The sequence below is a fragment of the Grus americana genome, chromosome 1 (assembly GCF_028858705.1).
Source record: "Grus americana isolate bGruAme1 chromosome 1, bGruAme1.mat, whole genome shotgun sequence".
Lineage (NCBI taxonomy): Eukaryota > Metazoa > Chordata > Aves > Gruiformes > Gruidae > Grus > Grus americana.
Window position 1 is genome coordinate 201,773,764 of NC_072852.1, and position 288,358 is coordinate 202,062,121.

Consider the following 288,358-nt stretch of genomic DNA (forward strand, 5'->3'; position numbering starts at 1 on the left):
TGGGGACCAGGATCCAGCTGGGTGCAGATAAGGGCAGGTCTCGTCTTCTCTATGAATGATGCCTAAATCAACCCATATCATAACAATCTTATTTTGAATAAGAATTTTGAATTTTCAGAGCGAGTGGTTATAGGGCAAGGTAATTTTCAGGGGGAGAGGAATGGGGCGTTGCCTTCTTCAGGCAGCATAGAGATAAGCCTGCCTGGCATTATTTTGAGGCCTTGCTGTAGGTAAGATATCAAGACAAACTGAGGTTTAGCTTTAATGCTATGTGGTACAAGTATCTCAGTCCTGAGGGAGAAAAATCTTTCACTGAGACTTTAACACAGTTGTGCTTTATTTGCTGACCTGGGTATCCTTGCTACTGCTTACCCTCATGTTTCAGACATATTTTCTTAGAGATTGCCAGCTGGCTCAGGGAAGGACATTTTAAATCAGTTCAAGGATTTAAACAGCAGCAATCCTCTTGCTATTTAGCTGATGCATAACAACATTTACTTGATGAGTGATTGTATCACGGGGCATCCCATTTGCACAGCATAAATAAATCGCAGCAGGACACATGATACCACCCATCTGCAGTGCCCACTTAAGACCTGTCATAAACCCGAAGCTGAGTCCAGGTCCCGCTGAAATCAATAGACTGATTTTAGCAATACTTGAATCAGGCCTTACTGCAAAAGCGGGGTCAATATTCAGAAAGGCGGAGAGCGTCTCTGACCGGTGATTTTCTCAAGTCCCTGCAGTGCCTGAGGTCAGCAGAAGTAGAATTGGGCCAGACTATACAGCAATGGCTTGGTTAGGATGAGATTTAAGTGCCAGGTTTAACTCATCCCAGACTGTGCAGGGTGATGTGAACAGGTAGCAGAGTCCGTGCTCAGACACCAGGCAACTCTTCTGGACACACAGGCAATGTTTCCTTTCCCCTGACGCTGGAAGGTGCTAGGAGGATAGAGATGTTAGAGATAAATTTGCTTGTTTTTTTAAGGAAAGTTAAAAAGTGTTTGCAGCATTACCCTTATTGTGGATTAATATTTCTGTACAGGTAGTGACGTGGTGATTGGAGATGTCTTAGTGCTTCTTGGTGCTTCTTTGTATGCCATTTCTAATGTGAGTGAGGAATACATTGTGAAAAATCTGAGCAGAGTGGAGTTTCTAGGAATGGTGGGCTTGTTTGGGACTATTATCAGCGGTCTACAGCTGTAAGGATCTAATATTTCTTTTAAAACTAATTAAGAATATTCTACAGATGATTGCTTGTCTACCATGAAATGATGATGATGTTATTAAATTAATTCTTTGTTATGTCTGCATTTGGCCTGTATAGGAGTCCTTCCACTTGAATTTTATTTTTGTTGCTGATCAGCATCCGTTTTATATCCTTCTTACTTGCACTACTCTTATTACAGCAATTCTAAAGCTGAAATGCTGCAACTGAACACATATGATACTTGGCTGTATTTTTTATTTTGTTGATCTTCATGAGGACACTCAGTATGCTGAGGACTGTTCACAGGAATGTATTTCTTAATGGATTTTCTCTGTGGAAAAGTTGAGGAGATAATCGTTAGCAGGAGGTCTTCCGTATTAAACTTCATTTTAAAATGAAGCCTTGTATACTCTTACAAATAACCACATTTGAGTAACAGACCACATGCACTTAAGTCTATCTAACGAATTTCATGTTCTTCATTTCTCATCATTATAGTTGATAATTTCCTCAAATGGTATACCAAATAACACTGAATCTCTGAAGGATGAAAAAGCCTGGGAAGAAGGCATAAGAATTAAATAAAAATGCTCTTGACTTTCAGGCACTTTAATTTTCAGGTCTTTTCTCATGCTTGTTAGATGTTGGAGTTAGTGTCATTCAATAAAATTTCAAACAAAAAATTAAGGAATTATAAATCAAAATGTTTCTTATATACATTCTCTAATTAAATTCTCTATTTGAGTATGATTTTTTTGTTTGTTTCTTTTTTACCGTATTATATCTTTTTTCTAACTCTAGAGCCATTGTGGAACATAGGGAGATAATGAGAATTCAGTGGAACTGGAAAATTGGTATGTGTATGACAAAATGATGGGCATTTTTACAGAACACTGGAAATTGATAATCATTTAGACTTCAGATGTTGGGGTTTTAATTTTATTTCTCTGGATATTAAACAGCATTCATATTATATTGTCACAAATGTATTTTTTGCAAACTTTGCATCTCAGCAAAGGGATAGGCTTTGCAGGATTGAACATTAAGACCTTTGAGCTCAGGTTTTGCATTTTACATATAACGTGAAATAATTTTTCAAAATAAATTGAAATAAGTAAAAATTAAACCTGCTTAATTACAGACATGTTTGGTGATGGAACATCACAAGAACTTTTTTCTTTTGTCCTTCCTAAGTGAAATACTGGAAAAATGGATTTTGTGACACATTTTGACCTCAACAGAACTGTATGTTATTAAGAAATGCGGCTCTAAATTTCTTCAGTCAGCTCTTAAGTTAACTAGGAAAGAATGAGAACTTTCTTGTATACATACAGTAATATTGGCAATACTGAGCAGTCTCAGAAAAGAAGTATTTCCTCCATGTTTTTCGTAAATTTACATTCCCATATCTTTTAGGAGACCTTATCCTTAAAGATAAAAATGCGTAGTTCTAAAGCATCTGAAGAATATCGGTGTTCTTTGAAACCATTATTCTGTGCCTTAGGAGTAAATTGTTGTCTTGTTTTACAGTGTTACTGTTTACAGTCTTTGCCCTGTGTATGTTTGGGCTGTATAGCTTCATGCCAGTAGTGATTAAAGTTACCAGCGCAACCTCGGTCAACCTGGGTATTCTGACTGCGGATCTCTACAGTCTATTCTTTGGGCTTTTCCTCTTTTTCTATAAGGTAAGTACCTTCATTCTCTCACTAGAATTTCGGTTACGTTTTTACTCCAAAATTATACATAATGCATAATGTTCTTAAAAGCCCCTGAACAGTCGTTTGCACTTGTACGTTTCCACAGCTTGTATCGTTCATCGTTGGCAGATGTCAATCGGGAGGAGTCATACTTAGTTAATTACACAGCATTGCATCATTCGGCAGATAGTGATTTTCAAACAAGTTCACACTTGATGGAATATGTTAGAGTTGATGTTAAGAGATAGTAAATAATTTCCCGAGGTGTTCAAATGGTAGAGTTCTTGCCGTAAGCCCTGTGTGGAACTGTATGTTAGATTTGGTTCATCACTCCAAGTGCCCAACGGGAAGGTTTGAACCTCCCTGTCCTGAAAGGCATTTGGTGTCCGAGAGAGGAGCAGTTTGGCTTCATTTCCAGAAATTAATAGGTTTTTTAGAAATTTAATCTGTTCATTACCAACATCTTGGTATAAGAATCAGGTTCTCTCAGTGCTACTGCTAAGGAGAGACTAAAGAAATTGAAAGATAAATATATTATTCTGTGCACTGTCCAAAAGGCAGTTACTTTTATTACTCTCTACATTATTTTTGGTAATGTCTATTCAAACTAAATGACAGCGCTAAAAAGATTTCATTCCACCCTACGCTTTTCATCTGGAATCATTCGTGGGAACCTTGCTCGTTACAGCGATTGGAGTAATTGAGTCAGTCGCTCGGTGACTGGAAGGGCTTAGTCAGGAAGCTTGTGAACTTTGCTTAAGAACTTAATTTGTATTATTCCATGTGGTTGCTTTCTCTTCAGCATTATGGAGAGCCAGAAGCTTTTAGGTCAGATTTGTTTCTGAAAATGAAGACCAATTTATTTTACAGGACAGAGGTCTGGTAATGGTGGGGTCCGACAGCAGCTAGATTTCCCTTTTCAAGAGTCTTTTAGCTCAGCTTTCCTCCCTGTTTTGGGTTCCAAAATTTGTTCCAAGCTATGAAGCATCCATTAACTATGGCTAAAAATGAATGTAGGAAGCGAACCATACTTACATTCTACCAGGCAGGACATTTCCTGGATTAAAAAAGCACCCTGGACACAAGTATCTACAAACAAAAATGCGAGGAATTGCTCTGTATTCCCCATTAGCAGATGATATTTCACAGCAAGTCACTGAAGGCTTGGCTGGGCTGCAGAGTGGAGCGAGCTACAGAGAGCTCTGAATTGCTGTGGTCTGTGCCTGCTCTGAAACAGAAGTCGCACAACCGTACAGCGGCTACAGCAGAGACCGGGCCCAGGAATTTATAAGTTTTGCCTTGTGCACAGTGTAATGCACTCTACTTTTCAGCCCCAGCTATGAATTTTGCGTACCTGTTTTGATGAGCTTTTTTTTTCCCTTTTACTCCATAGGAATCTTTACTGTGTTTGTTCCTAATGAGCTCGTTATATAGATACCTGTAATCCCTCAAGAGATATTAAAAAAACCCCTCCAAATGCTTTTGTTGTGTAAACTCCCATGGAAGGGAGCATGCTGCAAATACAGACACTAGATGGAGTTACAGTCCTCCAGTAACATTTAAAGTAGTCTTTAGGCTTGATCGTGAGTGTGGGATATAAGCTGCACAGGTATGACTGAAATCAGCATCTGAAGCAATGAAGTTGCTGCAATATTTGAAAGGAAGAAAAAAAAAGAAGCAAAAAAACCAGGGCAAGACCACTGAGCCCTCCCCAAAAATGAAAGAAAGGAGAAAAAAAAAAAAGAGCGTAGGCCTGTTGGAGCAGCATGGTTAAGGTTCACCTGTGTCAGTAGCTGCAAACACGTAGGCAGGCCTTGAATCGCAGCTATGCTGCAACAGCTTTGGCACCTGGCATGGTGACTGTGTATCCACTCACGGAGGAATTAATTCTGAGCAGGATCAGAGATACCTACTGCCTTGTACGCGCTGCTGTTACTGCGACTGCCCAGTCTCGCCTTCCAGCCACACGTTTGCTCGTGGCCTTAGGTTGCACTCCAGAGAGGTTGTGCAGTTGCCTTGATACAGACCCAAGCTCTGCCCGTTTGATGGGAATGGGTCAGTCAGGCGTGGGACCACGGATGCTGCTGCCGCCTCCATCAGGACATCTTCAGAGCCTGGTGCTTCCTCCTGTGCAGAGCAAACCCTTGACTCCAAGCTCCTCCAGGCAAACAGCCAGCAAGGTGAGGAGTGAGGGCACGTATCACAAGGCCACTGTGTTTCAGTCGGCTTTTCCTTCTGCATGGTGCCATCCAAGGGTTTCTGAGCCAAGTGACTACCAGTCAGGAATTGCAGTGCCTTAATTGTAGATGCCTCAGTCTCCTTTGGATCAGAGTCCACTGTCCAGGTCCTACCATTCATTTCCTCCAGCTCTGCTACTTGATAAACTAGAACGTATTTTTCAAGCACGCCTAAGGAAGCTAATGAAGTTAGGGAATATTGACAGTGGGATGTAGGATGCGCTATGTCCTTCATCCTACTGTTTAATCAGCGTGGTTTGGCAAAGACAATACAGAGGATTTTAACAGATCTGCTGAAAAAGTGTTCCTGGCTGTGGATAATGTGAACACTTTGTATTATTGAATCTGGTGTTAGGAAGCAAACATTTATTTTTCTGTCAAGGTGGATGAATCTCAGCAATTTTTGGACTTGCAACAGGCAAGTGAACGATAGCGCATCAAATGCCTGACGTGCCTCAGCAGTTCATACTCTTACCTCACACCACTCTAATGGAGCACAAATGCTGATGTTGTCAAAGGAGCCCCAGTCTCCCTCTCTTCAAGGACTTGCTGGGTGTAGAGACGAAACCGGTTTTGGTCCAGTAATAGCATTTATCTAGCCCTGCGGATGGTTAAGAGAGTTGTGGAGAGAACCAGCTGCTCTGGTGACTTGCAGTAGGATGGAGATTCATCTCTTGCTGGGAGCTGAAATAGTTGGCTGTGCTGAAACAAAAATTCTCTTGGAAGTACAGTGCTTCAGCATTCATGTGTGTAAGCAACTATCCTTCAGTATCACCGTATTTACAGCCATGTGATCTCCCTGTTAAGATTCTTGTATGTAGACCTAAGGGAACTCCCTGTCCAACAGTGTTGAGGATGAGATGCAGAGAAAACCAGCCAGCAGCTTGAACCTATCAGTGAATGGAGCTGTTGGATTTTGATTTTCAGACCTGAATACAGATCATGGTGATAATCTTCATAAAAATATTTTTTAAAAGGAAGAGTAGCTTTTGCATTTTTAAAACAAGGCAGCATTTGTATGTTTTTACGTGAGACAAGACTTAATGTGTTTCTTTCTTTCCTCTGCCAGTTTTCAGGTCTTTATATCCTGTCCTTCGTTATCATCATGGTGGGCTTCATCTTGTATTGTTCCACTCCAACTCGGACAGCAGAACCCACCGCTTTGCCGCAGCCAAGCAGCACCGGCTTGGACAATGCTGCACTGAAACTCGAGGAGAATGACAGTGGAACTCCGGCCGCAACCGTACAGGTCACAGGAGAAGAAACTGTGGTGGTCAGCACTGATTAAAAAATTGGCAGCATTTCAAAAGAGAGCTTTTTTTTTTTTAACTGCCAAATTTCCCTCAAATATTAATCTGGAGAATTGTTCTACTGCCAAGGTATATGTCATGCTGTGCTGGTTTTAATGCACTGGATGGACTTTTAAGGCCAGATCCTCAATCAGTGAAACGGTATTGATTTACCCTTGCAGAAAATCTGGCCCATAGAAGAAGAGAAAGTAGTATTTATGTGGAGTCCCTGGCAAGTGAGAGACTGTTATTTTAAAATTCTTAATTAACTTAACAGCAAATGCTTGGGGAAAAATCTAAGCCAAAGCAAGCTCTCGGGTCACTGACTGGAGCAAATATGTTTTATATTGCATTAGGGACCTAAATCTGCAAGATGCTATCTGGGGGCTTCATGGTTCCCACACCTCAGTACCGTCAAATAGCATCTTGCAAAAGCCACTCAGCTTCTCACAGGCTCTAGTTCTGCAAGCCGTATTGCATACATACACCTTCCATGCGCTGATGGACTTCATTCCTCTGCTGGAGGATTTGCTGCTTACATTCCACTCAGATGTTCGTCTCTTCATATTACTGCACTCCCTGTCGCAGCTGGGGCTGCTACAAGTATTTTACATTGCATTTTGTTAGTAAGAGAAGTTTCAATATGTGTTTTCATAATCTCTTCTTTTTCTCTGTCAGTGCCCTGTTGTTTGGTACATTCCCACTAGGTGGAGAAGACAAAGTCAAGCCCTTGCTCTGTTCAATAAGGAGTAAACGTGGGGTTTTTTTTTTCTGGATGAGACAGCAGAAGGGTTTAAACTGAAAAGTGAACTTCTCCCTTAAATGGGACACATTTCTGCAGGAAGATTTGAATAAAATTGGCATTTCTTAAATAAAAAGAAGCATCTTAGACAACCCTTGTTGCAACAATAATGACATAATCTCCAAAAGGTTAAGTGTTTTCAGTAGATTCATTGGCAGTTTCCCTTCCCCTCTTCATATTTACAGTAAATGATTAAAAAATACGAGGCTACAGTTTTAACATCAGTAAAACTATACTGGGATTTTATTTTATTTTTTTGTACAAACCTTCATAGCTCAGGTGTATGAAGTAACAAAAGAATAAAGTTTTCAGCAGCTGAAGAGTTGGCTCTTGGTTTGTGTTTGTTTTTTAAGCTAGAATTTCTTTATTGCTCAAAATTATGTTAATTGATTTTACTGACCAAATGATTCTTTTAATGGCTGAGCTTTGCCATAAGAAGTAAATACAACATTTTCTGAAGATACTGGTGATCAAATGACACAGATTGTTTTTGTGTACTTCTGGTGGAGTTTATTCAAGCAAAATAATTCAGCAAAAATCTTACCTGATTTTATTTAGCGATAGCAAATGTTCAGCAGATACTACAGCATCAAACATTGCCTTTTGACTGAGTAGTTCATGCACAGAAGGGTGAAGAGGTGCTGATGTTTTGTGAAAAGCATTTGGGCCCGGTTATCTTTTGTTTTACCACTGGAGTTAGATTCAGGTCATGGATTAACACACCAGAACTGGCGCATCTATAGACATCTATACATCTAAAGCAGAATAAGCAGCTGGAGACCAGGTGGGTTAAGGAAGTCTGATGGCATTAGATACCTAAGAGAGGCCATCTGGATGAAACTGTAGTTCTCCATGCCAAATTTTAGTTGCCTACAACTTGGAGCTAAGGCCCACCCACTGTTACCTTTGTGATTAATTAACTATGTGGAGTAATGAAGCAAACAGCAAGCAAACCTATAGGTATTTGCACGTATTGGTGCAGGATGAGATTCAGCTCCTAAATGTAGCTAGTTACATGTTTTGTGCAAAAAAATTACTGAGGTCCTGTCTAAAGTGCCTCTCTGTGGGGTGTGATTCAGTTGCCTTGGTGTCACCTGAGATACCCTGTGGGGTCTGTGGCATCTCTAGGGGCTGGCAGATAGGTCCCTGGGTCTAGAGGAGTCCTGTGACCTGGAGCAGATTGTGGAGGCCAGATGAGATGCCCTGTGATCTCCGAAATGGCACTGCAGCCTATGGTTGGGACACTCAGCACTTCCTTGATGACCACACGGGTCTGTATGTGATTACTTTAGATGCTTAACATTTACACAGCTAAAATTGGGTGAGGTGAATCTCAGATGAAGCTTATGGCCCAACCTGCAGCATGTTCTTTCTGTGGTCGCTGGGTGGCATTTCAGCATCTCTGTGGTGTTTGCTAGAACAACTGTGTGTGTCCAGTAGTTGAGAGAGTGCTTTGGTGTGCCTGCATGTCCCGTATGCAGTGCAGCATGAAAATTGGTCTCATTTTATGCAGGAAAAACAGCAGGGCTCTTTGCACAGATGGCAACTGAATCACTGTGCAAAGAAGAGAAAGCACAAGGTGGCAGCTGGAGTTACAATAGAAGCATGATGGAAAGTGTGGTCAATCAAAGGCTGGTGTCAGTGGGTGAAAGCATTACCTTGGCAAATGGAAATAGTAAAGATAAGTTAGCTCCTAAGTTCACAGGATCCCTTCTGATAGTTCCCATTAAGAGAAAAATGGTGTGTGGGGGGTGTGTGTTCCTTCGTGCCAAAGCAAGGAATAAAAGGGGACGCTTGGTACACCAGCTTGCTAATGTAGCAGTTCCACCAGAGGATGATGCTTAGCTGATGGTCCAGCTGGCATGAACAGGAGGGGATGCGGCAGCTTCCCAGGGACAACCCCGGAGGTTTTCCATTAGCCCCAAATAACAAGCTCTTACAGCGTGTTTGGGTGGACCAACTGGGGTCAGGTGTCTGCAGCAGTGTGGATCTGGAGCGACCTGAGCCTGGACAAGGGAAGAGGTGAAAGCCTGAAAGGCAGTTGGAAGTGGCAGAACAAATGCTGAAGGCAAGGACCTCAGGCAGCAAGCAACTGAAAGAAACAGCTAAAAAGGCCATCCCATGGCTTCTGCCCACAAGTTGAGGCTGTTTTGAGGAGAAACCACTGATGTGAGTAGGAAGCTTTGAGGAAATCCTGTTTATTGATGAAGAAGGCACTGAGACCTGTTGTCCTGAAAACGGTGGATCCTTTGTTTCCTGCCAGGGTCCCTCCGGCTGCCGCGGTTCCCCCAGCAGGTCCCACTGTGGGGCCATGACTCCCCTGCCTATACCTGCTCTCCCCTGGACCTGAGCATCACTCCCTGGCATCTGGAGTGATGCCTGCCCCTGCCCCGCTCACAGGAAGGACGTTAGGGGTGTTTTCGCAGCTATCTTCAGAGAGATTACCTAACCCAAGAAGGTTTTTTAGTGAGATTTCCCTGTGAGAAATAGAAAGCATGTTTGCTTATTTGGGATATTTTCCACCCAACTTGCTGGTCTTTTTCTCATTGCTGAGTTGTGGTGGGGTCACTTCACTCATTTCTAATGAGCAATGTATTAAATGGTAGAGCACGTATTGGAAAACATCAGGAGAACTTATGAGCTTTTCTGTGCCAAAAAATAAAAGCGCACCTGGTTCAAATGTTAACCTGCAATATTGCTTTCTTTGGGCAATAATCTTGCTGAATTAGATAACCACCAGCTGTTGCATATTTGTCTAGGGCAGAAAATGCTATGGCTGTTCAGACTTGAGAAATGGCAGTTATCTCGCCTTAGGAATCTGAATTAAAGGAAGGATTAGATACTGATTATATGTTAAGAAATAGTGTATCCTTGACAATGTTTTCTGAAAATTTGTAGAGATATTATTTAGGGGCTACATTTTTGAGGGATTGTGAAAGGAAATGGATCATCCTTTCTTTGTGCTGGGTGATTATTGCATGAACAGCTCAATACAGGTTTTGTGCTTCTTAAACCCAGCAGCATCAGCAGGCTGTGTTTGAAGATTATTAACTGTCCATTGCAGCAGAATCAAGGGGGAAACACCACATTTGACTATTGAAGTCTAGATGCCACTATGTTTGTTGTGCAACCACAAAAATGTTTTAATTAGGTGATTAATCCATACTGTCACTATCACAGGACAAAGATAATGCTTGTGGTAGTGTAGTCTGTTATATTTCTAAACATGGTATTATATCCAGGTTTGTATTCATTTTAATTTTATTTTTGATATGCAGTCCCCTCCCATGTACAATGCTCCCTTTGAGGGGGGATTGTATTTTATTCTCTATAATTAGTGGTATAATCAGTGGTAACATAATATATGAAAGTACATAGAAACGTGTATTGACTCAGACTTTGGCTGGTCTTCAAAGCGCAGGACCATCTTGTGCCATGATGTGAGTGCACAGGCAGTAACTAGCCTTCTCAATATATAGACCACTGAAATCAAATTTGTCTAAAACACATGTGAGCTTACAAGCACAGCTCATTAACTATGGATTTGTTCTTCCAAGGCTTTTAAAGTGTGGCTGTGATGATAGACTGTAATCTAATTTAAACAAATTGGGCTGGACAGGACTTCTGCTGAGCTGCAAGGAGAGGGGAGCAGTGTGTAGCAGCATGCCAGCTCAGAATCCCCGTCACTTACACTGGGACAGCTTGCTGTCTTGGCTGGTTATATTCTGAACTGAAAACTCTGTTTCACAGATGCAGGCTGTGACTTCACTTCATACAAAAGAATTTCGAGCCACATTGTCGGTAGCTAATGTCATGATGTGTATTAATGCCACCAAGGAGGTCTGGAAAGTCTTTCAATCTTTCAGTGAGAAGGTTGATAGTTTTGGTCAATCCCTCTGTCAATGACTCCATGCCATTGCTGTCCCCATGCTACAAGGCTCTTGTTTCTCTCCTTGTGACCCCACTGGATGCAGGGGGCTCCTCTGGCAGCCCAGGAGGGTGGCCAGTGGCATGCCGATGGTTGCGCATGCCTGGTGTCCTACCCTTCCTCACCCTAAATCCCTACTCCTATCCCTGTGGAGTGGCTGCCTGGGCGAAGAGGAGTCAAAGCTGGTTTGCAGAACAGCCGTGCATCACAAACTGGCACGGTGGTATGGTCCAGGCTCTGGACAGAAGAGATACTTGAAGCCTGGCCCTGCAAAGTCCTAACCACGGGGTGCTCGTCCCCCAAACCTGCTCTGCGTGCAATGGGGGACAGATATCTCAGCCCTTCTTGCTGTCCTGCTGATCGGAAGGAAGTAGGTGCAGCTTCTTTAAGAAAGATGCATTGCTTCAGAGCACAAGTGACACATGTATTGCTCCCAGAAAAACAAATGTTCAGTTAATGAATCGCATATGCCAGATCATCTGGTACCTCTGAGACAAGGTGCATGGATGATTCTTTAACATATATCTTTGTAATAATGCAATAAGCTGGAGAAAAAAATCCAGCTGTCACTTGCATTAAACCCAAATATCCAAATAAAAATGTGTGACATCCAGCCTCCCTCCAAGGTTTGGTTACAAGACGTCAAAAATTATCTGGCATCCAAATGTCATGGTGTGTTGGAAAAAGAAAAAAATTAGTGCAGCAGTAATTGAGTGGTGACATTATCTGTGCTAGAGTTTGAGGGAGAGGATGAGCTTTTGGACACCAGCTATTTTAAGAGTTTTGACCTTTGCTAAGTCGCACATACTCGGTTCTATATGACATGATGTTGGGGACAAGCATATCAGCTCTTGTCAGCACCATTCACTCACACTTTATGTACTGTGGGATATTTCATTGTGTTATACATATCTGTCTTGTAAATATCTATTTCAATCAATTTAGGAAGTTTGACAGAGAGAAGATGCACAAGCTACATGATCAATCATGAACAATTTTGAGCAAGCAGACAGAGATTCCTAAAAATGCAAAATGAAGGATCCTGAGACTGTCTTGGTCTTTCTCCAAAATACAGCCTATTGGCAATTTAAGTGTTAGACCTGATGAGAATCTGATGAGCTGTGATGTTACAGCATTTAATTGTTAACTTGGGGCTACACCTAAACCTGCACTCGTCAGACAAACAGCATCTGAGGTGTTGGAGTCTCGCCCTCCTGAGCTCTCTCCGCAGTGCTTGGAGGGAGCAATTCAGCTCTCCCTTGGAGATGTCAATACTTGTTTATTGAGATTTCTTGGTTTGGGTGCCTAGTTTTAAGTGGAACTAAGCCAAGTCTAGAGGCCTCAACCAAGTGCAATGCCCCGTTGTTATAGGCATTGGTATTTGTAGTAAGGGGCTCCAAGCTGGAAGTTCTACAATTTATATGAGAGATGAAAGAGGCACAGAGAGATTTGCTTAGCAGCTATGGGAAGCCCATGACTGGTTCAACAAGATTTGTGTGCAGTGGTATCCAAAGTGTGCATCCTTCACTCTTCTCCAGATACAAAATAATTTTTCTCTTGTATAAAAGCATTCAAGACTGAAATGTATAGATTTTATAGAAAAGAGCCAGAAGGAAAAATCTGGTTTCTTGTACAGCACAGGTCAACACATTGCATGCAATTGCTCAGAATCAAATGTGTAGGTTTTAGTTAAGTTGCAGCATCTCTTCAAAATCTTGATATTAAATTCCTGAAGCAATATCGAATTCGTCTCTTCTGGAAGTAGGAGAATTTTTCATAAGCTGGCTTTTGGATATATAAAGAGCAAAGAGAGAAAGTTACGCAGCCTCCAAGAGCAGGTTCCCATGCCCTTCAAGACTGATGTATTTTTGTTAAGCTACCAGCTGGGAACAGTTGTGATGTTTTCATCTTAACTGTACGGCCTGGGGTCAGTATCACCAAACCAAGCCCATGACATCACTCTATTCAAAATAAACTTTATTTCACTGGCTCATCTCCAGCTGGTCTCCCTAGCTGTCAATACCATGAGCAGAGCTTGTGCAGCAAGGCAGAAGGATCACTGGGCCTACAGGTGAAAGGTGTGTTTTGTTCTCATAAATCACAGTGTCAGAGTGCGCAGAGTACTCCAAAAGAGCAGACTATACATACTGAAACTGTTATAGACCACTTCCGAAGAAGGAATTAAAGAAGATAGCTAAAAATATTATGGAGGCATATTACTATTGCACAAAATGAAGCTTTCATGGTTATTTAAGAATGTTAAGATGTTTTTATAGAAATACCAAAATTTATTATGTAGTGATGATTGGAAACAGTGCAATATCTCCAGAAGTACTGGTCACTGAAAGTTTATATAAACAGCAGCTAGTGACAGAGATTGCAGTTCTTTAGGAATATTCTTGATGCTGCAGAAGTCCAGGACAATGCTGCTGCTCTTCAGCATCATCTATTGACAGATTTTTAAAATTATTTTAATTAGGAAAAGCACTCTGACAGGCAAAAGTGCACCTTCCACAGCACAACGTATCTCAGGAAATGCATGACCAAGGGGGTGGTTGGAAATAGAGTAAACGTGGCAGGAAGAGGACTGTACAAGAGTATGGCTGCTTGCCAGTAGTCCAGAAAAGACTAGTTTTGCTTCAACTCATTATTATTATTAAATAAACCAGATAGCTCATCCGTACACAGATCTTTGTAACAAAGTGGGGAATGTTTTAGATTTTAGCCTCAAACTGTTGAGCCAATAAAACATCCCCTCCTTGAAAAATTAACCAAAACCATGACAAAAATTTGAACTGACTGAAAAAGCTTGCTGAGGGTAGAAATATGCGATCAACCTCAAACAGGCCACTGCTTCATGTTTATGCCCTTAAAAAATCAGTGAGTACTTAAAACCCCATTGTCGTGGTTTAACCATGGCCAGCAACTGAGCACCACGCAGCCACTCGCTCACTCCCCACCTGGTGAGATGGGGGAGAGAATGAAAGGGTAAAAGTGAGAAAACTCGTGGGCTGAGATAAAGACAGTTTAATAGGTAAAACAAAAGCCACGCACACAGCCAAAGTAAACCAAGGGATTCATTCACCACTTCCAGTACCTGAAGGGGCCTACAGGAAAGCTGGAGAGGGACTGTTTACAAGGTCATGGAGTGATAGGACAAGGGGTAATGGTCTTAAACTAAAGGAGGGAAGATTTAGATTAGATATTAGGAAGAAATTGTTTACTGTGAGGGTGGTGAGGCACTGGAACAGGTTGCTCAGAGAAGTTGTTGATGCCCCATCCCTGGAAGTGTTCAAGGCCAGGTTGGATGAGGCTTTGGGCAACCTGGTCTAGTGGAGGGTGTCCCTGCTCATGGTAGGGGGTTGGAACTAGATGATCTTTAAGGTCCCTTCCAACCCAAACCATTCTATCATTCTATGATTCCCATGGGCAGGCAGGTGTTCGGCCATCTCCAGGAAAGCAGGGCTCCATCACGCATAACGATTACTTGGAAAGACAAACACCATCATTCTGAACATTCTCCCCTTCTTCTTCCCCCAGCTTTATATGCTGAGCATGACGTGATATGGTATGGAATATCCCTTTGGTCAGTTGGGGTCAGCTGTCCCAGCTGTGTCCCCTCCCAACTCCTTGTGCACCCCCAGCCTACTCGCCTGTATTTGTCCTGGTTCTGGCAAGGATAGAGTTAATTTCACAAGGAGCCAGGACAGGTGAGCCAAGCTGGCTGGGGGCTATTCCATACCATGTGACGTCATGCTCACCATAAAAGGGGGCAGGTGCGGGTTGAGCATCCGGTTGGATCGGTAAACTGTTCTCTGTTATCACCCATTGTGAATATCTGTTATCAGTACTGTTGTTGATTGTTTCCCTCTCCCTTGCTGTCCCAGTAAACTGCCCTTATCCCAACCGTCGAGGCTTTGCCGTTGTTTTTCCGTTCTCCTCCCCAGCCCGCCGGGGGAGGGGTGAGTGAGCGGCGCGTGGCGCCCAGCTGCCAGCTGGGCCTAAACCACGACAGTATTATCAATACTGATTTCAGCACAAATCCAAAACACAGCCCCGTACTAGCTACTATGAAGAACATTAACTCTACCCCAGCCAAAACCAGCACACCCGACAGGTACAGGATACTACCGGTGTTCTTGCTTTGCTGTAGTGTTTGCAGCAGAGCTCCTTCACATCAGTTGTGAGGAGACTGTGACGCTCCTTGAAGCTCAAAAATCTTTGTAATTTGTCTCCCTCTGCTATTAGTGTAAGTGCCTGTTGGACTTCCCTGAAGAAATTACTTTCATTTAATAAAGTTTATACATTGCATGTGTTAAAAAAAGAAATCCTGCTGGGTAATCCTATCTCTTGTAACATCTGTAAATTAATTTGTTTCTTGAGAGCAAGAATGATTTATAACTCACAACAAAGCTAAAGTAGCATGACTAAATTCAGCGGAGCATTCAGGCAGCTGGAATGCAATTACAGCATAAATGCACACGCAGTGTTAATGTGATATTAAGGTTATGAATTTAGTGAAACAGGAATCAGTGTGCACAAAGATACGGTTCCTTCCTTCCTACAGTGTTTGTCTAGTCATGCTAACATGAGAAATGTCTGCATGAGCTAGATACAATCTGAGGACTACCTATGGATTTCATTCATTCAGACGGGAGATGCCACCTTATCTCTGTGTTGCACCCGCTCGTGGATGGCGACACATGCTGTGCTCTGTCGGAGAGATTTTCTCTTACTCTGGTGGTTTTCCTTAGTCTAAGGGAGGTGTTTGGCAGGAAGCGTGCGGTTGCTCTGTTTGCACAGAAACACGGGGAGGCAGGGCAGGGCGCCAGGCACCACTCATCCCCCCCAACCCTTGCAGGACCTGCCCTGGGGCTTCCCCTGGGGCAGCGGGGAGGACCTGCGGGAGCCCGGCCATTGGCTGGGATGCGTTGCAGCTGAAGAGGTTTTCTCAGGATCTCAGTTTCTCAGTGGAGCATCATCTGCCAAAGGGGATGTCCCTTGGTCTCTGCAAAGAGCATCCACCATGGCAATAGAGCTGTCATGGGCCCTTCAGTAGCAGTGTTTGGGATGAGGGAGAAACAAGTCACCCGGAGGAGTGAGTGCGGCACTTCAGAGCCTCCAGTGAGCTACTATGTATGTTGTTTATAAAGCATAAAATATTGCATCAAACACTTATCTGAGTTTTCCATAGGTGTGTTCAAAATCTCTTGTAATTTTGAGGTGTAACTGTTGTCTCTCATCTACGATTCCTCCACAGATGTTTTGATCTCCTTTGAATGACTGCTGGAAAAAAAGATACTGCATCAAGGGAAGGGAATGATTTATCCAAGCATGAAAGACATTTCAAAAGACAAATGTCCCAACCCAGGCTGTTAACCTTAAGACTCCAAAATGAGGATTATGGTCTACTGAGAGCTAGCAACTTTTTTTTGGAAAGAAAAGGACCTTTCATCTCAATATTGAATGAGGAGAATTGAAGAACTACTACCCTTTCTTTCTGCAAAAGATTACAACTGTCTTTTAGTAGCATTATCAGGCTGCTGGCAGAACTCAGAGTCAGGTTTGTAACAAAATGAATTAAGAACGTTTTAAAGAAGACCTGCATTTCGCTTTTTAATTTGTAGTGTTATGAAGTTTTCCACAGAGACTGGCTCAATTTGCCCCATGTCATTTAACCACCATTCAGTTAGCAGAAGTGATGGATCAGAGAAATGTCATTAAAATGATCCAATATTCATTTTCAATTATAATTTGGGGATGCTGCATGTTGAGTTATTTGTTACTGGATCCATCTTTAGCCTCAAGGAAGAGCTCCTCTGAGGACTGTGCCCCACATGCTCCAGACAAAGCTGAGATTTGTGTCCATGAGTTACTGACAACATATTGAAACCAAGACTGGTCGTGGCCTTAAAGGTCAGGTGCTGACAGGTGCTGACCTGTGACTAAATCCTTCACGCTTTTCCCTTAAAGAAAGGAAGAGAGAGCAGATGACAGCTGCCAATCTAATTTCTCCCAATAAGGGATTGCCCTATGGATACTTTTGCTGGATGAATTTTGGTCACGTTCCTGGTTTGATCGACTAATAATGGCTAAAATGAACTTGTATGCATTGGTCTCCCCTTTCTGCCATCAAACATAGCAAGGTTAGTCCTGCCTGACTATGGACATGTCCCTCTATGGTGGTTCCTGACAGCATGGTCTGGCAGGTGGAATGCAGTCCTGAGTGGTCCCGTGCGACCTAGGAACAAAGGTCATGGGCAAGGTGCCCATCCCTGGTCCCACCTCATTCCCCCTCTGCTGCTGAAGGATGGACAAAGGTTGTTTGCAAGGACGCTGTGGTGTGATGGGGCAATTCGGAGTCACATGAGCTACAGCAGCCAGCCCTGGGGCTGTGCCCTGCATGGGCAGACCTGAGTCTCACTGACATCCCAGCCCCGGCACGGACACAGTGCTGCTGAGCACCCCACCATCCTGCTGCTCAGATGTAATCCTGCCTGCTGTGGGGATGCAAAGCTGATTAAAACTCTTCTTCATTATGAAGGACGTATACACTCCTGTGCATGCTCTGATGCTTGCGATGAGAGCCCCACCACCAGCAAAGCCTTGCGACTGCGTTTGCACAAGCTCACGTGGTTCCAGCTCTGCCCGGCCCGCAGCAGCCTTTGATCCAGCACATCATCAAGACGCAGAGGAGCTGTGTCCTTCTGGGACTTCCTCCCATCCAATTAAGCTTCTGCGTGCTGTGAGCTCTAACTGAGTAGTAAGTTGATCCTCTGGCAGGGTATTCAGTTGGAAATTAATTAGTGGGAGCAAAATGTTGTGAATACATACAGTGTTATGTTTTTATTCTAATAACCTAGTTAATAATTTCACTTCTTCAAGCAAAGAGGGAAAGTAGTGTGAATTCCAGTGCTTTGATCGGGTGGTGACATTTTGATGCTAAGTTGCTAAGTTAAGAATCTAGATCAATAGTGTTATACAAAAGCAATTTGAAGCTACTTTAGTAGTTTTGAAAGTGCCTTTTTTGGAAGATGGACCAGGCACTCAGAAAAAGGTCTGTGCCCCAACACCGCTGAAGGGAGGCTCGTGGGTGCTGTACAAGGTAGGGAGGAAGCTGTGCATGTCCTTCTTTATATGGGTAGATGGATTGAGCTACAAAGCGGTTAAGACTCTGATTATTCTGCTTAGGCTCTGTCATGAGTGGAGGCTGCTGGGCATCTCAGGGATGCAGACAGGACTACGGTTCAGGGCAGGCTGTGGGAGAACACCCTCTCTGACGGCACTGCTCCTGGCTCTGCTATTCCTGCTCGGCCGAGGCAGAACATGCCCCAGAAAACTGCATTTCTGCTCCAAGGTCTAGCAACATTTCAGTTTTATCTACTTATTCTTTTCATTCATATTACCTGAAAATGTATGTAGACTTTATCTACTTAGTACAGAGCTTCACCATTTACCAGTGACATATATTCTCTTTTTTATTTAAATGGCCTAATTGACTCGAGGTCATGTTGCAATGACAAGTCTGCAGACAAACCTTGCTCTGGGTGTCTGATGAAGCTGCGGGAGTCAACAGAAGCACTTCCTTCTCATTTTGAAACAAAGAGAGCACATTCCTAGGAGGGATTAATGAGTTTGACAATTTACACTGGAACTTACGTGTCCTCATTTAACACAAACCCCAGAGCAGGTGAGCCCCGGCATGCCAATGCCCCGCAGTTGTGTGCAGCGCTGGAGTCTGTGCTCAGCACACGAACGATAGCTTCCTGCGTTCGGTACAACAGATTAGCGATGCTCATCTGCAGGTTTACCTCAGTAACAGGGGGCGATTTAATTTTGGCATTGTGAAAGTGGTTATTTTACTGTGGTGGCACAAAGACAAGGATGTGGGGGGTGCTTTTCCACATCTGGGACTCTACATATAAGCTAACATTTGCCAGATTTTCATCCCTAACGAAGATTTTTTGATTCTGTACTTCATTTTCTCTGTTTTCTTTAATGAAATCCCTAATGTTCAGTGCAAGCCACTGGGACACTTGCTCTTACCAAGTTGCTATCATCAACAAAGTGCATAGAAATACTAACGATGGATCAGCTTGGAGCTGTTGGGAGCAGAGGGTGTGTGGCTCACAACAAAAGTTGCTCATGGCTAAGTGGGATCATTCTTAGAAGAGTGAGCTTAGACAGGTATTTAACTCATAAAGCTGGTACCAGAGATGTGGCATTTGTGCCCTTTCCTTGGTGGAGGGTCCAGACTGGAATACTGCAGATTCTTCTCTACATCTCTCATCAGCTGATTGGAAACCTCAAATCTTTCCAAACAGAAAAATAATTGGAAAAGCTTTGTCACATTTCTCCAAGTTTAAAAATGCAGTTCTAATTACCTGCAACATCATGACTGGCTCCAGAAAGTGGGATGGTGCTCATTTGTTAGATGCCATCAGCCTTGATACCCATAGGGTCTTCCTAAATGGAGGGAAAATATAATAAAGTGATATACTAAAAATCTCTGTTTTCTCAGCACTGAAGTGCCCTGAATAATCACTTTTTGTATTAGTTAGTTTGGAAATAATGTCAATTATTGCTTCAGACCATCTCTGCCTAGACTAGCCTAGTTCTGGAAGTGGCCTTAAGGAGTCAAACTTCTGTCACTTGTAAGTGGCTGACATTAGTTGGTCAAACACCAAATAGATTTGTTTGCAGTGACTTTACTGTGCTCTGTTTTGATATTTAGATCTTTCTCCTTAGGAGTGCTGCCCTGCAGACAGCACACTTCAGTTAAAAGTCCCTGTCTGGAGAAACACTTTCAACTGCAAAGGTGTTAGATGATTTTCAAAGCTTTTTTTTATCAGAGATAAGATCTATACTTGCCTACAGTCAACATCTTTGAAACACCATAAGCAAAACAGAACGCATCAACAAACTGCATTAATATTTTAGAAAGATATTTAATTATTTATGGTGAAGCTCCAGCACATTCTTGATATAAAACTTCAGTGTAAAGGGGTTGCCTTGAGATACACTTCTCCCTGATCAGTACTGTACCACTGGGAACAGTTTATAGGGATTTTATTTATCAGAGAACATCAGCAACATTTAGTTAACTTAGAAGAAGTGTATTAAAGCCATTTTGCTACTGGGGTTATGGCATTGTTTGGTTGCTGTTTGGGTACGCAAGAGTCAGCACAAGCTTATTGGGTTTCTGCCTGCAATACCGGCACAATGGGGGTGCGTGAAGTAGAGGTTACTTAGAAAGCATGGAAATAAGCTATTTTATTACAGCTTCTCAGATAACACAATGAAACTGCCATGGTCTGAGCAGCCGTACCGACAGCCAGGACCCCAGGAGCTGAGCCAGGGAGACTCCGTCTGCCACAGGACTGTTAGGTGGCTGAAGAAAGTAATTTGATCTTCCAAACTCAAGTTTCCCAGGTATTAGAGGGGGACAGGAAGACACCAGCTTCCTTTGTAAATGCCTCTGGAGTTAGAGATGAGAAGTAGCTTATGAGTGGTCTGGTCCTCAACAATCTTAAAGGACTGTGAGTTAGAGATGTGCTAGGAATGTAGTTAATTTTTAAAAGTTAATTTATCTAGCCAGACAAGAATGACATTTCCTTCCTGAAGTCTGTTAAAGGACCCTATAATGTGCAACATTGATTTTATGTTGCAGCTCCAACAAATCTGGCATTATAATTTGCCCTAGCAGAACATGTGGCTGTGTGTGTCACCCTCCTCTGCATACCTGGCTTTCTTGGGGAAGCTGGAAGTGGCATTAGAGTCAGGGACACAGACCTGAGGTTGAGCTTCTCTCTTTGACTTGCCCCAGCATTAAATTAGAGTGAGAACCAACACAGTTGGCATGAGGGCAAATGAGGAATATGGGCTGAAATGGTAATACAGATTTGCAGGAGATAAAAGCAGGTTTCTCAGAAATACTTCCATCTCTCCTGCTACCTGGTGTGGATGCTTACCCTGCCTTTCCAGGTTAATTTTGCTCCTTCTGCAACAGGATATTAGCATTTCCTGCATTCACAGCATTGCATCCAAATGTAAAATTCCACAGAATATTAATGAACTTTCCCAAAATCTTAGATTTACCAAGGCAGAAGATGTTAAATGCTCAGTGATGTATCAGAAGATCATTGCTAAACCTGAAAGTTCAGGATGACCTTCCTAAGGTCCAAACTGATGCCTGCTCCCAAAGCCCTGGGGTGAGCTCCACCTGCTGCAGAGGCATCCAGATGTGTCTCCTCTTGATGGAACTTGGATCACTGCATGAAATGTTTGGTGGTCTAGATCCTATTCTCAGGGAAAACATCACAAGGAGCAGGATAATTAGGCTAGAAAGGCAGATTCGCAGGCAGATTTATTGTGCATTTATTGGTACAGCCAGTGGATAGAAAAAAAAAAAAAAAAGAAAGATTAGGAATAGAGAATTGTGTAGTCTTATACAGTAGCAGAACTACAGGGAGTGAATTTCACAGCTTCTGCTGGGAGTTCATCTTTTCTTTGACTACTGCTAGCCTATACCTGCTGGGCATCACTTTTATCTTTGACTCAAAGGACACTTCTGAAGAAATTTCCTTCCCTGGCAATTTTTTAACTTGAAAATATCTCATAATCTAAGGCATTTCAAAGGGGAAAAAGAGACTGTGGACCTACTTGCAAGGATGTTATCACACTACCCTCTGAAAAAAGCACTGTTTTTTCTCCTATATGTGAAACAAAAGAGCACTGAAGAAAAGACAAGCAAAGAAACTCAATGCTTACCCAGGTACCAAGTCACTTGGAAACCAAAGCAGCATTTGGAGACAGGTTTATTTAGCACTATGCCTGTGATTTTTTTTTTTGTCACCTTGGGAGCTTTTAGACCTGTGGGTCCTGGAGATCTGAGATGAGGTGAGGGTCTTGCCTTTTACAAAAAGTAAGTTTCTTGCCCTTGTGCTTGCAGAGGAAATGTGATCCAAAGGAATAATAACAGCTTAAGTCACGAGACCTCCTTAGTTGCTGCTATTTAAAGAAAACTGTTTATTTGGATTTAGGGGAATCTTAGTCATGATATTTAAATATTTGAAGCTGGCAATAGTAACCCAGCTCTTTGTTTCTCCACTTAAAACTTCCATACACTCTTTGCAAGGTAATCATGGTGCTGACAAAACACAGGGACCTGAGTCTTCCCTATTTGCGCAAGGATTCACGGTAATGGCACAGCTTTGACCTTTGGTGTTTTGAAACCAGAACAAGAGGCAAAATAAAGCCAGGTTCCAAATCCAATTGTACATTGGTTTAACTGGCTTGGAGCCCTTCTCCAAGTAAAATCCTGCAAGAGCAGAGAGCTGGACTTGATGATCTGAAGGTTTTATTTATGTTTCAAATTGAGATCCAGCTCTTCTAGCAAAACATCTACCTTGTAGGTAGGAAATGGGAAGTTTCTCACATTGTTTTCAGCCCAAGGACAATCATTTGTCATTTTGCAGATACCTTATTTTGGTGCTACCAAAAATGTGTACCATTGAAATTATTACTGCATAAAAAGTCACTAAAGTATCATATTGAGACATGGCAAGATCCAAGCTTGTTGAGCAGGCTTTTGTTTCTGATATGGAAAGCCCACAGGGAGAGTGGGGTTGTTATGGAAATCTTTCCTTTAGGTAGAGCGTGTGAGTCTTGGACACTTTTGTCTGACATGGCAAATTGACTGTCACTGTCCCAGGCAAATAAACTATTCCAGAACAGCACTCTGTGTCATTGCTGTATTCCCAAATAAAAATCATCTTTCCCATACAGACCAGTACAGGGAACATCAACTGTCTTTCTATTCGCTGTGCACCTTGTACACATACACAACAATTTTGCATGTGTGAATTTGCTCCAGAGGCCCTTATCATCTCAGGGACAAGTTTTTAGACTAGTACTGCTACTGTGAATCCAGTAGATGTCCATGCACATCCACCTCAATTCCTGGGCTGCTTACTTGTCATCTTGCTCTGAGAGATAGCCTGGTTAAATTAAAAAGGGAGCAAGTGCTTTAGCACAACCACACTTGAGCACTCCTGCAAGAAACTGTCACCTCTCAATGTCGTCCAGCTCAGGCAGAGGAGGGGAGGGGGTGGTGTCTGTGGCACAGAAGAGCTGCTGCAGAACACAGTGCAGATTTTGAGGTTGTAAATGAGTTTTAATCTACATTGACAATTGCATGCATCCCTGCCTTTCCTCTAAACTACAGAAGCAAGAGCAATTAGTCTGATTAAGAACATGACTGTAGAGCAGGCAATATGGGCTCTAATAAAGCAAGCATGCTTTTCCATTAAAACAATTTGCATAATGTAATTCTATGAAGCATTTTCTTCATTTTTCAATGTTGCTTTCATTCACTGAGCTCCATATTAATTGCTAATAAAAAACAGAGCAAGAGTTTTCATTTTAAGGGTTTCCTCTGCCTTTTTGAAGTAAGAAGCTCAAAACAAAACACAATTTGGTAGCTTACATTCTGATATACCTCAGTGCAGACCTCCTTCCTATCAAAGATGTTTGATAGCTAAGAGGACACTGTCATAGTAGAGTGGACACAGGGGGTATGCAGCCTGTGAGATGATAGTCCTCTGGTTACCATGCTATTAAGTGCTGCTGATGCCTATCTAAAGCTTAATGGCCAGATTATCCATTCCCTCACCCTAAGTTGGTTCTGTTTTGTTCTGGGACCAAAGTAGCCTCCAGCCAGGTCAAAACTGATGTGGCAGAAGTGGTAAAGACAATGTTTCATTATTTTGGGCCTCCACATATTCTGATCTGAGGGGCCAATGCCTCACCCAAGGCCTGGACATATGCCTGTTCATGTGTTCAAAACACCACCACACAGGAGAATGAGCGAATCCCTGATGTGCTAGGGGGTTGAGCAGTTGTATCAACATGCAGAAGTTTTTGGCCATGACAGTTTCCTTCCCTTTTGGGAAACAAGGGAAGACTGAATATCCTCCTTGGTTAGATGCAATGGAAAATTACTGCATTTTGGCAAGGTGATTAGGGTGGTGGGACACCAGAACGGGTTGCCCAGAGAAGTTGTGGATGCCCCATCATTGGAATAGTTCAAAGTCAGGTTGGATGGGGTTTTAAGCAACCTGATCTAGCTGAAGATGTCCCAGCCCATGGCAGAGGGGGGGTGGACTAGATGATCTCTGAAGGTCCTTTCCAACCCAAACCATTCTATGATTCTATAATTCTATGATTCTAAAGTGATGAGTTTGGACCCTGGGATCTGAGGATGATCTGATGGAAAAAACTCAGGAGGAAGGGAAGGTGTGGCACCGCTGCATATTTGTGAGAGGAGGAGGGAAACCACCAAAGTTCAGCTCTGTAGACAACCAGAGAGGTGCTTTCTGTGAAACCACAAGAAAAAAACAAAGCATGACACTTTGGGTAGAAAGAGTCATGGCCAGAGACAATGTGTGTTGCTGGCTGTCTCTTACTACTCTCAAGGGAAAAAAACTCTTTACATTCTTGGAAAATAACATACCTCTCAATTTTTCTTCCCTGTAGAAACAGTTTGCAATTTTGTTTAATCCCTAGGGTAAAAATATGCAACTAATTCAGACCAGGATGGTTTCCCTGTTTTATTGCTACTGTCCACAGCCCTGGTTTCCTTGGACATTGCTGCAGCAGGGTGGCAAGTGCTCCAGTTCTAGGGTGGGAAGAGGCTGGAAGAAGCAGGGTGTCCTGAAGATGAGGAGTGGGTAAACAGAGCAAGCCAAAAAGACCTAGAAGATATTATTACCAGTACATGTCAGGTGAGTCACAATTTTCCAGATGTTTCAATGCACAAGGTCTCTCTGCCAGATAATTTGAATGAAGAACAATATATTTGATTATGTCAGTGGAAATGTTTTTCCCCCAGTCCCTCAACCAGTGGCATCATTAGTTTTCTTGTGCTCCTCATGCATTTATTTGCATTAAGTGCAAATAAATTCTAGATGCTTAGCTACCTCTTTTTATACTGTTGTGCATAGATATAAGATCTTTAAGGTAGGTATATTATTGTTATTTAACTGCTCGATACTTTCTGGTGGTGTTCTGGTCTTTAGACACTACAATTATAGTAGTAAAATGTAATGATGATGATAATGTCTTCGTGAGGGTACTTGCTGAAATTGCTTTTTGAGTGTTGTGAAGAACTTTTATTTATTAAATGGTTAAGAGACTATAAATTGAGGTAGTCATTAAAATTTTTAACTTATCTGCACGTACTTCTTGAGGAGATAAGGGGACTCCTGTTCATAAAATCTACAATGCTTAGTCAACAAGATGACAATCACATGTGAATCAAGTGATCTATGATATCTAAAAGCAGCAAATCATGAAGCCATGGCAGTTAATAACAGCAATCAGGTGACAAAGAATGATGGTGTTTCTGCAAAACATGTCCATTATGAGTGACAAGTATTAATAAATATCACTGGTTTCATGCAAATAAATATCACATTAATAAACATCACATTCTGGTGAGGAGCGCTTCATATTTTAAATACAGTCTAACTTTCTTGCCAGTGTCTCAAAGGCTGAGAGTTGGTAGATCTTAAATCATATTAAGTTTCAGCCTCTCAATCAGGATCAGTTTTTGGCCATGGCCTACCAGAGCATGTCCTTGGCCACTCATAGTCTCCACAAACAGCAGCAGAAGCAAAAAGAAAAAGGCAGTGGAGCCCCATGCTCCAGCTCCTGCCTTCAGGAGATGTCTGCATGGCATCAGATAAATCCTATCCTCAGTCTCCAAAGGTTTGGGGAACAGAGAGGTTGGTTAGACACTTAAACTGTTGCGTGGTGGGGTAGTGATTTGTGTGGCCAGGAGGGGAAGAGCTTGGTGTGTGGCAAGGGAGAAGATGCCTCAGAGCCATGCTCCATGGTGAAAAGCTGGCCAGCGGTGATCGAAACAAGATTTGACTAGCTGGGGGGGACAGGCTTGCCCCATTGAAAGTCCTACTTGGACCCATCCTTGAAAGAGGAAAATTAATACCTCACAGCAAACTGGAGGGTGAACCTGTGGGAAGCTGGGGTCCCGTGGCTGGGGGGGTGGCAGCCCTGGTGCAGCGGCGGCGGGGGAAGAGGCTCTGGCTGGGCTACGGGGCCGGGCAGGGAGGGGAGCTCCCCTCCCCACACAGGGCTGCCCAGGGGAGGACAGTCACTGTCCCCTTCACTCAGCGTGGCCTTCACCGCTTCGCCATGGCACTGGGGTCCAATGCACCACGAGGCATTTTTCTCAGGCCAGGAGGATGGGTGTCCATGCAGTGAAGATGCCCATGGGAACTCCTCTACAATTTCCCTTGTGCTACTCCCCAGAGCTCCCTGGGGAAAGAGACCATTTGGGTCTTCAATAGCAGCACTGAAACATGTGTTTTCTCCCCCAGACCTGTCAGCTGCTCCCAGTGGGGAGGAACATGCAACATAATTAGCACTCAGCACCCAAGAAGCACTGAAAGGTGGCCCTTGGCGGTGGCTCTGGCGCTGGGTGGGATGCTCTGACTAGCTGGGGGAGTCCCACACGTGACCAAGGAGCTGCTGCCCACTTATTGCTGCAGCTCTTGTGCCTGACCTTGCCCTCACTGGAGCTTGTAGCTCTGCTGCAAATGGCTGCAGCTTAGCACTTGCGCGCAGGCTGTCTGCACCTTGCAAACCTTGGTGATAAATCCTCTGGGGGATTAGTCTCCAGCAGCCCTGGCTGCTGCCACTCCTGCTCAGCTCCCCATGCAGAGCCAGCCCTGCGGTGCACGGGGCAAGCCGAGGCGCCCGCGGGGTCTGCTGTGCTGTGGGGAGAGCACATCGGGGCCGGGCAACTTGGCGAGAGTCCAACCAGCCACACAGCCTGGAGGCTGTAGCCAGGGCAGTGCCGCAGCCTGCCCGGCGCGGCAAGGCTCAGAGCCAGGGGCATGCCGGTCGCTGCTTTTGGCCTCCCATGCACCTCCTGGGAAATGCACTGAGGGAGGTGCATGGACTTCACCACGCTTCGACCGAGAAGGAGCTGACATTCCTCCTTTGCTTTCTTTAAAATACTAATTCAAGCCTTATTCTTTGCCCTCTCTGCCTCCTCCCCAACTCCCAATTCTTGCAAGCAGGTATTTTTCAGTCTCAGGTTTTTTTGTAAAACACAAGTGTATCTCAGGGAGAGAAATCTGACAGCGCCTACCTAGAAGGTGCTGTATAATCCCAGAGGTAAGAAAAAGTTAAAGTTAGAAATAAAAGGAAAAAAAAAAATCAAAGATATTTAGTTGTCACCAGAAACCCCTGAGTGTACTTGATCTGCGAAAGAATATGTTACAATGAAGTCGAAAACCCAGAAAAGGATAATGGAAAGACAGGTGTAAAATTAGGGCTTGACGCAGTCTGCGGTGAACCGGCGGGAGCTAAATCACAAACACCATGAAATGGTGGGCTGAGAGCTGCTGAGCGGTGCTGCGGGGAGACGGTGGGCACCGGGGTCTCATGAGCTGCCCGGCAGGCAGGACGTTGGGGCGAGCAGACAGGGTGAGAGGGGAGGACCAGCAGTGTCACATGCGTGGCTGCTCATTAGAAATATCACTTATTTTACCAGAGTTGTGTGTAGGGCAGGAATTTGGGGGGTAGGGGAGTGAGAATGAGAGGATGTAAATGTGCTCGGGCATGGACCCAGATTCACATGCACATGGTCGCTTTTGCATCAGGTGGGAGAGCGAGAAGATGGGAATGGCTGGGGAGATGTCCAAAATAATGGCTTGCTTAGATAAGTCCCTAGAAACCAAGAATAAGGGAGAAATAGGCATAGATTTCTCCTCCTTTACTGTCTCTCTCACTTTGTTTTACTAACCCCTTTGGATGTTTTTTGCAAGGCCGTTTTTAGGTCATGATTACTTTTAAATTAATATTTTTTTCCCGTCAATAAGTGAAACCTAAAAAAGGCAAAAGGCATCTTGTAGATCTCCTTAAGTGGAAAACACCCTTTAAAGTATGTCTGATAGTGATCTCAGAAACAGCTGCCAGTTCTGGCAGGCAGCGGCAGCCCAAACACGCTATTCTTAGACCAAGAAAGCGTAAGTAGGTCGAGTTACAATTGGTTCTTGTAAACACCGTCCCCAATGAAATCAGAAATCAATACGAGGTCAGAAATTTGTAGTATGCTGAAACAGAGAGATTAAGCGGACAGAGCTGATTTAGTCTCCAAATGCCTGTTCTTCTGGTTCATCTCCATTTTTACCAAATGCGTTTTGCTCCATATGCTGTCAGTGGTTGGAGACTTCTCTACGGTGGGGGAGGTACCATGAGCCCTCCTGAAGGCCTGGCAGAAATAAGACAGCGGTACAGTTTAGGGATGCCTTTTTATTTACGCATCCCAAGGCAAAGCTAAATAATTAATGAGACTAAAAAGGAAGTTGCAACTTGATAAGTGCTTAGCACTAGCTAATAACACACACCCTATGTGTGAGCAGTCGCAGTGCCTCCGTCTTGTTTGCCAGAGCTGAGATGGACGCGCAGGTTGTGCCGTTCCACCTGGGTGCCTGACTCCTGGAAATGTAGCTCTTCAGCTCGTGCTTGTCCCCAGCCAGTGCCGGCTGCCCACAGGCCCTGAAAGCAGGTTGGAGTGACCGTCTCCAGGCCACGTTGGCTGAACATGAACTTCAGGTTACATTCTTCACTGGCTGCACCATGGGCATCCTAGGGAGTGGGGCATCAACGGCAACCAGAGGCACAGCGGGAGGCGGAGGTGCCTGGAGTGGGGCTTCCCCAAGGTGCCCTAAAGGAATTATCATTCCTGGTCTCCTCTGAACCCCCATGTGAGTTTTGGAGCTACTCACATCTGGTTCACACCACACCAAGCAGCAGTGGGCTGCTTTTGTAGTGCTGCTGCTGGAAAGGAGGGATGAGGAGCAGCAGAGGTGGATGGGGCTGGGCAGCTGAGGTGGCCCCGCAGGGCACTGCCTCTCTGAGAGGGCTGTGCAAGGCTCGTGTCTCCTCTCGAGGGTGGCTGTGCCTCCACCAGTGTCTGCCATGCTGCAGGACACCTCAGCAGGGTCCCGGCTTCCCCAAAGCCACTGCTGTCCCCACTGTCTGTGCTCTCCCCTCTCTCCCTTTCTGGAATGGAAACATTTAAACGTGGGAGAGAATTCATTTGTAGGCTAAAAAGAAAGTTAATGGGTAAAATGTGGGTAGTAAATCCAGTGCAGATTTTAATTCTGCATTTATTTTTTTTTTAACTACCCAATTTTATTCCATATTTTATCTGTTTTTTCGGGCTGGCATTATGAATTTGTTTCTACTCTATTCCACACATGTATTACATTACAGCTCAGGGACCTCCTCCACATCCAGTTGAGCACTGCCTAATTATAGCTCGAGCTGGCCTTTTAAATAGGCATAGCACCTTTTCCAAATAATGTTCCTCTCCGCCTTTTTCATGACAAAGGCAGACGTGCTACAATTGTTTACAGCCACCTTGATAGAAGAACCAAGACCAAAACATCTTTAGCAGCATTGAGCTCATTCTGATCATGCGAAAAGCTTCTGCGCTTGATTGCAGAGGTTGAGAAGGAAAGAGTACACTAAAAGGAGGTTTCCAAATAAGCCTGGTAGGCAGGGAAACATGAGGAGACTGATCCATGAGCTCTTGGCGTAAAAGACTGAGGCTTAGCTGAGCCTGAAATGAAAGAGGGTTGTCTTAATTGTGAGTCTGAGCCTTTTCCTTGAAACTGCGGCTGAGTCAGTGGACTGGTTTAATTCCTTGCACTTGTTAAAACAGATTAAAAAATTCTGACATTGTTGTGATCCCATTATCAGTCAAAAGCCAGGTTAAATCTCTAAGAACTTTTTAATTGGGATAGACTTGCCAAGTCTTGTGATTTATAATGATTTTCACAGTATCTTTGAATTCCTCCTTGCAGCTTCAGCACCTGGAAGTATCTTAGCAAACAAGGATACTCCACTTTAACTGAAAAGCAAATGTGCATCTACCGTAGTTTGTAGTTGGAAGACCTTGAAAATAGGACTCCTGAGGTGCAAAACCATCAGGCAAATGACCTCCTGCCCCAGCAATTTGTGTTTCACCTTTCCAGTTCTGCTTTTAAGGTCCTAAATCAAAGGGCAGCAATCATATCACTGTTAAGTTCATAAGTAGCCATTGGCTATAGCACAGCTTTTAATGTGGGAATAAAATGTACCTATGTATAGCTGACACAAGATACAGTTGCAGCTTGGGTAGGTCTTGCCTCTGTAACTGAATATATTTTTCATTATATCAGCTAGGCTATTAGGGACCACTGATGGGAGTGTTGAGAAGATGGGCAAATCATACCAACTTTAAACTCTCAAACTAAATTGTCTGCTAAATTAATTCATTAGCAACACACTTGTTAATGGGTAATTCTTACACAATATTAAGCATTGTCACTAGATAGAGAAAACAGTCGCTAACAGTCATACTCTAAATTAGCTGTGAGGACACAGTACCATGGAGCTAATGGTTTGCACTGCTGACTGGGGTCTTGGTCGTTCATAATCACCGAGGCCTGGATCATTGGGCCTGAGAGCTCATCAGTAAGACAACTTAGAGCCCAAGTGGTCTTTGCTTTTCTCTGATTTTCCTTGTTTATGCCTAATGTTTTCATGCTACTTCCCCTCTCCAAAAAGGGGCAAAAGGTCTCCTCTGCTCCTGATACCACTTATCTTATTTTGTTTTGTCTTGCCATCAGTACTTCTTGTCCCACTTACTCCTGGGCCCTTGCACTTCTCTTGTCCTCTCTCTGGCAACTTTTGTTACTTGGATGCCTCTGATGTTCAACTTCATCCATCTTTGCCCCTTTGGTGATCACTGCTTGCATAGTTTTGAAAAATTGCGCCTGGCTATGCCATCACAATGTTACAAAACACTTGCATGCTTTTGTTGATTACACTATTTTAGCACTCAGGTTGAAGGGAAGTTAATATTGATGATATCCTGATTAGTGCACTTCTATAAGTGTCAAGCCCCTGCTCTGGCTACACTATACTGATATGGATAACCACAACCGATACTCCATCTGCGAGAACACGCAATTCTATAACTGAAGCATTAAAGAAGATGACACTGAAGTAGACATCACAGCAATCTAAAAAGAAAACCAGGATCCAAAGAACCAGATTAGCAAAAAGCTCAGCAGGGATTAAATCAATTAGAAACCATGATCAGACATTTTTTTGGTAGAAAGTTCAACCTCCTGCCTCTGGCAAGGCCAGCCTGGCTGCAGGACTTTTGAGGCTTAGTGAGGGCTCCTGGGAGTCTTTTCTCTACAGGCCTTTATGGAGCGCTTTGCCCTCAGAGAGAGCCCTTTGATTGACTTCTGACATCCTCCTGGGGATTTCCAGTAGGTACCAATGCTACAACGGGCAAAGCAGTGTTTCAAATGGCAACAGCTTCCTTTACTGACCCAGCGCCAGAACGAAGCGCTCAGAGCAAAGAATGACATTGATGGCCTGTGGGAAAATGGTCAGTGATCCTAAAATTAGACCTGGCAGGCTATCTGTGGTAATGATCATTGGGATCAGAAGAGGGACTGAGACAGAACTGAGTCACCACAGACCCAAGGTGTCCCTCCAAATGATCCAAGTCATGCAACAGTAAGTGCCTACATGCTGCCCATACTTACTGCGCAGCATCCTGTTTGGCTCCGGGGTCTGAACAGGGAGCATGTGTTGGCACCACATCTCGCTCAGAGGTCTCCAGAGGTCCCACCTGGTCCCCTTGGGCCCATACATTGGTTTCTACATCTGTGTACCACACCGCCAGGAGCAGGGTCCTCACTAAATTGGTAGCACCAGTGGCTGCTGTGCAGCCATCCTCCTGGAATGTAATTAGAAATGACTACAGCATTTCCCTGGGAAATCAAAGACCTGCATTCAGTTCCCTCAGCCTAGGGAAGACCAGGCTTTCATCTCCTAATGCTGCCTGTGGGGGATGTTTTTCACCCAGCACCGTAAAATGAGACATTCAAGGCTCATGGGATGATAGGGACTAGGGAGAGGTCATGGCAGTAACCAAGTAATGAAGTGTCCTTAACCTGGCTTAACATCTGACAGATCATGGGACCAAACTGCTGGGACACAGGGTCATGCTCTGTCTTTTTTGGCTCTGGGGACCATGCTGCATGGTACCACTCTGTTATACACAGAGCAAGAGTTATATTCTTGTCATTACCATTTCATGCACTGCCTACACATGCAGCTTCTGGCTAATGGAATGGAAAAAGCTTTTAAAATGTTAAAACTGGTTACACTTTAGCTGTATTTGCATTTCCCTGATATTTCTTGGACTACAGAGAGCCCCTCTACTGGTCAGTGGCAAAATCTCAAATGGCTAGAATAAGACAAGATCCATCTTTTCATTAAGAAGGTCACTATTTGAATATAACATGTCTGCATGACAATTTGCCTGTGGCCTGATTCAGCAAAGCTCTTCAAGTACATTCAATTCTAAGTGAAAAGAGCTATTCTGAAAACAGCAGCTGACTCATGTACAACTAAACATGCACTTAAACACGTGATGGGATGCTGCAGCATGGCTCCTCACCTCTGAGTAGCTCAGCACCCAGTGAGGCTGTGGGTGCAGGGAATGGCCACTCCCTAGAGTTGTACATTTACTTTATTATTAATTTTTTGTCACTTGGCAGAAAAGAGGTTGGGCTTTAAAAGCCACTGGCACTATTGAGCTTTCCTTCTCTTGTCTCAGCTCCTCCAACTTCAAATAGGTCCCAACTCTCAGGAGACACTCAAGGGTAAGTGCCCTCCTGCAGGGCATTTAAATGCAATCGACAGTGTCTGCTTGGCTGCAAGCACCCAGCAAGTTTCACATCCACATTCCTTCCACTGAATAATTAAGGAACTTTTAAAATATCTTAAGATGCTTTTGCTTCTGTGTGAAGAGATATTTTTTCAGGCCCAGACCACTTACAAGGTTATTTTTTTGTTTAGACAGATTTCATCAGCTGTGTGCATTTTGGGGTTGCCTCTTGGCAGCCAGGCTTTCTTCACCTGAACGTGACAGTGGATTATTTAACCAGTCCCCTCAGTGAAGAGTCATCTAATCCTCCTAATCCTTCTCGACATGTTCTTTTGCTTTCCATGCCCGGAAGAGTAAGGGCACCAAACTTTAGCTGAAACAGTATAGTGCAGGATCCTCACTGTAGAAATAATTCATCCAAACAAGTCCTTCTGGGATCAGGTAATGCCCAGCCATTCCTTAATGAGATTTTGAAGCAAGAGCTGACAGGTGTCCTGTGGCAGGGATGGATGCACATGCCAGGGATGGCTACAGGGGGAACTTCAGAGCCCCAGACCCCATGGCGATGGTGGCACGACACTGCCCCAGCCGCGTTGTCAACAGCAGGCTCTGGCTGCGTGCTGTGCCTCGGTTGTTTGAGACTGCACAACAATGATCTGGGAAACCTGCCAAGCCTCAAGCCTATATTGGAACAGGGCTGGTGTGAATATATATAACTGCAAGCTGTAAAGAATACTTTAGATGCTACTCTAGCGAGGACTAATGATTGAAAAGCCAAACTCTTCCTGGTATTCTGCATCTATGAAGATTAGCTTTCATCCCCCTATAAATTATTGGAATCTGTCCTTTACATCTCTGAAAACAAGGGCTTCAGATTATCTACCCACAACCCGTGAGAAGCTCTGAAGCTCTGGTAGAAGTCCCAAACCCACAATCATAAAAGAGCCACAGTACAGATAAGGAAATCAAAGTTGCCACCTAGTACAAAGGCAGGGAATTTGTGGATGGTATGTTTCTTTTTTAAAAAAATAATTTTGAAATAGACTTTTTTTTTTAAAAAGAGCTTTATTAGATTGTTACAGAAGATATTTACAGTACATAAAGTATATACATAATACAAATATTTTGTAACATATAACTTTGCCAAGCAAGACCGATCCCTGCTGACCTTTTTAAGCAGAGGGGTTAGTGGTGAATCCTGCATGAAGTTACAGGCTTCATATCTAGACCTCCTTCCCTCCTTTCTGTGAGCATCTTGCTCCATGGCTGTGGTCTTTCTGTGCTCAGGGAGCAAGTTTGCATTGGAATAAAATGCTTATAACAGGCAGCTGAGGGCTATTTTGGTGTCCTCAATGGTGTCCCATTATGAAAAGATTCCTTCTGGTTCTTCTCCATCTCCAAGAGCCACAAGAAAAGCTCCTTGTCTATTTCTTTGGACTACATCAGAAATGTGAATGTCTTGGGCTCATTCATACCCACACAGCTGTCTTTTTTCTATTTGTCTCCACGTGAGAGTGAAGCAGATGGCCTGTGAAAGTTGGAGAACTTCAGTTGTGTTAGGGAAAAGCTGCCCCAGCCCTTCAGCACTCTCAGAAGTTTCTTCTTGGGTTTTCTGGCCTCTGCAGACTGCACCAAAACTTTCCCAGCACTGCACAGAGCTGAACTGCATCAAGACCCTTCCTTGAAAGTGCTGGGCATGTGGGGAGCCTTGTGCCCCTGCAAAGGGCTTGGGCAGGCACCAGAGCTAGCGAGATGCACTTGAGAAACCCCATCTCTGTTCCTGAGGGGCTGCAGGTTAGACCCTCCCCAACCCAAGGGGTGGTTGGGACCAAGGCAGCCGTCTGCCCAAGCAGCACCCCTCTGCCTATCGCCTCCCCGTCTGTGGTGGCCCACATCGGCTGAGACCTTGTGGAGGGGTCTCCAAAGAGGCTGAGTTAGACCCATCTCTCCACTGGCTGCTGGGGGGTCTCAGAAAGATTGGCCTCATGAGGCTGAAGATGCGCTTTGGCTGTATATCCCTAAGTCTTAATCATAGAGACAGCTGAGCAAAGAAACTATCAGGCTGTTTTTCTGTATATGTCTTTCTCGTCTCCCCTCCCCTGGAATTATCTAGGAATAAAGAAGAGCCAATGCAACAGTTTCATTGTCCATGAACTATTTATAGCAAACAGCTTTCCAGTATGCCATTTATCAAATGGAAAAAATATAGCTTGGTCTTCAGCGATACTCAGAAGCTTTGAAATCCAAAGAAAAGAACTTGATGTATATAAAGTAAACAAATAACAGGCTTTTGAATGGAAAAAAATCTTTGGTTTTTTTTTTGATAGAAGCAATTGTTCCAAGCTTTCCTCTTTCTATCTCTTTGTAATAGACCATCCAACCCCTTATTTCAAAGATTTTTTTGTCCAAATGAAATAAGTAGTCCTGAAAATATTTTCCATTTTTTGCTATGCCTTGGCCTGCAGGTCCATCCAATTTTTACAAGAATATAAGAGATCCAGGAGATGGACAGAATAATTATTGCTTGAACTAAAAAGCATGGAAGAGCTTCTCTGGCTTTCCCGGGGTTTAAATCAGGCCCTAGAGGGAGGTTATTTTGCCAGCTGTGCTGTTTCTCCCTGAGCACACTGCAGCTACAATTTGCAGTAAACATTAACTGCTCCTCTACTGAAATGTTCACATATGCCCATGGATATATTATGGCAAAACTAAAAAATGGTAGAGTACTTACAGATCAGCTGAATTTATGTAAATGTTCATCACCTCAGTGAACAGTTCTTATGAAAGGTAGTGAGAAATAAACTGTGAATAATTCCTCCCCAGTCCAACCAAGAGGGCGATGGGAGAAGAGACATTTTAAAATTTCACTTAAGGTGTCAGTGATTTTCTCCAGGTCTTTCTTAGCTCAAATGGTTTCTAGCAAAATAAAACAGTGTAAAAAAAAAAAAGTCTTTACCAAAAGTTTGGAGAGAATGTTCCTAATAGAAAATAGTGTGTACATACCCCAGAGCAGCCAATTTAATACTCATGACATTTTCTGGTAGCTGGGATTATGCAGAATGAGGAAATCTAGGAGGTACCATAGCCAGGCGAAATCCATGCAATAACATGGACCTGCTGCCTCTTACTACCGTCCTGCCACCAAGCTCGGTTTAGGTTGTAATATCAAAACTAAGCTGAATTGGCTGGTGGCAATTGGCTTTCTGGTTCATGAAGTAGGGGTCGTCACTATGCTTGCATTAGCTTTCTGTGGCAGAAGCCAGGATATTCCTGTGGTGCAGTATCTGTGTGTCTCCTAGCACAAGTTTCCACCTGTGTAACACTGCTACCCTTTACAAACACTTGAAATTAGGAGAGGAGCTATGAATGATTTGCCTCCTTGGATATGCATTGCAAGCAGGAATATGTCGTAAGATCCCTACAGTTTGCTAAACTGGGTTTTGACTTTTACATCACCGTGAAATCATAACGTAGGCTCCTTGGGTACTGGGCAATTCCCCAGGGTCCTATTCACACGCTGCTTCCAAGGGGCACTGCAACAACAATTCCAGAACACCTTCCTCTATTGGGGTGATGTGTCGGTAGCATGAGCACTGGCATCGATGCGATGCCCCTCGGCCTGTGCTCAGCCCAGTGGTGCTGTTTGCCTGTCGTGCACAGCAGCAGCGTTGGCTGCGAGGATGCTGGAGACATGGCATGCTCCATCTCATGCTGCTCTGGTGGCCCCAGCCACGAGTCTCTTCTCTGCCTGCCCTGGGACATGGATATTAATCATCAGCGTGGGAGGCTGGACAAATCCACAGTCCACCTTGGGAAGAGGGAATGCTCTTGCAGTGTGCATGGATGTACAAATACCCGGAGTATTTAAGCTCCTAGCAATTCCCCCAGCAAGGACAAACCTCTGCCTGTCCTAATCAAGTGGTGAGACCTGGTTGGGTTCAGACCCTATTTCCCCAGTCTGCACATGTGGTCGTTGCTAATCCTGTGTCTGAACGGTGCTTGGCACAAAGGGCTTTTGACTATGCGCTGGTGTGCTTGCCTTCATAGCTGCTCTTTGCTGCAGGATTGTGACCTTACAGTTCTTCTAGTGCTTCATTAATCCCAGGAGGTGACATCCTATTAAACGTCCTTATCACATTCCAGAAATTTATTTCATAAATATTTCATGGACCGTAAGTGGAACAGCTGTTCCCTCGCGGCACTGTTAATAGCACGGATCCTCTCTGCTGGGCGTCCCATCCTCTGTCCTCTGCTGTGCTGCCGTGGCTGCCTGAACCCTGTCCCTCTCCTGCATCACCCGCGTGCAGAGCTGCTGCGGCTCTCCCAGGCACAATTTAATGCTTTGCTTTATATCTCTGCCTGAAACCACCCAAATAAAGGTCCAATGAGGTCTACCAGGGAAGGAGACCTGGGGACCTGGGCAGGGAACAGAAGTGAGGGCAGGTCAAGCTACGCCGAGGCTGACCAGCCAGTGTTAGTCCTGTGCGACTGTGTCTATGCTACTGAATAAACCAGGCCAGGGGCAGTGCTCTGCCCTGAGAGCAGGAGGCATGGCCCAGCTGCCATGCGCATGGTTAAGCTGTCTTGCCTCTTAAAATGGGGCGATCACATCCAAACTGCCTCTGGTGAAGGGTCCTGGCATCACACTGCCCCGAGCCATGCATGGACAGTCTGACAGAGCATCCGTGGGGCTCGGCCAAACATGTGTCCTGGTGTGTTTTGTTTACTAGTACAGGTGGAACCTCTGGGACTAGTGGGGACCACAGAAGCAGGGGCCATCCTTATGACAGGGCGGAAATCTCCAGGATTTTGGAGGGGAGCAGAGTCCTCCAATCCTCCCTGTGTGCTTGGAGGCTTTGTTGAAGACAGAAGGAGCAGCAGAGACACAGACCTGACAAATTTATGAGTTGGTGAATACTCTCCCACTTTTTTTTTTTTAAACTGTAGCTTAGCTAAAGTTTCAGCAAGTCAGTAAATGAAGATATGCACCTACCCATGTGGGAACATAAAGGTCAGGTGTGGCAAGCTGTTCTTTGTCGTAAAAATGATGCTAAAACCAAGCTGATGTTGCCAATCTATGCTATGAGATTAAAACCTCCTGCCAAAGAAATTGGTGTAACAGCTGGGCTGTCACATCAGTCCAAAATGCTTAGCTCATGACACAGTCAAAGAGCTTGCCTCCTACGGGAGATATGTTTGGTTTTATGCTAAGCCTGGTGGGACTGAGATTGAATAATGCAAGTCGTTTTTTCCCTTGCTCATTGTGTCATGTGCAACCTGCTAACCTGGGATGGGAATCTGATATTTCTAAATCAAACACAATATAAAGAGAATAAAAATTATAGAGCAGTAAATTTGACAAAAGTGCAGAACTGGTGGGCACTGAGTCTTGAAAAAGAACTTTTTGATTTCAGAAGAACAAATCTCCTTCCTCCAAGGGGACAGGACTTGGTGGGTACCAGGTATGCCATGGAGACACTCAGGGTGGGCACTGAGGATACTGCAGACAGATGGCTGCAATTTTCATCTCCGTTGTGCTCTCAGAAGGCTGGTCAGAAAACTCATCACCTCCTGCATGGCTTCTGTGATGTGTTTCGGACAAGACATGCAGTACTGAGATTGCAACCCAAATCCAAGGTCAGATTTGTAGGTGGGATCAGCAGTATTTCTTACTCAGATTACAGTCATTTTACAGGCGTGGGTCTGCTAAAGTGCCAAAGGTGTTTATGAAATTCATAGCTTGAACAATTAAGATAACCTGGATCTGGGCTGAGTGTTTATGGACTGAAGAACAGAGGAGTGTTGTGAGGGAAGGAAAGCAGCACAAAAAATAACCCTGAAACAGTCTCTGCAGACTGAACCTGGGATGGGCTTTTTGTGGTCTCACCTACTACACTTTTAAACTTGTAATAGTCTGAATTTCTGCTGAAGAAGGGATTTTGAGATTAGTTGGTAAAAAACAGTTATTTATACAATTGTGGTTTTATTTGCAGTTTTCTGCCCCAAATCGCATGCATTTTCCTGACATTTCCAAACTGGCTCTGATTTGCCTGGCTAGAAGTGCTAGCCCTGGCCAGACATAATAGTAAGTCCCGTTTTAGGTACCACTGCTGACCAAGTGAAAACTGATGGGGGGGTCAATCCTGTTCAAAAGTATTTGTGGCTGGATGCAGAAAGCTCTGTTCCCTGCATCTATTTCCAGACATGTTCACCCCTTTACTCAATGGACGTGGCTCCTGAGTGCTGCTAACCTCTTTATAAGTACTTTGAGTCCAACACCATTTTCTAAGACGCTGTGACTTTTCTGTCACCAGTTCCCTGAATTTGAATAGACCTCTGCTTGGCCACTTTTCCTTGCAACCAGGTTTAATGTACTCTCTTTCTTAGGGCACTGCCAGGGCAAGACCTTCTTTTTCTTCCAAATCAAATGCCTTGGGAGAGAGCAGGCAGGCAAGGGCATGCACAGTCATGCTTCTGGGGGGGTAAACAAGCAAGCTCCTTGGCTCAGAGTATCCCTCACATCCTACCCCCTTCTATACACGCACACGCACACACACACGAGTATGCACACACTCTTCTCCATTGCTCCTTGGCTGACATTTCCCCTTCTCTCAGGCTGGTCATACCTAAGCCACGTGCTGGCAAACCTCAGAAAATAATTGGCACAGAACGAATCATTTCTTATGACAAGGAGGACTGCACATGGAAAACAACACGAGCTAGCAAGGTTTGCGTGCCCTCGTTGCCCAGGTAATCATCAACAACATCAGCCTCTGCCAGTGTGTTGGGGTGGAAAAACTGAACTTTAGCTCAGGATAATGAAGCAACTTCCCTCTAATGTTTCCTGGGATAATGACTTTCTTGTCTGATCTGGCACAGATTGACACTTCTCTCCAAGACTGTAGCGAGCCCCACAGGAGCTCTGCAGAGGATCAGAGTATGGTTCCCTGACTGTTCCTGCTGGATTAACAGATACTTTTGTTAGCCAGGGCTGACACAGGTCAATGTCATGTCATCCAGCCTGTGCAGTCTATTAGGTGTCAGATGGTTGTTAGGTCCTATGAGCAAAGTACTGATTTTGTTAATATTATCAAGCCAAGCCAAAGCGTGTACTGACCTGCATCCCTGACCCTTTCTTGCAGGGAAGAGTTATAACAAGTAGGAATTCATGCTTGCTGCTAGTTTAGCCAGATCTCTTATCTGCAAAGTGTGTCCTATGATCCACAAAGATCTGGAAGATGGCAGATAACACCTCTGCCAGTCAAGAAGGACTGGAAGAGACTTCATAGAGGGTCAGATGCCAGCGGTGCATTCAGCCAATGCTTTCAATACAGCACTTTCAAGCCAAGCATCTTGTAACCAGCTGTGCATTCATCCCTCCCAGAGACTATAGGGGAATCCCCTTCCAGCCAATCAAGGTCATCATTTAGGTGTTCACTGCCAGGTGTCCAAGCTCAGCCAGCTGTACAGCGAGATAACAGGAGCAGATAATGGCCAGCTCCAAAGACCAGTGCTTCCATCTGCCCATCTTCAGTGGCTCTCTCTTCTCCTGTGGGCTCATCACAGAGCTCCACCCTCTCACAGTCTGAAATTACCACTCCACTGGTGATCTGTTCACATAGGCAACCTGACCTGCCAGCAGTCACAGCTCTCCCTACACACCTGGATAGAGCTGTGCACACACTGCAACAGCCCTCCTTCCTCCTTTCACTTGGCTTGGTCAGCATGCAATAAAAACTAACCATGTGGCCAATTTTACCCATAGTATCTGCTCCACCATGAGAAGTGCGATGCCCAGTGAGGGAAACGTGCATACTGGCATCCTGGCGACACCAGGATCTGATGGGAGTGGACTACTCACAGCACCCTGCCAAGCACAGATCCTGCTTCTACCAAGCATAGTCTGAGCCGCATCAAAAGAAGCGTGGCCAGCAGGTCGAGGGAGGTGATCCTCCCCCTGTATTCCACTCTCATGAGATCCCACCTGGAGTACTGCGTCCAGCTCTGGGGGCCCCAGTACAAGAGGCACATGGAGCTGTTGGAGCAAGTCCAGAGGAGGCCACAAAGATGATCAGAGGGCTGGAGCACCTCTCCTATGAGGACAGGCTGAGAGAGTTGGGATTGTTCAGCCTGGAGAAGAGAAGGCAGCCTTCCAGTACCTGAAGGGAGCCTACAGGAAAGCTGGAGAGGGACTGTTTACAAGGGCATGGAGTGATAGGACAAGGGGTAACAGCTTTAAGCTGAAAGAGGGCAGATTTAGATTAGATATAAGGAAGAAATTCTTTACTGTGAGGGTGGTGAGGCCCTGGAACAGGTTTCCCAGAGAGGTTGTGGATGCCCCCTCCCTGGAAGTGTTTAAGGCCAGGTTGGATGGGGCTTTGGGCAACCTGATCTAGTGGATGGTGTCCCTGCCCATGGTAGGGGGGGTTGGAACTAGATGATCTTTGAGGTCCCTTCCAACCCAAACCATTCTATCATTCTATGATTCTATGAAGTCATGTTGACAGCTGGTTTGGTAGCACCTAGATTTGGTATCAGTGGTTGCCTAATCAAGCCCTGGGAGGATAAAGCAAGTAGTTTCCTGTTTCAGAGAAGGTAATGAATGATAATGTGTTAATAGAGAGTATGATCCTTCCAAGGAAAGGTATGATAACTGAGCAGGCAGTGGATATCCTTGGTTTTTTTCCCTTAGCCATATCACACTCAAGTCTGTAGGCATAAGTGTAGGTGTCTCTGTGCTGCTCACTTGCTGCTGTCCGCAGTTGTATACCCTCAGGTAACAAAGCCTCCATCTGCTCATACCAAGACGTGTTAATTGATTTTGTAGAAAGCAAAAAATGGATTTAACTGTTCATCAGTGATGCACAAAGTGTGATTAGTAAGATGAGAAGAGGGCAAGGTATATTTATCACAAACAAAAGAGGAAGTTTAATCTTAGTGTTGTAGCTATGTAGTGCTAAAAGACTTTGCTCCCAATACATTCCTGGCCAGTAGTCCTGTTAAAAGTTGTTCAGTCTTAACACTTGGCTTACAAAAAACCCAGACAAACATATGCCTAGAAAAACAAATTATGAGAGCAACCTCCAAAAGGCTAATTATAACAGATGTGGATTTTGACCAAGCAAGAGCAAGTGCTGGGGGAGCCCACACTGAGGGTGCTGATTCGGGCTGTTCCACAATTTGGCTCTTCAAAACTTTTTTTTCCGGGTTAGATCCTGACAGTACCTAAAGCTCAGCTGTGTTTGGTATCCTGGAGCAAGCATCTGGGTCCTGGAGAGGGAGAGGGTTCCTGGATTGTTCAGTATCTGTGTCTGACTTCTCATTTATTCCATAATAGTACAGTGCACCGAGAAAGAATAACAATTTCTTTTCAGTAGTTAGATACAAAATTCCAGGCTGCATTATCTTGAGCCAAGGTTCATTTCAGATTCCATTCCACTCATCCAGGGTCAATAACCGATGTGATTAGAAAGTCATTAGCGATCCCCTGACTCTCTTTGGCTGTATATAAACACCTCAAAGATGAAGGGTGAATCAGTACTGACTGGGAATCTGCTCCTGCCTTCCTTCCCCATCATGTCACTCCAGCCCTTATTAGCTCTGATTGTCCTAACGAACACAAGGCAGTGCCACCATGTGCTTAGGGCTGAGTCTGGCCCCAGTTAAAACCTATAGCAAGATTCCTCTTGAATTCAGTGAGAGAAGAATGAGATCCTTCATGGGCTAACTAGCACCGTGCAAGCCTGAGTGGAAGGAAAGTTGATTAGAACATGGCTACTTAAATTAAGATCATGTTTGCTATTGTAGTTCATCAGTGACTTATTTGGGTTGCTATGGTTACTTAGTACTGTTACACAAACCTAGCTCAGCCTATTGTTGGAATGCTGGATGTGGGTAATCTGAAAAATAAACACTACAAATGCTGCGTTAATCATGCCAGAGCTCCTCTGACTGTCTCAAACCCATAAAAACAATACTATTTGTGCTGAGGGGTGTCTCTCACTGGTTTTGGTTCACAGAATAAAATCTTTGTCAACAAAATGAACAGTGGGATCGAGTGCACCCTCAGCAAGTTTGCCGACGACACCAAGCTGTGTGGTGTGGTTGACACGCTGGAGGGAAGGGATGCCATCCAGAGGGACCTGGACAGGCTGGAGAGGTGGGCCCGTGTGAACTGCATGAAGTTCAACAAGGCCAAGTGCAAGGTCCTGCATGTGGGTCGGCGCAATCCCAAGCACAACTACAGGCTGGGCGAGGAATGGATTGAAAGCAGCCGTGAGGAGAAGGACTTGGGGGTATTGATTGATGAAAAGCTCAACATGAGCCGGCAGTGTGCGCTTGCAGCCCAGAAAGCCAACCGTGTCCTGGGCTGCATCAAAAACAGCATGACCAGCAGGTCGAGGGAGGTGATCCTGCCCCTCTACTCCGCTCTTGTGAGACCCCACTGTGAGAGGCTGGACTGTAAGAACATTTGTATCAAAGATCACTTGCTCAAGTGATAAACCCCTCTGGATACTGAGTGCAATAAGGACGATTGCTGGGTTGTAGAGGCTTTCAACCTGCGAAAAATGCCCTGAGGGGTCACGTGCCACTGAGTCAGGTGACAGTTGCGTGAAGAACGGGGCTGGAACTGCAAGAAGTGTGTGCGCATGTGCAGGAATGTGGAGCTGTGTCGCACATGCCGTCATTAAAACCGCCACCAACATAAAAGGGAACTGCCAAGATGAGGGGGTGTGCGCACCTTCGCCCACTGTCGCAGAACAAGAGATTTGGACTCCCGAGATGCTGTGGACCCACGGCAGTGACTATTCTTGTGATTCTATCCCGGAGTCTTGCTTGGTTTTCTGCCTTTCTTTTCTGCTCTATCCTATCGCTCTTATCATTTACCTTTACTTTTTTCATAATAAAAACTGTTTCCAGTATATGGCATTTGACCTCATTTGTGTCTTAATCTCGCTCTCGGGATTGTATCGAAACCTCCCCAACATTGGATCGGGACAGCCACCTGGAGTACTGCATCCAGCTCTGGGGGCCCCAGTACAAGAGACACATGGAGTTGTTGGAGAGAGTCCAGAGGAGGGCCATGAAGATGATCAGAGGGCTGGAGCACCTCTCCTATGAGGACAGGCTGAGAGAGTTGGGATTGTTCAGCCTGGAGAAGAGAAGGCTCCAGGGAGACCTTATAGCAGCCTTCCAGTACCTGAACGGGCCTACAGGAAAGCTGGAGAGGGACTGTTTACAAGGGCATGGAGCGATAGGACAAGGGGTAACAGCTTTAAGCTGAAAGAGGGGAGATTTAGATTAGATATAAGGAAGAAATTCTTTACTGTGAGGGTGGTGAGGCACTGGAACAGGTTGCCCACAGAAGCTGTGGATGCCCCCTCCCTGGAAGTGTTTAAGGCCAGGTTGGATGGGGCTTTGGGCAACCTGGTCTAGTGGAGGGTGTCCCTGCCCATGGTAGGGGGGGTTGGAACTAGATGATCTTTGAGGTCCCTTCCAACCCAAACCATTCTATGATTCTATGATAGTATCTGTCTGAGGAGAAATAATGCTGTTTTCTTGAAATGCAGCACCTGCTCCATGGTAGTTGTGTTTTTTGTTCTCTGGTAAATGTGGAGCATCTTGTCCCACAGAGAAGGAGGGATCACATATTGCACCTGGGGTAAGGACATCCATGCGAGTAGCCACGTGGCTTGCATGTTGTGGCAGAGCTGAGCTGTGAGTTTTCAGAAACAGATTCGTTAGCCCGTAGTCCTGTAAAATCACACACAAACACTGCAGGTTGAAAGTACCAGGGTGTGTTGGTACAACAGCTGGTGGCTACCTAGTAACTAAAGGCAAGCCTTCCTCACAGGGAGTATTTACAGGCTGCCTTATAAATGACTCTGGAGATTTAAGAACTCACACGACAGCTGTATGAGTTAGAGCTGAAAGCTTCTCACATAACGGTAGGGCTGATACGGTTGTTCACAGAGATAAAAATTGTATTTCTACATGGTGCCAGGACATAGTTTATTAAAGACTCAGTTCTTTTCATGTAAGAGAACTAAGCCAGGCTGTGGGCACACAGACACCTCACTCTGGGGTAGAGTAAGAGGAGAACCTGCCTGATATCAGTGGCAGCTCATGACGAAACTCCTACTCAGAAATAACTTTACAGTAACTCATCCTGGTTTTGCAGAGATAAGCACTCTGTCTTTGCTTATACAACCAGTTACCAGGCTGCAACCAACAGGCTTAAGTTCATAGCCTCCCTTATTGCTTTGTTTCCATTTCTGCTCCAGGATGGCCGGACCCTTTGCAGGAGACTTTCGACATGTTGATAGCTATGAGGGCATCAATCAGTCTTGATGCAAGAGTGCTAAACACCAAGGCCTGAAAGCTGCACTTCTCTGCCTACGCCTCTGACCCTGCTGCACCAAAGTCTTTCCTCCACCACTTGTAGAAATTTTCACTACCACTCAGAAATGAGTTAAAAAAAGAAGATTGATTGTGTTTCTGATTTGAATGCGTTCTTCTGCCACTACAGCTTCTAGCATCAATACCTCTCATGTATTTCTCTACTAGGTTGCAGATTGTTTTTTCTTTTGAACAAATGCTGACTAGTTTTTTTCTCTGTTCCCTTAACACCTTGTATCTGTGCACAGAAGACTGCTGGTTAAAGCATAAACCCCAGAAATGGCATCCATTGCAATAAGAATCTTTTACTGATGTGGCAAAAGTCATGACTGCTCTGCTCCTGAAGATGTTGCTGGTGCAGGTGCCTGTAGTCGCAGGCATTTATCATGCACCTGCCTGATCTGTCTACCCAAACTGCAGCTCCATCCAGCAGCACATTTTGAGCTCTAACAGTGTGGGAGAGTGTGGCCACGGTAATCTGCATCTCTCTGACCTTCACTCTGCTGAAATTAGCTTTGGAGATGGTTAAGCTCAAAAGCCTCTCCATAGCTTCCACCAATACTGGCTGGACAAGGGAGTGCGGTGAGAGCATATCCCAGTGCATAATCCTGAATCCCCTACTAGTTTTTAATTATCTTCCAGGAGAAAGTCATTAACTGCAAGGCCTGGTGTTCAGCATCACTAGGATAAGTTGGCTTTTAATGCTTTCCTTTAAAGCCCAGTGAAAGATGAAGGCTGTGTCCCAGCATTCAGCTCCATTCAGAACAAGTGGGAGCACGTACAAGCTGAGATGTAAAACACATCCATTTTGGCTAACTTTTTACAGCATTTCTGCATTATTTCACCTCCGATATTTAATCTCCTAAATGCTGTTCACTCTCTTGATTGTCCCTGGGGTGACTGGGTCACTGCTGTTGCAGGTGAATTGATGTTTTCTTCACTCTTGACCTGACATTTAAAGTAGTTTGAAGATAGCCAGCTATAAAAGACTGAAATTGAGGTCTGCCTCTCTTTTATCCTTCTTGTCTCACCTCTCACTTGTGGTGCCTTAGAAGTAATTTTAAGTTGTCTTCTTTCCCCATTGTGCTCAGGGCTGCCCACAATCTTTTCTGAGTCAGAAATGCTTAATTGGTCTAACTGCATTACCACACGGGTTTGTAGTTTGGCTGATAGTATTGCAGCTTTTGTCCAGTTGAGAACGTTGCATGGAAATGACACTCTAGGCTTATTGTGAAAAGAAGTCTAAAATTAATAAAACTAAAAATTAAAACAGTAAAATAAGACTAATAAAAATATGATAACAAGTCTAACAATAAATGAACTCTGACAGAGAACAAGAGTCTGTGATCTGGCAACAATTATAAATGTTCATATGACTTGTGGCACATACTTTGGTTATTGTAATCTTCTCTGAAACAATTTTCCTTGTTATCCTGGACTTGTCTGGTCATACTAATCTTGCATAACTGTGGAGATATGTGGTGGGTTGACCTTGGGTGGACACCAAGCGCCCACCAAAGCCGCTCTATACCTCCCCTCCTCAGCAGAATGGAGGGGGAGAAAATAAGATGGAAAAAACTCATGGGTCAAGATAAAGGCAGTTTAATAAAGCAAAAGCAAAGGTTGCACGTTGAAGCAAAGCAAAAATAAAAGATTATTCTCTACTTCCCATCAGCACAAGATGTCCGGCCGCTTCCCAGGAAGCAGGGCTTCAGTATGCATAGCAGTTGCTCCAGAAGACAAACATCATAATAACGAATGCCCCCTGCTTCCTCCTCCTTTCTCTCAGCTTTTGTTGCTGAGCAGAATTCATATGGTACGGAATATCCCTTTGGTCAGTTGGGGTCAGCTGTCCTGGTGGTGTCCCCTCCCAAGATCTTCCCCACCCCCAGCCTGCTGCTGAGAGGGGATGTTGGAGAGACAGCCTCGGTGTGTGCCAGCACTGCTCGGCAGTAGCCAAAACACCAGTGTGTTACCAACATCTTGCTCGCTACCAATGCACAGCACAACACTGTGAGGGCTGCTGTGGGGAAAACTAACTCCATCTCAGCCAGACCCAATACAAGATAAAAAAGCCAAATACCTTCCAGAGAACTGCAAATGTCTATTTTCTGTCAAATAAATTGCCAAATGGAGGATTTTTTTTCCCTACTGACTGTAGTGTGCTGCTTGAAGTTAAAAGAGATTAATCCCACCCATCAGACATTGAAAAACAGTGAAGATTCCCTGCCTGCCACCCATTCCTTATTGTGTTCCCTTTTAGGACTGGTCTTGCTAACAAGTCGGTGTGAAGCAAAGCTAAACATGTATGAAAGATTGTAAGAGAGAGTGCTGTGATCATTAACATTTGGAAGTCTCATTCATCAATATTTACAGTGATTTCTAGAAGGATGAGATTGGTGAGCAGCAAACATCAACAATATGGGGCAAGATGTTCTACTTTTGCTCTCCACACTCAAAATATGAGTCCTCAAGATCCTCATTGTGCTGACATCCATCCTGGAGACACTATCCATAGGTTCCTTTGTACATCTTCAGCTTTTTGTGGAGTGGTTGTATCTGTTTAGAAGTCTTGTAAATCACCAGATTTAAGATCTGTTGAGCAGTCTTGCATGATGTTTGTCTTCAGTTCCCATAGTGGGACATGACAGTTATGTGTGTAATACATACTGTGATTACAACTGCATATGTTTCTGCAAACTTGGGTTCATACAGATAAGACATCGGTGCTTTGAGTGGGTCTTCTAAGAAGGTACTTGTGATTATACTAGAGAGTAGGTGCCAATTGAAAAATGAGCCAGTTATTAGCAGATTTTAAAAATATATACTGCACTTAGTAAGAAAGGTAATGATAAGAGAAAAAATTAACGTAATCTGCTCTAATTATGTAAAAATGGCTTTGAAAGATTATGTGCTACTTGATTAGCAGGCTGGGAAGAACTTGAGATAGTCACAGCAACTTTAAATATAGACCAGAGCCTTAAGTTTGAGTATGCAAGGCATGAAGAGGGAGCTTTGGCACAGGCCACGTGAAAGCTGAGAACATCCAGATCTGTCAGAAAAAGAGAAAAAATAAAAGTGCCAACGAGAAAAATATTCAGCATGGTATCTAAACCTTTGGGTTAGCATTTAAAGTAAAACTGTTTAGTTCATTCTCCTCTTTCTCTTCTTTCTACTTTCCTAATCAGTATTAAATTACTTGGTTAAATAAACCATCCTTTTAAAGATATAACCTGTAAGGTCTTTGGGCTCTTTGTTCATAAACAGCAGGAGTATGGTTTGTCAGGGAGAGTCAGAAGTTTCAGCCTCTGGCAACTGCTGACTCTGTGGCATATTGAAGTCAGATGTAGACACTGGTTGGATTTACAGTTAACATCCAGGCACATTCCACAGCTCAGGCATGTTTATTGGACCCCCTGTTCAGTGCTAAGTCTTTTTTTTTTTTTTCACAAGTGTGTGTGTGTGTGTGTATGTAAAAATACATAGGAACATTCTGTCAGATGACATCAAAAGTAAATGTAACATAATTTGGCTCTTCTAAAGTTACTAGCGACTAGCTCTGTCAATCAAAAAGTGTTTCTAAGCTAGTCTCAGTTCTAGCAAGTGAGCTGCCTTCAAATTGCTGATAGTTGAGAAAAGATACTTTCTCTGCTATATGGAATATTTGAATTTGCTATTTCATTTTTGTAATGCTGAAATTATGTAGGATGTTGTGTAGAGAAGCTCAACTATGAACAAGTTGCCTGGTCTAGAACTCTTCATGGAATGAGCCATCACAGCTGCAGGAATAGACCCTAAACCTGACCCTGTTTGTAGTCCCAATCTAGCAATCCCAGTAGGCTGAATCCCAGAAATTTGAGGATATCCAGGCAAAGACCATGTTACATTTGCTGTGTTTCTTTATGCTTTCCACAGATTTCCCTACCAGTCAGTATGTTGGGTTAGATGAACCTTTGTTCTGGTTCATTAATGAATTCTTGTGATGCTACATGCTCTTCCATGGTCTCCCGTAAGATCCTCAGCACAAAAAATGAGGGAAGCATCTGTGCCTGCAGAGAGGAGTTAGGGCGTTTATTGTGCATGCTGATTAATGACATTTATAGCACTGTTTACTTATTTTATCATAGAATAGAATCATAGAATGGTTTGGGTTGGAAGGGACCTCAAAGATCATCGAGTTGCAACCCCCCTGCTGCGGGCAGGGACACCCTCCACTAGACCACGTTGCCCAAAGCCTCATCCAACCTGGCCTTGAACACTTCCAGGGATGGGGCCTCCACAACCTCTCTGGGAAACCTGTTCCAGTGCCTCACCACTCTAACAGTAAAGAATTTCTTTCTAACATCTAATCTAAATTGACCCTCCTTCAGCTTGAACCCATTCCCCCTTGTCCTGTCACTACACTCCCTGATAAACAGTCCCTCACCAGCTTTCCTGTAGGCCCCTTCAGGTACTGGTAAGCTGCAATTAGATCTCCCCGGAGCCTTCTTTTCTCCAGGCTGAACAACCCCAACTCTCTCAGCCTGTCCTCATAGGAGAGGTGCTCCAGCCCTCTGATCAGCTTTGTGGCCCTCCTCTGGACTCTCTCCAACAACTCCATGTGTCTCCTGTACTGGGGAACCCAGAGCTGGACGCAGTACTCCAGGTGGGGTCTCACAAGAGCGGAGTAGAGGGACAGGATCACCTCCCTCGACCTGCTGGTCACGCCTCTTTTGATGCAGCCCAGGACACGGTTGGCTTTCTGGGCTGCAAGCGCACACTGCCGGCTCATGTTGAGCTTCTCATCAATCAATACCCCCAAGTCCTTCTCCTCAGGGCTGCTCTCAATCCATTCCTCGCCCAGCCTATAGTTGTGCTTGGGATTGCCCTGACCCATGTGCAGGACCTTGCACTCGGCCTTGTTGAACTTCATGTGGTTCGCACGGGCCCACCTCCCCAGCCTGTCAAGGTCCCTCTGGATGGCATCCCTTCCCTCCAGCATGTCAATCACACCACACAGCTTGGTGTCGTTGGCAAACTTGCTGAGGGTGCACTCAATCCCACTGTCCATGTTGCCGACAAAGATGTTGAACTGTGCCGGTCCCAGGACCGACTCCTGAGGAACACCACTCATCACTGTTCTCCACTTGGACATTGAGCCATTGACCACAACTCTTTGAGTGCGACCATCCAGCCAATTCCTTATCCACTAAGTGTTCCATCCATCGAATCCGTGTCTCTCCAATTTAGAGACAAGGATGTCGTGCGGGCCAGTGTCAAATGCCTTGCACAAGTCCAGGTAAGATGACATCAATTGCCCTTCCCTTATCCACCAATGCTGTAACCCCATCATAGAAGGGGAAGAAGAAGGGAAGTTTTCTAGCTGTCATGGATGAAGGCCAAGAAGAAGGAGGTGAGGTGGAACAGAGCAGGAAGGGACCCCCTGTCAGTGTGGAGGTGCAGATACAGACCTGGGGACCAGACCTGAGGGGTTCCAGTTAAAGACAGACACTTTTTGAGTTTTCTGTTAGCAGAGAGTAAAATAAACCCCAAGATCTCCAAGATGCATAACCCAAAGGGAATATTTGGGCACTGATGTGCAACATTTAATAATTAGGATCAATGGCACTCAAATGTTTCACCCTTTTCCTGGTGGATATTTATGTGATTCAAGGTGAAGTGGATTAGCCATTGTGTGAAAAATCTAGAGATTTCTGCTTCAGAACATGCCGGGGAAGGGAATAGCCTTGGGCAGGTTCATGGCAGACATACACCCTGCTTCCCTTGGGCTGAGGGGGAGCACTTTGAATCTGGATTTTCTAAATTCCCTTTAAGTGTGGGACAGGTTTGCCCAAGTTTTCCTTGAGAGGACGGGCTTTGGTGACACAACCCAGCAGAGCACGTGTTGCAGTAGGACCCTACAAGCCTACTTAGGCATCTAACTCCTGAATGAGGCATGGGTTAAGCCTTTGCTCCTTCATATGTATTTTTTAGCACAGGACTCCCACGCAGCATGTTGGCTTTAGTGAACGTGCTGCCTGGGCGTCTAGAAGGGCAGTGGCAAAGCACTCGAGCCAATGAAAGGGAAGATTTCTACAGTTCTGGTCCCCTTCCTACCTCCAGTGATTGCATGGGAAAACTATTTAGGGAGATCATCCAGCAAAACACAAGCAACCCTCCCCTCCACCCCCCCTGGTTACCCACAGCTATTTGTTTTGTTGTGTTTTTCATTGGGTTGGTTTCCAGCCAGCCAGTCTCCCTCACCAGGGGTGTTGCACGGTGGCCTCCCTCACCAGGGGCCATTGCACCGTGACGTGAGTGCCAGCACTGGTGCAAAGGGAGAAACCGGGAGCTGATGGAGGAGGAGTGTCACAGCAAGCTCAGATACTCTGAGCTACAGTACCTCCCAGCATGCCCGAATATAAATATACAAAAGGCATCAGAATCAGTAAATAATCTGCATGCTATATATCATGTGGTGCTTGGCAGTAAGAATAAGGCCAGTGTTGCGGATAGCCTTACGCACTTAAACCTGACCGGGATTCTCATGCTCATCTGGCAGCGCTGTGTTGCAGGAGTGACCCCTCTGACTTCAGTGGAAATACTCATTCATCTGAAGCAAAGGCTCCGAGCGGGGGAAACCCACAGCAGCACAAGGCTGGCAGAGTCTGCTCCCGCCTCAGTCCAGCCCGCGCTGCTGAGACTCTCAGCTACGTTGATTTAAAGGAAACAAATATCCATTTCTTTTTGTTCACGTATATAGCACGTTCTAGCAGTGCCTTGGGCAAAGGGAAAATGATGTGGGGATTACAGCTATCTAGGCCACAGAGCAGTGTGTTTTCTGGGAAGAAACGCTGCAGGGTGGCAGAAATACTTCTCTGTATGCTCAGGCAGATGGAGCATTAACATCAGCACTGAAAATCAATGAGGGAAGAGCATGCAGGTGAGTCAGTGTCTCTTAAAAGCAATGGATTGTGCTTTTCAGACCTCCTAGTCCCAAACTTTTCTACCCAGCAAATGATTCCAGATTTCAGTAGTCTGTATGTAAATGCAAAGAATATTTTGCTCCTATTCACTTTGTTTTAAATGCATATGAACACAAGCAGCTGTGGGGACTATAGGTATGTAGGACAGCAATAGGTGTACTGTATTTAAGAAGGTAACTGTGTGGTCAGGGCTCCATACACTGGAAATGATCTTCAGAGATCCTGAAATCTGCACACAGACTTCTGCACAAGTGGCTCTTTCTTTCTTTTTCTTTTCCCCACGTTGGGGGTGAAGACGCCAACGGGCCAAAAGAAATTCTCTGTCAAATCCCATTGAGTCCCACGGGCTGCACACAGCCCTGCTCTTAGCACAGCACCATGCCAGAAGAACTAAAAGAAGGAAATCAGCCCGCAGAGCCCACTGCATAAACAGCCTTAACCAAATCCTGCTGCCCAGCTTAGCCCTTTTAAAATATTTTGGGGGTGATGTCAGCACCTGGGTTGCCAATGCACTTGTTGCTCTCCTCCCTCAGCCTACTTCAGTTCCCACACAGGGACGGGGCGTCCAGACCGAGTGGGAGATAGGCAGAAGCTTGGAGGGAAATAATATCTGCAGTGACCCAAAGCCCAGAGGCAGAACCACTGGGCTCCATTTATCTTCTCAAGGTAAAAAACTTGGCTTACTCATTAGGTCAGATTTTCTCTTGTCCAAGGACATAGGAGGCTGGCAAAACAACTTGGGAATGTAGGAATTTGTTAACTGCATGCACTGGGCTTTTAATATTTAATCTGCAAACTAAAGCAGTTTCTATTTAAACTCTCTGTCTTCATGCTAGTATGGTCCCAAAGCTTCTCTTGTTTGCACCATAGATGTTACACCCTAATCTGGCTTCTCTGCTAAGATTGTGGTTGCGTGGCTGAAATTCTCTGTCTTGAGTTTATGTCTCATTTGTTTAAAGGTTTTTAATTTTATTTATATGGCATACAGATGGGATTAGTGCATGATATTCATGATAAATTATTCTCATTTCTCTGCATGAACTCCAAGCACATGTAAAATTCAAAACTTGCTGTGATAAAGTAAATAAATAAAAAACCAAACAGAAAAGTTTTCAAATACAACTTGAATGGGATTTCTGAAGTAAAAGATCTATAGCAGCTTGAAAGTGCAGGAAAGTCAGAAGGTGCTTGAGAAAATGCTATTTCATCGAAAGGATTAACTCACACAATTTATGAAGTTCTTCAGAAATGAAAATGTATAACCTAAGGTTCTCCTTGTACTTTTAGTGATAACATAAATAATTCAGTTTTATTAGTTTTTCTTTATAAGGTAATAGTTTGGACCTAGTTTCTTAAAAATACCCTAAACTACACAAATGTAAGAATGTAAAGAAATCTAACAGCATATTTACAATGTATATCTGTTAAAAGTAATAAAAGGGGCTTGGGCATTATTTATTTGAAAATGCATGTACAAAGCAGCGCTAATTTCCAAGGACTGCTCACCCCTGCACGATGTATTTTGGGGTGACACTGAGAACGCTCCTTGTCAAATGCTGGAAATCAAAGAAGGTGATAAGCTGCCAGAGATAGCTTTTACTTTTTACTGCCCCCAGTGCTTGCTAACTTCTAGCCACTGAAACAACATTTATTTTCACCGATAGAAATAGCTCTACCTAACCTGCCACCTTCATGCATCTATTCTTCACATATTTTTCTTTTTCCTTAAAAGAGCCTGTGACCTGAAGGTTGAGCTCAAGGACGCTCCCAGGCAAGTCACTGAAGTTTTCCCCTTGCTCTGCCCGTTGACCTCTGCTCTCCCCTGATTACTCCTGAGAAATGGAGCGATCCACACAAGAACTTTTCCTCAACTTCATGATTGTTCTGATTACTGTATTGCTCATGTGGCTGCTTGTGAAGTCTTACCAGGACTAAAAGACAATCAGAAACTCTGGGAGGTGACTTAAGCGTGTGTCTCCGCAGACATAAGTAACACCACAGCACACCGCTGTGATTAGCTTTCAGTCAATTGAGGATGTCATGAATTTTTTTTTACTCTCTCATATCTGTTGCCCGTGCTAATGTCTGTCATGGGTCTATGATGGTGTAATTATTTTATTCTGCAGTGATCCAGCTTTAAAATGTAAAATGCAAGATCCTTAGGAATTGTTCTATGTGACTGTCTCCTCCAGTAGTTACTGTCAATGCTGTAACCCCTGCCCGCCATGCCGGCTTGTTTGGCATCGGTGTTAGGTTCTCGAGGGTTTAAAACTGCAGTATGCAATGTAACCGTCTGAATCAACCAGCGTAAAAGGCACAAACTCGCTTAGCAAAAAGGAATGTGAAACCTCTATTTTCACTGGTTTGTTTCACTTAAATAAAGAACATGTAAACCCATATTTTGTAGCATTCCTTATCCCTCTCCCAGCCTGACTGCTGTTCGCTGAAAGACCTTCCGATAACCACGGTACAGCACACCATGTGAATCTGGTGGTTTGCTTCTTCCTCCCACCTGCATTTTTATTCGTATTTCAAAAAAAAATTGCTGTAGAGTGGAAATCCTGCACCTGAACAGATGTATAGTCGCATGAATGAGCTGTTCGGGTTCTGGACTTTTCTGTCCAGAGTGACTTACACCGTTGATGCCTGTGGGCATGGACTTCCAAGAGAACCTCTGTCCCACAGGGCCATGGTCAATAATTGCATTTTCTGAAACTGGATTTCAGGCAGGGATTCCCAGGATCCTATTTTTGGCCAAGCTATGCCTGGAGCAGCGCCTGGAGGGATGAGCCTGGGTCAGTTGCAGGCGTAGGCGCTTGCTGGTGCCACAGCCCTGCTGTGAGCCTTGCCCGGGGCAGCGGTGTCCCTCGGGGTCTGCTGCGGCATGCCAGGTACCACGGCATGGCCATGGTCAGCCTCGGCAGGATGAGGCGCGAGTGTGTCTGGGTTGCTGTGATGGTGTTGTCACCTGTTAAAAAATCTTGAGCCAGGTTGAAGAGCCCACAGTCCCTGGGTTTGTGAAATCGGTAATTAAACTCCTCCTAGGTATTCCCCATCTGTTATTTTAATGGCTTCAAAGAATCAGTATCTTCCAAAAAAAATACAGCTTTCTGTAGGAAGGCAGTTAGCTTTGTGTCACGCTGTGGACACAGGTCTCCTTCCCCTCCCGGAGCCTGCAAGGAGTGGGCAGCACCGTGGAGCTGTGCTGTGAGTTACCCAAGGCAGGTCTCTGGTATGGCTACGTGGAGCAAAGCTGGCCATGACAGCTGGGACTTGGGCCTGGGCTTTAAGGAAACACAGCAAACGTGGTAGCACCACTTGTTAAGTTTGTGTGTTGCTTAAAGATTGCTAGTAAATGACCCGTTGCCCTGCGTCACTTGCGCTGTCCGTCCGGGTTTGCAGCCACCCCCGCTGCAGCTGGTGCCACTCATCCTCCCAGTGAAGAAATCCCCACTCCAGTGCAATGACAAAAACTGCCTCTTGTTTACTCTTGGCTGCAACTGAGCAAACCTCCTTCCAGCATTTCCCTGGATGGCAAATTTTCTGCAAGAAAACTGAGACATTGAAATGAACTTTTGCCGGTGGTGGACGCAGCCTTTCTCTGCAGCCCACCTTGCATCAGATGCTGCTGTGTTTTCACTAATTTACGCGGTCGGTTTGTGTTCATAAGCTTGGCTAAGACGTGCAGCAGTGGCTGGAGAAGGACATGGAAAAAGCTATTTTTAAATACAGTGAATACTTGATAATTCAGTATGAAAGATTCTCATCTTTCACCGGCTGTGATTCCCTACCCCAGCTGAACACGATGTCTTCATCCAGCATTATAAGACCTTCTCTGTGGCTTAAAAATAGATTTTCAGAGTCTCTCGTGCATCACGGCTTTCACAGGGGACCTCACCTCTGTGCGCCAGTCCCACCTGGTAGGGCTGAGGCTTTTCTGCCAGTCCCAGAGCACATGGCCACTGCCCAGGAGGTGCAAATGGAGGTGTTTGGGCTCATCTCAGGCTAGCAATGGAAAAAAATAGAGATTTGGGCTTCACTGCCTGAACCAGAAGTGGTTCAGCAGCAGCTCAAGGTGATGGTAGCAATTTTCAGATAGGAAGAGAAAATGTTCTGGAGAGTTTGGGCCATCCACAACTTTTAGCCGTCAGTCTTTTTGAGACCAGACATGCATCTAGCTTTGACAATATGATTAAGGCAAAGCACCCCAAATGAGTTGCTAGAAGTGAAAATACCAGTTTAAGTGGTTCTCTTTTCAGGCTTTTATAATTTTTAAGCAGATTTTGAATGAGATAGATAAGTTATTTGCCTCAGTCATTTGCCTAAAACAGAAGAAAAAGGCAATTCAACTGTTAGTGCCAGATGGTGTGAAGAGCCAGCACTGTGCATGTGCACAGACACATTAGTGTCAAAGAGCATCAGCCAAATACACACATACAGACAAAATTTCCCAGTTTGAGGGACCTTAATGTAGATGTTTGGTGTGACTCTTGAGTCTCAAACTCTCTCCATTATCTTCCTGCTTGCCAAAGAGTCCCTGGAGGAGATGTGGCTCTCCGGTGATGTATGTGACCAGCATTTTCCAGCCCTTTGCAGTGTAAGGGAGATCGAGAACACCAGAGGACTTCTGGGCTAACAGTGATTTGTCTTTTGTTTTTGTCAGTAAAATTATTTTAGGCAAAAGTTTTATTAAAACTATACTTTAACTCCTTCAGCCTCCCTGGGCAAACTGTTCCAGTGCTTAACCACCCTCACAGTAGAAAAGCTTTTTCTTATGTTTAAATGTAATTCCTGCATTTCAGTTTGTGCCCATTACCTCTTGTCTTGTCGCTGGGCACCACTGAGAAGAGTCTGGCTCTGTCTTCTTCATTCCCTCCCATCAGGTATGTACATACATTGATAAGATCCCCCTGAGCCTTCTTTTCTCCAGGCTGAACAGTCCCAGCTCCCTCAGCCTTTTCTCATATGTCAGATGCTCCAATCCCTTCATCATCTTCATGGCCCTTTGCTGGGCTCTCTCCGGTATATCCATGCCTCTCTTGTACTGGGAAGCCCAGCACTGGACACAGCGTTCCAGATGTGTCTCACCAGTGCTGAGCAGAGGTGAAGGATCACCTCCCTCGATCTGATGGCAATGCTCTGTCTGATGCAGCCCAGGAAGCTGTTTGGCTTCTACTGCAAGGACCCATTGCTGGCTCATGTTCAGCCTGGTGTCCATGATGAGCACCAGGTTCTCTGCAGAGCTGCTTTCTAGGTGGTTGACCCCAGCCTGTCCTGGTGTTGTTCCTCCCCAGGGGAAGAACTTGGCATTTCCCTCTGTTGAACTTCATGAGGTTCCTGAGCAGGACTACACTCTGGTGTATGAGCCACTCCTTTCAGTTCTATATCTTTACTTTACATCTTTTCATACATACATTCACATATTTCACATCATTTTAATTAACCCATACCTGTTTTAAGGTGCAGACATCTATCCCTTCTTTGTGGCCCCTAACACATTACGAATGATGTACCACGAAAAGTATTTATTATGCAGGCTCGCTATTATATCTGCAAGCCTTTTTTTTTTTTTTTTTTTTTAATATTTACTTCATAGAATCATAGAATCATAGAACGGTTTGGGTTGGAAGGGACCTCAAAGACCATGTAGTTCCAACTCCCCTGCCATGGGCAGGGACACCCTCCACTAGACCACGTTGCCCAAAGCCTCATCCAACCTGGCCTTGAACACTTCCAGGGATGGGGCCTCCACAACCTCTCTGGGAAACCTGTTCCAGTGCCTCACCACCCTCACAGTCAAGAATTTCTTTCTAACATCTAATCTAAATTGACCCTCCTTCAGCTTAAACCCATTCCCCCTTGTCCTGTCACTACACTCCCTGATAAACAGTCCCTCACCATCTTTCCTGTAGGCCCCTTCAGGTACTGGTAAGCCACAATTAGATCTCCCTGGAGCCTTCTTTTCTCCAGGCTGAACAACCCCAACTCTCTCAGCCTGTCCTCATAGGAGAGGTGCTCCAGCCAATACTTAGATACTTATAAGTATATATATATATATGTATATCAACATTTGACCTGCTATAAGCTTTACACGTAGCGTGCAGAGGACACGAATGCAGCACAGTACCTGCTCATGGAGAGGATTGCTCATGTCAAGGTGACACTATACTTACCCTGTTTCCTTTCCCATCCCACCTACTTTGTTAAAGGCACTCTGTGTAGCACCTCAGGAACTGCCAGCAACAAGTAAAACAGTGGTTGCTGATGACTTTGACCTGACCTGAACAAGGCAATTTTCATTCTGGCATCTAAGTATAGATGAATTAGCCTCACCCAGAACCAGAAGTTCAGCCGCAGCCTTTCTGTTCACTTTACTGGGCTTTGGATCAGAGTGTAGCTACCTAATTTTAGATGTTCAGATTTCAAAAGTTTGGCTCTAGGCCTGATAATTTGGAATTGCTAAGCACTCAGCACTTCACTTAACAGAAACTAGAGACATAGGACGTTCAACATGCTTTTGAGAAAAATCAGACCGCTGGTTTTTGTGCCTGGATACCAACCCAGAAACCAAATTTTAGGCACCAGGATTTGAAACTTTGGCTAAACATTAGAAAATTGTTCAGTGAGGTTTACCAAAATGCTTTTATCAATCAAAAGTGTTTTCAGTTGAAACCAGTTTCTATATTTTTTTCAGGAAGAGTGTTTTTATTAAGGCAAACTAAAATTTGACAAAGGCAAACACCATGCTTGAAAACTAACTGTGTCCATTTTGCTTTTGAATGATGTTGTGGCTTCTGTGCACTGTGGAGCTTGTGTCCCCCTTCTCCTTTATTGCCCAGGCTCCAGGTCAGTCAGGTTCTCTATCCTGTGTGACATAACCAACCACTCTCATGATGTGTCACCTCCCAGTCACAGGGTAGGAAACTGCCACGCGATGAGACAGAGATGAGAATGGAAAAAAAAAGTGATTGACACCGAGGAACCACATGTGCTGCATTTCTAAGCAGGTGGATTACAAAACATTTCTTGCTAACATTTTTTAATTTGCAAAGATTCACTCAAAATTCTGTTTTCTGTGGAAAAAAAATTGCACACTGTGTAAGCTCTATGTGTGTGTTTTGTGTGCTCAGTAGATCCTAGAATCCCAGAATCCTAGAATGGTTTGGGTTGGAAGGGACCTCAAAGATCATCTAGTTCCAACACCCCTCTGCCATGGGCAGGGACACCCTCCACTAGACCAGGTTGCCCAAAGCCTCATCCAACCTGGCCTTGAACACTTCCAGGGAGGGGGCATCCACAACCTCTCTGGGCAACCTGTTCCAGTGCCTCACCACCCTCACAGTCAAGAATTTCTTCCTAATAGCTAATCTAAATCGACCCTCCTTCAGCTTAAGGCCATTACCCCTTGTCCTGTCACTCCATGCCCTTGTAAACAGTCCCTCACCATCTTTCCTGTAGGCCCCCTTCAGGTACTGGTAAGCCACAATTAGATCTCCCTGGAGCCTTCTTTTCTCCAGGCTGAACAAGCCCAACTCTCTCAGCCTGTCCTCATAGGAGAGGTGCTCCAGCCCTCTGATCAGCTTCATGGCCCTCCTCTGGACTTTCTCCAACAGCTCCATGTGTCTCCTGTACTGGGGCCCCCAGAGCTGGACGCAGTACTCCAGGTGAGGTCTCACAAGAGCAGAGTAGAAGGGGCAGAATCACCTCCCTCGACCTGCTGGCCACGCTTCTTTTGATGCAGCCCAGGACACAGTTGGCATAGAAGAAGAAGGAAAGCCAAAAGCCAAGGTTCTCAGCCTTATCAAGACAGCATTCCTGTATATGCATATAAGTTTTCTTGGGACCAAACGAAAAAAATGTGAAGCATAAATAACTTCCTCGCTACGTAGCAAGTCCAACACATTTCTATTTATACAACTGCATTTGGAAGTGTCCCAAAGGCGATAGATGCCCTTGCAATTCAAGAAGAACTTTGCACAGTAATTATCTATATTTTGGTGGTGCAGTGAGCTAGAAAGGATCAAGAAGACTGACAGCTGCTGACACCTTGGGATGCCATTGCGGGGGCTCCTAAATCATTCTTCGCCTACGCAGCTGAGCTGGTTTGCCCCTTGTGCGTAGGGTTTACCCACAGATTAGCGTCTTGCAGGTCTGAGCTGGAAAAGCCTTTGGCATGTTTCCCAGGGCTGTATACAGCTGGTGCTCAAGCCAATCAACTCTGACCTCTTAGCTTAACAGTTCAGCTGTCAGCTTCTAAAGAGAGATGACAACATTTTCAAGCAGGCTCCATTATGCTTATCAGTTAATGCTAATCTCTACTTGCACTGGGCTGATCTGCAAGGGAGTGTAAAGAGGCATAACTTCATGCAAAATGAATGGAGATGGTCAGTTTGTGCCGGTGTGTGTGCTGTATTGCACTTGTACTTGCCAGTTCTTCGCTGCAGTGGGTGGATGAGGGACATGAGTAATAATTTGGTTTTGGCAGCAGTTGTTAGCTAAATGTAGACCTATGCTTCCTTATACTACAGCTTGTACGGCAGGGTCCAGAAGGGTGTTTATATGGTGCATGGATGTGCCTAGATCTATTGGCTTTGCATATATGCCTCTTTGAGTACCCAGAAGAGCAGCCAGAGCCGTGTCTCTCTTCCAAATGACTGTTTTCCTTGTGTTTCACCTCTTCCTTCTCGGGAGGCAGGCAGTGCCTTTTATCTCTCGGCCTCATGGCCTCATGGCCAGAGTGGTACACCGTCTACCACAACATGCTCTGTTCACATCCGCTCTGCACTGCTGTCTCTGCCCGTGGGTATGAAGGCTTGGAATGACTGTGGCTCAAGTGACCTGAAGATCAAATCGATGGCGTCAGGATATTCACAGTGACTCAAGTATCTAATAGTTTCTTAGGAGGGACTTAATCCCTTGTAGGGATATGCCTTGGGAGAAGGGCTCCTGGAGAAGATCCCACCTTGTTCTTATAGAAATCTGCACATTTCTACATGCACTTGGCGTAACTTTGGTCTTGCATGTCACAGTGACAGCCTGGCCTAGCTGCATCCTCCAAAACATCTAGAGGGAGTGACCCAATTGCTTAATCAAAGCTATGGAACATGCTGAGCAATAAATAATCTAGAATGGATTTTGCCTGTACCTCTTTTCCCTGCAGTATTCAACCATTTTGCTGTTCCGCTTCTTGTCCACAGACATCTGTTAGCGTATCTGAAAGCAGGGACATAATTTTTTAAATACCTGCAGTACAGTTTCACTGGTGACTGCCAGTTTCAGTAGGATTAACCTGAGACTTTCAACTAGGTTAGGAAAGATCTGCTGCTGCATGCTGCAAGCCGTTTCCCAATGGACTTCAGTGGAGCTGGACCTGGTTATATCAGACAAGGATCGGCCCCTTTGTGCTTCCCCAGTTCTGATCTGCTCTCTGCAAAAGTCTGTTTCAGCATCACCTGGAAGAGATATGCCAGAAGTAGCTTTAGATCTTTCACTTAAAAAAAGTTTTGAATAGAAGAATTTCACTATAAGAGATCTTCCTATATTTATTAAGCTATATTAACTAACATTTTAATGAACATATCATTTGGAAACACTAAGCTTCACGCTTTAAATCCATAACTGTATTTTAAACTATACCTTTAAATTGCTAAGTTCTAAAACTTATTGTGCTATGAACAAAATAAATAATAACAATTAACTGTTTAATATATTTTTTTGCAACAAATTTATTTTTACAGTCTCAGTAGAACTTTAAATGTAGTCCAGGGTTTTTTTTACTTTTTTTTTTTTTAATGATTTAAAACTAAGTTAACTCAGAAGCTAATAAGCATTGAAACCACTAAGCCTTAGTTGTTTTTTTTCAGCCTAGGATACTTCCCTACTTAACCATACCTCTGAGTACTTCAGCTGCATTTTCATTTGTGTGTCAGCAAAGCAATTAAACTGAAATTGTTCAATAAGATACAGTCAATTCCATGTCATAATGAGGCTAAATAAAGTCTCCTGTGAGAATAATAAGTGGGAGCTCCTACCTGTTGCACTAGAGTCACACTCTCTTTGCAGTCTTGGTTGTGAATTTTGGCTCTTTCCCTGCTGAGGCAGTATGTACCTGAGCACAGAAAGTACGGAAAACTCCCTCCCAGGCTTGGGGAAAGCTTGTCTGCATAACCAGCCAGCCCCAAAGCTCATCATACTGCGTCCTCCAATAAAGAACTGGATGGAAGTCAATGAAATTCAGGTGGGACACACAACAAGCAGCAATTTCAACAAATAAAGGCTTACTTAGCCAGAATCAGACCAAGCCCAAAGTTAAACAATTTCGACCCCCCCCATCCCCACCCCCCCAGAAATATTACTAATTACAGAATGAAGTTGGGTAGGCTGGAACATCTGGTTGTTAATCAGAAGTGGCCTATAAGAGAGGTGGTGACTGGGAGACAACCAGCAGGACATGGTGATAATGCAAATATCAGAAAGACAAAAAAGATGGTATCAATAAGAAAGGTGCAGCATACATTAAAAAAAGCTTTAGAAAAATAAACTAACTGTTCAAAAATATTACAGTATCCCTTTGGTTTGACATTTCAAAAATAGGAAAAGTGCAATTAGGACTAAACTGTCAACTAGAATATGACATGGTATAGGCCACCAACGAGGTTGTAAGGCAGAAAGCAGAGGGGTCACGGAAACCTGCAGTTACACACCACCTCCACAGAGTGGGGAAATGTCAGACTGGGCTCTAATTCATGCTACATTTTTAAAGAACATAAATTATTGTTTCTTGTGCAGTCAGACATCACAGAAGGAGGAGCTGTGCAGCCATCAACAGCACACAGGATCAGGATCAAATGCTACCTTTGACAAATGATGGGGTGATAGTGACCACAGTGTGCATGAGCACAAACATCCTTATGGGAATGGGAAGGCCAGAAGAAGAATCAACAAAGCACAGGAAGTAATTATACCTAAAATACTACCGTTCAAAACACAGAAAATGCACCCAAATTGGAAAAACTGAAAAGAACTCAGAAAAGTTAAATAAAAAATCATAAGGAGAACAAGAAAAAATGTTGAGTAACACCAGGTCAGATGCATTAAAAGCTGATAATAAAACACATCAGAAACAGGAAACCTGCCGCGAACACTGCAGGGTCTGCAGATGATAGGACAGGAGTGCTCAGGGAATATAAGTTTTGTACAGGAAAGGTGTATTAAATACTGTGGAAGGGCTTAGGAGGGTTTCCACACTAGAACTTCTATCTGCAGGTGATGAGTTGGAGAAATGGTCTCAACTGAAGGGCCAGAAGTCAATAGAACGAACAGTGATATATCGGCAGGACGAGATGATGTTCACCCAGTGATTTTAAAGGAGCTCAGAGATGAAATTGCCTGCCTAGCTACTGTGGAGCGTAACTTATTGCTCACATCAGGCTGGTACCAGAGGAACAGAAGGTGGTAGATGCAGTATCAGTTTTTAAGAGGACTGCAGAGGACAGCTGGGCAGTTACAGACCAGGAAGTTTCATTTCCATATCAGAAAAACCCTCAAACCACCGAAAAGTAAACAGATCGAATTCAAAGGCACATCAGTGGAAAAAATTAGCAAGGCTTCTGCAAAGGGAAATCCTGATTTTAGTATCTATTACAACTCTGAAAGAGTCAATGAACATGTCAGTAAAAGTGAGCTGATCAAGACATTTAAAAAACCCTAAACTGTCATGGGATAGAAAGGGAAGTTCTCCTTTTAACTGGTTGAAAGACAGCAAGAAGGTGTCAGTGAAATTACATAATAAAAGAGGTCCATAAGGCATTGCATTGTTTAATGTACTTACAGGAAAAGCAGGAGGATTGTAAATTTTTCTGGTGGTGCAAATGTCATAGATGAAGAGTGGTAGAGTGTCATCTCAATACCAAATGATGAGTGATAAAACGGTAGATGACATTAAAGGTTGACAAATGTGAAGTAGGACACATAGGGAGAAAAATCACTTCAACACACAAAATAATGAGCAAAGCAGAAACTGGCACACAGGAAGGATCTAGGAATCACTGCAGAGAGTTCCCTGGACACATCAGCTCCATGGTCAGTGTTGGAAAAATTGCAGAGAGGGGCAATAAAATAAGAAAAAAACCATTGTGACAACTTTGGCTTGCAAAGAAATTAAGCAGACTAGATCTCGTTAATTTGGGGGGGAGGGGGAATGGGGTGACTGAAGAAAGGATATGAGTAGTAACAAATAAGGGCATGTAGACTGGCTATTTGCACTTTCTCAGTCCATCAAATAAATACCAAACATAATAGGGACATATAAAATGAAGAAAGGCATTCACAGAGTAAAATTGAACTGTAAAACTCAGAAGTACAAGATGTTCCAAAAGAAAACAGGACAGATATGTTTAAAAATGTTTAGACAAATCTGTGGAAGGAAAAAACCCATGAAGATTTGTTAAATATGAGGACAGACTTGCTGGCTCCATAGGAAGCTCAACCCAGAGATTGCTAAAACTCAGAAGGTATTCTCAAAAGTTATCGCTCCTCGTTTTAACTATTGTCAGGGCACTGTGGAGGCCAGGGACTCCCTGGGGGTGGCAGGGCAGGGGCCAGCAGCCAGAGGCCATCCCACCACCCCAGCCATGGAGCAGGGCAGGCCAGGGGCAGCTGGTGGCAGCCCCAGCAGCAGGCATTGGGCACCTCACTGGGAGTGGGCACAGGCCAAGCAAGGGAAAAGAAGGTTGTTAAGAGATATAACAGCCTTTGAATATATACAACATCATAGCAACAAAGAAGAAAGCAATAAACTATTTTCCATGCACACAGAAGAATGGGCTTGAATGTTAACAAAGGAGATTTCAGAGCAGTTTTCTTAGTCTAACTAAAAGACGGTACAGTTGAGTCCTATTCTATGCTGTTACGTGGGGCTACCAATATCAAGAGAGGCTGCGAGGGGTTTTTAAGAATGGGTTCAAACATCCATCAGAAATAGTTTGTAACAGTTGTCCTAGCTTGGAGAGGGATACTATCTCTTGGGGAGCTTCCATGAAAGCGAATACGATAGGCTAGTACCCTTCTTTCAGTGCTTAAGAGATCACAGACTCCCCAGCCCAGCTCAATGAAGAGGAGGATATTTTACAAAGGAGAAAAATGCTAATAGAAAGTTGGTGCAATTTGCTTATGGGAACAAACAACAACTGTGTGAATAGGACATTCTATACTTTTCTTGATGGAATTTAGAAAGTGTTTAGGTGATTTAGAGCAGTGTTTCCCAGAATGGAAAATGCTTGCCTCAGGGAAGACAACTGCTACAGAAGTTTTATTTCTTCCAGGCTGCTGCAGCCTCTTTGGGGTGTCAGGCCTTGGGTGCAGGATCCTTCTCAGTCTTTCGCCATGGTGAGGGCATTCACAACAGCTGACAGCTATCCAGGCAGCACGACATGGAATCATAGAATAGAATCATAGAATATCTCAAGTTGGAAGGGTACTCATAAGAATCATTGAGTCCAACTCCCTGCTCCTCGCAGGGCTACCTAAAACTAACCCGTATGACTTAAGAGCATCGTCCCGACGCTCCTTGAGCGCTGACGCAAGGGAGTGGAAAGCTCGCCCGGCGCTGTCCAGGGTGCTGGAGCGGCGGCGCGGGTGCCAGGGCGGCGCAGGGCGCGGGACGGACCCCGGCCCCGGGGGAGCAGGGTCGTCCGACACCTCCGGGGGTTTTTGCACAAGATCCAAAAGCTCTTGCTTATACCCCAGAACGTTCCTTGGTTACAACTCAGGGGGGTCAACCAGAAGGCAATTAATGTGAGCCTGTTCTTAAAAATACTGGTGTTCATGGCTTTGAAGTTGTCCTTTGTGTGTGTTTTTTTTTCCTCTTACAACCACAAATTTGTAGTATAGTCGAATCATAGAATCATGGAATCATAGAATCATAGAATGGTTTGGGTTGGAAGGGATCTCAAAGATCATCTAATTCCATATTCCACCCCCCCACCCCACCCCCGGACAGGGACATCCTCCACTAGACCAGGTTGCCCAAAGCCTCATCCAACCTGGCCTTGAACACTTCCAGGGATGTCAGTGGTGAAGACTAGGTTATGGGAACCTTGCAAGATGAAAAGTTTTGAAAGGGAAGTAAGACCTTGGTTTGAGCAGGTGAGAATGCAAGTGAAAGAAATAGGTACAGAGACAAAAATCCAAAGAAGGCAATGGCATGATGGTTAACTCATTATTGTTAGAAACTGGAAAATGTACCAGGCATTAAACAGAGAAAGCTGCCCCCTTTGCCTGGAGAATCTGACTTTCTACATTTAGATGTCACTTAAGGGTCAGATTTCAAGTGTTGCAGAATGATGATGCAATACCTTTAAACAAGACAAGACAATGTCTTCCATGCTTGGTGTATATATTGAATAACACAAACTTCAGCCATGTCAGAGAAATGGCTGCTACAGTAGCTGAGTCGATATGGTGAGATCCTACCCAAAAGTTTTACTCACCAACTATAAACCAAGATATTTCATTCTCAAAGGATATCCTATTTGTTTTTTTGGAGAAAGCTTCCTCATGGCTGAAGCAAGGAAGGAGAGCTTGGGAATTCAGGCCTCTCCCATGCAGTAGCACAATTAAAAACTAGATTATTTTCCATTGTACCTCATTTTCCCCAAATGTGATAAGTAGGTGTTATTTGTCCATGTACAGGGATTTTGTGAAACTGAATTCCTTCTGATGTGCAAAGCGTTACTTGTCCTGGCTGGAGCATGGCTATTGGGAATCAGTCACACAACAGCAGCTTGCTGAGATACATTGATATTATATGGGATTGTTAACAAAAATTTGCTCTCTCTAAAACACAGGGTTTTTCCCATTGCAGTGTTTGTTACAGGCAATTTAATATGAAGAAAATAAATTTATTACAACTGCTTTGATCCTAAGAGCAGTGAACTAAGGTATCCTGGAATTAACTCCTGGCAGAATACAAGACAGATGTAGAAGTCCCGCTGCTTATGCAGGTAATGCATCATTCTGCAGTTCCCAACTGCCTGTGGATATTTCAGACTCATCTTTTCTTAGATAGGTACATGGTCTTATAAACATTTTTGCTTGTGCTTATCTCCCTCTCTGAAGTTTAGGCATTTGATATTAGGGTTATATTATGGATTAAATTTTCAATAGCATCACAGATGACCTAACCCAAATGGCAGAGGCTGCACTACCTCCCACAATGCTCTACCCCAAAGGCAATTCTCGCTCTGGGAGGAAGAGAGTCTCTAACTCCCATCATTCAAATGTCTAGGAGCTGTCATTGCTGTGCCTGAAAAATAACGGGATAGAACTCTGGCATAGAAGTTAATTACCACTATGTATGAGACTCACAGGCAGTGGTTATAGACATCCATAATAAATTTAAGAGGATCACAAAAGATACTGCTGCTAGACAGTGATGTTTAATTTGCATTTATAGGTGTAAATTAAGAATATAGAATGAAGCAATGAAGTGCAGTTCAGACATCTCCAAAATGGCTTGAACTGCTGCAGGTTCCCAAATGCACTGCACAGTCTCTCTGTAGCTTTTGGAGCTCTATTGGAATTAGAAATTAGTTTAGTGATCCAAAAGCACTGATATTTCTACATGATAGGAAAGTGACTGACTGGCTTTTCATAGTCTCCCAGGATATGAATGCTTAGTTGAGATTTAATACAAGGGCACTCATACCGCTGATCACAGAAGACTTTGTGACCCACTCAGTAGGTAGTTGATGTTCACATCTCCCTCAGACCTGCCTTTTTATCCAGCAAATGAAGTAGAGCATCATGCTGGGATTATGTCTCCTTGCTGGGGCTCTGGGTCCCCTATTCTTTGCTGTTGCTGGATTCATCTCTTCCGGCCAGATTTGGAGCCGATGTAAATTTGCACAGCTTCACAGCAGCAGGCATGACTTACACTAACTGAGGCCTGTCTCAGGCATGGACAAGAAAATAAAATAAATTCTGTTCTGCAAGACAGAAGGAGCTGCTTCTCCCTGGAGAGGGCCTGGTGGCAGCTTGAGGGTGCTTTAAGGGCAGAACAACCCCATGCACTAAATTAGCAGCTGAGCTAGAGCAGTTCTGTGTTCCCCGTGCAGCCAGATGCTTGTGCCCCTTTCCCACAGCCCTCATAAAAGAAGCAAAGCACTTGGAGGCAGCAGCCTTGAGACGGCCAAGCTTAGAGCAGCCCTCCTGCCCCCCGGTGTGACAGCGGCCCCTGCAAGCTGGGCCAGGGCAGGATGAGAGGAGGGGGCTCACCAGGTCAGCTGGCACCTGCTCAGACCTCTGCTCCCACCCTTCTTTTCCTGCTCTTTTTTTGTCCATAGAGGTATGGAGAGGTGATACCCACATCCTCTGCAAAATGGTTCTCTGCCAAATGTGTGCAACAAAGGGTGAAAGGGAGAGAAGCTGAAGGGGCAGTGGGGACAGAAATGTGGAAACTCAAGGCAAAGTGTATGGCAGTTGGCTTAAATTCAAACCAACCAATGTCAATGGAAAACTGGGAGAAAGTGAAGAAGCAGATGATGACTTAGTCACAACACCTTAAAGGAACATGTGAGATCATTCAGAGCCAAATCAGCATCACAAATACCCCTATCAAAGAGAAGCAGCAAACTGCATCCTCACCTCTTCCACATCCTGCCCCTTTGGTATCCCCTCCTACCACCAGGTCAAGCAGGGAAAGCTTCACCGGGGTGGGCAGGCAGGTTTCATAGGCTGGATCAGCCTCTGTGTCACGAGGTGCAGAACACGTGCCGTTCCCATCAGTTAGGACTGAGTCGACTCAAAAATATTGAGTTGTTCCCAGGAGTCAGTCTGCAACTCAGCAAAACTCACACCTGCTTTTGAGCAGGCAAGGAGGGCTTGCGTGCTTCAATAATGCTTGCTTAATCAGTCTTGCCAGAAGGATGCCTTGGTTTGACAAGGGCAGGTGACCAAAGCTAAGGGGCTGAGCTGGTTTACTGCTTTTGAGGATTTTGGTGCTGTTTTTGCTAGGCGTATGCACTGATCATTGGCCTGTGGTAAGATGGGCACGTCACGAGCGCTTTACTGGATGAATTACAAGGAATCTGCTCAGAATAGAGCACACCAGCAGGGAAAAGACAGAGCACTCAGCTGTCAAATGTCTTTGACACATGTGACCATGGCTGTTTTCTCAAATTTGGTCTCCCCTTAGTTTCTGTCTTCTCCTGCCTCCCACCTTCCCAAGCATTACTGTCACAAGTCCTGTGAAGGAGTCTTTTGTCCATGGGGCTCTCCATGGGGTTCTGCCACTGGTCTGCTTTTTTATTCCTGCTTCAATATTTTCTCCTTGGTTAATCTCGTTTGCAAGCACAATCTCGGCAGTTCTTGCCCCACTGATGAGTCACAGAGCTCTTTCTGCTCCAGACATTTATCCTGATGTCCATATTACACTCCCAAGTTGTTCACCATTTCCTAACAACTCTCCCCCTCTTAAGCCTGACATGCCTACAAAGTTCTTTCCAGCCATGGGACACACTCCCATTTTGTCTCTGGATAACCAGGGGCTCCACTTTGTTCCTAACCTGTCTTTAGGGCTTTACATCTAGGTTGTATCTTGTTGATACTTCCTGACTGGCCTCTCTTGAGAAGCACAGCCTTTCTTATCCATCCCCAGGAGTAAAATTTGCCGCCAAGGTTGTCCTTATCTTCTCAGGCCCTGGACCATGCAGTGTTGTCATGCTCAGACCCATTCAGGGCCCTGGCACACAGCCCTTGCTGAGCTCTCTGTGCCAACTGCACCAGCCCCATGTTTATCACAACAGCATCTCTATGAATCCCTTCTTCAACACGCACTCTCTCATTTCAGACTATGTTTTTCTTTCAAGGACCTTCTCAGCCATGTTGTATCCACCAGGAATATGTCTGTCCTCATTTCTAGTATGTCATAGTGCCATGCTCCATTGTCCTTAGGTTAGGTTTTTCACAGTCATTTCTATGTGCCCTCCTTGGTTGCCCTTGCAATTGGGAAAAACTGCCCATAAACATACAACAAGCTTCCTCGTGTCCCTTTCTCCAGCTCCTCTTCTGCTGCTCTGCTTTGCTGAGCTGCCAGCTGTGCTGGTAGGTGTTGACCCCATGGTCCCCGTCTTGCTCACTGCCCTTGTTGCAGGCTGTAAGCTCTTTGGGGAACACGCCACCTTTAGTTACATGTTTTTGCAGTCCTTCAATACAGTGGAGCCCAGGTCTAGAAACACACCACCACAAGTAACAAACCCTCTGCCCTTCCCCATAGTTCATTTTGATCTAAGCTGCTGTACCCAGTTCTTGCTTGGAGGTTTTAGAGCTAAATCTCTTTTTCTAATTATAGTTCTATATAAAGAAGACCAGTTTCCTTTACTAGAATAAGTAATGACCTGATTTCTATGTGCTGCTCACAGGGGAAAGCACCAAGCCAATCCTGCTGTATTCCTACATGATCTTGTAGGAAGACTCCTGTTTAATCTTTGGCAAGTCTTATAGGAAACCTGCACTGCCGCAAACTAAGGAAAAAAATGAATAATTCATTTTCTTATCTGTTTCAGGATTGTTTTCTGCAAAACATCTATTTTAATAATTCATGTGATTTTTAGCTGCACCATGCTGCAGATGCAAGCGTACAGAGGAGTGCCAAACTGTTTTTCTCTCAGTGTAGCCTGGAGGATTCATTAGTGCAAAGTTCCAGCTCACATTGGACCAAATTCCAAGTGAGGAGTGAGAGGTGAAAAGCGAGGCGATTAGCAAGATACAAAGAGAGTAGAACAGTTCTCTGAAAATCAGAGATTGTGAGAGTCATTCACAGAGGAATCTTTCTGTGATGTCAAAATGGTCATATGTTGACGATGTCAAGCTTGTCAAGAGCCAACTAGGAGACAGAGGGAAGAATATACAGAGTTCCCCTATTTCGCAACAGTGCTTGCCAAACACATGAACTTAACGTTTATAGAACTGTTTCAGGCTGTAACTAATTCCTATCTCCGTCAGATCCAAGCAGCAGAGATGCAGACAGAGGTTTTCTCTAGAGCTCACGCAGGAATGACTCCAATCTGCAAGACCCTGCTAGTGGACAACCCTCCAATGTTGGCTGCCCCTGTGGAAGGGTCAAACCCCACAGGTCACATGATGACAAAAATGGACAAGTCAGCAAATGAAATGTTAAAAGCTAACCATAGCCCACGAGGGGCAGGATTAGGAAAGAAATGACGATACCAACTGCACAAGGAAACCAATGTGTGCGTTGTGCTACCACTGATTCTGTGGCTCGGTAGCGGCAGATCTGGGTTCATTAAACTGAGCATCGGCCCTCTGTTCACATGCCTCCTGCTCCACATAACAACACTTATTTCAACTGGGAACAAGCTGAAAATGCTCCGCTTGCAGCAAAGTGCTTCAGCCAGCACCGCTAAGCCATCACTACCAGCTGTGCCCCGCAGGGCACACAGCACAGGCCACACAGCAGGTACGGGTGCTTTTAAAGATGGCTCTTCCATTAATGAGGACAATGGGTTAATCCCCTTTACCCTCTACACGACAGGAAATTTTCCAGTCCAGCTTCAGTGCTGCTCCAGGAAACAGCCAGGAGATACAATTCTCCAAGACAAACTGCATAGATAAGACAGGGTTTGTTTGCTTCTAAAAATAGTACACAGAAATACCACCAGCACTTGAAAAAGTACCTTCCAAAAGAGCCAGTAAGAACCTCAGCAAAAATATTTTTCCTTTCCCCAAAGGAAAAAAAAAAAAGCTACAAGCAAAAAAACCCAAACCGAAACCCCTTTGAGCCACGCAGGGCCAGGGATGATGTTTTCCCAGCAGCAGGCGTCCGGCCAGCTTCACGGGAACCTCTGGGAGAGGAGATGTCAGGTGAAGTGTAGCAACCATGAGGCTGTGGGAAGCTTTTCCAAAAGATTCAACCTAAATCTTCTCTACTCTTAGTTAAACCAGAATCTGCACCCTGCGGTGACTATAAATACTGATTCAACTTTCTCAAAACAACTTTTTATACTTCCCCCAGCTCCCGCCCTGTTTCTTTCATTTTCTCCTTCTTAGGGAAAGCAGCATCCAGTTCCTTACAGGTCAGTTTGGAGATGTATCAGTGATAGAGTAAATTCTGATTTTTTAAAAGAAAAATTAGGTTTGCATCACAGTGAGAGCCATTCCTGAGGAGGGAAGGCAGCGCCAGACAGACATTCTCCCCCAGCAGCACACAGCCAGTTTGGCTGTCACCAGGGACATTCTCTACCCCAGGTTTGACAAGGATTTTGAGAGCAAGGATGTCAGAGGCCAAAGCTGAAGCACGAGTGGGCAGGACGATAAGATCTGTAGGCTCCAGCATGCAGGGGCTCCACAGGAGGAGGAATTTCACACTTAGCTTCATTAAATCCATCTCCCTGCAAGACAGGAGAAACAATCACCCAAAGCAGCTAGATTATAGTGACACAGTCTGACACAAAGCCAGATGACATCTTCTGATTTTATTTGAAGTTGACACCTTGAGACAAGGCATAACATCTGAGAAGATCACACCAGTAAGAAGGTAGCTGGGACCTTCGTGCCTCCCTCCCCCCCAACTCCATGAACACCACTGCAGAGTATTAAAAATAAACCAGCGTAGCCTAATAAATTGCAGAAGGTACCTAGGTCAGAGTGGGGCAGGGAAAGAAAGCGAGAGCCCAAGATTTGAAACAATGAAGACTGTTGCTAGAAACTTATTTTAGAAGCTTCAAGAATGACACAAAGAAGTCCTCAATATCTAATGATTATAAATAACCACTTTCCAAAATCAATGGTAGTAAGTTAAACGTGCAGTTTTTATTCCTTGCATTTTCATGCAAAATATGCAATAGTTAATACTTGCAGTTCCATATTTCCAAATTCATTGGAGAAGACTAATTATCGCAACAGACATAAAGTTTTGCTGATTAACTCCACAATGAGTGTGAGTTCCCAGCCATGCAGTGAAGTCCTGATCCCCATCTTACATTTTAGCAAAGAAATGAGAGCGCTTATATCCAGGAAGGAGTTTCCCAAGAACTTTAACCACTCCCATTGCTTTATTTTTCCCTTACAAAGTGATGGCCCAAGCTGTAACTACAAATGGTGCAAAGAACCTGATCTGAGGAAGTTCAGATCACTCTTCACACTAGGGAAATACCACAAAACTGTTACATCCCCTTTTACCTGATCCATTCAAGAAAAATAGCTTTCATCCGTCTTACTGCATATCTCAAAAATAAAACCCACAGTGCTTCAGTTTAGAATGACATATAATTTATTCATATAATTCACAAGTAGTTGGACACTACTCAATTTAATCTCCATATGCAAGTGATTTACACAAACGTATAATACTAAAATTGATTGCTTAGAAGGTAAAAAATACCATGGGTATGAAATGCCATGGTAGATGCTGTTCAATATACTACACAATCTTAGTGTCAGACACTTTTGCTCATTTGTTTTTTTAGAAAAAAGGCAGTTTGCCATTTTTAATTTTTTTATAAGTAGTCTGGGAAACTCAAGTGGTTTTGCTCTAAACCTTCTAATCAATTATTTCTCCCAGTTCTTAGGAACTGAATTGATTACCAAAGCAACATTTTCAGTAGTTCAAAAATATAGATATATTTTTACTCCCCTGAATTCACCAAGCACAATGCAACCAAATCATGTTGCCTTCCAACATGCGACACAAAATACTAACCCCTGTATATTCAAAGGAATGTGCAGGAATTTAGACCATGCTTCAGCATGGTGGTGTTGGTGACAACAGCCTGATGATATAATTTTTGGCCCCTGCCAGTATCCAGTAGTTGTGAGTGTGTTTGTAAGTTCACCGTGAACGTATTAGCATCACCAGACCATTCAGTATTCATGCAGCTGTGGAGTCTGATTGTAATTCTGCATAAACTCTTCTCACTGAAACTTGTATCTCATAAGCCTCATTAGTTCTGCATTAAGCATATATGGCTGCATGGAGAAAATTGGACTTTAATGTGTTTACCTGCATCAGATTAAATTACACACATTATTTTCTAGATGAGGTCCAAATATGTATTTCGCTTGAAATGCCAGTAGTTATCTTAAAACATACCAAGAAGTTAAAAAGCTTTCACAATACAAGATCCAGCTACTTATTCCACATATACAAAAACACAGCTAGAGAAATACAATTCAATTGTCAATGCTGAATTATGAGGAAAGTCTAAAAAAATAGAAAAACTCTGATACCCAAACATCAATTCAGAATGTAACACTGCATAATGCCGCAATATGAGCACCCATTTAAAATGAGAAATCCCCAACAAAAGAAGCATGAGGGGATCTAGTACATGTGAAAAAAATAGATGAATACTGCACCAAAAACATGCATACAATTGCCATGGTCATTCAGTATGCTGTGATGGTCTAAACAGTGATCTAACACAAGAGTGAAAAAGTGTTTCCAAATAAAATCGAGTGAGTAACTACATATTGATTAAACTTTCTGATGCAGCAAAATGAGGGCACAGAGCCATCTCTGGGTTCTGGAGCTGTTTCAAGATTCGCTTGTGAAACTTCTCTCTGACACGATTGAACTCCATTATGTCCAGTGGATCCTCTTCAATCCAGAATTTGTGGAATTCATGCATTAAGTAGCCTACAAAATAATAAAAAAGAAGAAGCAGAAGAGATAAATACAGTACGTAACGATCATATTCTTAGAAAGAAACCTACAATTAACGATTATGATTTACACAGAGAATCCTGTTTGCTGAGGTCTGACACCTCACAACACTATGCAGGGACAAGACTAAACCTATTTTGGACAAACCCAGAATTTGATGAATATTATACATTGGCAGAACTTCTCATAATAAGTACAAGAAATCACCAGTTGTCTTGACATATGGATACATGAACGAAAACATTAAACTAATGAGTATAAAAGCAGGGAAAGATGCTGCTGATGCTGCTCCACCAGCCTTCTGTTTATATTCAAGTTCTGCCTCACAGATATTTCCTCATGGGAACATTACTTACTCTCCATGAAAAAAGAGATCCAGGAAAGTTTGTCTGTTGATGCTTTCTCTACAATAAAGTCCATTTGATAACCTCAGGTTTTTCCTAGGATGGCAGGCGGAGTGTTGTAGGAACATCCACCACCTTTATTGGCCCATTACTGCACCAGAGACCTGCACAAGTTTTATCCCGCTTCATAACTTGCAGATGAATGGGCTGTAGAGGGAAGTGCTGTCAAAATCAGCTCTCCCTCCAGCGTTGTCATGATGGACTGGCCATGCTGGTCAGCAGACACACTGGTCCTGGGGCACAGTCCCAGGCTTAGCCTGCAGAACAGTCCTTCCTGCAGCTAAGGCTTTGGCAGTGGCAACAGGACACTATAAAGGTACTCAAACATGTCTCTTTTCCCCATCCCCCCAGTTCAGTGGCGGAGGATTTTAGATGTGGCAAGAAACCAGAGCCAAGAATAGGATATAGAATCATTTAATCATAGAATTGTTTAGATTGGAAAAGACTCTGGTCATCAAGTCCAACCATTAACCTAGCACTGCCAAGTCCACCACTAAACCACATCCCTAAGTGCCACATCTACATGACTTTTAAATACCTCCAGGGATGGTGACTCAACCACTTCCCTGGGCAGCCTGGTCCAATGACTGACAAACCCTTTTGGTGAAGAAATTTTTCCTATTATCCAATCTAAACCTTCCCTGGCACAACCTGAGAGCATTTCCTCTTGTCCTATCACTTGTTAGTTGGGAGAAGAGACCAACCCCACCTCACTACAACCTCCTTCCGGGTAGTTGTAGAGAGCGATAAGGTCTCCCCTCAGCCTCCTTTTCTCCAGACCAAACAACCCCAGTTCCCTCAGCCACTTCTCATATGACTTGTGTTCTAGACCCTTCACCAGCTTCGTTGCCCTTCTTTGGACATGCTCCAGCACCTCAATGTCCTTCTTGTAGTGAGGGGCCCAAAACTGAACACAGTACTTGAGGTGCGGCCTCACCAGAGCCGAGTACAGGGGGACAATCACTTCCCTGGTCCTGCTGGCCGCACTATTCCTGATGCAAGCCAGGATGCTGTTGGCCTTCTTGGCCACCTGGGCACACTGCTGGCTCATATTCAACCGGCTGTTGACCAACACCCCCAGGTCCTTTTCTGCCAGGCAGCTTTCCAGCCCCTCTTCCCCAAGCCTGTAGCGTTGCCTGGGGTTGTTGTGACCTAAGTGCAGGACCCGGCACTGAGCCTTGTTAGACCTCGTACAATTGGCCTCGGCCCTTCGATCCAGCCTGTCCAGATGCCTCTGTAGAGCCTTCCTACTCTCAAGCAGATCGACGCTCCCACCCACCTTGGTGTCATCTGCAAACTTACTGAGGGTGCATTCGATGCCCTCGTCCAGATCATTGATAAAGACATTAAAGAGAACTGGCCCCAACACTGAGCCCTGGGGAACACCACTTGTGACTGGCCACCAACTGGATGTAACTCCATTCACCATAACTCTTTGGGCCCAGACATCCAGCCAGTTTTTTACTCAGCAAAACGTACGCCTGTCCAAGCCATGAGCAGCCAGTTTCTCCAGGAGAATGCTGTGGGAAATGGTGTCAAAGGCTTTACTAAAGTCCAGGTAGACAACATCCCCAGCCTCTCCCTCATCCACTAAGCGGGTCACCTTGTCATAGAAGGACATCAGGTTAGTCAAGCAGGACCTGCCTTTCATAAACCCATGCTGACTGGGCCTGATCACCTGGTTGTCTTGTACATGCCACGTGATGTCACTCAAGATGACATAACCTTTCCTGACACCGAGGTCAGACTGACAGGCCTGACTGATGCCCCTCCGTACCCCTCTGATTTCTGAATCGAAAACTCTATCATTTCATGGTCTCTATGGCCAAGACGGACTCTAACTGTCACATCACCCACAAGTCCTTCTCTGTTCACAAACAACAGGTCCAGTGGGCACCTTCCCTAGTTGGCTCACTCACCAGCTGTGTCAGGAAGGTATCTTCCACACAGTCCAGGAACCTCCTGGACTGTTTCCTCTCTGTATCGTATTTCCAGCAGACGTCTGGTAAGTTGAAGTCCCCCATGAGAACAAGGGTTAGCGGTCGTGAGATATGGGAGCCAAAACAATCATACCAGATACATCCATTCACAAGGCCATGGGCACGTCAGAAATTTGGGGAAAAAACAGAGTAACCCTTCCAATGAAAAGATGACCTGAAGATGCATTAGTGGATATTTAGGTAGATACTTATCTGTCTTTTTTTATTTATCAAGCCAACCACCACCAAAACCAAAAGCCTAGCAACTAAACCGCCCAGAGTTCCTACCAGCCAGCCTATCTAGGGCAGCAACCCAGAAACCATCATAAAAGGGAGAGCCCTGCTACAGTATGATAGCTGCCCACAATAAGATTTTGGGTCTTATTAAATAGCATCCTTGTTCTGAAAAGCCTATACTATTTAATGAAAGAGATGCACAGGACACTAGTATTTGCCATTTATCCAGTTAAGCAATAAGAAAATATTATAGCTGCCAAACAAAAAAAAGTTACCTAAATAGCAACCTTAAAAACCCAAAAAGCAAATGAACAAAACCTTTGCAATTGTCATAAACATGGAAAACAGTGCGTCTTGACTTCTTCTTATCAGTTTCTTGCCTAAACATTGAAAAATATTAGAAGTGTTGCTCCCACTGTGCAAGGATGCACAACAGGTCAGGGGAAAGGACTGGGAAAGCATTATTTTGAGGGGGGACAACTCTACTAAAGGGCGGAGAATAACACTTGAATGTAGAGGTAAATATCCTAAGACAGTTGGATTTATGGGGAAGCAATCTATAGAAGCTCTTTGAAGTACCTTTAGTTTCTTCTTATTATTTAAAACCAATCAAAGAAGATAGGAAGGTCACTTGTTCAGGCACTTGGTGGTTTTTTTGTTTGGGCTTTTGTTTTGTTTTCTTTGTTTTACCCCTTGGTTTGCTAGAGGCATCCATCACAACTAAGAACTGAATCCAAGCATCCTAAAGACAGGTGAGCAAGACTAGTATGACAGTCTCTGTGCTGTGTCAGCAGGAGATTTTTTTTTTTTTTAAAGTATGGGTATTACGAAAGCGTTAGCAGGAGTACAAAGTATGCATTTCCCACCCCCCACCCCCCCACTTACAGAACGTCTGCTGAAAGTGAGTTAGTGATGGTGCTTCTGGAGCAACATTGTAGAAATGGGTCTTCAGAGCTCCACTCACAAGCAGGTTGTACGCGAGGTCTGTTATGTTAATGCCCACGATAGCAAAAGAATAGCTGTAAGAAAAAGAAGCAGCAACATTTGTGGAGAGTTTGTCTTCTTTCAGCACACTACAAGAAACAATGACGACACTGCAGATTTTGTGCGCTACTGAGGTGTATTAATTCTCTCCTTCGTGAGCTTCCAAAGCGTGTGTGTAGGAAACAAGAGAAGCATTTATCCTGCCTGCTTTGTACGCTCTAATGACAGTGTTTCCCTTGTGAAACATGTGGTCACAGTGAAAACGGGAGTTTCATCAGTGTGCCAGCATTTTCAGCGGAGCAGCACAGATTCATTCATATGGAATAACAAGAAGCCTGGGCATCCCTGTGCTCGCCTCTGACGTGGGGCAAGCACTCCACATCATGGCTGTGTCTGCAGGGTCACCCATCATTTACTACCGTAACCCGTCTGCCCAACTGGAATTCATTACGCACAGCTAGGAACATCAGGTTTTGACAATCAGTCCTATAAAGACATTCATATGGCTAAAAAGCCTGCGAAAAAAATCCAGCTGAGTCACCTCTGATTTCTTCCTAACAGAGAACTAGAAATACAGGCCTGAAAACAGCAGAAAACTAAGAGTATGCCGGAAACAGAAATAAGAAAATCAGACTCATGAAACAAAACTCTGTACTGCTAAGAGATATCAGCAAGGGAAGTATATTTAGACACAACAGAACTTGGAAATTTGAAGTTACTTCTTGATTTGTGAGCCTGTTGCATAAAGAACTTGACACGTCTGGCAGAGACTGTTTCCCAAGAAAACACATAATATCCCACACTGAAATTTAGTGATAAAAGCAAACTTGTTTAGTTTATTTTTTTTTTCTCCTCCAAACACAGCTGTCTTCTGTAGATTATCCTAGGTATTTTTTTTAATTATCTATATCAAGCAAACTGAAATACTTTCCTTTTTCTTTTTTTTTTTAAACCTTTGAAATATTTTAGGAGGAAAAAAATCCAGAAGTTAACTGCAACATGAGGCCTAATGGCAAGTTTCACAGAAAAATGAAATATGGGCATTAAAATGCTGTATTACAGATTTTCAGATACACTCATAAGGAACATCCAGTTCCACACTCATGAATAATGCAGCTATACCAAATCCACTGCCTAAGAAGAAAAACCTCACTACTATTTCTTTCCTATTATACTTTGCTGAAAGCAGATCAGAGCCTGTCTCTGACAATAAGAAGTGAGACTTGATCACATTATGTGTTAAGAAGAATTAAACAGATATTCATCACTGCACTATTCATAGCGCAGAGAGAAAGCTTCTCCTTGCTACAGCATTTTGGGGTTATTTTTCCTAATTCTTATTTCAAACTGGTTTTCCTGTAATCTTTGATCAAAATCAAGCTGTTGTTAAGACAATACGTATTAGTATGTACACTGAAATTACTTTTAAAGAGTGACCAGGAGACACCTTCGGCCCCTCAAATACACACTATTGTCGTTAACTGTTGTGTTTGCAGCAGCTTTAAAAAGATTTTTGACTTACCCGATTGCCTTATCAAACTTTTTCTTCTCCCATTCGGCTTTGCTGAATTGGCTGGGGTGGGGAAACAAAAACAAAAAATCCAGATAGTGCCATGCATTGCCAATTGACAAATATTTTCTTTCAATTTCTTTGATATTTTAACATTGACTGACCAGGACGTTTTACCTCTGTTGTGAGGTTATCATGTTTAACTCTGCTTCTGACTGAACGGATTGGCATAAAAAGACTTGAAATGGATAACTGGCTTTACAGCATCACTGATGATAAACTTATCTCATCATTACAAAGTGTGTGCCTACATCAATGCCCTCAGTAAAAGCCAGTTATTTTCTATACTGACCACAAAGATGATCCACCTCAATTAAATCTGAGCTACACAAAAAGTTGAAAATATTACTTTTTTTTTAAACTAATCAAAGATGATTTTTGCATTCTTGAAGATATATGTGATGCTCATCACTGTAGGCATGATTCACCTGAGGAGGCAAACATGAAAAATACTCCTCTGATGACAGAAAGTTTTTTTATGTTCAGCCAAATTGGAAACCACACAACAGTCAAAAATAAGGAAGAGTATTTCTTATTATTTGGCACAATAATGTAGAGGTTTTCAAGGACACAGAAGGTCCTCCCTTAAAACAGAATTACTTAGGGAACTGTCTAATTTTAGATTAAATTTCTGTTCAACATTTTCTTTTAAAAGAAAGAGCTGCCCGATGCAACCAGTCAACCGACATCCCACTAACCAGGCTCTAACCCTACCTACTGGAATGGAGCAAGGGTAGCAGAAATCACTGCTGGCACGCAGCAGCAGCTAAAAGCAGGCCGGGAAACGACCCTAACCAGTGGGCTACAACTTAGACATGCCTATGGGAATTTTGCCTTAGTAAAGCAAATCAGAGCTTGCAGGGTTTAGATCCCAAATTATAGACAGCTATGCATGAAAGTGTCTTTCTTGGACTACACTTGAACTACAATAAGTATATATTACACTAAAGACAATCCCCTGAACTTCAAATAAATACAGTATTTAAAAATTGTTTCCATTAAGTATTAAAGATGCTAATAGGTTCGTACCCATCCTGACACAACCGTTACCAGGTGGCATATATGAGGACAAAACTTCTCCTCTTAAACGGTTTGGTGTACAGGAATACACTCATTGTCTACAGTCTTAGCCATCTTTGTAAGTTCGTAACATCAGTTAAAAAACCCCAAGCAAACTTTGAATAATAAAGGTGGCACTTGTAGGATGTGGACAAGCAATACGGTTCAACACAAATAGAAACTACATCGATCATGATCACATCACAAACCAGCACGGCTGCTAAGCAACCACACCAGGAAGAACACCGCGGGCACCACTAGCAGCATCTATCTTCTACCGAATGCTCTTTCAAAGGACAGAAATTGCACATGCTCACACAGCACTCCAAGGTGGTCCTTGGTAATCAAACATGTAAATGAAGAACACTAATGTGATTCCCTGCTTTGCTGCCCCAGTGCTGAATACTCAGCATCTGGGTAGTATAGTTTGGTTTCCCATATAAGAGTTCAGTTAAACAAAAATCTTGGATATTTTCTATAACGATGCTTAAGCATAATGATGATCCCTGTTCATCAGCATACATTAACAAGAGTCATCCATGGGCAACACAATACATAAAGGCAAGACTGGAATTGTGGGGGATGCTTGTAGGAAGAGTGTGAATGCTAATATATAAAAGAACCCCCACATAAATTAAATTTGAGGGCTATCAGGCTCAAATTGGTCTGTTGGTTTACATCCCCCTCAACCCTGCAAGAGTTTTTTGTCACAGAATTACCGTTGGGAACTCAGTGGCGAAATACTGAGGAGATCAAAAGCTTCACAGGATTCAGATGCAGGCCTGCTATATGGATATCTACCACTACTGGCAAAAGAAAAATGTCTTTCGAGGCAACTGATTACCATGTAACTGGCTACAAGGCATTTCTGTCCCCTTCAGTAATTATGGAATAAATCTCCTATTCACAAATCATTCACAGCACGGGATTTTTGCCACTTGAATGTACCTGATCTCTCAACACTCAGGACATTAGACTAGCCAGATTAGACCCATCATTAGTCAAGGCAGCCAGACTACGTGATTATAAATCAAAGGGCTCTTCAACTGTGCTAACAAACACTTGGCCTAGGTCACTTTTGATTATCAAGTCAGTCACAGCTTTTGTGACCATAGTGGCACTGCTTAGACTTTTTTCCTACAGCGTAAAGTCACCCAAAATTTGTTAGTTAAGCCTGGTACTAAATAGGTCTAAAATATAGTGCTTCAGCTACATCAAGCAAGGTTCGTTATAAGTCAGCATGCTCAGATGTACCCAGCGCTGCACCATCAGCTACATTTGAGTTAACTTTAGAGAAAGGAATATGGATCTCTTGGTGTTGCAACAAAGACTTTCAGTTTATAACATGCCAAATTGCAGTATGGTTTGATCTTTATTTACATGTAGGGTCTCATGAAACTAAGAGAAAAGAAAAAAAAAAATACCTTAGTTCCTTCTTAGTGACTTCCCTTCATTATGAAAAGACAAAAAGAAAGGTAAATAAAAATACAAAATCACTTGAAATTAGTGAAATAAGTGAAAACATTTAACACTAAGTTTAACTATTTCTATGATTCAGTATACAAGTTTGTATCTTGGGATTGATCAGTTTTCAGGATCAGCACTTGAAAACAGATAGCATGTGGCAATACCCAAGCATATGCCCACCAAAAAGAAAAAAAGCCAACCCCCTCCCCAAAACACCAGCTAGCACGGTACGCTGCCAAGTTATTTTTTCTGATGTCAAGCATTACCTGTATTTAGGCTGAAGAGAATCAGAGAGAACTTGCTGAGCTATCTCAGTGTCCCATTCGGAAAAATACCTGCAGATATATATGTTTAGGATGAATTGTTAAAGAAACACAACAAAAAAAGGCATCTTAAGTCATACTAAGCTGTCCACACACCCCCTTTTAAAGGTCACTACCTGTGTTGCTCAAATCATAGAATGGTTTGGGTTGGAAGGGACCTTAAAGATCATCTAGTTCCAACCCCCTGCCATGGTATGAGTAGCATTTAACTTGCTAAATTCATCAAGCTACCACTCACATCCCCAAAATGAAAGATAAAAGCAGCCTGAAATTACAAGTGCAATCCTATAAGCGGTTAGTGAACGTGCATTGCCAGAGTCCCCTTTCTACCCACCCTACACCAAATCAGTTGCTAATTACTAGAGCATGTTGGCTGCTGAGCTCAAGAGAAAGCAGTTCAGGCTTCTGGATCTGGCAGATTCTTTAAGCAAGATAAGAGTTATCGTAGGAGACTAAGAAATGAAATACATGGCAGGGATTCATCTCCAATGGAAGTTCAAAGCCAGAGTGAAGAGACCAGATCCTCAGCTGAGCTTTAGCTGGAGAATGACGTACAGAGAGTGAATGATTTATGTCCTTCAATCTGTAAAAGCAGAAAATATCTCTTTTTCCTCTCACAGGGAGAGGTTATTTTACCAAATGTTTCTAAGTTATGTAACTACCTGCAGCAGATAGAAGGGCTGGAGGAAATAACTGGCATCGATTGATTCCCAAATTACCAACCACAGATACGGTACCAACACCTGGTGTGCATGAGGCCGAAGGGAATAGTGATGTAAACTCACTGCTTAATTTTGGGTATTGACAGAAATTGAATAAGCAGTGCAACTACAGAAGTCTGCCATCAGTGGCTGCGTTTCAAGTGCTTTGCTTAAGAATTCAGCATGAAATTCCCAAGCAAGAAAGCTGAGCAGTAACATAACTACTCCCACCTACCCACTTCCAGGGCATTTTGTTTAAGGAGATCTAGATAGTGGTGAAAATACACTTTACAGTTTCTTTCTTGTGGGAAGAGAGTGCTAACTTACTGCGTCACAGCAAAACTGAAAAAAAAAGGGGCTTAGCAAGCAGTATTACTGAGTTGAATTAGGAATACTGAAAGGAGACCCCTTTGAGAAGGGAGACCCCCCAAAATTTGGGCTAGCATATAAATTCTTTCCGTTTTTAATATGAAGTCCCTAACACTTTTATAAGCTATTCCCAGAGACTTGCTAAAAATCTGCAGGTAGTGCTGCTTTTCATGACTTCAGACACACATGAACCGTCTACAGAGAAACATACTTACACCAAGTTATATAAGCCCAGGAGACCCATCCCTCTAAAGTCTGTTTTAGGATCGTCACCTTGGAAACCAATTTCACACCACTGCTTCGAAATCCGAGCTTTCAGTGGTGAATTGGGCTTCAAGCATTTCCACAACTAGGAAGATTACAGGTAAAACATAATTAAACTTCCACACATTCGTAGGGCTTTTTCTTCTTTTTAAACCAAGTTAAGTTCTGATGTAACACCACTGCATTGCTATCCCAGCATCCCAAACATAACGTCAAATTAAATTTCTGGGATTGAGGAGGGTGGGAGGGAAATCCCAACCCACTCTGAAGTATTGCAAATGTTTCAGCCCTACAAGGCCCTTCTGACCTTATCGGCAGCTGCTGTAACATCTTGCACGAGGACTTGTTTTGTTCGTGCTTTGTGCGTCAAACTAGCGTCTGCCTCCATAAGCACAGAGACAGGAACGGGCTGGAATTCGGGTGTAAATCACTGACAGAGTGGCAGGCAATCAGCCTCAGGTCCCTGAGGCTCTGCAGCAGTCTTTTCTCTGGCATCTTTTTTTCAAATCTCTGGAAGGATTATAAATCAAGACTGCTGACTTGGCCACTACAGTGCTGAAAAGCAAATCGGAGAACATTTAAAAAAAAAAAAAATCCATACCAGAATAGCATGTGCCACCTTCATACTTAACTAAGGGGTGAAACATTCATTGATCTCACATTAAAAAAAAAAAAGGACAAAGTGATTTAACAAGCCAGATCCTCAGCTGGAATAAATCCACTTAAGTCTCTGGACCTGTGCAGCTAAGTGCCTAAGCATCATGTTGCTAGGCACCTAAAAGCAGCCTAAATCGACGTGTCTGACAAATACATACCTTTCCGCACACCTCATGTGCCACATCACAAACTCACCCTTTCCAAAGTGCATTAGGAAATCAGGTGTTCTCCATAAACCATGAGTTGGTGAGTAGGACTTCAAGAAATGCACTTAGACAAAGCCTACCCAAGGGAAAGAGCTGTATGCACATTTCTCAAATGAAACCCCAGAAATCATATTAATTTTAGCAATTCTAACTGCATTTAAAATGAAGTGCCTTAGGAAGGTTAAAACTTTAATAATTTCACTTTATAATGATTGCATAAAGCACCACTATTTAAATCATATTTGCTATCTTTCTTGTTCATCCATCGATAGTAAATACAGTATTATTCATTAGTTCAATCACATTAAGTTAATCTTTCTCTCATTCATAAAGTGCCCTCCTGGTAAACATGAATAAATGATAGACGTTAGGAACTTGAATTGCCCATTGCAGAGATCACTTAGCAGAATACCTAGAAGGAATGAAAACCAACGAGCCTATTCTTCCCCAGCGCGGGTTGGAAACTGAATTAAACCCTTGGACATATTTCCATTTGTCATGAGAATCTGCAAAAGCAAAATGCCTGCTGTAAACAAGTGTTAATACACAGGTTACGCTGGAGGCAGATGGTGAAACTGATACTTTCTTCAACGTTACAAATTTTACAGTGTAAGCTGCGCCATTTAATGTTCCCACAGACAAACGCTCAGTTTCCATTGTGCTTATATTCTCACAGTTATGTTTTACGTGACTGCACATCATTGCTGACGTGGTTCTCAGGAGCATCTAAGAACCAGGACCTTGCCCTCACAGGCTGGGTGGCCAGGAAGTAGATCACAGCCAGCTCCTCGGTGCTTCCCACCTCTGATCCCATCCTCAGACCCAACTTCTTCCTCTCTGGGCAATGTAGATGTCCAACGTATTTAGGAATGCTTTCCTGGAGCCAAAGGCCCTCGTTAAACCTGTAGCCAGGTACCTGGTATTTTCAAGGACCAACGTTGTAGGTTGGCACCTGGATCTCCCACCTCCAAGACACAGGCTTCCTCACTGGGTAAATCTGTGTGTCCTTTCAGTTAAAGCCCACTCTACCCCCAGAAATTTGCACATTTGGCTGCACAGGGGCAGGACTTGAACAGGAAGAGTCCATCTGCCCCGTTGTACTTGGTGGCTAAAGCACTCCTTCGGGGGCAGCTCTGGATTTTGACTCCTCCTCGGCGAGACTCCCACCTCCCAGCAAGGAGCCAACCTTAAAGACAGCTTTCCAGACACCCACAGGAACTCTTTGACCATTTGAGGCATTTTTTTTAGAAATAGTTATTTGCATCTGTAAGTGCTTATATAAGATGCCTACTGGGATTTTCAGAAGTACCTGGAAGCCCCAGTAACTAAGGTTAAAGATCCAGAAGCTCCCACTGTAACTTGTGTAAAGCACCACACTGCAAGCTAGAGGGTGGAAGACGGCTTCATCATCATGTGCTGTAAAAATCCCAGCCAAAGTCGGACGAGGACAGAAGCACAGGTAGTGTTTAAATTTTCAATACTTTTGTTTAAAATAATTTTAAAAAAGAAACCCAAACAGGTGGTAAGTTTTTATAAGACGTCTGAAAATTCTGTAAGAAGGAATTTTGCTTGTAGATAAGTTGATTATCACTATTCTACGTTTCTTGCCATTTCTCTGAAGTATCTTGCACTAGCTACAGTCAGAAACAGGACCAGAAGGAATACTGGTACTTGCTATTAGACTGTTTTCCACCCCTCTTTGTTCTCTCCTCAATTTGTTTCTAATATAAGAGCTCTCTAGTTCTCCATCTGCTTATGGCTTCAAGATCATCTTCCTGAAAAAATACTTTTATTATCTGCTCCAGTGCAAGGCTTTCCTGAAAGCATGAATTAAGTAAAACCCAATTGGTATGTTTTCATCACTGTGCATGTGTTATCTAAAGAATGGTTTCATTTTGTTTTCATTTGAAAATATATTTGGTAAATATAAATGTGTAATTCATCATCTCCCACCCTTCCATCCCACCCAATGAAAGCTAGAGGTTTGCCATTGAGATACATAGACCATGTCTTCAAAAATACAATAAATTGAAGGAAAAAAACCAAGTTTATTCTGGTTAAGAGAGAAAAATACCCTTCTCGTGTTGAGGAAAGGTGTACTGAAGTAGGACATAGGGCTATTTTTCCACAGCTCATAGCACAGACCTGTTATCTGCAGTAAGAGGTGGGTATCCTAGATACAGTCCAGCCAAGGGACGCGCATTCATCAATCAGGGACTGAGCCGCTTGCTTGGCAGGTTTTACACACAGACCAGATTAACACACTGCATAGCCTTATCTTAAAACAGGTACACGATGGAGTAAGGCAACAAAACCTCTCCATGTTTTAAAGAGGTTTATAAACCAGATTGTTTGGAGCTGACATGAATAAAGGATGCCCTGTAAGCAGCTCTTAAGCACCCACCTTCAGAAGCATTTCCTCATGTTGCGGATTCTCTGAATCGTAAGGCTCTCTGCGCAGCTTTTCAACCTCTGCAATCAGATTTCTGTACCCCACAATCTGCAGCAGGCATGCCTGAAGAGATACTCCCAACCTGAGGCGGGGAGAGAAAGGAGCAACATAATCCAACTCAATCGTATGTAGCCATGAAACAGCACTACTGCGTACATACCCGTTTAATTCACAGGAGTAATGTTACATCAACGAATTGACAGTCTAACATTTTAATTACAACAGGAGAATTTACAAGAGATCAATATTACCTTAAACAAGGCCTTGTGAAATGCATAGTCTTGTTCAGTGCCTTCCTTAGATGATAAAATTTGGAGTTTTTTAAAGCTTTGAACAGTGAATTTTCACATTGAAATCTCATAATAACTCTACACAGCAGCATTGAACGCCTGAAACAAGCCCATTACTGAATCCTTCCCCTCATTCAAGTGGCAGCTTCTCAAACAATGCCCCGAGACCAGAGATGTGAACTTAAAAAGGGGTGAGGGGGAGAGGAAATTCAGCAAAAAGCTAAAAATAATCATTTTGCCTCCATGTCACAAAAGCTAGCACAAAGAAGCCAAAAACCTGAAGTAATATAGTTTAAAGATCTGCCTCTAGGCAGTCAGGTTTTTTTGTCTCACATTAGCAATCACTATAATGGCTCTCTTTTCATTATGATGCAGATTTTACGTTTCCTTTTTAGATTTCCTGATGCATTAAAAAAAAAAAAAACAACAAAAACCCAACCAACAACCCACCAAAAACCCAACCCAAACCCCAAACCAAACCTCAAAAAAACCCCACCCTACATGTGGCTTCCAAGGCTTTGAATTACAACAGCTTATTCAGTTTTAGGTTAAGATTTTATACTATTAAATACAAGTTATGCAGTACACAACTGCTGTGCTCATAAGAATATTTAATTATATATGGGAATAAATCCTTTAATTTTTAATAATGTCGGAAATTATCTGAATGCCTAATATGAATTTGGAGGGCACAGCTAAATCTGTACCCTCATTCCTCTGTGGAACACAGGCTGCACTGCTATTAAGGTGCACAGGTTCCTCATCTATCTTGCTTGATATACTAAAACATTTTGTTTATTCCATAATACTGTTAAATTTTCTGAGCAGAAGGATTTTCACTGCTTATCTTTTGGGATTAATCTACAGAATCAGAGATGTCATCATTAGGCCATTTCTCTTGCTGCAATTTCATGCTATTTGTGGCTATAACCCTTTCAGAATAACCTATGCGGTGTTTTCCCTCCTTTGCTGTTTGGTTTTTTTTACATGCTTCACTTGCTATACCCTACAGTTTTACAGAAATGTTGCATTTCAAAGAAAGCTGAAAAGCCTGATAAGACTGCATGTGAATTGCTGTAGTGCATCACTAAACCACAGCCATAACGTTTTTAACTACTCTATAACCTCAGAGTAGTTTAGAGCAGAACACCACAGGCAGTGGCAAAGCAGAGCAATTTTATATTAAAAAATAAATATATTCTTAAGTTGCACAATATATACAAAGCAAGCCACGTTTGCACTTTATCTAAAGCCAGTCAAATGCTCTGTGCAAAAATGGAGGGATGGAGTTAGTTTCCCTACTCTCCTTTTCATGAAGGTTTTGCTCTCCTCCTCGCCAAACAGAGGATGTGGGTGAGCTGCTGATGCCCCACTCCTCCTCCCTGCCATCCCCGTGCTGGTGGTGGCACTTCTCAGAGCACAGGAGCAACCTGCCTGGGCTCGCACCCCCACCACACTCAGCCCCAGGTGCTCCATGAGATGGAGACATGTTCAAAACTGGGAGTATTTCATGGACCGCTTCCATAGTTAGTGTAGACTGCACGTGTCACCACCTGGTTATTCAACCTACTTGCTCCCACCACTAAATATACACACTTATCTCAGAGGCATTGATAAAGGGAAATTACTGTGGGCCTCCTCCTCTTCAGGTCATGGCAGCCCACAGCCTTCAAGAACAGCTCAGTGCAAACAGCCCTGGGATGCTGGTTCAGCTCTGCAAAGACGCTACATTAACAAAAATGACTGCTTACAGATTTGCAGAAACACATACAGTGTGACACATGACCCCTTGTCCTTACCCCAGGAGATTTCAAGTCTCTACTATGCAAGGGAAGGCTGGATCTTCTCAACAAGACACTGTGGATGCACGCTTTTTATGTTCAAGAGTAGCCAAGCTGATGCATTTTCCTTAATCCTGTCTAAAGAAATAGCTGACCTGCTTTTGCTGCAATTTCTCCAGAAAACTTCAGTATGAAATAAATGGCTCACCCATAAATCTTCTATGTAGATGCTTAAAGTTTAGCAGAACTATGATTAATTTAATATAAGGAGCAATTTAGCAGCAGGGTGTGTTTCTATGTATGTGGCACCACCTCGCACATCCCAGGCCACCATTCCTCACTGTTTTGTAAAGACATTTCACCAAACCGGATGGGGTGTGAGGGGGGATGGGAATGAAAGACTCAGTCCTGTAAAATGTTGAGTGCAAGGGTCCTAGTTCAAAAACAACTGAGCATTTGTTCTGTCATAGAGCATATGAACATCACCTGGATTAAACAAAAAATAGTTCGTTTGTTTGTTTAGTTTTTTGTTGTTGGGTTTTTTTAATATTAGGACCAGATCATTCAAAACGTAACTTAAGTTTCGGAGGCCTGATTCAAGCTAGCAGAAATTATTTGTACCTCTGCTCTCTCTCCTGGAAGACAGGATTTCTTCAGAGGTGAAAGGCAATGCCACGAGGAGAATCAGATGGTCATCTCCAGTGTCATACAAAATACTATTTTAATGAATTCCTTGTTTTTTCTTGGAATTATTCCACCCAGTTACCCAAGGGTCCAACGCTGAGAAGGGAGTACTTGAATCAGCCTGATTGCTAATGCTGCAGTTACTGATGTCCACAGGCCAGGCTCTGAGCTGTGCACATTTACATCCTGCAGTTTTTTCTCACTAATTTTGCCATCACAAAAGCTAGGGGCTGAGAGGTAAGGCAACCACAAAAGTCTTATTGCTCACTCTTGAAATACACGCTTGTAAATTTAATGGCTTGTCGTCAATCTCTTCTTACCACTAACATGTTGTAGCATTAAAAGACTATCAGCTATGTTGTATCGTTAAAACTTGTGTTTGGATAATTAAAGACAATTTAAAAATGTAAACCAGTATACTGTTTATATCAGTTACAACAGGATGAATTCTTCCCTACTCAAAAGACTGCATACAGCCTTGCTAAGAAGCCATCACTGTCACTGCCAGGACCACCTGCCTTGTGGTATTTTATCCCTGGGGAAGCGGCCCCCATAAATCAATGCATCAACAATACACTAAGACAGCACGATTCAGGAAGCAGCTAGCTAAAGAGACTCAGGACTAGCCTATTACAGCCACAATAAAAGATCATTCATTTTTCCATCAGCTTTTTGACAGAAAAGCTTAAGTTGGAGTTTTAAGCTGAGAGACAGAATTCATCTTCAAATTGTGTGCCACAATAGCTATGAAGAACCAGTTCTCCATGGACCTCGGCACTGAAGAAATCAATAATTCCCATTTGTTTTGTAAGGAAACCATGAACTTACTGTGGATTTATATCCAGATTAATCCTTTTCAGCTCCATGATGTCATCTATAGTTTTTTCAATAGCATCAGGGTGGACACTTACTGAAGTCTGCAGCCGCTAAAAAGAGATTTAAACACATATTAATACTTATGGAAGCTATTATTCAATAGAAGTTAACAATGGTAAATTTGATACCTAAAAGCTTCCAGATTAAGAGTCCAGAAGACCCAACTCAATATATATACACACCTTTCAGTCTATTCAACCCCACTGACTAGTTGCAGAGCACTGGCCCTATAAGAAGTCGAGTCGCTTCGCCATGGCCTTGTAGTCTATGGCATTTCTGGGGCAGCTGCCAGTGAAGATGATCTGCACTGAGGCGTTTGATCAAGAAAAGCAGCTTCAGACCATCCGCCTAATCACACTGGAACTGCTAGCCTTCATTTGACACCCCCTCTCCCAACACATTGCAGTAACACAACAAAACATTTTTTCCTTTCTCTTGCATGTCATTGTAGAGATGACCCTGAAGTTCAGTATTCAAAAACCAAAATGCCTTCCAAAAAATGGAGAGGTTGAACTTTCTGGTGCTTTGTCTCAAAACTACACAACTGCTTAAATGGAGGCTTTTAAATAAGATTCTGCCTTCCTGTTTGTGCTAGAAGTATATTTGGAAGCACCATGCTGAACTATGAGCTATGTGACATTGTTTTTGCTAATGCTGAGGTAAGCTTTTCAACATCACTGATTCTTATGCCAAAGAGAAACGAACGGCTGAATGATGCTATTTAACATATATGCTTTGTGAGAATAATTTAGGTTAGCACAACCAGTGCTACAGTGAAAGGATAAGGTGAATTATTAACAAATTTAAAAGGAAAGCAAAGAACAAAGCTGTCTTGGCTATCTAGGTACTGCTGCCTTCAGCCTCTTTTACCCTCATTTTCCCGACAAAAAAACCTGAGGTGTAAAGCGTGTAAGTCACTTGACTGACTGCAGATTACAGACAATCTAAGATAGGATGAGGAATCAAGACAAGAAAGCCCGAATTACAACATGTCACCCTCGTCATCTCCTCCATGACCTGTTGTCCCCTTGATTCCATCAGTGCCACAGTGTGCCTGTCCCTGGAGCACAGGACACTCCCCCTGACTTTGGAAGATACCTGCTATTGCAGACACAGGACCCTCTTCAGTAGAAGATGGTTTTAATGTAAAATCATATTAAACCTCAGAGTGATATTTTGATGGTCAGCACACAGCAAACTGAACAAACCAACCGCACAGGACACAATAGAAATGGTGAATGATGTGATCTTTCACTCACCTTACTTTTTGAACCTTTCAGTGATGCCTCTGTAAGAGAACAGTATTTGAAAGCATCAAGTCAGACAAACTAAGATGATATTGGATTCATTTAACAATTTATTTATTTAAAAGAATGAAGTCATACTATTTTTAGCACATGCAGGAAGGTACACAGGCATGCAGAGCTAAGTATTTTGCAGTTACCTATTTTCATAGTTCTGGCAGCTCCAGGTTTGGTATTGTAACAGATCCTTTGCAATTCACATCGACCTGTTAGTTTCCTGACCACGAATTTCAGGCAGCGCCACAAGCATTTGCAGTAGAAGTACAGGCATACCTGGACAAACATCCTGGCAAAAAAAGACGCCTGAAAATAAGAGTCTTGAGCAGAGTTTGATGCAACAAGGTCACCACCCAAACAGAACATACTTCCTCACACCAAATTCCCATTGCCTAAGGACACCTTTAAAGCAAAAGCAGCATTCACACTGTAAATGTTTATCCTGGTAAGTGTTAAATCATATTTTTTAGTCTTACCCAACAACAAAAACATGCACAAAGCACCAGAACGGGAAGCACAGAATAAATCAACTCCAGGGTTCTCAAGAGTATTTCTAGAAAACTCTCTGTGCCCTAAAAATAAAAGGTCATATAGTTCCTATTAACGCTTTGGGAGAACAGGACTGCCTGAGAAGGGAGCACAGTTCACCCTGTTGTCACGGCTGCTGAGGGTCCAGGGAGCCCCTACACCCTGGCTTAGCTTTGCCTCTGCATCCAGCAGCTCCAAGCAGAGCGGCTGGTTATCCTGACAGATGTGAATCAACACTCGTGTCAGGTCCCTGAGAGTGAAAAGTGATGATTAAGGAAACCAAAGCTTCCCCGTTTCAGGAGAGAAGGTGTTTAAGAACCTGTCCAGAGGACTGACTGCTCTTCCCAAGATCAGCTTTTATACAGCACTGATGCTGTGCAGTTTCTCAAAGTACAGAACTGACAGTAAGCCAAGAAAGCCCTTATTTAGACACTGCATCCAGTTTTGAGCCCCAGCAATACAACACAGACTTTGACAAACTGGATGGATTTCAGAGGAAGTCCCTGAAATGGTGGGGCTGGAGCACCTGCCCTGTGAAGAAAGGCTGGGGGAGCTGGACTTGTTCAGCCTGGAGCAGAGATGGCTTTGGGGGGACCTAACGGCAGCCCCCAGTGCCTGTGGGGAGGTCATGAAGGGGGCTGAGCCGGGCTCTTCACAGCGGTGCAGGGCAGGAAGGCAAGGGACAACAGTCATAAGCTGAAACATAAGAGGCTCAGCCTAGATATAAGGAGAAGCTTTTTCCCCATGAGGACAGGCAGGTAGTAGCACAGGTTGCCCAGAGAGCTTGTGCGGTCTCCTTCCTCAGAATTTATTAAGTCCTCAGTGGAAGACACCCTGAGCAGCCTGGTCTGACCTCAGAGCTGACCTGCCGTGAGCAGGGGGTTGGAGCAGAGACCTGCGGAGGTCCCTCCAGCCCAAACTATCCTGTGATTTGAACTATCCTACGAAAGCCTGAAAGGCTGCGTACATGAGAAATGCTCTATTTTAAAGTTTGTTAGCATTGCAGCTGCTACCAAAGCCCACATACTGCTACCGCAATTACATTAACACCCCCCAGAAAACAGATTCCATGGGCTACAACTTATGTGGATACAATTTAGCTTTCTTGTTTCTATGGCTATGAAGGCACAGATCCTGGCACATCACCCATCTGTCAACCCCCAGGGGATGCACCAGGACTTGAGGTGGGGGGCAGGATCCACCCAGGGCCCTTGGGTTCAGAAGCACCTCTCAGAAAAGGCCAATTGCAAAGACCTATCACGGGAACATTGCAATCTGGACACGGTCCTGGGAAACTGGCTGTAGGTGGCCCTGCTAGAGCAGGAGGGGTGGACTAGATGACCTCCAGAGGTTCTTTCCAACTCAAACTCTCTGTGATTATAATTTATGATTATATTATAGGAAAATATAAATACAGCTTTGATGTGCTAGCTTGCCATTAAATGGTCAAAAATAATTTGGTCCATTGTGTTCTAAGTCTGTATGTACCCATATTCATCACTAGCCCATTATCTCCTCCACATGCTGTTGATGCTTTCAAAGGACAGTTCCTCATTAGGAGACTCTGTATTATCCTTTTCAGTGGAGTGTGCTGGCTATTCTGAAATACTGAATTCCAGATACTCAAATCAGTTACAACTTTAATAAAGGCTGAAGAGCTCCATCACTTCCTAAAGCATCCTGAAGGACATGGTGTAGAAGGTGTGGTGGGTTGAGCCTGGCTGGGGGCCAGGTGCCCACCAGAGCCGCTCTCTCACTCCCCTCATTCACTAAACAGGGGAGAAAAGGCATAACGAAATGCTTGCAGGTCGAGATAAGGACAGGGAGAGATCACTCACTAATTATCGGCACGAGCAAAACAGACCAAACTTAGAGAGGGAATTCATCTAATTTATTACTAGGCAAAACAGAGTAGAGGAATGAGAAAATAAAATCAACTCTTAAAACACTTCCCCCCACCCCTCCCATCTTCCCGGGCTCAACTTCACTCCCGGCTTCAACCTTCCCCCCCTCAGCGGCACAGGGGGACAGGGAGTGGGGGTTACGGTCAGTTCATCTCATGGTGTTTCTGCTGCTTCTTCATCCTCAGGGGGGAGGACTCCTCTCATCGTTCCCCTGCTCCAGCATGGAATCCCTCCCACGGGGTGCAGACCTTCAGGAGCAGACTGCTCCAGTGTGGGGTCCCCCACGGGGTCACAAGTCCTGCCAGCAAACCTGCCCTGGCATGGGCTCCCCTCTTCACGGGTCCACCGGTCCGGCCTGGAACTTGCTCCAACATGGGCTTCCCATGGGGCCACAGCCTCCTTCAGGTGCCTCCACCTGCTCCGGCGTGGGGTCCTCCACGGGCTGCAGGTGGAATCGCTACACCCCCTCATCCTTCCTCCATGGGCTGCAGGGGGACAGCCTGCTTCACCATGGCCTTCACCACGGGCTGCAGGGGGATCTCCGCTCCGGTGCCTGGAGCTCCTCCTCCCCCTCCATCTGCACTGACCTTGGTGTCTGCAGAGTTTCTTACATCTTCTCACTCCTCTCTCCGGCTGCAAAAGCTCTCTCTCTAAGTGTTTTTCTTCTTCTTAAATATGTTATCACAGAGGCGCTGATTGGCTTGGCCTTGGCCAGCGGTGGGCCCATCTTAGAGCCGGCTGGCATTGGCTCTATCAGACACAGGGGGAGCTTCTAGCAGCTTCTCACAGAAGCCACCCCTGTAGCCCCCCCCGCTACCAAAACCTTGCCATGCAAACCCAACACAGAAGGACATTCAGAGAAGGGAAAAAAAAATTAACTCATGTTAATGTCCACAGAGGAGTTTAATCTGCTTTATGTTCACTTTAGCTTAATCCCCTTTGAAGGAGGATTAGGCTAAGGGAACTAAAGCCATTTTAGGTCTAAATGGAGAGCATCCACACAACTATTTAACATGGTTTAAAAGCATCCACTTTATTTTCACACTTTTAGTTAATTCACTTAACACTCCCAAACGCCAGCATGCAGGCAACCCCCTTGTCTTTATGCAACAGGAAGCTTCTATTTTAGATACAAAGTGAAACCTGAAAAATGAGGAATGACTCCTGTGCTAGAATCAAGTTTTAGACAAGCAAAAATGTTTCAGCTCCTGACACTGAAATATTTGGGGTCCCCCCACAAGATGTGCCAGAACACACTTCTGTGAGGCGTTTGTACATGCTTCACAGCAGGTGATTACCTTCAGTATTAAGAACAAGACCAGTTATCAGGAGGCAAGTCCATCACCAGCCAAACAGCCATTCTTTAAGTTCCCAACAGTCAGAAGTGTAGTCAGGTAAAGAGTCAATCTCTTATAAAGTCAACTAATGCCTTCAACTGCACCCTTTAAAAGTGGCTTGGAAAAACCCACAGGCTAACACACTTTGGTTTTCCAGTAGACATTTCATATCAACCTTCACAGATTTGACTAGTCCGTCATCCCTGAAGAATCCAAACACAACCTATAGCTATCCCTGAGCCTCCAGCTCTGTACTCAGGCTGAATGTCCAGAGAAATCAATACAAGAGATTAATGCGAAACTGGTAGGTGGAGTATAGTAAAACAGAGTTCTGGGGTTTAACCATGTATTTGTAGTAGAAGTTAAACTTGCTTTCTTTTGGCCTGCTTTGTTTCCAAAGGTTTGGTCTCCGTTAGAGCAACTCACTACCCAGAGAACTCATTTATATAGAAAGAAGGGAGGAAAGACTCACTTAACTTTGTGTTAATAGCCCATGTCAGAAGATTTCCTTCTAATGAGCAAGATAGCTCCCACAAAAACCACACCTCATTTATGAGGTTCATGCTTATGCTTAATTGCCTCCAGGGCTGAAACCTCACAACCCATTTCATTACTCAAAACCTTGTTTATTACTGCATTGTGTGATGTGGATAAATTTCTGGGCAGGGGGAAGGTGTTAGGTGCATTTGAATTACATGTTGTTGCCTTTAGGCTCAATGACAGAATCCTAAATCAAAGGAAAAACTCTAGAAGGGATAGAGCTGTGATCTTCCATGGTTGCAACCACCTTTCCCCACTGAAGTTTTGTGGTTTGCACAAAGATTAACTAATAAAAATGCATCTACTAAAAAAATGTCGCTACAGCAAACAAACACTACATTTGCGATTCACTAAAATATACTTAGCAGCTATTACTAATAAAGCAGAGAAACACTAGTTTGGACTACATAGCTTACAGAAGAAAATTAGCCTTTGTGGATACCTTCAATTTTCTACTACTCATCCATTTCAAGCTTACAACAGTTGAAATCTTCCATTTGTAACACGAACAGCATAAAAAGTAACACAAGTTTGTTTTCAAGGAGTTATTCTTTATAAAAGGGGATTCTTGCTTGCAGAAGTCCTGTAATAAAAGCACACTAGTGATTAAATAAGAAAACTTTTATTTTAGCTGCTGCACACTTCAGTTCACATAAGCAGAGACATGTGGGCAACTTTAAAACAAAACACAGCGTAGCATGAACAAGAACCCACACGGAAGCACAGCATGAGCCACGTGTCTGACTACAGCACAGTGGCATTAGCTTCTGGTTTGTTTTAGGGTTTGATTTCAAATCTCCTCCCTACTCAATCTCTTCTGTGTTTTTACGTTTTTTTTCCTGCTTGTCTTTGAAGGTTTTCTCAGCACAGAAAACAGTGTGCTTCACTAGCAGTTCACGTAGTCATGTACAGTGATACTTCAGATCCTAAGGTGAGCTTTAAGAACAGAAGTATTACAGAAATGAAGGTGTTCCTCACAGACTTGTATTCTGTTCTTCCCAATCCCGAATTTGTGTTTATACATGCAAAGTGCATTACAAGAGTTCATATGAACATTTACTCAGGTAAAACAAAATAAAAACTGCATAATAAGATGCTAATGTGCACAGGCCCAATCAACAGGCAGTTGTCTTCACGTACGAAGGGAAACACATGCAGCCATCCTCCTATGAGAAGCCAGGGTTGCACATTCCCCGTTGCTGATGACAATCGCTTGGACTTCAGAAGCTACCTGTACGTCTTGAGCAATACCAATGCAACGCAGTGCAGTTCCCCCAGCTTGGCTCACAGAAAGGGTCACTGAACTCCGAGATCAATACAACAGAAAAATGTACTCGTTACCTGGGTTCCAAGAAAACCAAAATCAAAACAACAAAATATTCTGAAATAAGTATTTCCTTGCATGTCTGGAGGACACTTACAGAATACTACCCAGTGCTTAAAGCTACCACCGCAATAGCCTGAAGTGCCACAGAAATGTAGTTTTCTTCTGTATAATTAGCAAACATCAGTTAAGGGCTCGTATATGCATCTATTTCACCTCTCCTTCTTCCTTGCTCTTCTACTTTTAACTCTTTCATATCTTCCCTGCTGTATGTCACTCTACTTCTCAGCTCTAATTTTCTACTAAGAACAGCTTTAACCAAAAAAAGAATTACGCAGTCAGTACCTTGCAAGGACTATCAGGAATGTTGCAAAACCAAGCAAGCAACCGATCTATATCTGCAGTAACGGGGCTCAGCAGAGCTTCTGGAGAGCTCTTTTCCATGAGGGAGTGCATGAAGAAAGGGGGTTCTACAATTGCTAGGATCCTTGCAAGACACGGAGAAATTTAGAGCCAAAAAGAGCACAAGGTAAGAGTAGCACTGCTGCAGTCACAGCACTTCTGTTCTCCACAGCATGTGCTGCTCTGCCTGGGGTAAGAAAGCACAGGCAGCAAGAAGCCAAGAACTGAGCGTGGAGTTTCACACCCTGACATTGCAAAGGGAAAGACAGAAGTGCTTCTCTACAAGAGGTCTCAAGGTTTGCCCTCAACTAGCCCAACTGATGTGGGTCAGTGTGATGGGAATGGCACAGGTGATGGTTATTAGAACTGACATCTCCAATGACAGTATGACATCAAATTTTCATGAAACATGGCTTTTTATTTAAAGGTGATTGACTCTAGCCAGCCTTCTCCAAGATAAACAAATAGGAGCAAAATTGAGCACAGGTTTCCAAAGTTGTCTAATATTTCTGTGAAGCTCTTCCCTGTGTGAGGTATGTTCGCCTAAATAGCAAGATGTATGTATAATGCAACATGCAGTATTTCCCTGACATGAAGGGAAGTTGAGATTAATTACTGTGCAAAATTTTTGAAACTAATAAAATAGAAGGTGCTTATTTCCTCCCCCATGGTGATTTCGGAATTAGTATTGTTAGAGCTAGTAACGAACAGAACAAATACTTTGGGTAAAATGAAAACTTCAGCTAGATACCCAATGCTAGTGACTGGACTTAAAATGGAGGGGAAAAAGCAAGCAAAACCCAACACCACCCCTCACACCACCCCCCCCCCCACCCACTAGTTTAAAAGAATTGAATAAAAGTCACTGAATCTATTTACATATCATTTTCTTTCCTGTGTCTCCTGTTTTAGGTCCTATGGGTAGGAAAGACTCTTACACAACTATTTTTCCTGAAGAACATAGCTCAGAGAAGAAAGTGTTACAGATCAGTATTTCCTTCCTGAGAATTCTGATTACGGCTTGAGAAGTCAAGGACACACGAGCTCGTTATGGATGACAAGCTGTCCAAATATGTGAGTAAGCAAGTGATACCACCCTGTTAGGAGGTAATTAATGTGACTATCTTTGGTTTATTTGTATAACTTACAGTGTGTATACAAGGTCAACCAAGAAGTAATATACCAATCACCGTTTCTGCCATAAGCAAACCCGCTATTAGCTTCTTCAAAGCACAAGACATTTTTTCACTCTGTGCCTTTGCAGACTTGACAACTGAAATCCACCTTACCTCTCCATTTAGACAGGAAAGCAAGTCACCGTGGCAACTAAGGAAGACATAAGAGTAGTTTTTAACAGCAGCTTTCCACACTTTCCCTGCTCTTGCTTTTTCCTGACTTGATTTTCATTTTATCTGATGTGACTCCAGTAAGACAGAACTTATGCTTAAAATCTGCTAGTGCTTACAGACTGTTTTGCAGCAGATCAAGAGAAGGTGTCAAGTTTCTAGGATTTATTGAAAAAACCTAAGCGTCTGCTACAGTTGGTTCTCCAAGTTGTTATTATTTCAGATGTTTAAGATAAGTTACAGTCAAAGTGGACTTGTCACTGACAGACTCCTCAAAACCCCTTTTCAAAAGCCGAAAGCACTGAAAGACCAAATATTTCACTGAGAGACAGTTCTATTATTTCATAAGGAATATTTCAGACTTTAGGAATAAGTCATACGAGAGCAAGCCTGAGAAAGAAAAGAAACCTAGAACAACCTAAAATCTATTTTTATTTAGACATCACCTTGGATTAGAGATATGAACGTAAGAGTCCTGTAGGCCAACAGCATTCCCCTAAATTTAGGGATTTAGAGTTATTCCAAGCACTGGACTGTTTGTTTAAAAAAAGTTTCTCCTTCCACTGGAAAGCAGCAGCTGTTGAAAGCAGGTAGATGAGAAGCCAGAGATGAACTTCTGTTACATTAAGGATCCCCCAGTCTAAAATTGATATTCTTACAAAAGATCTAGATGTCAAAGCAGCAACCATTTCTGCAAGCACAGCCCCTTTCTTCGCTATTCAGATGTGCAATACACTCCCGGGAAAGGCAGGAATAGAGAAAGTAATTCAGACTATGAAATGAGACTGCACAAGCAACCAATTCAATTTAGGACTTATTTGGAAGTTTTGCAATTGTTCAAATGCTGTAGGATTTCAGTGTATTAAAAGCAGTCTTACTACGTGGTACCACAACATGTATCTTCTCACATCTTTTTAATTATTGTCTCATGCAATGCCTGAACTTTGTGTTAGAAATGTACAAGACATATTTTTTTTAAGTTACTTTTACAACAACAATTTCACTGTCCAGTTAGAGATGGTGACTGTCAGTGAAGACAGGCAACTTCAGAGGCAAGCCATTTTGGAACAGGTGAAGACTACCTTTCAGACTAGCTCTTAAAGAGAAAACCCACATACACAAACAAACAAAAAAACCCCCAAAACCAAACCACCCACCCCCCACCTTTTGACACATATTAAAAGCAATAAAACATTATGCCACAAGTTTTTAAAGGGATATTGCATACTGGTCTGTTGTTCTAAATATCAGTAGGAAAAAATTCATCACTATGTTCACGTCAAATGTAGTTTAGCCAGTGTCGTCAGTGGCACGAAGCAAACACCTTTTTACTTCCTTTAAATGTGAGGATGTATAAGTGTTACTTGTACAAAACTAAGCAATTGCTTCAATTGCGGAAGAGCGGTCAATGTTCAGTGCTACCTTTTCCATTGCCCTTCATGTGAGGCCTTTAGAGCTCATACGTGGATCAGACTGATCGTACTCTATACTCAGCCCTGGTGAGACACATCTGGAGTGCTGCGGTCAGGGCTGGGCTCCCCAGTACTAGTGAGACATGATTATACTGGAGAGAGTCCAACAGAGAGCCGCGAAGGTAATTAAGGGACTGGAGCATCTGTCGTGGAAGGACAAACTGAGAGCTAGGGGCTCAGGGGATTCTTATTTATGTGCAGAAATACCTGATGGGGGTAGCAAAGACGACTACGCCAGACTCTTCTCAGTGGTGCCCACTGACAGGACAAGAAGCAATGGGCACAGACAGAAATGCCAGAATTATATTTAAACATAAGGGTGAGGTTTTTTATTTCTGTTTTGTTACTGGTTTTAAATTGCAAGGCTCACCAAACAATCGGAACAGGTTGTTCAGAGAGGCCGCATCCTTGGAGATGCTCAAAATGGGACTGGACACAACCCTGAGCAACCTGCTGTAGCTGACCCTGCTTCGAGCAAAGGGGTTGGACTCAATGATTTCCAGAACTGTCTTTCAACCTCACTAACCACAGAATCACAGAATGGTTGAAAACTAAATAGGGCTTCTTAAATGGAAAGGTCTGGGAGCGGGGGGGAAAAGACAATTCACTGATACTAAATACAAAATAGAATATGTCAAGAGAGAGACAAGAGATGTCAAGCTGATTATAAGAAGCCATATCAATAGTCCAACAGATAAGCAGTAGGCACAGCAAAAGCAGCATGCAAATTACACTAATTCCTCATTATCTGCACTCACATCTGCACTGTTCTGTTTAGAAGCCAAACTCCAGTAGCAGTCATAGAGCCCTGATGCAGCATATGCAGACTTGCCCTTTGATAGTAGCAGCAGAGCCTACAGCATGCCTCCAGTACACAAACCTAACTCAGAGCTGAGTGGCAAGCCTGCCTACAGGTGAGAGTCTTCTCTTAGTCTTCTCTTACTCTTACACTGTTAAAAGTCCTCCTTGGGTCTCCAGGTGAATATCTGCTGCATGAAGGTGCGGCAGGTAAACTACTGTCACTACACAGAGTGAGCAGTTGAGGTTATCTTAACTTTACAGATGAAAGCCTTGCTCCTCTTTCCATCTGTTTGATGGCATTTTCTATGTTACAGTCAACAAGATGACTTGCAGTTTGTGTAGACTTAACTAAGCTCATTGGTTTTAAACACAGAGATAATCTATGCCATCAGCATCAGCTAGTCTGGTGTCTGCTCCACGTTGTGCATCAAGGAAAAGACTGTGCCACTGAGCGGTCCTCACCATCAGTACACAACACTCAGCCCTGCATTTGATCTTCACAAACAGTTAAGGATGCTTTTAGCAAGCTCCTGGGTGGCTGCTGCTGTTGGTAGCGAAGAAACACTAGGGGACACAATATACGGTAACTTGTTTATTTTCCAGCTGATTTCCAAGCTGAAAGGCTTAATAGCCTTGTCTTGGACATAGATCTCCCTGCAGCTCCAAACCGCACTGCCTTATTCCCTATCACACAAACCCACAACCAGAACACATACAACAAAACTCATTATCCCCGGTAAGTGCTTTTCTTGGAGTATGACCCCAGTCTATTTCTTAATGTTCCCATATTTCTTCTATATTTAAAAAATATGAGGAGTATAGTACTCATATCAGTTCATGTCAAAGGATTAACACAAAATAAGAAAATCCAGATGCTGGTAAGTAAACAGAACAGTTTTCCTATTTCAGCAGTGTTTTCCTATTTGAGGTGTTCTGTGTTCCCCCTCCACCCCCCACCCCATCCTTAATCTGACGTTCTGCTCAGCATTTGGAATACTGGACTTTCTGTAACAAAGTACTAGACTGTGCTATTTAGATAAGCAATTGCTTTTCAGAAAGATCTACCTTGGCTACTTCAGAGAAGCTAACACCACCAAGACTTCTCAAATCTTTTACGATTCACTGACTTCATAAATACCATGAAGAGAAGTAGGAGGTGGTTTGTTCAAGACAGCCTCAGGAACCCAAATATTCAAAACAGCACGGTTTCTCCAACATGGAAAAAACCACCAAGGGGCTAGAACAGACAAAGTAGAGCAGGACAGGCAGCTTAAATGGAGAAGCAAAACATTTACTGTAGTCATGGAAGAGTTGGCAGCTTAGAAGTTGTCTGCAGCTCAGCTTCTCCATCAGGAGGGAGCAAAATTACATTATGCTCCAAAGATACCAGGCCATTGAGGCGGCAAGCTGTAACACCCTCTGTGGCCCCAGCTGGAGCCTCCCACCCCACCCACAGGATGGTAGAGTCCCATATGCAGGATTCACGGCCCAGATCCCATATGGCATCAGTTTGTGACCTTGGGTCAGGCTCCTGAACAAGTCCGTACAGAGAAAGAAAGGTAAATACTGAGGCAGGACTGCTGAGATGGAAATCATTAGCAGGATCCAAGAAGGAATGCTCCAACATGGGATGTTATAAAATTGTAAAGGGAAAAAGCACCCCAGGGACGTTAGCCAGGGTAGTGGTTAACCATCAGGTCACTGGGCTGGTATCAATGGAGTTGGTGGAAGACTTGGGAGCATCCAGAATCAGAGCCACAGAGCTGCAGGGACCAATCCTTTCCCTCCTGACTGGTGCCTGTCAGGGTGGTGAGCACACTAATGCTCAGCCTAATGGCTCATTAAATCTTAGCCATCTTTTGTGGGTGTTAGCAAATAAATGATGCTTTATAATTTTAACCTGTGCATGTCCTGCTTAGATAGTCCTTTTGCAGCTGGCTCAAGATACCTGAAGAAACAGACCCAAACATTCCACAGAAATACTTAAGCCAAGGCTGGCTTGGCAGCAAAATCATTACAGATGATCAGCCTAGAGGTAATGATGCTGATATCCAGAGTGTATAAGAGTCTTTCCTATAAACAGTCTAAAAAGAGAGAAAAATATAGTGACAGATGCTCTATACAGAAGCATATGTTTCAGCCCTCTTGAAAACGTTTTTCCCATCCAGACAGAATATGATTTCTTTGGTTTATACACAAATTAAGCTCTTGATCTGTATTAGTTTCTAGGAGTGCTCAACTCTCTCCACTGACTACGGAACAAAGACAACATGGGCTTTCTGCACCTACAGCTGGTGTCTGCAAGTCCCCCGTACTACCCCTGGGTCACAGAAAAACAACGTGCGCGTCATACACAGGAGCAAGTAAGAGACATTTCTCCCCAAACTGAGCACAATTGGCTTCAAATACATTTGCACGTCTTCACCTAGCATCTCCCCTTCTCTACTTTCACAAGTAATACTCCAAAAATCCAGACAGCAGACAAGAATGGGAACAAAACCCCCAACATTTTTCAAGCACTGTTCTCTGTTGCTGTTTCTCTTATTTTCCCCTGACATATCAGGCACTACCGATTTGATGCATCACTGCTCCAATCCCATAAGATGGTTGCCACATTATTTGCTTCTATAAAGCACTGGAAAGGAAGTTTTAAATTAATACAGCTCTAATTAAATAATGAAATCTAGGTGAACAGAAAGCAATCCAGTATAAACTGGTTTACACCTTCAGTACGAGTGGTAACCACTAAAACACTTAACTCAGTGCAGCACAGAAGTAATTAGAATAATTTAACACTTTCGAAACAAATACTGAACAGTTACCTCAGGAAGTGTTTCATGGTGACGGTTTGGTTTGTGTTGCTGGAGCTGTAATCTATTGATCACTGATGACCTCCTCTTTGCAGGTGATATTAGTGCTGTAGAAATAGAATGGAGATGTATTTACTAACAGAGAAAAAGAAGTGGTACTTCAGTTTTCTAAATTGCTCTTGAAACAAACATCTATGGAAATACATGGGAAAGAGGTTAAGAAATCTCATGTCAATAAAAACAAAATGAAAAATCATGATTTGTTCACACTTTTTAGCCTGAGTACATACTTTGACCAGACTATACTATCCTTGTCCCTTTTCAGAAAAGTCAAGAATTTGAATGAGACTACAGAATTAAGTGAGAAAGCTTGAAGAAAAATCTAGACAATTTCAAACACTTCTTGTCCTCTTCAAACACCTGTCTGGTTCACAGCAGCTTCCAAGTGGCAGTTTCAAGAGACGCTCATCTTGCGCTCATCTTGCTCTGCTGTTAAAAACCTTCTGTTCCCCAGAATTCGCAACAGCCCTTTGAGACCTTGGGTAAAAGTAGCATGTAAGCAAAGAGCTACTACTGGGCTCTGATTTAATTCACTATAGATGTGAGGTAAACAACTTTCCTGGTGACCAACTTTATTAAAATATACATATGAGGTCTTAAAATGGATACAGATGACGAGGTTGCCCATCCGTTCTGAGATCTGGTGTCCTACAGTTAATTTTCATTATGATTACCATTTAGTTCCAGTAGAGGAGAGGAACAGGAAGAATTCCAGAAGAAACAACATAAATATAACTCTGCCCATGTACTGCAGACTCTCCCCAGTCACCACCTCTTTACTTCAGGTTTCTAAAATGGAGTGTTCACATACAAACGATATTTGACTAAGAGATGTAGACTTCTCAGATTACAGTACTTCATATCCTGTAACAGGCAATAAAACATCTTTACTTGCTGCCAGAAAACAGAGTACTGTTACACATGTCTGCTATTGGTACAGCTTAATCCCAGACTTGAAGGGAACAAGACCACACTTTCAAGCTCTGTACTAGCACAAACCACACACAAAGGCCTGAATGAAAGCTGCGCTGTGAAGAAATCATTTAAGAGCCCATTTTTCAGTAGTGCTGCATGCAGCATGCTGAAAAGTACTTGAATGCCTTCAAAATCTGGCCTCTTTCATCACAAAGTTATAAATCTAGAGAACCTCAAATCTATTTTCTTATGCAGAACCTACCAGCACTGAGAGGATAAAAGTCTTCTAACCTTACATTGTTCTCATATCCTTTCCCTTTTATAACGTGCAAGTTTTACAGTATGCTGTTGCCTGCTGACAGGAACAGAACAAGCATTTAAGTTCAGAAAAATGCAGCTATCTTGTTGGATTACATCACATACAGCTTGCTAAAAATATATAATCCCTGAACTGTGAAAGCCTCATTCATTTATATTGTTTTTGACTGGCTGAATCATGTTGCTGTCCCCTGAATACAGCTGTAATTGGTGCTGGCTGCAGTGACACCTGCTCGCAAGGGCAGAGAGATGCTAACATCAAACTCTGGTTCATTAATGAACACAGAAGGCAGGCTCCTAATGCTTCCTGCTACAGCTTTTGATAGGTCTTCGATGACAGCAAGCACAGGGAGCACAGGAGATCGGCAAAAACTGGAGGGGATGTAACCTGCTTCCCTTCTCCAGTCTAATAAATTGCTGTTTAAGAGATACAGTTTGTGAAAGATTCTCACAGCTGAGTCTCAGCTTTTTAGCATCAACTTGAACAAAGGAAGCTTCACCACACTATTTGACCCATAAGGGCAGCAGTGTAAGGAACACGCCAGAAGTGTCAGGAGCTGTCAAATCAACCCCCTCTAAAAGTGTGTGCTGGCCTCAGCCTCCAAGGTCAGCTCCTTCTTGATTCTGATCAAGGTCCTTGCTGAAGATGATGCTGCTTCTTTACTACTGCTTTAAAGGGAAGAGAAGTTCCACTTGCCTGAACTCCAGAATTGGCTCATCCAAGTGTGGTACAGTAGAAGCTTCAAGATACTCTCCCTTCAAGAACCAGCTACAGCCAATTATAAATTCATTCTGAATGCTCATTAAAAATTAGACTGTTTCAAAAGCTGTATTTTAAGAAGTCAACATTGCTGTTCATAAACCCCTGCCTTCTACCAAGAAAGCTAAACTCAAAATAAGGTCACTGGTTGCAAAGAGAAAGCATAACTGACACAGCAAGGCATGACAAGTGGTTAAAAGTGACAGTTTTGGATCTCTTTAAAAGCCCCCCCCTTGAAATTACAAGAGTAATTCTCCTTGCTCTCTCCCTTTTAATTAAAAGGGAGTGTGTGTGGGGGGAAGTCACCAGAAAGAAACTTTACAGGTGAAGTCCCGATGCTACAAAAGTCAACATCAAAGCCCTCCAGCTTGGAGAGGAACAGTTCACCCTGCAGGCTCCAACAGCTAGTCCCCTACAGCACAGACCCAGCCCGTAACCGCGTTAATAGAAAGGCTATGGCTTCAAAAGCTGTTTCCTCCACTGGAGCACAAAGCAATCAAGTTCCACCTGACTACCAAGAAGGTTTACAAGACTAGAGGCAAGACTTCCAGAACAAACAAAAGTACAGAAAGCCTATGCTGCTGTCTTGGTTCATAAGGTAAAAATTGTACTTCAATGTCTGGCAGACAGGCTTTGTAAATGCTGCCATCTGCTAAGTACAGGGACAGGAATTAATACCATGCTCTGTGATTCTGCAACAATTCACATGTGTGGGCACACACATACACACAGCTCTAAGCTGTGGACATCCAGGCTAGACTGGGAAGGCAAATCAGAAAGTGAGAATTTACAGTCATCTTCAAACAAATAGGACTGGAGAGCAGCATTCCTCTTTTCCACACACCTCCATAAGTGATCCTCTAGGGGAGTTGAGTAAAGATTTTCTGTGAAGAAAACAGTGTTTAAACTCTTTAAAAAGATTGTTACCACAACTAACAGCTGAGTAAGTTCAACTTTCATAAACCTGTAGAGCCACAAGATCTAATTTCTGTTGACCTCTTTTCCTCTCAAAATGTAACAGATTTCTTTTAAGTATAAAAAGAAACAAAATCCCATATAAAATAAACTAGTACTCTATTTTACTTCCAGTAAAGTTGTTACAGCACCCCAGTGAACAAGAAGAACAGCTATAGACTTGGACTACATTTACACCACTTCACAGTTTGCCCAAAAAGTTTCAGTCACTTGCCATTAGGTATGCTTAGAAAAAAACCCCACATTTATGGTCAGGGAGAGCGACTTCACTTATAGCCTCCTGTTTTCTTAGGAAAGAGGTGGATATCTGCAGATTAGGAAGGCTTTCATGGTCCACTTGTGGGAAAGGAAGACACATAGGAGAAAAAAGATTCCTACAAGTGAGAGATAACCAAGGTAATAAATGTTTGTGAGCTTCTTGAAAGAAAGAGCACAACAATTAAACAATATAGTTGAGAAGCTGACAGCAGTTACGGATTTGGAGAGACTGAAATACAAGTTTCTGAAGACTTGGCTTCCTGTACTTTTGAAATATCACTTTTGTCAGAAAGTGCCAGACTTGCAGCAGGACACCCAGAGCCAGCAGGTACCCAGTGGGGAGCAGCCCACTGGCCACAGCACCCATCACTCGGAGCCTGAGTTTGTGCTTTTAAGTGGTTTCACTCACATGCCCTTGCTGCTGTGTTTTTGTGCAGCCAAAGAAAATGTCCCAGCTTTAAGATAAGGACATGGACCTGTTGGAGTGAGTCCAGAGGAGGCCATGAAGATGATCAGAGGGCTGGAGCACCTCTCTTGTGAGGACAGGCTGAGAGAGTTGGGCTTGTTCAGCCTGGAGAAGAGAAGGCTCCGGGGAGACCTTATAGCAGCCTTCTAGTACCTGAAGGGGCCTACAGGAAAGCTGGAGAGGGACTGTTTACAAGGGCATGGAGCGATAGGACAAGGGGTAACAGCTTTAAGCTGAAAGAGGGGAGATTTAGATTAGATATAAGGAAGAAATTCTTGACTGTGAGGGTGGTGAGGCACTGGAACAGGTTGCCCAGAGAAGCTGTGGATGCCCCCTCCCTGGAAGTGTGCAAGGCCAGGTTGGATGGGGCTTTGGGCAACGTAGTCTAGTGGAGGGTGTCTCTGCCCATGGCGGGGGGGTTGGAAGTAGGTGATCTTTGAGGTCCCTTCCAACCCAAACCATTCTATGATTCCATACACACTCGCATTTTCTCACTGAGGAACCTGCAAGATATTTCCCCTCTTCTCCTTTCGTAGGCAGCTTTTCAGCCTTTTCTAATTTTAAGTCATGCAGCTGGACTAAGCCAAAAGACAAGTAGGTTTGACTTTGTTAGCTATCTTTCATTAATTCCCTACAAGTAGCTTAAACCAAAACCACAGATCTACCACTGAAAACCTCTTGGCCCAATGTTTAAAGATTGCTCTTTGGCATGAAGAGACTCTTGTTCTAAGGCTCTTGGTTGAGGATGATGGAGTGAGGATGCAGTCTGGATCTCCCATACACTCGAGTTTCTCAGCTTGCAGGATTTTATCCCATACCACACCACTTCCACAAATCAACCTCCTCCTCACTCCCACAACACACTCACATACCTATTCACTGCCAGTTGTTTCATCCAGTTTATCTTAAACCAGACAGGTATTTCCCCTCCTAAAACTAGCTGCAGCTTTTCTTGGAAGAGAAGCACTACTACTACAATCACATAGAACAGCAAAACTATTGCAAGATCTGTCTCAAAACATAAATGAAGCTTTCCTTAAATAAACATTAAGTATTTGAATTCTTGTGACTCTATGATCTTTTAAGTAGTATAGCAAAATATGGATCAATCTGAAAGGTTAACAGTTGCTGGAGGCTGAAAGAAGTCAAGAGTAAGCCTTAAAAGTCATAAAAGTCACCTCTTTATCTGAAGCTAAGGGTTTGCTTTGTTTGTCTTCAAGAAAGCTGCAGATACAGCTGAGGGAAAAAGTTGTGTTACTTAATATAAATGACCGTATTTCCACAGTAAAATATAAAACCAAGGTAGTTTTCATCACAATGTTTGTCTTGCAAGCTAATGACTCACCTAGCATATTGCAAACATCTTTGGAAGGTTTTTATTCTAATTATAAAGAAAGAATAGCTGTGCTGAAGAGACAAGAACCATTAAGATGAGCAGGCTGAATACAGGACTCTGTTTATGTGGATCATTAGATTACAGTTCATCCAAAATTTCCTCTTCACAAAAAAAAAACCCAAAACCAAACCCCATACCAAAAAAATCCCAACCAAAACACCCAAATGTTTGAAACTGCATCAGTCACCTTGAGTGCAGAGAAAAAAGAAAAGAAATAATCATTCATTCATTCACTTATTTTCAGGTTTAGTTGTTACAGTTTCAAAGTAGGTGCTTCTGAGCTGAATGCCACCAACTACCATCATGATGTTGATTTCAGGTTGCAACTTCTCTTTCCAGTAGCACCCTGGGTTGCCACCTATCCTTTATTCACCTCAAAAGCCTACATGCATTTATTTGTGAGGGACAACAATCTTGAGCCTTATGTCATCAAGAGTGTTTTGCTACTGTATATTCCATTATCTTGCTGATGGGGATGTTAATGCTTCTCTATCCTGAATACCAGTCTGCAATAACTAAAATTAGAGAGGGGAAGAATGGCTGATACACATTACAAAATGTCCCTTGAGGTCCTGGTGGATAGTAAGCTGGCCACGAGCCAGCAGTATGCAAAGACAGACAACAGCACCCTGGGCTGCATGAACACAAGCAGAGCCAGTAAGTAGATTGAGTGCTCTACTCAGCACTCTTTGGACCATATTTAGACACTGTCTAGTTTTGGGCCCCAGCAATACACAATAGACACCAACAGACTGGAGGCAGTTAAGCAGAAACAACTGAGATGATGGGGAGAGGCTGAGGGGGAGATAGGCTTGTTCAGCCTGGGGCAGAAACAGCTTTGGGGGGACTTAACAGCACCTCTGGTGCCTACAGGGAGGTCATCAAGAAGTCTTGGATGGACTCTTCACTGCATTGTAGGGCAGGAAGGTGAAAAACAACCAGGCATAAACAGGAGAGGTTCAGTGTGGATATAAGGCAGAAATTTTTCCCCAAGAGGACAGTCAGGCAGTAGCACAGGTTGCCCAGAGAGGTTGTGCAGCCTCCATCCTTTGAGGTTTCAAGCCCAAACTGAATGAAGCCCTGAGAAGCCTGACCTCAGAGCTGACCTTGCTGTGAGCAGGAGGTTGGGCTGGAGACCCTCTGGGGTCCTGTCCTGGTTCTGGCGAGGATAGGGTTCATTTTCACAAGGAGCCAGGACAGGTGAGCCAAGCTGGCCAGGGGGTTAGGTGGGTTCGGCACAGCTCCAGGGCAGTCTGAGCATCCAGTTGGTCGTCAGATGAGTAAATTGTTCTCTGTTATCACCCATTGTGAATATCTGTTATCAGTACTGCTGTTGATTGTTTCCCTCTCCCTTGCCGTTATAGCAAGAACGGTGCGTAGACCTCTCCAAGTCAGACCACATCCTGGGAAACGGCTCCATTGCCCAAAAGGCTCTCAGGAACAGGTCATCTTAAACTCCTGTTCCATGGAGTTCAAAAACACTTTGTGTTGGTTCAGAAGTGGCTTTGCCTGACACAGACAGATGCATTCACTGGCAGGACGCACCTCAAAGATCAACAGCAGATGCCTGTTTTGTGTGAGTTCAGTTTCCCCTCTCAGTACAGAAGGGTATTTTCATTTCCGTGTGCCCAAGACGAGGCTGTATTCAGCTTCAAGCGTTCTTTAGAAGAAACTCTTGGAACAAAATGTCACACTTGATTGATGAAGCTAATAAGCAAGACTTGACTTCAGTCACACTGTCACAGGTAATAAGATTTTTTCCTCTCCTAATCTCCATCACACATTGACATTTTATGTTTCTGTATTTCACTAAGAAAGTGAGGGAAAGGCTAGACATGAAGTTAAAATTCACTGAATTTTAGTCCTCTCTAAAAGAGCCTGTGAGCATGAGCACACACAACACAATTAAGCAATACAAAGAAAGACCCAGAGTAAAAACTTAAAATCACAGCAGAGTTTGGGGCAGAAGGAGCATAAAACTCCCCTCCCCTCAAACCACAGAATGGTGCTTTGAAAGTCTCTAATTCTGTAGTCCTAACTTAGCGCTTCACTTCAGTTGACTACCGCCTCTTTAAAGTGATAAATAATCTCACAGAACTGAGAAACAAGGAATCATCCAAAGGGTCTTACAACGCCTGTAAGAGGCAGTCATGTAGGACTGCATTTGGATTCAAGAAAACTTGCGAAATCTCATATGGCAAGTTACCTCTGACACCATCCAGTTAACTACGCACTGCCATTCCTCAGCAGATTTTTGCCATTTATAACCAAGTTTGCTGCAGATAACATCAACCTCAAACTCAGCATTGTAGAAGCACCTTCATAGTTCATTGTTGATCTCTGCCCTTTAAAAGAAAAGGGCTATTGTTCTGTACCTGACTTTTTAAAGCAAACTATATCCCAAAAATTCAACAAAGGAGATGTACATGCAGACAGACATCCTTTGCATGCAGAGGTAAATAATCTACTTTTACCAATTTCTATTAGCTCTGCTCTATTACAGTGTTGAAAGATGTTCAGGGAAAAAAAAAAGTGAAGTCACTTCAGGCCACCAGTGAAGACTTCGCTGGGTACATTCTATTTCTAATACTAAATATGAAGTTAAAAAGCAGAGAGGAAGCTTTCTATGCCCAGACTACTGTAAACTGTAATCAGATGCTTAACTTCAGCAGGAATCAAAATATCCAAGCGTTGTCTCTCTATATAATGTTTCCATCCTTAACAAGCTTACTCTACTTATTGAAGAAAGTGTATTTTATCCAGAAGAGTCTTGAGTAGATGGTATATCAACTAAAAATAAAGTCTCATGCTTGCAAACAGCCTTCAACCCACGACTTTTTTTCCCCTTCATGCATTATAGAAAGGCATCATTTTTAGCCACTTCTCATGAACTTTCACTTGACCCCTGATGAGTACACCCAAGAGAACAGCAGTATCATCTAGGTGGTTCATGTGTGCCTACATGGTTTGCAGTGCAATGTTTCTGGCCTACTTGCTCTGTTTCCAGACACACCGTAAACCAGCTTGTACTGCAAGGAAGTCTGTTCTAAATAAAACATCACACTTTGTAGCAACATTCCTTCAAGTTTAGAATAAATCCTACGAGATTGGATGCATAAAATCCAAAGAGGCTGCCTGCTTAACTCCCAGACTAATTACTGCAGAAGCTTCATGGAAAAAAACCAAAATTATTATTTCCAAAAGTGAATGACTGATGCCCTTTTGCCTTCCCTTCTTGGTTTCCACCTCATTGCCTAGATGAGAGGAGGGTACAAGGTAAAAGGCAAAGATGAAGTATTCGCTTGCTACCAAAAGTCTAGATTTGCTTTAGAGCCCTACCAATTCCCAACACCCAGTAGTTTATAGGGAAGAAACATCATCCTATCAATGGGTCACATGCAGATCTCTACTATGTCAGTAGAATTACACCAGAGATGCTTGCTCTGTCCTTTCCAACATCTGTTATATTTGCTTGGAACAGGTAGAGATAATCCAGGCATCAGATCAATACAACCTCACACCAAGCATCAGCCTGAAAGCATGTAGCACTGACTTCCATATTTATTTTGTTAACTGACAACAACAACAAAAAACCAAACAAGGACACCAGATGTGTCAGGACAAAGGCCGGACACTGCTTTCAGGCTAGAGGAGCATAAAGCATTTACACAGCAACTTGGTGAAGGTCAGACACAATGCATACTGATCTAACAGAAAATTGTTTCATGTGGTGCCTAGTTTTCCCATCAGTGCATCCAGATTACTTTGGCATGCAAGTGACAACATTTCCGTGGAGCTCTTTGAGACAGACATGCAGGAGTGGGGTACATAACAGTTTCTGCATGTCCTTCTGTAATGCTACAGGCACACTGTTCCCTAAGACAGGGTTCAGGAATAATGATGTCATGAAGCGCCACATTTGTGAAACTGAGCATCCTATAGCAAGTGTTATGCACCAGCTGTCAGTTGCCTGAGGTCCTGCAATCTGCAGAGGAACCACAATAAATGAGCAACACACTTAATCTGCAGTCAAGAGAACTAAGAATCCCACTGCAGTTTTTTGCAAACTTCATGGCCTACTATTTCATCTCCTGTTTGCTGCTCAGAGAGATGTTCTGCATCCCAAGGGGCAGAAAACCAGGACGGCTCCAAGTACATGACCTTGCTGGAAGTTCTAGTTATGTGCTTGCTGCCCAGAAGAACATGTGCACGGTAGCTTGCTCTAGTTTTACCAATGTCTGGGGTGAGTAGTAGAAGAAAGAATCTATTTGCCCATAGAAACTAGAAAGTTTTCTTAAGTTGCCGCAATAAATATTGCATATTGCAAATATAACTCCATGGTTTGGCTGAAACTGGTTTAAAGCCTTCTTTAGGGAAAAGTTTTGAATGGTAATATGGCAAAAAAAGAAAAAAAAATAAATCACTTTAGGGTCATCTTCCAAAGTCTGTTATTCAGACAGGACTTTGTACCAGCAGCCACCAGTTGACTCTTCAACTTGAAGATTCACAAGTATCTTACTAAATTTTAGTTTCCATTAACAAGGATTGTGAACAACTGTGAAAGTGACTGTATTTAGATGCACTTCACTCTTCTATAGCTAAAGGTAACTCCAATCAACACCAAAATCAAGCACTGCTTCTATAAGTAGTGGAGAAAAGCTAGGATGGAGTTTGGTGTCAGGGACATTCACAGCCAGGAGGGATACAGTAACACAAACACTCCTCTAACATGACAAAGCAAAAGGAAAATGTGATGAAGATCTGCAAAAGGTAAAGACAGAAAGAATGGTTTGAAGGTCAATAAAGTTATACAAGCTGGTAAGCAAGACTGATAAAAGACACTGTCAGGCACGGCCCAGGAACCATCCTTCTGCGGTAATCGTGCAAGATGCCCTTTCTCAACCATGTAGGGGAAAAAAGTCAGTGGCAAGGGAAGGGTGAGCTGCCATGGTGCTCCTTCCCTCTGCCAATTCCTGCTCAGTCCTACCAGTCTGACTCTCAGAAAAGGATGCTGGCAGAGATTTGATAGTAGAAGATTGGAAAGGGAGGAGAAGACAATGTGAGGAGAGAGGAGAAAAGACCACCATTGTTCCTGCAACACCATTACCGAGGGGGAAGAAGAACAAAACAGAGCCAGGAAGAATACAAACTAGGACAGGATGATTGGCAGCATTGCCATAACAGACTTATTCTTAACACAATGCAACACAAAGTCTTCTTCCCTCAGCATCTTTTTCTGCTTAGAGTAGTGGGGCATACATTTTTATAGTCCTACACTTTACCTCATAAATGTAAAGCAATAGTTAGAAAAACTTATCAAAGAAAATAAGTAAAACAAGTTTCCAGAACACTTGCCATAGACACACCCATAATAATTTAGTAATATGAACTGATCTCATCCTTGAGATGCTAACCCAATGTGCAGACCCAAGTGTTCTCCAGATTCAGTGGGTTGGTTGTTTTCAGTGGGGTTTTTTGTTGTTGGTTGGTTGGTTTTTGGACTGAACAGTGACCACAATCTCACCTTTCATCTAGTCCCAAATTGCTTGGTTTGCATATGATGTTAACTGGATATTCGAGATGCACAAAAGCAAGAGCACTCCCTCATGCTGCACCACTCAACTTCCCCTCTGGAAGAAAAAAATCCTTCAGAGTTTCAAATAATTCCTACAATGCAATAAATAAGGGTGGGCTGGGAAGAAAAGCCACTGCAGCTAAAAAAGCCTGTGGTATGAATAAACCCTAATGCTGAAACATTTTTCTCTTTGAAAGGGAAAGCTCAGTCCTACAGTTCTTGGGCATCTCATTTGCATATAGGTGCCTAAAGACTCCAAAGATGTGTATAAAACCAACAAGCCCTGACCCAAAATACTCATATTGTAGGTGCTCAGGACAAACAAGGTTCAGATAAGAACATGACTGTCTCAGATCCTTGGAGATATCATTGTGGTCCCCCACCAAATAGTTGGGGCAGACTGCATGACATTTTCTTAATTTGTGCCCAGGGTATGTCCTGTTTTGCATAGCTTCCTCTGGGAGCACCATCTCTCCTTCCTCTACCTTCCTCTCTCTTCTCCCTTCTGCAAATGCTTCAGCAAGAACTCCTCTTTTCCTCCTTCGATCCATCTGTTCTCGTCAGGCTGCTTTAACACTGACAGCGTGAAGGCCTAGCAAGCCCAAATTTAACAAACCCCACATTGATCTTAGAGTTTCAGAGGCACAACCTGTTTGATGGCACACATCCAAGCCAATGTTGATATGGATGTGGCTTTGTGAAAGCAGAGTGGGAGAGGGAATAAGAGACTTGCTCTTATAACTGCCTACTTGAGCTATGGAAGAGGACTACAGTTTCCACGACCACAGGACTGCTTTGTATTAAGGTGCCCAGTTCCTATCACCTGCACGCCCACCCAGTTGTGGATTATCAGTGCAGTAACAACTTGTTGCTACACCATGGACAAGTCTCAATACCCGAAGCATGCTGGAGGACAAGGAAAGGTAGGGATTTATTTTTGGTTTTAAATATATAAATAAGACTACTAACAGAATTTTTTTTAAAAAAATCAGTGGCTAAACTTCTGTTTGTTATCAGTGCAATCTGGAACTGGCTACAGGACCCCTTGCTCGATATGTTGATCCCAGTAGCATCACAATTTTAGAATCCTGTGAAACTTATCACTTCACTTTTGGCAGACACAGGCACACAGTATGGGCTTGTGTGGCAGGTGGTACATAGGCTAAGGAATAACTCTTTTGTTTGTGAAATTGATAGCCGGTTGTACACACTTCCAACTAAGCGATCTTTACAGAAACAGCCTTTCTTCCTCACATACATTCAGAAGATACCAGTTAACTGTGAATGAATTAGCAGCACAGTACGGAGAGCTCTGGAGACCTCATATAACTCATTTTCTTAGTTGTGTTTGGTCCTGTCCCTTACACCCTCTGCCTGAGCATCCTTCCCTGAAGCAGCAAAATACATACCTAACACAGGAGCTACAGCTACATCAGCGCATAGCACAGACCAACAGGAGTGGGTCTGCTGAGGAAAAAATGGTGCCAAGCATTTGAAATTCAAACTATATAGATGGTGGGGGGAGGAGTGTTTGGTTTTAAACAAAACAACTGATCCAGCCTGGTCCCCAGGACTGAACGCCAGGTTGCAGTTGGTGTGCTCCCAAAACAGACCCTCCCATTTATTCTCAGGTGCTCCAAGACTGATCCACAAAGTGAGGTGAAGAACAAAAAGCAGGGAAAATGGGGACATTTGCTTCAAAACCACAATCTCCATCTCAGCTAAAACATTAGTGTAGACATGTCTATTTAAAGACTAAAACCACCTGTGAAGTAATTCCAGGTACAATACCACCAGAGAGGGCAGTGCTCACAGGTACACACAGTTTACTATAGACGATCATGAGGACCACAGCATCCTGTACCTCCTAAACCTGCTCTAACAAGTTGCAATTTCATCTGCTCAATCTCCACATTGTTTTTAACTCCAGTCTTTGCACCACCTGTATTTCTTCTGTTCCCCAGGCTCCTCTGCACATCTGTGACTGTGGCTGGCTGAACCAGAACAAATTGCTCGGTCTGAGGATCCGCAGATAGATTAGGACATGTTAAAAACACCACACCCAACCACTTGGTTCCACTCAGGTACTATATCCACTGTAAGTGCTGGAAACTATCTTGAAGGGCCTCTCGGCTGACAAGTGTTTGCTCCCATTTTGCAGGAGAGGGGGACATAGCACTCCAGAACAAACTGCCAGAAGGCTTTGAAGCTAACAAACTTGGTGTGAGGCTCTTCACTGGTTTTAAGTTAAAGTGGATGAGAACTGCTCACTCAATTACAGCTGAGAGGTACTTTTAAGAAACCACTATCTTTCACACAAGACTCAGTAATTGACTGGAAGTGTTCCCAGTGCAGGACTCCTGGTTTAGTTTCATTGGGAGAGTTCAGGTCTCTTGTAGCGACACTGCTCTGAGACCTGAACCAGCACAAGGCAACTGGAGAAGGTCACCAGAGGATGTGTCAGATACTCAAGCTGGAGGCGAGCCAAACCGTTAGTGTAAACATATCCATAATTTGTTTCAAGACAAAGTGAAACAGGTCCGTTTACCACTAAAATGCTTGCTTTGCCTTGAAGAGGCAGAGTGCTCACGCAGTCCCACGTACCACTGAGAAGTGACTCAGGAAGCTGCTCCCGCAGCCTCTGCTGTCAGACGACTCTTTCCACCGCCTGGCAGGAACGAGCAGCGTTTGCAGCGTTTCCACCTCGGGCTCAGGCTTAGCAAATCCTGCGGTGCAGTACAGCTCCACACTCGAGCTCAGTTATGTGGCTGAGCTCATATCACGTTACGCGGATGCTGAGGATGCTAAGCCTGTACCGTAGCCTCAGTCCTGCACTACCCCAACCATTCTCCACATCTTTTTACATCAGTCTCATTTTTCATTTTATTTTTCCTTAATTTATCCTTCTTTCCTGCCTGGAATCTCACCACCTGGCTTCCTTCCCAGTATTCCAGTAAACTCTACCCTGGAGTTTACTCTTCTTACTTCCTCCTCAAAGCTTGCATTCAAGGAGGGTAACATATTTTATGCAGTCTTTTGGCCTTCATCACTGAGAAAAAGATTTCAAAGGAATGTCAAATAAAACAAGCTTTCCAATCAAGAAGGCTGAGCAGATGTTAATAAAAAATAAATAAATTTGAGTCTCATGAGCCAGAGGACATTAAATCCAATAAGATTTGATCTCCAGGCAGCCCAAGCTTGCTCTTCTTGCAATTTTCTGCTAACACTTCAAATGACCCCTTGGGAAAAATAAAGCTTGCCTGGCTCTGTATAGCACTTATGCCCTGTCTGTACAACTAAACAGTATTTTTGTTAACGTTGGTTATAGCTGATCACAGCTTAACTGTAAGTACAGGTTCTCTGGACAGTTTTAAATACAAGATGATTTAAATACTAGCAGCAGTTTGGAGCCCTACACACACCAGCATTTGTGCAACAGCGTTTTCTCTGCTTCATCACTGCAAGCAGCAGCAAGACTCTGTTTGCGCAGGGGAGATGATAGATAACAAAATAACCACCTAACACAAGTAGCCCTGAAGTTTCCCCTCCTAAGTATAGCTTAGCTCAACGGGCTGTAATTCCCCGACAAGAGTGACAGAAAGATGTTGAATCAGAGGAAATTCTTGGGTTCACAAGAGTCAGCGCAGCTAATGTGATGCTGCCCCGTGGCTAATAAAGCCCTGCCTCAAGAGCCGAGCAGGCACAGGATTCATAGACACTTTGGTGACGTGCTTAGCCCTAGCAGGTTTTACACTGGCAGAACATGTGTTACTGTGTATCAGTGAACTGGCAGGAAAGTTAACAAATGTAGTCTGTTACATCATTTTCCATTGATTAGTGCTTTCCTGGAAGTATTTTCTGCTGGTTTTCCGCCTAGAGTGATACATACAGCATCTGATGCTGTCACATGATTTAACTCCTGAAAATCATAGGCTTCCCATCTCCGAGCATCTATTAGGCTTGGTGATAAGTCAATTGCTATAGCAATGTGGTTTTGCATTAGTTTTAGCTGAAATACTGCTTAAAATCATATGCAAATTATGATAATTTTACAAGTAAAAAGATATTTCTGGATATAATTCCACCTGTTCAGTTTGGAAACACAGTGGTCCACATTTTTTAAGAAAGTCACTACACTTTCCTAAGAATCAGTAAGTCTTTTCTGTACTTGCGCTTTGCTAAAAATTCTAAATAGACCTAAGTATGCAACACCTACCAAATTACTGCACATAACGAGTCTTTTGCTGTTCTCGTTTTAGGGAGACGAGATGTTCTTATCACAAGCACACTCAACTGCTTCAACTATTCAAGGATCTACCAGTACAAAATAATGTTCTTTAAAAATGCATAACAAAATGTTTGAAACAGAAGGCAAATGGTAAGCTTGCTGTAGTGCACAGGGATGATGTAGGATTTAAGAGATGCCATTTCTTCTATTCTACTTCATTTTAGGATAAATTAGGATAGCGAGAGGAGAGAAGAATGAAAACCTGGATTTACTAAAGCATGCAAGCCACAAAATAAATTTCTTTCAGTTTCTAAAATGGCTCCTTTGTTTCAAACGCCTTTGTCATAAACACCAGCTTGTTGTGATCTGACTGTTGAGTTGACTGAATTGGGACAAAGGTGTCGTTTCCCCCCCCCCCCGCCCCCATTCTGACATACACTTTAGCTACTGTCTTTTAGTCATTTTCATGGAAATGGTAAGAAAAGCAGAAACGGTGAGGGCAAAGAGAAACATAAAAGACCACAGACATCAATCCTAGAGTTAACTCAGAAGCAAGTGTAACTTCAACAGACAATGACCATGAGGAGGGATGAAAGGGAGGTAGGGAAGAAGAGAGTGCCATGACGAAAAAAAAAAATTAAAAAAAAAAAAGAAATCATCATTATCATGTCCACATCTCGGTGTAACTGAGGTCCACCGACCTCAGGGCAGCTGCGCACCGCGGCGGCGGGGCAAGCCAGGTCGGCGGCCCCCTGCGCAGGGCGGGCAGCCGGGCAGGGCGCGGAGCACACTGCGGAGCCGCAGCGCCGTGCGCCTGGCTGCCGCCCAGCGCCGGCCTCCTCCAGCCGTCCCTTCGCGAATTATAAAGGATGGGGGGCGTTAAAAAAAATAAAATAAATAAATTAAAAAATTTAGAAAATCAACGACAACAACCAAAAACCCAAACACGCAAACCAGCCGGCATCCCCCCCAGTTTCCTTACGCCGCAAGGTCTTCCTAGGGAGAGTCCCGCATTCAAAGGGGCAAAACTTCCCTCCCACCGCCGGGCGGAGAGAGAGGGCAGGGCAGCGCAGGGGGCTACGATGTGATGCCCGGAGCCGCCTCCCGTCGCTAGGCGACCCGCGGGGCCACCGGCAGGGCCCGCCGCCGCCGCCGTGCACTCACCGCTCCGCGCCGCTACATCCCCATGGCGCGGCGCAGCGCAGCCGCCGTCCCGGGCCGTCCTTCCTCACCCGGCGGGTGCGGCGCTACCGCCGCCGCGATCTGGGTCACCCGACGCGGCGCCCGGCGAAGGTGAGGAGGAGGAGGAGGAAGGAGGAGGAAGGAGGGTGGCGGTGCCGCCTACCGGCGAGCGCGGGGGGAGGCTGCGGCGGGGCCCGAGCCCGCCCCGCGGGGAGGGGAAGGGACCGGGGACCGCTGGCAGCCGGCGCGCAGGGAGCCGCCGTGGGCGCGTTGGCTGCCTGCGCGCCGGCTGCCAGCGGTCCCCGGTGCAGGATGCGCCTCTCCTCCCTTTTTGACCTTCCCCTGTCCCAAAATGAAGCTGGATTTCCGAGACCTTTCCTCCGCGCACTCGGCAAAGAAAGGCGATACCTGCCTGTCTGCACCTGATGGGAGTCCGGCCACAGGGGTACGGTTAAGGTCCCAGCTAGCTAGGGTAGTATCCAGCGAGTCAGCATCCTGCCTCCATCTCCCATCCCACCCACCTGTCAAGGAGATCAGCACCTCTTCTTCCGCAGCAGTGTATCCTGAAGGCTTTTGATCTTCAAAGTTTAAAATCTGCCCATCAGGATCACAGGCATGCCGGTCTACTTATCTGGCTCTCCCCTCCAAGTGAATAATGACTGTTGTCTGAAGCATCCACAGAATCATTTAAAGTTGCCCAGTGCTATAACTACTGCCGGTAGGCAAACAGTCTGGGTTTCTGTTCATCCTTACTGCTGCATGCATCTGCCCAGACGTTCCTTTGAAGCTGTAAGAAGGCTGTCAGGCCGCATTGGCATCTCCACATCGTCCAATAGTCTTGGGTTTTCAGACGTCCTTTGAAAATGCTAATTAACCTCTTTTTCAAAGTGTTTTCTATGCCTAACCTGAAAATAGCTTTCTGCATGTCTGTTAAAAGGACATGGTTTAATTTCTTCTAAATCTCCTTTTTCAGTCATTTTGATCCCATAATCAACTGCCACATTCAAGAAGTACAGTGAAAACACTAGGGTCACCAGGTTAAACATTTAACGACTAGGAAATGCTGTTCATGTCTTACACTCAAGGCAAAGCAGACTGCTACTTAATCCCCTTCCTAGGTAGAGCTACGTAGTCCCTCTCCCACTTCTTGACACTAGCATACCTGTTGCACCTGGCTGGCCAACGCTGGCGATCTGCAGAACCGATTGAATGGCAGGGACGGGTCTCAGCATCCTCTGCTATGGCCATGCTGTCCGTTAGCAACCAAGGTCCAATGCTCAAAGGAATCCACTAAATTATGGGTATCAGACTGCAGCTTTATTACCTCAACTCTCATTTGCCTCATGTTTTGCACATTGAAGTAAGTTTTCAAGCTTCATTTCGTGCACTGATGCACCTAGAAAAGTAGTTCTTTCTCCCATCTCCTGCATTATGGTGGTTTTTCTCATTACTATATCCCAATGAATTAAACCACCACCCCACCCCCCGAGATCCTTGCTCTCAGTTCCTGAGCCTGCCAGGAACTGCTCTAGCACTAGGTTGGAGGAGCCACTGCAGGTCATTACATCTCTGAACAGAGTAAAGCCAGTACTGGAGAACTTTTCAGGGGCCTCAGGAGCAGAGCTCACTTATGCTTCCCCAAATAAGTTGGGACCAGAGCTTTGAGACAATTTATTCATAATTAAGCAAGATCCATCATGAGCATGAAAAGCCAGATCCATGCTGCAGAAGTAGCCTTACCTTCCCAGATGCCATACTCTTGTCCACAAACGTAGAGGAACTTAAACCCTGCGGGCACGAGTACATGAGCTACAAGGCAAGACAGCTGTAAAAAGGGACTCTTCCAGAAAGGATGCCGCTCCAGTTTCCACCCGGCAGCCCCCCAGATCAAGTGAAAGGACCGATCGTACTTATGATCCTCTTGAAGGGACTTCTAAGTCCTTTTTGCAAGAGGTGAATAGTGACTATGATGAGCAGGATTAGAGGGGCCCTGCCTCCAGCCAGGTGGAGGAAAGGGACAATAGGGTTTATTGGACTGTGTGGATCCGATGGCCTGGCACATCGGACCCACAAGAGTACAAAGCCCTAGTGGACACTGGTGCACAGTGTACCTTACTGCCATCAAACTATGAAGGGGTGGAACCGATATCTATTTCTGGTGTGACGGGGGGATCCCAACAGTTGACTCTGTTGGAGGCTGAAGTAAGCCTAACTGGGAATGAGTGGCAAAAGCACCTCATTGTGACTGGGCCAGAGGCTCCGTGCATCCTGGGCATAGATTACCTCCGGAAAGGGTATTTCAAAGATCCAAAAGACTGTGGTGGGTTGACCCTGGCTAGAGGCCAGGTGCCCACCAGAGCCGCTCTCTCACTCCCCTCCTTCACTAAACAGGGGAGAAAAGGCATCACAAAATGCTTGTAGGTCGAGATAAGGACAGGGAGAGATCACTCACTAATTATCGGCACGAGCAAAACAGACCAAACTTAGAGAGGGAATTCATCTAATTTATTACTAGGCAAAACAGAGTAGAAGAATGAGAAATAAAATCAGCTCTTAAAACACCTCCCCCCACCCCTCCCATCTTCCCGGGCTCAACTTCACTCCTGGCTTCAACCTTCCCCCCACTCAGCGGCACAGGGGGACGGGGAATGGGGGTTACGGTCAGTTCATCACACGGTGTTTCTGCCGCTTCTTCGTCCTCAGGGGGAGGACTCCTCTCATCGTTCCCCTGCTCCAGCATGGAGTCCCTCTCACGGGGTGCAGACCTTCAGGAGCAAACTGCTCCAGCGTGGGGTCCCCCACGGGGTCACAAGTCCTGCCAGCAAACCTGCCCTGGCGTGGGCTCCCCTCTGCACGGGTCCACTGGTCCGGCCTGGAACTTGCTCCAGCGTGGGCTTCCCACGGGCCGCAGCCTCCTTCAGGTGCCTCCACCTGCTCCGGCGTGGGGTCCTCCACGGGCTGCAGGTGGAATCGCTACACCCCCTCATCCTTCCTCCATGGGCTGCAGGGGGACAGCCTGCTTCACCACGGTCTTCACCACGGGCTGCAGGGGGATCTTTGCTCCGGCGCCTGGAGCTCCTCCTGCCCCTCCTTCTGCACTGACCTTGGTGTCTGCAGAGTTTCTTACATCTTCTCACTCCTCTCTCCGGCTGCAAAAGCTCTCTCTAAGTGTTTTTCTTCTTCTTAAATATGTTATCACAGAGGCGCTGATTGGCTTGGCCTTGGCCAGCGGCGGGCCCGTCTTAGAGCCGGCTGGCATTGGCTCTGTCAGACACAGGGGGAGCTTCTAGCAGCTTCTCACAGAAGCCACCCCTGTAGTCCCCCCGCTACCAAAACCTTGCCACGCAAACCCAACACAGTAAGCTAGAAAGGCTCATTGACTCCAGTCCCCTTACTGTTATGGCAAATTTAGGGAATCAGACCAACAGGTTTGGAGTTTCCAGATGGCCTCTTGCCGGTTCTCTGGAATCACGTAGCAGTACACAGCTACACTGTAGTCATGCAGTGCCATTTCAGACTTGACTGGATTTTTACAAATCCCTTGTCATCAGATTGCAGTTTGATGCACCCATTCACTCGGTGTCTTGGGATGGAAGTTACCTGGATTATTATGCCTCCTATGTGTTCAGCATCATGGAAAGCTGAGGCAAAACAGGATTTTAAAGCTAACAAGGGCCTGGGTTAAAAAGCCCCCAGCTCTTTTGCTTATAAGCAGTTACAGAACATTTTACTATGCTGTACTTTCCTTCTAACAGCATAATTATTTTTAATTTATGGCAAATTAAAGAAATTGTGCATAACAGCAGAAATATAGCCTGTACTTCGAAGTGGTAGTGAAAAACATATTACAGGACCCCACTAGTTGAGCCATGTCACACTTGTCCAGCAATAGCTCACACAGCCTGCTGTGCATAATAAAAAGCAGCGAGGTCACCTGCATGATTAATTTAGCATCGGAAAGAAGGTGACAGAAGCAGCAAAAAAACCAGACAGCAACATACCTAGCTCAGATATTGGTGAAAAATCAAAAGCTCAAGTCCCTTATTTTAGATAGAAGCTCTTGTTGCACAATTTACTGATAAAGAGAAGATTGATAAAGAGTACACGTGCTATGCCCTTGTGAAGAACCTAATGTGTTTTGACACCATCCAGCACTTTTCTCAGATGTGCCACCCAAGCATTATTAAATGCACCATAAGGAGTTCCATTTTAGTTAACGCTTGTATAATATTAGTTTGCTTTCTTTTTAACAAATAACATTTTTCATTTTGTGACAATACAGATGGTAGCAGAAATACTTTAGCCATGGTTGTATTCTTTTATTTAAAACAGACAAGAGAAAGAATATATTTTACCTAACAATCCTACTACTCCCAGCAGTCTTAAAAATTGTAGTAAGGAAAGAATAAAACCGCACCCACTCCCCATTTACATAAGGAACTTTGTTACCTCAGTTTTTAAAATCTATAGTCCTGATTATCAGTTTGTTTAGGTTTTATTCAGGATGAGTCAGGCTACTCTCAGCATAAATTAAAACCTTCTCAGGTTACTTTCAATCTTCCTCATGGTGCCCTGGGCATCAGGGGACCCTTTTGTCAGCTGGGCATTATCAGGGTGTGATAAACCACACCCCTGTTGTTCACTGTGACCTGTGGATCAGCTAAAAGGTTTTCTTTTTTATTTCTTAGTGTTTGATCTTCTGGCTCTATTAACCCAAGTGTGATTTAAGACACCATAATACATTAGGCAACTGATGCCAGTGCCATGCTTTTAAAAGAAAATTGCTGTAATGGCAGCATATTGCTAAGTATAATGATTCTTGTGATATCAAAGGAACAGTAGAGGATTAAATACTGCAAGACCAGCTGCTGTGTTTCTTTATTACTCTGATGGAGCTGATCAAACTTTTATGCTATGGGGAAATGTTTTGCATAAAAAAGCTCTACCTTTCTCCTAGTACTCTCGCCTACTGGAACATGTGAAGTCTGATTTCAGTTTAAACAGCTAATTGCTCTCACTCCATAGGACAAGGCATCTCACCTCTTGTTGTTTGGAAACCCTTATGTTTATATGAAACTGCATGGTATTTGGTGTTAGACCTCTGTAAAAAATGACCAACCACTAGTATGAGGTGAAATGGAGCCTTTCCAAAGCCAGTAGCAAGCTGATGACAAAAGAATCTGATGGTAGCTACAACTTTTGTTCACAGAAGAATCAAGCTCAGATTACCTTAGGTGTAGGATACCATCAAGCAAACATCCAGTTATGTCTTCTGGGAGGTAGTATAGGGACAAAGTGAACAGGATGCTCAGGTAAAGGTGCAGATGGAAGGAGAACATTTGTCTGAGTACAGCTTGTCACCACTCTGCACACATGGAGCACCTCCCCCATGAGGACGGGCTGAGAGAATTGGGGTTGTTTAGCCTGGAGAAGAGAAGGCTCCAGAGAGACCTTGTAGCAGCCTCCCAGTACTTAAAAGGGGCCTAAAGGAAAGATGGGGAGGGAGCATTTATCAGGGGCATGGAGTGATAGGACAAGGGGTAACTTTTGTCCGAAAGTGCTAGACTTGCAGCAGGACACCCAGAGCCAGCAGGTACCCAGTGGGGAGCAGCCCACTGGCCACAGCACCCATCACTCGGAGCCTGAGTTTGTGCTTTTAAGTGGTTTCGCTCACATGCCCTTGCTGCTGTGTTTTTGTGCAGCCAAAGAAAATGTCCCAGCTTTAAGATAAGGACATGGACCTGTTGGAGTGAGTCCAGAGGAGGCCATGAAGATGATCAGAGGGCTGGAGCACCTCTCCTGTGAGGACAGGCTGAGAGAGTTGGGCTTGTTCAGCCTGGAGAAGAGAAGGTTCCAGGGAGACCTTATAGCAGCCTTCCAGTACCTGAAGGGGCCTAAAGGAAAGCTGGAGAGGGACTGTTTACAAGGGCATGGAGTGACAGGACAAGGGGTAATGGCCTTAAGCTGAAGGGGGTTAGGTTTAGATTAGATGTTAGGAAGAAATTCCTCACTGTGAGGGTGGTGAGGCACTGGAACAGGTTGCCCAGAGCAGCTGTGGATGCCCCCTCCCTGGAATTGTTCAAGGCCAGGTTGGATGGGGCTTTGGGCAACGTAGTCTAGTGGAGGGTGTCCCCGCCCATAGCAGGGGGGTTGGAAGTAGATGAACTTAAGATCCTTTCCAACTCAAACCATTCTATGATTCTATGCATTTGGGGTGTAAGTTACTTGCTGAAAAAAACACTTCAGTAAGGATCATTGCAGGGGAGGAATCTGGAGTCTTGGCGGCTGCCAGTGGGAGCAGGAATCGCATGAGACATATACTAACTATAGTGAGCTCTGTAGTGAAAGGTGTCTATAGTAAATAGATTTCCAGCTGCTGGACTGTCCTATATATGCAGCTGGACACATGCTCCCAATACAGTTCTTACTGCTATGTCAGCATAGCCAGAAACTTTCATATATCTGCCTAGAACTTTATAGTTTACTTCTAATAAATTAAAAAGATATAAAAGATTTGGAAACAGGCCCTCTTGGGAATCCATGAGAATCTAGAAACAGAGTGCTAAACATCTGTAGATTTGTTTATATGTAAGAATTACTGCACTTTTGGAGCATTTCATCTGAAGATACTCATGTGCTAGCATGAGTTAGCATCTCTGTTTTATGTCTGATAGTGTACAACATATGTAAGAGCCATTTGTTTTTATTCTATATAATCATATATATCCATGCTGGAATTTACTGGGTGGGATCTGGGGTTTGTAGTTCATTCCTCCCCATTCCAAGCAGTGCTCAGGTAGTAAGTGTGATCCTGAATTATGTGATTCAGTCATGGATTCCCCTCTTTGGTCTCCATCCAAATTCAAGTAGGTGCTGATTCCATTGCTAGGACAGTGTCCTGTGTAACTGACAGGTGTATGGGGACTTCCCTATGGATAGCCTCCCCCACAAAAAGCATTCCTACAATTTTGCTGCAGAACACTATAGAACTGTGTTATAAAGAACCATCCTGCTGCGGTGAAGAGAAGGATGGGGTGACAAAATATATTTCCAATCTCTAACTTCTATAATTGTTTGCTTAAAAAATCTGGTTCCCCAAATTAAAACCTATTTTCTTGCTATGTCCGAGTATCTATTTCAAGTATCACAATGACTTAGTAATCATTGTGATGCTTCAAATCTGTGTCAACACTCTACTTTGAAATATTGAATAGCTGGTAATTCTTTGTGCCTAGCTCAGGACAAGCATCAAATACAGAATTGGTCCTGAAATGGTGTATTACATGGCTCTTGTGCAGTGATATTATAGCAAGTAAAGCAGTCTGCACACAACCTTTATGATCATCTCTTAAACCTCTCTCCTAGTTATTTTGTTTATTTACAGTGCCACACTTCGTTTCACTCGTATTCCTTTGACTGAAGATGCCGTAAAGTTTAACACGGGAGAGAATAACAAAAGCATGTAGATGATGATAACATCAGAGATAAAATGTGTCAGGCTTACTCATATAGCCTTTAGAGAGATGTCAGCTAAGTGAAGCAGCCAGTATGCTCATTTAGTTTACCCATCTCTTGCAGCAGAGAATTTTGCCAGAAAGGACTTTGTCTACGTATGAATTAAGAGCATTTAATGTTATAATCTTTTAATTTAAATAATTCCGTTTGATATTTCTATACAGAAAGAATAAAGTGATGTAGACATGAATTTCAAATACTGTATGCTAACACCACCTGCTTTTTATCTTAATAAAAGTGAACAAACTTGAATATGCTGATGAACATCAGACTGTGTCCTAATCTTCTTCACTAAGATGTGTACCAACCATATTATGTCTGTGTGAAAAAGAAAGATTTGCATTTGTAATAGAAAATTTCTTTGAAATCAATTTTGAACAAGGGGAAAAAAAAGTGCTGTGATCATTTATCTATTCTTTTCATTTATCCTCTGCCATTAATCAGTTCCATACTCTGAATGCATGTGCTACGTTTCATTCAAGGATTACAAAGTGTAACACAAACAATGATTCATGAAGATTCACAACGCTTGGCGAGTTGGGTAAGTATTTATGTAAATGTCATACAGATTGGCAAACTGAGTCACAGGGAAGTGGTGTTTGTAAAAAAATTCTGCTAAGTTTGGATGCATCTTTTTTTTTTACCTGTTGAGTTGAAAAACTTACAACTTCTATTTTTCAGATGTGTTGAGTGTGCATACAGATCTAAAAAAGTCAATGAAAACTGGATTACAAGAGCAGCAAGTGGGGTGATCCAAGTAACTGACCATGTTTTCATGTAGAAAATTTTAACTTATGGTTGCACAGCTATTCTTCTTCCAAATTAAGGTGAATCTACAGCACGAGCAAAGCTAATGAGACCTCCTGAGATGATGCCTGAAAGGGGATGAAAGGATAGAGTCCCAGTCTAAGGAACACATTGCAATATTCTCTGCAGTCTCACTGGAGGAACTGAGGATCTCATGATGGAAATGTAACATTTAGTTCTCTGTAGGTAAAGAATACGATGCCTTTAAAAATTAGTTTGCAGATTGTGTCTGGGCTCCAAGCACTGTATCCTTAAAAATGTAGTGATTGATGAAGTAGACAAATTCACTGCCTGATATTCCATGGTTGTCCTTATGATACATTTATGCCCTGAAGTTGTAACTGTTAGAAATGGTGGTTTCCAAGGATATGCAGGAAAGCAGACTGCCTGCCTACTGTAGATATCAGGCAGGATCCCTGTGTAGAGTTGAATTGCTTTCCGAATGCCTACTAAATCCTAATTGCTTGTGACACAACTGGGTTTTGTCAGGTTAGTGTAAGATTTTGACTGTAGGGGCAGAAGAGAATAATATAATTCAATAAGTAATTAAAAAAATAGTATTTCCTATATCATCATGGAAACCAGGCATAAAGAGCAAGAAAAGAATGTAAAGTACATGCAGGCTTGGAAGAAGAGATGATAATTTTCAACCTTTGTGCCGAATAAAACAGAAATATTTTTGAATCTTTCTAACAACATTGCTTTCAAGGTTAAACAAAACTATGTGTTGATGGGTTCAGTGATTTGGAGGGAAATCAATATTTTGTATGGTTCTTTCAGTACTTCGTATTACTTTTCTGACACCCTGGGAAGTGTATTGGACTGGGACAAGACCTTCCCTAGACTTTGCCTGAATTGCAGAGAAAGAGTCACCTGGGCAGTGAAAGCACCAGTTCCTGATCAGCAGAGGATTACGGTCTCTTCTTCAAAGTCTGCACAGCTTTGGAAAGATTTAAAGCCCTAAGTCTCCAAGATTGCTTATGGTCAGAGAAAATTTAGAAAATTAAAACTGAGGGCAGAATAATTGCCTGCAATGTATGATTTGCTTAGTATTGGTGCATGTGGGACTTTGAAGGCTGGGGACCATTCATTGAGAGGTTTAATGTGAGCAGAAAAAGCTGACAGAAGATGCACTGGGAGATTTTAGTTGATCTTCATGGATATTACGCTTTCCAGTGATTGTGCCTAGGGTATTTACATCTCTTAGATTCTTTCTTAATCAAATGAGGAACCTCTCTGTTTATTGGCATCTGTGTGCATGTGTTGCAGGAACCTTGCAAGAGCTGAAGCTTTGGACTGGCAGTACCAATAATGAAAGGTCTTCAGACTTGCAGTATGCACATCATAATTACAGTAGTTTCTGCCTTGTGCCTGAAAGTTCACAGGAATTTTCTGAGGACTCTCCAGGAAAGGATCAAAAATTTCCTGTTTATTGAAGCCTACAGAATTGTGCTCCTAGTTCCCAGATACTAATGGTGACCCAGCAATGTAGGCACACCTTTGCAGGGTGTCTGACAACAGAAGTTAAACCTGTTCCTCCCCACCTCTGATAACACAGGCTTGCATTTCATTAATGCAATCTCATGGCATAGCAGAAGCGCTCAATTCAGCTAACCTCTGCCCAATCCTAAACATTCACTGACCAGTTAGGTTCTTCGGATGACAAGATCTGTAGCTGCCCCAATACGGAACTGAAATCTCTGCTCAGAAAAAAAATGTGTTGTCATACTAAAGAAACTTGCCCCAAAAGAGGATCGTACCTTGCAACGATGGAGGTGAACCTGCCAATAATCACACATTTGTGCCACAAAACCAGTGTTGCCAAACCTTACAATTTTATCACGAGATTTATGCTATTTAATGGATTTCTTAAAGTTCTCTGAGTCCAGAGATTTCAGGAAAAATTCAGCTTTTATTAAAGGAAAAGAAAGGGGAGAAAAAAAAAAGTACTACAAAGTCTTATGGTTGTGGAAAAAAAGCTTGTAGGCATGAAGAGAGTGTAGCCTAAAGCTTAGAAATCAGAAAGCATACCGATATTACTTGATATTTTAAGTCTCTTGAGAATAAAAGATTTTTGTTTGCTAGTATTTGAAAATCCCATTGATTTTACCAGGGCCTAGGTTTCTCACATTTCTTTTTGGTCTTACGCAATTGCTAAAAAATTCTTAAAGTTGTTTTTTGGCTGTTTTTCTTTTTTAGAAAGAAGTATGAAATCTAGCATTGAGCAGCACAAATACAGAATCAAAATGACATGCAGCACAAAGCCAGCCTTGCTATCTTCCTGAAAAATATACGCCTTTGGCATTGCAGAGGTTTTTAATGGAGAATTTTACTATCGCAAGCAGCAGCAGTAGCACATTTTGAATTCAGGTCAACAGATATTTGTCAAAGTCCTTAACTATTACAGGAATGCTCTCCTAAACCAATTCATCTTGTGTCTCATCATTTACTACAGTACTCCTCCACAGTACTAGTCGTGGGTGATTTTGAGCTGGATTTTGTGCTAAGAGGTTTCTTCTTATTTCTGTAACAAACTGCTATCCTGAAACAGATCCTATTTGTCATGATTCTTAAATGGAAGTTTCTTAAATCAAGAGATTTGATACAGCAAATCCTACTATCTTCCTGCAATTGTCTTTTAATTGGGTTTGAAAGTGATGGAAATCCAGTGTGATCACATTAGGCTAAAGCATGGCTTGGCTTGCTTTGGTATAAAAGGGAGTAAGATTGTCTTTCCATGTTATGGACCAGTAACCTCTAGTTTGTTGAAGGAAACAGAAGTATTTACTTACTATCATAGGAAGTGGATTCCCAGGGATTGACAAATGCCTTGACTCTCCCTGGGAATTTGGCAAAGATAAAATAGCTAACAGCATAGGAAAAATTGTAATTTGCTCCTGGGAAAAATGAGCAGTATTTAATTTCTCACTCATGAGTAAATGGGAGCATGACATTCTGCTTTAGAAAATAACTTTCCTGGTTATCAGTTAAAAGAAAATAGACTCAGAGCCAAGATTTTATGATATAAACATTTTTTTTTGCTTAAGAAAACTTAATTTCAAACTAGAATATTTGCTGAATTTTAAAACCAAAATGTTATCATTATAAAAATTGGAATTTTTTTAAGATTTTTTTTTTTTAGATTTCTGCCAAAGCACTTTTAATCAGAGATTACATTAACATCAAATGTAACTGTATTCAAATCTCCACTTCCGTGAACTGTTTTGTGGGTTGTTAACCATATGGAGATGTATTTTCACTTGTGGTCAATAAGCACTGTGGTATCTGTAGGAGGCGTCTGCACCCATGTTATCTAGCATGAAAGGGACTGCACAGTGCTTCAGGGCTTAAATTATAAAGGGAAGAACAGTGCTGGTTTGACCAAAATAAGCTTGTATTAAAAACCCCATAACCAGCCTTTAACTGTTTTCCTTTTAATTGGTAAAATTTTCCTATGTGAGAATGTTGTTTATAGAAGTAAAACCTTGATGCATTTACAGAGGAAATTGTATTGCAGTATGCATCACAAATTCTTGACCAATGCTAATCATACAGAGATATTTCAAGAAAAAAATGAACAGCTAGTCTGTTGTCCCTCCAGAAAGTAATTTTCAAAATAATAAAGCAGAATTAATCCAAATGATAACTGGCGAACACAGACTTAGGCAGCTGCTGGAACTTCGTGGTTTGCACTCTGACATGCAAAGTTCCACTAAGTCTACGTTCTACTTTTTACCTACCAACAATGCATCCCAGTGGGATAAACCACACATGGACAGCCAAGCAGAAGAATGGAGAGCCCACACAATCAGGGCTTTGAACCAGACTGTGGGCACTTAACAGAAACAACCTTTGGGCAGGTATTTTCCACTTGTCAGAACAAATTGGTAATGAATTACAAACTGATTTCATTAGGATCATCCTTTCAGTTGCTTTCAGGTTTGGTGGTTTCCAGGGCTGAGGGCCTGAGAGAACATTTTAATACACAGCAGCTGTTGACATTGCTGGTTGTTCTTTCCCCCCATTCATTCTGGCTTACAAAAAGACCAGATGATGCTAATGCTTAATGTTTGCAAAGGTTCACAAGCTCCCTGCTATACTCTTACTAGGTAGGCTGTTAACATTCACCCTTTACATGTGAGAAAACTTAAGCAAAATATCTGTGCTACCTGCTGTGTCTGTAATGCCACAGACTGTGGTGGGAGGACAGAGTTGGGATTGCTCAGCCTGGAGAAAAGGCGGCTCCAGGGAGATCTAATTGCGGCTTACCAGTTTCTGAAGGGGCCTACAGGAAAGCTGGTGAGGGACTGTTTATCAGGGAGTGTAGTGACAGGACAAGGGGTAATGGGTTTAAGCTGAAGGAAGGTCGATTTAGATTAGATGTTAGAAAGAAATTCTTGACTGTTAAGAGTGGTGAGGCACTGAAACAGGTTGCCCAGAGAGGTTGTGGAGGCCCCATCCCTGGAAGTGTTTAAGACCAGGTTGGATGAGGCTTTAGGTAATGTGGTCTAGTGGAGGGTGTCCCTGCCTGCAGCAGGGGGGTTGGAACTACATGATCTTTAAGATCCCTTCCAACCCAAACCATTCTATGATTCTATACCTTTCTGAGAAATACTGCCTTCACAGGCTGGTGGATGTGCCCTATCAGCCTCACATCCTCAGTGTGCTTGTACCTCCTGCACAGTGGATAGCTGTGTCCCTGCCGCAGGGCATAGTATATGCTCCAAGAGAAAGATGTTTTCTATTCTGGGTAAGCACAGCCCTATGTAACAGCATGGGTAGACTCCTCCAGAGTGTGGATCTGGGACAAAATCAAGGAGCTGCCTTTTGACTACAGGTTTACAGGCTCATCAGTCATCTTACATACCTCCCACACCTAATTGATCTTGAGAAAGGTTAAATACCCACAGGATGTTGAAGGAGGAAAAAAAAAATCAGCTTGTTTATTTAAACAGAGGAAAAAAAGATAGTTTGTAGTTAATAAGCTACAGTGAAAAGTAGAATATTTGTCAGGTAAAGACAGAAAAAGCAGGTAATCCTGAACTTCAGTATTTTGGATAAAGGAGAGGGAAAGGGCTATGTCTAGGGGCATAGTATGAAGCTCAGTTAGTCTACGATGGCAGAGAAAAATGAAGGGAAGACTTACACACTCTATCTGATTTAAGGGATCACTTTCTCACGCAGGGAGTCAGTGAGCTGTAGAAATGCTTCATTTCAGCGAGGCAGGTTGCTCAGTAGCGTGGATTTACTAAGCAGCCTTAGCAGGGTTGACAGCGAGCTGAGGAGCTCCATGGGAAATATGTATGTACGACTAGAGGGTTGGTCTTCATGTGGCCCTGGCTGTGTTGGCATGGTTTTGTCTTCCTCTGTCCCTAGTGTGCGTGTGCCACAGGCAAGGTGATCAGTGCTGGCTGTGGTGGTGGTCTGTCTAGGTGACGCTCTCTTGGGGTAAGCACCTTGGTCTGGGGGAAGCTGTCTTTAATCCACTGTGCGGATGTGGCTCCCATCAACTGTTTTTGGATCTCCTGTACTGGAGGAAGCTCTGCCCCAAATTGCTCTCAGTGAGGGAGCAGGGCCTGGTGTGGGGCCAAGGGATGGTGCCCCACTTAGAGCAGAGTTCAAACATCACTTTCCGTCTGCAGCAGACTCAGAGGAAGACTTTATTGATGGGAAGGAGGATGACAAGGAGTAGTTCTACTTGGAGAGAAAAGGTGGCCAGAGGGAGGGCCTGCGGGTAAGCAAAGCTGGGCAGCACAGAGCGAGCAGAAATAAGGAGATGGAACAGTTACAATAAGCCCGCGTCCAACTAAGGCAGGAGGCTGAAGAGGGCCGCTTTCCCCCACTTCCCCTCGCTACCCTAGCACTTTCCCCCAGCGCCGCGGGCACAGGGCCCGGACGTGCCTCCTCCGAGCAACTGTCTGACCGCGGCCGCACGCCCCGGGGAAACCCCTCTCTGATCATCAGCAAAACTTGGTGCAGAGCACCAACTGGTGTCGGAGAGATGGGGCGTCCTTCACCGTGCAATAATGGGGCAAATGTTTTGTCTCGGTAGATCCTCAGGGGACTTGCGTCCCGAATGGCACCAGAAACCCGCCCACCGGAGGCGGGGCGCCGCCATGACGGAGCGGCGGAGGCGGTGACGCTCTGTCTGCCTGCCCCAACATGGCCGCCTCTAGCCAGGTAACGTGCTGCTCCGGCCGGGCCCGGGGCTGCAGCGCCCATCCCGTCCCGCCCGGCTCCCGGCGGGGCGCTGGGAGAGGGGGAGCAGGCAGAGCACCGCGGGGGCGGCGGGAGCGCGGGCAGCCCTTGTCGCGGGCTTCCCTCCCCGCCATGTGCGGGAGATGCGAGCCCGCGGCGGCCTGGCCCTGTCACGGCCAGGTGGTGTGAGGGGGGGCAAGACCAGGTCAACCCCAGCGGCTGCCTCGCAGCTTTTACCCCCCTCCCCCGCGTTATTCAGGGCAAAACAGCATGCGCACATATCTGTTGTTATTCCTATTATCGTTATTATTTTTAACGAGTGCCCGGAGTCCATGAATTTGAGGAGTGTTGGTTGGAGGTTTTAAGTGCTGGCTGTCAGCGGCAGAGATGCCGTGGGGATAACTGCAGGAATGTACTGGTATCTTCAGGTGTATTTGGCCAACGCTGGGACCCTTAAATTTCCCACCAGGACTCCTGACTTTTATTTTTTTCCACTAGTTTTGATGTGTGTGTGTATACAGCGTCTGTATACTTTTCTGTTTCCGTGTCTGCGGTACAAGACCAAGCCAAAGCTGAATAATGAACTGCCAAACTTCATAACTGAGCGTGGCGCTCCCTCTGCTGACAGCTGCCGTTTAGCTCCACTCCAGTAACGATGCACTTGCATTTTCAGAAGCGGCTTCTACAGCAAATAAGGTTCCCCCATTACATTAAAGCTTCACATTAACCTTTGCAGTCATTTCAGGCTAATTGTGTGACCTCAGCTAGCATTGCAAGGAGGGACTGTTTCACTGTAATTTCAGGAGCTAGTTTTTTTAATACTCGTGAAAGGAGATGATAACAGTAATAAATAATCCACTGCTGCATGCTTTTTCTTCTATAGTCATGTTGGCTTTTGTAAAGGGGGTGTGAGATGCTACCAAATAAAGTTTTTCACTTCTGTACAGTTGAGTGTGTTTCCTTAACTCAGAAATCAAGGCAGACTGTTGGTTTCTGTGCCTGCAGAATTGAGCCTCGGGTAATGATGCAACAGACAAGGCAGAGAGTTTAGGTCTGGTTCAGACAGAGACCAGGGGAAGGTTCTACTGTCTCAGCAATGCAGGTAATACTGTTTGAGATGCCTTCAGAGGCAGGAGGCACTTGGGTGAAGCTGATAAGCATGATACAGCAGGTAGGGAAGGTCTTCAGCTTCTTGAGCAGCAGGTGAAAGGCCTGGTAGTGTGGGGTAGGGCATCTCTGCCAGCTTTAAATGTCATTGTTTAGGCAGCTGAATCACACCTCATCTCTCCCTTGTTCTGCTCTTTAGTTCAGAGGTTATCAAAGGATGGAAAGTAGTCTTTCAACTTCAGTTTCTGTGCTAGTTTGCCAAATATTGGGCCATGACTTCTTGGCTTTTGCCTGGAGAATGTGGAGGTAGGCCTGACTAAACTCAGAGCTTCTTTCCTCTGAGATCAGATGGAGTCTTCCGGTGCGCAGAGGTGTAGGTGTTACAGGAGAGGCCTGAGCCTTTCAGTTTGATATCCTTTTCTTCTGGCTGGGTCTGTTCTGTAGAGGCTGCGTGACAGTGGTCTAACTGGTATGGGTCGTATACATAGCCTCCATGCTTTTCCTTCTGAACCAAATCTGCATGGTTCCCATCCCATATTTTTACTCTCTTCCTGTAACCCCACCTCACCAAATCAAAGATGTGTGTCTCCTGTACTTTCCTGTGAAGTAGTTTGAGACTGCTTGTCCCCCTCTGCAAACAATGAGAACCTGCATATGGATGGTCTGTAAAGCCATTGGCCGCTGTTCACCTGTGTATGGCAAATAAAGTTCGGCAGGCCAAGCCTTTTTAACCAAATCTGTTAATTGGACAGTTTAGTCCTGGTAAGCTTGCTGAACAAGCCTGCAAATCAGATTAATTCTGGTAAGGGTGTAACCCATTAGATGCACTTAGGGGAATGTACTCGATATAAACTTTTCATGCCTCTCTTCATGAGACTTCTTTTTTCCCTTCTCAGGTACCTTTACTTCCTTTTTTTTTCTTTTTTTTTTTCTTTTTTCTGCCTCACTGTGCTTTTTCATCTAAGCAAATTTGAGATTTCTTGATCATTTTTTAGCCAATGCAGGTTAAGTGGACTGTTGCTCTCTGTGTGTTCAACCTGGTTGGAGATAGGTGAAGAATCCTCAATAAGAAAATTATTTTGAACTATTTGTCTTTAGAAGCAAGTGTGGTTTTGTGAAAGAATAATTGCAGACTGTGTGCAGGTCTGCCATCAAGAAGGGAAAATGATTATTTAGAAGAGTAAGAGATTTGAGAAGGGAGAAAATCAGAGTAGAAAATCTACAAAAAGCCCTTAGTGAGTACGGTTGCTTTGAAGGGAAATGGGAGACAGCTGCTAACAAATCTGTAATAAAAAATAATTTTACGGAAAGGAAGATTGGTTCTATAACCCCTTGATCTTTTCAGCCTCTACACTTTATATTTCTGAAGTCACACGAAATAATTATTTCAGTAGTCTCCTCCTTTTTCTGAAACTGTGCCCTGTTAGAGTTTTGTCACTAGCGAGATTTCCTCCTTATATGTTTTGCCTCAGTTGCATGTTAGCATGGTTATCCTTGAATTAGCTCTGAGTAAGAGACCCTAGGAACTGGCAAAAGTCTAGTGGTGGTAGGATGGATCTTGGTGCTGAATAATTAGGTTTTTTTTTTTGTCAGGCTGAGATGTAAATGTGACCTATATGTGGTCAGGATATGTGTAAAAAAAAAAAAAAATTCAATAATGCTTTTTGGCAGGTCAAAAAAGCTGACCAGGAGGTCAGGGTTCAAACTGTTACAGCGATGCATGTGCCATCTCAAAGTTGGTAAGCTTTGACATAGTCTTAAGTGAGGTCTGGACTCTTCCCTTGGGTTTGAAGGAAGTGGGAAGGGAGAAAGGAAAAGAAAGTAGGCTCAGAGGGATGTAGGAAGGTACTGCATGATCTCAATATAGTGGTAGACCAGAAGTGGCAAAAGATGCAACAAAACCTGGAGAACGCTGGTGACCCTTAAGTAACTCACTGGTAGGTAAAGCTGTATTGCCACTACATTCAGTAGTTAATCTATGTACACAGTTTTCTGTTCCTTCTCATGACAGGAATGTGAGCTGTGTGAAGTTTGGCCATGGTAGAGGGGCTAAATGAGTTGTGGAGCAACCTGGTTGCTAGTTCTTGGACATCTAAGCATTGAACGGACTTTTCTACTCTCAAAAAAAAAAGCAATTTTTGCTAAATGTCATATTCACTTCAAAATGGCAGTTAGGAAAAAGGAGCCAAATGGGAGCAGTTCACCTCCAACTCAAAGGTTCGGTGAGGCATGAATAACTTACAGGCTAAGACGATACAAATCTCGTGACAGTTCCATGGAGAGACTGTAGAGAGAAGGAAATTAACTGAAACTACTGTGTGAAAACAGGAGGGGAAGGCAGGTTAAAAACTGCGAATGGAGGTAGTGATATTGTGAATAAAGGAGTGAAGAGGAAGAGAAAAACTGGAAAATGAAATCTAGCATTGTGGCAGTCTTTATAAAACTATTTTTGGGAGGGTTCCTCTTAATAAAAGAGTTTAATAACAAAACTTCAGAGATGGGGAAAACCGTGCTATTGACTGAGGAAGAATGTCCTTTGCAGACTTAGTTTTGTCAGCTCAAATAATTCATGAAATCTGGAATTATTGAAAGTCCTATTACCATCCTAGAGATGACATATGAGATGGGGAGGCTATCTCTCTAGGGCAGACTGAAGTATTTAATTTTTCAGGCAGGACACTTACTGTGTGTTACTACTTCTTCCCAGATCACCAGCATGGAAGTTCAAACCAGTGAAGATCATTTGAAAGTCCATAAAATGAAGAAGAAGTTATTGAGGAAGCAGGTCAGAGCTCAGCATACATTGATGAGACATGAGGGCATTGAGTGCATCTCCCATGCTACGCAGGTGACTGGCAGTTCTGATTTTGTTGGTAGTGTGAAAATGCTGCTTCTCTCTGTTCTATTCTCACATATGCTTTGTCTAAAATGAAGTTCTCCTCCAAAATGCACTTCCTCAGATTGAGGATTTTCTGTGCCTTTTTGATTTCAAAGCAGAATTGTACTTCAGCAGTTTAGTGTCTGTGGAGAGACTTTTATGGCTTTTGGATGTTTGTTTTTTTCTTTTTAATCTGAAGCAGTAGTTCCTTGGGTTGGGGAAGAGGAGAAAGCCTGAGAAACATTACCTTGTTGAAGTAGATAAACTTAACTTTTCTTTCTCTATGTGATTTTTCTTGTCTGGCTTTTAGCTTTTGTATCTTTCTTTCCTCTATATTTCTCTATCAAGTATGATTTGTCTTGTTTAAACTCCCTGTTAAAAACACGTCTGTCTTAGAAATCTTTTCCACGTTGCTTTCTTCACGTAAATTGATTTAGGCTGTGGTTCTGTGGGAGTTGAACTGAGTGAGTGACTTGCAGCTGTTGAAAAGGGGACAAGTTTCTCTTCCCTTACACAAAAGGGGACAGGATAGGAGGGAATACTGTTTTCTTATGTTGCTCAATGAACTTTATCGTAAGCCACTTTATTCCCTAATCTAACAGAAAACTACTTGGCTTTTTAATTTGTCATTTTCTGCCACAGTAGAGAGTTACAGCAGATCAGAGGGTGACCTCACAGGTACTGGTGTAGCAAAAAGTGACGAACTGGCAGACAGAAAAGGGAAGAAGTTAGAGAGTTTATAGGTTCCCTCCCTCAGTTGTGAGGAGATGCTAATGGCTTGAAACACTGTAGAGCAGTACCATTTACTCTAGCCTTGTTCATCTCGATCCTGCCAATTCTTCGCATTCAAATATGAAAGTATCAGTTAGATATTTATACTTTGTTGTAACAAAATTTGGCTTAGTCTTCACTCAGATTTCACACCATGTGGGCATATGCTAAAATGACCCAGCAATCTTGTGTATATTGTAAGCTCTTTGGAGCAGGGACTGTGTTTTTCTAGTGTTGTTTGGAAATGGGTCCATCATCAGGGACTTGTTCCCCTCTACGCTGCCCTAGATACCAAATTATCCATCTGATCTATCCAAAGAGTAATTTTTGGGTCCAGCAAGATGTTCACTGATGACAGAACATTTGAATAAGTGATGTATGAAACAAAATCATAGTGCTGTTGATAAACCTGTGTCATGAACACAGAAAATGCTTTCAGGCTTTGTCCAAGAGTCTGATTACATTGAAATTGCTCAGTCAGGAGAACATGATGAGTTGCCATACTGCTGTTGTGTAGTGACAGTCTTTGTAGATGAAGTGGCTACAGCCAGTGAAAGCACTGTTTTGAGTCTGAGTTTCCTCTACACACATGGGCTTCCCCATTAATAACACTTTAGAAAATAAAAATAACTAATAATGTGGTCAGCTTGGAAACGTATGATCAGTAATGGACAGCCTGGTGCAGCACTAAGAGCAAGTGTTAACAGAGCCATCACAATAGGCATAATCACAGCAGTACCTCAGGCATGCTCGCTATATAAAATTCTTTTTTTAACAATCCTCTTCAGTTTTAAATCTAATTTTCTGACTTTTAGAGAATTGAAATGCTATAATTTGAAACAACTGAACACTTTAGCAACTGCCTTCAGAAAAGGTCATAGAACATTTATAGGCTTTAAGGAAAAGATTGTCTGAAAGCTTTCTGGAAAGATATTACATGGAGTTGGAGTAAATTGTTGCTGGCTGTTTGGAGTCACTATAGCTCAATCAAAACTTCAAGACTGCATCCTCATTTGGCCTTAAAAAGGGACTTAAACTTCTTTCAACCACCATGAGTAGATTGGATATCCAGTTATGGCATATAGCTATTTAGATGTCAAAAGAACTTGTTAATTTGTTTTGAAAAGGCCTATGTATTTTCAAATTCTATTGTTTGAATAGTAGTCCTTTGAAAAGTTCTGTTTTGTTGTTTCTTGTAATATTTGACAAACCAGCAACAGTCCTCACAAACTGCATACTGCTTGATAATTTTGGACATAAATTGTTATGAAAGTGTAGAATTAAGCAGTTAGGCATTGTGCATGAAGTAATCTGTGTTAACTATGGATGGGACATAAATCCCTTTTGTTTATAAAAATGAGGGACAATTTTCAGAGTGCTTGAGCAGAGCTAGACGCTTTGTTTCTAGAGGCTGCTCCTTTTTTTGGTGAACCTGATGTATGGGGGACATGAAGTGGGACTGGGAATACCAATCTCTCTATGCTTGGAGAGACTCCTTGGCAAAGATGAGAAAACCTTTCTTTAAAAAAGAATCACAGTTTCCAAAGGTTTTTCTCTTTGTTTTTGTTAACAGGTCTCTGGAAAAAATTCCATTTTAGAAACCTCTAAAATTATGTGTGCCAGTGTCACTATTTACCTGCAGCACATTGATGCATGCATGCTGGTTTGAAGCTTAAGTGCTCTTGTAACAGTAACTACATGCATTAATTGAGGAGGAGTCTCTGGTAGAGGTCGCAAGCCTTTCTGCCAGAATATATGCTGGGCAAACAAAGGTTGCCTGAGCCTCATATACCAAGCTCATTGAAGTGTACATATCTTGTGTGGAATACATAAAAGAATGCTCATGGGCTTACTTGATTTTTCTTTATAGAGCTGCTCTCTTGATAGAGTGTTGGTTTTAGATGAACTATTAGTAATCCCTAATTCTCCATTTTTTCAAATTCCTCTTCAATTAGAGCCTGGTTATTGCCAATGCTGGTCTGGGTAATGGGATGAGTAGACACCAGCTGCTGAGGATAGTAGAAGAGTATGGATTGGTGGAAACACTCTTAATGCCACCAAATAAACCATATTCATTTGTGAAATATGGGACAACAGAAGAAGCCAAGAAAGCCTTTGATGCCCTTAATGGAAAAGAAGTTACACTGGAAGACTTCGGCCAAAACATTGTTCTATACATTAATTTTGTGGAAAAAGGTATAATTTTTCTGCTTTCCTATATATCCAACTTCCTGCATACTGCTTCCCTTTGCTTTTACTTCCTGGGTTGTAAATATAGCTAAAATCACACTAGTCTTTGTAAGTAGATAGAGAATGAAAGGCAGAATCTAAGATTCAGAAAATAAAATAATCTTTGCTTCTTGTATTTCATGGTAGGATACTCTAATTTGAACTCCTTTACTTGGAGGCAAAAGGAAAAAGGACTTTAGGTAGTTTTCAGACCATTCAATACTGCACATAAAGGTTTTGTGGTTATGGAGCTAAATTGGAACCCAGGAGATCTCTGGACAGTTCATTGGATTTTTTTGTGTGACCTTGGTATTGCGATCTCTATCTCAACTCCAGGAAGGAAAACAGGCACAATGAGATTGCTGGGTTTTTTTCACATTTTCTCCAGGCTTTTTTAATAGCTGACTATAAGCAATTTAGTACAAGAACTGTTGCTCTTTCTATGAGCCTTTATAGTGTCTACTGGAAAAGGTTCCTGGTGTTGGTCTGTACATTCTTCCAGCTAATAGCTTTTTTTAAGCTATCAGGATAGCAAACTGAATGTCCCTACATCACCAACATTTTATGTTCACCTGGGCATTGTATTATCCTCCTCCATATTTGATTATAGATTGCTTCTTTGGTCAGAGAGTAATCTGGTGATTCAGTAAATCACCAAAGTTCTAGAAAATTAAAATGAAATGCAGGTAGAATCCTGAAGTGATTGGGAAATTCCTTTTACCATTATTTTGACAGGAAAATCACGCATGGTTTTGCATTTGAATAGTGTGGAGTCTTGTTGGTCTTCTGCAGTAAAATTTTTAGAAGGTGCTTTGCATGATACAAAATTTGGGCCTTATCCTGTTTTGTCATGCCAAAAAGAGATCATTTATTCATCAAATAAGACCCCAGTGAGGGCTCTATTATATCATTAAAGTAAGTATTTATGCAGCTATAGTATATTTTCATATATAGTAAATATCCCTGTAGGGAACACATGGTTTTATTTTTGCTAAATAGTGAAAATATTCTCTTCTTCCGTACACCCTAGTTTTCTGGCGGAATGCTGTTCCTACAAGCTTGCCTCCAGGCCTAATGGTCATTGAAAAGATTATTTCTCCAGAGGAAGAAAGGAGGATGTTGGAAAGTATTGACTGGATAGGAGATGAAGATACTCAAAATGGTAGGCAAAACCATAGAAACCCAGACCTTCCATATTTTATGCAGTTTTTTCCTACAGTTTCAGTTTACAAGAAATCTACATCTTGGTAAATGTATTGTTTGAAATTAGTGTGTATTTGTTCATAGTATTTTAGAAATTGGGTCTTTTATTGCAAGTGATAAACTCCTTAAGTTTGGTGGTCTGAGTTGTTATTCTGGTACAGATTTACTTTCTGCATCCAGAAACAACTAAAGTCTATCTTTAGGCGTCTTATGTCAAATACAAGGCTGTTCTGTGAAGGTTACCCTTATAATTTGATGTCCATCTGAGGAGCTGTGTCTTCTGTTAAATCAAAAAGAAGTCAGTGAGACACATTCTGGATGCTTTTGTGCTTTCACTTGAGCTCTGTAGAGTTAAATCTTTTAATAAATGAATTGTTCTTGGAATTTACTTCAAGGTTTCTATATAAATTCTGTTCCTTGGAACATAAAGGGTTATATTGACCTTAGCTAACATGTAACTTGGTGACTGATGAAAGTGAAGGATCCTGCTGTATTATTAATCATGTGCAAGTTCAGATATCAGGGCAAGAATAACGATGGCTCAAGAAGATTGGTGCTCTCCACTTCTTGCACGTACAAAACCACCATCAGTTTGACTTCAAACAGCAGTCAATGTGATGCTTGATGCAAATACAAAAGGTAATAAGGCAGAAGTGTGTGCCATGAAGAACAAGGGCCACTCACAATGTTTCAACTGTTAATTAAAGAATGTTTCGATTTAACAGATCAGATGGAATAGGGGAACAGAGCAAATTGCCTATACTGTTTTATGTAGTCTAATCTTACTTGTGTGTTTTTACAGCCCAGAAGACTTTAAAACACAGAAGAGTAAAACATTTTGGATATGAGTTTTGCTATGATAACAACAATGTTGATAAAGACAAACCTTTACCTGGAGGTGAGAACTTACCTATTAAATAATATTTATTTCTCACTGCTGTTGGAACCATTATCTAAAGCCTTTAAGCCTCACTGAGAGATGGATGTGAGATTCTAATAAAAGGAGAGCCTTCACTGGATCTTAAGCACACATTGAACAGTGCTTTTGAATGGGATCCTTTCCAAATTACTGTGAGTGCTTGAAGCTTGTTTTCCAATCACTTGCAGCCAAGGGTTGCTGCCCTTTGAGGTCCAATCAAATAAGGCTTTTGGGATTGTAATTGTCATACTTTTTTTTTAGCTTTTATTTCATAAAACAATTTTATCTTACCAATTACTTATTCATTTGTTTAGGGGTTGTGATGTATATTGCTGTGTATATTTATCATGACTAGCTTGAAGCTTGCTGGATGCACACCAAAATAAAATTTCCTTTGGACTGAAAGCAATTTTGAAAAGGTTTGAATAACTCTTATTTGGAGTTGAGAGCTGTGAGTCAGAGCAAAGTGAGTGAGTCATCTTATAGTCTTAGATTTAAAAATAGTAAAATAGGGGAGTTAAATTCCTATAAAACTTGAAGATGTTTAAGGTGATGCGTGTGGCTGTAGCTTCTAACAGAAGGATTCTGGTTACATTGTGGTTTTAACAGTGAAGCTATACAATCATAAAAGCATTGATATTTCAACTATTTTCTAGTCTCGCAGCTAGAATATTTTGTGTGTGAGAAACGCATAAGCACTTCATTGTGGGAGAACAATTAAAAAATAAAAATCAATAGATACATTAAAGGGCTGTTATTAACATGTTTGTGGGTGTTACCTCCAACAGAATTTTAGTGAAGTCTTCAGGTGGAATAGCAAACCAAAGATTCATTGTACTGTAACTTTCATTCCTGTTTCAAAACCAGTTTAACTTCAGCAGAATTTTTGGTGATATTTAATCTAATTCAGTAACAGATTTTTAGGGGGTAAATTGTTTAGAGAGCTTTCTGCACAACTTCTGACTTCCTGTGTGATAATGTTGCTTCTCGACTGCAACTTTTGTATTGTAGTTGGTGGAAACTTTGCCTCTGACTTGATAAGCTTTTATTTATGTGCAGAGATAGTGCAGTTTGCATTTGTAAGGAGTAGGCCTGATCCACTTCTGAATGCGGAGGCCTTGGAGGAATGGCCTTTCCAACTGCGAGATGTTATAAATATATTGAATTTGTAAATCAAGGCCCCAGTTCTGATTTGTGCATGTCACAGGAGATGCAGAGTGATTGTTACTAAAGATGCCCATCTCTGAAGCTGTTTCTGTGTGTTTTGTCCAGTTATTATATTTATTGTAAAAAGAAAGGATGAAAATGTAAAAAACTATCCTGTCTTGCTTACTGTTTTGTTTCTGTAACTAGGTCTTCCTGAAATTTGTGACCTATTCTTGGAGAAGTGCTTGAAGCAGGGATATATAAAACATAAACCTGACCAACTGACTATAAATCAGTATGAACCTGGACAAGGTAAGTTTATTAGTCCTTCAAAAATTTTGAGCTCTTTACCTTACATTGTGGTTTAACCCTGGCAGGCAACTAAGCACCACACAGCCGCTGGCTCACTCCACCTCATTGATACAGGGGAGAGAATCGGAACCATAAAAGTGAGAAAATTCATGGGTTGAGATAAAGACAGGTTAATAAGTTAAAAAGGAAAGAAAAGAACAACAAAACAAAGAAAAACAAGTGATGCAAAAAAAGCCCCAAACAATTGCTCACTACCAGCCGACTGATGCCCAGCCAGTCCCTGAGCAATGGCATCTCCGATAAACTTCACCTCTAGTTTTATTGCTGAACACAACATCACATGGTATGGAATATCCCTTTGGTCAGCTGTCTTGGCTGTGTCCCCTCTCAACTTCTTGTGCACCCCCAGCTGACTTGCTGGTAGGGAAGCATGAGAACCAGAAAGGACCTTGATGCTTTGTAAGTACTGTTCAGCAATAACTAAAATGCCCCTGTGTTGTCAACACTGTTTTCATCACAAATCCAAAAAATAGCCCCATACAAGCTACTGTGAAGAAAATTAAGTCTATCCCAGCCAAACCAGTACAACTTAACAGAAAATCACAAGAGAATAGCATCTAAATGTGAGGTGGTATAGGGACAGGATTTAAGCACCTGCTTAGTGTATTTTTGTGACCACAGATGCTTTGAATCAAAACTAAAGCCTTCATACTGGTTTCTGAACCTGGGAGCTTCTGTTCAGAAGTACATTTTTTGATACCACTGTTACAGAAATTGATGGTGTTTCAGAGTCCAAGGCCATAACTATGGAAACTAAAATGAAAAAGATACAGGAATAAATAGTCATATTTGGTTTTGTACTCAAGTGATTTTTTTTTTCACTCCAAACTCTTCTTGCTCCCTGTACTGTGCATACAATCTTCAGGAAGCAGCTCTTACTGTTAATACATACGACATAATGTTAATATATATGGACTCATAAGTATGATACAAGCATTCTTCCCTTATCTGAGGAATAATAAATTACTCTCTTTCTTTCCCAAACTGGAGACATCTGAAGAGACATTTGCTTCTAATCACACCTCTAGGGAATAATAATTCACGTGCTGTGCTTTTTGCTAAGATCAGTCATCAAGGCTAAGTATTTGGCTTCCTTTCTAGAGTGGATATCTTATTTGTCCTTAGGAAGAAAGGACAACAGCTTTTCTTTCAGAATTAATGTCTGACAGCTAATACAGCGTCTGCCAAACAGGGGCTTGAAAAGGTGATCCGGTTGGTTTATGTATCTGACAGTCTGTTAAATTGATACAGTCTTGTGTTTCTGGCTGGGACATCAGAGGAGATGTTAGAATTGTAGATGTCTATCAAGAATAGAAGCAGTTTAAAAAAAAAGGGGGGGGGGCAAAATACCGTTTCTTATGTGCAAATTGTTAGGATATGAATGAGCCAGAGTGAGTCAGATTAATACCTTCAGTATCTGGGTTCCAAGCCAGATTGTCACTGGAAGTTACACTTAAGATTTTAAAAAGTGACTGATGACTTTGGGTATCTCAGCTGTAGGGACTACACTTAAGACACATTAAATGAATTCCTTTTTGAGGACACTTTTCTTGAGGGTCGTAATGATCTTTAAAGTTGTAGGTTTATACTTGAAAGTTACCATCCAGCAGGTAGGTAGGTTAGTGTGGTCTTGATTGAATTGTCTGGGTGATGCTGAAGGGAGCAGTTGATGTTCTCCTGTTGCACAGTGAATTGCACTGACTTCAGTGTGCATTTGAAGGCAGTTTCAGTGCTTTATACTGAGGCAAACTTAGGAGCGAACACAGTCAGGTATGTGTCCTTGGTTTTCAAGTCTCACTGATTTCCTATCAGATTAAATGTTGGCCTCGTAAAACGTATACAAACAAAAACATCAAAACAAACAATATTACTTTCACTGAGACTAACAGAATTCAGAATATTTACATCTGGAGGTAAAATCTGGCGTATAATAAGGATGCTTTACAGGGCTGACTGACACTGTTAGGGAAAAAATGTTTTCAGCTCAGAAATTCTATAGTGTCCAAAATGAATGTGGGTAGAATTTTTATTAAGCAAATATAACTGGTTTGGATCACACAGGAGTTACTCTGTCTGGGCCTGCTATGGTGTCAAAGGAAGGCGTAGTTGCAGTTCTCCTGAGCTGTATGCTGGCCCTGCTCCACTGCTGGCTACGGTTCCCCACTGTGCGGTGAGATCTTGCTGTGGTGTGCACCGTGCTGTTTCAGCACTTGGTGTTAAAATGTGTGGCACGAGCTGTGCAAAATGGCAGTTTCTTTCCAATAGCAGATTTGAAAGAAAAATTAAAAAAAAAAATTGCTGTCCCTTTGGCAGTTCTTAACTCTGTGTGGTTACTCGTACACACACAACAGATGTACTACCCACGGATTAGCCTAGCAATGGTGTGTGGAGTTCTCCTGGGAACTGCAAAGTAGAGGCAGGGTTTGACCTTGAGATCATAGTGATTTCAGGTGCTCTCTGCAGCAAGGAGAGCATTTGGGGTCTTTAGAGGGTGAATGAGGCCTTTGGATGCTCTGAACTGTCTTCTAGATATTTCCACTGAGGATACAGGACACTTGAATTAACTGTGTGCATCTAATCTGGGCATGTAAATCAGACAATCATCCTGAATTCTTTTGGAAGGCAACTTCCTCCTTTATGGTAAGTTTTGTTTGTTCAACTGTACATCCTACTGTACATTTTTTTTATGTGGACATCCATGGAAATAGAGCTTGCTAACAGAGATAGCACTCATTATTATTATACTGACTTTTTTTGTTTTTTCGTACACAGGAATTCCTCCTCATATTGATACACATTCCGCTTTTGAGGATGAAATAATCTCTCTCAGTTTAGGAGCTGAGGTAAACTTCATGTTTGTATGTGTTTTGATGATGCTTTACTGAGAAGTTTCATTTTTGTATTGTTTAATACAAGTTAATTTGATTTTCCATGGTGTCTGTTCACACTCATCTGAGTTTAATATCAAGTGTATAAGGTAATATGATATGCTAATTAAATGAGTAACTGCAATAAGATGTTGTCACTGGAAGATTTGCCAGTGCTTTCAGTGATATCATATTTTCAAGTCTTAGCATCCAGTTCTCCGTCAACCAGCCTTCATTTTGTATTCATCTTAGAAAGCGTATCATTCCTGTTTATGTTTCTACTTCAGTCTTTTCCCTGTGTCATCCCCTGTTCCCTCTGGTCTCATAAGCCTCCTGTTATTTTTATATTCAGTACCTTACAGTAGACTGATCTAGATGTATTAACTGTAGAAGGGCCAGTCAAAGTCTGAACCCTACAGAGCGAGTCGTGGTGCAGGCAGAGGTAGACTGATCTCATGAGCTTCCAATGTACGCAGATGATGTAGATAAAAAGTGGGAAGTGAAATGGAACAACAGTGAAATACCATGAAGTCGTGCAACATATCAAGAGTAGGGCTGAAAACAGTCCATATCATCTAGTCTCAGTGCTCTAATTAGTGTCTTTACTCTTACTCTATTTGGATTCATCTGCTGCATTGGTGCCCATCCATGTTTTACAAATTTAGCATTACCTTCTCTGCCTTAAGCACAACTGCAGCAAGTCTTTGCTACTTGGTCTTCCCATCTTCCTACGCATTTCTTGAGTGTACTCTACACATCTGCAAGGCCTGCTTCCATTGCTGTCTTGGGCTTTTTGTGACAGGGGAGTTACGTGTGTTGCAGTATATTCCCATTGTACTGGATAACTAGAAGCTTAACAAGGCTAAGAACAGATTATCACAGTAGGTAATAAAGGTTTGACTTTTTAATCTTTCCAATGAAAAACTATGAATGCTGTATGAGAATTATCTAATCTGCTACTTGTTTTTTTCTCGCAGTGATGGGTAGATGACACAGATGTGTGTGCTTAGAGAGTCGTGTACCTGTATTACTGATAGCATTCTCCTGTTACAAAGCAACAACTTTGATTATTGCTCTTAGTTTGTCTTACTCTTTAAGCAAAGAGGAACATGGCTGGATATTCTAAGCACTGACATTTTTTGAATCTTTAGTCTGGGCTCTGCCATTGACGACTTCTTTTCTTCTTGCAAGTTGTGTAATGGATGTGGAGCTCCTGGGACTAGGGGTGAGTCTAAGGAAGGATAGCTTTTTCATTAACGTGTGGCAGTGGCACATCTGTGTTCTTGGTTGCTTGAAAATGGGGTGTCAGTGTTGCCAGTCCTCTCAGCCTGACCATGGATGTATTTGTCCACCATTCACAAAAACAGTCGCTCTATGAGTGTCTGGGATTAGTTGTGAGGGTGGTATGCACAGTGGTAGTAGAGTTGTTAGTACTTTTGTTTTGGAATCTCCAAAGGGGAGGGGCTACTTCTTCATGTGGTTTCTACACTTAGCCTTGTCTCAGAGATAGGGTGTTCTCCTCTGTTCAACTTCAGGGCTGTCTTTAACAGTGCCGGTGCTTCCAAGCTAGGTAGCATGTGGGAACGTCCATATCTTTCATGTGGTTTCTCTAGGAGAAGGACTCTAATTGATCTTCTGTGCAGTTTATCCATCCTAAGTTTAATTTTTCTAATACATGCTGAGCATTCAGAGCAGCACAGCAACAGTAGGTGACCCCAACTTACAGCTGTTCCTCTGTTGATCTTGTAAATAAATAAAAAAATTACTTCACTTTATAAAAACTATATTGGTGCTGTAATTTCACATTTTCTACCTCAGCCTGTAGCCGCAGGCTTTCTTACCCTTTCCATTTCAATTAAAAGGCTGACTCTGGCACAGACACTCTGTTATGTCATTGATGAGGTACCATAGGCAGTGCATTTCTAGAGGATTGAATGACAGCACACCTTTGTGATAGTCTCAGAGATGGTCAAAACCAGAGTGATTTTTATCACCTGAGAAATACAAACCTTTCCAGGAGTGGACTGCCTGGAACATCATGGTGCTGTTAAAAATTGGAATGTGTACATTTCAACCAGGGAAACAGCCAGACTTGGGCCACTTTTAGATATTTCAGGCATAGGCATTGGATACAGTCTGTTAGGTGGCTTCCTTTTCCTAATGGGGCGTTGATGCCCTTTTCAGGGGCAGACAATCAAAGTGCACACAGTAAAACAAGTCAGTGGCCCATGAAATACTGCATTATTTAATGGCTTTTCTTTCTGGTACTTTTACAGCTTTTTATGATTTCTTTAATGGGTTTTGCATACTTAGCTCTTAATCTGATTTTAAAATATAAATGTCAGTTGCAGTAATATGTGAGCTAGCTATTTTAGGAGTGAAGCCCCCTACTCTGTTCCCATCACACCTTACAATGTACAAAATTTATACACTCTGATAGTAAGTAATTGGAGTTGCATATACAGCAGCAAGCTTTGGTATCTGTCTCTTTTTCTTTCTGTAACGTGACTCTTTTTTTCCCCACCTGAATAAATCAGGCTGCAACATAGGGAAAACATACATAAAGTCATATGTCTTGTCCTTTCTTTATTCTTCTTAACAGTAAATGCACACATTTAAATAAAAAGTGCCATAAAGAAATAACCTTGCAGCCCAGCTGGTTCTGTATCCTATTTCAGAAGTTGGCTAACCAGACACTTCAGAGGAAGAAAAGAAAGCAGGCTTCATATAGTTTATTCTTCTTATTACTTCTTATTACTTTACTCTTCTTATTACTTATTCTTCTTATTACTTCTACTAAGTAATGGAAAGAGCTTTTTTTTTTTTATTGTTGGTATGTTTGTCCTTCCAGGATCTGAGCTAGGCAGATTCTAGTAACTAAAATACATGCTTTGGCTTATGAAAAAGAAGTCTGTGGGAGAGCAGGGGACTAAGCACAAGTGCCTTCTGAGCCTAGTGCCTTAGCTATCAGCATAGATTTTCAAACTTCTTGTATTATCAGAATTGTTTAGGTTGGAAGGGACCTCTTGAGGTAATCTAGTCCAAGGCCCCTGCTCAAGCAAGGTCAGCTAAAGCTGATTGTCCAAGGCTGTGTCCAGTTGTGTTTTGAATACCTCTGCAGATGGAGACTCCAGAACCTGTCTGGGCAACATGTTCAGTGTTTGACCTCGATCACAGTAAAAAACCGCACCCTGTTCCCTTGTGTTCAGATGGAATCACGTGGATTTTAGATTGTGTCTGTTGTCTCTTTTCCTGTTGGTGGACACTACTAGGAAGACTCTGGCTCTCTCTGCTTCATTCCCTCCCATCAGGTATTTATACACATTGATAAGAACCATCTTATCTGAGCCTGAGCCATCTTTTCTCCCAGCTGATCAGTCCCAGGTCTCTCAGGATCTTGTGCTTGCTTTCTGCACCATCCCACGCGCTTCTGCTTGGTTACCTGTCCTAACAGGTTGTGTTAAGAGTAGGCTGCCTGGCAGAGACGCCTGCTCGGCACTGTGCGCACCAGTTATAGCTTTTCTCACTGGTTTTCTCTCCTTTCCTTCCTCCTGCATTAGCAGGTGGATGTTGGGGCTCTCATCCCCGTAACATCTCTCTCCATTAAAGATACAAAAATCTCCTGATGTAATGATACTCCTTTATCATCTTCATGGCCCTATGCTGGACTTGCTCCACTAAGTCCATATCTTTCTTGTAGTGGGAAGCCCAGCCCAGTCCAGTCCCTGTACTGGAGGCAGTACTCTAGATGCATCCTCACCAGCGCTGAGTAGAGAGGAAGGATCACCTCCCTTAACCTGCTGGCAGTGCTCTTCCTAATGTAACCCAGGAGGCTGTTGGCCTTTTTTTCTGCAAGAATACATTAGTGACTCATGTTCAACTTCTTGTCCACAAGGACCCCAAGGTCCTTTTTGCCAAAGTTGCTTTCCAGCTGATCAGCCCCCAGTGTGTAGTGATGCATGGGGTTATTCCGGACCAGGTGCAAGACTTTGCACTTCCCTTTGTTGAACTTCATGAGGTTCCTTTTGGCACCAGTTCTCCAGCTTGTCCAGGTCTCTCTGAATGGCAGCACAACCATCTAGTGTATCAGCTGCTCCTCACGGTTTTGTATTGTCTGTAAACTTGCTGAGAGTGCACTCTGCCCCATCGTCCAGGTCATTAATGAAGATGTTAAACAGTGTTAGCGCCAGTATTGACCCTGGGGTGCACCACTAGTGACATGTCTCCAACCACATTTTGTGCTGCTGCTGTCTTCAGTGATACCTTGCAGCCTAAATCATGTTACTGAGAATCAGTCTTTCTCTCAGTGGCAAATGAGTCTGTCCAGTATGTGGTGGGTTGCCCTTAGCTGCACTCCAGGTGTCCACCAAGTCATTCTATCACTCCCCTTCTCAGCGGGACAGGGAAGGGAGCAAATAAGATGGAAAAACACCCTTGTGGGTCAAGATAAAGGCAGTTTAATAAAGCAAAAGGCCACAGATGGAAGCAAAGGAAAAACAAAAGCTTTATTCCCTACTTCCCATCAGCAGGCAATGTCTGGCCACTTCCTGGAAAGCAGGGCTTCAGTATGTGTGGTGGTTGCTCTGGAAGACAAACATTGTAATACTGAATGCCCCCCACTTCCTCCTCCTTTCTCTTAGCTTTTATTGCTGAGCAGACATCATATGGTATGGAATATCCCTTCGGTCACTTGGGGTCAGCTGTCCTGGCTGTGTCCCCTCCCAAGATCTTGCCCACCCCCAGCCTACTGCTGCGGGGGTAGAAATGTCGGAGAGACAGCCTTGGCAGTAGCCAAAACACTGGTGCGTTATCAACACCTTGCTTGCTACCGACACACAGCACAGCACTATAAGGGCTGCTATGGGGAAAATTAACTCCATCTCAGCCAGACCCAATGCGCAGTATCAAAGCACTGTATACTATTCTGGTTTTGTTTTTGCAAACTTGATTTATCTTGATAAAAGGAATAGTTATTGGCATGTGGCATATATGTTCATTTTAAATATGAACAGTCAATCTTGAGAAGAAAAAAAGGGCGTGATGTCTTGCATCAGATAACCTACAGCAATACAAGCTCCTATGCTTTTGTGAAATGAGGTGGAAATGTAGGTATGAGTTTCTCTTTCCTACCTCAGTCACATGGAACAGCTTTGTCAAGAGGCACAGAGAAATCAAGTGGCTCAATTTTGTTCTAGTTGGTGTAATATGTTGTGTTTTGGGGAGTTTACAAGACAGGTTAAACTTAATTTGAAGGAGAAAAAGCTCACTATTACTTTGTACTTCTGCCTAGCTTATAAAAAACACGAAATAGTTTGAGGGCAAAGCAGTGAGATGTGATGTGTCTTGTCCCATAAAACTCCAGGAAAAGTGAGGGTCTCAGGCTAATCACTTCCCTATTTTTGACCCATTTCTTTGGCATCTCCTGGGAAACTGCAGAATAAAGTGAGACTTCCAGAATGCCCTATGGGCTTGTAATGGCATTTTATAAATCACCACATTCACCCTTTCTTTGTAGGAGCTGATAAACTGAAAATATTAATGAATATCAGTTTCAGTGTTGTGTTATTGAATACAACTTTCTTTAACTTAGAAGTTGTTATAGTAGGAGACAAAAGGCAATGGGGTAAAATCAGTTCAGAGTGATTTTTATTGAACTTAATGGCAAACCATATGTCTCATGTCTGTTAATTTGAACAAAGTACTGCAAAACAGGAAACAGTCCTTTCTGTTAGGAATTTACTGTATTTACTTGAGTTAGGTGTTATTTTCAGTGTCTCCATTTGGTGTCTCTAAAGATACGTAATTTTACAGTATTCCATCTCAGGAGCCTGGCCAAGTTTGCAGCTGTCTCAAAAAAAATCCTAGTTAAAGCCTGCGTCAAATTTCCTTTTGCAGGTTTGCAGCAGGACCTTGATCAATATCGAGATTTCTGTTTTTCCACTTTTCTTATTTTGCCATTTTACATGCCGTCATGTAAGCCTTGATTCATTAGAATTTTAGAAATGCAGAGGTAAGATTTCTATAATGAGCTCAGTAGTGCTATGAGCATATCCAACCCATAAAAGAATTTTCCCTTCCTGGCTGCAGAGCTTACCCCAGTAAACAGCTAGCGACACACTGCACTCGATTTCTCCTCATCAGCTGTGCTCTGTTCTGTCCGAGACTGCCATGGGATACCTGCTGCCCAACGCCAGAGGGCGAAGCACAGTCATAGTTTTCCTGAAGGGTGTGTTGTGTTAGCACCATACTATGATTTATGTTGTTCTGTCTCTCTTTCCTAATATCCAGCCTTGATGTGGAAGCCCCAGGCTTGTCATTCTCTTCTTAGCTTCTGCTTTTCCTCCTTGAGTGCCTTACTCTGCTTCCTATCCCTGTGCCTTGGCCTAGCAGAAGGCTGGTGTGAACACTGAGAACTCAGAACACTGAGAGCTGCTGTGATGCTGTGGCTAAGCACCTGACCTAACGTCTGTGAGAGGGAAACTTCAGGGGTCTGAGTCAGATTTGTGGCTCAGGGTTAGAGGGGCCATCTGTGGATCCTTGACCTCTGCCTAACTTCTGTTCAGCTGAACACATATTCATCATGTCTTAGCCTGCAGATATAAAGTGCTTTGATTTATAAAGAAAAGCTGTGACTCTCTTAAGCCTTGAAAGCAGAGCAATGTTACAGAGGAGAAACTCCACCAGACCATTTGAAATATGTATGACCGATGGTCATCCCAGATCCGATAGAATGAGGTACCCTGCTAGTACTCATCTCTCAGGCTGATAATGGACCATTTTCCCCTTCACTTTTGCTTCTTATCTGTTGATCTATTGCTAATCTGTCTTGGTTAACAAACAGAAAGCTGTAGCTGCTATAGCAGCAGCTGTTTCTGTAATAGCTGCTTGAGAGATTTTATCAGAAGCCTTTAGAAAGTCTAGATTGTACCCAGCTTTTAACAGTTAGCACCTGTTTCATGTCTTGTATGGGCTCTAACAAGGTAGGCAGGCACTGGATATTGTTGTGTTAACTTTGTGGTCCTGCTCTTATTTTGCCTATTTTGGTTAGTTGCTGATTCAGTTTAATTTACTATTTACATTAATATTGCTGTATTTTTCTTCCAAGGGAAGGCAGAAAGCATCTTACTATTTAATGAATTACTCTGGTAGTGGCTATACCCAAGTTTTTCCTCTGTCCATGCTAGCAGCATGATTGTAGTAGGTGAAATAGTAGTAATAGTGATTAATATTTAAAAAGAGATTAGATTGGCAGAACCAAAATGTCTCTTGACCAAAATAGAAGACATTAATTTTAATCATTACAACCTAATTCTGAGTTCAGAAGTTCGTTCAAGTGAGTCTGGTGGGATTCCTGAAGCTCGATGGTGTGCTTTTCAGATCTGTAAGACAGGTTTCTTGAGCTGTACCTTTCTTGCAGTCAGAGATTTTTATCAGTTCTTGAAGAACAGTGATTTGCAATGATTTCTGTATCATTTAGCTTGAAACCTAAAGAGACTACATTTATAATTGTATACCAAATTTAGTTGGTTTGTTCCATTTAAAGTGGTATTTCATTTTTGAAAATTACTGAAGAGCTTCTCCACGTGACAGGTGTCCCGAGCACCACAAGTTAAATGCATCAGGCTTCATAAATCTCTTTCCCATTTGCATTTACTCTATAAATGTCCTGTATGTATGTTTCTGTCCATGTCTTACTATAATGTACTGTCATTGAGCTTGAATCAAATACAAGACCCATCAAAATCAAGGGAGAACTTTTATTGATGTAATTGAACATAGAATTGTGTCCTCTGAGATAAGCAAAGCCTGCAGCCCTTCTTGGGAGTGTTTATAATAGTATTACTGTCTTTTTTGGGAGAAGTGAATATTCAGTAAACAGTCTTTTGAGTTTTTATTTCTGTGCTGGATGTCTCTTCCCCATTTGCATGCAGGAGTCTGTTCACAGATACTTACATGTCCTGCTGATGTTTCCACCTGATCAGTTATTTTAACCTTTGTAAGGATCTTGAAAGCCCAGCTTTCATGTAAGTTGTTCAGAGGGCACTTGTACTGCAATACCTAATTGTCTCCTTCCACAGCCTTGGTTGTTTATAGGCTAACTCCTATTTTAGTCAAAGGTTAACAACAGCGAGACACCGACTGTGCACAGCTCGTGCAGACAAGCTTTGTTTCTCGGGTGTTGTAGGAATCTGCTAACCAATCTTGATTAGCACTGAGATGCTACAGGAAGAGCATTCAGACAGAATTGTCCTCAGAACAATGATTCTTGCATTATTTTTCTAGAAGCCAGGTGGCAGTAATTTGTTGAGAAACAAGACAGCAGCATGGAGGTCTTGCCTTTTCCACTACCTCCTCAGCTCCTTGGGAGGAACAAAATCAGAGCTAAGCTATGACAGAGCCTGTCTTTTAAAGTTTTGTATGTAAAAATATTTTTTCCCCGCCCCTGTCATCTTGGTGAGACAGTACAGTTTCCAGGTGCGTCTTTGTATGAGTTGTCCCTGTGGTGAGTCTCCAAGGTCTGGCATTTACTACCAGTGGGCCAATACTGGGCAAATAGCTCTGCAAAGCTTTGTCTCCTGTCTCCCTTTTGTTGGGTTCATACCAGCCTGCCTTCCTCTCCATCGAAGAAAGAAACTTGTCATCTGCCATGCCTTTCCATAAAGCTGTTCCCCACTATACAAGGCCTAATAATTCCTAAATTGCCTAGAATCCTACTTGACTGCTGAGGAAGGGCAGCCTGTAGTTTGACTGCTGTAGGATTTCTTATCTGCAGAATATGTTGTGGCTTGCTGAGATATTTCTCCTGGGTCTGTCAGAGTAGGAAGTTGCTGTACTCCATTCTGTGTGATAGTTTTATGGTTTTTTTGCGTGTGGTCCGTTATTTTGGCTGCAGAGCTGAGCTGTGGCCCCTGCTTCCTACCACTTTGCTTTCATCCCACCCAGTTGGTTGCTCTTTTTAGCATCCTGTGTTTCAGTTGTTGGTGTTGAGAAAGGGATGTAGCAAGAATGTTCGTCTCCTGAACTCCTCTGGGCAGTTGCATCAGCAGTGCGTCAGAGATGAGTGTGGAAAAAAGAGAAGAAAGAAATTGCAATTATAAGGAATTTGAAAATGAAATCCACCGAGTATCACATGGAAAAATACAGAGAGATGCTATGAAAAATGTTGTATAGTTCCAGTTAGTTTTCTCACAATCACACTGGAATCCTATTGCGAGTGAAACACTTTCTAGAATATTTGAAGTCTGCAGTAGGGCTTAGGATTTTCTGACTGTGGTCAGAGCTGCTAAATAATGAAGGAAAACAACTGCATAATTCCTTTGCCAATTTGATTTAACAGAACCTGTTGTCTCCAGGCTATTTGCTGTTTCTGTAGTGTGCTTATTTTGTATGCTGAGGCAGCATCATTTCATTTCCAATTCTCAGACGTCTGGCTGTTATGGCTTTACTGTGACACACACAAATACCGATTTTTTTTTTTCAGTGGAAACAAATGTACTCTCTAAAAAGTGTCTTGCTATTGCTAGAGATTTCTAATTGGTTTTCGTGTGGTAGGAAGTATATATATAGATAGATAAGAATCTTGGAAAAAATATTATGATGCACGATATTGCTCTTTTTAAACTAAAACCTTTTTTCGCCTTTTGTTCCACTTCTATCCCCGCTCCCCCCGGGTACCCTTCACCATGATACATGAACTACTTTTCATTGGTGGTGGAATGAATTAACTGTTTAAATATGAAATTGATATTTATTCCTGTGAAAAATGTAATCATTGTAATAGAGTAAAACTAACAGAGCATTTACACTTCAATTAATATTTTTACAGAAATTTTTACAGAAATTATTTTTGAGTCAGATTTTGGATTGTCATTCTTGAAATATGGTTCAATTTTTTATAGAAATCTCTGTATTGTTGTTTGGGTAGTCACTAATTTCTTTATTTCTTTTAAGAATTTTTAATTTCTGCAAGAGGTTTATCAGTGGAAGCTATTTCTATTCCCCATGTTATTTTTAGAAGATCAGTACTTGATGCATGAAATGGAATCCTGGTGTCTGCCACAAATTAACAGCAAACAAGCTGAACTCTGGGGCATTAAAAAGTCGTTATCTTTAGCTGTTGTGTTTCAGCCATACTTCAGTTCTGGAATTCAATAAAGAAATCTAATTTCATTAGCCAGTGATGTCATCTCTATTGTCATAGGAGCCTATTTTAAGACTGTGGCAAATTTCATGCAGAAATGACTAGTAGTCAGTCAATAATAATGACAAGTAGTCTATAAGCAAAGAAACAAGCTTAATTTGTTAAACTCCATTGTTTCTCTTGGCTTTGAACTGGATTTTTATAATAGCAGTAAGTGTAGCAAATGGGGTTTGAAGCCTGTCTGCATTTAGACTATCTTTATAAATCTGAGCATTTTGCATACTCCATTGTTCTGGTTTTGTTTTTCTTTCCAGCTATGTTGAGTGTTTCAGGAGGAGTTTCTTCACAGAACTCTTGTTTCAGTAGAGTTGACTGGAAATTTTCATTGAGGAACGGGCAATTTAGAGCAGTTAAAAGCGTGCTGGAGCCAGAGCTGTCAAACCTGTGATGCTGATACACTTGACAGAAAGATTTTGAATCAAGGCAGGGAGGGGTGTGTGCTCTTACCGGAGAAGAAAGTGGGTAGGCAGCCACTACTGCAGTGGCAGGTGCAGTGCAGGTGAAGCTCTGGTCTGTTTGCTGGGGCAGCAGAAGAATGGTTGGAAGGAACCAAGGTTGATGGTGCAGCTGAGAGCAGGGAAAAACAGACACTTCACAGTTCCTTGTGAGATGTTCTTGTTCCTCCTCTTCCTCTGTTACTGCATACATCTCTCTGCAGTGCACGTTCACGCAAACCATTGATAACTCAGGGCCAGATGCTGAGGCCCTGGTAGAACCCTTTTTTGTAACTTTTGGCTGCATTACGTGAAGACGGGGCTAATGAAGCCAAAGATGAAGGCAATGAGAAAAGAAAGAGATAATGTTGCTTGTGATGAAAATCAGCCATGTTGGAATACTGCCTATCCAAACATCAAAATGTGATTTCCTTTTTGATTGTTTTACCTGCTTTAAAATAATACGTGTCAGATGTGTGGTACTTCCATGGAGTGAAACATAGCAATTGTGTGAACTGGTAAAACAATTTTCTTCAAATGATTTTAAAGAAGTCTTTCTGTGTCATGCTGTGTTTTGAATTATACTTTATGGCCCTAGGAGACAGCATTAACCAAGAAGATGACTTTTGATTTGTTTTTGTTGTTGTTGTTGGATTTTGTGGGGTTTTTTTGAGTTATATGCTTTTGTCTGCTAAGGAATGACTTTTCTTTATGTCTTGAAGCCATTTCTGTAAATTCATGCCCGGATCTTTGTTCCTTAGTAGATTTCCCTTTTACAGTGAAGTAGAGGATTAAGAAACAGGCCATATGGTAGTTTCTATAGCAATAGATTAAAAACTGTGTCTTGTGAGGTATGATGCAAGAATTAGTTTGGGAAGGCACAGCTTGCATGTCTTGTATTCTGGCAATTCTCTGTTATCATAATGATCTCCGGGACAGGTGTTAGATGGAGTTGTGAGAAGGGGTAGTTGGCCTTTATGTCAAGCTCAGGCTGAGTAAACTCATTTCATCCTTTTGAATACAGATATTGAGCACTGGACTATTTCCATGCTACTTTCTCAGTATGTAGGGGGCAATATTATAGTGATAATAGTGCAGAAAGAGATTTTAATTAAGGCAGAACTGTTTTAAACAGAGTTGAGGCATCTGCTGAATCCATACTTGGGTGCCCTACTTAATAACTTGTTGTCAGTGGTATCCAGTCCAGGATTAAGACACATTTTAGTGTTTACAAGTAGGTGTGTACATGTGCACTGCATGCCTGAGTTCCTCTGGAATCACTGGGCATTGGGTCAGTCCAGTCTTGAGGGTGATTCAGCTCAGGCTAAACTGGTCATCTAGTGTTTGGTTTCACAGGTTTGAGTTCTGTAATAGGATTTTTAAAAATCTATGCCCAAACATAGATGTCTTAATCTTGAACTGAATGACTATTCCCACCCTATGACTGAAAATTAGGTTGGATTCCTGTACTACAGCATTACAAGCAGAAAGCTGAGACCTGCAGAGGAGAGTAAGGTGTGATGAACAACCCCGATGTTTGTGGAGAGTGAGGAAAGACTATACAGGGTGATGAACATGCAGTCTGTCTTACCCATGCCCTGAAATACCCTGAACCTGTAAGGACTTGGACTGTTATACAACAGTGGTGGCACACCAGTATGTGGTATGAGTGTACTACCTGGAACGTAAGTATTTTGGGTCCTCTTTCCTGGAAATGACTCTCTCGTTACTGTAGGTGTTTCTTATTCCACATTTGGCAGTATTACTCAGCCAAGGCCTTGTTTGCCCTGCATCAATTATTACTTATGTTGTGTGGAGGCCCTATTCACGGTCCCTTACACCGCTTCTGTTGTAGAAAACTTGCAATTAAAGGTCATAACGATCAATGACAGGATGATAAATGTACACGTAGGGTGGCATGAGGGTTAGATTATGGGTGAATAGAGTCCTGCTACATGCATTTGCAACCTCGGTAACATGGAAATTGCTGATTATAGTGTGTTTCCACAGGTATTTGTAGAATCATAGAATCATAGAATGGTTTGGGTTGGAAGGGACCTCAAAGACCATCTAGTTCCAACCCCCCTGCCATGGGCAGGGACACCCTCCACTGGACCACGTTGCCCAAAGCCTCATCCAGCCTGGCCTTGAACACTTCCAGGGATGGGGCCTCCACAACCTCACTGGGCAACCTGTTCCAATGCCTCACCACCCTCACAGTAAAGAATTTCTTTCTAACATCTAATCTAAATCGACCCTCCTTCAGCTTGAACCCATTCCCCCTTGTCCTGTCACTACACTCCCTGATAAACAGTCCCTCACCAGCTTTCCTGTAGGCCCCTTCAGGTACTGGCAAGCCACAATTAGATCTCCCTGGAGCTGCCTTTTCTCCAGGCTGAACAACCCCAACTCTCTCAGCCTGTCCTCATAGGAGAGGTGCTCCAGCCCTCTGATCAGCTTTGTGGCCTTCTTCTGGACTCGCTCCAACAGCTCCATGTGTCTCCTGTACTGGGGCCCCCAGAGCTGGACGCAGTACTCCAGGTGGGGTCTCACAAGAGCGGAGTAGAGGGGCAGGATCACCTCCCTCGACCTGCTGGTCACACTGCTTTTGATGCAGCCCAGGACACGGTTGGCTTTCTGGGCTGCAAGCGCACACTGCCGGCTCATGTTGAGCTTCTCATCAATCAATACCCCCAAGTCCTTCTCCTCAGGGCTGCTTTCAATCCATTTCTTGCCCAGCCTATAGTTGTGCTTGGGATTGTGCTGACCCATGTGCAGGACCTTGCACTTGGCCTTGTTGAGCTTCATGTGGTTCGCATGATCTATGATTTTAAAAAGGTGATAAGCTTTTTCTGAACCCTGAAGTGTTTCCTTTTCTACTTAGATATTGAAAATCTCTTGAGAACTTGCAAGATTTTAATGTGTGAAAGAATTACAGATATGCACACCACCATAAACACGAATGTGCATACCAGAATCCTGTAAGTGTCATCATACTTGCATATAAAGTTGTACTCATTACAGAACAGCTGCACCTGTGTTAGAAGGACTTGTTCAGTGGTATCTCAGTAGACATTTGGTACAGCATTAAACATGTAAATAAGGATTATTTGCTTTCAGGACATAGAGTTATACATTAAGTACAAGTCTGAGGAGGTGTATTTGAGGATGCAGAACTGCTTTCTTGTGATGTCTGGGCATTACATCTTGAACAGATTGAGCCCTCCAAAGGCCACTAGGATCGGAATGTGTAAGAGTACTCTTGTACCCTTACATTGACCTGTACTCCGTTAGAGAGCAAGTGATACAAAATCTTGGAAATCTCCTTTTCTTTGGAAAGGAAAATGAGTGATTTCATATGTTTGGGGCACATTCTGCCCTGGTGTAGGTGGATGCAATTCCCTGTATGTCAGTGTAGTAGCACCCACGGATGTGAGGGAAGACTTATGACTGAAAGAATGGAAAATATTGCAGAGGAGGCTAAGTCAATAAACGAAATTAAATGAAGACTAACAGCATTAGCCTCTTGCTTTCTGTGTCCTAAAGGAGTTTAAGCTAAGAGCTAGGGAGGCGATTTATTAAAGGACGAAAATGGAATGTTAGTGAAATTGAATAAACTGGATATTGTTGAGAACTTGACTGAGTCTTTGTCTCTGGATTCACGAAAGGACATCGAGGTCATATGCTGGGGTTGGATAGCATTTTACAGAAAGACGAAATTTATACTGATGGTGGCAGAGAGGGGGAAGCAGTGGTAATGCAACTGTTGCCTTTTACTGTAGGACTTGAAAGTCTTTTCCGTAGGAGTCTTAATATTCAACATTGAGTTTTAACACAGGTAATTATCTCAGAAGGTGCAAAGGCCATAGGTAATGTCCTGACATATAAGAGAAACTTGGTATTTTTAGTTAGGAGGAATTGGTGTATTTGATGGATAGTCTTTAATGGATGAGGTTTGTGTTGTTCTTCTAGTCTGACTGTTCAATCAGCAAGGTTAAACAGTAACCCTGGTATTACAAAGAGGCTTTTGAAACAAAAAAAAAGTCAGCTTGAGAAGATGTAGGAGTGAAGCATAAAAATTTGTAGCAGCAGGGAGAGACCTTGGAGTGGGAACAGCAGCAGTCAAAAGTTGGTGTGAAGCTGCCAGAAGTACCACCGGCATCCCAACCTCTGCCGAAGCTGGGCAGAGCAGCCACCCAGTAGGACACCACAAGGAGCTGGCATCCAGCTAGTGGGGTGACAGCACAGGGTGCCGCAGTGGCATGCCCGTGTGTGAGCCTCGGGAGGCCTTTGTCACTGGTGTGTGTGTGTGTATGCGTAGCACCCACATCTCACAGGAAGGGTGTGAGAGTAGGGAAGCCCCCGTTGCCAGGAGAAGGGTGAGTGCTGGCGGCCCACATGGCCTATGAGGAGGTGGTGTGCATGTAACTGTGCACCCTGTGGGATTAGTTATGAAGGCTATGTTGAAATTTGTAGGCATTATTAACATTTCACAGGTATCTAGTGCTGTGGTTCATCTGTTATTTTGGTGATGCTCTTGTTCAATGTATAGCTCACTGGTTGCTTGTTATTTAAGTGTTGTTAATAAATCAGTAAACTACTCTGACCCTGAAGTGATTTAAACCACAGGAGTTGAGCAGTTTTTCCAGTTACATACTCGAAATACGGAGCTAAGTCTTTCCAAGACATAATGGAAGTGTGGTTTTAGGCTTAGTTCATATGACAGCTGTCCTCAAAAGGCAGGGTGGATGAGACTACACTGTGTTTGGTTTCCTCCAGCTAATCTACTTCCTTCCCCATCCCTTTTCCCCTCACTTGTGCTGTCTCCTAAGAAATACAGCACTTTCCTATTTTTGTGCTGTAAAACTGCAGGCTGGGGTGAATTGCAACGTAGTTCTCCTAATGCTTCAAACACCTTGAACTGTAAATAATAATCACACTCTTGGGCATACCTCCAAGCAGCATGGACCTGAGGCAGTGTGGGTCATTTGACCTCAGGGCTGGAGATTGTCTCTAATCATCTTTTGTTTAGAAATGTAGGTGTACCCAGAGCGGCTAAATTTCAGCATTGCAGTTACTCTTCAGTGGAAATCATCAGTGGTGAGGCACAGCAGAGGAGTTCATGGCATATCTCAGCTCTCCTGGTTGGTGTTGTACTGGTTGAAACACTTCTAATGACTTGGAGTTGGTGAACCCCAAGAGGTGCATCCCCTCGTACAAAAGGAGAGTTGTGTATATTCAAGCTAGCTGTGACAAGGCCTGTAGAGGATTGGAAGCTCCTTCATCCAACAGGAGTTAGCTTGGAAATTGCAGTAGTTTTCCTCTTCTTGTGCACTACCTGAATCATGTAAACAGAGTACAGGCAACAAGAGAATCTGTATTATCGAGTCAATGGCATACGTAATACCTAGGAGAGATACTGGTATGCGGTTCAATGGAAACACTCTCTTCCTTGGGGTTATCAAGCCAGTCATCATAAGGTCATACCTCAGAGAGAAAAGAATTAAGTACTGTCCATATATTGAAATAGTTTTTAAACATTTGTAAGCTAGACTTCAGTTAAGAGGAAGAAATATATAGGTACTTAAAATGACACAGAAAATTCAGGAATATAGTAATGCATTGCATGGATGGAAAATTGAATACAATTTTTGAAGGAAAAAACCTAGTAAGTATAGTAAGCATCTGACCAGCATCACCATAGTCCCTGAGTAGATAAGGATGCTTAGCAAGAGATGGTATGATTTGGTGTAAATCTGATATGGGGGAGGCCTGTGCATGTGTTGAGAGATTTTTGAGGTAGGCAGTACTGAAGTATTTAATCATCACGATTGTCAATGTTGCACTCATTTTCTGAAGTATGGCTAGAGACCATGATATAGGATGTAAATATCAGCATAGGTTACATAAGATAAATTTCCTATGACGTGGATTATTCAGAGGAGATAATCCCATTCTATTTCCCCTTAAGATTAAATATTTTTCTAAATTCCAAATTTTGGAATTTAGCATGGGTTTTGCAGTGAAAGGTGCTGTGTGTTACTAATTGATTGCCTCAGTCCTATGTAAGCCAGCATGCTCTTCTCTCTGCATAGACCCCCACTGTGTTGTTCAAGCTCCATGTGTGGGTTTTAAACCTCTCAGCTGTCTTTGAAGTAGACATTCTTTTTCATCTGTTTTACATGTGGGAAACTGCTGTGTAGGCTGATAATGTGTCTTTGCTCTCTGAAAATTCAGTAAATAATGTCAGAGGCTCGAGAAGCATTCCACATTGTACTTTTTTTAGCTTTAGAGTATGTTTCGTCTAAGGTAGTCTATTAACATCAAATACAAATTGCATCAGAGACAAAGCTTAGAAAAACAGTGTTGTCATTCTACACTGTAGCAGTGAAATTCTTATTGACATTGTCCTTATAGCCCTGTTGCGTTATTTCTGTTTTGCCTTTGGATTGTTACTTATTTGATAGACCAGTCATTCACCTCCATCCTCCTGCTCTTTCATGAAGTGCAATACCATTGCACTGAAAGGCGGTGCAGAGTTCTCATTCCCTGAGAAGTTAAGAAAAACATGCTTTCTTCCCTTTTTCTTTTATGCTGGATTCTTTTCTGGTTTTTGCGTTTTGCTGTATTTTATACCACAGGAACAATGTTCGTGATGTGCGTGTCGCTTTGCTTTGATGTTTACCATCCTGGAAAGCTGCTGACTGCTTCATGTGCTCCCTCATCATGAAAAGTCTCTCTTAAATAACCTAGCATCATGACAAGATTATTTAAATCCACAAGTAGGTATTATTAGCTGTTTGTTTCTTTTAAGTTTTTTGGTATATTTAGAGATACACTTTTTCCATAGTAAAAAGAAAGAAGGTTAAAGTTGTATAAGATCAAAGCATCCACTATTTTTATTTTTGAATGTAGTCCCTGGATGATGCACCATGGGCTAGCTGGAAATTTGATCTTTATTGACTCTGCTACCTAAGAGAAAAAAGAAAATAGGTAAAAACGAAAATAGTAATTGGAAATAGCTCCTGTGGAGCAAAGCTGTCATGAAGCAGATTGATTCAGCAGTGGCAGAGTTGCTTTATTGATTGTGAGTCCTTAGTAAATTAAAAAGAGGACCAAATGCGTTAATCTTTTGTGTGTGTGTGTGTCAGTGACAATTTAGAATGTTCTGCCAGGATAAAGACACATATAGGAGTGGGGGAATGTTATCTACTTCAGTCAGTAATAGGCTTTTCAGAGATAAGAACAGAGTTCTTCAAAAACCCTTCTGGGTTAAATGTTCTTTACTGTAAACAAAGGATAGAAGAAGTACTCTTGCTTGGTCTTTTTAAGCATTCAGATGCAGTTATTCTAGATAAAAGAATGAAGCATAATTCCTTCATATGTTCACAGTGGGTTCCTTAAATTTGATTCTCTGTCTGAATTGCAATGTCAAATTTGTTGTTAATAGAAAAAGTGTAAAACTTTAAAGTATTCTAGCTGAGGATCTCGGTCTGCTTCATAAACAAAAGTCAGTTTTGGATTTGGATTTTTGACTCTTCCAGTTGCTGCTAATTACTTAATGTCATTGCCCTTTTGCAAGTAAATTAATCCTTTATTTATATTTTCCTCCCCAAATCATCACTGTTTGTCATAAGGATGAAATTCATTTAGAAGGGGAGCAGCCACACAGCATGAGATGATAATACAGAAGCTTTTCCTCCACAGAAAAGTAGGGAGCAGGGACAGAGCTGGGATCCTGTGTTGGTGAGGACGATGCTTGCCAGATGTTACGTACTGTAGGTGATCTCTCGCTTTTCTGCCTCAAATTCTGCGCCATCAGAAATTAGTTTCACATATTTCTTGCTGGCTTAGCATAGCTGAAATTCAGCCAGGAGAACATGCTCTCCCATTCTACTACCTGCTATTTTCTTTCCACTTCTGCCTGAAAATCTGGCTACCAGGGATAGATTTGTGGCCTTTCATTCCCAGCATGCTATCTGTTATAGAGCACTCTGAACCTCTGCTATTTTGGATGCACAGTTGTTAGCAGGACAGGGTTTGAGGAGCATCTTCTGCTAAGAGACTCTAGGGCGCCATGCAGTTGTGGGAAAAGGAACTGGAGATGCATGAGGTGAAGCAGCGGAGAAGTCAGGGAGCTGGAGGTACTGTTCCCACTGCTTCGTACAGAGTTCCCAGCCTGGTGTGCAGCGAAGTGGAAGGGAACGAGGTCCTATTCCAGGGCCTGGAGGGAGATGGGAACTGGAAGTGTAGGAGACCCCATAGAGCTGGCAATCATTGACTCTTGGAGAAAGTGCTACTCTTGAACATCATCTGCAAGAACAAGGCTTTGTAGCTCCTACTGACACAGAAATAGGGACAGGTGGGTAACAGCCTCCAGGAAGGAATCTGGACAGTCTCATGTGCAGTTTATTCTGCCATACTTCTGAAGAACCCAGTCTCTATCTTGTCTCCTCGCACCTGTCCCCCAACAGCAATGAGCCAGAGGGGCAAAAGACAGACTGAGATACCATCTCACCCATTTCATCCAACCACTTCACTCCCCACTTCTTTTCATGCTTTTCCTTTCCTTACTTGCTGGTCCTGATTAGTCATTCTCTGGTTTCTTTGCCTTGCAAGATCGCTACGTCTTTTTACAGAGGCTTGCACCTAGTCGTGCTTTATGGGACAACCTCCCCGTCAAATTTGTGAAGCCACTGTGTTTCCCCTTCCTCACCCTGTGCTGCTTTGAGGGTACCTAGAAGAAATTGCTAAGTGCAAGTGAAGGAGTATATTAGCAAGTGACTGCCATTCACCTATTTGTGTATCTACTGAACTGTTTCATAATCATTAATCAGAGCTTATAGGTAGGCTTTATTCCTGTTCCACTCTCTCTCTCTTCCCCTTTCAGCCCCACTGTTTGTCACCCTCGTCATTTCTTGCCTTAAATTTAGATAGCTCAACGGGAGAAGCTGTGTCACTCTGTGGGTAGTATTACAGCGTAAATAATTTTTTTTTCTTAAAAATGTAAATGCCATTGTAGTTTGCTCCAGTGTGCACAACATTAAATAGTAAATGTTGTAAGTGGTAAAAAGTCTTGCTTATTCAGTCTGTCTTGCTGGTTTTTGTACTGAATGACTTATTGTTGCACCACTGTTTTCTCTTTGTTAAACGCATCTGTATGCAGAAGCAGAACTGTTTAATTTGTTTCGATCTGGCATACTGTAGAAAGTCTGCTTTTAAATTGCGTATTTAGGAGGTTACAAATCAGGTGGCAGCACTTTCATGGTGCTAATTCTCCAGTGTAGCTGGAACTGCTGACTTGAATAGCTTTTTGACCACTTTTCTTTTTTGGTAAGTCTTCTGTAACTCGTTTGAATTGCTTAAATGACCTGCTCCTTATTTTCCACAGCAAGAGTTTCTGTCATTTGGGAAGTGTAAAAGGATAACATTCCTAGCCCAAGCAGAAGCAAAATGTAGCACTGCCATCTGGGCTGTGAAATTGGAATAAAGCTGAAAGCATTACCTCAATATATTGCCATGGCTAGAAGCCAGGTGGCAAATAATAAAAGGATGGTCTGGTAGTTGGCACGTTAGTCAGGATCTTGGGAGACTGCATGTGCTTGTTGTGCTGCAAACCTCCAAGAATGTGGGCAGGTTGGAAATTATTTCTCTCACCTAATACCGGTTGTCTAAATGATGTGTATCTACTCTGAGTTAATTGTCTCATCTCAATCTGCTGTGAATGGATTGGCATTTCCAGAGGGCATAGGGTCATTCCACATCACTTAGCTCTGCATTTTAGACTAGGATGAATCATTCTGTGGAGATACTTGTCTTTCTCTGCACAGACTTCACAAAGAGAGACTAGCTGACTGCCTTAGCCCAGGTACCTAACTCAGATCCCTGAGTTACAGCAAATGAGCCCTCTCCTCTTATGCAGTTGCCTTTAGTTGAGAGGTTGTAATCCTTTTGTACCTCACAGGTACACACAGAGATTAAATGCTGCCACCATGTTTTCACAAAGAAAGCTATTACTGTGAAAAGAAAGTAAATAAATGTATTTTTTTAGTATTTACACATATATTTGTGACTCCCTCAGATTTTTGAACACAGTGGTGAAAGGGAGAGATCGTAAGGACAGACACCTAGAGGCTTTTGCATCCCTAGGAAATATGTAGCTGTTCCGTGGCAATATTCTGGTGAACAAAGCTAGGACTTGAGAATGCCTGGCATGTATGTGCAGCTTTCTGTCCTGCTCATTTATGGTGTCTGGTTTTGTTTCTTTTTAGATTGTGATGGATTTCAAACACCCTGATGGCCATACAGTGGCAATTATGCTGCCCCGATGCAGTTTATTGGTGATGGCTGGAGAATCCAGATACCTGTGGACACATGGGTGTGTGTAAGAGTCCCTGCATTGCTGATAATAGAAAAAAAGTTGTTGTTTGTTTGCTTTGTTAATGACATTCTGTATTTAAAATTGCTCTGAAAGAAATCAAGTCAAGTTTTATAATTATTATACAAATTCACTCCTCTGCTTAGATGCTGCTCAGGTTAAATTGAAAAAATTGGGGGTTTTAGGAAGCTAATTGCCAGTCCCTGAGCTGCAGTTTCCTGCTGCTGTCACAAGTGAAGTTTCACTGGGAAATCACTCTCACTTACATCTGCAGTGAGAAAGTCCCCAATGACTCTGAGCTGGCAAAGAATTGATTGTAGTGCAATTAGCTTCACCATTTCCTTTCTCTCTTTTCAGCCCACAGCTTTGGCATTACATAAGCCAAAGGCTTTAGAGAAGGGCTGGTTTAAGAGCGTGACTTCCCTTGCACAGAGGGCATGAGGGTGACAAAGGGAAGTCTTCCTGAGCTCTTCCCAGCTGCATTAGGGACACTTGAACTACTGATAAGGCTGAATTGTACTGAGCAGGTTTGGGATCCTGGAAAAGAGATTTCTTGAAATGTGTCTTGAGGCTTTGCTTATTGTAGAGTTTAAATACATGCTTTTTAAATGACGCACCACTGGGAGATACTTACAATAGGAGTGCTGAAATTGGCAAAAAGGCTAAAACCTTGGTGAGCTCTGAGAGTGGCAGTAGTGCACTTCAGGAGAATGTGGAAACCCTCATTGGACAGAAATGCCCATGGTAAATGTTTCTTCCTTTGTTTGACCCAAGCCACACTAGTTACAGCAGTCAATTGGAGACTGATTACATTCTGTGTAAATTAAACATCAAGTCCTTTTATTGGCAGAAGATTTTCTGCCTTTTCATTTTACCGGTTAATTTGTATTATAAAAAAGGGTGAATGTGAACTCCCCAATGACCTTTACACTGTTCATTTTTATAGAGCACTTATACGACCTGTATATTCCCTCATTAGATTAAATAGTTGTAAAAAGCAGCTGGTACTTCTGACATGCATCATTATAGAAGCCCAGGGCAGTGGAGTCCTTTTTTTAAGTCCCTTTTTTAAGCTTCTTATTCTGTCCTGTCAAGTACTGTCAGTCATCTTTTGGAAAGGTTATCTCCAACTCTGAGAACATACTGCACTTTCTATGTCAGTGATGTTGCTGGCTGGGGGGCAGCCCCCAACCCTGGGCATCAGGCAGCTCCATGGGACCGGGCTGAGGCCAGGCTGGGACATCAGCCTGGGGGTCAAGGCTGGGATCAGTGGGGCAGTGGCTGTGCACAGACACAGCTGGGGACGCCTCTGGGGCTGTAGCTGGGGCAAGGCCCAGTGGGACAGCCTCCATTTAAAAGCAGCTCCCAGGGGAAGGAGGGACAGCCCTTGCTGAGGCCTCTGGCTGTCTTCACGACAGCTTTCTCCAAGGCCACCAGCTCTGCTCTTTCCAAGCTGGCCCTGGGCAGCTAAACTCTCAGGAGGGGGAAAGATGCACGCAAGGCACTTGCAGTGCTTGCCAGCAGGCATTCAGGTTGGGGTAGTGTACCTGCCTACTAAGAACTGGAATCAGATTATTATTTCACTCAGTTGTACCTTCAAGGGATGGTTGTCTTTTGAGAACCAATGACATTTAAAATGAAGTTTCCAGATCTTTCTACTTGTGTATAAGTTATTCCTGTCACAGTGCTTGTCCGCTTTTCCCAAAAATAGTTTTTCTGTATATTTTTAAAAGCAGTAGTGAGTCAAGATACTCAAATGGAGTAAGCTTTCCATGCCAGTGGAGCATACTATTGTAATCAACAAGATTAATCATCCAGTGAGCAAGTGTAGCAGTTAATTCACTTGCATACATAATGTCAGGATGTATTTAAGATCATTTGTGATGCCTTTTATCTACTCCTCAGAAGTCAAAAGGTTCGGTTTTGGAATTATTCTGGAAATGTTTTCAATGTGTATATTTGGATGTCCAGGGAATTAGAGATTTTGTTTTGACCCTGTTAACAAAGTGCACAGGAGAAGGATTTTTCTTCTGTTCTCTCTGAAAGAGAAACCTATGGTTAAGAGATAAGCTATACAGTGTCATCAAGGAGAGCAAAAGATGTGTGCTCTTTTTGTCTCATAGGTGAAAGTAACATTACGGCTTTTCTGACGAGGATCATTTGTGATGTTTTTTCTGATGAGGTTTATTCTTGGTTGCGTAACCTGGCAAAACACCATTCCTGACACCTGCAATAGTAAAACAAGCAAGAGGATGTGCATCATTTTATTTTTGACATTGGGAATCCTGGTTTTAGCTCAGCCTTTATCTAGAGTTCTTGCTTGTAGTATAGGCAAGATGAAATCATAGAATCATAGAATGGTTTGGGTTGGAAGGGACCTTAAAGATCATCTAGTTCCAACCCCCCTGCTGTGGACAGAGACACCCTCCACTAGACCATGTTGCCCAAAGCCTCATCCAGCCTGGTCTTAAACACTTCCATGGATGGGGCCTCCACAACCTCCCTGGGCAATCATGTAGGTTGAAACTAGAACCTTGAAAAAGAAGACTTATTTCTGATAATATTAGCTGCTATGCTTAGCTTATTGCTGCAGGTACAGAAGAAAATCAAATAGAAAATCTGCACACTCAGGATTTTTAACTCTCCTCTCCAGGAGTCTTGGGCATCCTCAGCTGATTATTTCATCATAGCTTCATTATCTGCTGTGAAGAAGTTCTTTATTAGATCCCAGCCTTTCCATGGCTGCCTTTGGGAGATTTCCGTTCTTGGGGCTGCTCCATGTCTCTTTTTTGCAACATCTAGATGGAGCATCAATGTGCTGCTTCCTGATTTCCAAACAGAAAAGACCTGCACTCTTTTTGCTGTGACTGGATGTGGTGGGTTGACCCTGGCTGGAGGCCAGGTGCCCACCAGAGCCGCTCTCTCACTCCCCTCATTCACTAAACAGGGGAGAAAAGGCATAACGAAATGCTTGCAGGTCGAGATAAGGACAGGGAGAGATCACTCACTAATTATCGTCACGAGCAAAACAGACCAAACTTAGAGAGGGAATTCATCTGATTTATTACTAGGCAAAACAGAGTAGAGGAATGAGAAAATAAAATCAACTCTTAAAACACCTCCCCCCACCCCTCCCATCTTCCCGGGCTCCACTTCACTCCCGGCTTCAACCTTCCCCCCCTCAGTGGCACAGGGGGACGGGGAATGGGGGTTACAGTCAGTTCATCTCACGGTGTTTCTGCCGCTTCTTCATCCTCAGGGGGAGGACTCCTCTCATCGTTCCCCTGCTCCAGCATGGAGTCCCTCTCACGGGGTGCAGACCTTCAGGAGCAAACTGCTCCAGCGTGGGGTCCCCCACGGGGTCACAAGTCCTGCCAGCAAACCTGCCCTGGCGTGGGCTCCCCTCTTCACAGGTCCACAGGTCCAGCCTGGAACTTGCTGCAGCGTGGGCTTCCCACGGGCCACAGCCTCCTTCGAGTGCCTCCACCTGCTCCGGCGTGGGGTCCTCCACGGGCTGCAGGTGGAATCTCTACACCCCCTCATCCTTCCTCCATGGGCTGCAGGGGGACAGCCTGCCTCACCATGGTCTTCACCACGGGCTGCAGGGGGATCTCTGCTCTGGCGCCTGGAGCACCTCCTCCCCCTCCATCTGCACTGACCTTGGTGTCTGCAGAGTTTCTCACATCTTCTAACTCCTCTCTCCGGCTGCAAAAGCTCTCTCCCTCTAAGTGTTTTTCTTCTTCTTAAATATGTTATCACAGAGGCGCTGATTGGCTTGGCCTTGGCCAGCGGCGGGCCCGTCTTGGAGCCGGCTGGCATTGGCTCTATCAGACACAGGGGGAGCTTCTAGCAGCTTCTCACAGAAGCCACCCCTGTAGCCCCCCCGCTACAAAAACCTTGCCACGCAAACCCAACACACTGGATTAGGCATCAGCTTCCCTACAGTAGGAAAGTTGGCATACAGCAAAGTACTGGAGTGCTGATCAGGCTGCAGGCTGCCTTCTTGGCATTTGCATCACTCTTCTTGGTTAAGTACAGGCACTGGTCAACAGTTTCATGTGACCTGGAAAAAAGTTCCAGTAGAAATTTGAGATGAGACTGAATGGTAAGACACTTCTTTTTTTTTTTTTTTCCCCCTTTTGGCTCAACCTGTTGAGGGTTAAACTCAACTAACCAATATAGAAGTCAGTTTTATACTGAGAGTTTGTCCTGCTGGAAGTCAGGTACTTTGAAGTCAGCAGCTCTGAAGGGGCTTCACTGAGAGGCCAGTTCCTTAGAGATGTTGGTTTGGTTTTGTTTTTTTTTTTCTTGAGGAAATTTCTGCATTAATCTTGATGATAAAGTTCAGGAAGTGTTTCAATGTGACAGTTTACAGCTTTGAAGTGCTAAGCTATTTCCCTGAAGAATTTCTATTTTGTTCTAAGAGAACCTACTTTTTCCAATGTGCAAGTGATGGGAAACTACATGTGGGTGCAGCTGTTTCTCTTCTCTCATGTTGAGTTTTGCATTTTCCTTCCTCATTTTTCTCTTCTCAACTTTGAGAGAGATCCATTTGTAGAGCTATTAAAAAGTCTTGGGTTTGAAACTTGTCACCCCAAGAAAGTTCCAAATCACATTCATTGTATGAATTTTGTCCTTGCAAAAATGTTTTAGTGTTCCATTAAGATCAGTGCCAAATCCAGAAGTAGCTTAAGAAGCTCTGCTCCCAGTTTGCTTGATTGCTGTAGATCTTTCTTGACCAAAATCTATCAGAGTTTCTTCCTTTAGGCATTTTAGCAAATCTCCCAAGTGGTACATTTTTTGCATCTTCTGTTGTCAATAAATGGAGAAGCAATTCTGTTGCAAAGCAGAATTCAATGGAGACACCCATGTGTAACAAGAAACTTCCATCTACTAATGTAGAGCTCAGCCAGTTCTGTGCTTTTATACCCATAGCCACCATTTTTAGTAGTGTATTTTATCTTTACCATGCTTTTTTATATAAAATAAATATATAAAAAAAGTAAGTCCTAGAACAATAAACAATCAAACTTTATGGAAGGAAAAGAAGGGAGGAAAGGGAAATGTAGTTACTTGCAATTAAATAACACTTTAATTAACATCATTAGTTTATGTGTCAGCACTTCTTTTTTCCTCTGAAATTGATTAAGTTGAAAACTGAGAAGCAGCAGTACATTAAGTAGCATGTTGTAATCACACTTGTCATAGTATTTAAGAAGTGCCTTCTTGTAAAGATGGATTGTTTTTTTCTGATGCAAATTATTCTTTTATTTTGTGTTACTTTGTTTTAGGATTACACCCCGAAAATATGATGTCGTTCAAGCATCTGAGCTTGGGCAGAAAGTTGGAACAATCACTGCTGATGTTGGAGATTTAACACTAAATCGAAGGGAAACCAGGACATCATTTACATTCAGGAAAGTGAGGAGAAGCCCTTGTAATTGCAGTAAGTGTCTTGAGGTGATCTTCAAATCAAAATTGTTATTTATCACCAATATGTAAGCAAGGGGTTTTTTTCTTTTTTGGGGGGGGGAGCGTTGGGGGTTTTTTTAGGGTTTTTTGAGCAAACAGGTTTATCCCTTTGGATAAATCCCTTAGTTTTGGCAGTCCTCGTAGCCATTCCTGAATGGCTCAGGGTTAGGCATACCATATGGCTTGAATTGGTTGCATCCATTTGGCTGCTGTACTTTCTCTGTACAGGAAGGCACTTGGCTTGCTCTAGAGCCGGGGAAGTAATCTGGAATCTTGCATTTCATTAGGACCTCAAGTGCTGAAATAATGTACCAGAATAGGAGTAGCTGCTATTCTTCAGGTTCACATCAGGTTTTGTTGTTGGGTTTTTTTTGAAGGGGACTGTAATTTTGTGAAAATAAGTACATTAGAGAAGAAGCAGTTTAGATCCGCAGTGACAGAGCCATGTAAGTGCCTTAAGGCAGTACAGATAATAATGGATAGGTGGCTCAACAGTTATATGGAATTAAAGTCCATTTGTGCCCTCAGAACAGAATTTCAGAACTGAATTGCAGTCTTGTCATGATCTTTGATATTGGGGCACTGTCTCAGTTTTTAAAACTAATTAGCAGGATATAGCAGGATGAATGAAATGTAAATGGCCTCTAGTACATGTGGGCAGCTTGCTTGTTTTAAGGTAGATTTGCTAAATAAGTTTAACCAACAAAGAATGACTTAAAAAATTTGTTTCTGTATCTGTTGCTATATCTAGTTTACCCATCTGTCTGTGACAGCCAGAAAGGACAGCAAAGACAGGTACAACCTTCATTTCCCCGCAATGAGATGGAGGCCTCAAAGCTGGAGCAAGAATATGTACACAAAGTGTATGAAGAGATTGCCACACACTTCAGCAATACCAGGCATAGCCCATGGCCCCGAATTGTAGAGTTTCTCAGGTCACTACCAAAAGGGTCAATAGTGGCTGACGTTGGTTGTGGTAATGGCAAATACCTAGGCATCAACGAGGATTTGTACATGGTAAGTAGTAGCTACTGTCATTTGTTTTCGTTGGTACTAATGTTTGTTCCATCATGCAGTCTGTAGCATGTTGGAGCTTCAGTTGTGGGAAGAGTGCCAAGAACAGAAAGCTGTTTCCTGATCCAGGATTACCAGTTGTGTCAGGTTTCCACATCTATTCACTATGTGCATTACCCTTTTCTTTTTTCAAAGCTACTTTTGCTTTGCAAGTCAAAATATATTAATTAAAAAAATAGTAATGAGTGCAGTGGACTGAGAAACTGTAATGGATGCTTTAGCCTTTTTTATTGTTGTTGAATAAGCTTATTAAAAGGGCAAGTGGTTGGGCAGTTTGAATGCTTTCAACAAGTTTTTCACTTGGCTGGTGGGAGGGGAATGCAAAGTACATGTCCCTGAAATCTCCATGGGCAGTACTACTTTTCAAATACCCTCTTCAGTTCCCTTTGGTCTGGTGGCATGGCTCATTTGTGAATGAAGTCATGCTTGGCTGTCCCACCTCTGACTCTGTGCATAGGCCCAGTAAATATGCCAACATAAAATTCATGGGGGAGTCTCAACTTCAACACAAATTTCTGGCCTTTCTCTCACTCCCTTTTCTTCACTTTTAGACAGTTCTGACATCATTCTTGCTGATATTCTCATCACTTTCCCTGTCTCACAGTCTGTACTTAGCCTAGTTTTACTTCTCTCCCTTCCTATGAAACACATACAGGAACCAAGAGATCACTTTTATTGCAAATATTTCAAAGATTTTTTTGCAAGGGTCAATCTTGTTGTTGTTTTTACCCCAAAGAAATCTTTCTGAAGGGTGTGCATTATGCTATCTGCTCTCCCCTGTTCAGAGTTGTCTGATTCTTTCATGTGCTTGTACTGTGAAACACTTTGAAATCCATCAGGCATGAAAACTTCTATGTAAGGCAAAACATTCATTATTAATAATAAAAGTCACACTTGTTTGTCTGTTTCAGGAGTTTCTGTCCTGCTATTTATATTCAGCTATAAAACATAAGTTGTTATTTACAGCCCTGTCTGTATTAGTAATGGATTTATTTCCGTTACTGTTCTTATAAGCTAGAACAAAATCAACTGATTTATAAGTAGGCGTGTTTATGCCTGACTGCTGTAGCCTGAAAATAATTGTTAATGTTCAGTACGTTTCAGTCTTTCAGTCCTGACTTCTGTAAGAAAAATCAGCAAACCTGACTAGGGAAGGAGAAAAGTGAATCAGGGTACCATGAAGGTTACCTGGTCCTAGAATGTTGTGTAGGTTTGTGGTAGACTTTGAAGGTGAAATCTCTGCAAGATGCTGTGTTGAGAAATTGCCAGCACCAGTCTGTTTTCTGGAGCCCACACTTAACCAACTAAGGGAAAGAAAGATCACGTATCTGCTGGCAGTCATATGAAAGCCAGCCCCTCTCCTCTGCTACTTTAGAAGTTAGCTCATTTCATGTGTGCCTGCAGGAGAAATCCAAAACGTGGAAAAAAACAGTGAAAGGGAGAGAACTTTTAAAGAAGCAGTTGAGACAGTTGAAAAACAGAATCTGGGAATTGCTTCACTCACTTGGCCTCCCTGGACATTTTATTTTCTACTGCAGACTAGTTCTTCTTGGTTGGAGCTAGGTTCTAGACTTTGCACTTGCTTATTTTCATCTGCGAGCCAGCACAGAGTCTCAGATGGATGGAAGTTCCTCCGTATTTCTACTGTATTTGTGTGTCAGCCAAAGTGTAGTTGAAGAAAAACCGACGTATACCGTGTTTGCACGTTTGGTTTTTTTTTTTTTAAACTTCTGACAAGGTATCTCAAAAACACCAAGAGAACTAAATTATTGTAGGTGATAGGAACGGTGTGGTGTTACACTGGCTTGGAGACCAGGGAAGGTAGGACTGTTGGGTGTCATTCAGTACTGATGAAAGGTTGTCAGTGGATGGCACTTGATCACCTAGCGTGGCTATGAGTAGTGGCTGCTAATGAGGACAGTAAGATGATCCAAGGGGACCTGATGGTTTGGTAGCAGGTTAAACTGCAGCAATCTGTTTTCCACTGAGAAGACAAAATACTTTGGGCACATTTGGTGCCATTTATCGGATGGAACTTAGAGTCACGAAATGCTAGAAAGCCAAGCACTGTGCAGCACTCATAGGGATTGAGTCAAATTCTTCTAAGAGACATAAGATCACTTTGTTCATAGGTAATACAAACCCTTGTTCTTCGACCTGAAGGTCAATGCCAGTAGACAAGACTTAGCAAGACATTCTTCTTATGGTCAGCTGTTTAGAGGGTGAACTGTCCTGATGATTAGGGTGTTTTCATGCATCTTCCTCTTAAGCAACTGTCAATGGCTATTATTTGAAGCAAGGTACTACTTTAAATACTTTGCTATTTCTGTGACTGCGGAAGTGACTGACATAACTTCTTTATTTTGTGGATTCTGATTTATGGGAAATCAGTACTCTTTTATGCCTTAATGGGAAATCAGTACTCTTATATCCCTTAATGGGATTTTTACCTCTATTCTCTTGCCCTACTGTTCTATAGGAAGTACTGTAGAACAAGTGTCAGCAATGTATCAGTATTATTACCGGTAGCCCATCTCCTCGCTATGGTGACTGTGTTGGATGAGTCAGCCTGTTCAATTGTTCTTTTTATGTGAGAGAGAAAGGAGCAGTCTTTTCCACTTTTTGTTGTCCTCCTGGGTTCTTATTTGGGCTCAACAGAAAGGTCTGATTATACAGTGCACTTTCTCATATTGTGTCACTGCCGTTTACTGCATGGATCTAAGGGTGAAGAGTTAAAGAATAAGCTTGTGGTTCAGTTGCGTTGTTGGGATAAGGATAGTGCTCTCTAGATGCAGGGCATCGGTTTCCTCCCCCATTTACTCCTCCTTACTTGAGGGCATAAAATCCAGCCAGAAACTTAATAAATTGCTGCAGCCTTTCCTTCACAGCAATTGCTGTGGCTTTTGGTAGCTTTTTGTGCACAGTGCACTGGAGCTCTTAGCTTAGATCCTGTTGGGAAAGAAGCAGTAAAGCAGTGCTGTGAAAGCAGGAGTTATTTAGGGGTTGGGTAGAGCACTGTCAGTACAGCCGTGTAGCTTGGTGTTTTGACTCGGAAATACTGAAAACCCGAGGCAAGCACTTTCTGAAGGCAAGTGACATGCTCTCAAGTTTGCTGTACATTTTTAGATAGGATACTTTAAGTAGCAGAGCTAACGGTAGATCAAAGCTAAGGTAGTTCTGATGGTTTTAATCTTCAAGCACTGCCTGAAACTGTCTCCGCTGTGGCCTGTGCTATTGTATTTGCTTCAGTTTCTTTGGGTGATTACATATAGCTTTATCCGCTTGAGTATGGTTGTGTGACAATGAAATGCATGTGAGTCCAGCTATGCTCAAGGAAAATGACAGTGCTGTAATGGCTGCATTATTCTGACACAATGAAAGTGCAGCAATTTCATGAAAACAAATTCAGATTAAAAATGTTTAAGCGAGAGATGGAATCTAAGTCTGGTGTAGTTAGAACAAAGACTGGAGAAAGATTGAATTTAATAAAGTTTCAGATTATTTTTTCTGTCGCACCTAGCTTTTTATTTATTGTTTGAATGCAGAAGAGATAAATTGTTTCAGAGTTTGGTTTTGTGGGTTATTTTTGTTTTGGTTTGATTTTCACAATCCCCTCCCCACCCAATTATTTTAACAGTTTATATTTAAGTGCTTTCAAGCTTAATATGCATATCTGTAAGCAGGGCTTTTATTTTTACAGAATGCTATGTTTCAGCCTTACCCATCACCACAAGGGTTTCATTCCAGAGCCAGTTGACATCACTGCAATGTATTTCATCAATTTTTATGAGCTTTAGCTCTGTCTCCCAGTTTCTGGTGTTCAGGTAGGTGTGGTGATATGTAAATCCCCACAGGAACATTCAGCATCCTCACAGGGCTAGGGTGTGAGTCAAACATTGAAGCCTTTCAATTTTGTGGTTTACAGTTTTAATTGAACTGATAAACTGGTGGGAAATCCAGTAACAAACAACTGAAGATGTCATTGAGTAGGTATTTTTTCTTTATATATAAAGAAATTGTTCTCCTTGCCAGAATACTGATGCTAGGAAGAAAAACGACGGCAATGTAGGAGCCCAAATGCTTTACTTTAATGCAGACATTCCTATTTCTGTAGTGTGTGTTATTAAAGGTAATCAGTAACGTTGTTTGTACTGTAAGACACCCTTTTGCTGCGAGATGTGCATCTCTTGTTTTCTGCATTACTGTCCCAAACTGGGATCTGCTGGAGCTGTATAAAAGGTTGATTTTGCCAGGGTGAGGGGAAGAGAGAGGGTACAGATTTGCTGTGGTATGGTTGCATAATGTTAGGTGGGTTTTAGTTATGCTGGGTCCATGTTGATTGAGAACAGATTCCTGTCTGAAGGATTTAGTAGTGGGTGAAAGCAGGAAGGACAAAACTAACTTGCAAAAGTATATTTGGAGCCAGTTCACTGTATTTTAATCATCAGAGGGCAAGACAGGAACCTTTCCTGCCCTTTTCTCTCAATGGGTTGGAATCATTAAAATGATGGGAGATCTGGGATGAAGAGAGCTCAGAAGGAACTCAGCAACAGCAGCACAAAACTGGAATGAACACTGAACTGTTCAACTTGGTTCTGATGCTTTGTCACTGAGAAATGAACTTCACATTTTAGACATAGCACTTTGTTTCCACAGACACCCTGACTGTACGCAGTGGAAAACCAAAACACTACGTGAAGGGAATGCTAAAGGCCTGACTCAGACCGACTGGAGCAAGGAAATTTGTCTGTTTTGCTGTGGCTTTGCTGGTGTCTCTTTTTCTATGTGTCTGTGTGTTTGCTGGAACGTAATTTGGTTCCTTGAGGCTCTCATGCTATCAGTTATGGCTGAGGTGTTTCTCCAGGGAGCCACATAATTCCATTTGGCAGCTGGATTTCAGAATTAGATGTTGTTTTCTTCATCAGTTTCTAATGTGCTGAATCAATCAGGTTTCCAGATACTTAAATGAACTAATTCTACCAGGTAGAGTTAGTTATAATGAGATAACACAGAAAGAAAATATATAATGGTGGGCAACATCGACTTGTCTTTACCTATCTTTAAGCTTGCAAGAGGATTTATCTCGCAGATTTGCAGCGCCATTACAAAACAAGCTACTTATTTAGTGTCTTGTGCCCTCTAATGATCTATTCCAAACCACTGCATTAAGTAGATTTTATACAACTTAGTTTAGCTACTCCTGGCTGAAACGGTGGAGGTGAAGGTGCCTGGGAACGTAAAGGAGCGGGATGGGATATCTGCCTGTGTTATCCCGTTCCCAGAAGCCAGTACAGAGCTGCTGTGCTCTGGCAAATTTATGGGTGTTACATTTGTTTCTCCCTTCCCTTATCCTCTTTTATCTTAGTCTTTTTTGATACTGCCATTAGTGTAAAGGTTTCAATTACCCAGCGTGCCCTAAAGAGCGGATGCTGTATGCCAGAATGACAACGTGCTTTTGCCTCTTCCATAAGTTTTGTGTCTGAGATTCTAGTTGTGGAGTTACAGGCCTCCATAGTAATACAGATTTCCTGGCTTTAAACAAGAGTTGGATGCAGTTAATGTTTATCCAGATACAATGAAAATCAATGCCTGAAATCCCTGTTAAAAATGTAAGTGGGTTCTGAGCCCCAGTACATAGGTGTCAGTGGCCACTCTGGAGCTCCTGTGAGCCATTGTCCACATCACCAAAAGCAGTGGAGAGAACAGTGGAGGTACCTGGTGGAAAGGCAGGGATATGGGAATGGCTGCCTGGAGAAAAATCTGAGAAACTTGAGAAGCCAACCTCCTTTGCAGAAATACTAAAAGGTGTAGAGCAACTTGCCAAGACGTGGACTTGCTAAGAGGTGGGTTCAGCTGAGCAGTCAGCCATGCTATTTGAGATATATGTGACAAATTGGAGGGTTGAGCAAGGAATTTGATTCAGAAAACTGGGAAAACAGGTACAAGAAATGATTGAGAACACTCACAGATAATATGAAATAGGGAACCTTAAAAATGTATACAACTTGGCTCACCAAGAGATGTACTAATTCTGTTGGTTTTGGACACCGAGCTAGTACTAATTTGTCTACCTTTCTCCACTCTTCTAGAAGACATGTCAGCAAGGACAGTATCCTGTGCTGAGCATCAAAATTAGAGATATAAGCTGGCAAAAATTAAAGCATTCCAGTTATATCTTGAGAATTGTTTTTAAAATGTTTTGATTCATGTTTAATTAGAGAAAAATAAACTTGTTCTAAATTAAAACATTCCTTTGAACTGTTTTCTGTAAATGAAGCTTTATCACATCAGAGCTTTTGCATGCTTCAGAATGTAGATATCAGTTAGTAACAGAATTGGGAAACGTTGAGTTTGGGGTCTCTGCCCCTTGCTGTAAATATTTTCTATACTCATAAAAATCATAGGCTCGTTTTCCAGCTGTAAGCTGGCATTACACCACTGAAGTTAGCTGCTTTTTGCTAGCTTATTGTTTCCTAAGTGACTGAAACCAACCTATTTGGATTTTTAATGAATGCATTTTCTTGTAAGCTAGAAAATGCAGGAATGTGGTGATTATAATTCTTCTAAAATACCATGCAGAGATAATTCTAGCAAGGATGCTAAATTTGCTTAGCTTCAGCACCAGGCGTATCTGTGGTAACTCCCTGTGTTCAGCACTTATGCATATATGCATAGCACCTATTATAATGTTTATATTTAAAACCACATAAAGTTTTAGGCTAATATACCTATTTTAGAGCAGCTGTGCATTCAGAGCGATCCATTCAAGGTCTCCATTTTCATTGTGAAACAATCTTTTTGCTTTGGGTATAGGCTCACTTTAATAAGTCTGACAATACAAGTAAGCCTGACTTCGTAATTATTTGTTATAATTTAGATGCAAATGAGGACTTCACATTCTGGCAGTCATGCCTTTGTTCTCATTCTCAGTTCGTTGGATTTCATCAACATACACTGTAGTCCTTCTCAAGGTCATTTTGGGAGGGGAGGATTGAGTTCCATTATCCAGTCCGTTTTCACTATGGACACGCAGGGCCGAAGTAATTCTTTCTGGGAAGCCTTGTTGTCAGTGGAAGTGGGGAGTATTCTTCCCCCTCCTTCTGCCAGAAGTGAATTTGGTTCTTTGAGTTTTATTAAATACCGCATGCTGATGTCTTAATTGCAAAAGTAGTGGAAGGCACTGGTAATGAGGCATGGAATCTCTAACGTGCAGGTTGTCAGCTAAATCCATGCCATGATGAGAGTAATTTAAAGACACTCCAGTTGGCTTCCAGTGTGAAATGATGGGGATTTATGTTTACTTCCAAGTAAACAAGTTTCCTTTTTTTTTAATTCATAAATAACACTATTCACTCAGTGCTTCAGTAAACACAGAGACGAGGCCAAGGACTAAATGGGAAGAAAGCAATGCTGGGATTGATTATTTTTTTTCAGGTCTGTTTAGAACTAATTGGCAGGACAATATGTACATATTCATAGTACTGTTTTTGTGGAGGATTATCTTAGGTTGTCAGGTTGGCATTTTCACAGCTGTTTGATTTACTTTGGACCAAAAGTCAGGGACCTGACAAGAAAGCACCTCACCTGGAAGCTTTCAGGACACGACTGGAACAGAATCCTGGTTTTCTTCAAAGCTGTGATGATAGATGGAAAACTAAAATGATTCGAACCAATAAAATGAAAAGTTGTGATAGAAAATAAATATATTTTCATTAATCATTGCAAAAGAGATTTTTAATTTTAGTAGTACTGTTGTCTCTGTTGGGCGGATTAACCAGAGCAAGTTGTTTGCGATTCTTCTTGCATCAAGGATGGTTTAGTATTCTTTCTGTGTCAAATGCAATAAATGCTGTCAGCGGTAATTATTTAGGATTCTGAATGTGTTCTCTGCTATCTCCTTGTTGCTGATCATTGAAAACAAAAATAAATTTAATATTCTCAAGCAAGTTGAGTTTGATATATGACTTGGTAGCAGGGCTTTGGTTTGAGTATTTAATGTGCGCAGCAGACACGAAAGCGAGGGCAGTGCATGGCTCACGTTTGTTCTTTCAGAAGGGTCTTGATCCGTTTGGATTTATATTTTTTATGCAAGCATGTAAAAAAACTTCTTCTAGATGCTATTTCTTACTGTCTTTGACTCAAACACTGGGCAAGGTTCAAAGTAGACAAAAAACCCCCACAACCAAACCCAAAACATTTTGAGGTATCCTGAAATGATTCCTAGGGGTCACTTAATGTGGAACCTTAGAAAATGGTTGTGCTTAAATTTTTGTGGATTGTGATACTGAGAGTGAAGAGGGCTGTACCTGAGCACTTCCTTACTCACTCTGAGATGATGAAACCTGGGTGATCAGTGAAGCTGTGCAACGTACTTCAGTGATGCCACCAAAGTCACCAGACTGTCATTTACACTTGTGATTCAGCTTTTGTGAGCTCAGTATTTGGCTGCTTCAGATGTTGTCAGGTTACAAATGGCAATTGAAAGGAAAAGAAAATACTGAGGTGGGGTGAGATCACCTCTCATTTTGCTGGTTTCAAGATAGGTTAAAAGCTGTTTTTGAGGAAAAGTTAGGTTGAAACCTGTTCTGTCTTAAGCTGGTTCAAAATTAGGGTGCTATAATGAGCTAATACCCGGTATGCCATCTTTGTTTTAAGTAAGCATCAGGGTTTTTTGTCCTTTTTGTCTATACCTGGGAACCATGTATTCCTCTTACTCGAGGCTATTTTCTCACACTCGCTGTCATTTTTATTTTAAACTAAAATGTGTTACCTCAGTAGGAACTGTGATGACTCTATTACTGTAAGCATCAAGCGAAAATCATTTTCCAGTTTTGTAATTATCCTCTTACAGAAAGCTTAATGAAACACTTTCTATTACAGGTTGGCTGTGATCGCAGCAAAAACCTCGTGGATATTTGTGGAGAAAAAAATTTCCAGGCTTTTGTCTGTGATGCCCTGTCAGTGCCAATCCGCAGTGGTTCTTGTGACGCCTGCATCTCTATTGCTGTAATCCACCACTTCTCAACAGCAGTAAGTCACCCCCCTCTGTGCTCCGCTCTACTGCTGTATCGCTGGGCAGAGCTACTAATGTTATAAAAAAACCTGCTAGTTTGGGCTCACGGAAGCAAAAGGGAAGCACAAAATGGGGGGAAATCAAAGGTTTGCACTTGGTGTAAGCAGTTGTCAGAGCAGACGTAAGCTGTTGTGCTGCTGCTGCTGCTTAGAATTTCTCTACATTCTCCCTGTGCTTGTCAGGTTTCCTTGCTTCTACTGGCACTTCAGTCTAGGTGTTTGTGTTTCATTTTCATCTGCTTATAATTAAAGACACTGGAGAAGGGGGCTCTACTTTGGGGGTCAAGAGATATGTTACTTCCCGGCTCAGATCTTGAGTAGATCTCCTGATCTGCAAAGAACAGCAGGGACACTACTCACTAATCTGCTGCATACCTGGGCTGTGTAAGCTTCTCCTGGCAGGAACTGTGCCATTGTAACAAGTTTTTAGACTATGGAGCCATAATCTGAGATGGGGCCCAGTGGTTTCTCCATACCAGAAATACAGCAAATGGTTCCAAATGCAATATAGAAAAGTAGGAAGAAGTTTGTTTTGGAGAAGGTTGACGTATCTTTGTTTAGATGGTCAGAGGACCTATGTTTAAACTGGAAACTTAGGGTGTGTATTATCAGGTGTGGTAGATCTGAATCTTGAATTTTAGATATTGAACAGCCTCCTTGAAGAGGCCTGTGTCATTTCCAGCTGGGCTGATGTCTAAAAAATCCTGCTCAGCACAGGACCGTTTTCAAATGGAAAGAGAATTGTGTTCAGGAAAAAGTCTTGACTTGCACATAGTGATGGACTATTATGAATGAAAATGAATAGTGGAAAAAAATCCCCTGATTTTTATTGTATCTTGGGGGGGACAGTAAGGAGGAATTGCTGCCATTCCATTCTCCTTTTTTTTTTTTTATGTACTAGCTTCACAGATTTTGCTTTTCCTTTATAGGAGAGGAGACTGGCTACTATCCGTGAACTAGTCCGGCTTCTAAGACCTGGTGGCATGGCACTCATTTATGTGTGGGCAATGGAACAAGAATACAAAAACCAGAAGTCTAAGTACCTTAAGGAAAAGAATGCTTGTAAAGACAAGGATGAGGAAATCAATACTGGCATGGCCCAGAGACCGCTTTGTGATCAAATGCCTGATAGCAGCAGCCAAGACTCAGCATGTTCTGACCGACTCCCTGATGACTCAAAGGATGAAGACTGTGATGCAAAGCCAGTGGCAGACTCCAGATTGCCTGTTCACACTAACCGAACCTCCTTTCACTCCCAAGATTTGCTGGTTCCCTGGCACCTGAAAGGTAGCACTAAAAAGAAAGGGGAAAATAGTGATACAGTGTCGTTTCCAGCTGGCTCTAAGGAACAGCAAGAACTCAGCCCTGTTTTCCACCGTTATTACCATGTGTTCTGTGAAGGGGAACTGGAAGCAGCATGCAGATCCCTGGATGGTGTGCGGGTTCAAAAGAGTTACTATGATCAGGGAAACTGGTGTGTGGTTCTAGAAAAGTTGTAGCCTGTGGTTTTTCCTCCACTACCTGTGATGGTTTGTTTGTTTGTTTTTTACACCACGAAAGATATTTTTAATGCAGACTGTGGCTTTTACCTCTTTTAAAATAGCAGAATAAAGATTATATATTGAGATAATAACAGTAACTAGCACTGCCTGCATATGTTAACACAATAATGGCCAAACTCAGACACTACATCTGCAGAGTATTTATTTTACTTTTGTGAATTACAGCAAAGAGGATTAGGTCTTGGCCATGGAAATCAGGAAGGCCAATGTTGAGCCTTTAAAGACAAAGAGCCTGGTTCTCCCTTCTCTTACAGCAGTTTATGCTGGTGTAGCTGTGGTGGCCTCCCTACAGCCCAAAGCTAATTGGAACAGAGCTCTGGGCAGGAAAGGCAAAGCTGTTTGCTGTGTAAAACTGTGGGTCAGGGAGGAGGGAATGAATGGCATGTGAAGCAGTTTAGCTGAAGAGTCAAAATGTTGCCTAAAGTTCAGTAGAGGGTCCTGCTTATTTTCGTGTGTGTTGGGGGTCACAGATCTCTTTTCAGCTTGGAATTTACTCTCTCTTCTTAGTCATGGTACTAATGATTTCCTCAAGCAGAACTGGAAAGCCGGTGGGATACCACAGCCCTTTTTCTCTTCCTTGACCCTCAAGCACCCACAATTCATGCTGTCACTCCCCAGCCTGGTCCGGTGGTGTTGAAAAGCTCCTCTGAGGGGTGAGGTTGCCCAGCTGGAGTACCCTGACCAGCTCTGCTGATCGCTGCCTCCCTGTGGGGCAGGGCTCTGTGCCTGCAGCACCAGGGCTTGTGCTGTGGTGCCAGCTCAGACACCTCTAGAAAAAAACAGGAAAAAGACTGAAGTGAGGGCAATATTGGTGCAGATTTTCTGCAGGGTAGTTTCAACCCTTAAATGTTGGCAGTGGAACAATTTTTATTTATTGTATTTCAGAAGAACAAAGAACTGGAATAGAGGGGAACTGATGCTGGGCCGGCTGACTCACAGCAGCCATTGCTGCCCTTGCCGGCAGTGACTAGCACAATTGAACACAGCTCTTGTGCTATCAAAGGAGCGTGCCACCTGCAAGGCATTTCCAGAATTACAATATGAGGTACTGGCTTGTGCACAGTGAGCGCCTATTGGTGCCTCTGAATACCAGTACTGCTCGGCTACGCCCTCATTGCCTTTGTCATTGATTGTAGCCTATAGTTGTAGCAAGATCTCTGGTATAGGCAGGTCATTGCTGATGAAACTAATGGCATCTAAACCAAGATGCCTGTCCTGAATCACCAGGACCTGGAGGACAGCTGTGTGCCCTTGGCCTACTCCTGCCTGGCTCAGACTTGCAGGTTAAAGGGGTTGCTATGCTGGCAGACTGCTCCCAGCCATCTTTTCTCCTAGGCCCTGCCATTTTCCCCCATCATATAATGGAGGAAATCTGAGGGGAATGACAGTGGTAAGAGAGGAGCTTGCTGCCACAATTCATCTGCCCTGTGCCTTGCTCACCGTCTGCTTCCAAAGAGCCCTTGGGGAAGGAGATCCCATTCCTTAGCCACACCTGTCCATGTAGCACCAGCCTTGTCCAGGCGGATTGGTTTGGGCCGCAGGGGGGCAGAGGGCATGTCCGTGGCAGATGGAACTTCTTGGGCCTGTTCAGGAGTTGGTTTGCACACATTCAATAAATACCACCTAGCTGGGAAGTGTTGGACTTCCCATATGTATGCAGTTTGGTTCTTCTGGTATGCGGCACAGCTGGTGAGCTTATCTAGGAGGACCCTTCCTTTCTGTTTGATAACAGCTGTGGGTCAGGCTGTTGGGCATTGCTGATCAATGTGAGCAGGCCCTGGTGTCGTCACTAGAGACATGGTATTGGAAGGTGAAGAACTAACAGTCACTATTGATTGTGCAGTTTCTATCATGGGAGCAACTCACTGTTTGAACAGTGCTCTGGGTGTGCAGGCATGCAGGAGACAGCAGTTGTCACTCCAAGCCTTGATTTAAGCAAGAAAGTCCCAAGATGGGAAGCAGAAACTGAGTCCAAAGAGTGAGTTAAACTGGTTGATGCCATAGGCAGAGATAGAAATGTGATCCATTCCCTGACTGCATTGCAGGACCAGGCACCCGTCTAATCTTAAAACATTTACAATGTAGCAAACCATTCCTTTCCCAGCTCCGGACAACTGCCTCTTCCCTGCCCTTGCCTGGAGCAGGGCTTCCCCATGCTGTAGAGCAAGACGGGACTAATTATGGCTCTTGCAGTCAGTATGGAGGTTCCCATACACTGAAGTGTAGCCTGTGAGCAGTTCGGCAGTGATCGCATGTGTTTGATATTCAGTAGAGCTGGTACCTGTTCTCTGGCTCTGCTTTTTGTTTTGCTCTCCTTTGTCCCTTGTTTGTCTCTTACCAGTCATTGTTTTTGCTGTTTCCTATTTTCCTTCTCTTCCTTTCACCTGGAGGGGAACTTGCTTGTCCTTGCTTCTGCTCCCAGCTGACACGCTATGCGCAGAGGGCAGCCCTGGGAAGAGATGCAAGAGGGTGCTATGCTGATAGTTACCATGAGTAAATGGCAACACTGAGGAATATATATTCAAGCTAAGAAAACTTAAGGAAATGTGGCAAATCAGCTGTGAGACCTGGGTTGTTATTTTACTTTTACTTGGCATTACATACTGCTGAGAAACCTGCCTACCAGTTAAGACTGCATTGTGTTTTGCAGGGTGCCCCAGTGTGCACTCTCCCCTCTGGGACACTTCCCACAAAGCTGCACTTCTCACTGGGGGCCGGTTTTCAGAATGGCCCTGCATGACACAGTTTTCATCGAGGCCCCTGAGCTGGCTTTGTTACTGGGACGCCGTGTCTGGGTGCAGCAGTGCACTGTGTTCCCGGGTGGGCTGTGGGACTGGAGCAACCCTGGATGGCTCCCTGGCGTAGCGCCACATGGCATCAGTCTGTCACTGGTGACAGAGGGCAGGGACAGCCTCTATTGGGTGTCTGTGCAGTGACTAACTCACTAAATGGACTGCCTATTATTTCTGATTACTATGGATTGCATTCATGTAGAAGAAAGTATGAGGACCGCATTTCTTACGCTCTTTATCTGCATGGCCATGTGTTTGTTGGTGCTGGCATTCCTGCTGAGCAGACAACAGCTGCTGTTCCCTTAGCCTGTAGGTGCATTTTCCATAAGGATATACAGTGTGCTGGCAAGAAATACAAACACTGCTTGAAACAGTCCAAAGTGCTGCTGTATCTTGACCTGGTGTGACAAATCAGGAATTGGGTCTGTGGTACTGCTCGATTACTCAACGTACTCTTGTTCTGACCAGGCAGAGCACAGAGGTGCTGGCTCTGAGCTGGGCATGGGGTTAAGCGCTGTTCTAGCCTAGGGCTTGAATGTACACAGTAGACATAAACCCTGAACAGTCAGATGTGGACTTCATGTAACAAAGTCATCTATTCTCAGGCCCTGTGGCTCCCCCAGAGCTCTACTGCTTCTCTGGCAGAGGCAGCATTAGGCAGTGTCTGGTGTGGCATTAAGCATTTCTTGACTGCCAGGGCTGATTAACGTCATTTCTTGACTGCTGCATAAATGAAGGGGTCAGGTTCCCTCTTTCACCAGTTCTACAGTAAAGCACCTGGGATGTCTGAGGAAGGGTCAGGCTTTGCTGTCAGCCTTTGAATATCATCGGCATTCCTGCTGCGAGATAGCCCTTTTAGCTAAGTCACAGCAGCATTTCCCAGCAGCACTCCCCATCCGTTTCACCGTGACCCAGAGTAGAAAGTGTTTTTCTCCCCATCCCAGGCAGGCCAGCAGTGATGGGTCTCAGCTGGTCCTGGTTTTGGAAGGGGGTTCTGGCATGGAGAACACTGGCTTGGGCAACAGTGATGTGTGTGTTTAACATGCAGTACATAACTCATTACCAGTGGGGATTTTCCCGACATTCTTGAGGGCTGTGAGCTGGAGGCTGGTCCCAGGAGCATAGCAGCTTTTCAAAGACATTAGAAGAGTTGAAAGAACTCTGACATCCTCTGAGGCCTGGAAACGTTATGAAATATTTCTTTGATTAAAGTCAGGCAGTCTTTTCAGATGCTCGGAGAGGAATCAAGTGGTGAAGGAGAAAAGGACAAGGGAGGATGGCAGGTAGATGTTAACAAAACGTGTTGCAGAGGTTTATCGAGCAGCTCATTACAACATGGAATTACACGCCACCACAGCTGCCCTCTGCAGTACTCACTTGCCCCGTTTTACCTCCTGGAAGTGTAACGAGCTGAATCTCTTTAAGGTTAATAGTTGGATTTAAATGTTACAGGCTTCACAGTGCAGTGGTTTTCATAATAATTATGTTCCTTTTTTGGCCTTATTAAAATAACAAATGTGCTTAAATGGTTATTCATTTGCAGTCTAGAAGACAAAGGGAAAGCAGAGCTCCATGTGGGTATGACCTGTGCCGTGAATGCCAATGCCTCTGCCACGGCAGTCCTCCCTGTGTTTCAGTCATCCTCAAAGTGCCTGGGTGCACCCTGGAGTAGGGAAGTTGGCAATTCCTGCTCCGGCCCAAATCCACCTGTTAGTCTAGCTGGAAGTGCTCAACTTAAGCTTGGCAGGGCGAGGCTTAGGACAGCAGATGGCAAGGGACAATGCGCTCACTGTGTTGTTTTGTGGACTGAGAGCCCCAAAAAACTGCACTGGGACCGCAGCTTCTCTTCAGACAGTTTGAAAGACTGGCCTTGACAGAGTGAGCAGAAGATGAGTTTGTGTACAGCTCCTCAAGGCTGTATGAAGTCAGCGTAGAGGAGAATGCAGTGGGAAAGGCAATTTTCCCTGTTTTGGAACTTCTCCAACAATTTTAATATGATGGAAGAATTCTTGATAGATTTATATGTCAGTCCTTGATCAAAGCATCAACATCTACTTGAGAACCTATTTCTGGTGAAGCTTCCAAATGATCGTTCTAAGAGAATATTTAGGTCTTTACTGAGCAACAGAAGTCTCAAATTTGCTACTTGCCGGTTTTTTTGGGTTTTTTTCCCTGTTTAGTGTTTGTTTGCTTTTTTAGAACTGTTTCTCTATTTTTAATGGAGTTTGTCAGGATCTTCATTTCTGTGTGCACAACAACTTCCAATGTGATTTTATTGGAATCTGTGATGAAAAAATTGTGGATGTGTTTAGTGAAAATGCCATTTCCACGTGCAAGAAACAATACAAAAAAACTTTAAACTTTCATTTTAAGTAAATTCTTTGTTTACCAACCATGAAAATAAAAAGCCAATACATAAAAATGCCAAGTACTCTCCTGTATGGCAAGCCATGCTTCAGCCATTGGACTGGCTGGTTACTGTTTTTTCCCATTTTATGTGAATCTGGGAAGGGTCTCAGTGTGCAGCCCACAAATTTCCCTTGTTACTGGGGTCCATATTTTTGCAAATTCGAAAGATGGGGTTTGATTAAATTTTCTTCGTCTTCTGTATGGTTAATAGTACGTACTGTCTCGTACACACTCTTTTTCCTCTCCTTTGCAGTGATGCCTACAAACTACCGGAGCAGTGTGCTATCAATAGCTACTGCCGGTCCCACGGCTGGGTGACTCCTTGCTGCCATCCTCTGTATCCCTATTTCCTTCTGCCTTATTTTGCACATTCTTTCATGCGTGTGCTTTTTGTGTTGTGCAGCACAAGTGCAGCTGGCTCCTCCTCTGCAGCTGTGTTTCACATAGGGTTTGGTTCTGTAGGCATGTTCCTTACCACCAAAGGCAGACTGAGATGTGTCTTCTCTTAAGCTGCAGATCCCATCCCTCAGCTGTGCTGGAAACTCCGTTTGAGATGGCTGCACGGAGAAGAATCACATGAGGTGCCTGATTTGTAGGAGGAAAGAAACCTAAGACAGATGAGATTGCCCCAGCACGAGGTTCTTCCATAGACCCATGCAGATCTGTACCGAGGGTCCAGATGGCAGGAGATGGTATTTGACCCCCTCCCAAGCTTTTGCTTTGCCTAATCTCTCCTTATTTTTTACAAGTATATTGACATGTTTATAATAAGCTTTTTTTTTAAGAAGTGACAGCTGAATTACAAACCATCAAGATAGAGAATTCACACGTCGCTGTGTTAGCAAACAGCATTCCAGTTTCTTTCTTCTGGAAAAGCTATTGCATGGTAGGAAATGTTGAAGCAAGATGAGGACTTAGGAAGATGTGCAGTTCAGGAGAATCTGTCAGGTATTCGGCCTTTAATTCTGCAGACCACCAGTCTGCTCTTAGCAGACAAAGCAATTAATCTGTATAAGAGATGTAGATATTTAGGTCAAGGTCTTGTCTCCCAATTTATGTAGTCAGAGTGGTTTGAGAGGTACAGGAACAAAATGTCTAGAGCTGAGGATAATTCATCCTTGTCTCAAACACATTGCAGACTTGTTCAAAGGGGCAGTATTTTAGTGAGGGTTTGACAAACAGAACAGTAGTCTGATGCTGAGAGAAGCCAGTGGTAGTTCAGGCTGAAAATGAAGGATCTCCGGGGTGAAATGACTCTACTTACACTGCACCTGTATGATGGGTCCAAATTGGGCCTGGCTACTGCTATGGGGTGCATCTCTTTAGCCTGAACAGAGCCAGGTCTCTTGCATCTGTCCATGCTATGACTGAGCTTTTCTGGATCAAACCGTGAATCAAGGTATCTCTGAGCTTCAAGGAGGCTGAAGACACCTGCTTCGGTATCAGGTTATTTTTCTTATGGGGACAGCAATGGCCTTAGCTCTCTGTGGCTTAGGTGATTCATGGGAAGTCAGATTCCCCTAAAATTCTTCTGTGCCAAACTTGTAGGTTGCTGAACTCAAGAGCTGAATTTACAGTCCTGTGTATCCTTCTGTGCTTCCTCCGACCCAGAGGTGTGGTTTCAACACAAGCAGCAGTAAATAGGCAGAGCGTACTTCCAGCTGTAGATGAGCGTTTGGTCTGCTGTCTCCTGGTATGTGTTTCTACACCATCGCACACAGTGAAAACAGAAGTGGGCCACACTTCACAGGAGGGGCTTAGTCCTGTGGAGCTGTGATGAGGGTGCCCTGAGAAAGGGCCACCTCCTGAGGCTTGGGCACAGCTTTGAAATGTAGATAGGAGGTAGGTGAAGAGCTGCTTAGTGATGGGAATACAGAAAGCAGGACTGCAAGTACCTCGTACAAACGCTCAGGCCTACAAGGCTATTGTGTAGGAAGTTTTCTCATTGCAATTTTAGATGTTCATAATTTTGGATCTGTTTCAGTCTTCCCTATTCCCATGTTGTTAGGAATTGAGGTGCAACACGCACTTGCTAACAGGACAGCCTGTTCTTTTCGGGGTCAGGTGTCCTCAGAGCAGCTGTTTGTTTTGTATCAGAGTCAGACGTGGTCAAGTAAAAGGCCCCAGGAAGCACATTTGGGTTCTGGAGTGGCTGTGAAATAAAGGTTTTAGAAGAAAGAGCACATCATATTTCAAAATTGACAGAAGGCGAGGGCATGGGTTTGAGGGCTCTCTGGAGTTGCTTTGCTTTTATGTTTTCTGTTTAAGCACCAGTGAAGGGAGGAACATGCACAGAGCGCTGCGCTCTACTGAGCTTGCTGGGGAGCTGCCTGGTCTGCACGGTGCTGTGGGGAAGATCACTGTGCTGGCGTGTGCACAGATGGAAATACAGAAACGTAGTTGTTATTCTTGTGATGCTTCTGTCTCTGCTTGGAGTCAGGTGGTTAATATTGCTAAATGCATTAATTTACAAGGATAAAGCAAGCAACTTCTGGTTTTACCTGGATCGTTCTAATTTCCTGTGGATGTAAATACCTGTGATAGCCCTTGGTGCAGGGAATTTCACCCAGTACTTTGTTGAAGTGCTTAGGGATGGCTTAGATGCCACCAGACTGGACCTGTGTGCCTCTGAGTTCGTCCTGCGCTGAGGAGATTGATTTGTGGTGGGGCTGTAAGCCAGCCCTCCACTGGCCCTAAAATCACTGAGCCATGAAGCAGCCCTGTGTTAGGGCAACCAGCACGTACACAAGGTGGACCAGCTTCCTGGGAAGGCGCAGGATCTCCCTCAGCCAGGCAGCTGCCACACTAATCCTTGTGCTAAATCAGGCGGGTAGGTTTGAGACCCAGCCTGGCACCACCTTCTGCCCAAGACTGCCACCCACAGTGGGCTGCCAGATCCCTTCTGCCTGATTTAACCCCAGGAGAGGGAAAACAGGGAGAGAGCTGTCCTGTATGGCATTAAGTGAAATGTCTCTGTCTCCCAAGTGCGGGGTCAAGACACCGTCTGAATTTAGCCCTCTGATGTCCCTTTAGGAAGTGTGGCCATTTGCCATGGGCCACCAGGGTTGTGCTGCAACTCTGGAGGCAGCTGGTTGAGCACCTGGTCTTTGCCAGGAACACGTGGTAGTTCAGATAATAGCGCTACAGACTTTGTAGAGGTTTCTTGACCCCCATAGTATATTGAATTATGTAAGAAGCAGAAGGAAAAACACAATTCTTTTTCTTGGCAACAGATCTTTTCACTGCTATAGCATGTTTTCAGAATTTAGGTCAAAGTACTCCAAAATGTCCTCTGGCAGGAAAAGGTCGCATGGTTTTCTGCTCTACAGAAACACATACGTTACTGTGCAGACAGAACCAGCCTGCTGTGCTGGACAAACACATCCCTCTCATTCCCTGTTCCTGATCTGAGACTGAATTGTGTTCAAAGTCAGATCGAAAGGGGCTTTGAGCAACCTGGTCTAGTGAAAGATGTCTCTGCCCATGGCAGGGGACTGGACTGGATGATCTTTGAAGGTCCCTTCCAACCCCAACCTTTCTATGATTAGATTCTCCCATTATGATTTGATTCCTTGTTTTGCTCCCGAGGCAACTCTGGTATTCCTGTCCCACTCCAGCAGGAAAGCTGGAGCAAAATTGCTTTCCGTCCATTTTATCCCATCTGTGCACCAACTGATGGCCATCAGTTACTGCCTCCTTTAAATGACACAGTGGTGCTGCTTTGCATAAAGAGTAAAGCCACCAGGACAATGGTTGAACATACAACCAGTTTATAAAAAGATATTAAAATCCATATGGTGTCGTGTTTCCCAGACCCTTCCTGCTATTACCAGAGCAAATGAGAAAAGAACTTGATGTTTACCCCATCTAATACAGACTAAGGTTTTGCAGACTAAGGTGAAAACAAACTTTCAGTGGGTGTTTGTGTGAATATCTTTTTTCTGAAGTGGTTAGAGAAAACATCCCTGGCAACGTTTGATGTAGCATCTTGTAAACACATCTGGTAAAAGTTACTGCCACATCTGGATGCTGTCACCCGAACTAGATTTGGCACTTTGCATTGCAGCTACCTGCTTCAGCAGTGCCCTGGGTCTCAGTGCAGTTTCAGGGAGATTAAAAAAGAAACGCGATAGCTTAGCTATGTGCTTAGGTTTTGACTTAGGCATGTGGTTGTAGATCCTTTTTTAACATTCTTCAGGCTGCTGCTGCTCTCTTTCTTGTACTAATCCCACTGGGGGGATGTTTTATTTTTTAAAAACATCTTTGAATAGAGACTGGGAGAATAAGGAATGGCCATCTGCTAGTCTGATTTAGTTTTAGTTTCTGAAATGCAGTAGAGGATTATGTTGCTGCAACTTGAGGGTGAAAGAGGAAGAAGATGATTATAGTTTTATGCTATATTACTCTTCTGCCCTCTCCACCCCCTTTCTTTATTCTTAAAAGGCTGTTTTAATCAAACAATTGCAAGGTTGCTACAAAGCCATGATCTCCAAATGTCACTGTCTTGTGGGCTGGAAAAATGAGTAAAAGTAATTTGTTGCAGGCAATACTGTACTTCGTTTTTCCTCCCTGTTCAGCTTCGACTGCAGCGACCACGGGGTTTTGTGCTTCCAAACTGGTCTGCGCAATCCTGTGGCCAGCTTGTTCTGCCTGCGAAGCCATGGCTGCGGGAGTCAGTGCTAAATTGTGCTGGTTAGCAGGAGCTTTGGTAATGCAAATGTGCAGCCTACCCCTCTGAACTCTCCCACGTCCCTGTCCTATGGAAACTGGTAGGACAGCCAAGGATTTTCCTCTTCTGCTGAAACTCTGGACTATTTATACAGCTAGGTTTTGGGATCTCTCATTTCAGAACACTTCAGCACAGCTTCAGTGGGAGTTGGAGATCTCTGCCACTTAACACAGAAAAGGCTACATCTTTCTGCCAGTGACATGTGCTGATGCTGTCCAGAACGTGGGCTAAGTGTATGTCCACCACCAGCACCTCTCTCACGTGCCTGGACAGCTGAGTGTAGAGAAGTCATGGTTCTTTTGGTCAAAAAAGAGATTTCTTTTCAGCAGCTTGATGATGACAGCTGATGTAGCATTATCATCTGCCTGTAGCAGGGGGGGTTGGAACTAGATGATCTTTAAGGTCCCTTCCAACCCAAACCATTCTATGATTCTATGACTATCCCTCACAACTGGCCCTCCTCTTAGAGCCCTGGTATGTTGGAAGGCTGTTTCCTATGTAATACAGTAAGCTTATAAAGGTTGGGTGTCACGTGATCAGCTGTCTACGGGGGACCCTAGAGAAAGCAAAGAAAGGTGGGGAAGGGGGGCACTGGTTGATAGACCCTACAGAAAAAGTAATTTGAAAGAGGAACCAGTGGAGATGTTTCACCTGCTGCTAGTAGTGAGGAACATTTACTGGGAGAATATGAAGGGGCAAAATAGGCCCAGGTAGGCGGAATGATGACAAGAAGGTGAAGAGTAGGCAAGTGTGTTTCAAGAAGGTAGCTGCAGAGGCTCCCTCAAAAATTGATGAGCAGTGGAGTTGCTGAGGTGGAAAGATTTAAAATGTTGTCCTAAGCATAATGGACATTTTGTGGTTGAAAAGCTGCAAGTCAGAGATTGGAAAGGAGGAAGCTGTTGGCCAGGGCATGAAGAGCAATGCTGAACATATGTTACCAGTCTCTTCTTGTCCAACGTGGTGTAACAAAGAGGGGGAGTTAGGCATCAAAAAGGAGATGAAAACTCTGAGTCAGAGACAGGAATGAAACTTGTGTAGCTGGGAAGATAGAAATAGCAAAACAATGCAAATGTCTGATGGGGTGGTGGTGGTGGTACAAAGTGCCCGAGGGTCAGGCATAGAGTCATAGAAAGAATTGGGTTGGAAGGAACCTCTGGAGCCATGTAGTCCAACCTACTGCTTAAACCAGGCTTAAATTCAAAGTTAGAGCAAGATGCTCAGGGCTTTGTCCAAATAATTTTTTTTTTCAAAGATTTTTTTCAAAAGTTGTGATCCCATAACTTCTTTGGGTGTTTCCCCACTAACCTTGATGCAGGCCAAGGAGGTCTTTTTGGTAGCATTATCAGTAAAGACTTCCTCTATGGAGGCCTTTGTGTTACCAGTTCCTGAAGTAATCCGTGCAGCTCAGAGGAAGCACATTCTGTTACGCTGCTATATATCCTAAAGGGTGGCTAGTGCTGAGCGTTGTGAAAGTGTTCCTGCTCCCTTGTTTGAAGACTAGAATGGAGTGTAATGACTTGATGTTATTTATCTACATTGAAGTCACCCTTAACTCAAACAGCATTAAGAGAAAAACAAATGTTAAGTGTTTGTTTATAAAATCTAAACAATGTAGGTGCTAATGTCAGAAGGAAGAAACCATGTTTCATGTACTTTCCCAAATTCAAAACTGAAAGATAAACTGAAAGATTTCTGTCCTCTTATCTTAGAAGTGTTTACCTCACCATGGGGTAGCCCTGGAACACTTGAGTTCTGATTTTTCCTTTTGTGGAAAGAACCATGAAGAACAGTGCTAACTTTTGACTTGTATCAGGAATAGCATGGCCAACAGGACTAGGGAAGTGATCATCCACCTGTACTTGGCTCTGGTGAGGCCGCACCTTGAGTACTGTGTTCAGTTTTGGGCCCCTCCCTACAAGAAGGACATTGAGGTGCTGGAGCATGTCCAAAGAAGGGCAACGAAGCTGGTGAAGGGTCTGGAGCACAAGTCTTATGAGGAGCGGCTGAGGGAACTGGGGTTGTTTAGCCTGGAGAAAAGGAGACTGAGGGGAGACCTTATCACTCTCTACAACTACCTGAAAGGAGGTTTTTGTTCCTCTATTTTCATGCCTTGAGAAATGGTGATGTCTTGTACTTATGCCAGGACTAGGCATCTCCTTCCCTTGACAGAACCATTATGAATATGAAACTTCCACATGTACTGAACCTTCTAGTCCATATAAATACAAATACAGATGTGCTTCATACGTACAAGTAAGATTAAGTGTGCATCTTGCTACTGGCTTTTGACTTAGAGACCTGATGTCCATCACATCCATATTGATAGTAGATACAAGGTAACTAACTCACATTTCAGTCTTTAAGAGATACAAGGCAGTGTAGGAAGTCAGGAAGTGGTGAATAGAAACCACAACTTCATATCAATAGAGCATGACAGCAGAGAGTGGAGACTAATAGTGATCAGTTAAATGGCATGATCCCAGTGGGAACAATTAAAGTAAACGTCTATCAGAGATATTAAATATAGGCTAGAAAAACAGCAGTCAGTCTGAGTGATAGCAAGCTGCTGGTGTGCATACAGGATGAAGAGAACTTCTGAAAACAATACAGAAAGTCAGCTGTGTAGGTAAGTGTCTCCTGAGCAGAGCTCAGACATTCTCCATATAAAGTGAACGCAAATGAGCACATTTGGGGAACCGTGTGCCAGGAATTAATGTCATACAGCTGTCGGTGCATACAGTAAATGTTCTGAATGGATTGAGAGCAGCCCTGAGGGGAAGGACATGGGGGGTGTTGGTGGACAAGAAGCTCAACATGAGCCGGCAGTGGACGCTTGCAGCCCAGAAAGCCAACCATACCCTGAGGTGCATCAAAAGAAGCATGACCAGCAGGCTGAGGGAGGTGATTCTGCCCCTCTACTCCACTCTCGTGAGACCCCACCTGGAGTACTGTGTCTAGCTCTGGACAACATAAGAAGGACATGGACCTGTTGGAGAGAGTCCAGAGGAGGCCCACGAAGGGCTGGAGCACCTCTCCTATGAGGACAGGCTGAGAGAGTTGGGCTTGTTCAGCCTGGAGAAGAGAAGGCTCCAGGGAGACCTTATAGCAGCCTTCCAGTGCCTGAAGGGGCCTACAGGAAAGCTGGAGAGGGACTGTTTACAAGGGCATGGAGTGACAGGAGAAAGGGTAATGGCCTTAAGCTGAGAGAGGGGAGATTTAGATTAGATCTAAGGAAGAAATTCTTCCCTGTGGTGGTGGTGAGGCACTGGAACAGGTTGCCCAGAGAGGTTGTGGATGCCCCCTCCCTGGAAGTGTTCAAGGCCAGGTTGGATGGGGCTTTGGGCAACCTGGTCTGGTGGAGGGTGGCCCTGCCCATGGCAGGGGGATTGGAACTAGATGATCTTTAACCCAAACCATTCTATGATTCTATGAACTGTACAAAGTATTCCCCTGACAGTATGGGAGATACTGGGTGGAGGGGAGCTATCCCAAACATGTTATGAGAGATTTAGAGTGTTAACATTTTCCATACATTACAAGATTTTCAGATTTACCAGAATCTGGACAAGTTTTAGTCTCAGAATTCAAATTCAGATACGTTATACCTGTAAGTATCACAGAAACAGTTTCCATTTGCAAAGGGAAAACAGTACAGATTTGTCTAGAAATACTAAAGAAGATTAAGTTACTGTCTCCAGTGTGCTTTGTTTTGTGTATTCTTCTTGCTGCTACAATTAAGGATTTCTTGTCATTATCACTTTCTGTGTGTCACTATGGTTTTCTGTAATTTATTGGGGAGAAAAGAGGGAAAGACATTTCATTCATCATTGCAAATCTCTTTTATGTGTGTTAATGTGCTTTATATGAAGTGATTATACTGACAACAAGCAGCATTCGGACCCTAATTTATTATGCAAATAACTTGCCCTGCATTAACTAATATGTGTCCTCCTGGGGCAGAATTGGAATTGCATGGCTTTGTGCAAACTGCTCTGAAAGGCCATACCTGACATCTCAAGTGGCCACAAATGAATCATTTTCCTTCTCTTGCCTGCCTCTGCACCGGATACTTGCTACAGAGATGCTTGTTGAATGCACACAGCTTGTTCCTGTGCCTGATGGTGCTCTCGTCCACCAGCTAGATACAGATTTCTAGGCTGAGCCACCTCACCTAACTTTAAAAGACATCATTGATGTTGATGCCTACATCTCAGGTCAACAGCAAAACGCTATGAATGATTATCAGAGACAAATAGGGACTTCATAGTGTTATTTATCTGACTGACTGAATTTTGTACAAAACATTCAATAAGTCTCCTGTCAGACGGTTGCAAAATCAAGACTTCTTCTTAGCCAAGATTTTGAAGTCTCATCTTCACTGACATTCATTTTACCTTTGAGAATGCCAGGTGTTCTTCTTTTGAAGTCTTGTCTTCCCCTTGCTCCTGTGATGCTTTTCCTCCCTGAGTTTCCTGCGTTTCTAATCATTTTGTGCATGTCCTTGAGTAAGTTTTCTTTCCTTCCCTCCCTCCCTCCTGATAGACCTCATAAGGCTCTGCCCTCGTTCCTCTCTTCTCCTTATCTAGATGTAGTCTCATCTACAAATACAAGATTAATTATCATTGGTATGCCGACAAGCTGTGTGTCAAACTCTCCATTCCAGACTTGTTTCCTTATGACAGATTAAAATCACGGTTCTTACCCTTGGCTATCTGGCAGGCACAACTCACTGTGGCTAAAACAAAGTTTGTTAGCCTTTCTCCAGCTGTAGGTTTTTATGGCTTGCTTGCTACATCATTTATTTTCCTTTGGCCCCAGCAATGTAATCTTATCACATTTATATCTGGTTAGATACGTATATCCGGTGTGCTACTGCAGAGGTTATCTCCCCAGCTTCTCACTTTCACTGTCTTGCCATGTTCCTCTACTGACCCTCTCTTTGTCACATCCCGTTTTCCATTTTTTTCAAGGTCTTGGGAAGTATCATGAATTAATGTTAAGTGAAAGATAAAGTAGGTCATAAGAAGTCCTGGGAGCGAAGGGAAAAAGAAAAAAACAGTCTATGCGATGCAACAGCCAGCAATGCCAGCTTTCTGCATCTAGGACTTCTGGGGTGCCTCTGTTCTTGCCCGGTGTCTGTGTCTGAGTCTGTGCATTCAGGGCCCTAGACGAGAGTGACAGGCTCCTCCAGGCTCATCTGATCTCTGCTTTACTTCACACCACTTATGTCCTCGTCCTTTTTCAAGTGCTGAAGGGAACTCCTCAGTACTGCTCTCTGAGCTTCTTCCTTCGCGCCTTCCCAGGAGCTGCTCTTACACTGGGAAAATGCCTGTTATCTCACTTGCTTTCCCAGTACAGGGGGAGAGAGCTCTACTCTTAGCTTTTAGTGCTCTGATGTACCCACTCACGCGGAAGCAGCTCTCATCCTTTATAGCTAGCAGGGGCCCCCCGCCATTAAGGGCTACTGTGCAGGGGCAGCATGCGTCAGTTCAGGGTGCTGTGCCACTTGGCCTGGTGCTCAGGTGTGCGCTATCTGCACTTGGTGCAAGAGGTAGGTAAGACTCCAAAAGGTTTTACTGATGGCTTTGAAGCTCTGGTGGAGATGGACCCCTCTCTTCCCAAGGTAAGAACCACCCCTGCATCAGTGTTACTCCTTTCTGGGCTGAAATTAGGAGGAAAGAAAAGCCTAGTTTTGAACTGTGAAATAAGCAATTTGCCCTGTGGTCACCCCGATTCACCAGATTATCCAACCTGCATGTGAGTAGTATGAATGTATGGGCATAACAAGGCTAGATGATGTCTGAGCTATGGTGAAATATCACGGTAATTACTGTATGGGTCATCTAAGCCCCAGTTCTCTTACTCCAGTGAGTTGCACAGATTATAGTCGTGTCAATGCATTTGATCATTGAAACCCTGGATTTGTTGTTTGCTTTTATTTTAATAGGAAGTTTTTGCATGCGGATGGGTTATTGTGGTTAATAGATAGCTGAGCTAATGTAACCAGGGATGAGTCATAAGTAAAATCATGGACTGCAACAAAAATAAAGAAAATTATTTTCACAAAATATAATTTGGTTTTTCTTTGTTCAAAGGAAAAGGGGGTTTAAGGCTGCAGTACCCTTGTTGTGCTTCTGCACTTGCAGCAAGCCACTACTGGGGTGTGAATACTGTAAAATTAATAAAACTTTGTAATGATTTTAAGCTATTTTAAAGATAGCCTTGTTTAAATTAGTCTGACCTGTGACTTTGTCGTAATACCTGTGAGTTAACTCTCAAATCTAGACATTTTTCCCGTCAACCATAGATGTGGCTTTGAAGAGCTGAGGATAACACAAGGAGGAAACTAGAGACAATCCAGTGGGATTTCTTGTACTATCTGTTTCTTATTCCCTTCACTTCCAGGAAATAAGGTGGTCTAAGCATTTTATTTTAGGACTTTCAGGTAAAGCTTCCTGGGAATTGATGGAGAGGTGCCCCTCTGACTTCTGCGAGCTCTGGATCAGGCTCTGAGAATGGTGGCTTAGCCAGCAGCGCTGGACGCGCCAGGTCTGGCGTAGCATGAGAGAGGAGTGGAGGTGCGTGTAGGTCCGAGGGCATCAGGACCTCGCTGTAGGCAGCCCCTCCATATAGGCAGCTTTATGGAGATACATCTGGGCGCTGACTGGATCAGGGACGTGGAGACAGCTGTCTGACCTGAAACTTGTCTCTCCCCCTTAGGCAGGCTATGCCTACACTTTACCATTGCAAAACAGCAACCCCAATGACAACAGTAGTTCTTCCTTTGATTTTACAAAAGCAAAGGCAAGAAATTTCCGATTCACAAGCAAATAAGGTGGAGAGATGTGTCATTGCAATATTAGTAATTAAATTTCTCCTTCCAATGCAGAACCACTCTGTATTATCACTCTAACATGATGGCAAGCTTACCTTTGTTGTAAAACTAATGCCCTTTATCTAAAAAATAAAAAGAAAACCAACCTTCTATCACAACAATCAGTGATACCAAATCATGTACTTATTCTTAGCTATGTCTTTGTCTTACATCCCTACTGAAATTTAAATTAAAAGGAAAACTACTGAACCAAAGCATAAGACAGGAAAATAAATCAGTGTGAAATACATATTTTGGTAAATGATTTTGTGCTTCTTCATGTGATGTCTTGTTCAGAATCTAGATCAGAACTGAAACAGTGATTCCAAGGCCTAGACAGAGTTTAGAAATTATTAACATTAAATAATAGCTCATAGTCTGTTGCTGAGCCATCCTGTCTCCTCAGCTAGTTCATCTTTGATGCCTTGTGCAGAGAAGATGGAGAAACACATTTCTCATCACATTCTACTGCTCAAACACACATCAGTCCTTAATGTCAGACTTCTTGTACCCTTGGATGAGTTCAAAGTATAAACTTTCAACCAAGGAACTGCTAAGGCATTCACCTCAGGGAGGCAGAGCCCTTTACAGTATGCTGCAGCTCTCTGCGGCAATCATTCCAGTTGTGATCTGACAATATTCTAAAGCTCTGTTAGAATAGTTACAGTGAATCCTGCATTCTTGCTATTGGAAGGCAAATCCTGCCTTCAGTTTTCCATTTTCAAAGCTCCCCAGCTTTTCACACTGCCTTATTCTTCTAGTTAAAGACGGCAAGGATGAGAAACAGAGGTTGTTCATTCCTTTCCCCCCTTGCTTCTTGCTTAGTTTCCAAAACTGATTTGCACAGTAAATAGTCTTGATACATTCTTTTGTTTTCTCTAAATCTAGCAACAGAAATCTGCTGTATTTCTTTTTCTTTCCCCCCTCAAATCAATCTTCTGTGCCCAGCATTGCTTTCTGAGGCCTTGTTTGTGTGTGCTATCTTTTTACCTTCACTGATGTACGTTTCCTCTCTCTGGCCTCATGGCTTCTAAATTCTCACCCACATCAGACTTCCTAATATACCACCTCTGAAATAATCCATTGACTCACAAGGCAAGTAATGCCATGCCTGAGTCCCTTGAAAATCCTAATACTTTATATTGTCAGATCACACCTGGAATACTGTGTTCAGTTTTGGTCCCCACTATACAAAAAAGATGTAGACAGGCTGGAGAGGGTCCAGAGGAAGGCCACCAGAATGATCAAACGACTGGGAAGCCTGCCGTATGAAGAAAGGCTGAGAGAATTGGGTTTGTTCAGCCTTGAGAAAAGAGGCTTAGGGGAGACCTCATCACCATGTTCCGGTACTTCAAGGGTGGCTACAAAGAAGATGGAGTTACAAGGAGTCACATGGAAAAGACGAGGGGTAATGGGTGCAAGTTACTCCCGGGGAGATTCTCATTGGACACGAGGAAAAATTTTCACAATGAGAACAATCAACCATTCAAATAATCTCCCCAGGGAAGTGGCCGATTCCCCAACATTGGACACTTTTAAGATTCAGCTTGACGGGGTGTTGGTCCATCTTGTCTAAATGGTGCTTTCATCTAGGTGGAGCTTTTGCCAAGAACAGGATGATCCTTGAGGTCCCTTCCAACCTGGTATTCTATGATTCTGTGATTTCCCATTAAAATACTATCCCCAGATTATTTGCTCCTCATTGCAGGACTTGATGCAATCTTTTCCATATGTGCTTTTTTTTTTTTACTTCTAACCAGCTTGGTTTATGCATCTTTTTTAATCAAGCACTGGCCTTTAAAAGGTCATCTTGGAAAGAGCTCCATGTGAAGAAATTATGTGAGATGTGAACCCTTGAGCCTCAAAGAACAGGCCATCTCACCATCAGGTCTGTACTCCTCTGGGGGGTGGATTACTCACAAGCCTCAACACTGGCCAAATGCTGCTCACTTGTTGGATGAGTCCTTGAACCCTCTCTCTGTCTTTGCTATCCACAGAGGAGCAAGTATGACCAAAGACCCGACTTCCACAGAGCCTGAAGGAATTACTTGTAGAATGTAATGATTAAGCTTTACGTGTACGTGAATTTTCTGAGAACAATTTTTGGTTCCTGAAAAATAGATTGTTTTTAGGCATCTCAGGCTGGGAAATTTTGACATAAAGCCCTTTAGTAAATAGCCTGTCTGGTAACGAGCCTGATGCTGTTTTTAATTTACCATAAGAACCAGTTTCTATCATGACCCTTTTCTTGAAGGGTTATGCCCTTCAAGAGAGCATGGTTTCTTTGAGGAATGCTTCCTATCTCATTTTTTTATTGCTACTCTAATGATTTCTGCTGCATGTAATCACATCACATCTCACTTTACTCAGCCTGCATCCCATAGTCTGAGGAAGGATCAGAGGAAGTTTTATTTAGAGTTCATCACTGCCTCTCACCAGGCCACCAGAATGAGAGGACATATTTAATCTGGCCCAATTGTTTGGTTCCCCATCTTCCTTCAGCTAACTTCAAGGCAATTTGAGAGGAAGTAAAATTACTGCAAAGACACTCGAAACTAGCATCCAAATTCAGAGCGTAAGAAATGTCTTTGAGTCCTCCAACCAGTCGAATTTTTTTTTTTTTTAATTAACGAGAAATGAATTAGACTCTCCTCCAGTATCAGCAGTCTCTACTCTGGCCTTAGTTTCATGGTTTCACGGTTACACAGCCCAGAGGAAAACTGCTACAGTACTTTCCCCTCTGCTTCCCCACAAAGTTGTAACATGGTCTCCTTCTCATCTATATTAACTTAAGCCTCAGACAAAGAAACAAAGGTTCTAAGGGAGTTAGAGCATCACATTGTCTGTATTCAATTAAAATTAAACCAAGAGAGACTGAAATGCATCCTAAGATATCTCTAGCTCATATCACCTTACTCTGCATTGCAAACATGTATAGCGCAAGCAGTGATTTACCATGCCATTCATTAAATCTGAACCTTTCCTCTCTTGGACGGTTCTTGTGTCAGTGTGCAGGAGGCACATTTTTGAACATGGGTTTGAGTTTTGTTTCTTTATTTTACTATAAAAGACCTCTAACCCTTCTTTCTGAGGCAGTGCTATTAAGAAGGTAGTAAAAAAAGCATGTTTATTTATCGTGCACTTTTTTTGGGTCTCAGACTGTATGTGGCAAGGATGTAAATGAGGTGATCTGCAGTGAAACACGTTCACACTGATTCCTTTTAATGAAGCAACGCTGATCATGAAGATTTGGCTTATCTGTATGCTTTGAGTTAAAGGAATTACTGTGATTTGTCTGTCTCCTTCTGTTGATGTCTCAGATTAAATAAACACAAAGTCTGGCAATCTATGCCACTATTCCTGTTCTCTCTCACTTTATATTACAAAACCTGAGAGACAGGTCGCCAGCTTTCAGGCCACAGGTACATTTATCATACCAGGATCCCTAGTAGGAATGTTGTTAGGATGGCCAGAGCTCTTGTCTCACCTCTGCTCTTCCCAAATAATCCTCTCAGTTGAGTCAATCACTTGGCCAGGCTGGCATGCCAGGTAGGCTCCTGGGGGAATGGGCTGGAGAAAATAGAGGGATAGAAATCAAATCACTTCTCACCCATCTCCCCTGTCTAATATGTGCTTGGCTTTATAAGGCATAAAGGCACTACAAATAAGGCATTATTCCTGTGTGACCGATCCCTTTCCAAATTCATCGTCCAGGCAAGATACCCTGCAGGGATGTGTGTATCTCTCCCTAGGACGCTTCTGACAGTCAAGGTGAGAGCTTGAAACCACATCACGGAGAAATATCAAGTGGATCTTGATTATGAAAGATATTATGTTTGGTCTTTCCCACTCCAAAGCTCCTAGGACAGAAGAGGCCAAACCACACACTAAAAGAAATCCAAGGTCCTCCCACTGTACGGTCTCTTTTCCGACTTGGTGGTATCCAACACCATGACATAGGTTTGACGACATGCTTGCTTGGTGTCACCTGTGTGTTTGCAGTAACAGGAGCCTGGAGGGTCATTTGTGCTTGAAAATGAGGCGAGCAGCAAGAAAAGCTGGTAGTGTTACACTCCTTAGAGGGTTTGCTGTCAAGAACAGTGACAAAGACGGTGGCTTGGGATGTCAGGCACATTACTCAGACAGTATTTACAGCTATTTCTGGGTCAAGGGCTGAGACAAGAATTGGATATGAAATTACCCTTCCCTCTTAACACAGTACTATAAAATAAAGAAAAATGAAAAGCAATTTCAGGAATTGTGGGGTGAAAATTGGAGAGAAGTAAATTGTTCAAGTTGCTGCCAAAAGAGACAATTATGGACACTCTCTGTAGCAGTCAAATTCTCTTTACAATTATCATTACAGTGCTGTAATGCCTTGGAGTCCTTTCCGTGGAGCAAGACCTCACAGATCTCAACAATTTTTTTCCATTTCATTAGAGAAAGACACGCTCCCATCCCCATGTGTTTTTTGATTCTCGATTGCAACAAAAGGAGGAGACTCTCCCACGATACTCCACACACTGAGTCCAGCTGGGAGTGTTGCAGCAGCTTCCTTTAGCTTGCTGGGTGCTGCCCACGTGAGTGTGCATTGGACTGAGCAACAGCACCACAGGAGAAAAGAGCAAAGATGGCCTCAAGGTCCGCGGAGCAGCCAAAGGCTGTGGTTTCTCTGTACAGAGTGTCTGCAATATCAGCTTAAGGTACTGCTGCTCTTCCAGCTAACAGGCTGATGTAGCTGTCGGTGGGACTAGGCTGCAACCTGGCTCATGGAACTGGCCTACATTTAAAAAGCAAAGATATGCTTTAATCTCACTTTACAAATAAAACCAACCTATTGCACTGCATAAAAGCTCTGCCTAAGATTGATTGAGTAGTTATTGCATTGGTCTGATGCATAAGGACTGATAAACTGAAGTCCCAGGGTTTCAATTCGTGCCCCAGCCAGGAGACCTGAATCAGAATCTATGCTTCAATTTGGAAGCAGCTGATTTGAAGCTCCCTGACGTGTGCACATCTGGACATCTCCAAGTTGAGCAGGCACCAGAAAAGACTCTCTCATTTCTCCCAGTTTTAGTTTCTAAAAAGGTGTGTTACCAGATTTAGTAAAGCATGGACAGGACGGGTGTCATCACTGCTGTGAGCTTCCCATCTGATAACAGTCTTTGTTTTCAACTTCTTGATGAAAAAAAAAAGCATGTAAAAGCCCCACAAGAAATGAACTGAATGAGTTATCATTTCACGTATGTAATAGCTTCCTCACAAAACATTTGTTAGTAGTAGTTGTCACTAATTTCCCAGATGAATGGATCTCATTATTTCAGTCACAAAGCTGGGCTGGGGAGAGGGAAAAGGGATGTTGCTAAACCCCATCGCCCTGGTCTGCCCAACTACAGCTGAAGGGATCGCTTGTTTTCAAAGTAGCTGAGCAAAGCAACAAAACAACTGTGGCTCAGGGGCAGACAACACACGATTTGCTATTGAATATGGAACAATGGGTGAATCATTCTTCGATCCACCACAGTCTCCTCGCTGGTTTTCATTACAAGCTGAGCTCTCATTTCCAAGGCAGGCTGTCAGGATCCTCGGTGTCACAGGGGCTCTTTTGTTGCTGCCAGGAGCACTCGTTTTGATGGACAGTAGAAAGTTGTCTGGTTCTTCGTTCAGGCCCTCACCGTGCAATTCAGGCACGAGCAACTAATAACTCAGGCATCGCTACTGCATTGATTTTTGGGCAAGGTGTTCTATCATTTTATGGCACTTGAGTTTAGACACGGTTGCTTTAATTTTCTCCTGAGGAAACATAATGAAATTTCTATGAAAGAAATATGCTTTTCCCCACAATTGTGTCATTCTTTGGTTTTTTTTTTTTTTCTTCTTCAATTCCTCCTGGGACTGACATTTTTATTTCTTAGACAAGTCATTGAAAATTACCATCCCAGTCTTAGGGATCCCTCAGAATTGAATCTAAATGACTGCCTAGCAGTACCAATGGCAACTGAAAACCAGGTGGTTTTAAAACTGAACGGAATGAGAATTAACTGAAACTAAGTGCATTTTGATTAGGGTGTCTCTCTGTCCTCTCCCCAGCATCCTACTGGATATTGTGCTGCTTTAGTATGAAGACTTAACAACACAGAATGTGTTGTTAAAATTGAGATAAGAAACTCCAGTGGCACTGCAGAAAAAAAGTTTCATATTCTCAAAGCAAAGAACCCCTTTTCCCTAGTGAAACATTGCCTTTCACTTAAAGAAAACTGCACAGGATCACAGTGAGTGGAGAGGATTTTTTCCAACCTTTTTCATATAAAAATAAAATATCAAACAGAGGGCTGAAGGCAAGCAGTGAAGGTTAGCAGCATGGAGGTTTATAACGCAGGTCAGTTGGAGAGTCACCAGCTTCTTTCAGAGAAAGTGTAAAATGTGCCATTAAAGGGGAAATAATAATTCACTCTGCAAGGTCAGTGCCTCCCTGTAGGAGTTCAACAAAGATCAGCATCTCCGAAGCATTATTTTATTAATGTGTTTAATTTTGGCACTGACAATGAGATGACTGAACAGAGGTGCCGAGCTGACCGTTAAAAGCGATATACCATGGGCTCATTCTCTAGGTTCACTGGAGATTTCTGCGCATGTGAGGAGCTCTCAGACATCATATCTTGAAAGAAATAAGAATAAAGTTTCAATTTTGCCTGCTTCCCTGAGAAAATAATTTTCTAGGATGAGGAGAGGAAATAAAATTATGTCATCCTTTCCCTAACTACTAACCTCAAAATTAAAGTTGGCTTTCAAAAACCCCAACAGCAGAATGATCATATTTATAAAATAGCTCTCTAGTTGTAATTGTTCTTCAGTTTTTGAGATTCTAGAGTTTATTTGCATTGTGGTTTCTCTCCCAAAATCAGGAGTGTTGGAAATTTTATATAAAGAAAATTTCCGGTACCACCTTATTAATGATGTGGAGGGTTACGGATATCAAGAATAACACCAAACACTGCAAAAGCTCACACCCTGCTTTGAGTTCTCTTCTTTGTAACTTCCTGCTGTAGAAAACACATTCCCTGGTCTCACTCCCCTCCTGGAGGAAGAAATTGTTCGCAGCTGTCACTGTCCTCGCTCTGCCACAGTCACCAGGCTTTCCGCTTTCGTACAGCTCTTCCAAGTACTTCCGAAACTGATTTGGCCAAAACTAGTTGGGCCAGCTCATGGACTACCAATCTGCCGCTTAAATTTAATATAAAGCTATTTAAGCCAATATGCCTCGCTGTGTGTGAGTGAATTAGGGAGCACCCACCTGAGCTGCTCTGCTGGCTGCCTGGAGCGAGTGGTAACACTGGGATGGAAGGAAACCACTTGGTTGGTAAGAAAAGCACATCACGATCAGAGAAGAGGCTTTCCTCACTGGGCCAAACGTGCTTTCTTTGTTTCTCCCTTCTCAACCAGTGTACTTTGCTGTATATAGCTAAGGACTGAGCATAGCATTACTCAATCCTGCTAGAATGTCTTTTTTATCCATCTATTTGCTTTGTAAATGGCTCTCCAAAGGGGGTCCATGTGCTGCTTATCCAAACGGTGCCTAGGAAGCTCGATCAGTTATCATTCTCTACCTAGTGGTGATCTATGACAAGTTTTGCTTGAGATATTGTTAACTGTCACAGCATAAATGGAACAAAGATGCAAATGCAATTTACACATTTAATACCACCATGGAGATGATGATTAAATTACCGTTATCACTTTGAAAACATACTGTTCAATGCAAATAGCTAACAAATTATCCAAGCACTTCTTTCAGACCTTTGCCTAAATGACGTTATTACTTGGCAACTGTGAACACATTTGGTGTCAAACACATTAATAATGCTCTGATCTCATCCCAAAGAAATTATGTCTCAAATAAACATTTGCTTCACCTGACATATAGCAACCCTGTCAAACACTGTTGGCCAACTGCAACTTCTAAGTGCTTGAACGTGCACGTTTTTTACTTTCCCTCCTCCCATCCAGGCACACCCCGAGCAGCTAGCAACCTGCCATCACAGAAGACACAGGTTAGCACGGACGCACCGAACCGGCTGCAAATGGGGCAGAAAGCGGCTGGGAGACCGTTCTGCAGGTGGGTCGTGGCAATGCGGAGCACCGGGCGCTGCCTGGCCCTGGAGCCTGCGAGCGTTAGGCCACGTTTCCCGTGTTCGCTTCTCATCGGCGTTGGCCCAGGTGAGTAGCCCGGCGCTCACGTAAGGTAATTTCAGCTCAGCAGGAGGGTTGAGCCTGGAGGTCAGGATCCCCATCCCGGGACTTTGTGGTCCGGTCAGTCAAACAGCACAGGCGACTGCCAAGATGCTTGTACATTTGCTGTGACCGTCACCTGCGAGGCCGTGGGAAGCTTTCCAGAACTTGACGTAAATTTTGAAGCTATGAGAAAAGTTGGGGAAACTGTCATGAGACTGGGAGCACTACGGCGGTGAGACCAGACGGGCCGAGAGCTGCCGGCCGGCCGGACCAGGGACCTGCCACCGCCCCCCGTAGGCGGGAGGCGGGCTTTGCTTCACTCCAGGGAGGGCGCTGGGGGCCCCGGAGGGCCCCGGCCGGGCTGGGAGGGCGGTGGGGTCCCGCAGAGCCCGGGCCCGGCGGGGAGGGCGCTGAGAGCCCCGCGGAGCCCGGGCCCGGCGGGGAGGGCGCAGTGCGCCGCGGCCCCACAGCACCGCCGGGAGGAGCCGGCCCCGCCCCGCTCCGCCCGCCGTTGCTAGGGACGCCGTTTACGACAGTCTCCCGGCCTCGCCGTACGGCGGGGTTGCCGCACGGTTGTTGCGCAGCGGTTGGTTTCCGGTGGGGACTGGTGATGGCGTCCGGGTTTGAGAGCGAGCGGAGCTTGGCGGCGCGCAAGGAGCAACGGCAGCGGGAGCGGGAGGCGCTGCTGGCGCAGGTGGGGCGCCGGGACCCGCCTTTCCCCGGGGACCGCTTAGCCCTCTCCCTTCCCCAGGCTGGGGTGCTGGGGCGGCCGCGGGGAGGCCTCGTCTTGCGCGGGGTCGGTGCGCTCCTAAGGGCGGCCCCAGCCTGCCGCCCGCGGGCCCGCCTGCGGCAGCTGGAGCAGGGGGAGGCCCTGGGGAGAGCCCTTCTGCCCGAGGGGAGCTGGGCTGTGGTACCGGGAGTGGTAGAAAGCAACTGGGAACTGTTTTGAGTGATAGTTACCTGAGTTCATGCGTTTTGCCCCTTGTGGTATTGCTCAACTTGGTATTTGTTATGTGATCCTGTTCTTAACACCGTTGGAAAGAGCCTGGCTCGTTCTTCTTTACAGCCTCTCTTCAGGTATTTTTATACGGTGACAAGATGACACCACCACCACCACTCCCCAGTCTTCTCTAGGCTTAGCAGTCCCAGCTCTCAGTCTTTCCTTAAATGAGACATTAAAGGCAACTCCTCCTTGTCTTCCTGGCCTGTCTTTCCTAAAGAGTTAGTATCCCTGCGTTACAACACTCTGGTCATGGAGTAGTAATAGCTTCAACAGAAGCGGGACAGCCTGTTTTCATGGAGTCAGCCTGTTACTTGCTTGGTTATACCTTGTGGTAATGTCAGCCAAGAAGGAGGAGGCTCCCACTCACAGATGCTTTGATAGAGTTGCTGTGACTTGGAGATGTGTCATAATCCTAATGCATTTTATTCAAAATCTGCTTATGTGCCATGTTTGGTACTTGTGCAGTAAGGTGCTGATTCTTGTAACTTGTAGGTAGAGTGAATGATAAAATACCAAATAGCACATCAGTTAGATGTCATGACTTGTTTTTAAGTTTAAGGAGTGGGGGATAACTATGGAAAGAAAAGTGTAACAGGAGGACAGGGTATGGAAAAAGTATGAGCTTGTGATGATGGGCTTTTGAGAGATAGAAGGCCAAACTAAGCAGCAGCCAAATCCTACTGGGCAAAGGTATTTTCAGAAAAAAAAATAATGGGAAAATGGTTTAATAGCTTGAGGCTTATGCAGCAGTGATGTCTTCTCTCAAAGCAAAGTAGGAAGACAGAGGATTTCAGGTAATACACTGTCTGTTACACAGTTCTGGAACTGCTTCTACACAATAGAAGTTCCCTTTGGTGACTTCACAAGTGTGAGGTGATCCTGCATTGTGTGCTTCCCCCTTTTTGACAAGCAGCTGAAGGGAAGTTCCTTTAATTTAGTAATGGTGAATCATAATATCCTGCAAAAGTTTGTCGTTGTTAAGATGTCTTTTGCTGTATTTGAACTGCTGTATGATAGATTTAAGAGTGCTCCTTTGCTCAGTTCAACCTCTTGGATGTTCAGAAAATATTCTTAACTGGAAGTAAAACTTATGTACGACACCATTATCCTACTTTACCTTTTCTTCTCAGTTGGTGCCGCTTGTACAGCAAGCTGTCTGGGGCAATACCACTCCCTTAGAATCATAGAACAGCCCTGGCTGGAAGGACCTCAACAGATCACCTGGTCCAGCCTTTTGTGGGAAAGGGAGCCTGAATGAGATTATTTAGTGCTCTGTCCAGTCATGTCTTGAAGATCGCCAGTGATGGGGATTCCACTCCTTGTCCTCTCCATGTGGTTCCCTTCTTGTGAAGAGAGAGCTTCTGTCCTCTTTGTAGGTGCCCTTTCAGTACTGGAATACTGTGATGAGGTCCCCCCTTAGATGTTCTCTTTTAGCCTTTCCTCATAGGGCAGGTTCTCCAGCCCTTTCATCATCTTTGTGGTCCTCCTTTGGACCCTCCCCAGTTTGTCCGCATCCTTCTTGAATTGCGGGGGCCAGCACTGGACACAGTACTCCAGGTACAGCCTGACAAGCACCAAGTAGAGTGGGATGATCACATCTCTATCTCTGCCAGTGATGCCCCTGCACGTGTAGCCCAGGATCCATTTGCCTTCATTGCTGCAGTGGTGCCCTGCTGACCCCTGTGCAGCTGCTGGTCCACCAGGACCCCCAGGTGCCTTTCAGCAAGGCTGCTCCCCAGCCACACGGCTCCTAGCCTGTACTGGGCCCTTGGGTTAGGTCGTCCCAGGTGTAGTACCTTGCACTTGTCTTTGTTAAACTTCACACAGTCCTTGCTAGCCCACTCTTCCAGCCTCTGTAGGTGTCTCTGTAAGATGTCTTGCCCTTCTGACATGTCCACCTCACCACTCAGTTTCTTATCATCAGCAAATTGGTGAGGGTGCTTTCAGTCCTATCGTCCAGATAATTTATGAAGATGTTGAACAGTGTGGGGCCCAATACTGATCCCGGGGGACCCCTACTAGTGACAGGCTGCTAGCCTGAGTAAAAAACATTGATAAATGGTTACTTTTTGTAAAAGCCTTTTAGTGTCAGGCACTATTGCAGTAGTTTATTAAATAATAATTTTCCTCTTCTTATTTGCTTCTATTTGCATCAACAGTTTAACATGAAATAAAAGTGTTCTGTGAGGATGTTGTTTAAAATTTTGGTATAACTTCCTCTTTCCAAATATCTGTGGATGATTTTTACTTTTTTTTGTTAATATCTCTACAATACTGTTAATTTAAAGTAAGAGATGTAGCATTAAACACTTTTTGTGATGTTTTTATAGTAACTGGATTGTGGTATTAAATATGCTGGAATCTGTGAAAGAGGCAATGAATTTGTATTTAACCTCGCATCGTGTTTAGGTAAGTCTCAATTCAGAGAGGTAGTAAAGCTGAGAAAAGAGGTTTGGTTGCAGTTAGTGTCGGAGAAACGCTACAGCAATGAGCCAAAGCTACTCTTGTAAAGAAAAGCTTGAAGTCGGGGATGAGAGCGCTTATTCATACAGAGGCTGTGGGGGGAAAAAGGGGTGAAGGTTGATTTTGGCAGAGTTTGAGTTGGTACTAGAAAGCATGATATCTTGAGTGTAGGGACTATGCTTCTTACTGTTAGGGTATGTCTCAAGAGGTCTTTAGTGGTAATGTCGCTTCACAGGTCCTGACTCTCAGTGTTAATATGTTCTTGTAGGTTTAGATGCTGCTCATCAGCCTTGTTGAAGAATATTAGAAAAACTGGTTTGGAGGTTTTAGAATGAAACTATATCTGGTATTTTTTCTTATCAACTGGCTGAATGGCAGAGCCCAGAGGATAGTGATAAGCGGTGCAGAGTCTAGTTGGAGGCCTGTAGCTAGAGGTGTGCCCCAGGGGTCAGTACTGGGTCCAGTCTTATTCAATGTATTCATCAATGACCTGGATGAGGGCACAGAGTGTACCCTCAGCAAGTTTGCTGATGATACTAAAGTGGCTGGATGTCTGGGCCCAAAGAGTTGTGGTGAATGGAGTTACATCCAGTTGGTGGCCAGTCACAAGTGGTGTTCCCCAGGGCTCAGTACTGGGGCCAGTTCTCTTTAATGTCTTTATCAATGATCTGGACGAGGGGATCAAATGCACCCTCAGTAAGTTTGCAGATGACACCAAGGTGGGTGGGAGTGTCGATCTGCCTGAGGGTAGGAAGGCTCTGCAGAGGGATCTGGACAGGCTGGATCGATGGGCCGAGGCCAACTGTATGAGGTTCAACAAGGCTCAGTGCCAGGTCCTGCACTTGGGTCACAACAACCCCAGGCAGAGCTACAGGCTTGGGGAAGAGGGGCTGGAAAGCTGCCTGGCGGAAAAGGACCTGGGGGTGTTGGTCAACAGCCGGTTGAATATGAGCCAGCAGTGTGCCCAGGTGGCCAAGAAGGCCAACAGCATCCTGGCTTGCATCAGGAATAGTGTGGCCAGCAGGACTAGGGAAGTGATTGTCCCCCTGTACTCGGCACTGGTGAGGCTGCACCTCGAGTACTGTGTTCAGTTTTGGGCCCCTCACTACAAGAAGGACATTGAGGTGCTGGAGCATGTCCAGAGAAGGGCAACGAAGCTGGTGAAGGGTCTAGAGCACAAGTCATATGAGAAGTGGCTGAGGGAACTGGGGTTGTTTGGTCTGGAGAAAAGGAGGCTGAGGGGAGACCTTTTCGCTCTCTATAACTACATGGAAGGAGGTTGTAGCCAGGTGGGCGTTGGTCTCCCAAGTCACAAGTGATAGGACAAGAGGAAATGCTCTCAGGTTGTGCCAGGGAAGGTTTAGATTGGATAATAGGAAAAATTTCTTCACCGAAAGGGTGGTCAGTCATTGGACCAGGCTGCCCCGGGAAGTGGTTGAGTCACCATCCCTGGAGGTATTTAAAAGTCATGTAGATGTGGCACTTACGTACATGGTTTAGTGGTGGACTTGGCAGTGCTAGGTTAATGGTTGGACTTGATGATATTAAAGGTCTTTTCTAACCTAAACAACTCTATGATTCTGTGAAAACTACTGCAAGGCTTTATCTCAGTGCATTCTTACTGCCTTTCTTGCAAAGGCAAAACAAGAGATGCATAGGGGCTTTTCACATGTGGCTAACGTAGTCAAGACAGTTATTTGGTGGTTGCTCCTGGAAGCTCCTGCGTTTTACTTTGGGAAAGACACTTGGGAAGCTGTGTAGGTCTTTGCTTCTGATAATCTGAGAAGTTTGGGGAAATGACTGTACTTCAGCAGTTCTGTTTCTGGAAAGATGAGATGTTCAACCAGCTCACCTTAAGAAGCATTTAGTTATAAAATATTGGAAATTATTGATCTGTCTTCTGTTTTATAGAGTGTGTAGTTAAAAGGGAGCTCGTTAACTCTGCTTCTTGATAGTTAGGACAGTGAGGAGTCTGAGAGAGACTTCACTGTCTCTTCAGAAGCAATTCTCCCCAAATCACCAAACTCAGTAGAAGAATCTGGAATGAGTTCATTCTTGCGGATTCCATATCCACAAAAATAAAGAGATTAAATATATATATTATATATTTATTATAAGTAGATTTTATAGAAATAGAATGGATTTCTGTAGTAACTTTTAAGACAAACTGAACAAAAGAAGTTGCTTCCTGTTGATTTTTTAAAAAATTATGTACTGTTTCATGTTTTTTGCTGGTTATAAATTTATTATTTTGAAGAACCAAAATACCACTGAACTCATTGATTGAGATTCCTCTTTTAAATTTTGGAAACGTATTCTTTTATTTGTGTTGTCTGTCCTCTGAACTGCATTGGTAAAACCCAGCAGCTGGAAATGTTTATGATAATGATCAGTAATCAAATAATTAAGTGTTGACATGCAAATTGTTATTAAGCTCCAGAAATAGTGTCTTGTTTTGATGAGTGCGATAGTTCATGACAGTGCTGTTTTAGTTTGCAAGTTCAGAATGAGAAAATAATCTGATGGGTGTTTTGGTAAGTGCAGGGATGTGTAGTTTTCCTAGACATGAATGCTTTTTTTTTTAGTTAAAAACTAGCAATAATTCAATTTTGAATTATTCTTGCATCTGTGCTATGACATGGTATTTCTGTACCTCTGTCGTGGTTTAACCCCAGCTGGTAACTGAGCACCAGGCAGCTGCTTGCTCACCCCTCCCTCCCAAGGGGATGGGGAGGAGAATGGAAAAAACCTCATGAGTTGGGATAAAGACAGTTTAATAGGATAACAAAGGAAGAGAATAACATGAGCTGTGAAATGAGCAGGTTTTCCCGGTGAAGTTTGATCAGGTATTTCCTCATAAAAGCCTAGCCATTGGGTTGTCACAGTGATTAGTATTTGCCGAGGTGATGGAATGCTTTGGCAGTTACTTTTCAGTTTTCAGTGGAAAATTACAGAAATTTCTCCTTAAATAGAATTTAATAGCAAAACATACCACTGTTAGGGGTTGTAGAGCTGTTATTTGTTGGAAGTTGCTTCTGTGCTGTAATACTAAGCACCTCCTTTTTGTTCTTCCCCTTTTAAATCCTTTATGAAATGTTATGTTCCTGACTCTCTGTGTCGAAGGAAATAAGCATGTCAGTATTATTATAATCACTTAAATCTTTGAGTGATACTAGGAGAGAAACAGCACTGAGAAATGAATACTGCCTTTTCACAAAAGGTTTTCCAACTTTTGACAAAGCACCTCTATATATGTTTTTGCAAGCAACATCTTTGATTTAACGGATAGGTCATTCTAGAAGGCGAGTGATGAAGACACATGTCTTCATTGTTATATTCTGTAGGTCATTCCTCTAGAGCTCACTCTGCCACTACATTAACATGAAGTATCTGCCTACAGTTTCCCTGCAGTAGTAGCTTCTGTCGTGCATCTGTTTATCTGTTGTGTCTGCAGCTGTACCAGCAGAAACAGTTACTGCCTCCCAGATGTTTCTGACTGAAGGTTGTCATCTCCTACAGTTTGCTTTTTAAATCACATGTCTGATTGTTCTGTAATGATTATTGATCACAAGAAGCTTACATGATTTAAGGGATGGTCATTTTAGTGACCTGTCTTCTGTGCCTTTTGGCAGGTGGAAATGAAGAAGAGCAGTGACTTTCCAGCTGGCAAGATTGTGTCTGGAGGAGGTGGAGGTTCGGGCAGCTCTCTGACTCAGCTGTGATTTGGCATGTTGGGGTCCTTTCTTGTGTTTTCATTGCTGCCCACCTTGGGAAAGCTTCGTGGATATAACAATAATTGGAATATTGAGGGTAGAAAAAACAGGCCTGTGTAGGGAAGGTGGTAGGAAGGTGCAGGTGGGAGTGCGGAGAGAAGAGTTCTGGTAACAGAGCCCTGCTCTGCAGTGGCAGGTAGCTGTTAGAGCAACTTAGCTGTTGCTGTGTTGTATGTTTTTGTCATGCTGTATTGATCTGGTGTTGTGCTGTGGAGCTTCTTCTGATTGCTTTTTGGAGAACAAGGGAACTTTTCTTCTTTGGGATGGAGAAGTTGGCTTTTGAATGGTGATAATTACCATCTGAAAAGGTAGAGGTAGAGTTAAAGATGGGAAATTGCATGGTCTCTGTAGCAGTATGGAAAATTTTTTCTGGCCTTGGTGAGAGCTGAAATTATATGTAGAGTTGGGGTCAGGAAAGAGTGTTGGTTTCTGTGGGCTGGGGAGTGTTTTAACCTCCATCCCTAGGTCAGGCACGTCCACTTCTGGACATCTTTGGGGGACTGTCATGTGACAACCTCCATTTTTTGTGCAACTTAGACCTTGGCTGTTGGCAGTGTCTTTGATCTTTTCTGCTTCTTCTTGGGGTGACACAGTGTAATTTTTACAGCTTTTGGTGTTTGTGTCTGCAGTGTATTACAGGCTGTTTGGAGCAAGTTTTAGTCTTCATTTAGCAGATACTGTTGTCAGTAACTATGGAGGCTGGCCTTAATGACCTGCCTAATGAAAACCTCATTCAGATGGGACTGTGAAATCCAAGACTACAAAGTTTGGCTCTGTTCACCTTGGCAAACATTGCTAACATAGTGCTGTAGAGTAATTATTGTTTTTATAGCACCTTACCAACATACATTTCAGAGTGCTTTGCAGCATTATACTTCACCTCGTGCTTGTTGCAAAGGAGACAAGGAGCAACTTTATTAGGGTGTTGCAGAAGTAAGTAATGTAGCACGGTGCTTGCCCTTCTTGACGGGTTGTTGCTTGTGATGGTCCTCTGTGTTCGTGTGTAGCATGCAGAGTCATTTGCGTAATTAATGCATTACTTTGATATAGAGGTATTACAGAAATGTAGCATCCTATATTTATGGAAGAAAAAAAGTAAAAATACTGAAATGGTGAACTAAAATGTACCTAATGTTAAGTACTTGTCTGTAAAGGGGAGAGGATAAATGGTTGGATATTTTTGTGGTATCATAAAGTATTAATGAACTCTAATGTGAATTAAATGCTTGAAGTCCTGTGGGCTGAGAGATATAAAACTATTAGAGTTGGCCTTCATAGTGCAGAATGGTAAGTCTGACAAGGGACTTAATTATAAAATGTAGAAAAGGAAAAAAAGTAGTTAGATGCTAGTAAGCCCTGTGTCATTATAAAAGACAAGTAGAATAGAAAGGTAAGGTTTGAAGCTAATCAAGTAGTGTAGACAGATATTCCTCCTCCCCACCACTTGAAATAATTGGGGATGTGTGTGAGGGGAAACCATTCACCAGCAATAAAAATGAATATTCTAATTGATGGTAGAGGGAGCTAGATAGTTTTTAGAGATAGAAAGGATTAAAGGGTATTGCTGTTAACTTTCTAGTCTCGTATTAAAATGATAATTTGGTGAAAATACAACTCCTTTGATCTTAAATCTCTAGGCAGCTTTCTCTATTTTACATATGGATGTTGTTAAGAATCTTCTATATTTTGTATCTTTGTCTAAGAAGAAACAAACTTTCACCTGATGCTTTGTGTCTTTCTTTTTAATAGTCTGGTGGTATTGCCACTACAGATTCATCTTGCCCAATCCTGGTTCATTTAGTATTCAGGAGACAACAGTCTGCAGTTTGATGATGATTTCTAGTCATTCTGTGTTCTGAATATGTATTCGTATACTTCAGCAAAAATGATGATCCACCTCTTTTATTAGGAACATGTATCTCAATTACCTAAGTACTTCCTTGTATTTTTTCTGTTTATTCTTAGATCTAATAAAAGGTATAAAAGCTCCTTTTGTACCTTATTTATAATGTTAACTTCATTTTATGCAATGTATATTGTAACTTTGATAACATGAAGGAAATAGTAATTTTGTTTAAAATATACCTGTTACTATAGAGAAGGATAGGAGGCTAAATCTTCCTAGACAGGCAAAGAGCATATTAAATGAAGACATGTTGACAAGCTGATCTTGATTGTCCTTTATTTGAGGTGTTCATAGATTTATATGCCCAAGAGCTGCCGAAGGGGTAGAAGGGAACTGTTGACTCCAGCTGCAGGTCTTTCTCAACCAAAAGTGAAATGGAGTATGCAGAAAGCCTGTCCTTTTCCCAGTCTAAATCTTGGCAACATGTTCTGTGTTTACTTGTGGAGAAAACAAGTTTGGAGTGTGTTGTGTTTTTCCCATCTAGAACTATTTCAGATTCCCTCTATCTCCTCTGTTTCATCCCTGTCCAGTTATAAGCTTAAGTTTTGTGTGTGTGTGTGGCTTGTAGACATTTTGTGAGTTGCATAGCTGAGGTTATTACCCTTCACTTGGCCATGAATATGGCATGCTTAGTTACTTTATTTTAGTCAGATTGAATGTATTTTTAAGGCAGAAAGGATATCATCGTCTGTATGGACTAGAACAGCAAAGAGCAGTCAATGATTTCTGCATGAACTTTCAAGAGTGTTGTCCCAGCTGGATAGGTGTCCGAGGGTGGGCAGGGCTAGCCAGGGAGCTCTCTGGATCATGGAGAGGTAGCAGGAAAAATGCCTGCATTCTTTGGAGTCCTGGGTGGTTTTGGTGACTCTGGTATGTTTAACAGCTGTTTCACTCTCATTGAATTATAGTCCTGCTTACTCTTTTGTTATATTGTTTGTTTATGAACTTGAAAACTGTTTTGATATCGGAGTAAATGTCTCCACGTGTTCTTAACTCATTCTTTCTTTATCCATGCCTTTTGAATTTTAGGATGTAGCATTCACCCTTGTAGACTGTCAGCTTCATTCTAGAGATGGAAGTCCCAGTCTTGGCCTCTTTATTTGAGCTGGCTTAAACATTTTTGTTTGTTTTGCAAAGTCCCTTCTTTTAAAATTAAAGAAGTCTGGGTAGCAGCCTTGCTTTGCTTGAATTTAAGTGCATGAGAAAGTTTATCATAGGGTTTCTAAGCAAGTAGATGATGAAGGTTTAAAAGGGTGCTTTGGTTGAGCACAGATGTGTAGTGTTTTGATTGTTGTTTTTATCACTTTCAATATTGCTAACAACGATGTTCAAAAATACAACAGCAGTCCTACCTTATGAGTTAGTTCTTTAAAAAAAAACTTTTATTGTTTAGTGTATATTTCTGTTCATTGAACCCTTATGGTGTACTGATCATCCTCCTGCATGCCTCATTTTCTATCAGTACAAAAGCTGCAGATTTCCTTCTTGGCTGTATCAAAAAAGAGAAACTGGCACATGGTAGGGAGGTTACTGTTGTGTGCACTGCACAGGCTTGTGTCTAGAGGTTCTTACAGAGAACTAGTAGCTGACTTCATCTGATTGTCTAATCTCCTGAAGTGTTTTTTTTTGTTTTTTAAATATTGGTCTTTTTAAACTTGGATGCTATCTCTTGGCTTATGAATGAAAACACTTTCTGGTAAAATTTGGTATTTCAGGGTAAAGACCAAATTCCACCTTTAGTTTTTGCTTTGACTTTAGTTATTTAAAAAAAACAACAACGCACAAACAACCAAAAGCAAGCTCAAATTTGCAAGACTTATCTCACACAAAATTAAGATTGTAATAACATAAAATAATTTTCTTCCTTTTTAATCAGGTGGTGATATATTGCACTTTGGGATAAAGAGTTTTCTAAATGCAAGTTATATTTAAGTGAATTTGTGAAAGCCATGTTTCTGCTGAAAGTAAGAGGGGGAACTTCAGAGGCTGAAAAAGTTATTTTATTGATGTGGTTTATAGAAACCCTTTTCAGGAATTGAAACTGTCTGCAGTGATGATTATTTTTTCAGAAGCAGTAGTAGAAGGATTTCTAGTTTTATCTCCATAACCAGCAAGGGAGGAACATTCTGCAGCCCAAAATGCTAATCCTTATATTCTTGTACACTCCTTGAGAGCTTGGACTTCTGCAGTTCCAAGTTTTGCACCTGGCTGAGATATTTCTAGAGTTCAATGTGCACAAAGGTAGGCTTGCTAACTTCTCAAGTTAATAGATAGTGAGCTGTGCTTTGCAATGGAGTAATTGCCTGGGGAATTTTTTGAAATAGAAAATCAGAAGTACCCTATATCATATCCTATGCAGTTTATGAAGGCTGTAAGAACAGAAGTCTTCTCAGAATGAAGAAGTTGAATGTCTTTGGTCACTCCTATCTAGGATGATAGGATGAAATCAATGCTAGAGGAGCTGCAAAACTGTAGCTTGAGAAAGGAGGGTGCATAATATGTTTCAGCTAAATTTCCCCTTTAACATGTAATCCAAAAGTATTTTTATTGCAGTCCTCTAAGAGGAAGTTCTCAAGCACAGTTCTCAATGTTGTGTGTGGTTGTGTCAGTGTGGCTTACAAAGGTGTAGCTGTAAGTAAATGCTACTGAACTCCATCTGGTTACTTTTCTTCTCTGTTCGTCTCAGGCCAAAATTAGTTACGAAAAGAAGCAGAGGCACAAGTTGCTAAAGCATCTACGAGGTGAAGATACGTGGATGCTTGCCGATGTGAACGAACGTGTGGAACAACTGGAAAAGGTGACAGAACTGTAAACCACTGAATTGTGGTGTTAGCTTTACGGAATGTTTGCATGAACAGAAGGCTTTGAAGGCTTTAAGATGATCTTTAAAACCCTCCCAATTTCTGAGTTCTTTATGCATGATTATTAGCCTTTTTAAAGTGGAAATAATCTACTGTCAAAGAGGAAAAAATTCTGTCATTCAATTCCAGCTTTAATTACTACCAAATGCAGAAGAGATGTCTGCCAGACAAGAATAGTCCCATGGGAAGAAATCTGGAGGGTCCAAGGTTTCGTAGCAGTCCCATTTGTGGTCATTCACAAGAGAAGCCTTAATGGTACCTCTGAATATTGCATCCTTTAGTATTGGTGTAGAAGTCTGTGTAGATATTTCAACAAAGGACAGATGTGTATTGATGATGCAGTGATTCCCAAGGAAATAGATTTGACTGAAATAAATCTAGTGTAGAAGATATTCTGTGTATAGTTATAGTGCCTTAGTTCCAGTGACAAAGATACTGAGAGGGGGAAGAAAAGTCAGGCATGCCCCCCCCCAAGCAGAAGAGAGAGAGGTAGTAGAAGTAAGACGTAGTGTTGTCCAGTTGTGTGTGGTTTGGTAAGTAGGTTCTTGTATGTGGGTGATTTGGTTTGCTGGATCTCATTTACAAACGTTTACTTGTAGGAACATTCTGTGCAAAAAAAGAAGAAAAAGGATAAGCATTCAAAAAAAGCTAAGAAAGAAAAGAAGAAAAATAAGAAACAAAAATCTGAAAAGAAGGATGACTTACTTGACAGTTCTTCGGTAAGTAAGAAACTTTAAAATGCTTCAAATGACATTTTTAAAACCTGCACCATTTTAGTCTCTATGGGTACACATGGTTGGTAAAATTAAGACTCATTCTTAATATTTTCTGTTGGGAAAAACTGTGGCAAAGTTTGTCTTTTTAATGTACTGAGTATTTAATCAATTTTAAAGATGCTATTATGTGAGTGCTTATGAATTTTATAATATTGAATTCACTCATTAGGAACTAAGGGATTTATAGTTTTTCAGCAGAGAGAATTTAAAAAAAATATCCTCATTCTAGGATAGAGTGGAAAAATGTATATGTTCCCTGTAGTGAGTGGTATATAATAGAACAATGTGTCTAAAATTGCAAATATTTGACTTTGATTTTAAGCATAAGTTACTGCTGCCTTTTTCCATGGATGTTCAACCGTGGAAACTCCCAAGAACATGGGAGTTATACGTGAGTCTGAAGGAAGGCTTGGACTTGTGCATTTGAACCTGTAGGCAGATGCCCTCACACTGAGGGACACTGTGGCAAAACAGTACAGAGGCTGCATTAGAAATCTGGGTGCTGCTTTCTGGCCACGTCATGTAAAACATCCCAGTGTTTTGGTGCAATCAGGTAGCACTGTGATTTTTTTTTTTATTTTCAGGAAGTCTCTTTTATTGAGTGAAGAAACATGCAGTATGATGAGATTTATTTTCCAGCGATTGATATCAGAAGTGAACTATGCTTTTCAGTGTAAGAAGTAACCTAAGCCGCAAGTGTCTCACATTTCCCATGGGAGTCATCAAAACCCCTCAGATCACGTCAGTGAGCGCAGGGATACAGCACAGTCCTGACTGATACCTTCGATCCAATGTCTGTTATTCCCATGACAGGTTCATGTAAATAGCAAAGAAACTGTCCAATGGGATCCTATTTGCTTCAAGTGTAAAATCTCAGTGCAAGTGTAGGAAGTCGGATATGAAAATAGGAGGAGATAGCATGTGCAGCGTTTTATATTGTACTGTGTTATTGTTTACTTTTTAAATGAAAAACATACTTAGTAATGAATTTAGATTTTTTTAATTTTGTTTTTGTAATGCCATAAACCCAATTGTTTTTGTTTTTATTTTGACAGTTTTAACTTTAGCAGTGTTATGCTAATAAAACACCAATACGAACTAATGTTACGTACTATGATGTGCTCATGAAGTATGATGGAATGTTTTGATCATGAAGGAACAATCTCCTGTGGGAATATCAATATTCTATTTTTATTATTTTAAAATAATAAACAGTATTGTATTAGTAATGCTTAGCAATCAGCATCAATTTTGATTATCAATATACTTGCTAAGATTTGCATTTTATCAACATATAATAGTATGTTAAGGTGTTATTATTATTCCTTACATTAAACTCTATTTTTAGGATTCTTCAGTTGAATGGGTTGAGTCAAATGTGTCACAGTCGGATAACACAGAAAAGGCTTGGAAGGTCAACAAGCAATCAGATGCTGTGAAAGAACCCTCCCTGAAGGTGAGCAGTCTGATAACTACTCCAGAAATAAATTCAGCATGACTGAATGTGAAACGTGCTTAGGTTTCTTGACAGCTCTTTTGCAATGTGTTGAACAAAACCTATTTTACACACAAATGTCTTTGTTTAGCTAGGTAGATGTTACATTTCATTCATCGGAAGACTTCTCTACCTAATAGTTGCTTAGTATTTAACAAGGCACTAAAAGTTGCCTAGCACCAATTCCTTTCATCATGTTTTGAGGCTCTAGCAACTTGGCTTGATTTTTTTGAAGAGGCCAACTTAAAGATCTTGACTAGACATGGTATTTTCTTTCTGCATAATTTCAGTGACTGTTCTAAAAGTGAATGAGTTTTTGCTTCTGTGGTGTTTAAACAGGTATAAGGAAGAGAGGTGTAGAACTTCTCATCCACAATATTTATGGAATCAATGCCTCTTTTGATCTTCCTAGCTGAATTCTGTGCCCAGGAAGCAGTGTTTACTCTGGAAAATCACTGCTGTGATTTTAGTTACATAAATGTAGTCACATATCATCCTCAGTTGTGCGAAACGATCATTTTTAATTGTCTAATTCCCCTCTGTGAAAAAGTCCCTGTTTCTCATTCTGAATTTGTGCATTTTGTTAAGAGAAATAAAAAGGATCTCTGAATCGTATCTATCTATCTGTCTTGGAAAAGTCTAAAGTAATGAAATGTAAATTCTTATGTATGTTGTAATAATTTATACTGCAAAACCATTTTTTTCCCAAGCATTTCTTGTATAATGTGCACCCTGGGCTTGTCTATTTTTGGGTGAAGAATGTGAAGAGAATTTCCTGGTCATCCCTACTTTTTGTATTTTGGTTCACATTGTGAAGAAGTCTTGGAGCATGTAAATCCATTTTGTCTTGGATTAAACTAAATTAGATGGTATGTTCTCAAAGTGCACCTAAGGTGCTCCATGGGACCAGTCTTGGAATAGTCCAGATTGCTTAATTAAAAAGGGGGAAGAAAAAAGAGACAGAAGCAAAAAATATATCCCCAAACCGCAGCTCTCAAGCCTATATAGAAGATGGAGCCAGGCTCTTTTCAGTGGTGCCCAGGGACAGACCAGAGGCAATGGGCACAAACTTGACACACAGGAGTTTCTCTCTGAACATCAGGAAACAGTGTTTTACTGTGAGGGTCCTGGCATAGGTTACCTGGAGAGGTTGTGGAATCTCTAGCCTTGGATATAGTGACGAGCTGTCTGGGCATTGTCCTGGGCAACTGGCTCTAGGTGGCCCTGCTTGAGCAGGGAGCTTGGACCAGATGACCTCCAGAGGTCCCATGCACATCCACTTCTGTTAGTTACAATAAACAGTGTATGTTTATTTGTCAGTAGTTGCACTGGTTTGATTTGTACCTAAGCCATGTTTTTGTTGGAAGTATGAACACTGATTCTTTGTGTTTCTTTTAAAGAGAGAAGAATGGATGAATTTAGACTTCATGTCGTTGAAAACCACGTCAGTAGCAGCTGTCAAAGGTGAAAGACACAAAGAAAAAATATTGGAACGACAGAAAGCTCGAGAAATGGAGCAGGTAGGAGGAATTAATATATCAACTTTTTTTCTGCATCTTACTAAATTTTGTGTGATGAATGAACCAATGAATTGGTTCAACTACGTAAGTCTTTGTATAGATTTTTAAACTAATGCCTGATGTGTTGTGTGATATTGATTTTAATTAAATTAATCAGTCATTTGTTCTGTTTGAGATAGGAAGGGTTCATACAGCCGGCTTATCTGTGGAGAAAAGCCTTTAAACTATCTTCTAGGCAAGGAGAAGGCCAGTTTTGTTAGTACTAAGTTCTGTAATATTTGAGGTGCTTCTGAGATGTTTTATTTAATAACAATGACAGACTGTTGGTCTGGCCTTCTTCCCCATGGTGTGTGTGACAGGAGCACCATTGTTTTGTGTGATAAAAGCTTCCCTAAGTTACTGTATTAAAGCATGGGGTGCTGGGGCTTGTTTTTTCCTGAAGAAAGAGTTCAGAGCAGTTGCTGTGCCTTTCATGCCGCAGCTGTGCATGAACACATGGTTGGATCAGGGTCTGACTGGGGAAGGGGTTGCTGTCATTAAATTCTGTTTACATACAGTTGCTGGCTGCTTCATGTGTTCATTCAGCTCCTTAAATACAATGTAGTCTGATCTGAAAACATATTTGCTGATCACTATTTAATATTAACTTGTCCTCACATCTCATAGTAGGCTATGTGTTGTTGTTAGGTTTTCCAGTTAGTTGTGTAGTGGCTGGGAACCAGATTGCACTGGAGTGCTGTTCTTGTGTAGTATGTGGTGCTTTATGTATTCTTGATCCTAGAAGAATATGATTTTTACAGACTCTTCCACCAACCACACCAGAATGTCTGTCCTTTCTTTGACACCCAAAACAATGTGTACAATAGATGCACAGAGCATGCCAGTAGCGGTGATGAGTTGACGATACAACATAGGCAAATTCAAAATTTTGTCAGCGCAGGAATGCCTAATCAACCCTTTTCTCTGCAATGGACTTCCTTGCCTGCTTCCAGAGAAGTCAGTTGACAGAATCACAACAAGCGATCTAGTTTGAGGGTGAAAAGCAGTAACTTGAGGTGAAACTAAAAGCCTCCATAACAGCAGTGCTTCAGATGCAAGTGCGCATTACTGCTACACTGGCAATGAAGCTTAACAGTAAAACTGCTTCTGTGTAATAAGGGTGCTCACTGAGCACGTGGTTGAGAGCTTTGATTCAGGATGGAGAGTTACGTCTATTTCTACTCGTCTTTAGATAGTGCAAGTTATGAGTAAGCCATTCTGTTTCCACACAAGTCTCACAAAATTTGTCAAATATTCTAGAAAATACAAACCATATGTTCTGCACGCATTAAAATTATTTCTGTTTTAGGCCATGCTGTCTGAGAGGGAACTCAATCCCTATTGGAAAGATGGTGGTACAGGTTTGCCGCCAGAGGAGGATGGAGCAGCTTCAGTTAAGAAAGGTAGCTAGTAACTTTTAGTAATAATTTTAAATTTCTGTCTCCAGTCTCTGGTCTCTGTGTTGCTAACAAGTTACTACTAATGTTGATGTAAAGGTATTATGAATAACATGCAATAAAGTAAAATTTGGATGAAAATTCAGTAGTGAATATGGGGTTAATATCATAGTATGTTGTTTTGCAGAATTTCTCTTCATTGGTTTTTAATCTTGAGTGGTTTGACCTTCAATATCTTTGCAGAAATTCTCCATTTTGAACTAATTAAAGGAAAGCATGATTTAACCAAGACAAGATAAATTGTTGTCATCTCATTTGGTTCCTTTCATTCCATTACACAAATTATAGTTTTAAAATATTCAACCACAGAAGTCTGAGTCACATTAAAATGAAGTACATTACAGATGCAGTTTATGAAAAATATTATTTCTGTAACCTTTTCACTTCTTTCCTTACCCTAGGGTTATCCTGCCTATTTCCAGCCAGAGCAGTTAGAAAAATGTTTTTCGTCGTGTCATGAAACATTTATTATGTGATAAGAAGGGTCCTTGTATTCTGTCAACAGGGAACAGTAGGGTCCCTGGCTCTTCTTTTTGGGAGCCTTTCCCTGTGGAGAGTCTGTCCTGCAAGCCATTAGCCCCATGCCCACTTTTAGGAGTCACAGAGATCAGTGATCTGTAAGAGGTGACAGGCATCAGTGAGTATGTGTCCTCAATGTTAAGACCTCTGTTAGCTTCTCAACTGGAAAGCAATGGGTTAGCCATTAATTTTCTGAGAAAGGGAATGCACTTGTTTGTATGTAAGGGGTATGTCAAAGACTGGACACAGAAAGTGGAAACAGTAAAAAGGTTCTTTAATTTCATAAAAACCCCACCAATTTCTCATATGCTACTCCTGTCTTGGAAACTGCTTGTTGTGTTCTGTGATAAAATGGAGAAGCTTAAATTAAATCAGTGGTATTACTGAGGTATATCTAGCATTAACTTATAAAAACATGTAATTGTATTATTTTATTCTTTCTATTTTTCTCTTGCATCCTTTCAATTTTTACATGAAGTTTAGGTGAAGGTTTAATGTCACATACAGAGTAAGGTTAAATAGGAGTAACTATGGAGATATAAAACGACATTGTTTTCTACTTTAGTTACAGTGGTAGAAGATGCTGGATTAAGTTGGTTACGAAAATCATACCAAAGGATGAAGGAGCAGGCTGAGAGAGAGAAGCGAAATTTTGAGGAAATTGTAGCTGAGAGATACGGGGTAAGGATCTTCAATTACATTTTTTTCATACTAATAGATGCTTGGATAAGGTTACTTTCATGTAAAGTACTAACTAAATACTTAATGTGTAGCATAAGACATAAGGAACGAAGCAGGAAAAAACAGGTTCTGAAGCTTCTCTCAAGGGATTAAGAGTTTAAAACTACCTAGGTTTTTATATCTTTTTTGTTAAATATTTTTTACTATGGGGGATCCTATAGCAGATTTAAAACACTTATCTTCTACATCAGGAGGTTCAAATGATCCTAGTTACAAAGTACCTGAGTGCTTCCAAAATGATGATGTACGCTAGAGAATATGTTTTGTTCTCCTGCACATAGCGGATAATAATGCACATTGTGGATAATAATACCAAGATAATTTGGAGAGCTGCATCAAATTTTACCAAATATGAGTCTTCTGGCCACTTGTGACCTGCTTAGTCCAGATATATTAAGAAAGCTGCTTGCTTCTGAAGGGTTTAAAAGTCTTCGAAGTTTATTTTTAATAAAACAGTCTGCCATACCAATGTTATTTTTTAAAGCCTGCCCTCCCTATGTATTATATTATTGTCTTTAAAAGCATTGGTCAAAAGCGTGGGGTGTTAAATCTCGGCTGTAGTGTTGCATTTGAGTTTTCTGTGGGTTTTTTGATTAGGTTGGTTTGGTTATGGAAATCTTGGAAAAGACGTCATACTTTGAACTGAATTATAGTCACTCCTGAGTGATGAAACCAACATGATCAGCGCTGGTAGAAGTTATTCAGTGCCAGCAATTGTAAAGAATATTATTTTTAAGAAACTGGAGTTCAAACAGCATGAACCACTCTGGCTACTGAAGTAGTACAGGATAGTGATTGAAAGATGTGCCTGATTTGCTTCAGTATGTAATGTTTTGAGAAAAAAAAAAAAAGTAATTGGTGGCTTTTAATTCAGCTCAAAAGAATGAAGAGGAACAGTCCACATTTTGCATAATTGCCTAATGGATAGAATATTTGTCCAGAAAGCCAGAGAGAGGTGTTCAAAGCCTGTTTCAAGCTTAAGATTTTGAACCCATTCTCCTGTGTTTTTAAGAGTTTAACTAGATTGTAAAATAGTTTAGTGGGAAGGTCCATTGGTTCTGTAGAAGCTGAGCATCTGGTGAGCAGAAATGCAAAGTTCATGAATAAGAAAGAGGAAGCCTTTCTCCCTGGCCCAAGCCCCTAACCTCCAGGTTGCCAGGAGGAGACAGTTCTGAAGCTCTGGTCCCTGTTCCCAAGAGTGCTTTAGCACTTAACTTCAGAGCCATTGGATGAAAGTTAGAAATAGCCCAAGAGAAGGGATCAGAAGCCTTTCCCAACAGAACATCTTAGACATGAGGCTCTAAATTCCCTTTTTCATACTGGTCTTCCTTTCCACTCCATGGCTCACACCTTGCCTGTTGCACAGTGACTCATTTTCACAGAATGGTGCCTTTCTTCTAATACTTTGTAGGGAGCTTCATAATACCTCATGATCTTAAAAACAGTATGACTTTTTTTTTATTCTTTCTTGTAGTCAATGGAGGTATTTCAGTCACGATTAGAAGAAGCTGAAAAAGTTGCATCCAGAAAGGAAAATAATTATAGAAGTGGAAGATGGAAGAAAACTGACTATTCAGAAAGTGAGAAAGACAAGAAAGAACAGCATATGAAAAAGGAAACACAAGATGAAGATGATAGAAACAGGAACATGTTTGTAGGCAGTACTAGGGAGAAGTATGGCAAGGGATGGGTGCAAGAAGACAAAGGTTACAAAAGAGATATGTCAAGAGAAGACCAAGAATGTGGACACAGCACAGACTCAGAATTAAGAGGCTACAGCTCCAGAGCAGAAAAACACTCCAGTGAAAAACGAAGTCAGGGAAAGAGTTCATCTCTAGGTGACATCAAACACAAATTTCTGAAACCCTCTGAAGATGATTTATCATTTTACAGTGTACCTAGAGACTGCAAGTCACAGCAGTCCTCTTCCAAACTGCTGGTTCATAGCTCTTTGAGCAGCCGATGCCAAAAACCTAGTGAAGGTACTGCACTGTGGACCAAAACACACAGAGAAGATAATAATGAGAAATTAAGATCTGATCAAAAATCATCAGGTACTAGGGAACAAATTGATGACAGTAGTCGGGGAAGAACTCCAAGTGATGAAAAAGAGAAGTCTCGACAGGAGTATCCAAGCGATATCCCTGAGAAGAAACAAACATTATCTGACAATAAAACATCATGTTCTAGGTATTTTACAAACATCTTTACTTGTCTTTTATTTGCTGTATTGTTCATGGCAAAGTATACCAGAAGCTCTATCTTTGTGACAGTATTAGATCTGATAATACCAGATCTCTTTACTGGAGACTAGCCTCCCAGCTAGGAGCAGCTGAAACAGACCACTGTAGAAGTAACGTAACTGATTAGCAGCAAATAATCTGTGTAAATGCCATATAATCCTTCAGTAAGTCTACCTTCCTTCTCACTTTGCTCCATGACTTCCAGAAGGGAGAAAGCAAGATCTAACAGGTGTATTGTACAGCTGATAGTAGATAGGAGTTCTGACATCTAGTGTATTTAACTGTAGTGAACTACTAACAATGGGAGAGTTGCAGAGACTGAGTGAAGGACACCATGTGAAGACTGCACCTTGTTCTTATTTGATTTATTGATTTATTTTTCATTTGGGGAGGCGGAGGGAGCTGGGTGTTGCTTTGCGTGTGTGGTGGGCTGACCCTGTCAAGCAACTAAGCGTGTACCCAGCTGCTTGCGGATTCCCACTCCTGCAGAGGGAATCAGAAGAGCAAAAGGGAGGAAAAAACTCATGTATCGGATAAAAACAGTTTAACAAATGAAGGAAAGAGACAAAAACAAGTGGTGCAAAGGCAGTCAGTCAGTCACCACCTCCCACGGGCAGACTGATGCCCAACAAGGCTCTGAGCAGCACCTACTTTGGAAGGACTGCACTCCTCAGCTTTTATTGCTGAGCACGGCGTTATGTGGCATGGAATAGCCCTTTGGCCAGTTTGGGACGGCTGTCCTGGCTGCGTCCCCTCCCAGCCTCCTGCCCACCCCGGCCTACTTGCTGGAGATGCAGAGTGGGAAGCAGAGAACGCCTTGAGGCTGTGTAAGCGCTGTTCACCAACAGCTGAAACACTGGTGGGTTATCAACACTGCCACCAATTAAGTCCAAAGCACAGCACCATATGGGCTGCTGTGAAAAAAATAAACTACTAGCTACTAGTAGACCATGTAATTATTGAGTAGAAGTTAGTGATAGCACTGCCCCATTATTGTTATCTTAAAAGAAGCAAGTACTCCTTTATTGTCTTTTTTTTTTTTAAAATCATAGTGAATCACTTTTTATTGCACGTACAAAACCTGTACCTTTTAGCTTTTGGTTACCACATATAGTAAGTGCAAGGCTAATTGTAACTGCTGCAAATTTTGGGAAACTAGATTGCGTAGGGAAGTGGTTTGCTTAAAGAATTCAATTATTATGATAGAAAAGATAATTCTTTTCTTTTCCTCACAGAAGAGAACTAAGCATAGAAACTATTTAGCTGATATATTCTTCTGCATGTGTTTTCTGTTTTAGTATTGTTAAACCCAATTGTGCATCATCTTTGATTTTTTAAATTATATTTCTTAGCCAATACAATTACTGATCTGATTTATTAGTAAAGTGGAGATTACTTAGGCCTGGAAAACCATATAGCCTTTGCTTATTGACTTACTTATTTCCAAGTTCATTAAGCTGACTCTTAACTCCTAAGCTTCTGTGTGTTTGAGATAGGATATGACCTGTCCTCCTGTTTGTTTCAGTGGGAATTGTCTTTTCTTGTAGAAAATTCTGGCTCTTGGAACATTTCAGGTTTGGATATGTGCAGTAATTATCTGTTGGGAATAATATATGTGATGCAACTTTCTTCTTCTTCCTGAAGTTTCAAGTCTTGGAATACATGTAATCTTTCAGTGGTGTTTGGTCAGTCACAAAAAGTAAATCTTCATTAACGTGAAGGCTTGGATTAATAGATGTTGCTGGTTCAGTTCCTCATCTCTCACGCTGACAATGTACCTTTTAAGTTTTATCCATTCTAAAACACAGAGAGAGTTTCTTCAGCCTATAAATCAAAGTGTTTTGGACAGTTATGACACAGGTTAATTAAAAGTGCTGATTGGATGTCCAAGCGATCTCCCCAGAGGAAAAGTCCATCCAGCTAGTGTTTGCTGAAAATCACACTTAATAATGTGACTGCTTCAGAGTTTAATTTGAGACAAGATAAAAAGCAAAACAAAACAGTGTCTCTAGTCTCAAAAAGTTCAGATGATGATTCAAGCACTAACGCTGCTTAAAAAAAAGCATGTATGAAGTAATAAACATCTCTTGCTCCCTTTACTGAAATAGTCTACCTTGTTTTGAAAAATACATGTTAAGGAGAAGTGAGAACTTTATCTTCAAAGATTCTGTTTCAGATGAAGTTAATGTAAATGTTTCTGCTGAGTTTTTGGGTTTTGGATTGGGCATCTTCAAAACTGATAAAAGTAACTTTGGTAATTTCCTCAGGGCTGGGGAGATCTGGCAGTTAAAGATGATACCATCTTCAAAGTTCTCCCATTCTTCAAATCCTACAGGATTTAACCATACTGAGTAGTGAGTGAATTCTCTCTCTGTCTTTTAGTGTTAGGGACCAATATCATAACTGTATTTTTATGTCTCTTTTGTGTTAGATATTTTACTTTCAGAGTTAGTTGGTTTTAGTCTTTCCTAGAGTTAGAGAAAAAGAGCCAAACTTGTTTGATGCCTCTTTGCAATAATTCTTAGAAACCTTATTTATTATCATAAGAACTCATACACTGACCTTTTAATAGTAAATTAAGAGACAATACTATACATTACTAGCTGCAACTTCTCTAGGGACACTTCATATTTTAAAAACTTGCTAGTCAATTTTCTGTGGAAACTCTACCATATCAGCCACAAGGTCTTTAGAAGCAAAGATTGTACTGTGAGCACATAAATATGAGCATATAAGTAGTTTTCAAGAGATGGAAGGCCACTTGGTGTACAGGTGAACAACTGGGAAATGGGTGATTTTGCTGGAGCTCAAAAGTAAAAGCGTGACCAAAGCCAGAAAGGACAGTTACAGAGCGGGTTTAAATTACTCTTTCTGCTCCTCTTTTTCTTGCTTTTTGTCTGTTTATACCTGCTACTGGCTCTTGGCTATTTTTTCATGCTGAGAAAGTGTTCATAGATAGTGCTTTTCATTTTAATTGATCTCAAAAGTAAAAGAAAACATACCTCATAAAAATGTTATTGAAGTTTTTTGCTTTCAGAGTCCTTGGCAACTTCTGACTACAAATTTATTTTTATAATATGTTGTTATCAATTATTTTGACAATAGGAACATACGTACCAGTACAGTAGGCATATAATGCTTAATTACACAGGTGAATACTACATTGTTTTTCTGTGGGTTTATTGCTGCTGGTGTTTTACAGACAGACATCAAAGGATGAGCCGCCTCGGGTCCTTAGTGAAGAGGAGATGAACAGACTGGGAGCGAGGATTGTGAAAGCAGAACTTATGGGAGACACGGTAATGTCTTTGAAAAATTGTCGTGATTTACTGCAATTTTTCTTTAAAGCTCACAGTGATTTGATTTTTTTTTTATTTTTTAAAAAAAGTATTGATTCAAGCAAATTAAGTCCTGCAAACTTTGATCAGGTAGGACTTGAAGATACTGTTATTACTGTAACTTCTGCTTTAAATGCAGTGGTTCATAGACTAGAATATTCAGGTCCCCAGGTTTTGTAGCCTAGGCAGCATATCCAAAACCAGTTGTTCTCTGCCTTTTTTATAGGATTTAATGACTTTTTATTAAGCAGACAGCAGGTGAAAACTACAAAGGTCCCAGTCTGTTACAAGGTAAACAGCATCTGGAGCTTTTGTTATTTCACAAGTAGATGCTTGTGGTCCATAGCTCTGCTGTATAAACATAACTTATTAATTATGATATGGAAATACAAAAATGAAAGGAACTGCATAGGCCATTGCATCCAGCTCTGCAATGAGAACAACTATGTAAAAATTCTGTGGTCAGCTCCACAGAATGTCTGCCCTGAATGAGACTGAGTTCATGGAGCTGAGATAAACAGCTGCACATCTAACGTTGGTTTAGGAGGCTTGTTTCAGACAGCAACCTGAAGGATCAAGAAATTCATTCTTTTGGAACACTCAAAACTCTGGAAGTATTTTTTTTTTATGGCTATAGTAATTTAACTGAATTCAGTAGTACTGCCTGGAAGTTTCAATTACAGCAAGGTCATAGTCTGTTAGTTTTTAAACTGTTTTACAAGTGTTTGCTCTGAATAGCTGCTCTTAAGGAAGTGCCTCCATGTTTTAATCTGTAGTTTTCATAGTTAATATACAAAAAAGTACACTAGTGAGGAAAAATTATATTTATGAAGATAATTATATGATAAGTTTGTGAGGGACTGGTGTTAGTCACTTAAGATATTATTTTAAAACATTTTCCTGCAGGGGAAAATGATTGCAGCTATCTATACACTAGTTGCTGTTAATTACTGGGGAGGTGAAAGTTTTCCAAATGCTTTCATGGAGAGCAGCAAAAATTTTAAAACTTTTTTTTTTTTCCCTCCCTACTGCTTGGCTTCAATAGCATCGTCCAAATAAAAGTTTGGGCGCAAGCGTGGGTTTTTTCTTTTCAACCCGACTGTGACTGAATAAGAGTAATTCGAATAAAAATGTACTATTGTTCTGTGGGGAGAATGTGATTCTTTTATTATTCTACCACTTTGTTTTGTTTTGACCAAATCATGTAGCAGAAGCCAACATTTTAATGTTACTGTTAATTATATATATACATTTTTCTACATATGCACTCTGAATTAGCTTAGTTGAAAAAAAAACAACCAAAAAACCCCACAGTATAAATAATAGCTAATCTTTGCCTTTTGCTCTTTAAATATTTTTTCATGGACTTTCTCTGATCAGATTGAAAATGCAGCTTGTTTAAACAAGTCCATCCCCACACACCAGAGCAGATGGTTATGTAACAGCATGTCCTAGTGGCTGGAGCTCAAGGTTGCCCATGTGGGACAAATGAATTCTGAATCTATTTTTGTTACTGACTTGCTGCTTGGTGTCGATCAACTGACTTAATTTTGGGGCAGCAAATATAGGCTTGATTGTTGGACTCCAGTCAATGAAACTGGCAAAGTGGTCAGAGTATAAATGGTTTTATTTCTTATGGATTGATAGGTTGTCACCTGGCAATTCTTAGCAAACCAAGATTTTCTAAAATGCTTGTATTTATTTAGTAAACAGATGGATGAGAGAGCAGGAGCATCAAAACCAATTTACACAAGACTGTAAACAGTTCTCATTTACCACCTCTTGTCCATTTTAATACCCAAAGTAAGGTCTTAAGTGCTAAAGTTGGACATATGGTATAGAGAGATGTGAAACTGCATAGCAAAAATGTCTGAGAGATTTCCCTAGACCCATTGTGTGCATAAATGTGTGTGTATGTGTGTATATATAAATATATATATTTAGCTTCCTATACATAAAGTAGCATCTATACTTAGCTACACTAAGCATTTATTAGTATAACTGAATAATGTTTAAGCATAATTTTTCTGATGTTTTTATGACAATATATGCTTCTATATTTTAGATACCTCTATTCTGAACAATTTTTAAATTTATTTTATCTCCAATAAAGAATTGTGTGAGTTATATTGACATGTCTTCTTTAGGCTTTTGTGTCATTAGAGTCTAAAAAAATATATCAAAACATGAAGAAACGGAATAAATAGTTAATTCTGATATAGAGGTCTTTAAAAGCTTTAAATGGTTAAACTAACGGAGTACTACCACTTTCTTTGAAGGAGTTAGCTTCAAAACTTCAAGTAGAACTTGAGAATGCACGCAAATTGAGAGAGACTCAAGGGCAGATTCCAGCCAAGTCTGGCAGAGAGGTAAGGGGAAAATACTCTTTTCTTTGTGCTAACACAATGGTATAATACAGGTAGCAGCTGAATTATAGATAACATGAAATGTACTTAGGAAAATTACAGGGTGTGACTTTAGATGAGTTATCATTCACATTAAATTGTACTTTTTGGTGGTAAACAAAACTTTCTCTTCCATAGGATTTTTTTTACTGGTAAGGTTTTTCTCAGCAATGATATATATCTTCCATTAGAGTAAACCCGGTATGTGTCACGTTGCTGACAGTCCAGGAGGCCTAGACTGTGTGATCTGGAACCTAGGCTATCTTTCCTTTCAAGCTCTGCAGTGACGAACCTAGACACCACGCAGGTGATCTGCGTCTTGCTTAGCTTGCCAGGATTTGGTACTGGCTGTTACGTAATTCTGATGTCTTTGAAGAAGTTGGCACTTCAAACGTTGCTCTTTATAAAGGGGGGTATTAAAAAAATGGATAGTAATCCTCTTCCTTACCAACTTTGATATAGCTACAAGGAAACAGGGTGAATATCTTTGTTTATTAGCTCTGTCCTCATGATCGAGAGAACTTTTAGGGAAAAACTAGTGTTCTTGTCCAGTTTGACTCCAAGTCCAGATTGGACTTGTGTAATTACACAGGAAAAAATCCATTCAGATTTTAAAATTGGAAAGTAGAGGGCATGTTATGGGTGGTCCTCAAAAATGTTGATAAAGACTTGTTCTTTAGAAGTTGAGTCATGAATATGAATAACAGTTTTGGTCGCCCTAGTCTTAACTATAGTCTGATTTTTATCTTAATTTGTAGTTAAAAGATTTTTTTAAACTAACAGCATGTAGTCATTGCTAAAGTACCAAATATAAATACTACTTGAATTTGCAGAAAGGAAAAATAATTTAAAAAAAAACAAGTGAAAACATATTTAGCATGAGGCCTGTCTTTCTAGCTCTCTTCATCCTGAGGGCAATTGATTTCACAGCTTTCACCATGTGATAGACTGTTCTGCAACAGGCAGATTCTTCTCTATGTGTAGAATCCCCAAGCTCAGCGATGCAAGAGTTTTGGGATTCAGAAGGATAAACTGACAAAGAAGAAATAGTCTGCATCCTTCTGGCTTGATATGGGTCCTAATCTGTCTCTGAACTGGGATCTAAAAATATATGAGTGGTCCAGGAGGAGCCTTAATGAAAAAGAAAGGTGTATTAGAGACTTGGCTAGATTGGAAATACGATCTTGCTGTCCTAAAGTCTCAAAGGGGTTGCCTTAGTGATTTCTATTCATTAATACGCTCTAAGATAGTTACGAGTTTTCTTTTATCTTTTGTGTGCCTGTCCATATTCAGTTTTGCACTCTTGTGTGCGTATTTACTCAAGCTGGGTCTGGGAACTTACAGGGCATGTCCACTCCTTGTCCTGCATTCCCTTTAAACATGGTGGAAAAAGTCGTGAATACCCCTAGCCTCCCCTCTCTTTCTCTTCCTCTCCTGTGGGAGTTTGACCACTTTAGTGTTGTGATTGAGGTAAGCTTCTTTGGAAGATTGAAAGGATTTAAAACCAGGGCTCTTTCCTCTCTGAAGTATCTTGGATGCAAAATGTCTGCCCTTGTGTGTTCCATGTTGGCTTTCTCTGAAGCTCAGGATCAGCTTCTTACATAATTCCAGATGTAGGAGCTTGGTTTTTAGGTCTATCCATCTCCGAATGCTTATTTTTATGAGATCATCTGTCTTGCAGAAACGATCTTTCATTTGTGGGAACCAGGACTGTTGACAGTCTTGCTGTTTTGGACTTTCCATGGTTTGCCAATGCAAATAGTCCCTTACAGATACAGCAGGACTGATGTTTGTAATTCTGCAAATGGTTAGTTCTTGAACTGCATCATGCCAGAGCAGTATCAACCTCTTTACAACTTGCTGTGAAGTTGCTCAACTTCTTAGGCTTGCGGTAAATTGGCAGACTCCCCAAACCACAGTGAAAACCTTGAAGTTCACTTGAAGTCACTTGGGTGTTGATTACTGCCAGGGCTTGCTTTCTCAAGGCTGAAGGTCTTCCTGTACGTTTTACAGGCTTGCTGTCTTGTCTTTATGAATATGCCTTGCCTGTGCCTGTTCCATGGCAACTTCTACCTGTGTTACTTGGCTTTTGAGTGTGAGGAGTCCAGCAAAGCTGACAGTTGCTTTGTCCTGAGTCCTGTCCCTGTGATAGTTGACAGGGTAGTCTTACTGCTTCAAAGTGATTTTGAACAATTAGGACCCGAGCAGAATGTGTTGGTTACTCCTGTGTATCAAGGGCCAGCTGTATCACATTGTGTCTATAAAACCCCCAGATGTTCAGAAACCATCTTGTTACACAAGAGCAGCTTATTTGTGAAAGTGTATTTGATGCTGTGTGAATCAGTCTTGCTATAATGTTGACCACCCAAGTGACAACCTCAATCAGTTCAGCCAGCTGTATTCCAAGTAAGATAGCTGAAGTGGTTTCCACAGAAGTAGTTTTCCAAATGGATGTCCCATTGTTTGCAAAGTTTGATAGCTTTGCCTCTGCTACCAGTAACAAACATGAAACATTTTGTTTCAGGCAGGGCTGTCCCTGGTTCCTTGGAGCAACATGGTCAATGTCATGGTGAAAGGTCCTGAAATGTGGCTTTGTCTTATTTTCACTTCTATTGGGAGGGTTGGGGAGGTAAATCAGGAAGCAGTGAAGGCAATTCTGAATGCATCTCCCTAGGAAGTTTATTTTTTCTTCTTGATTAATTGAACACGGATCAATTTCCCAATTCAGTTCACTGTGTAATTGAATGAAGACTCGAGCTAGTATAAGGGGGTGTGCATGGATGGCTGGGGTTCGTACAGAGGACAAGGTCAATTTTTTTGACAGCAGTGCTGGTTTATTGTGCCTTAAAGTGATGAAGAAACTACAGACTGAAGGGACTGTGAAGTGGTAGCTTAGATCCTGGTTTTATTTATTTGTTTGTAAGTGAGAATAGAGGCAAACCTAGCTTTTATCGTTTGTTTGATTTAGACAAGAATTCTACCCCAAGCAACACCAAAATTATGATTTTGAAGTACAGTGATCAAATGCTGATGTTTGGTGTTTAAAAACCTTACATATATTAGCTGCTGTATTTCACCAAGGTCCTGGTAAGACTATTTTGCTACTGATTTTCCTTTCGGCCAGAATCATCCATAGTTTTAAGACCTGTTGTTTGTAATGCATTTAGACATTGCAAGAAGAAATTTTCAGCGGAAAGAAGCCAAAAAGCATGAATATATACATCTTTCCGACTCTAGAATAGCAAGAAAATTGTACAAGATACTGGAGAAGAAAAGTCCTGAGTCAGCCCACTTGGGTAATTTTATAGCCAAAATTTGTCTTGGGGAAGAGCATTGTTGTTGTTTTCTTGTTTGGTTTTTTTTTTTCTTTGTTCTTGGTAGTTAGTGTGACATTTCTGAACTTCCATAAAGTGAACAACCACAGCTGATAACATTACAGGTTTTGTTTAGGAAGGTATTCCAGAGCAAAATTCAGTACAGGTGAAAACATGTTTGGATTCTTCTGCTGTCAGGAGGGGAAAAAAAAAAAGTAACTTAAACCACTTTTCAGCAGTATTGAAGCATTTCTTTTATGCAATACCAGCCCTCATTTTGCCTAACATTTGATTTGTTTTCAACTGCCAGACTTCCATGTGTCCAAAGTGCAGAAAAGATGAAAATTTATTAGCTGAGCTGTTCTTAAATTGTTTGTGGCTTTTGAGTAGCTTTATAAATGGAATTCTTTTGCCTGAATTGAGATATGAATTTTTCAAGAAAGCTTGTCTGATTGAAGATGTTAGTTTTTATATATATTCCTCTTGAAGTCATGAGTAGCTGTTATCTTGCTTTTTTTGGTACTTCAGGAAGAATACTAGGGAATGCTTTTTGGGGATATTGGTTCACTGAAAGCTGTTTGATTTCCCCCCCCCCCCCCATGTTTTTTCCCCCCTACATCATTTCCACATCATCTTAAATATTTAATTTCTAAACTGCACTTTTCCCTACTTCTTTCCCATAGTTAATTTATTTGATAAAATATCTAATTTAATCTATAAATAAATAAAATATATATGTGTATATATTATACACAGATATGAAACCTAAATAGAGGATAAGGGTTTTTTTAATAGCCTCTGACCTGATGTGCTGTCGTATTTTCCTAGTTAGTTGTGCTAGGAGAGTTAAGAAGCATTGCTGGTTTTCAGGCTTAATGCCTGAGTATGCAGTTAAGAAGATACAAGTTTTCTGCTCTACAGTAAGCAGAAGGACTGTGAGTGGACACCACTGCTTATCAGGCTGCTGTAAGTTGGGAAGGCTCCTCAGCAGCAAGGCTTTGTGAAACAGAACACCAGACTAGACAGGAAGATAATTGGAGGTAAGAGGTGGATTTATTAGTGTTTCTTCTCTTCGCACCTCTAAATATAGCAATATCTGATATCCTTAAGTGTATCACAGGTTATTGTCTGTGTTAGAAACATTAAATAAACATTCTGGTCCTGATTTTTTTCTAGCTTGAAACATGAATTTAGATAAAAATAAGTTTAAGCTAGACACCGAAGAAGCCTGACTTTTGCCATGTGGGATGAGATAGCGCTCAGGGGGTAGAGACTGTGTGTGTACAGTCTGTGCCTAAAAGTGCAAAATGTATAGGTGTCTCACCTGGTTTTGTGTACTCAGCTTCAGTGAGAGAGACATTCACTTGTTTGAGTGTAGCGTCCTGGCACTCCGTGTACAGAAGCTACCTGTGTGGTGTGTGTGTGTTGCACGCTGTGTGGACATCTTGGCTTGGGTAGCTGGCAGCTCTAGAGCCCCTCGGTTGTTCACTGCAGGTTACCTCAAGTGTGTAGTCCTATACATTTTAGTAGGATTACAGTTAAACTAAGGCATCTGTTCAGTGAAATTTGGGGCCTTAAATGCTATTGTACTTAAATACTTGGGTCACGTGTATACAGCTACAGTGAATGCATATGCAAAGACTGTTTTTAAAAGCATGAATTAAAATGTAGTTTGTGCTTGTTTTGTCTTTACATTTGAGCAGGAGGCAACTTTCAGAGTCTGTGGAAACGAAAAAAACTGGGTGAATATGCAAAAGTGGCATTTGGGCTGTATGAAGGGACTAAACCTGAATTAAGTATAGAATTAAATGATGCTGACACTCAGATGCTTATGTCTAAATTGTCATGGGCATGTTGAGAAAAGCAAAGTTGCACTTTGAGCCCTAGCGTAACTGTGTAAGAGAAGGCTGCTGGACAGTAGAGTTTCTGAGTTAGGATAGGTGATAAAAATGAGTACTTACTGAATGTAAGGAGGCAGCAGAAAATTGTGGGGACTTCAGCATTTAAAAAATGACTTCCATGTGTTCATGATTTACCTCTAAGTACAATTTATATTTGTCATCTGAAAGTGCTGCACAACTCTTGACTTGTGTGCATTGAGGATGTTACCTCTGCCATTGTCAGTACTAGTCATAACTGACATAATTTATGCTTTTATTCTGTATTTTTACTTAACAAAATACATCTTGAACATTAGCACTCCTTTGAGGCACATCATTTGCAACGGTTTTTGGTGGTATGAAAATTGGTAGGTAAAAAGTTAAATGAGCAAGAGGCAGATTGAAAACAAATGGAGAAAAGGTGATTCTTCACAGAATGGGTGCTCCAGGAGGTTGTGGATATTGGAAGCTTATGTAGATTCAAGGAGAGACAGTACAAGTTCATGAAAAATAAATCCCTTGAGGATTGTACAGAAACAATGTCTGGCTCTTAATGGCTGAGTTGCAAATGCTTGGAGGCATCCTTTCTTTTTGTACTCTTCATTAGGCATTCACTTTTGGCTACTGCTGTAGAAGTCATTTTAGGCTTTGGTTTGATCCAGTATAGTTGCTATTATGTTTTAATCCACACGTAGAAAGTGTTCTTTATGATGATCCTAAATCATTTATGATGTGCATTATTTGTGTGCTTTGCCTTTTAGATTTTTTTTCCCCAGATTTTTCCTGATCTTTTATCATACTTCTGTCAATATAGTCCATGCATAAGAATTAGAGTCAAATCTGCTAAATGAAAACCAGTTTGCTTTTATGTTGCTGCAGGCTGACTTAATTGTGTTTATGGTTTTTAATCAGGAAATATATTAACATGATACAAAATTAGGTAAATCCTAGACTCAGTTCATGGTGGTGGATGAATGAAGTATAAGTATATGCATCTTTTAAAACTGTTTTCAATTCCAAACTACGTATGGCCTATAAGAAAAAACTTTCTCAATGCTAAGCATGTTGCTGTGTTCCATAGCACTTAATCAGTATGCAGGAAGCAGTAGGTAGTCTCTACTGAGCAATTGCTAGAGACAGTTCTTAATAATGATGAATTGTGTTAAAAATACAAAATCAATACAAAATTGAAGGAAAGGTAGAAGGTGGTACTTTAAGCAAAATACCATGGTAGAAAATATACTATCATAGAGTATTTAAAAGAAGAGAGCGAAGTTCTGAAAAAGTAGAGAGAAAGAAATACAGGCTTTTCTGTCATGCATTTGAGAAAGTGCAAGGAAAACACAGATGATTTCAGCATAGCAAATCTTCATTTGGATAACTGAATTTTCTATGAAAGTCCATCAGCCTTCGTCAGTCTAGTATGATTCATTTCATAAATATATTTAAAGTGTAAGGAATAAAACAGTGAGTGATATATACACACACACATAATATATAAATATATATATTCTACAAGACAGAGCAAAAAACTCGGAAGAAAAATCTCCTGAAGTTTTTCTAATGAAGGGTGTGTAGTGCTTCTGTGAAGCCTCTTGGGCATGAAAGATACCTGTAGAGCCATAGTCTTCAATTTTGGCCGGCACTGTATTTTACTATACAGTAGGCATCTGACTGACATGAGGCTGCTTTAAAAGAGCAAACTTTTTCTAGGCTACCTGTTTGCTCTGTAAGTGTAACACTCTCCAGTCTGCTGCTTGTGCATTTCAGGTGGAGAAGGTTTATAGTGCAAGGAGAAGTTAATTTAGGTAGTTTTATGGCATAAGTAGGGCTCGTCTTTTAGTGAAAACTGTCATAATATCAAGAGCTTCATAGAATGGTTTCGGTTGGGAGGGACCTTAAAAAACCAAAAGCAACACCAAACCAAAACCCACCCCAAGTCACCCTGAAAATTAACATTCAAAATTGCAGGTGTGCCAGCATGTTTAATTTTGGGTTTGGGAATCGAGACTATGAACACAGATATTTTTCTGCAATAAAAATACTTGGTTGGCAAAATTTACCTGGAATATGTTTTAATAACATTAGGGTTAAGTGGCCCTTCATTGTGAAATATACAGTGCAGAACTTACATATAACTGTAGTAATGCTTTTAGAGTTATGATATATAAAGAAACATTAAAAAATATTTAAAACTGCTTCTCAGAAAAATATAGCTGAGACATTTGTATAAAAACCAGAATGCTGGAGATTAATGATCCTTGCTAAATGCACAATAAAAATCTGTGATTTCATTTGGAACTTCAGATGGTGGGGAGATACAGCAACAGATGGCTCTTGGCCTGTTTACTCTCAGATGTTTTCATCACATCATAATTTCTAATTCCTGCTTTCCATCACCCTTGAATCTCGTCTGCAGGATGGCTGTGCCATTCTTTTTTTCAGCAAAAGTTTGTGTTTTCTGTACAGAGGGTTGACTAGCTCTACCTGGTACAGGAAATAATAAAGTGGGCATACTTTTGCAGAACAGCTTTAATATCATTAGTGCATACTTTTTAAAAATAATAGGTATATGCAGTTTCTGGTGAGTGTATTTCCTGAACACTCTTGTTGATGTCAGTTAGAGAAGGTTACACAATTATTTGTAAGACAAAAATGTATTAAGACAAACTGTCTTAACTTCCTGAATGTAATTTATAGGAAATTGGGTTTTGCAATTAAAAAGTACTGGAGAAATTGTATCAGCAACTAAATGATATAAAATATCTTACTGGTTTCAGTACATGTAACAGGTATAAAAGGGCAGAGCAGATAAAACTTCTTAAGAGTTCAAACTGGTAATACAAAAGCTCTGGGGTATGCTTTGACACTGGAAGCAAAAGCCCTTTCCAAGTGCCGTGCAGCACTTGTAGTTGATGGTGCCAGTTTTTCTGGCTCCGTTTTTCTCCTAACGCTAAGTAGAATTTCTGCGTATTTTTACTGCTGTGTCTACTCTGTCACTTTGCACAGAGTGGATTCTGGTTTTCTTAACAAATTTGACACCCCTACACCAAGGAAAAAACCCATAAACTAAAACATTCTTGGAAAGCCTTCCTGGTGCCGTAGATACTTCCTATTTGACATGGAAAGGTAGAATCTCACTGATGCTTCTCTTGGTCCTTGCACAGCCTTAGTAAACACATGGTATTACACCTTTTTGGATTTCAAATAATTTACACATAAAATCAATTATAAAAGTATGAACCATAAATCAATAATGTAATGTGTATGTATAAGCAATGAAGCAGAATTATTGTGTTCAAAAAGAGGTTTTGAAAGGAGAATTTGATCAGCCAAAGACTGTTGGGACCACCTGGTCTTTAGCATAATCACAGGTTAGGTCTCATTAACCATTGCTACCAACATAAAGCAGAAACATTTTCTAGAAATAGGCTGTTTAAGAGACACAATTAAACTATGCACCCATCTTTCTAAAAGGAATTAAGGCATTTGGCGTTTGGCCAGCGCATCTGGAAAATGACTTACTTTCAGGTACAGCATGGTTTGCATACTTGTGCATGTGGGATTTTTTTCAGAGGTTCTTCACGGGCACTGCACTAATGCCTGTGGAGGCTGGGGCTCTCCCTGGTGTCTGGAATGGATGCGCCACTACCAACGTCAGTATTAGCTTTCCCATTCTGTTCTGCCTGTCAGCCCAGAGGAATTGCTTCTAGGCAAGATGATGTTACAGGCTCGTTGCTTTTTCAAGTCTTTGGCTTCCTTCTCATCTCTCCCAAAGTAACAGCAGTGATAATGGCTTGAGGGTATCAATATACATGAGTAGAAGCTTAAAAGGACACGGAGTTGAATCTTAGTTCTGCAACATCTAATTGTCCGCATTCTTCCTCTACCTTTTTTTTTAAGACTCTTTTTTATATATACTTCTTTAATAATAATTTTTTCAGATTGGACTACTTCTCTTTCTAATAAAAATGCATTTATTAAGCACCTGCATATGCCTGAATTACTATTTTTGGTTTGGTTAATCTGTTGCTTTCAGTTTGTAAAATTATCTTTTCTTTTGCTGCATTTTCTGAAAATACCTCATATACCAGAGCTAGGGTACATCTCTCTCATTTTTGAAACTTCTTGCAGTATTTTTACTGTACTTTTATATTTACTTGTTACTAAATTTTTATATTTACTTGAGTAAATGCTATTTTTATTTATGTACACTGAATTTCTTCTTATCACCTTCTTGTTCTTATATTACATTTGTCTTTCAGAAGTCCACAAATTTTTGTTTCATATTAAGAGTGGACATGCTGCAATGTCTTTCTTTTTTATGGTTTGAGTATATATGTTTTGTATCAGATGTTCTTGCTATATAAGCAAGCCTTCTAATCATTGCATTTTTTTTTAATTTTCTTACATCCCATACCTATAGTGGCTCACTGATGCTATGGTTAACTGACTAACCATTTCAAAGCGTAGCTAGCAATTTAAAATATCAAACTGCATCTTCAGACCTTTTTTAAAGTTATATTTACAAGATTATGTGGCTTGCTGACAACCAATATTATTGTTAAGTTAGACTTAATCACTTCAGTTTTCCCCATTACTGGACACATCACTGGACGCATTACAAGCTGCTGTAAATTACACATTATGAGTTCCAATCTTACTTCCACAGGCTGGCAGTATGACTCTTGCTGAATTTGATTTGAGGTTTGTAAGTGTGTCCATTCTACTCATGAAATATTATTCTGGTTGCCCTATCTCAGAGCTACTCTAAAAAAAGAAGTACTGAGAGCAAGTAGAAAGATTTTTGGATGACATTCGTCTTTCCAGGCCAGTACTGCCAACGATTTGGCACACGCTGGTGGTGCGCTTTGTACAAACCTCTGCCACATGTGTCAGGTACATTGGACTTCATCAGGATCTGTGGGTAGCTGCACGTTGTCTGGGTCATAATAAGCCATCTCCTGCACAGCTAATTCTTTCGGGTACTGGATACCTCTCTCCATGGTGGTCCACTTGCCTGGGCAACATATAACATCTTCGAAGTGGTACCTTTCCCTCACGTCTGACAAGAGTCACCTCCAGAGGCTAAGGGCTTGTGTCCCTTTTCCAGTCGCCTTGTCAATGCCCCCTTCCCTGCATAGGGATCCCAGCTGCTTGGCCTCCCTACATCTAACTCCTGGCTACTGGCCCCATTATCTCAGTGTAGGAGCAGCCAGGTGACAAGTTGCTTGCCTAATTGACAGCTGAAATCTTTTTGTGTCTCTCGTAGGTCACTCAGGGATAGGGATCAGGTGGTTATCTCTGGTTCTGGCTCTACATGGGATGATTTGGAGGCATTCGGTGTGAATAGGAGATGAATAGGATGGTTAGATTAGTTATTCTGATTTATAAACGGTTTAGCTAAAACACTTTTTTGTAATATAAGATCAAATAATTGTTGAATTTAAAGGGCAGTTTGTATTCTATATTAGTAAGGTAAAATTACATTTTTACATAACATGGTATTAACCTGTGTCAGTTGCTGATTGGGGGAAAGGAAGGATAGAGACCAAACAAGTAGTGGCTACCCAAGTACCTAATCCTTTTATAATAATGAATGTTTTCACTTATAAATAGGAGCTATGTTGTTTTTTTGGGGGGTGTGTGTGTGTTTAGTATTATGCTTTATACATAAGCTTAGCACTACCTGATGAAGATAAGATTATGTAGGCTAGTTAATTGCTGTGGTACAGCCTGCATTAGATTTTCTAATGCTTCTCCTCACTGTTAAGTGCAAGGTCCTGATTATGGCAGACCAGCTTTTTGATCTTGTAAAATCCTTTTTTATTCCATTTCTATATTAGCTTAATCCCTTTTGAAGTTGTAGTAGTGATGCTTATTACTATGTTTCCAAAGTCTTTCTTGAAATACTAAATTTTTAACCTAGGTTGAAGTTTGCTTTTGCTTCCTTTCTTCATGCTGCTATTTCCCTTAATCTTACTTTTTTCCACTGTAAGAAACCCAAATCAAAGATACAATTTTTATACAGTGGGCTGCTGTTACAGACCTGTGACCATTTTAGTTTCATCTGGCTGTGAGATCCAAGCCATGGTCTTGCTATGGAGAATGATCTATCTACTGATTTTATAGGCATTACCTTGAAGTGGACAGTTCCATTATTCACAACAAATGGCGGACCCTGAAGGGTAGCTTAGATGCTTTGAGACATGTTGCATGGGGACTTCAGGTAGTGACTGCACTGAACTCCTCACCGATGAGATGTGCTTTTACAAGTAGCCAGCACTTTAGGAGGCAGTCTGTTCCTTCTACATGGGATTGGGTCATCCTTCCGATAACTGTCATGATCGTGTGTAAATGCAACCTGAGAACTGAATAAAAGCGTAACTGAAATGAGAGAAGAAAGAGTAATTGAAAAGAACAGGCGACAATGGATGGATGAAATAGCTGCTTCCAGCATGCTGAGAAGTGCTAGATGTCTTCTAGACACTTATTTGATATTGTAATATAAGGACAGGCTTTTCCAATAGAGGAATAAGGCAATATTCGAAGTGTTTCCATTGGCCATAGACTGTAAGGGAAAGGAACAGGTTGTATGTTTAGTCCAGCATCTAATTTGTCCATAGTGTTTGGTTGTAGAGGTTTGTTCCTTACTGAAGACTGTTGCTGAGCTTTGTTATTCCTTCATTACACTGTGCTTGTACCACTTTAGTGTAGCTCTCGGTAAACACTTGCAGACAGCTTTCAACTCATGCAGCATGTAGCTTTTTGTTGCCTCAGTAATTAAAAAAAAAAAAGTTTGTTTTTCCTAGCTCAAGTTGCTCCTATCCCATAATATACCTACTGTTAAAATATATTTTATTCTCTTTAGCTACTAGCATTGAAAACCAGTTCCAATTGAGTAGATTCTCTCTCACATGCTTGGCTTGCTTACTCCCTTTGTTCAGCTACTCCAGTGTCTGTTCCTCAAATTGAGCTGTGTACCTGTGGCAGAGCTTTTCCGTTTCTTCCTGCTGGATTATGGAACAGACATAATCTCTGGGGAATTCAAAAATCTCTTTAAGAACTGCATTTTATTTATTTATGTATTTAATTTAAAGCATTTATCTTTCAAAACTAGACTTGTCTGCTTTGTTTTGTTCAGTTGGGTGTTAATCTCTGCGTTGTGGTTTGTAGGTTTGGTGAGAACAACTGTGTACTTTGCATATTTAATTGTCCTGAAGTAAAAATTTATGTTTCTTAATTAATGGCAACAAACAATTCCCCTCTCATTCTGTAAATGCACACTATCTTTGTTTATTTCAGACTGTTTGTGTAGCAGTCATCACAAGATTCAAACATAGTGACTGAACCTCTTCTCCAATTTCAACTTTAACATTTAATAATGTGTATCATATTTGAAGTACTTTAATAAATATATATTTAAACATATAATTATATAAATAGAGATTATATTTATCTGATGATAGTTACTAATGAGTAATTATTATATTTCTATAACCAACATTTCAGTTTATAATTTAGCTTAATATGTTTAATATTTAAAAATATTTATTTAATATGATAAGTTATTAATTCAGAAACTTGAGAGGTTTAAAGTAACCTGTGTAATACCATGTCACTGGATGGAGAAATAGTACACTCTCTGGATATTAAAAGCAAGTTAAAACAGAAGCAAAAAGCCAGACTCAAGTGAATCTCTACATAAAGCACAAAAAGGTAATTATTGCCTCTTTTATGAAAGATGGTAACGGTTCCTTTGAATATTTGTACAGTCTCCTAGATGATTTCACAGTTTGTTAGTAGGAAAGAAAGTAGTTACTCCGTTCGTGTGCTATGCTGAATGGCACACGGGTGTTACTCTACACCATGTCATATAGTTGTAGGAATGCGAGTCTATAAATGTGTAAAGAAAATATCAACAGATACAATGAGAGTTTTAAGTACACTCTTTCAGCTAGATTGGTATCCACACTCCTTTACATCCTTCAGAAAAGTCTAATACTTCTGTGAGTCATGGCTTTTCCCTGCAAAGGCTTTTTCCCAGCACACCACATTTGTTGAAGTGTAGAAGAATTCTGTTTATTATTATACTTGTGTGAGTTTGTCCATTACAAATGTTAGATGCATCACCCTGTAATTCCCAGAATCAGCCTTTGACACATTTTAAAGGTTTATGTTTTACTTGTCACCCTCTCATTATTTTTGTACTGAGACCTATTTAAGTGATACAATGAATGCTGAAGGATGTGGACATTATGTATTGGAATTCTTTTTGGAACCTCTAGTGAAAATCATCTCTTCACGGCAGCTTGCTTGAAAACTCCTTTTACTGATACTTCGATTTAAAGCTGATTCCTGAAGTTTATTCTGTTTTTAAAAGAAAAAAAAGTGTTGAATAGGAAAATCTTATATTTAGAATGCAAATAATTGATGTGTTATTCAAATGTCATCTTGTGATACTGCTATAACCATTTGATCATCTATTTTTTTCCTGCCAGAAAGCTTTCTGCTTCTGATGTGTTTAGAAATAGCTTTAGTATTTATTGTTAGTAAGATACTCCTCAAAATCAACTTTTGCTTGGCCTTTTTATGTTAATACAATTAACTTTCTATATTTATGCTGTGTTTTTAATTCAGTTCTATTTAGACAGGATTTTGACTTATGAAAGATGTCTTCTAATAACATCTTTAATCTTCTGAATAATCGTGCCTGGCATATTTGATCCATTGGATTTATCTTGGTTCATAGTATGCATTTACTTTTAGTCTCTAACATGACTTCACATTAATCTTCATGCTGTCCATAATTATTTTATCCTTTCATCTGCTCCTTTTAATTTCTCTTTGATGAAGCGCTTCTTTTTTTGTACTTTGTCTTTTAAAGCTAAATATTACTATAATTTTTTACCTTTTCCTTTTCTCTGGAATATTATATCTAAATATGTTATGGTCAGTCTGATATACCTTGTGTCAGGACTCTGGACTCTGAAATAAGAAAAAAAACAGCAAACAAACCCCACAAATACCTGCCAGCTGTATGGTTCCAGCTCTAAGAATTCAGTATTTATTATATTTAAATGTTTATCACTTGTGGATCATTTCATGTTGTGTAAATGGGAACCTGCGGAAAACTCTCATTAGAACTTACTAATGCCCTACTGTCTTCCTCTCTACGTTCATTGTACACATCTATGGTTCTTAGTAGTTTTCTAGCCCTCCTTGTTTTTAAAAAAAAAAAAAAATCCCAAACATGAATATGATTCCATAGTCTTCATAGGCAACTGTACTTTTGTTCTACAGTCCTTAATATTAGAAGAACCTTTCTAATACGTGAGTTGCATTTCTTCTGCTATTTAACCCTTTTTATTTTCCTCTTATTTATCACACATGTTTTTTTCCAAAACCTTTTGAGTTTTTGCAGCCTACCAACATGTGTTCCCTAATTTGGCCTTCCTTCTCTTCCAAGTCTTTTTTAAAGAACTTTTTCTTGTTCTCTAGTCATTCTCCTTACTTTTTTCCAGTTTCTCTCTTGTTAAGTTTTCATCTTTCTTGGACTGCAATGCCCCAAACAGGGTGTAAGTCCATCTGAGGTCTTGCAGGTGGAGAAATGGAAGTATTCTCACACAAGTCAGCTTATACGGGTGTACGACTTGTGTATATGTTGCAGTATAATGCTTGGGTTTTTTCCACAAACCATAAGTTTACTTGGTTTATGAACCATTCTGCATCTCCAAGATCAGAGCATTCACCTGGAGAAAAGATCATATCTAGAGAGGACTACTAAAACAGCAGCTTAGTGTTTAGTGGCAGCTACTGAGTTTTATATCATGTTAAAATAACAAAATGTTCTAGTGATATGTTCAATTGTGAATTGCTTATTGCTAGAATAAATAGACAACTTTGAAGGACCTCACAGGATGACATTTATTGGGAAGCTGAGAAAGTGATTTTTGAGGCAGAATTATAGCGCCTTTAAACACTAAAAAGGCGGGAAGGAAACATATACCTGTTTACGTGGATGATCATGAAATGTGGAAATAAACCATTGGTATCTGTATCAAACATGATACTTAAAAACATTCCAGAAGTATGTCCAAAATCATACTTCTAAGTCAGAAGTTAATAATAGTTTATGGGCAGATTTGGTAATTTTTCTTCTCTCAGTCTATAAAAGGCTTTTTGAAAAAAAAAAAAAGGGGGGGGGGTTAGGTATTTGATTATTGTATTTTTGCTTGATACTAAGCCAGATGTTTTATGTTTGGTAGCAGCCTACAGGGAGTGCAATATTTGAAGTGGAACAGTTGACCCTCCTGAGAATGGAAACTTAGTGAAGAATTTGATTATCAAATGCATTAAGAGAAAGCAGAAACATTTGAGTGGGCACAGAGGCAGCTCTATTTTACTTACATTTCCATCCCCAACCCAGCTCATTCCATAGTTCAGACCCAGAAGATACCCTTCCACTGTGTGTATGTTAGTGTGTTGGCATGCAGAAATGGGAAGAAAAAAAGAAAGTGCAACTGTTGTTAGGATCTAACATTTTGGAGCCTGTCCTCAAAAGCACATAAAGTCTGTTTTTTTGACATGTATCATAGAGTCATGGAATGGTTTGGGTTGGAAGGGACCTTAAAGACCATGTAGTTCCAACCCCCCTGCCATGGGCAGGGACATCCTCCACTAGACCAGGTTGCCCAAAGCCCCATCCAACCTGGCCTTGAACAATACAATGAATCTCCTCTTCTCTCCCTCCCAATAGAAAGAAAAAAAACCCCTTATCTTGTGAAAAAGTAATAGCTGAGGCAGGTATCTGGCTGATGCTGGAAATAAGTAGCGTTGTATGTATATTCTCTGAAAATATCATTATTGTCATGGGAGCCAGACCAGTGTTGGACTTCTTGGTTTGCTTTGCAAAATGAGAGTTGCCTTTGGTGATACAGAAGAGACAAGTTTGGCTTACCTAGATAGCTTTTGGGTCCATAACTTCGACCTTCATGTGATTTTTTTCATGGAAAAATACAGTTAAGTCGTTGAAGTTACGGTACTTCATTATCTACAGAATTTTCAGACTTTATTGGGGTTTCTGGGACAAGCTTTCATTAGGCAAGGATGGCAGATGTAAGGCAGGTATCAGTTGTTTGGTGGAAAATAGCTTCAAATTGAGATTAATAAAGTTGTTTATAAAATTTGACAAAGACTGTCCTAATATCACCAGATTTAGTGATGTCCCCATTATTTGCTCTAATTTAATAAACTGATTTACCTCAGTATCTTTGTAGTGTAATCAAGAAGCTCTCAGGCTTTTTATTTTTTTATTTTTTTAAATTCTTAATGTTTTCAGAAAGTTAAATGCTTTTTTTTCTGGTGAAGAATTTCTGCCTTTTCTGTTTTTATATGTGTGTGTGTATATCTATATCTATAGCTGTCTATTTAAGTCTAAGAACACCCCTATGAAGTGGGAATGTACTGTTGTCCCTGTTTTGGAGGGACCTGAGCTGACCTGGCTCTTGACAGGATGTCCATCATCTGAACGGATGTCTTTCAGCTGAAAAGGTAGTCACTTCCATTCCAAACAAGAAGGTAGTTGTCGGTAGCAGATGAAGGCATGGGAAGACTGAGGGCTGGGTGCATAAAGGGAGTGATACGAAAAAGCAGTTAGCGCTCCTGTGCTTTACTGGTAGGCAGCTGGTAACAATAGTGTAAGCTGCAGCTGTGAGTACCTAGAAATGGAGTTTGCAATAGCAGAGGTGTAATGAAGTATTTAAGCAGTCATTTGGGAAATGGATGTATTAATTCTGCTCCCTGGTATTTTTTTCTGAAGGACTGGAATCCATGGGAGTGCCTTCATCATTGAGCTGTATGATAATGCTCCATTTTCACATGTGCTGATAAATTCTGTCTGGCTTAATGAGTCCTCCATGTCTGTTCTTCATTCCTGCTGCACAGGTATTCCAGGCCTCTCCTCCTCTCTCTGTTTGGTGGGTAGAGAAGTCATGGTAGATAGATTTGTAGTCTTCCTGAGCAGCACTGAGGTTAAATTAGAGAATGGTACTCGTCCAGAATATTTTTACAAAAGGGTATTTTTCTGAATTAAATCGGTGACCACAGCCCTTTTTCATGAGAGTGTTGATGAACACTGGATCTGAACTAAGTCAACCAGGGATAAAACTTAGGGATAAGGGTGCCTAGTCCAGGCATTCTGATTGGGTTTGGATATGGAATAGATGTTAAGCCATCTATCTCTGGCAATACGGGAGCAGTTTGGGGCATGCTCAGAAGCGTAACTTGATATGACTCTAGAACTCCGCTGATAAAAACTTAGGTGCCCATAAGATCTTAAGTGCTGAAGGGTAGATTATGAGTTCAGGATTTACACTTCTCCGTCCAAACTGAGATGACCCCACTTGTAGGTAGTTCCTTGAGGCAAGTGTTTGCTTTTGGTCTTACAGTTCTGAAGATGCCCAATATAATAAGGATTTACAGTATCTGGCATAATGTTCCTCTTGTACAAGGAAATTGAGGGATCTCCTCTGTGCTTGAGTGGTAGTGATTTTACTGTCCATTCACCTGTCACTGGCTGACAGATTGAACTGAAGCCAGGCAATTGGCAGCTTGCTTCTTGGGTTCTGATAAAGAAAAATCAACATTACCAGTAGATTTCATCTTCACCTTCTCTACCTATGTCTAATGGTAAGGACCACTCTGTGACCTTCTTTCTTTCCAATATCCAGCATTTAATGTGTTCACAGCTGTTCTGTTGTTGTTCTTTGTAAAATAATCTCAGAAGAACTGTCAGTCATAGCTAATAGGGTTTTTGGCTGGTGTTTTTTTCTTTTCCCCTCTTCAACTGAAGTAGAGATTAGGAGCATAATGCAGAATGGATGTGAACTTTTTTGATAGCATCCCTGTGTAAGTTGTAACATGGATCTTGTGATACTTCTTCAGTAGTGATCTGCCTTTCAAGTTTGAAATGAAAGTTTAAAAAACTCAAACCAGAGGACTAGTTCTGGGTCCTGTCTTCTATTAGTTTGGGACCTGGGACATGGTGTGACACCATTTATGTTTTGTTTCCTATTTGTCTTGATTCAGTTTAAATAAAAGATGTATGTCAGGCAAAGGATTCAATTGCCTGATTGCACTATTTCTATATCAGGTAGCTCATATTTAGAAGCTTTCAACTCTTACAGCAGTTATAATAAGCATATTAAAGAAAAAACAAAGTATAGTCTTTTTTTTTTGGCTCTTAGGCCATAAAAAGGTCTCCATGCTTTGTCAGGTAATTGTGAAATAGTGTATTGGGTTTGCATGGCAAGGTTTTGGTAGCAGGGGGGCTACAGTGGTGGCTTCTGTGAGAAGCTGCTAGAAGCTTCCCCTGTGTCCGACAGAGCTAATGCCAGCCGGCTCCAAGATGGCAGAGAAATCAGGAGTGAAGTTCAGTGGTTTCTAAGATTTGGTTTTATTTCTCATTATCCTACTCTGATTTGATTGGTAATAAATCAGTTTCCCCAAGTTGAGTCTGTTTTGCTGGTGCTGGTAATTGGTGAGTGATTTCTCCCTGTCCTTATCTCAACCCATGAGCCTTTCATTAAATTTTCTCTCCCCTGCCCCACTGAGAACGGCAGTGACAGAGCGGCTTTGGGGGGTACCTCGCCTACAGCCAGGGTCAAACCACCACACAGAGCTGGTAAGATGTGCATTTAGCTCTGTTTGTCTCATAAAGTGAACAGGTTAGAACTTGTTGACCACAAGAATAACAGTAGCAAACTGTTTTTTGCTAATAATAAAAGATTTCTTGCTGATATCTGTTGATTACAAGGAAAAAAATGCAATGGGGAGACTTGCAAAGCTCTACATCCATTGTAAATAAGTAGTTTTATTATGTTCTATATAAAGAACACAGGAAGTCTGCTTAAAGACTGTTTTGTATCTGTAACAATGTTAAATATTAAAATATAGAGTAGAAAATTGCTGAAAAGCTTCTAGCTGATAATACAAAAGATGTTAATCTGAAAATACGTTTACAAGAAGATAACTTCTGGTTAGTTTTATGGTGGGGGGAAACAATTACTTTCTCTCTATATATTTTAGTAGTTGACAAAACTGATTATTTCACTCAACCATGTTTCAAGGCTACATACTTACATCTTTAAAAAATGAGTTATTTCAGTATGTTTTGCTACTGTATTTTGTCCAGAGCGAGAGCAGTTTTGGGAGAATGGCTGCTTTAAGCTTGTTTCTGTTGCCCATTTCCCTCTGTAAGCTACTAGTTTATGGGATCTTTTGAAAATTACTTCTTTGCAGTTCTTCTATGGGTAGTAAATTGGTGTAATAAATTGTATGTGCATGATTAAGGGTAACATTTTGGCCTCTAGAACTGTCATTACTTTATATAACCTACAGGATGGAAAACGCGGCTCAGGATGTGATTAGCTGGCTCACAAACTCATTTTTTGACTTGCTGTCAACCAAGGACCCCAAGTCTTTTTTTCTACGGAGTTGCCCCCTAGTCTGTCTTCAACCTTTGCCAATGCATGAGTTTGTACCCTGGTACAAGACTTAGCATTTGCTTGAGGTTCCTGTCAGCCTATTCTTTCAATTTGTTGAGCTCCCTCTGAATGGTAACCCTACCCTCATCCTATCAACCATGTCCCCATCCCACCTATTTGGTGTCTCAACAAACTTGAGAGCGCATTCTGTTCCATTGTCCAGGGTGTTGAAGTTGTGTTGATCCCTCTATCAATCCCTGAGGAATGGCATCTGTAGCAATGTGCTAGTTAAAATATGAGGAGTGCCAGTTAGACTTTGAAGTATTGACAACTACTCTTTGAATGTGGTAATCCAGACAATTTCCCACCCATCTTGCAGTCTACACATCCCTCCAATTTGGCAACAAAAATACTGTGAGACTGCATTGAAAACCTGCAAACTTCAAGGTAAACAACATCCCCAGTAATATCCTTGTGCACTGAACCAGTCATCTCGCTGCAGAGGGCAGATTTATCAGGCATAATTTGCCATTTGCAAATCCATGTTGGTTGTTCCCAGTCATCTTGCTGTTGTTCTTGTGCTTGAAAGGGGCTTCTGTGAGGATTTTTTCTGTAATTTTTCTGGGGACTGGGGTGACGGTGGTCATCCTGTTGTTCCCCAGGTGTTTCTTCTTCATCTTTTTGAAGGTGACACTACACATTTAACTTTTTCCAGTGGCATCCACCAATTACCACTACTTTTCAGGTGTGATAGGGAGAGATCTCTTGTCCAGCTTAATATATGCTTCCCATCTAGATTCATAAACCAGCATATTTCCAGCTTGCCTAAGTGGTCCTTAAGTTGATCCTTCTTTCCTGCAGGTCATGCTTCCCTCTTCCAAACTCTGCTGCTAGGCACTGGGGCCTGAGAAGCTTGACAGTAGACCTTGCTGGTAGAGACTGGCAAGGTATTGAGTGTCTTAGCCTCTTTCCTGTCCTTTGTCACTAGATTTTTCCTCTCTTTCAGAAGTGGACATGTGTTGTCCTTGCTTGTAGGAGGATATCCGGTATGCTTATAAAATCCCTTCTTTTTGTTCTTTTCATCTCTTGCTAATTTCAGCTTCAGATATGGTTTTCCTAATTCTATCCCTGCATGCCTAGAAAGTGCTTCTGTGTTCCACCTTCTGTAAGCGTCCTTTTTGTTCTTGAGCTTCATTAGAAGTTCCCTGTTTAGCCAAATTGTGGATCAAATGGACCCTTCTCATCCTCTGTGGAGGTTTTCCGTGAAGACCAACCTACTCTCTTGGGCATCTTTGTCGTTCATGACCATCTCCCATGAGATCCAGCCAAGCAGACCTCTGAATAAACTGAAGTCCATTTTCCTGTAATCCAGGGGTTTTTTTTGTTCTGTTACTTGCCTTCCTCATTTCCCTTAGAATCTTAAACTCCAATATCTCATGGTTGCTGCAGCCCAGGCAGCTGCTGACTTCCATGTCCCTGATTAGACTGTTTTTTGAAATTTATGAGTAGAAAATTCAGTAGAGCAACACTCCTGGTCAATTTGTTCAGCATTTGTGTCAATACTTGTCCTCAATGTATTTGAAATCTGCATTGCTTGTGCCCTACTGGTGCTCTTCCAGCAGTTGAACTGGTGATTCTGTTCCACTATGAGGGCAAGGGTAAGTGTGTGAAAGTTTCCCTTGTTGCCTGTGTGTGCCTCTTACCTCACATCTCCGGCACCTCAAGAACTCGATTTAGTTAGATTTGGAATATATCCTCCTCATGATTCACGAAGCTGATCGGAGGGCTGGAGCACCTCTCCTATGAGGACAGGCTGAGAGAGTTGGGCTTGTTCAGCCTGAAGAAAAGGCGGCTCCAGGGAGATCTAATTGTGGCTTACCAGTATCTGAAGGGGCCTACAGGAAAGCCGGTGAGGGACTGTTTATGAGGGAGTGTAGTGACAGGACAAGGGGGAATGGGTTCAAGCTGAAGGAGGGTCGATTTAGATTAGATGTTAGAAAGAAATTCTTCACTGTGAGGGTGGTGAGGCAGTGGAACAGGTTGCCCAGAGAGGTTGTGGAGGCTCCATCCCTGGAAGTGTTTAAGACCAGGCTGGATGAGGCTTTGGGCAATGTGGTCTAGTGGAGGGTATCCCTGTCCATGGCAGGGGGGTTGGAACTAGATGATCTTTGAGGTCCCTTCCAACCCAAACCATTCTATGATTCCTAAATTTCTTTTGTTATGTAGAAGCAGTAATTGAGTACAAATGTAGTTTATGTGAGACTGAATGTGTTTGCCATCCAAAGGCAAATGGCTTATTTGGCATATATCAGGTAAATGCTTGGTTTCGTTTCCATATATTTCAACACACAAACTCATGGTTTAAACATTGTCATTTCTGCCTCAGTCTGTAATTTAATTTGACCTAAATAATCATTGTACATCTACTCATCTATTTCTTCTTCACCTGTTTGTATCTTCTATTCTGCATATCCTAGAATCAAGATTAAAATATTTTCAGTATTACATTGTGATAAAAGTGATCTGTAGTGGTGGTAGGTGCAGTGTAGGAAAGAAAAGTCTGACCTAATGGAATATGTTGAAAAGCAATAGCTAATGTTTTGGCTAGTTTGTTAGCCAAGTTTTGAAAGGAAAAAAATACACCAAACAAACAAATCCCAAACACCCCCAATCCACAGAAAGCCCTGAAGTGGTAATGTGCTGCGGCTTTTCAGATGGTTTTCAGGAATACACCATTACAGTGATGGTGGTGTATATCAATGTTATCTATTTAAGTCTTCAGAAGCATTGTATTTCTTCTGGGGATGAAGCTTTATGAGAAAGAACCAAAAATACAAACTCTGCACTTAACTAGCTGAATATATTTTTAATATTCTGTTCTTCTGAATGTGGAAAAAAATACCTTGTGTAAGGTAATACTGTCTGCTTTGAATTATAATGAACACGCAAAGTGTAAAGAATCTGTTATTTAATATTTAGTATTTTAAACATTTATTTAGTGTGGGTTAGGTGTTTCTTTTGGTTTTGCCTGTATCATCTGTTTTAAAATATATCTTAAAACCTGACACAGGCTTCAAGCCGTCAAGAAGATGAACAAGTGGTCCTTGTCAGAACAGATCGAAGTGGAAGGGCATGGCCTGTGACTGCACCAACTGAACCACAGGAGCCAAAAGGAGGACGGAGAAAGCAACAGATGGTAAGTTTTGCAATTGAGAGTGTTAAAGTGTAATTCTGAAATGATTTTGTAGTTTTATGATACCCTAATTAATATGAGTGTCTTATCAGAATGTCAGTAGGTAGTTAAAAAGTTCCTTTCAGAAGATGATTATAATTAAGTATTAGAGTACATATTTATTGAGCATATATTAAGTTTATTTTCAGTCTGCATTTCCCTAGAGATCACTTTAGGGCTTATTTAAATGCACATTCAAGGAAAAGTAAGTTTTTCAAAATATTGCAGTCTCCTAGCCAAGTAGTTTATATTACATAACTTTATGTAAATAATGAAGATTAGCAGAGGTGAGTATTTCCAAAATAAGGAAAATTTTACTGACATACTTGGGTCTCTGGCTAATTTTCCTTTTCTTCTCTCCTGATCAAAAATACTGCTAGTGCTGATAGTAAAAATTATGACCTAATCTTTGTAACAAAGTGCTTTGTGGAACAGTGAGAAGCTTGGAGGCTGGAGCAGTGTTTTATTCTTAGGATATTTGCTTGCAACAGTAAATAAACTAATATTTTGATCTTGGTATAAGAGGAGATGACAATACCTCATATTTCTTGCAAGTATGTTCTTGATTAGTAGGACAGATCAGTTTGTAACACTGCTGTGGAGGAGTGGAAGGCACAAGAGGGTGAGGAATTGGTTGTCATATTCCTGTTGTTTCCATTTTGGAAAATGCCATCTTGCTTTATGTTAATGACCATTCCCTGTGCTCCTTCACGATTTAGTTTAGTCCTGTCCTAAAGGACAAACTTTATTCTCTTGTGCACTCTGTCTAAGATGGCAACATTTCCCAGCAGAGGTACTACATTTATACAAGTTTCTCAGTAGTGTCTGTGATTGCTGTGTTTCAGTAGTGTCTGTGACTTGCAATTCAAAAGCTTCTGTAAATAATAAAGATTACTTCTTGGAATATTCCATCTTTGAGCTGATTAACTGTTTCAGTGAATTACTGTACATCTTTCCTGAGTGGTAATGTTGTAGCTCTGATAGCTTAAGGATAAGAAGGATATAGCTATTGTGGGAAGAGGCTACGTTTTTATTTAAGACCTACTGATGCAATTGAAGAAAGGGGAAGATGTTCTTTTCCTTAGGTCAAATGAAGCAGCAAGCCCAGTTATTTCGGATCAGCTTAGTTTGATCCATGATTCTTTAAACTTGTTGAAATTATTAGGATCTGAATTTTATAGTTGTTCTTTCTCACTAGGTTAATACTTATTTTCAATATCTTTATTTCCAGGTCCCTACTCATATAGGTAAAGAAAGAGTAAGGTATTTTCAGGATGATGATAGTATGAACCTGAAAGATCTGGTCAAAGATGAGAAGATGAGAACAGCAGAGGATCAAAACTCACTGTTCATGCGTATGGCGTCAAAGGTAAGGTGTCGTGTGTATGGCTTTTTAATTAAGCATTTTATTATTAGAAGTTTCAGGGAGGACGTGAGACCTCAGTGGTCTAGGTCTGTTGCTTTTGGTTGAGAATTGTGATTGTCTTGAGTAGTAATCAAGTCTGTTGTAAGATGGTCCTGGTGGATGTTATCAAAGTGCCAGAAACCTGCATGCATGCAGGAAATGTGCATTCGGTTCCTTCACGGAAGTGATTGTGCTGTTCTTCTGTCTGTAGAATTGGATGCTTTTGAGGCAAACGCTTTTAGAGTGTGTTGTACCTTAATTGGTTACTTATGCCCAACAAAGCAGCTTTTCCCCAAATTAGCAATGAATAGTGATGAAGCAGCATTTTCTTAGTGTTTAGAACTTCTCTTCTATCTAGAAGTTGCAAGAATCAATGAGATTTGAAGCAAATTACCTGAAATTCCATCATCATGTCCATGAGATAATTTATGCTCACAGGCCACACAGATTTATATGTTATGGTTCCATGAGTGATTCCACTTAAAAGTGCGGCCAGCTGACAGACACATACTGCAGTCCAAATGGAATGATTAATTTCTGTATCCAAACTCAATATTGAAGGATACTTTCTGTGCTTGATGTGGAAGTGTTTGATAGGGGTGATTTCCAATAGCTATGACATACAGTTTCTCTAGCATGCTTCAAATTTTACTAGGTTACCACTCCAGTATTTTGTGCACCACTGAGCAGGTTTTGAAAAAGCTTATTAGCATGGAATTAGTATCATCACAAACAAAATTTGTTTTTCCATTTATCTAGAAAGCAAACAGAGACTAGGTTTTGCTTGGTTTTTTTTTCTTGTTTTTTTTTTTTTTTCTTTTTAAAATTCTCGTTCTTCAGGTGATACTTGAAAGAACTGGAAAAGCTATGATAGTGCCCAGTGGAAAATATTTAACCTGATGCTATAGAGCACCTGGCAGGAAGCTCTTCTGAAGAGATTACCAGAACTTTAGAAAGTAGTGTGCTTTATGCATCTTCTCCCTCAGCTGCCCTGGTAGAAGTTCTCATTCTCTCCCACTGGCATACTCAAAAAACTTATGCCCTTGGGGTCCAGTTAAACAAACACATCTTGTTCCAAGTATTTTCTTTCTTTCTTTACCTTCCTTTCAAAAAAAACCCAACCCCAAACACATAAACCTTTGCTTCAAAACCTGTGTAATAGTGCAAACTGTTAACTATAATTAACTAGCATATCTGTCATGCAAACATTTAAAGTAAATGAAAATGTAAGGACACAATAGAACTTTGTATTGTTCACATCATATGATAATAGGCATAACAAAGAGAAATGGTTATCATTTTCTCAGACGCCTTATTCATCTTGTATTGTGTTGTCTCCATTAAATATTTTCTTTAGAAGTAATAATTTTTGTGATAAATGGTGGTTGGGTTGCCTGGATTTTTCCAAACTCAAATGAAAGGCCATTTGGACTTTTCTGAGAAACATATGTGCATTTATACTGTAATGTACTTGGCTTGCCCCTGAAATTCCTAAACTTTGTGAAAAGTATTGCTTGTGTATTCATGTATTTATTGATTCCAAGTTTCTTCGCTTCAAACTGGAAATAACATTTAGATTCTCAGAGCATGTTCAGTCATCCTTGGTTTAGTTTTTGTATTTTTGACATTATATTAAGTAATTATTAATGCAAGGAAGACTAGCAAACTTAAAAGGAGATCAAAGATTTCTATATTATTTAGTTTTGTAAGTCTTCAAAGGGAAAATTCTGATAATTTTTCTTTGTAATTATTTTGTTCTGGTTTTTTCTATTCAATTTTGAAATGCTGTGAATTTTCCAAATTCTTGATGACTGAGACACTTAATGCAAGAGCAGCTATATGAGAGATTCACTCAGCCCAGTATTCTGTGTACAACAGTGAGTGCTTAGGAGAAAGAGTCTAAGAACAGGTCACATTTCCAGTGATGCAGCCTTTCTTGGCCTTTAGCAATTTGGAAGCTTTCATGCTACCTCCTTACCTGGTATTTCTCTCTGCTTTTGGTTTATAGATAGTTATGTTAATTGGGGATTGGACTGAATATCCCGTTACTTCCTTTCTGTGGCTCCTCATCTCCCATTCTGTCTGTACCTACTGCTAAAAGATTTGAGCTGTAATGATTGAATTTGAAGAAAACAGAAAACCACGTCCTGTATGCATAATATCTTTGGTTAGCGTTCTTGTACCTGCAGCCAGTTCCTCAAAGATTTTAGTTACTTGCACTGTGAGGATTTCTGGGACAATGGTGAAATTGGATCCGTTTAGGAATGGTGCAGAAATGGCCTGGCTCCGTATGTAGCTGTTTTAAAAATAAGGATTCTGTACAAATGAGGGTGAAATTTGGCAACTGAACTTTTGCATCCATATAGTAGAGGAAAATGCAATATAAATTGCATATAAATGCAACTCCTATAAAGAGGGAATTATGAAGAAATGTGGAGTCGATTCAGTGGGAGTTTAAAATAAGTATGTAAAGAGGAAATACTTGCAGGTTATGAGGGACTCTCTAGTACTCAGTGCTAATTGCACATGTATGCCACTGGTGAAAACATTCTAAGGGAGCGAACACCCTCCCAAAATGGGATAAAACTTTATTTAATTGCTTTTATTTAAAAATAAATCCAAGGGTGGGTGAACAAAAGAATAAAGAGCATCTGGAGGTTAAAAGAAAAATCAAATCCAGAACCCAGCCATTATTTAAAAAGTACTTGTCATGTCCAAGTAAGGAGAATGGAGAAGAGCAGGCTCAGAAGTAAGCTTTGATGAGAAAGACTGAAAAATTCTCTAGAGGGAATCACTTTAATTATTCTGAGTTTGCTAAAAGCATAAAACTAGGAGTTAAGCTCATTGGAAGCAAGAAGCCTGCAGGAATGCAGTGTTGAAAAAACCTGATCAAGGTATAATTAGAGCATTTAGGAAAGGTAAGTGCTTGCCAGAAGAACTAATGAACTATTTGCATTAATATCCTCTATAAATTTGGTCAGAGCAATTCTTTCGCATGAGCCATTATTTACGGGGAATAAGTGAAAAACTGTCTCAAGTTAACAGTGTCAGTAAAATGAATTTTAGCTCAAATTTAGAGAAATCCATTATTTTAAAAAGAAATTTGAATTTGAGATTAATAATAACAAATGACTAAAACTGAATGGTGCTCACTTAAGTGGTCTGTAAGAAATCGGGTGTGACATGCTGAACTATGAACTGCTGCGTATAATCTTTATTTGTCCTGAGGAACGGAAGTATAATGGCAGTCTTTAAAAAGAAAGCAGAGGGCAGGAGTAAATGGTTATTTTTTATTATAAAAGGAGATTACCAGTAGATTCGTCAGGAATCTCTTCTGTTCAACACATACATAAACCATCTGAAGGAAGGGATACTTTGTGACCCGACAATTTGTTATTGTTACATACTGATTCAGGACTGTCAGAAATAGAGGTCATTATAAATTGTAGAATTTCAAAATACAACACTGGGATTTTTCTAACATTGTGAAACTTATATCTGAACTGATTCTTAAGATTCACTTTAGAGAGTTTCTGGAGAGATGCACATATTTTAGTGGTGTGAGTCATCTGTCCTATTTTAAATGCTGTCTGAAAGACATTATGGGTATAAAAGGAATTAAGATGTCTAGCTCAGACACAGGAGATTATGCTATAGACCTCTCAAATAAGGAGAAAGATCCCACCATGGGTATCGAGGCAGTAAATTCAGATGAAAGTCAGGGTTGATGAATGCAAAAATGATGGTAATCGTGAAGCTGAGTGAAGCCGTAGCTGTGTGTATACCACAGGAGGCTGTTTGCTACTTGATTTGAGAGTCATTGTGAGTCTGCAAACATCATCTCAGTGCTGGTGGGATTAAAAAGAGAAACAGAATTTTGGGGATTGTGGGGAAAAAAAAAAGGGAATTTAGCACCAGTTTAAAACATAAAAGGCTATTGTGCATCCATGGTGCGCCCATAGCTTAAATGGTCCCCAAGCTCATAAAGCGTGACCTGTCGGCAAAGGCACAGAATGGCGGCCATTTGAAGAAAATCAAACTAAGCAAAAAGTTTAATAGAAAACAACTATTTTTGTTTCTCATAGGTGAATTGGTCACAGATCAGAGTTTAACATGAAAGAGGGTTTTGGTTTTTTTTTTTTTCAGTGAAGAAGGAAATTGTAAAACTTGTGCTGTAGAGCATGAGGTGCTGCAGAGGCCTTAATCGTGAGTGGGAGGAAAAAAGATACAGCGACTTTGTGAAATACAATTTCATTGGTAAATATTAAAAAGGGAAATCTAGACAGGCTTTGGGCTTAGGATTTCCACAGTGAAATGCTGAGAGCTGCAAGTGTGTAGCAGAAGTGTCAGTTCTACCTGCTTTGTTTATGCTTGTCCCCATACCTTTTAGCCATTGCTGGAGACTGATTTTGCAACGTAACGTGATCACACTGGGTTAGAGCAAGCAGCTGGGTTAACTGTGTTTCATTCTAAAAGCTTCTTTCTTTTAATTTTTTTTTTTGTGTGTGGTTTTTTGTTTAAGGATAAAATTTCTTAATGATGTTACAGGAATGTATTGTGTTTCCTGGCTTATGCAACTGCTTTATTTTAGTTTGGGAAAGCTCTGAAGTTCCTACTGACTTCAATAAGCTTTGGATCAGATGCTATGTACTGTGTTTCTTTTTTGTTACTAGGCAAAGATGTACAAAATCACATTATTTTATTAGAACAAGCTTCTTGAATGAATAGCTAGCTCTTGACTAATCTTTTCAGATTGAGCCATATTATTTATTTACTAGCTAAGTGTGCTGGATGCATGTGCTCCAAGTAGATGGTTTGGTCCATTACTGTTCAAGATGAGATTGTTCTTTTTTGGCTGTGCAAGGAATCTGTTGCAATGGATTTTAGTAGTCCAAATTTTAATTTATGGTACTGAAGTCCTCCAGTCCCATGCAATGTCACATTGAGGTTTTGAAGGTATTTTGTTTGGCTTTGATAAAAAGAAGCATCATAGATGCCAGTTCTTCTTCTCTGTTAAAATCTACAATGCTTTTAGTAATTTCTGTACAGGTGATTCCAAGCTCTTGTCACCACAAAATGTGATGGTCTTTCCCAGATGGTGATTGTTTCTTGATCCTAAATGAAGAAACTGGTTTCTAGGCATCCTGAGTTTTCCATGTCTTTAGGCGGAAGGCATTCTTGTTCACGGCATTGCAAGATCAGTGTTAGCGCTGAAGTGTTGGCAGCAGTCTGAAGAATTTAGCTGTGATCACAGATATTCTGGATCATTTCTTTATGTACTTTATAAACCTGTACTACAGAAAGTATCTGCATTATGATCTGGGGGCTCAGTGAGACAATCTTCAAAAATCTTGCATCTCTAAGTGGATTCAGCAAGGTGTTTTTGTGTCCAGCAGGAAGTCTAGCAACCAAACCTCTTCTGTCAGTTTTAGTTTGATAACGTAGTACACAAATTTGACACATATGAATTATTTTCACTTTGCACCTTCATTTGAGAAGTGGAAAAAAATATCCACAAAAATGAATCCGTCATCTTTCAGAAGAGCGGTGGGAGTGGGAGGAAACTGCTGAAAGTCTATAAATTATATCTGACCTATCCCTTAAATTCTGTTGAATAATTCCATTCATTTTATCAATCTGAATTGCTTTTGTTGAGTGACTGTTGTGATTTCTTAGGTGTGGCTACTGGGTTAGAAGAAGTTATCCACTGCAGACAAGGCAGTTGCTTTTAAATAATGAAATATAGGGTATATTTTTACCAACAATCTTCCTTTAAAGATCTCTGCTGCACGATTTTTTCTCATTACAATGTCGTTTTTGCTTCTGTAAGTTCTAATGTCAAATCTGATGCCAACATAATTTGCGGGAAAAAGATCATTTGATAGGTCACTCATCCTTAGGTCCAGTTGAGTGCCTCTTTCTATCTAAGTGGAGAACCAACCAAAATTTGCCTGAATTACCAAAAAGTGTTTTTTTTAAAGAAATATGTTACATTTGTTGATTTAAAGTTAATGTCTTAAAATTGCTGGCTGTTCAGTCAAGGAAAAGTTAAGAATACAAACTTAAGGAGCCTCTGCTACCATAATATAGCCCAATATATCTGTTTTTTGTTTAGAGTTTTTATCTAGTAGATGATACTTTTCCATATGGTCCCTATCTTATTCAGTCCAGTGAATGTTCAGTGTCTGGCAGCAAGGTGGCTCTCCAGTCCTTACAACTCTTTGGTTATGTGGTGTCTCGCCCTTATTGTCACCTTTAAACCAATGTGAATTTACCAATGTGAACAGAGGAGCCTAAACCCTCCCTGTCTTCGTCACCTCAGTCTTGTGTAGTGTATTTGCTCCTACTCCTGTGACGTGTTGGACCAGCCAGCAGAGTTATTCCCCATGCAGTTGTGGCTTTGGCCAGCGGTGGTTACCACCAAAACCAGGCTACAGCACTATTATTTCCTGCATGGATTTTCCCAGGGCTTTTATTACTTTCCCAGACTAAGCCAAAAAGAAAATTCCAGCCACATGACTGTTGAGGATGGAGGAAACGGGCACTGCTGTCATGAGTGAGAACAGAATGAGAAAGACAGACCAGCGTATTTGCCAGCTTTTGCACAGCTGAGTGCTCTGCTCCACATGAATGTTACTTTCCCGATATTTAGTGTTTTAATGGTATTTCACGATACACGGACTAGTTCTTATGCATCTCTGAAGATGATGACATAGTTGCAGTTTTGTAAAGGAAGATGGGGTTGTTGAAATAGAAAGATTCATAAAAGGATTTACTTTCTTAAATGAAACTTGGAAGAAATGTCAGTACATAGACCCAAAATCTCTATCCATGAAACCTCTGTCTAATCCCATTGGCAAATGAAGGTCTATATGACGTTATTGCATGCCTGACTCCCACTCAGATTCACAGACTAAACATCTGTTGTGGTCAAGTCATACTCATCCTTACAAGTCTTTTATCCATCTGTAAAGTTTCCTTTTCTCAAGAGCTTCATGAGATCAGATGGAGAAAATACACCATCTCCTTGCTATTTGTTTGCCCATTGAGCCTATATTTTAAATTTAGATGAAAAACAAATTCTGATTTATCATTCCCCTTTCTCCCATTCTTCTTCTCATAGTCGTGGATCTAATAAAACCCTGCTGTACTGGAGTCTCTTACCTCCTGTTACTTTTGGCTTCTGTTCACAGGGGGTTGATGTGGACGTAGTTATCTCAAGCAGTTTGAAATACAGCCTCTCCCACAGCCATCCCATGCATGTTATTATGTCAAACTCATGAACATCATGATAAAGCCCCAAATCTTTAATTTTCAGCGCTGAAAAAGCTTTTTTTAAACAAAAATTAAACCCCCAACTCTAAATCTTTTTGATGTATGGAAAAAAATAGTCCTTAAAGTCTGCTCCTTTCATATTTCATTGTTACCCCTAAAGAAAAAAAAAAACCTGTTTGAAGTTACTGTATTTCTACTTTTTACTTTCTTCAGCTTGGAAAGCAGATTGGGGTCTCACTGCTACAGAAGCATGACTATAGGATACAAAAAAGTACACAAAATATTTGAAAACTGATTTTTTTTTCCTGCCAGTTTTAGAATAAAAAGTATGTGTGAAGTTTTACATTTTCACTACTGATAGCTTTAGTAACCTGTCTGTAGTTCCTTCTGCCTTTGACTGTTGTAAGTAGTTCAATTTTCCCAAATTCATGCTGTTAAGACTTACGTAATTCTTTCACTTATGTCAATAGATGCTTGTGGGTGTACAGCGAGTGACTTTCTAGAACATTACCTCAATAGAAATTACCTTCTATTTGTACGCATAAATTCTACTAACGCTTTTTTTTCCTTTTTGATTACATTTTACTAAAAGAAACTGAGAAAGATTAATTTACATTTTTCATCACACCATTTGAATTTTGGCCATAAACTCATTTTATTTAAAAATCTCTGCAGTAATCCATAACATGAATGTAAGCAGTGAAAAATACAGAACTATATTAGTAATGCTGACCTTCATTTACGGATTTAGTAAAGAGGTATGCTGGTATTACAGGTTTGCAAAAAAGGAATTTGCATGTTGCCTTTCCTTGGTTCTGAAGTCTGTAAAATGGAAAATTGCTTTCAGCCTTATCATTTTTGCTTGCTGTGCAAAGCTGCTTGTTGCACATCTTTGCATTTCCATCAACATAAACCAAAATAATAGTCTAGAAACATTTTGAAAGCTAAAGTGAAAAATGCAGAATCTTACTGCTGCTATTATTATGTAATAAACCTTTTTCTTTCTGCACATGGTGAAGCCATTCTAGCACAGTATTTAATTGACATGATAAAACTCTAACAAAGCTCTGGTGCACTGTTGCTTTTTTTACATTTACTTAAAGATCTAAGCATGTGCATGGTTTGCTGTAAAAAACAATTAATATGAAAACCTAAGAGAAAATAATTTCAAACACCTTGTTCTGTGTTCCGCTACATTTCGGTTCAATGCACTAAACAACTTTTGCGTGGACACAAAGTTAAAGCTGTTCCTGCATGTGGAAACAAATCAACAGCAGGGACAGCTGCATTAGGAAAGAAAACCAGGGAACAGGAGGAACTGTGTGGATGCAGCCCATATTAAATGACTGCAGAAGCATTTGGTGTTCTTCATGAATTATTTTAAAATGACAAGATATGTTACAAATGCAAACTTGTGCAGAACAGTCTTTTCTAGGTGTTTAAGCTATGGCCAGGGATAACCGTGAAGTTAAATGCTAGTCACGCTTTTAACATCAGAATTCTGTGGCTGAATTTTGTTTTGCTTACATTTAATTTCATTGACTTGCATATCAACTTTTATCTGTCCTAATAACTAGTTATAGCAAAATCTACAGTTTTCATTTCAAATGACTCAAACAAAAAGGAGCTTGATCCCTAGCTATTGAGCGGGACTCTGCTGTTTGTTTATTGCTTGACTTCTGCTGCTGAAAGGTAGTCCTGCACTACCTTGCTCATCAACATGATTCATAATATTTTCCTGTCAGTGACATAGGCTTTAAAAGCACTCTGTGTGGTGATATTTTAAAATCCTTTGATACTATGTGTTTAAAATATTTGTTTCACTGGGATGATAGGTTTGGGAAATGCCTATATGCTGAATTATATGTTGAATTAAACCTACAAATTCATATGTCTCTGCTCATAGAGAGACTGGAGTTGTAATAAAGTTAACATGATAAAATTCTGCCTTGATTTGGCTTAAGCAAATGCTATTTGAGATCAGAAAGACTGTTTTCTGAGGTGATTTTGTTGTAAACTATAGGTGCTAAATGCTGAATAAATTTAAATGTGATGAGATGTATTCATATGTCACTCGGGTTTATATTCTAAAATAATAGTTTATTCTTCTTTATTGCAGCTTCCCAAAATATATTATGAGTACAACATTCCACAAATATTAACTCTGTCATTTAAAGTTGAAGACGTCAGTGTTGCCATGACAATTTAAAACCAAACTGATACGTTTTATACAATCTATAGAGGGTTTTTTTTCACAAATTTCCCAAGCAGATGCACTTTTATTAGCTTATATGGAAGTAACTTTAACTATGATTGCGTTAGTGAGAAAACAGGAAAAGCAGAAGTTCAATAGTTGCATACAAAATAGAAGAAGAAAATAAGCAGAAAAGTACATGTATAAAAGAGCTGAAAATAGCCCACACTAGAAAGATGCTGGTGTATTTTGTTGCCGTGCTAATGGCATTTAATGGAATTTCCTGTTTCATCCCCAAATTTCAGAGAAAATTGGAAGAGGGGAAAAAAGTATACACAGGGTATTATATAGGAATAATGCCTGATGATTAAGAGTTCTCTCTTTTGAGGTTTCCTTTCAGTATCACAATGATAATCAATTCTTTAGTAGGGCTTGCTTTCTAAAGGGCGCACCCAACGAGCAAGTAATGGCAGCGGAGGGAGAGATAAGAGACACAACATGCAGCACACTTCGGATGGAGTGTGTAGGCAGCCAGCAGCGTATAAGACTCCAAGGGTTTTACTGGAGCAACAGAAAAACAGAATCAGGTTAAAATTAAGCTGTGAGATACAGTTCCAGAGACCTGAACATGTATTGGCAGAAAAATCAGACTGACCCTGGAGTATACTTCACAGGGATCTACTGGAGTTACTTTAGGTGGCAGTCCAGTGCCAAGGTGGTTGATGGTTTCAGTAATGTCAAAAATGAAAAAAGACATAAATTATTTTATTAAAATAATGTTATATAATGAAATTATTCATGTAATGTGTTGATATTATTCATGCTAATTATAATGTTAAGGATTTAATGAGCAAATACAACATTGCAATTTTTCCCCTCTCTCAAATCATTCTCATTTATGCATAGTCAGATGCTGATCTTTCACTGAATTCCTTGCTGAATGGTTAGAGATCTCTCTCCTTTTTTGGGGTTTCGGCCACATTTGCACTGTATTAGAGCTGTCCAAATGAGAGCCCAAAGGATGATTTTTATCTGCTCCTGAAAGAAGTTTGGATGCCTTCCCTGGCTGCTGTTTAAATGTTTGTGTATTACAGGCCTTTCTTGGCCAGGGCAAGCAAAATTGTGATGCCGTCTCTCTTGGTGAAACCAATACTGCATCCTGGTTGTGGAAAATGGATCCCCCATCAGATGTAGGGTAGATATTTCACAGTTGCACAATTACAGTATGTGGCGTAGGAGGCTATGTCATTTTGCCTGGTGCTAAGAGTCCTAAAGCTGCTTGTATATTCTCTGGTTAACCAGTGCTTGCCAAAAGAGAAGGAAAAGTTGGAAATTAGAGGGTGCGTATGAAGGAAGAATGTGATAGATGATCCCAGGGGAAAAAAAAAAGTGAAATGGGAAACAGAAGACAAGGGTCCGTGTAGATGATCTGTCTTATGAAAACATCAGTTTAGGTTAACTCTTGGTTTTGGCCAGTGTCTGGTAGAAACAAGGACTTCAGGTGCCTTGTCTTTATTAGATGTCTGAATTTCTTATATTAACTTTAGGCAGTTCGGTGATTTTTTTTTTTTTTAAGACATCCCAACTTAAAACTGATATATAAAAGTGACTGCCTGCTCCTTTTCGATCTCTGTGCGGAGCGCTGCATATCCAGCACAGTGAGGGAACTAAATACACAATTTCCATTGACTTTCACGTTCAACAGGTGTGATGCTTCAGCTGATGCAGAACAGCAGCTTTCCAGCAAATCTAATACATCAGCATAGTTCCTTCTTTGGATTTGTACTAGTTCTGTCTTTTGTATGGAGGAAGATATGTAGGAAAGAAATCGGTTTTTGAATGATTACTTGCTTTCCTTCTGGCATTTTGGAGAACACTCTCTTCTTGTTCTTTCAGTTCCAATTTAACTTGTTTGAAGAGATTTTGTTACAGCCAAATAATGCAATTCACAGAACATGCTGGGCACCTTATTGTGAAAGTAAGAGTATAATCTTTTTGAAAGAGAACTTCCATTTTCTTCCTGAATAAATTTTCAGAAAGGCCAATATTTGGAGTAGCAGTTGAAGAGTACTCTCTAGTCTTGCAGGTACATTTTCTTTTATTTCAGTTCTGACACATTGGTGTTTGGCATTCGTAGGATTTGAGGGATTATCCTATTTAAGGTATTACGCCTGTAAAAAAAAAATATTTTTTTTTCATTGCTGCTGGTGAAGAATGTGTTAGTGATATTCACTGCTGCTATTCCAGTATTGCAGACTGAATCTCTTCAGTGGTTTTTTGTTTGTTTTTAAGGCAGAAAACATTGCTGAATGGATTTTCCTACTTATATTCATATCATATCTTATTTCAGTAGGAATACACAATTCTTGCTCGATATTTTGCCTCTTTTTAGGTTGCAAAGAAATTCTTATTCCTTTCATGACTGTTGTTTTTAGAGGTGAAAATATATCCCATTTTAACACTCTTTTAAAGTCATCTAAAGGATGTGATAAAACACAGCAAGAAATGAAGATTCAGGGACAGGGTGACCATCTGTAACTCGGTCTCTTTGTCTCAGAACTGCAATATAATGGCACTGTGCATTGATGTGCTAGACTTACGACTTGAATAGAGGTCTCGTAAACTTCTCCTTAAAGGTGTGAAAAGAGGGGAAAAAATAACCCCTCCCTTTTCCACTTTGTCCTTGTCTCTTTTTCTTCAGTAAGGGAAGGGTATAGTGCTTGAAGAGCATCCAATTGGACATGAATTATTAATGACTAGACTTTTTTTATTGCACAAGCAGGTTGAAATATTCAAAATAACTTTTTTCTTAGACCCTGCTTCTTTCAAGCACTTAATTAATGTCTTTGAAGCTGGAGTGTTGGTTTCTTGAACTGCCTTGCATTCCTTATTATCTTCTGTTATTCTTTAGTACTGCAGTGGGATCTACAATTTTGTTGCTCGTAGAGACTCTCTGGTAGAGATAATCTGAACCTGGTCAGTGAATACTCCTTCTCTAAATATCCTGTTACTGTGGCTTCTGTCCCCAAAATGCTGCATTGCTACCTACCTTTTCTTGTTCCTTTACTTCTCCAAAGTAATCTTAACATTTATTTCACTTCCTTCTCCAGTGTGCTTCATCTGATTCTGTTGACCAACATGTATTACATCTTAAACCAGAAGTACAATGTTGTCTGGCTCCCATGGGCTCTAGTTGTATGAAGAATTTTTTTACACATCTTTTTATTTCCCAGAAAAATCCAAAATTTTGTTTAAAGACTCTCTACTGACTTACTCTAGCCTGATGCACATGGCCTTGGGTGGGATCCAGGCTGCACTAGGAGCTTGCATTGAACGAGTGATGTATGGACATGATTCCACTTATGTATGCAACCTTTTTAGTAACATTAGTAGTGAAGGTATTATTTAATCTTTTCCACTGTTACCCTTCGCTTTGAGGACTTTGAATTTTGAATCCTGAAATACTACTGTTGGATTTCCAGGAAGCAGTAGGAGAACTCTCTGTTGCAACTGGAGAATCTTTCTCACCATTCTTTTTGCTTCAGACCTACTCTTAGGTTTGAGTCATTGAATTATGAATATTTTTTCATATTGCGTCAAACATGATGCAGAAAAGTACAATTCCTGAAGAACAGTGACATCATTTCTTTTTTGTCTTACTGTATTACCACTTGAAATGTAGTGATCTTTGGCTGGTCATGACTGTACCAGGAGAAACCAAATCTGGTCTTTAGTCAGCACTTTAATAAAGATTACTGCTTTTTAGGTGAGCATTCTCATTTGGGTCCCAAATGTCTCATAGTATACAGCACTTTATCCACTGTTGGAGAAAGGCATCATCTAGCCTGTTCAATAAGATGAGTATTTATTTCATCACAAGAGGGTCTGTAGAGTATTTTTAAGGTGTTTTGAAAGTACTATTATTTAAAAGAGGCCATGCATAACAAACTGGGAATTTCCATGACTACTACTAAGTACAAGCAGAGCAATATAGTAATGGTATTCTGTGCTGCATGTGATACTCCTGATAGCCAAGGTGTTTTGATTTCTGCTCTTCCTTTTCTTCATGGTCTGCCAGCTGTCTTGTTTCATATGTATTTGCGTTCTTATGGCAGACTTCTTTATTTTAAAAAAATCGCAAAGAAAATAGTAAACCTTTACTTTTGGTAACAATAAAGTGGTGCTGTTCTGTAGGTAGTGCGTATTGATGTTTCTTCTGCTGAAGCTCTAATTTATTTTTCTTCTGCTTATATGACAGAAGAACAGAGACTTGATTTTTTGACACCCAAACTACTAAATATTTTTTTCTAAAGCTCAGGAATCTCCTGTTTATTTTAAATATAGAATTACAGAATTGCAGTAAAACAGAACAAGAATGGAGTTGAACTATTGAACTGTTGATTTTGGTCTGCGGTGGCTTCCAGTAGGAAATGCATATAAGCAGTTAAATGTATTATAGCTAAATAAAGTAATATTAAGGAGGCTGCTCTTCAGTTGTTTGGTAGTGAAAGTACTGAGCATATTCCAAATAAGCTCTTGGTCTGTGTTAGAGATTTGCAGTATTCAGGAAAAGCAAGAGCTGTTGTCTGTGGTTTTTTGGGGGGGGAATTTACTAATCTACCCTACAAAATAAAGTCTTAAATTTTTTTATATCAGATTATCTACACAAACTATGTCTAGGATATTTGGAAGATTTTCTTTTATTTGGAGACTGTGCTTCAATTATGATAGTATGCCTTCCAGGTGCCTTCAGCTAATATTAGTCCTTTGCTAGGGCTACCCTAGTCAGTATTCTAAAATATATTAGGATTTGTTGTGAAGACACTTCTACTATTTCCTTAGCAATTCTTGGAGCAAGAGTACTCATAAATAAATCTGCCAAGATGCTGAAGGACCAGCACCTCTAATATCAAGAAATCTGTATAGTGTACTGTTTTTTTTTCTCCCTGTCATTTTGATAAGGAGATGACTGTAATTTTACCTTGACTAGTTTCAGTAAAGTATAGCATAAAAGTATCGCAGCACTGGGATTTCATTTAAAGAGAAAAACCTGAAAAATTCTTTTGAATGCTTTTTACATTTGATTTAGCTGTGTGTTGAATGTTTAGAGTATTAATGGCACATAATTCTAAAGTTGTGTAGAGCAGCCAAATTAGAAAATGTAGAAATACTTTCCTGAGTCCTTTAAAAAGTCAATCCTTACAATCAAGGCTTGCTAAGTCTTGATTTAGGCAAGATGTCATGGGATTTGTTTGTCATCAAAATAACAAAAGATAAAGTCTAATTTTTATATATCTATATCTCATTCTCTGTGTTGTGAAGGTTAGTGAAATCTACTGTCATTTGTGTTTGAGTCCCATGACCCCCATATGTCTCTTGCTTTCCTTTCCATTCATAGTCTCTTGCTTCTGTTGCCATAGGCCCACCTTCTTACCATGTCCTTTGTCACCTTGCATCACCGTCGGTTTCTCTAGTTCCTATCTATAGACTGCATCCCTCCTAAATATTGCCTAGATGAGACGTATCCAGTTTGTGTGGGTTTCCACTATTAAGATCCTGTAGCATACCACTGACCCCCAAGCATGTCTTCATAACAAAATCTCTATTTTCAGAGATTCCTTTTAGATATGGCACATTTAACTAAAATGTAGGAATTAATAAACAGACCTGTGGATCATTCAACTTTGTTTCTGATAATGTGCTAGTTGTGTTCGTTATCCATATCTGGCAACAGGTGTGCTCAAGAAAGACTAAATATTGAAGACAAAGACTGTTTTCTTCACAAAATAGCTTAATACTGTTCACTTGGTGAGAATAACTGTTGGCATGTTTTCACAGAATATGAATATGAGGTGCAGAGTCATGGTCTAGTTATTTCACAAGAGATGATTTAATGGATAGTGATAGTTATAATAGGAGAGCAGGAGAAAGGGGGAAGACCGAAATAAAATAAATGAAAATATATGATTTAAAAAATTGTGTATCTGTTTAAAGCTGAAGTTGTGTCAAGATAATATGGAAATACCTAGCCCTTAACTTGAGATGGAATATAGTAATATACTCTTCTCCCTGCTGTCACGCATCTGTATTTTAATACCTATGCTGTCTAAGATCGTGTACGACTGCTCTCAGGAGATGTACCTGATGATCACATGTGCTGCAGATGCCATATGGAAAGAAGCAATGCTACTGCTTACGTACTTTATGCTTTCCTCAATAAAGGATACTACAGAGAGCTAAGTATTTTTTCTTGCTTTTTTATATATATATGTATACACGCGCATTTTTTCTGTGTATCTTTTCAGCTCATGGAAAAAACTGACAGAGAGTACTACACTCTGGATGACATGTTTGTTTCCAAAGCAGCCAAAAGAGCGCGCAGTGGGGAAGAGGAAGAAATACAAAGAAGAAAAGCAATACATGAGCACCAGCAGCTTGCTGCACGCATGGAAAAGTGCCCATACTGCTTTGATAGCAGTGAACTTTCTAAACATCTTATTATTGCCATTGGCACCAAGGTAAGAAAATAGCAATTTAACACAAATGTGAAAATAAAACAGAAATAAAGGAAGGCAGTGTTAATGTTAGAGTGCATAAGATTAAGAACAAAATTGCTTCTATGAAATGATTTATTGTTCTGCATCTTTTTTTCCTTGCCCTTCCAATTGATTTCACAGATTCCTCAAGGGTGAGGAGGAAAAAGATATAAATCTGTCATGATTTATAAAGCTAATCTTTGATATTAGAACTTCAGATTTGTGGATTTGTGGAAGACAGGAGCAATAATGAAAGATCTGAGTGCAGAGATTAGACTGTAGGTGGATTTGTGGAAGACTAAATCACACTGCACTGGAGGAAATTTGAACTGGTGAAGAACTGTATCTCAATGATATCAAAGAAAATTAAGTGGAGAATTCAATTTTTAAGCCTAAAATCCTTTGAAATAGACAGAAGTTTGGTACGTGGAACCTTCCTGTTTCTGTTAATGCTTTTAAAAGTTACATAAATATTTGGATTTCTAACATGAAATGCTTCAGTATAGGCTTTGTTGTCATTCTTTCTCCAAAATTTTCATTTATTATTTATTTATTTCATTTGACTTGAAACTTTTTATAGGCCAAGGAATTAAATGATGTATTTCTTAGCCTTAGCAATGGGAAGGTTTTAATGCTAGAAAAATGGGCACTTCAGTTTTTGTTTGCTTTTTATAGGTATACTTGTCTCTGCCAAGCAAGCAGTCCCTTACGGAAGGTCACTGCCTGATAGCCCCTCTGCAGCACCATACTGCAGCCACTCTTTTGGATGAAGATATCTGGGAAGAAATTCAGGTCAGCTGAGAAACTATCTCATGTTCTAACATTTTTGTAAAATAATGTTGTTTTGAAAATAATATACTTGTCATAAGTACCTATTTTCATAATTTCCAGCCTGGCAGCAGTTTTCTCATTCCACTAAGGGGCAGAACATTCTTACATTATGGATGAAAATTACTGGTCAAAAATTGAAAAAGGGAGATGCAGGGTAAACACTGAAGAAATGTTCTCATTTATAAGCACTAGAAAAAGTTGCCTGGAATGCTACAGAACCACTGCTGTTGGAGGTCCTTGAAACCAGGTTAGAAGAACATCTCTTGGGGTGATGTAGGTACAGCTGATCCCTTACAGCAAGTGGAATAATTGGCTTGGCAGTAGGATTTCCTTGGGAGTGCCAAGAAAAAGGATTGGCAAGGCAGAAAAATCACTTACAATGAAACACAAACTGAAGATATGTTGTTTACATATCGTCAGGGTTTTTAAGCTAATCTGGTTTTAGGTGGATGCCAATTGAGAGAGAACTATCTCAGTCGCCTTCAAATCAGTGAGGTCCCTAGCAGAATCCAATTTCCTACTTTTTTGAAAAGAAATATTAGAATAAAATGCCAAGCATGATGGGTCATGTTTTCCAACTCTCTTATGAAGACATTTTGAAGATTTTGAGTTCTGTTGTCTTTGGAAAAGGAAAATCAAGGGATGAATGTATCAAGGTTCTGCCTAAGAGATTGCAGTGATTGGCCTTTCCCTCCCCACCATCAGGGTTATTACAAGGGGAAAACAACTTGCAAGCTCTCATATCACAATATTGGATACTATTTAGACTAGAGGAAGGTATCGTTGCTTGCAGTTGCTTAGATTTAAAAACAGGTTAATTCATGAATTTGAAATGGTTTAAGTAACGCTGATCTTGTCTGAAGCCTGGCAGATTCTCTGACTTTCCAAATTTGCTCCCCACATTGATTCTCATGACTGATATAATTTTTATACAGTGTTTCGCAGTAAATGATGCTTCTCCCAAGCAGGAAGGGAAAGAGCTTCTTTTGTACATGGCAGAAATGCCTAAGAAAGTTGGGTAAGAAGCAACTAAGTGCAACAAATAGGGATAAGGAGGAACAACAGATATGTTTATTCTATATCTCCTATTTATCGTAACCTCTTTTAACTAAATAGATGATTTTTCTAAATTTGTAAGAGAAGGAAAATAGGATAAAGAAAAGATAAGCAAATGCAGTTCCTGTATTCAATGCCAGTCTTTTCCTTGCTAGAAAATGCAATGAGTTGGTAAAACCATGATCCATTGACCCTGTGAATACTTTCATAGCCAGTTTAAACGTTTCTTTGCAACAAAGTACTTTGGGAGGTGATGCACACAGTTGGTTTTTTTGGTTTTTGTTTTTTCCTTCCCCCCAGCTTCTATGTTATTCAATAGGAGGAGTCTGGAAAGCTTTAGCAGGAGTATAAGCATACATTTACTCAGTGACTAAACTAACTTTCTGATGCCAGAGCCATATTTTATATTGCTGTTGAGGAAAAAAAAATTATCACACTTTAAATATTCAAAAAATGTTGTATTGAGCACATGCTTTAGCTAACTATTTTTGCTGGGATATGTTTTTTAAGATTTGTTGGAATAAAGCAAGAAGGGTTCTTTTATACTGGATGCCTTCAGGCACTTGAATTCAACATACCGTGTTTTAGACTGATCTGCTCACTTGCCAAAGTAAATATGCATGTAATTTTTTTTAATACGAAACAATATAAATCTTTACATTTACGGTATTGCCAGAACTCTTACATGTGTCAAGTGTTGTGTGCATGCGAGCATAAGCCAAGCCCTCTTATTTGCTCTTATGAATGGTTTTATCCTTTCCAGTGCTAATTATCCTTGATGTTTTGGCCTGTTCAGAATTTGGAGGAAAAGTGCAATATATTTAAAAACAAGAAATTGCAGTCTGGGAACATTAGCTGACATCTGGAGATATTCTAGGCTTTTCAGTGGATTTGTATTTCAGTTGATACCGCAGGGTAGCAACTGTAAGTAATAGTGCTTCCCCATCTCTGGTTTAAAGTTTCTCTTATCTCATCACAGTTGCTTGCCTGGGTGTATTTCAGAAGTAGAGGTCTGGGGGCCAGGGTGAGAGGGAGAAGACAACAAGCTTTTAATTCAGAGCTGTCTGTCGCTCTGCGCAGTGAAGTTCCGCATCAGTCATGGTACAGTGATTTCTTCACCGGGAAATATCTTCTAGCTGTGTTTCATCAGTTGGGTTAGTGTTGTGGTGGTAGCGTTTTCTTTTCACAGCATGGAGCAGCATATTTGTGAGGAAAAATTCGGGCACAAGGGCCTGCTTTGGAGAGCTTAAATACCTGGTTAAGGTGCATATTTGGCCACGTTTCTCAGACTTTTAGTTTGATTCATACTGTGCAAGATGACAAAGGGGTGGGGAGAAGAGAGCTCAATTTCTAGTCCTGTTGCATTGAAAACCTGGTAGCGATTTGTTTTCCACCTGGTTTACTTCAGTACTTGCTTATGTTTATGAATATGTGTATTTCGTAGAATCGTAGAATCATAGAATGGTTTGGGTTGGAAGGGACCTCAAAGATCATCTAGTTCCAACCCCCCTGCCATGGGCAGGGACACCCTCCACTAGACCATGTTGCCCAAAGCCTCATCCAGCCTGGTCTTAAACACTTCCAGGGATGGGGCCTCCACAACCTCTCTGGGCAACCTGTTCCAGTGCCTCACCACCCTCACAGTGAAGAATTTCTTTCTAACATCTAATCTAAATCGACCCTCCTTCAGCTTGAACCCATTCCCCCTTGTCCTGTCACTACACTCCCTCATAAACAGTCCCTCACCAGCTTTCCTGTAGGCCCCCTTCAGGTACTGGTAAGCCGCAATTAGATCTCGCCTGAGCTGCCAGGCTGAACAACCCCAACTCTCTCAGCCTGTCCTCATAGGACAGGTGCTCCAGCCCTCTGATCAGCTTCGTGGCCCTCCTCTGGACTCGCTCCAATTAGCTTATGCTTGTTTGATTCATCAACTCTCCATTTACATCAAGATACGAAATCTTAAACCTTTAGATGGAATTAGCCTTTTAATTGTTTTGGTTTTACTTCTAAGTGTTGTTAATGGAAAAACAAAATCAATGCAAAAAGGACAACCTATGAGTTATGTGACTCATAGAGCTGTGGTACCTGTGGTCTATGAGGCTCATACAGTTTCACTGATTTCTTGGCTTACACTGTGGAAATCCTATAGGGAGCATGTATAGTACAAAGATCTTCATTTTTAAAAAGCAGATTTCAAGATCTTGAGACACTTTTGGAAACATTTACCCTGTCACAAAGTCAGATCTTTCGTGCATTTGAAAATGAGTCTCAGAAATCATGCCTTGTGCTTGATAATTTAGTTTATCATCTACATTGTAAGCTATAGAATGATGCTGTTGCATGTCTTGCATGCAAATACCAACTGCCAAGAGTCAGGGAGCAGCAAGAGCGGGCTGCTCCACAGGAAGGCAAGTCAGGAGTGGAAGGTGTGGTGGGCTGACCCAGGCTGGAGGCCAGGTGCCCCCAAAGCTGCTCTGTCACTGCCCTCCTCAGCTGGGCAGGGGAGAGAAAATATAACGAAAGGCTCCTGGGTCGAGATAAGGACGGGGAGAGATCACTTACCTGTTACTGTCATGGGCAAAACAAACTTGACTCTGGAAAATTAATTTAATTTATTACCAATCAAATCAGAGTAGGATAATGAGAAATAAACCCAAATATTAAAACACCTTCTCCCACCCCTCCCTTCTTCCTGGGCTCAACATCACTCCCAGCTTCAACCTCCTCCCCCCCAGCAGCACAGGGGGACGGGGAATGGGGGTTGTGGTCAGTTGATCACACGTTGTCTCTGCTGCTCCTTCCTTGTCAGGGGGAGGACTCCTCACACTCTTTCCCTGCTCCACCCTGTGGTCCCTCTCATGGGAGACAGTCTTCCATGAACTTCTCCAACATGGGTCCTTCCCACAGGCTGCAGTTCTTCACGAACTGCTCCAGTGTGGGTCCCTTCCATGGGGTGCAGACCTTCAGGAGCAGACTGCTCCAGCGTGGGTTCCCCACGGGGTCACAAGTCCTGCCAGCAAACCTGCTCCAGTGTGGGCTCCTCTCTCCATGGGGCCACAGGTCCTGCCAGGAGCTTGCTTCAGCGTGGGCTTCCCACGGGGTCGCATCCTCCTTTGGGTGCATCCACCTGCTCTGGGGTGGGGTCCTCTATGGGCTGCAGGGGACAGCCTGCCTCACCATGGTCTTCTCCACAGGCTGCAGGGGAATCTCTGCTCTGGTGCCTGGAGCACCTCCTCCCCCTCCTTCAACATTGACCTTGGTTTCTGCAGGGTTGTTCCTCTCACATCTTCTCACTCCTCTCGCTGGCTGCAATTGCTCTGGGTGTTTTTCCCCTTCTTAACTCTGTTATCCCAGAGGTGCTACCACTGTCGCTGATGGGCTCGGCCTTGGCCAGCCGTGGGGTCTGTCTTGGCACTGGCTGGCATTGGCTCTGTCAGACATGGGGGAAGCATCTAGCAGCTTCTCGCAGAAGCCACCCTTGTAGCCCCCCCTGCTACCAAAACCTTGCCATGCAAACCCAATACAGAAGGTGATGGGCAAGGCAGATGGGGAAATCACCTCACTGACAAGGCACGGTCCCATGATACCCAAGGCAGGAGAAGAGAGGAGGTCCCGTGATGGTAGGATGCAGCCATGGCCCAGTGATGGCCAGAGACATCTGCAGTGATGACTTAGGTTCAAGGTCAAGTCAACAAGTCAGAGCCAAGATCTGCCAGATACATGGCTGGGCACAGGCATCCCTGAAACTTATCTCAGGCAAGGACCAAAAGTGAGGGCCTGAGCTTAACTGCGCCTCCTGAGTGAAGGGAGGCCAGCTCGCACTTCTCACAGCCCTTTTTCCCCCAGCTCTTTTTGCTGCATCTGATCCCAGCTTCCAGCTGCACCATGTCAGAGCTGCCCATCTGCACAGGCAGCCAGAGCCCCAGCAGGTAGAAGAGGCTGCACATCCTGTTGAGCACGTGCAGAGCCCTGACACTGGAGCTAGCAGAATTATAAATAGAAATACACTTTGAATTGGTGCTGCACCTAATCCCTGTGGAGGGGAATTGGTAAGTGTATGTATTATATTTGGTTAGCTTCCATATAGCGAACATGGTGGTTATAGCCATGGCTTTCTTTTGAGGTAACGTTAATATTTTCCTTAAAGGTCAAGCATGCCTAGTGGAAATGTTTTTTTTTTTTTTTTTTTTTTTTAAAAACTGTGTAATTGAAAGGAGTAGTGGAAGGATAATGGTGTCTATAGTCAGTACAAGCCAAGACATTTCTTAGAAATTGCTTGGGACCTACTGTTAAAACCATGTTGCTTTATGGAGCATCATAGTTATGAAGTTCAACATAGTTTTAATTTCAACTGTAAAAGTATGCGGTATTTATTAAAATTGAGATTGAGTTTGTAGTGTTAATTATAACGCATATTTCACAATACTTTTCTAGACTTCCTATGTTTGTGTCATAGGAAATATAGTTCATATTGAATTGTTGAATAGTAGGGAATTTTCCTAGTATGATTGCTGCTGTTATCCATTTTATTATGAGTTTAATATGAATATAATATGTTAGTGAAACAGTAGAAAATACTAGATCTGAAAGCTTTGAAAAGTTAATTCAAATTATACTTTTTTTTCTTTAACCAGATGTTCCGAAATACGTTGGTGAAAATGTTTGAAGCTAAAGACTTGGACTGCGTGTTCCTAGAAACAAACATGAGTATGAAGAAACGGTATCACATGGTGTATGAATGTATTCCTCTTCCAAAAGAAGTAGGAGATATGGCTCCAATCTACTTTAAGGTACACAAAAATGTTTTTTGTTCGGTCATTTGAATGTATTTATCATAGTTGTGATAATTTATTATAATAAGTGATGGGATGAAGGGTAATGGCCTTAAGCTGAAGGAGGGTAGATTTAGATTACCTATCAGGAAGAAATTCTTCACTGTGAGGGTGGTGAGGCGCTGGAACAGGCTGTCCAGAGAAGTTGTGGATGCCCCCTCCCTGGAAGTGTTGAAGGCCAGGTTGGATGGGGCTTTGGGCAACCTGGTCTAGTGGAGGGTGTCCCTGTCCATGGCAGGGGGGTTGGAACTAGATGATCTGTAAGGTCCCTTCCAACCCAAACCATTCTATCATTCTGTGATATTCAAGTACTATTTTTGAAAAGATGAATTCTTTGATCCTACTTCTTGATCCATTCTTTGATCATATTCCTTGATCTTAAAACAAGCCCTGTGAGGTAATTCTCTTTTTCAAGTAGTCAGTGGAAGAGCTGTATGTCACTATGCAGTTGCCTCAAGTCTGACTGCACTGACAAATAATGGAAGAAGGAGAGAGAATTGTAGTTTCTTGAAGTACTGTAAGGATTGAAATACTTCTCGCTTGAGTCCTGTAGTATAAACTTAAAACTCCATACATGTGCCTCTGCAAGCATAAAATGAGAAAATGTTAACTGTTTTAAGAAATACCAATATATAAAGTTTCATCCCTGTTTTATTTCAGTAAGGCCAAATTTTACATGTGTCTTAGATCTCTGATGAACATTAGACAGCATGATAGATATTTCCTCTATACCTTTTCTTGTCTCTTTCCGCTGACCCTGTAAGGAAAGGCTCATTGAGGCGTCAGCCTGGAACCTAGGCCTTTCAGCTTTCAGCAATTGGATCGTGATTTGCCTTTTATAAGTAAATTATTTTATTTGTTCTTTGAAATATTGTTTTTATTTTCTGGAAATAATGTGATTGGTTTCTCATGAAGCGGAATCAGTGTGATGAACAGCAATGCAGTAGCATCTACTGCATTTGAAACTCTCCACCTGGTTGATTTTGAGTGCTGGTAATACTTGTGTTTTGTCTGAATACTAAAGGAAAGATGAAGTAACAAGATTTAATGCAATGTCATTTGCATAAAATTTCTTTCAGAAATTTCCACCATTAAAATACACAGCAAATTAAATTGAAAAGGTACCTACAGTATGCTACACTATACCCACTTCCATACTACGGAGGATACAGGGGCAGTTTTAAAGGTTTTTAAGTGCAATCAACCTTCTAAGGTGGATTGTCCTCTTAGTGTTTAAAAACAAAAAAGAAAAAAGGCTAATATAGTGTAATGAATTCCTAAGAGATTTTGTATTAGCTTAGTAAAAAGAGAATGTGACCTTTTAGTTGAAACTTGTTAGAGATAATTTAAATTTAAAAAAAAAAAGAGGAACAGAATTAAGTGAGTTTGAAGATATTATATGATGCCTTTATAAAGTATGTAAGTTCTAGAAATCGGAAAGATTTCAAAAAATAAAGTTACTTTGTTAAGAAATAATTGGTACTTGCAGTGCAACGTACTTCACTATATTGAAAAGTTAGTTCTTTCCTTGCTGAATGAAGGGCTGTTTTCACATTTAGATAAAATGATTTTACAGAAAGCTATAATGGAGTCTGATGAAGAGTGGTCCATGAACAAGAAGTTAATTGATCTTTCTTCAAAAGATGTTCGGAAATCTGTAAGTAATGTAATGTATTGAACACTGAATTTCTCAGCAAATTCTTCTCATCTTTTTTCGTTATTAACTGTTTCAAAGAGAAGAAAGGGAGCACAATTAGATTAGTGCATCAGAAGATGGCATAGGTAAGAGGAGAATTAAGAGTCTGACTGAACTCCTAACTGACATTAGGGAAAAGATACCCATTTATTTCAACAGTTGGTGGACTGAGCTGCAAGCATTGGTTGAGCTGGCACTTTGAGGACGTGCACTAGCATAATTTTCTTGATTAACTTTAAGAATTAAGGTAGATCAAAGATTTGCAAATTACTTTCCTGGAAAAAATATGATGTGTCTTTTTCATTGACCTATAACAGCCTTTGTGTTGCTAAGTTTGTGAAGCGAAAATATAAATAGTATTATGTCTTTTCTTTTTTTTTTTTTTCTAAAGCAAGGAAACAGTTCTCTATCTGTCTCCTGGATACTAAACTGAAGCATCTTTGTATATACAAATCTTAAAGGAATAATTCTGAAACTGTTAGGTCCAAAGGTGGTTCCATCTTTAATACTAAAGTCAAAGATGTGTGGTATATAGACTTCACCACAAGTAGTTTACTACTATGTACTAATAATACTTAATTTCTGAAAGTGTCTTTTAATAAATATAGCACCTTTGCACTAAAAGAACCCTACTTTAGGAGGAAGAGGAGATGGCTTTTAATA

At 41.9% G+C, this 288,358-nt stretch overlaps 5 protein-coding genes across 13 annotated transcripts in view; 4 read left to right on the top strand and 1 right to left on the bottom strand.

The window, feature by feature from the left end:
- SLC35F2 (solute carrier family 35 member F2) overlaps positions 1–7,547 on the top strand; it is a 21,231-nt gene extending 13,684 nt beyond the window's left edge. For all 3 annotated transcript variants that reach the window (XM_054828996.1, XM_054829006.1, XM_054828988.1), the window contains exons 5-8: positions 1,046–1,202; positions 2,012–2,064; positions 2,741–2,895; positions 6,214–7,547. In XM_054828996.1, the coding sequence (XP_054684971.1) occupies positions 1,046–1,202; positions 2,012–2,064; positions 2,741–2,895; positions 6,214–6,432 (584 nt within the window). In that variant the 3' untranslated portion in view covers positions 6,433–7,547. The remainder of the gene's footprint in view (positions 1–1,045; positions 1,203–2,011; positions 2,065–2,740; positions 2,896–6,213) is intronic.
- A 45,276-nt stretch (positions 7,548–52,823) lies between these two features.
- SLN (sarcolipin) lies at positions 52,824–54,687 on the top strand. The gene is made up of 2 exons (XM_054829057.1): positions 52,824–52,962; positions 54,029–54,687. Exon 2 carries the CDS (start codon positions 54,136–54,138, stop codon positions 54,229–54,231), a length of 96 nt encoding a protein of 31 aa, XP_054685032.1. The 5' UTR covers positions 52,824–52,962; positions 54,029–54,135; the 3' UTR covers positions 54,232–54,687.
- Positions 54,688–73,562: 18,875 nt separating this feature from the next.
- ELMOD1 (ELMO domain containing 1) lies at positions 73,563–121,361 on the bottom strand. 3 transcript variants are annotated; one of them, XM_054829033.1, is made up of 12 exons: positions 121,161–121,359; positions 105,058–105,152; positions 92,725–92,870; positions 92,540–92,568; positions 91,233–91,330; positions 87,602–87,731; positions 84,286–84,419; positions 82,944–83,012; positions 82,635–82,658; positions 80,104–80,154; positions 78,483–78,616; positions 73,563–74,950 (listed from the first exon to the last, which is right to left on the bottom strand). In XM_054829033.1, the coding sequence occupies exons 2-12, from the start codon at positions 105,072–105,074 to the stop codon at positions 74,778–74,780; spliced, it is 1,005 nt and encodes a 334-aa protein (XP_054685008.1). In that variant the 5' UTR covers positions 105,075–105,152; positions 121,161–121,359; the 3' UTR covers positions 73,563–74,777. The 3 variants fall into 3 exon arrangements, with proteins under 3 accessions (XP_054685008.1, XP_054685016.1, XP_054685024.1); XM_054829041.1 differs by lacking the exon at positions 121,161–121,359 and adding an exon at positions 120,979–121,132; XM_054829049.1 differs by lacking the exon at positions 82,635–82,658 and having other exon boundaries at positions 121,161–121,361.
- A 14,282-nt stretch (positions 121,362–135,643) lies between these two features.
- ALKBH8 (alkB homolog 8, tRNA methyltransferase) lies at positions 135,644–187,456 on the top strand. Of its 4 annotated transcripts, none has more exons than XM_054828949.1 (12): positions 135,644–135,680; positions 139,513–139,653; positions 142,410–142,650; positions 143,714–143,845; positions 144,689–144,784; positions 146,159–146,263; positions 149,096–149,166; positions 170,097–170,209; positions 175,495–175,649; positions 176,427–176,692; positions 185,630–185,779; positions 186,751–187,456. In XM_054828949.1, exons 1-12 carry the CDS (start codon positions 135,663–135,665, stop codon positions 187,318–187,320), a joined length of 2,058 nt encoding a protein of 685 aa, XP_054684924.1. In that variant the 5' UTR covers positions 135,644–135,662; the 3' UTR covers positions 187,321–187,456. The 4 variants fall into 4 exon arrangements, with proteins under 4 accessions (XP_054684924.1, XP_054684933.1, XP_054684950.1 ...); XM_054828958.1 differs by having other exon boundaries at positions 170,097–170,203; XM_054828966.1 differs by lacking the exon at positions 135,644–135,680 and adding an exon at positions 138,707–138,742.
- Positions 187,457–212,980: 25,524 nt separating this feature from the next.
- The window catches only part of CWF19L2 (CWF19 like cell cycle control factor 2), a 79,126-nt gene continuing 3,748 nt past the window's right edge, over positions 212,981–288,358 (top strand). The window contains exons 1-16 of one of the 2 annotated variants that reach the window (XM_054828901.1): positions 212,981–213,113; positions 224,251–224,361; positions 225,025–225,144; positions 226,550–226,657; positions 228,097–228,216; positions 229,565–229,658; positions 230,797–230,912; positions 232,447–233,162; positions 236,418–236,514; positions 238,833–238,922; positions 261,709–261,834; positions 263,102–263,239; positions 279,050–279,262; positions 279,956–280,072; positions 285,802–285,957; positions 287,576–287,656. In XM_054828901.1, coding sequence (XP_054684876.1) covers positions 213,030–213,113; positions 224,251–224,361; positions 225,025–225,144; positions 226,550–226,657; positions 228,097–228,216; positions 229,565–229,658; positions 230,797–230,912; positions 232,447–233,162; positions 236,418–236,514; positions 238,833–238,922; positions 261,709–261,834; positions 263,102–263,239; positions 279,050–279,262; positions 279,956–280,072; positions 285,802–285,957; positions 287,576–287,656 — 2,487 coding nt within the window. In that variant the 5' untranslated portion in view covers positions 212,981–213,029. Of the gene's footprint in view, positions 213,114–224,250; positions 224,362–225,024; positions 225,145–225,785; positions 225,875–226,549; positions 226,658–228,096; positions 228,217–229,564; positions 229,659–230,796; positions 230,913–232,446; positions 233,163–236,417; positions 236,515–238,832; positions 238,923–261,708; positions 261,835–263,101; positions 263,240–279,049; positions 279,263–279,955; positions 280,073–285,801; positions 285,958–287,575; positions 287,657–288,358 lie in introns of those variants that run through there. The other variant, XM_054828908.1, reaches the window with a different exon arrangement.

What these genes read in the sequence shown, in the direction of transcription:
- SLN (XM_054829057.1), top strand. Translation starts at nt 54,136, where the DNA reads ATGGAGCGATCCACACAAGAACTTTTCCTCAACTTCATGATTGTTCTG.
- ELMOD1 (XM_054829033.1), bottom strand. An exon ending in AATCTGGATATAAATCCACA is followed by an intron (nt 87,732 to 91,232) that starts GTAAGTTCATGG and finishes TCCCCGCCTCAG; the next exon opens with GTTGGGAGTATCTCTTCAGG. An exon ending in AAGTTTGATAAGGCAATCGG is followed by an intron (nt 78,617 to 80,103) that starts GTAAGTCAAAAA and finishes TTTTTCTTACAG; the next exon opens with CTATTCTTTTGCTATCGTGG.
- ALKBH8 (XM_054828949.1), top strand. An exon ending in TCAGTATGAACCTGGACAAG is followed by an intron (nt 146,264 to 149,095) that starts GTAAGTTTATTA and finishes TTTCGTACACAG; the next exon opens with GAATTCCTCCTCATATTGAT. An exon ending in TCCACCACTTCTCAACAGCA is followed by an intron (nt 185,780 to 186,750) that starts GTAAGTCACCCC and finishes TTTCCTTTATAG; the next exon opens with GAGAGGAGACTGGCTACTAT.